Raw genomic sequence first — 278,028 nt, forward strand, 5'->3', positions numbered from 1 at the left:
GAGTTAAATTGAGCTTATTTTATCTACACACCGGAAAAGCACTCTTCCTTATAAAGACCTAGAGTTAATGCAATTGTCAGAAATAGTGCTTTATTAATGTTCTTGTTTGTCCACTCAATACCGATATGAAATTATTCAAACTACTCATCCAATCTTTCCATGAGTGATTTCCATCACTTTGATTGTAATGTTGAATTTTCTCTTATTATAAGTAATAGGATAACTATATTTGATATGTGCGTACCTTGAAAGGTCCTCATGTCTGTCAGACAGTTTTCACTTGACCTCGACCTCATTTCATGGATCAGTGAACAAGGTTAAGTTTTGGTGGTCAAGTCCATATCTCAGATACTACAAGCAACAGGGCTAGTATATTCGGTGTATGGAAGGACTGTAAGGTGTACATGTCCAACTGGCAGGTGTCATCTGACCTTGACCTCATTTTCATGGTTCAGTGGTTATAGTTAAATTTTTGTGTTTTGGTCTGTTTTTCTAATACTATATGCAATAGGTCTACTATATTTGTTGTATGTAATGATTGTAAGGTGTACATGTCTAGCGGGCAGATGTCATGTGACCTTGACCTCATTTACATGGTTCAGTGGTCAAAGTTAAGTTTTTGAGTTTTGGTCTTTTTATCTAATACTATATGCCATAGGTCATCTATATTTGGTGTATGGAAATATTTTATGATCTTTATGTCAGTCGTGCAGGTTTTATTTGACCGTGACCTCATTTTCACGGTTCATTGCACAGTGTTAAGTTTTTGTGTTTTGGTCTATTTTTCTTAAACTATAAGTAATAGGTCAACTATATATGTTGTATAGAAGCATTGTTAGCTGTACATGTCTGCCTGGCATGGTTCATCTGACCTTGACCTCATTTTCAAGGTTCATTGCACAGTGTTAAGTTTTTGTGTTTTGGTCTATTTTTCTTAAACTATAAGTAATAGGTCAACTATATATGTTGTATAGAAGCATTGTTAGCTGTACATGTCTGCCTGGCATGGTTTATCTGACCTTGACCTCATTTTCAAGGTTCATTGGTCTTTGTTTAGTTATCTTGGTTAATGTTAAGTTTATGTGACAGTTGTATTAAAGCTTAGCTTTATACTTAGGACTATCAACATAATATCAATGATTAGTATAGAAGGCGAGACATTTCAGCGTGTGCACTCTTGTGCTTCATTTAGTTTTTGCAATCACATTAATAAGATTTCACAAAGTTTTGCCAGTGAACAAAGAACTGCATTTATAAATGCATGCATCACAGTAGAAATTTTCAAAACATAAATTTTGTAAAACAAGAATTTTCTATCAATAAAGTCGTAAGAAACCTCAAATCAAAAAAATAATGCATATGTTTTTTTATAACTTAATGGATAGTTTTCATTATAAAACTTCTATAAATATACTTTTTTTCTGATGAAAATTCTTTAATTTATTCATATTTAGAGAAAGTTTACTTTATTTTAATTGCTTCCTTCCCCCGACATATTTTCCATATGCAAAGTGACCTCAGTGTGACCCATCTCGTAAAAATCCGGTGATCACAATACCCATGGATGTCCTTAAAATAAACTATTATCTGAATTTACATGTTAAACACGTGCTCAATTTCCATGCTTTTTTGTTGATTGATAAACAGGTGACAATCGTTAAACTTGGGCTTCAAAAGACGAACTTTAATTACCTGCCATAACACTGATGGATTGAAAAAAATTTGATGATTATACGAAATTTACACGAAAAAAATGATAAATTCGTGCACAGAAGACTTAAGTTAATGATGTTTGTATGCATTGGTTCAAGAATTGGAAGAACATTATTTTTCACCAGTCACTTGTTTCTTATGACTTTAAATTGTTTAGAATTTTAATATTATACAGAATTTCAATGTTAAATTTAATGTAAATGTCAAGAATGTTCTATTGAATTAATAAATAAAGACATGTCAAGAGTAGAATATTTCAGCAGTTTGAAAAATATATCACTCAAGAATTCTAATGTTAATATAGAGAATAAATCATAAGTAAAATGATCAAAAAAGAAATATCAAAAGAGAATATTCAATCTGTTGTAAACTAATAATCAAAGGAATTTTATGATGATATACAAAATTTTGCAGGAGTTGAATGATCGTAAATAAATGTTATGTTAATATACCAAATATTCCATCCAGGGAGTCTTTATACACATCTGCCCATTTTATACATTACTTTTGTATTTATTGTACAAGTATGTTGATCATTTTTCCAGGTTGTGTCAAATGTTATGTTTAGTTATGTTTAGTATGTGCTAACTGCTATTTATTGATATCTGTGATATTAAAAACAAATTTATAAAATGTCTGTCTTGCAGTATTCTTCTTTCAGTAAGTTTTATTAATCTCAAAATGATATTGTAGTCACATGATGTTTATAGTCACATGATGCTTATCAGCTGTCATGTTTTTAGTCATCTGTTGTCATTTGTTCAAACGTTGTTTCCAGAAATACTGTATAGCATGTTATTTTCGTGGGGTGTAAATTTTAATCAAAATTGCCAAAATAAATTACACTAATTTAAAAGTGCATATGCTAAGGTATTGATAAAAATTTTGAATCTGCCTAAATATTAATATCCAAAATATTTTCGTATACCTTATTCAATGAAAATACGAAATTTACACCCACAAAAATAACCCCCAATACGGTAATCAGGTCTGTATCAACCAGTAATAGGATTTTATACATGTTATATTTAATCCTTAGGAGGACTGTTCAAATGTAAAATCTGTTCTGGACCATATGAGTATTTTGACCATATCCGTATAGTCCTGACCATATTGCTATATTTTATTTTGTGTATTATCTGGCCATATAGGTATATTTAAAGAAATCTCAATTTCCGTCATAGTAATACATAGCTTGTTCTCTGGACCAAAATCGACATGAGCTACCAACTTAAATCCTTTATCTTTGCATGTCTTTTGTCATCTTAGTGTATCTGTCTTCTTCTTATCGTTCGCCTTAACACTTGAATACTAGTCTCCTCAACAAATCTGGTGGTCTTCTGTAGGGCATCCACTGGTCCGTATAGCTTCTCTGTGAGTGGTGTTTCTAAGTGCCATATCTTATCTCTCAATGCCTGATGGATCTTGCATGACTGTAAGAGGTGTGCCGTATCCTGCTCTGCTTCTCCACAAGCACACATTGGAGATGGAACAACTTTCATGACTTTGTGTAGATGTTTTTTGAGTCTGTTGAGTCCTGTCCTCAGACTAAATATGGTGGTTTGTTCAGATCTTGTTAGCTGATGGTAACTGTCTTGTTGCTGTTGAGTATTGAACAGAGATTTGATAATAGTCTTCATCTGTTTGAAGTAGACTGGATTTACCTCCTTTGCTAATTTACCAGCTTTTTCATTACCCCAAACTCCACAGTTTGAAGTGATCCACTGAATTACTGTTGTCAAACTTTTAATGTTGTATAAAGCTTGTTGGAGTTGAGATAGCTTGTCGTTCTTCAAAGCTTGTAGCACAGAGAGGGCATCAGTCAGGAATACTACTTGAGTTGTGTTATCAAATTGTTTTTGATGGAGTGTACAGCATGAGTAAGGACTTCTTCAGCTTTGTAGTTTGAACAATGAAGGCCTGTTGGTTTTGCCTCTGACTGTTGATCTCCATTGGGGTACTTAATGTATATACCAGCCCCTCCTTTTGTTGTGGCATTTGTGGCTGAACCATCTGTATATACTCTTACCCATGTTTCTGAAGGATACTCTTCTTCAAACATACTCATTGATGTGTTTTTTTTAACATTGCTTGTCTGTTCATCTTTGGTAGTAATGAGCGGAACTGAGGTCTGGATGGTGACATTTCCAAGTTAATCTTCACACAGGTTGTTATTCATTGTGAAAGCTATGGGTTCGATATACTTAGGTAAAGCTTCCTGGTGTTTTTTTTTTTTTTTTGCAATGCTCTTGTCTCTAACGTAAAGCTGGATCTTTTAAGTCTGCCTGATGATAGTTGTTTCAGTCTGGTATTCATTGGGTGGTCTTGTGAACACTGATATTTGGTGGCCTGTATCATGGCTTTGCACTCCCTTCTCTTGCCTAATGGTGGTATTTTTGTTATATCCTCCATACTTTTTATTGGTGATGATTTCATAGCACCTGTGATGATACGTAGTGTCTGATTCTGAACTTTGTCTAAAGTCTGATGATGAGACTTGGCTGCAGTCATCCATGGGCTAGATCCGTATTCAAGGTGTGGTCGTACATTTCCTTGGTAGACAGATTTCAAGATTTTTTCATTTGCACCCTATTTTGTTCCTCCAAGTTTCCTAATGATGTTCAATTTTCTCCTAGCATTAGCTTCAGCTGATGTTATATGTTGCTTCCACGTCATACTTTTGTCAAAAGTTACCCCAAGGTATGTTTGTTGGTCTTCCATTTTAAGTGGAGTGTCATCCAAAATCAGTTTGAAAGATTGGGTTTTTGGAGAGAGTGTGACGAGTTACTTTCTTGGATTGGAAGGCATCTTCTACTACCTGCGATAGATGTGTAGTCTGGTCTTCTGTGCTTTTGTATTGTCTAAAACCAGCTTGTTCATCTCCAATGATGTTCTCAAGTACATGTGCATGCGCTCTAACAATTTACAACAGCTGCTTGTTATGCTTATAGGACGATAACTTGAGGCTTTTGACTTGTTCTTTCCATCTTTAGTATCGGCATCATTATTGATTCCTTCCAGCATTGCGGGACTTGACCTTGTCTTCAACTAAGATTGAATATGTCCAGCAAAGTATTCAGTGATAATTTCCCTAGATGTTGTAGCATCTCATTTGTGATGTTATCTGGACCTGGAGACTTTTCTTCTTTAGCTTTCTTATAGATTGATTCATCTCGGACATTGTGATGTCAGTCTGCATGATCTCGTGTGCTGGTGTTTTCTGTATAATTTCTCTTCTTATCTCTTTTTACGTAATGGTGGCAAGTTGGTATTGCTAACCTCCTCATAACCTTTGCAAATGCATTTGCAGCAGCTTTTTCTGTAGCTGTTTTTCCTTCAACTTCTAGAGTTATCTTTTGGCCTTTACTTCCCTCATCATTAAAAGCTTATGTCAAGTTCCACAGATTTGTATCCTTCTCCATATTCGGAGATGATGTTTTTTCTCTCCATCCTCTTGTCTGGCATTCAAGTTTTGTTTTGAGGTGTTTTGCCTTGCTTTGTTGGAGTTTGATGTTATTCTCCTGGCTGGGGTTAATTCAGCCTCTACTTTTGCTATTGTGAGTGCATTATGTGTTTCCTGAATTTCATTGGACCAGTATGGCTTGCAATCTTTTCTCACACCCCTTGGTATTTTTTTCTTTTGCGTTGAATATCTTGAAACATTGTTGATGTTCTTTCCTTCAGTAACCATGTCCTTTGTAAGTTCATTTGCTCTTGTTTCAGATTTTCCCCAGTTTGACTTCTTGTAATTCCATCTTGGTAATTGAGCATTAAATGGTGTTTTATTCCTCTGATGGATAGTATAACTTGGCGAGGGTCAGTGCCCCTAGCTGGTCACATACCTTTCTACTGATATTCTGGTGTATATCGTCAGTACAGAAAGCCAGGCCTAGTGTAGTTGTTATGCGCCAGCGACGACAATAGAAGGTTGATGTACCAGTTGGATTATTGACAAGAATGAGATGGTGTTCATTTAGCCAATCTTCTATAGTTTCTCCTCTTTTTATCTATTGTGCTGTATCCCCAGCTATGAGATTGGCTGTTAAAATCTCCTACAATGAGAAAGTTACTGTCTGATATCTGTATGGTATCTAGGGATAGTTTCTTGTCATTTGGACAGTAGAAGTTGACAATTTTTCATGTAGACAATGCTGCAGATCTCTTTTGTTAGATGCCCCTTCTGCATTCCAGTGCATGATATTAATGGCTGGTTGTTCCTTCAGCTTTGTCTTGGTGTTTCTTCGGCCAGTACTTCTCTTTGGTCGTCCCCTGACTCCACAAGACGAAACAAAGGTACCTCAAGTAGCATTTGATGGGTTCCTTCAAGACAGGGAACCCGACACTGCACCTGCCTGGTGGGTCCTCACAGGGCGAGCACCATATCGATTGGTTGTGATTTCAAGTGTCATAATGGCTGTGTATCTGTTATCTGGTTTTTAATAGACCCAATTTAATGCTGGTTATTGAGTCATTTTTTTTGTGTCTGTATGTGAAACCAAAGGTGTTTTGGGCATTGATCCTTGCATCTTTTTCCTCAGTGTGTAGATTATTATTTTTTTATTATTATTTATTCTAAATGCCTATTTTCACTTAATTTATGTTTTCTTGCTCCAATTCATGCGATTATACAATAATCGATTCTTATGGCTGTGGCAGTGGCATCATCAACAATGTTTTAGGTTGTGATTGGGTCTATCAATGCCTATGCTACGTCAATCTTTAAAGACCCAAATGTTGCAAAACACTCTTTTTTTTTTTATCTTTTATTTGTTTTTAATAGTCAGGATTTAACATACAAGTACCCTTAACATACCACCTGACGGGTATTAAGGGGTTACATATTATAGAAAATAATTCAGTATACAATTTTTATCACTGACAAATTGATTTTTACAATTATAATATTTAAGGTTACATATAAGTTTTATTTGGTAATATTTTCTCGCTCTCTGACTTTCTCTCATACAATACAAATACTCTTCACTCATTTGTTATGCTACAATATGTATCTTAACTTACATTTACAAAAAATATATTTTAAAGACAAAAAAAATTCCAAAAATCAAAAGCTCAAAGATGAATTTTTGCTCATAATATATATAAAAAACAAAAATAAAATTTAGTTAAATATTACATGTAAAGGAGACCAAAATTTTTCACACACTTTGACTCTGTTATTTTTCTCTGCAATATAATGTTCAAGAAATTGGTATTTCTTTATTCTATTCTTTAACCCAACCATATTTGGTTTTGTTTCATTTAGTTTACATTTGTATATATAATTCTTTGTAATTATGACTAACAGATTCAGTAATAAACTTTCATGTTTGCAACCAAGAAACACATTTTCTTTGTTAAGAACAAAGTTTACAAAAAACAGATTTACTACATTTGAAAAAGACTTCCACAATTGAAAAGTTATTGGGCATTCAAAAAAAAAGGTGTTCAATGGTTTCTTCACCAAGTTTACAAAGTTACAAAAAGTACACATCTTGGTGTCTTTTAATTTAATTTTGTATAAAAAGGTATTAGTTGCTATGATTCTATGCAGAAATTTGTATTGAAAAGTTCTTAAATAAACATCTCTACATGATTTTTTGGTTATCCTGAAATATTATGACCATTCTGTTGAATCAATAATCAACACTTCTTCCCATTTCGAAAATTTGACTGTTGGTAGTTCAATAACTTTGTTTACTAAATTTTTATATACAAATGTTGCTTTCACATTACCTATAATTCTCTTTTAAAAATATCACCATTATCAGGCTTATCCAAATCTTGCTTTAAACAGTTTAAGGCATTTTTTGCAAAACACTTATCCTACCTCCATGACAAGTATGTTGTTGTCCCCGCAGATAAAGCCCCAAACAACATCTTTTTTTGTGTGTAAAACTCATTGCATTAACTGCTTGATAAACGAATTAGCTATTGACAATTCACTTGGAAACTCAACATATACCCTCACGGCACTTACCAAATGAGAAAATCCTGGATAATCATAGGTCTATTCTATGTTCCTTTGGAATTTCAACCAAAGATGGAAGAACTGGATCTTCCATCACTGTATTGGGTACCTAAACTACATAAATGTCCTTACAAACAACGGTATATTGCTGGCTCTTCCAAGTGCTCCACGAAACCTCTTTCTAAATTAACATCTATTTTATCATCAATCAAAGACGGGCTTCAAAGTTATAGTGAAACTACCTATTCTAGAGGAGGCGTGAATCAGATGTGGATACTTAAAAATTCCAAAGCTCTTTAGAGTACCTACAATCTAACTCTCTTTCATCTTGTAAAAATATTAAAACATTGGACTTTTCTACACTTTACTCAAGTTTTCGCATTCCAAACTAAAAGACAAATTGAAAGAGTTGGAATTGCTTTGTTTTATAGAAAAGAATGGCCAACGTAGATACAAGTATCTTGTCTTAGGGAGGGATAAATCCTACTTTGTAAAAGATCACTCTGATTCAAACAAAAAATTCTCTGAAACTGACATTATTCTTGATTTCTTGATTGACAACACATTTGTTACGTTCATAGGACGTGTTTTTCAACAGACTGTCAGCATTCCAATGGGAAACAAATTGTGCCCCTCTTCTTGCCGACTTGTTTTGTTATTATTATGAGGATGACTTCATACAGGAACTTCTTAGGAAGAAAGATAAGAAGTTAGCAATATCCGATAACAGATGCAGTTAAGTCGGCCTCATACCTTGACTTACATCTAGAAATTGACAATAAGGGTCGGTTGAAAATAAAACTTTACGACAAAAGAGATGATTTCAGCTTTCCAATTGTGAACTTTCCATTTCTAATTAGCAACATTCCAGCAGCACCTGCATACGGGGTATATATCTCCCAATTTATACGATATTCCCGTGCTTGCATTTCCTATCATGATTTTCTTGATAGAGGGTTGCTGCTCACAAGGAAGATATTACACCAAGAGTTCCAAATGGTGAAGTTGAAACCATCCCTTCGTAAGTTTTACGGACGCCATCACGAGATGGTTGACCGTTATGGAATAACCGTTTCACAAATGATATCGGATATGTTCCTTACGTCGTAACTACAACCCCCTTCCCTTTCATGAATGTAACCTCCCGATTAAGACTATTTACCGGATTTGTTATCACATAAGCAACACGACGGGTGCCACTTGTGAAGCAGGATTTGCTTACCCTTCCGGAGCACCTGAGATTACCCCTAGTTTTTGGTGGGGTTCGTGTTGCTTATTCTTTAGTTTTCTATGTTGTGTCATGTGAACTATGGTTTGTCTGTTTGTCTTTTTCATTTTTAGCCATGGCGTTGTCAGTTTATTTTCGATTTATGACTTTGACTGCCCCTCTGGTGTCTTTCGTCCTTCTTTTAAAGGGAACCACTGGTGGTAGGTCAATAATATTTGGTATGCACTTAAAAAAGCATTTGCACACCTCATTTCCATGAAGATTATTTGGTCTTACAGTCATGGTCTATTGACTCCGAACTTTTGCTAAGTTTACATGTATTAGTTTGTGATTAGATCAGTTTTAGGGGAACCATAAATGGTAGATCAATAATAGTTGGTATGCAGATGTATCAGCATTTGTAAGATTAATGTCAATGGCCCACCCCTCGTCATAATTAATTCTTTAGGTGTGTTATAAAAGGAACAACTTATGACAAGTCAATGATATTTGGTATGCAGTCTTTGTCTCGCTTGACGGAGTCAAAAAGTGATACATAGGTATGCTGTTTCCGGCGTCGGCGACGACGAAGGCGGCGTCAACAATGTATTTATTAGTTTATGATTAGGTCTAGTTTATGGTGAACCACTAGTGGTCAGTCAAAGATATTTGGTATGCAGTTGTATTAGTTTTGGAAAATCTCATTACCATGGAGATTATTTGGCCTAGCCCCCCTAGTTATGTTCTATTGACTTTGAAATTTTTGCTTAGTTATCATGTATTAGTTTGTGATTAGGTCAGTTTATGGGGAACCACTAGTGGTAAGTTAATGATAATTGGTATTCAGTTGTATAAGCGTTGATATTTTTTATTTCCATGGAGATTATTTTGCCCCGCCCCCTCAGTCATGGTCTATTGACTTTGAAACTTTTGCTAAGTTTTCATGTCTTAGTTTGTGATTAGGTAGGTGTATGGCATGGGGAACCACTAGTGATCGGTCAATGATATTTGGTATGCAGTTGTATTAGCATTGGCACACCTCATTACCATGGAGATTATTTGACCCCGCCCGCTCAGTGATGGTTTATTGAAATTTTGCTTAGTTTACATGTATTAGTTTGTGTTTAGGTTTGTTTAAAGGGGACTACTTATGATAATTCTATGGTATTTGGTATGCAGTTGAATTAGCATTGGCACATCTCATTTCCATGGAGATTTTTTAGCCATGTACCTTCAGTCATGGTTCATTGACCTTGAATATTTGCAAAACTAACATGTTAAAGTGTTGCTATTCTATTTTCAACATTTTCATTATCGAAATTACAAAAAGGCGAGACATATCTCTGTGATAACAGTTTATTTAAGAATTTGCAATTCTCATTTCCATGGAGGGTATTTGGCACTGCACGTCAGTCATGGTTCATTGCCTTATTAATGCTATGCAAAGTTTATTTGATTAAATATTGTTATTTTTATTCTCTGTATCAACAGTTTATTTATGCGGCCACTTTGTTTTTAATTTCAACATAAGAATAGAGGAACATATATTTAAGAATATGTTGTGAGAGTGCCAATCCAGCCAAGTCACAATTTTAAAAGCAAATCATTATATGCCAAAGTATGGCCTTCAACACGGAGCCTTGCCTCACACTGAACAACAAGCCATAAAGGACCCCAAAATGACAAGTGTAAAACCATTACAAAAGGAAAACCAACGGTATAATTTATATAAAAAACAGAAACACTTATGAACCACATCAACAAACGACAACCACCGTTAGTGGGAAATATTTATCACCAAAAACAAAGAATAAAATGGTTTCAATGCCCCACGGCCTGAGAAAACGGGTTATTTGGTTTGGTGTGAGCCAATGCTCCGTGTTAAAGGCCGTTCCTTGACCTATAATGGTTTACTTTTATAAATTGTAACTTGGATGGAGAGTTGTCTCATTGGCACTCATACCATATCTTCCATTTAGATATTTTTTCAACATGTTCAAGTTTAATTCTTGAGTCTAAGTTGACTTCTTGTGTTTAGTAAGAACAAAAAATATATTTCACAAAAATTTCCTCTTGCGAGTAAAATTTATTTAATTTTATTAATCATGTAACAATGATAATCATATGATAAAAGTGGGGAGAAAGATACCAGAGGGATAATAAAATTCTTAGATTGAAAATAAACTGACAATGCCATGGCTAAAAAAAGACAAACAGACAAAATAGTACACAAAACACAACATAAAAAAACTTGTGGCGATCTCAAGTGCTCCGGAAGGGTAAACAGATTTTGCTCTACATGTGGCACCCGTCGTGTTGTTCATGTTATCACAAACTCAGTAAATAGTCTAATTCGGTAGGTTATATTTGTGAAAAGGGAAGGGATTGTAGTTACGACATAAGCATGATAAGGAACATATCCGATATCATCTGTGAAACGGTTACTCCATAACGGTCTACCAACTCGTGATGGCGTCCGTACAATTTACGAAAGGATGATCCCAAATTCACCATTTGGAACTATTGGTTAAATAGCTTCCCTTGTGAGCAGCAACCCTCTATCAAGGAAATCATGATAGGAAATACATGCCAGGGAATATCATATCAATTGGGTGATATTTATCCGAATTTAGACGCTGCTGGAATGTTGCTACATAGAAATGAAAAGTTCTCAATTGGAAAGCTGAAATCATCTCTTTTGTCGTAAAGATTTTTTTCCACCAACCCTCATTGTCAATCTCTAGTCCAATGGGATAGATGTGTTTAACATATATAGCGGAAAGTAAAGTTAAAGGATATACAAGTAGTCATTTTTTTGTTCTTCGAAACTTTCAATTTATGACTTCTTTAAGCTTATGGCTTTCAAACTTTTTACATCTGAGCATAGTTTTGTGTGGACGTAGCGCGCGTCTGTCTTATAATAATATTTTTTAAACCTGTTACCTTTTGATGGCTATTATTCGTTTGTTTCTCTGTCCTATATTTTCTCCCATTTATCTGTTTATTTATTGTAACCCTGTCGTGTAATTATGTCATTTTAATGTTATAATTAACACTGCCATTAAAGCGGGAGGTTTGGCATGCCAAAAATCAGGTTCAACCTACTTTTTTTTTTATAAAATGCCCTTTACCAAGTCCGGCAAATGGCAATTGTTACATGATAGTTCATTTCTGTGTGTGTTACATTTCGGTGTTGTGTCTCTGTTGTGTCGTAGTTCTCTTATATTTGATACATTTCCCTGAGTTTTAGTTTGTAACCCGGATTTGTTTTTTCTCTATTGATTTATGAATTTTGAACATCGGTATACTACTTTTGCCTTTATTTAAGGGTAAGTCATTTTTAGACAACTTATAGCAAATTTCCAATGTTCATTGAATGATTATTCAGACCCTACGTTCATTGAATGATTACTCAGACCATACGTTCATTGAATGATTACTCAGACCATACGTTCATTGAATGATTACTCATACCCTACGTTCACTGAATGAGTACTCAGACCATACGTTCATTGAATGATTACTCAGACCCTACGACGTTCATTGAATAATTACTCAGACCATACATTTGATGACTACTCAGACCATACGTTGAATGATTACTCAGACCATACATTGAATGATTACTCAGACCATACGTTCATTGAATGATTACTCAGACCATACGTTCATTGAATGATTACTCAGATCCTACGACCTTCATTGAATGACTACTCAGACCATACAACGTTCATTGAATGATTACTCAGACCCTACAACGTTCATTGAATGATTACTCAGACCATACATTTGATGATTACTCAGACCATACGTTTATTGAATGATTACTCAGACCCTACGACCTTCATTGAATGACTACTCAGACCATACAACGTTCATTGAATGATTACTCAGATCATACAACGTTCACTGAATGATTACTCAGACCATACATTTGATGATTACTCAGACCATACGTTGAATGATTACTCAGACCATACATTGAATGATTACTCAGACCATACGTTCATTGTATGATTACTCAGACCATACGTTCATTGAATGATTACTCAGACCATACGTTCACTGAATGATTACTCAGACCATACGTTCATTGAATGATTACTCAGACCACACGTTTATTGAATGATTACTCAGACTATACGTTTTTGGTCCTTATACTCATTTTAATGTTATAATTAACACTGTCGTTAAAGCGGGAGGTTTGGCATGCCAAAAAACCAGGTTCAACCCACCATTTGTTCATAAAATGCCCTGTACCAAGTCCGGAAAATGGCCATTGTTACATTATAGTTCGTTTCTGTGTGTGTTACATTTCGGTGTTGTGTCTCTGTTGTGTCGTAGTTCTCTTATATTTGATACATTTCCCTCAGTTTTAGTTTGTAACCCGGATTTGTTTTTTCTCTATTGATTTATGAATTTTGAACATCGGTATACTACTTTTTCCTTTATTTAAGGCTAAGTCATTTTTAGACAACGTATAGTAAAAGCAAATTTCCAATGTTCATTGAATGATTACTCAGACCCTGCGTTCATTGAATGATTACTCAGACCATACGTTCATTGAATGATTACTCAGACCATTCGTTCATTGAATGATTACTCAGACCCAGTGGCGGATCCAGGGGGCTCCGGGGGTTGTAACCCCCCTTTTTTGGACGATCAATGCATTTGAATGGGAGCATATAGTTGGAACCCCCTCCCTTCACTCTGGGTTGGGAACCCCCCTTTTTAAAATGGCAGGATTCGCCACTGAGACCCTACGTTCATTGTATGATTACTCAGACCATACGTTCATTGAATGATTACTCAGAACATACGTTCATTGAATGATTACTCAAACCCTACGACCTTTATTGAATGACTACTCAGACCCTACGATGTTCATTGAATGATTACTCAGACCATACGTTCATTGAATGATTACTCAGACCCTACGACCTTCATTGAATGATTACTCAGACCATACAATGTTCATTGAATGATTAGTCAGACCATACGTTCATTGAATGATTACTCAGACCATACGTTCATTGAATGATTACTCAGACCATACAACGTTCATTGAATGATTACTCAGACCATACGTTCAATTACTCAGACCATACGTTCATTGAATGATTACACAGACCATACGTTCATTGAATGATTACTCAGACCATACGTTCATTGAATGATAACTCAGACCATACGTTCATTGAATGATTACTCAGACCATACGTCAATTAAATGATTACTCAGATTATACGTATTTGGTCCGTATACTCATATACTTTTGAAACATATAAATTGGCCTTGTCACAAGACCATAATAGATGTCATACTGAAAAAAAGAATTAAATTATGTAGTTACAAAAAAAACCCAGAAAAGTCAATACTGTTGAGAAGACAAATACTTTGCGGTTCATCATACCTTATAATTTAAATGTGTGCAGTGTATAAGGTACAAGACTCTTTATTGCTGCAGTAATTAAATAGTTTGATCCCCTTCTTAAAAAGGCTATTTATCATATGGAAGCTGATGTTTCACCACAGTTGAATTTAAAGCATTACGTTTTTGTTTTTTCTTTACTCGCTATAAAAAAGATGTGATTGTAAGGATTTTAACTGAAAAGGCATTTTTATGGAAAGGGATGAATCCAATAACATTGTTATAAATAGAGATATATTTGGATTTAATCCGACAGATAAATCCTGACATGACAAAAATATTCATCTACATCTAAGGATAGACAAATGTCTATGGAGGATGACATGCTGTCAAAAGATCAAAGTCTATAACAAGTTATGAATAAATAAAATAGAGACTATTACAGATCTGCCAAAATCAAAAAATATCAAGCGGAAAACATATTGATGTAACTAAAAATAACAGTCAATGAGATTGAACGAGGGTTGAAAACTGTGGAAAAACTGATTCAATCCCTCCACCTGTCTTACGTCGGGTTCCTACGCAGTGGTGGTCATATGTAATATCTTGATGTTATAGTCAATTGGACGATTTGGTGTTGAAACTGAGATGGCTTGACGTCTCGTTATAATTCTTTTGTATGTTTTGCTGGTGATGTGATCAAGATTTACGATCTGGAAGGGTTGATATGAATAGTTTTTCTAACCGTCCATGTTAGTTCCTGTTTAATATTTGGACAATATGTTACCTGTTGGTGTCTTAAGGGTACTGTATCATTGTCATATACCATACATCCCCTTTTGATTCGTGTTTTGGTAATGTTTGTAGGTTCCATAGCTTTTAATTCACTGTCCAAAATATTATTTTAAAATCACGTGTTGTATATAGATTTTTGTTGTTGGCACAAAAGTCCCCTAAATTTGATATAGCATCTAGCATAACTGAAGAGACATTAATTTCCGAAATTCGTCACAAATAAACTCATCATAGATACCAGGATTGAAATTTTATATTTACGTCAGACGCGCGTTTCGTCTACAAAAAAACTCACCAGTGACACTCAAATAAAACAATGTTAAAAAGGCCAAATAAAGTACGAAGTTGAAGAGCATTGAGGACCAATTTTATATGACTACCATTCGCTAATCATGTGTCATAACGTGTTGGTCTAGTACAAAGCAGGGTTCATATATCGCCTGGCTATTTTCTCTATATTGAATAACATCTGTCAAACTCAAATGTTACAAAATGTGTGCTTGTCAACCACGGTATAATTAAGAAATCACGAATGTTGTGTTAACCTTTTAAAACACGTCTTTAATTACTTTAATTAAATAAAAACTACCAGAATTATCAATTTCCTATTAGGATGTGAGTTGTTATTTTACTTTTAAGAATTTCCCGTCGAAATTGATAACATGGATATTTCAATTTTATTTCTAATCACTGCGAGACACTTTATTATCAATTCCAAACATTTTATTTCGGAAATTGTTTTTAAATTCGGCATGTGTCGGATGTTCTCTTGATTTATGTCTTAAGGCATATATGTACTGACACTTTCTAATATTTTTGTGTGCTAATTGACGTAAGCAACGACTTATAGAGCTACCTGTTACTAATCTACAAGGTTTATCAAAATTCAGCATCCCTTGAGTTACAAAGATAACCGTTGTCATAGCACGTGATTCTTGAATATAAATTAAAGGCAATTGTTATTTATAGATTTTCGGAAATCCTTTCTTTTATCAGAGGTAACGGTAGATTACCGGTATTATAATTTCTTCAATCATTACCTTAATCTAGAGACAACAGCAGCTTACTGATGTTCACATCTCGTTAATAGCGTATAAAAATCAATATAAAAGAATGATACGCGAGCGAAACAGATCTTAAACAGAGCAAACAACTTTTCTATGATCAACTTTGCCAAAGTTTTAGCACAATTGCATATTTCATGAACCAGAAAAGAATACATATCGTTTAGTGTATTGTGTGATATTTTTATTGAGATGAGATCCGGGTGATAGGTGTGATGCTTGTATGGAAGGAAAGGCTAACCATGTCAGTGCAACAGCATTTTCTCTATTTGGAGTACGCATTTGTGTTTTTCGTATTCTCTGTTGATTTACGAAAATTTAATATCGATAGATTACTAAATTGGACGGTTCCTTAACTGAGCAAACGACTATAATGGTCATGAATACATGTTGTAAGCTAAGATACAGACGCGTCGAATCAACAGTAACGGGTACCGTAAAACTTTTATAGTGTTGGTTTTTAGTACATCTTCATTTCCTTCCGTTTATACGTGCCAAATGTGATATTAACATTAAACGTTGTGAAATTGGGTTCTACTGCTTAGAAAATAGTGAGTTTACAAAAGTAACATTATCTTACGTCTTATTAGTCTGTGTCAATATCAAGACAATTGTTCAAATAATATCAAACCGACCTTCTCGTTTCTGTAGTATAACTAATTTCAGTTTTATTTGGATATATGAAATTCAAGCACGCACTCCGAATATGGGTTATAAAAGTGACACAACATGTTAAATATAACTTGCAATGAAATAGTTATATATAGTATATAGATAGTTTCTTTGAAAAAGTATTTTTAGAATGTTTTCTCATATGAATTCAGGATCGAGTAGGTCACAAAGCAGGATTTTTTATACGATCGATTGTTGTGTAGAAAATTCAAATGCTTGCTATCAATGCAAAACTGCAATGATTGTGATAGAGGATTTTGGAACACCTGAGCTAACGTCCAGTTTTTAATTGGTTTTTGTTGCTCGGGTTTTCGTTTTTTATGTACTGTTTTGTAATTTGTTTTGGTTTTACGTCATTTTTCGTGTTTTGCCATGTAGTTTTGTAAAGAATTCATATTTGATTGGCATTACTGGTTGAGTACACTACTTCACAACTTTTGTTAAGACCTTCTTTTACTGTATTATGAATGGTACTGCGAGCTGTGATATGTATACGAACATGTAAGCAAGACGATTATATATCCTTCTATATAAGGACTTATGTGTTCAGACAGGAAGAATAATTGTAAAAATAAGACGTTAGCTAAATCGTATTACCTTGACCTCAAATATATTGAAATTATAACTGTTTCTATGAATCTTTGACAAGGACAATACTTTAAATTTTCCTATTGTCATTAAATGGTAATTTAGAATTATGAGAGTAGACTAGAATGAATCAAACATTTCAAAATGGAAAACGGTTTACTCAAAAGAGTTCCAGCATTTTATTACGAATATTCACTACAGTTGTGTATCATTGCAGTGTGTCGATCACTTACTAATGACATCAAATGTGGTCGAAGATTTGACCTGTTAACTACCAACAATCTGACATTATGGATGGTTTTTTGATGCAACCGTTTTTCTTCGTTTGAAGGTCCATTCGTATTTTTTTTTTTTAAATCGTCAGAAATTTGTATCCAAATTTGTTTTGACGAAGTGTAAAATGACATCGTTATAACAGGTTTTTAAATCTTATTGTATTTTGATTATATTTCAGAGAAGATGATACTATTTCTGTATCCGATAAAGATGATTGATTTCATAATGTATTAGGCTATACAGGACATGCGTCTCCACTTATTACACTTATTCATTGACAAGCACACCTTTTCTACTTCAAAAGTGACACTTATTTTCTTGATGCATCTAATAAAACTCTTTAATCAGGGATGGGAAATATTCTCCATTTTTTATTTACTGCATCTTGTCTCTGTTGAATGATGTTGATATGAAATTGTTTTCTGAAAACAGGAAAAACATTTAAACAAGTTCCTGTCATATTCATGAATTGTACATTTGCAAGAGACTGAAATTGATTAATATGTATGCCTCATATTTCAGTACATTCTGGTAATATAAGATAAAAACGTCTTTAAAACTTGATTAAAATCTTGAACTTCATTATTTTAAGCCTTGTTGCATGATACAAAGACTAATCTATTGAGATATTGCTCAGATTCTTATACGGCAGAACGCTTTATATTCTATAAACACTGCTCTGAAATTAATGTTTGCAATCGCATCAGACGTTACTTTTTATTTTAAATTTTCGCATAGATAAACGGACACCAATATTATTTTAACGGAAATTGTTGTAAACGTTCTTTAACATGCTTCCAAGTATAACATTCAGTACTGATCGAAATTAATAAGTGGTCAAAATTTCTTTCGGAGCACATGTTTCCACCCCCGTTGTTTGTTGGGGATTGTTTTGAACAAGATTCGCTTTTCTATGTTGTGCTTTATGGACTGTTGTCTTTTTGCAATGACATCACTTCTTGTTTGAATTAATTGAGATAATTGAGATTTAATGTATAATATTTCATTGTTCTTGTTAAATTATATCACAACTTTTATCCATTTTTTTGTCATATAATTAACTGTTAGTGTTCGTATGTATCATTGGCTTTCAAATATTCGGCTTTGATCGCTCCTGATGAAGGTCAACATAGCATTTCAGACGTATATAATTTATAAAGTACTGAAGATTCATTATTATTCGTTGGATACCAATTTTCGTTGCTTTCGTGGGTACAGGTGACCCACGAAATTAAATGTTCAACGAATAACAAATTTCTTATAGGCTTATATGCAGACTTCGGCAAAACCACGAATTTGAATATCCACGAACATGCACGTTTTTTGTAATCCACGAAAATTGGTACCCTCGAAAATAAATGAATCCACAGTATTGTTTTCATTTTCTATACCATTGTGAACTTTTCATGATATCTCTATGTAGCAAAAAGTAAAATCACAAAAATACTGAACTCCGAGGAAAATTCAATCGGAAAGTCCCTAATCAAATGGCAAAATCAAATGATAACAAGAAGTAATTGTAACAGGATGCTGTTACGAAGTCTCCCAAACAAAGCTCCCATAACTCGCCATTCATATGTTCATTTGATTTGATTTTTTGTCCCATACAAGAATATATATGGCTTACGAGTAGGGATCTCCACCATTTACAAGTATTCAAACAGGAGGGGTTGGTGGTGACCCCCAGGGAAGTTACCTACATTTCATTTCATTTGTTTTATTGTCCCCTACAAGAATATATATGATTTAGGGGTGGGGATCTGGACCGCTTAAAAGATAATAGCACATTCTCAAATTGAACGGGGTGGGGTGACCCCCAGGAACTTCCCTTTAATTTCATTTCATTTGTTTTATTGTCCCCTACAAGAATATATATGGTTTAGGGGTGGGGATGTTGACCGTTCACAAGTTTTCAAACAAGAGGGGGTGGGGTGACCCCTCCAGACTTCCCTTTTATTTCATTTCATTTGTTTTATTGTCCCCTACAAGAATATATATGGTTTAGGGGTGGGGATCTGGACCGCTTAAAAGATAATAGTACATTCTCAAATTGAACGGGGTGGGGGTGACCCCCAGGAACTTCCATTTAATTTCATGTGATTTGTTTTATTGTCCCATACAAGAATATGTATGGTTTAGGGGTGGGGATGTCGACCATTTACAAGTTTTCAAACAAGAGGAGGTGGGGTGACCCACTAGGGACTTCCGTCTTATTTCATTTCATTTGTTTTATTGTCCCCTACAAGAATATATATGGTTTAGGGGTGGGGATGTTGACTGTTCACAAGTTTTCAAACAAGAGGGGGTGGGGTGACCCCCTCCAGACTTCCCTTTTATTTCATTTCATTTGTTTTATTGTCCCCTACAAGAATATATATGGTTTAGGGGTGGGGATCTGGACCGCTTAAAAGATAATAGTACATTCTCAAATTGAACGGGGTGGGAGTGACCCCCAGGAACTTCCATTTAATTTCATGTGATTTGTTTTATTGTACCATACAAGAATATATATAGTTTAGGGGTGGGGATGTTGACCATTTACAAGTTTTCAAACAAGAGGGGGTGGGGTGACCCCCTAGGGACTTCCCTTTAATTTCATTTCATTTGTTTTATTGTCCCCTACAAGAATATATATGGTTTAGGGGTGGGGATCTGGACCGTTTACAAGATAATAGCACATTATGAAATTGAACGGGGCGGGGATGACCCCCGGGGACCTCCCTTTCATTGCATTTGATTTGTTTTATTGTCCCAATCAGGAATATATATGGTTTCGGGGTGGGGATCTGGATCGGTTACAAGATATAAGCATATTCTCAAATTGAAGGGGGTGGGGATGACCTCCCAGGGACTCCCCCTATATTTCATGTGATTTGTTTTATTGTCCTATAATCATTTCTGAAGACTGCATGTATCTATCACTTACAGTTTTCAAGTTATATTCATTTGAAAATTTTAGAAAATAAAATCCCATAGGGTTCTATAGTAAACCCCTCCCTTCTTTCTACCCCCAAAATACCCCTTAATAGACCCCAATGCACAAACAAAAGATTGATGGCTCACCTAGACATATTAGTCTACCATTTTATGAAATCCTAAGTCAATCTGACAAGCGGTTTTGGAGAAACGCTGCGGACAAGTTCATTTTTTAAAGTGGCGGAAGAGGAAGAAGAAGAAGAAGAAGAAGAAGAACTAGAATTGCCATTGCGAGCAATAGCGGATGTCACCCTGGTCCGCCAATTGCCACTAAGTGGCAGCCAATTCGAAATTTAATAGCATTGGATTAGCATATATACTTAAAAAAACATCAATCTGCTAATTTTTAGAAAGTTTAAAGCATTTTGATAATTTTCATATTTGTACTGTTTCCATGGCAACAGCGGCCATTTTGAAAATTCCAAAGATGGATGGCAGATCCTTGCATGCCAAGGAACATTTTCACAAAGTTTCATTCATTTTGGAACACTTTCCAATTTTTCACAGTTTTTCTGTTTCCATGAAAACGATAGCCATCTTGAAAGTGCCAACCCCCGATTGCACATCTACACATGGGGGTTAACATTATGATAAAGTTCCATCATCATTGGTCCATGCATAGTCTGGACAAAAAAGTGTGGAATGATAAGAAAGATTATAAATAAAACTAGATTTGTAATTGCTAGCAATAACAGATGGCACCCTTCCCCCATTGCCAGGTGAGCAGCAGCCATTTTGAAAATTCCCAAGTTAAAGAGTGCATCTACAGATGTCTAGTAACATTTTTGCAAAGTTTCATTAAGTTTAAAGCATTTTGAAATTTTTGAAATTTTTGCTGTTTCCCTGATTACGGCGGCCATTTTGAAAATTCCAACTCTACCCATACCAGTTACCATTTCTGTAAAGTTTCATCTAGTTTGCAGCATTTTGATTTTTTTTGAAATTTTTGACCTTTTTGCATTGTTTCCATGGTAACGGCAGAGTTACTAGAAATTCCAACACCAAATTCCACATCTACCAATGTTGCTCATCGTTATTATGAAGTTTCGAAATATTTGGAGTATTTTGATATTTTTGAAATTTTTGGTGTGGTTTCCATGGCAACATAGTAGTTCCAATGATTGCCAAAATCATACCAAAACCAGTATATAGTGGGCACCTACATTGTATTAAAATATAATGATTCTGAGTTTAAGCATAACGTAATAATTCACCAAAACCAAAATCTAGATTTTTTCACAATTGTGCAGTTTCCGTGGAAACGGCGGCCATTTTTTACCATTCCATAGCAAGGTGCACAACTTCACATGGAGGTCTTCGTTATAGTAGAGTTCCATCAACATTGGTCCATTGGATTCCAAGATCTCTCGCGGACAAAATTTTGTGCAAGAAAAATAATAAGAAAAAAAAGAAACGTAGAATAACAATACGTCACCCCAACTCCGTTGAGGGTGCCATAAAAAAGAATGGAACAATAACAATATGTCACCCGACCTCCGTCAGGGTGACATAATAATAAAAATAATAAGAACTGACCAAAAACAATAAGTCTCCAAACTTTGTTTGGGAGACTTAATTAAACAACACAAACGAATAGACAACTGTCAAATTCCTGACTTGGAACAGGCATTTCAGACGCGCCTGCATGGAGAGTAAAATTTCCCAGTTGATACTTTATTCAAATATTCAAAACCTTCTTTTTCCAATCATGATTTCTTTGATAGAGGTTTAACGGCTCTCAAAGAAGCTATTAAACCCCGAGTTATAAATGATTAAGTTTAAATCATCCAATGGAAAATTCTGCAGACGCCATCACGAGATATGGAATTTATTCCAAAGAGGGCTAAAGACGTGTACCAATTATCGCCCTCTTGTATCTTTCACGTTTCCTTTTTTTAAATGAAATGTGAATACATATTCAATGAGGTAGAGGGTTTCTTAGTACAGAGAAATGGGAAATCAACAATTGAATATGCCCTGTTACACATTTAAACCATAGCATCAATATGAAACGAAATATGAATGTTAAGAACTAAGAAAAATGCTCAAGATGCTCAAGTCGATCACTAAATTGCACACACAATTTGTTTCCATTGTCATATCGAATGATATGGAATATAATAAAAAAAAAAACAGGAAAAAAGCAAAACCCAACATGCTAAAATATTTGATTGATTTAATTACAATAATTTAATGATAAGGTGAAGTGTAATTGTATACTTATGCATAATTTACAATAGTAGACGTTTTATTGTGTCGTCACCACTCACATCACAATAAATTAAACTGAGACATGGACAGTTTTTGAGCAAATAATAAATGAAATAGGAAAATATCACCTGAATAATTTAAATTGTATAAATATATTTATATATATATATAAATACAATACGTTCATAAGGGCATGCAGTATATACATAAGAGAATCTTCCATCTCTCTTTCCAACAAAAAAGACGATGAATGATTTGAACAATGCTGATTTATAAGCACTTATATTGCTAATAATCTTTAAAATAAATAAATAATAAAAAAAAAATATGATAAAAACTGAATATTTTGATATAACTTCCGTATGTTTCTTTATCGATGGAGTAAGAAGTCATGGTTTTTAATCTGTTGGCTATTTCAGTGAAGTGAATAAATACCGAGTAATGTATATCATTACCTAAAGCCTGAAAATTACATTCTTCCAATAGTTTAGAAATGAATAAAGACATGATATTTATACACACAACAGCAGTAAAAATAAGGATAAATATGATTAATGGTAGGGGAACAGGAAGTCGAAGTGGTGCACTACAATATTTACAAGATTTATCATGTGTTTGTAATAAATTCATGCTTTTTGAAATATGATAAAATAATAAAATACTGTTATGCTTAGATGTTTTTTAATGGAATGTATTGGAAATAAAATGTGAGCCAAAAGGTCACATGTTTTTGAAACATTTTCTACCCTAAGGATTACATTTTGATATGTATATCCACGATCAATTTAGATAAGTATTCTTTTAAACTGAAAAAAAGCAAACATAACCATAGTTTTTTAAAAGAAGAAGAAATATCAAGTCACAAAAAGTGTATATTAATTGTCGTATATCCTGGAAAAAACAGCTTCCCATTTTAGTAGATAATACATGAATGTTCATACTTGGACAGTTAACTGTTATGTTTAAGGTGATATTTGTCAACACCTAGTTTGTTATTACAAGATTCCGTTAAAAATGCAATGTTTACGAGAGCAAGATACACCTCAATGACATGATTAAATAAAACTCTCTTCGATATTTTCGAAGGATTCTGCTGATGGTAGTATGTATGTAGTTTTCTCGTTATCGATATATATATAACCGTCCGAACGGACCTGAATATTCATCTCATCTATTCCTTGATTTCCTTTTTTTATTGATATGGAATTATTTTTGTCACTTTTCAAGTTGTTTTTGTTTTTATTTCTTGTTTGACTGTCACTATCATAATTAATTTCGAAATCATTATCGACATTATTAAGAGGAACACGTTGTTTATTACTACCCACGTGAGTTTCTGTGATAGTGTCATCTAATGACGTCATAGAATGTTCATCACTGTCCCCTTTGTTATTTGTAAATTTGTGTGCTTTGTTGACACATTGTTCATCACTTCCAATTGGATATGCTTTTTCCCTGTTAACGTAGTTCAAAGAAACACCTTGTTCATCACTCCTAATTGGATATGCATTTTCCTTGTTCACGTGATTAATTGAAACATCTTGTTCATCACTTCCAATTGGATATGCATTTTCCCTGGTCACGTGATTAATTGAAACACATTGTTCATCACTCCTAATTGGACATGCACTATCCCTGATCACGTAATTTAACATAACACTTTGTTCGTCACTATTATAGTTTGCTACAATATCCTCTTCCGGTATCGATGTTTCTACTTTATGATAACGATTGTTGTTCACAAAAGGATTGATGATATCAGATGATGTTGGTGTACCATAAAGTTGTGATTGCTGCAAGGTGAGGGAAAACAAAATCATAATGTATTTAAATCAAAGTAACTACAGGTTATAAACGTTATGAAATTATTGAAAGTAAATAAACTAATCATAGATATCATGCAGGATTAAAATTTTATATATATGCCAAACGCGCGTTTCGTCTACAAAAGACTCATCAGTGACGCTCGAATAATAAATGTTAAAAAGGCCAAATGAAGTACGAAGTTGAAGAGCATTGAGGACCAAAAATTCCTAAGAGTTTTACCAAATACAGCTAAGATAATATATTCCTGAAACAGTCCAGTATAGAATAGTGCTGTAATAAATGTTAGATATTGCAATGAATCTGTTTACTACATGTGATGGGTTTTATTCTAGTACTATTATGCAAAAAAAAAAATGAAAGGGAAAATAAACGACATCCGGGATATCAGCTTCTAACTATAACTAAACAGTTAAGCCATTCTTTATAAACAACTATAAAATAAGAATAAGAATACTCTCTTAACATAATGTATCGACAGAAGAAATGAACGTATTCTTCTTTTTTAGTATTCGAAAATGCAAAGTTTAAGTTATTTTTTTACGCTTACAAAGACATTTTCGTTTCAAATTGTTGTTAACTCATACCCAGTACTTATCATGCTTTACATATTGTTTCAAGGAAGACATAAAATAAAGTGCTCAAGGTATCCAGTGCGTACAACATTCTTATACAAAATATATTCTATACACATCGTATAATAGTCCTATGATTGTCTGATCTGGGATATAGATCTAGAATACTGGATCAATTTTAAGATTTTTTTTTCTTAAAATGTCCTGTACCAAGTCAGGAAAATGACAATTGTTATATTATAGTTCGTTTCTGTGTGAGTTACATTTTAATGTTGTGTTTTTGTTGTGTCGTTGTTCGCCTCTTATATTTGATGCGTTTCCCGCAGTTTTAGTTTGAAATCCGGATTTGTTTTTTTCTCAATCGATTTATGAGTTTCGAACAGCGGTATACTACTGTTGCCTTTTTCTATATCTATCACCCATAACTATAACATTTTTTTTAGAATTTTCCTCGGAGTTCGGTTATTTTTTTATTACACGTTTTTCTATTCATTTTAGATAGTTTAATGACAATCTAACAACTACCATAGGAAACCTAAAAAATACTCATCGAATTCCACCCCTTAGTACATGTGTGGTGTTAAAAAAGTAAAACATACAAGTTAATGATATTCCCCTTAAAACTAATATATTGAACTGGAGTATCTCAAAAATACCATGGAGTTCTTCTTACATTTAACTTATAACAGGTTGGTTTAACTTTGGTCCCCTTTTTGTTTATTCGATTACCTCTTTTACTTAGTATGAGGTTTTTGAATTTCAAACATTTTGGCCTCAAGCATCACTGAAGTGACAATAAATAAAGGCAACAGTAAATGTGAAAATGCGAATAAATGCGAAAATGCGAATTGTGTGCAATACAATGGGTATTGTTGATACTATTATCAAAGTTATGCCATGTTCCTCTCTGGCACTTACGAATGATAAATTTAGAATCGAAGTGTGATGGATACTGCCACCATCGATCACATGCTTGCTGGGAATTATTTGATATTAAAAATTTGCCTTTTAAATGTGCATTTCTAATATATGTTAACTTCAACCATGTATATGTGTTAGGGTTGGTACATGAAACCCAAACTAAAACTAAAAATTCATTGGTCAATATAAGCTATATAACCATTTGAAAGTTTTGTCATCTTTAATAAGACTAAATATGAATTGCATTTGCAGATTAAAGAAAGCTACAGGAAAATTAAAAATAGCAGTCGACTTGCCTTCAAAAAATCAAATAAGATAAGAAATAATTGACCTTTGAAGTTGCAGTAAGTAAGTATGAATATAAATTGAATTCCTGAATACAAAAATGTTTATAAGTGTGAGTACCACCACAAAGTGCATAAGCCTTACCATCATGTTGTCTGTTAATTCAGAAACCTATTAAGTGTTAGTATATATGTTAGTTAATCACTGTGGTAGTTTCATTGTTTAAATTTTATTTCATCGATTGCAATTTTACTAAATATTTCGTTTAAAATCAAATCTTTCACATGCCAATACAGTCCAGGTTTTACAAAGCTAACATATTATTTGTAGTTAGGATGAAAACGAAAAGTCAATTCAGGCTATGAAGTTGCTTAGGTAAATAAACGGTTTAAGAAATACTAAACGGAAAACATTGTAATTTGACTTGTACACGAAATCCTTTTTTTTGATAATTTACAAATGTGAAGACCAAACATATTGCTGCCATGCACAAGACGTTTTGAAAACAAAAGTGATGATGATAAAAAAAAATAAAACAGTCCAGAATCTTACTTTTTTTCGCCTGTGAAACTAAAATATTCAAATACACTCCATGATCTACAAAATTATAACGACAACTTGCTAGATGTTACAGCATCACATATAAAACAAACCCTCTTTTTAAACTATTTAAACCTTGCAGTGTATTTATCTGTATAGTAGGAAACACAATACCTATTTACTTATACATTTCCCCCAATTTATTGCAATAGTAATAGATTTATTTAATCCAAATTTGAACAAATAAGTGCATCTAATGAAAAATAATTACAATTTATGTTAGTACTGCTTGTGCAATAGGGTTAGTCAAAATTACAGCATCTCAAGCAATCTTCGTCCTCGTCCCAAGCACAAGGACAATATATTTTTCTTTCTTTATTTGTACATTCATTCCCATGATCACATATAGAATCGTCATGACAACCATTTAGTGCTTGACAAACACTTTTACGTAACGCAGTCAAAGGATGTACCTCAGTTTGAGACAGCATAAAGTCAGAAGTCCGTGAGCTCCGAGATTTTCCACCTCTTTTTAAATGTCTTCGAATATTAAATCTTGTCCATTTCTGTTTAATTACTCTTTGAACCTACAAAACAAACTTTGTTATTTGTAAAACATTACAAGAAATCCTACTGAATCGTGTGTTTACTTGTTACAATCAAATGAAAACACGATATCCTGTTCACAATCAGAATGGTTGCGGAATTTCATTTCCATTTCAATTGCCTTTAGATAAAAAATGTTGATCCTCGGAATGTAAGAATATTAAAATGAAGAAACAAAATGAAATTGAAATAGAAGATAGTTAATGGCCTCATTAATTTCAATTCACGTACTAATTTAACTCTATTCGAGTTGGGGTTAACATATTGTTTGGGCACTAGTCTTGTTTATAATTAAACTCATCATAGATCTGTATGCTGACCTCTAGATTTCTTGTTTGTTTGTTTCATTAATATGGAATTGATTCAGCATAGTTTTTAAACCTCTTCTGAAATAAATGTTCAGATTTGCGATCAAACAATAATGAAAAATGTATGCATACAGAAATATATTTCCGATTCACACCCGAAACCAAATATGGTTAAAATAAACCAAGCTTACCTCTCCATTCATAAAACAATATAGCACTGACAGCAGAATTCCCTAAAATTAAAAATTAAATTTTGTCACATGCACGTTTTTATTCAATATTTATTAATCGTATCCGATGTTAAAATGCTTCAACAAACAAACGACAAATCTTTGGGAACACACTGTACTCTTCTTCTTGTCGACATTACTTTATTATTATGAGTCTGACTCCATAGACATTTATTGTTTATCATTTGTTTAATTACTAGAAACATTTAAGTTTTTTTTTACCCTAACACAGACTTTAGCATGATTTTGGTTACTGGATTCATCTCCATCAGTAACGGTCAAAGCCGAATATTTAATCGCCAAAGGTGTGTTAAAACTGAGACAGTTAAAGAATGATATAACCAAAAGGCACTTACAAATAATAGTCAACTTTGCCTGAAGGCATTGACTTAACTAAGCCCGGTACCTATAATTAATGTATTCCTATAGGAATTTCACATGAATAATGAATATAGAAGCAGGAATATTTCCTTAACTTCAAAGCCCACAATAAAGAGGATTTATGATGACTAATGAGACAAAAAAAATGACACCTTCATTAACAAATCTATCGTATCGAGTTACAATTTAAGGATAATAAAGTCTGGTTCATATCCTTACTTACTTACTTACATTTTGAATTGACAATGAGGTTCGGTTGGAAACTGAACAACATATTTGATTGAAGCTTTCCAATTGTACTTTTTATTTCCATTTAGCAGCACTCCCGGTATATACATCTCATTGTTCACACATACATATATCAAAAAGATGATTGCATAAATCAAATCTAATGGAAAAGAAGTGTCCGAGTAGATTGCATCAACTCATATTTAATGTTCAGAAGAATGACCGAAGAAAGTTGCAGCTACGAGTTACTAGTTATGTTTAATACCGGTTGATGGTGAAAGACTTACCCCCGTTGATTGCAATAAAGCATTAGTTATATGGTATGTCAGCTGAAGACTACCTCCGTCTTCTGGGTTGTACAGAAATATTATGTTCGTCAAACCCAACAAAGGAAACAAAATGATTGTCGCTCTTATTGTTTTTCTGAAAGGAAAAGATTTCTTATTTACAACATTCAAAATAGTTAGTAATTTTGTCTTCTAAAATTAGGTTATGACCTAAAGATAACCAAAAAAAAAAGAGGCAAACATAGTATTCCGCTGTTCAAAAGTCATAAATCGATTCAGAAAAATACAAATCGGGGTTACTAAACTAAAACCGAGGGAAACACATCAACTATAAGAGGAAAACAACAGAACAACAGAAACACTGAAGTGCAACAAAACCAAACACCAATGCAAAATACAAAGAAACGAACAACTGCCATATTCCTGCTTCGATATAATACATTTTTAGAAAATCTGGTGGGTTGAACCTGGTTTTACGGCTATCCAAACATCCCGTTTATTTGGCAATGTTTACAAATATCGCTAAATCACATTACTTTGTGACAGAAATACAGCACAAACAAACACAAGAACATTCAGCAAAGAGAAACGCACAAATAAATAATACAATAGTCGTTAGAACATGTAAACAACGGAATCACGAGTCTCTTTTTAGCTGATGTATTAACTTATTTATATAAGGTTAAGGTGTGACCCAACATATAATCTGAATTAGTTCAACATGTAATTATTAACCGATAAATGACATTTTGATATTTTTCAAGCAAGACTGCATGATTATATGATTATAATGCAATGTTCAACTTACTTGATTCTTGATGACTCGTCTGTATTGTTGGATCTTAGTTTGGTGACTAGAATCCTTATAATATTAATAAGGAAAACTAAATTTATCTAAAAAAAAAGAAGAAGAAAATGCACTATTTTACTGTACAAATAAAATTTAGAATGGAAACGGGAATGTGTCAAAGAGACAATAACCCCACCAAAGACCAGAAAACAGTTCAAGGTCACAATATGTGTTCAGTACAGAGCGGAATCCCACACTCAAAGCGGGCTTCAGCTGGTCATAAAAGAATAATGTATACGTGTAGGTAAAGAAAAGAAGGTCAAATTGATTTACATAAACAGTTAAGAGTTGTTATCCTCGACTTCATACCGTTTTGAATAACTGTATATGAAATATGTCCAATTGCATAACAGTGTTTTAAACCTAAATCTTTTAAACATCCTTGACTAACAATTAATTAGCATTCCGTATGATAATAAATTCAGAAAAGACCTTGGACGTAAAAAAACCTCTTAAAGTGTTATATTTCAATCTTATTCTTATTTTAGGGATGTACCACTGACCTTGTCTCTTATTCTGTAAAACATATTATTCGGAAAGTTATGAAGCCGAATTAAAGAACTGTTAATTGTATTCATATATGACCTTATACTATCGACAATTGCCCACAATGAACGTAAAGACGAAGGTAAACAAATACCAGTTTGTGTAGCATTTCTCCATAAATTACGGAAGGTAAATAACGCAACGTAATAGTTGAATTAGTTTTTTTTCAGTTTGTATAAAATGGAAAATACAACAACAAAAAAAAACCGAATATGAAGAATCAAATGCAATTATAAATGAGACGCCAGATATAAGTTTATATGATGTGATACATGTCCAGGATGTTTATTTGTATTTGCAGATGCTACTTATCAATGATAACGTTTGAGCCTATTTCTCATGTAAAACGTTTCAATTATTCAAGTTGTTTCGATTTTTCATTGTTCCTTATTGCTATATTTTAAGTATCACCAGCCCAGCAGTCAGCACTTCTGTGTTCACTTGAGTTATCATTGATATGTTCATAATCATAAATTGACTGTTAACAGAACTTTGAATTTTTAACACTAAGGCTTTTCTTCCTCAGGAACAGATTACCTGAGTTGTATCTGCATTTTTCATATTTATTGCAATATCTAACATTTATTACAGCACTATTCCATACTGGACTGCTTCAGGAATAGATTATCAGTTCATTGCAATATCTGACATTTATTACAGCACTATTCCATACTGGACTGCTTCAGGGATAGATCATCTTAGCTGTATTTGGCAAAACTTTTAGGAATTTTTGGTCCTCAATGCTCTTCAACTTCGTACTTTATTTAGCCTTTTTGGCCTTTTTTTATTCGAGTGTCACTGATGAGTCTTTTGTAGACGAAACGCGCGTCTGGCGTAAATATAAAATTTCATCCTGGTATCTACTATGAGTTTATTTAACATATGGTATGATAGTATGTTCGTCATCAACAGCCGTGGCCATCTTAAATACACATTCCCTTTTTATGTCAGGGAATTGATCCAAATTACATTACAGAGCTAACTGTAAGTGTAATGAAAATGTCGTCGTGGTTTTTCTCAAGGGGATTATAATTGATTTAAAAGTGATATGGAAGATTGTCAATTAACTGTAAATAAGATATCATAATCTCAGCATGGTGACAAAAAATAAGCGGATTTCAAGGTAATATATATTGTGGGTTTTTTTTTTGTTATATGTCAACGACACACATAATTAAGAAAATAAATCACTTCGAAAAAACTGAGCAACGTATCAGGTATTTTTTCTATTCCTGCAATTATCAACTACCACTTATCAAACTATTCAGCTTCAAACTAGAAAAAGACAAAACAACTATAATTCAACCAAAATGATTACCTCTTGCTTGGCCAACTTTGATAGCGACACAACCAAAATATATAAAGCTTCGAAAACGCCACCAAGAAGTCAAGCCGAACATTCATAAGAGAATCTAAAGATATCAAAATGACATTCAAACTTAAAAGTCGAGGATGTAAAGGATGTATTCTTCTGACGTTTCAGTCTCGTTGAAATCTCGTTCTGGAATTATTTCCAAAACATGTGATACAAGTGGAAAATATCAATGAGTTTTAAAAATATCATAATCAAACATAACTCTGTGAAAAAATTGTGTTTACAATGAAAAGTTTTCTAATTTTATGACCAATCAAGTCGGTCTTTTAGCCAAAATTTTGAGAAAATGGGTGAGGGGTACAAAAAATGATTTTACAAGAATCATATACATCCCATATCATTTTTCAAACTTCTAAGATAAGTATTTTTTCACCATTTATAACAAAAAAGTTGAAATAATATGCATTTTTTTCTTAAAACTAAGTAAAATCTCTAATTTACAAAATTGACAGCATAGTGAATTTGACACAAAAAAGCAAATATGATAAAACTTTCTTATATTAACATCTACCTATAGTTTTTTTCAGTTAGATTTATTCAGATTGGTCCATTTTATCTTTATTAAAAGTATGAAAACAAGTTTAATGTTGGATCTGTGATTTTTTTCACGATAATAGCTCAAAACTAGGTAAAACTTGGTGAAAATGGAAAATCATCAAAGTTGGGTATTTTCAAAGGGCCGTAGACAAAAAAGAAGTGCACCACCATATGATTTTTTCTTCTCCAACTATTTCTAAACCACAAAATCCGGATAAGAAAAAAAGTTTAATTCTAGAAAATTTTGGCTCCTCAGAGGTGTACATCCTTAAGGTAGTCAGAAACTTCAGAAATATTCTTCGTCATCGACTATATATTATATTATTGTCGTATTGAAAATCGATGCTTTGAAAATATGAACGAAATATAAGGCTAGAAATAGCATAGAGGTGCTGCTGCTTAAAAAATCCGTATACACCAGATAGCCGAGTACTGTAGTTATACTTACAAATATAACAACTAAAAATGGAACTAGCACTAAATAAATCCAATCTAATTGTGAATAATCCTTCCAACATGCCTTATCATGTGTAAATTGCATTATAATGGACCAAGCTAATACAATTATTCCTGGCAACCCTAAAATTAAATATTTGCATCATTATAAATACACTGCATCACCTAACATCCTCAAATACTGCTGTTAAAAAGATTAAATTTGTTTTTATTATAAAAACACAATTACATTTAATTTAATCATTTAATACACATACAATTCATGTTTTTCGAAAGAAGATAAAAGAAATAATTGAGAAATATTCTTGAAAAAAATAAGTGTTTTTTTTTTGTTTTTCTTCCATTTTTAATAAACAGAGTTGCCCTCTAACATGTATGGATCTTCTATATCTACATTAAATTTTCAATATAATTGCCAATAAGACAACTATCCTTTAAAATTAATATGTTAATGTGAGCTAACAACCAGCATTTACAAAACCGAGAGACACGGGGTTTTATATGTCTCTGCCCTACATTATTAAACAAAATATTTAAGGGTGTAACTCAAAAGAATTTCACGAGTTTATAAAACATAAAACATTTACTGCTTTCTGCATTGAGTTAACTCCGTAACTTACCCCATCCTATAAAACAGAATAGTTTAAATGGTGCCTCGGTACTAAATACAGCAGCAGCTATCTGGTTATGTAGATACATGCCCTCTACAAACATCCAGTACATGTTAGATGTATTACCGTACTCTCGTAAGGCTATTAACGTTTTACACAACCATTCCTAAAACAAAAACAATAATACATCAAAATGAACGAAGAGAAATACAATGCAGAACGCGAGATGTTAATTATAGAACCCTCATCATACGCATTCGCTAAAAAACAACTTAATATCGAACTGATAATTTTTATAAAAGCTATTTTTATATTTGTAGGTATACAATCAGATACAAAGCAACCAAAGAAATTCTTCAAATAATTTGATAATTATCTAGTATATCAGGATATACATCAAGAAAATTTGCCTAAATTCTGTTCTGAGATGTAATTAAAGAATATGTATAATTCAAAAATTATGACATTATCAGTAACATTGTGCTGAATTGATTTTACAAAGATCATACCGCATTTAGCATGAGTTGTTAAGAAAGAAAATTAAGGCAACTTAGATTGCCATGTGAAAACATTGTCATCCTGATCTGCAAAGGATCAAAATCATCAAAAGTTCGTTTTATTGTCGTTTCTTTTGTTCAAACCGTCTGGAACCATTACAATCATAATAGGCATACAAGGATTAAAACTTCCCATGCTAAAATGAGCATAGAGCATGACCTGACGAAATTATTTTCTAATTATATACCACTTTATTTCAAGAGGGGGGCAGGGCCTTTATCGGGACGTCGGGATCGGGTGTTTTAAAGCTCGGGATTTCGGGATTTTTTTTTCGAATTTCAGGATGTCGGGATTTATCATTTTTTAAATTCGGGACCTCGGGATGTCGGGATCAGGATCCCTCCGACCCCTCCCCCCCCTTTTTCAAGAAGTTATATATAATTTTATGTCAATTTCAGCATTGTAAAACTTTAACCCTCAAATTTATGCCAATTTAATATGATCAACAGGTCATATAATTGATTCTTTTCAAAAAATAAACTCCCCGATCTAAACGTTTCAGGTATTTTCATAAAAGATAATGCTTGATCTTCAAACGTTGAGTTTACATAATAAACGGTACGATATAATTACATGAGAGCATGTTATACGACGTTATCTTTGAAGCCTACAATCATCGGACTGACGAGCTTTGACACATTACAGTTACATCGACCCGCTTTCAACCAAAATAGAAACTTAATGTTGTTAAAAACAAAGAAAATGTATTATATAACGTGTTTTAATTAAATAAAAACGTTATTCACTTTATAGTGCATTTTTTTCAGCTAAGGGCAAAGTTTGGTGTAAATAACGAAGGTTTGATCACTTAAAGGATGAGAGAGATAACCAACGAAGTTAAATTATAAAAGGACACCTACATCAAAGTTAACTTATTTCTTTCATTAAAATTATGTACCAAACTGAATAGTGATCACTGCATCACTTTTAGGATCCGTTGATAATCTGAATTCGTCTGTCTTTTCGTTAGCAACTTATCCTTAACAATTGATAGCATTTAAAAGAAAACAAAACGTGATTAACCCTAAGAATATAAATAACGGCATTTAACGTTCGCAACACGCTTCTCGTCATAATCCGGATGTGATATCAGGTGCTCTGAAAGAATAAGCAGATAATCTAATCCAGATGCGTCACAATGATGAAATTTGATAGAAGTTCAGAGAAAAACTCAAAGTATCCAATGTTTCTTATTGATACTCACAACGTCTTTATATGTTCCACTAGATCTTTTAGTAACACCCGGCTCAACCATGACAATAACAATGACAAATTTGATAACAAATGATATAAACATATGGATGTGTATTGTTATTCTGTGACAATGTAACGACCTGTAAATAAAAAAATACAACAACATAGTACTCTATATAAACAGCATAGTATAAACTGTAACAGTATTGCATGACAATCCAAATAAATGCTAATAAAACACGCGGTAAGAGGAAAATGATATACAAACTGCCTTTTAAAATATCTTGCCACTATTATCAAAGATTATGTAAAGTAAAATCACAAAAATACTGAACTCTGAGTAAAACTCAAACGGAAAGTCCCTAATCAAATTACAAAATCAAAAGCTCAAACACATCAAACAAATGGATAACAACTGTCATAAACAAGATATAAGATTGAAGGCTTCAAATTTCACATTGATACACATATATATAAGATTTACTCACCTAAAATATATAAATATAAATATTGAAATGAGTAGAAACAACAGCGATATAATACTGAAGACAAAATAAATATCCGTCATTATACGGACAATATGACTTTCATATTCATCAGGAGGGGGCTGAAATAGAAGAAAGAGAATTGATTAGTATTTCGCGTTACATTGGCGTGGTTACTTTATATGGTTTTATATTCATCCGATTCGTCCTGCAAGAGGAATAAAGGGGAATATCCGTAACACTAAGACTGAATTACATGGAAAGTATGAAAAGCAGAACAGCTATCCGTCATAACTCGTGCAATGCAAAAGAATAACAGATATCTTTCATTATATATACATTTACACTGCAAATGTTAACAGGTATCCGTCATTTCACGTACACTGTCAATTATAACCGATATCCGTCATTAAACGTACAATGAAAAGAATAACAGATATCTATCATTATACGCACACTGTCCATTATAACAGATGTCCGTCATTATACGTGCAATGCAAACGATAACAGATATCTATCGTTACCGCTATTTTACGAAATTTTCCTTTGATCTTGCTGACTGATAATTTTATTTCAGCGGAGACGAATGATATGAAAATTATCGCTTGAAACTAAGGACGCACGTGCCCGTTGTCATGAAATTAACAACACCGTGATAGGTAAGATAGCAATAACAGACTATCATTGGTCATCTCAACTCGTTTGCTTTTTTCGCTTTCGCCGTACCGGCTCAAGCGAGAAAATCAATCTTGTTGAGATGATCAACGATAATCTATAATTATACGTACACTGTCAATAATAACAAATATCCGTCATCATACGTGCAATGCAAATGATAACATGTATCCATTACTATGCGTACAATTCCAAGAATAAAAGATGCGTAGTATAAGTGAAAAACCCCTCCTCAAAGACCTTAGGAGAGATCAACGCAGTGACATATGTGAGGAAGCTTTTTGCAAATTAAAATTGTAACACTTTATACATATGGAATCCAGATGAAAAAGATTCAAAATAGAGAAATAGCAAAACCAGCAGTTTAAATCAGTTGACTGAATTCAAGTCAATTCAATTTCTTCTTTCTCTAAGAATTTAAAGTTCATCAGTTAAGAAAATCGTGAGGAACAAAATAGCTGAGAAATTTTCAAATTGTTTTCTGAGGGATAACTTGGCCAAAACCAATGTTTCTCTTCCGTTTCAGATTAATCTTGGTAATAAGAAACATTGTAAAATTTTAACATAGAAATCGGATTAAGTTTCTTTGTATGAGAAATCTGTATTTACTAAATTGAAATGCATTGAAATAAAGAGAAATGATTGTTATACAGGAGAAATTGACGCACATTTAGCATGAAATGTTTAATCGAGAAGCAGAATGTTTCAAAGAAGAAATAGTAATATATTCTTATCCGATTTGAAGTTCGTGCTTCATTGGACCAATTTGAATAGCAATCGATCTTAATTATGAACAGACAAAGGAAAGAAGAAACTTGCTAATGCTGTCGGTTTCCGAGAAAACATGTCCAACAATATTACAGAAGACAACATGCTTTGATAGGGTTCAACTCCACCTTGTATGTGTTTAATAGCTGGTGCATTTATAAACCTTAAGTCCTTTTGTTTCTTGATTTTTGGTTGAAGGGTGTACTAACTTCCTTGGAATTTGCTTATTAATTTTATGTTGTGCTATGAAATCGTTTATGAAGTATTGCAACAGATTTCATAGGTTATTACTTATAAAACATTGGGTATGGATTAAAATGATGCGAGTTGTAAACCAACGAGACAGCAAACCGACGTCATAACGACATACCAATATAGACTTTAACCTTAATTTCGAAAATGTTAGCATTCCAAAGATTCTTCAAAGGTGTCATATTAAGATCTAAAGTTGATGTTTTCAGTTGTAATAATTTGAGAAAAACTTACATGTGTTGATATTGGGTTATCTGATGGTATGAAGGGAAAGCATGCATTGTAATCTGTCCTCGACCAGTTTCCGTCAACGTAGCATGTTTTGTAGGCAATAGCATAATCTGCAAAATTAGAATAAAAAAGATTAAAAATAGAATAAAATAAAAATTACACTTCACTTTCACTTATTGTGTTATGAAAATAAAAAAAAAAGTGTTTACTATATGTATATAGATATAGGAAGATGTGATGTGAGTGCCAATGAGACAACTCTCCATCCAAATAACAATTTATAAAAGTAAACCATCATAGGTCAATGTACGGCCTTCATCACGGAGCATTGGCTCACACCGAACAATAAGCTATGAACGGCCCCAAAATTACTAGTGTAAAACCATTCAAACGGGAAAACCAACGGTCTAATCTATATAAAAAACGAGAAACGAGAAACACGTTTATATACATTAGATTAACAAACGACAACTACTGTACATCAGATGCCTGACTTAGGACAGGTGCAAATATATCTGTCTAAATTGAAATCAACGTTCAAACCTATGGTTACATTGGATAAAAATCGTAATTTTTATACGTGTGCATGTAAACAAATTTCTTTGTAGATGGGTCTAAATACAGCACAAACTACATTTTCTAAAAGACCATTAAAGTAAAAAAAAGTATATTTTGACTAACAGGTCGAACAACGGATGTTCTTAAACCCTGATGACTGCCATTGACGATTGCCAGATAGATTTATCACCAGCTGTAACAAAATGGATCTAAATTATAAATTTGATATCAAACAGAAAACAATAAACTTGTAGAAAAGATGGTATACCGCATACGTGAGATGTAAAAAATTGTACATTATTCCGGTTTTCGACAATGTATGTCTTTTCAGTGATGTTAGGGATCGAAACAGTATTTGCAAGGCCAACTTATTTACCTCAATTTAGGATAGAATAATATATTGTTTGATACAGATAGCAGGGACTTGTCAGCGCAAATGAAAACAAAACTAAATCTCCATCAACTAATGCTTAAACGGAAATCCAGGAAATAAATTATAGGTCTGTTTAATAATTCCTTGGAATATTTACCAAATATGAAGAATTGGATCTTCCATCGCTCTACTCAAAACAGTTATATTTTGGGTCTGTCAAACCTTTAACCAAATGTTTAGATAGTGTCTGTTTATTCCAATAAAAACTTTTAAGAATTGGCGCGATTGACAGCTTTATATATTACTTTAGACACGTGTCTAATGTCGAAACTGGTATGTTAACCTCTAGATGCCAAATTATTTATTTGTGTTGTTGGGTAACTGTCTTTTTGAAGTATACCCGATACCTCTTTTTTAAAATATTTTTGATACATAAAGCAAGTAGGGAGACTCTTGATGACAATAGTAGTGTCATAATGACAATTCTGCCGCAAGACCATTTTCCATGCAGAAATCCTACATCAGACCCCAAATTTGGGCCCCCGGGATGCAAATGGGTCTTGAGTGAGTCGGGGATGCTGAAAAAGTGCTTGGAGGTAAGCTATTTGGGTGTGGAGGGTCTTTTTTCGACGGGGAAATACCTCGTCGGAAAAGATTATTTTCTTGCGTAATTATTAGTGAATTATCTCCCCTGATTTTCGGGAAAAAAATTGCGTTCTTTGCAGATATTTTCGCACCAGAGACCAAGGAAAGGAGAAAGAACCTACCAGAATCCCTAAAATATGCTTCTGATGAGATTTCAGTAATTTTTGTTGGGGTCCAAAGGTATGCAGGGGGAAATTTTGCAAATTATTTTGGCGATATGCAAATTTTCTCTACCTTCTGCAAGGAAATCCTTGGAACAACGTAGTATAAATACCAATCGAAATCATATAGTAATAATACTATGCACAAGCTTGGTGATTTAGAAAAGTCACCATCTCATCTTAAAAAATTAAAAAATTTTAATAGTATAAATAAAATCATGTCATCCAAGATTATAATGGATCGTCTTGGAGATTCCGTCTGCGAAGATAGCAGACCAACTTCATCTCCCGAAATGCAGAAATTCTGCAATACCCCATTGAAAAGGAAGAAGGAGCAACTTTGCAAAGGCAAACCGGGGAAAGATGGACTTTGCTGGAGGCACTCCCCGCGGCAAGACGATACATTTCAACCGATCGGAGGGAAATTTCGGGTGACCGAGACCATGGGGGAACTTAGGAAAATTGCTAAGGAGGAAGGGGTGAGGGGATATAGTAGGAAAAATAAGATGGATTTGGTGCGGCTCATTGAGTCGGCGACCGACCGAAAATTCAAGCGTCGGGAAGTACTCACTAGGAAGCAGCTCAAGGCGATAGCAAGGCGCAGGGGGATCACCAATTTCTCCCGGCTGAAGAAAGATCAGCTGGCTGAGAAGGTGAAGCAGAGCATTGAAGAAGCCGCCGACCAGATCGAGATTGCGGATAAGCGGGAGGCCGTGGGAGGGATATTTGGCACGGTGGACATCAAGCCAAAGACGCAGCTGGACGTGGAGACTTTCATAAGGCTAAGCTGGGGGAAAATCCGAAGCACGATTTCGGAGGGGCTGGTGGAAAAGAAAGGGTTGAAAGTGGAAATACTACTCCACGTGGAGATGGTAAGGATTATCCCAGCGACCAGTGAAAATAACTACGCCAATCCAATATTCCGATCGGCCTCGAGGGTAATCCTCGAGTCGTCAGATTTGGACGAAGAGATAGCGCAGATGGAGGATAAGATCAAGGAAAGCATGGAGGCTTTCAATGCTAAAGGGAGTGGATGGACCTTTGGACACATCGAGAAGCTGGAGATTCAGTTGAATGAGCACAAGCCCCTGAAGGGAAGCTCATATATACCACTTCCTAAGAAGCTTGCTGCCAAAAAGGCAATAGTCAACGTGAAAAATGAGGATCAGCAGTGCTTCAAATGGGCGATCCTCTCAGCCCTCCATCACGAGGAGGTGGATCAGAAGAGCAGCCACCGGGTCAAGCAGTACGAAAAGTGGACGGACGAGCTCAGGTTCGACGGCATCGACTTCCCGGTCTCATTCCGGGGAATCGATAGGTTCGAGAAGCTCAATGAGGGGATCAAGGTCAACGTATATGGATTCGATATGGGGAAGGAGGGAGGGGTCTACCCTATGAGGATATCTGAAAAAGAGGATGCCGGGGCAAAGCACGTGGATCTAATGCTAGTGGCTAATGATGAGACGCGACACTACTGCTGGGTGAAGAATCTCTCTCGGCTCTTGACGGCGCAGGTAAGCGATCACGACGGGGAAGCTTACTTCTGCCGCCGATGCCTGAACCACTTCACTCGGCAAGAAAAGCTTGACCAGCACATCGAATATTGCGGTCAGAAGAAGGCAGTGAAAATCGAGATGCCGAGCGAAGGGAGCTACATTAGCTTCCAAAATCACATCCGATCGATGAAGGTGCCATTCGTCGTATACGCAGATTTCGAGTGCTTCACGACCAAGGTCCAGCCTGAACCAGCGAAGTCGGGCGTAGACAGAATCATGCAGATGCTGGAGCACTTTCTGGAGCTTATCAAGCAGAAGGTAGAAGGGGGCGAACCGTCCGAACCTCATACCAAGATCCTCCAGAAGCACGTACCATCGGGATTCTGCTACCATATCAAGTGCTTCGATGAAACGGTATACGCCAAGGAGCCGGTGATCTATACCACGCAGCAAGAAGGGGAGGACGTGGGGCAGATCTTCGTGGATCGGCTCACAAAAGACATCCGGGAAATCTATCAGCAAAACGATTTCAAGAAGCCCATGACGATGACGGAGGAAGATAAGATTGCCTTTGCGGAAGCTACCAAGTGCTTCATCTGCGACCAGGAGCTTGGGGAAGATAGGGTGAGGGACCATTGCCACTTCACAGGAAAATTCAGGGGGGCCGCGCACAATGATTGCAATCTGAACTATCGGGCGCCGAAATTCATTCCGGTCATCTTCCATAATCTGGCCGGCTACGATGCCCATCTCTTCATCAAGGCGCTGGGGGCCACCGAGGGCAAGATCGATTGCATCCCCAACACGGAGGAGCGCTACATCTCATTCACCAAGAGCGTGGCGGTTGGCTCGTACAAGGATAAGAAGGGGAAAATGAAGACGCTCTATCAGCACCTGCGCTTCATCGATAGCTTCAAGTTCATGGGGGCAAGCCTGCAGAAGCTGGTAGAATCCACGCCGGCCGATGCCTTTACCAATATGAGGCGGGAATTTGGGGCCAAGCCGATGGATCCGGGACTCTTCAAGATTGGACACTTTGAGTCGGAGAATGGGCGAAGCATTACCTTGCGTGAAGTGATCGACCGGGAAAAGCTGAAGCATATCGTGACGCATCCGGAGGACTACGAGCTGGGGAGTAGATATATCAAGGGGGAGAAGGTGGATAAGGATGCTCAGCTGACGCTCTTGCAGGATTACTTGGTCCGCACCAACGCCCTGGGTGAGTGCCCGATGCGATATTACCAGCGCCATGGCTTCGGGAGGTATTGGACGGGCGAGAAGATCGGCCTTCAGAATATCAGCCGTCGCATCCGGCATACCCTATGCGCAGATCATATGATCGATATCGATATGAAGAATGCGCATCCGACTCTGCTCTCCTGGTATTGTCACGAAAATGGCATTGAGTGCATGGGGCTCGACGCATATATCAGCGACCGAGAAGGGTTAATTGCAGACCTGATGGCCTATGAGGGAATCAGCCGGGACGATGCGAAAACCTATCTGCTCGCCATCATCAATGGGAAGATCGCCAAACTCGAGCATGACGCACCAACCTGGCTCCGGGACTATTATGAGGGGATGAGGCAGATCATGGATGAAGTGATCAAGCTGAACCCTGACCTACATAAGCTTGCTCGCGAATCCAAGGAGAAGAAGGGGACGAACTACAATATCGAGGGCACAACCGTGAATTACGTCATGTGCTCCCTGGAAAATAAGGCTCTGATGGCGGCCTTTGACTACCTGACCGAGCAGGAGATCGAGGTGGGGTCGCTCGTATTCGATGGACTGATGATTCATAAGAAGGGGGTTCCGCGAACCAGGCTGCCCGAGATTCTCCAAGGCTGCTCTCAGAGGGTGAAGGAAGTCGTTGGGGCGGATATTACCTTCACGGTCAAGGAGATGGATGAAGGGTATGATATCCCCACCGCGGAGATCGGGCAGAAAAGCCATAACTTAGATCTGCTTCTGCGCAAAGGAGTCTACCCCTACGACTATATGGATAGCTTCGAAAGGCTCCAGGAGACCCAGCTCCCACCCAAGGAAGCCTTCTTCAGCACGCTCACCGGTGAGCATATCAGCGATGAAGATTACGCTCACGCTCAGAAGGTCTGGGAGGCATTCGGATGCAAGACCATGCGCGATTATCACGACCTCTATCTCGAAACCGACGTGGTCTTACTCACCGACGTCTTCGAGAATTTCCGCAAAATCTGCATGGAGCAATATGGTCTCGATCCGGTGCACTACTACACAGCGCCAGGGTTAGCTTACGACGCCGCACTCAAGTTTAGCAATATCAAGCTTGAGCTTCTCACCGACCCCGATATGATGCTCATGGTCGAGAAGGGGATTCGCGGGGGTCTGACCATGGCGTCTCAGAGATATGCTCGGGCGAATAATCCCTACGTGCAAGATTTCGATCCAAGCAAGCCGACCAACTATTTGATGTATCTGGACGCGAATAATCTTTACGGATGGGCGATGAGTCGGGCCCTACCCACCGGAGGTTTCAAGTGGATTAACCCCTCGGAAGTCCCAGACCTCAGCACGCTTGGCGAAGAGGATGAGCAGGGATATATCTTGGAAGTGGATCTCGAATACCCCAGGGAGCTCCACGATCGTCACAACGATTATCCCCTCGCACCGGAATCCATGGTGATCAATGGAGTCAGGAAGCTGGTGGCCAACCTCCACGACAAGGAGAAATATGTGGTTCACTACGTGAATCTCAAGAAGTATCTTGCCCGGGGGCTGAAGCTGAAGAAGATCCACCGAGTCCTCAAATTCACCCAGAGCCCATGGCTGAGGGCTTACGTGGAGAAGAATACGGCTTGCAGGGCTGCAGCATCCACAGACTTCGAGAAGGACTTCTTCAAGCTCATGGTCAACTCGGTATTCGGGAAGACCATGGAAAATATCCGGAATAGGGTGGACGTGCGACTGGTCAATAGCGAGAAGATCGCCCTGAAGCTAGTGGCCAAGCCCAACTTCAAGCGTAGGACGGTCTTCAGCAAGAATCTGGCCGCCGTCCATCTGCATCGCACCAAACTGGTCTTCGATAAGCCCATCTACTTAGGATTCTCCATCCTTGATATATCAAAGACCCTGATGGCCGACTTCGTCTACGATTACCTCAAGCCTCGGTATGGCGACCGACTCAGCATCTGCTATACGGATACGGATAGCCTGATCTGCGATATTCAGACGGAAGACGTATATAAGGATATGGCGGAGAGCGTGCAGCAGTGCTTCGATACGTCCAACTATGCCCCAGACCATGCGTCCGGGATCCAAGTCGGCGTAAATAAGAAAGTGCTCGGCAAATTCAAGGATGAGTGCGCCGGCCACCCGATGACCGAGTACGTAGGTCTCCGGCCGAAAGCATATGCCTTCAAGGTGGATCGCGAGGAGTGCAAGAGGGCTAAGGGCGTGAAGAAGAGCGTGGTCGAGACCAATCTGACCTTCGCTGACTATAAGGAGTGCCTGGATACGGGCAAGGAGAAGTATCGCTCGATGAAAATCATCCGCAGTCGGCTCCACCAGGTCCTCACCCTAGAATCCTGCAAGAAATCCCTCTCCTCCAACGACGATAAGCGGTATATCCTGCCGGATGGGATCCATACCCTAGCGCATGGTCACTACCGGATCTAATAATAAATGAGCAGCATACGAGTGCATGGAATCCTCCTCCCCCATAAGCCCCTTTCGAACGTAGAGCTCGAGGAAGCTGCATCTGCCCTAGGAATCCCCCGCTTCAGAGGCGTATTTATGCGCGACGCCCTGCCACCCACCCCCAATCCCATCGAATGCGGCATCCTCAATCACGACGATCGCGATGGCCCCGGCACGCACTGGACTTGCTGGTATAAGCGCCGAGGGCTCAAAGTCTACTTCGACTCTTACGGCCTACCTCCGCCCGATGAGATGGTCGATTATCTACGGCCGGAGATTCGATATAATACCGATGAGCTGCAGCGACGTGGGGACGTGGTCTGCGGGCATTTCTGCTTGCACGTGCTGAAGCTGCTGGCGGACGGCTGGGTCTTCGACGACGTAGTATTTTCACTGTAAATAAATGGACAAATTTGGATCAAGTAGACGAGCCCCAGCTCGCTCCATGCTCCAAGATCTCGATATGAGGAACTATCGCATCACCGGGTTGGGAGAGCCGAAAGACGACGCGGATGCCGTGACGAAGGAATGGGTGGACGATCAACTGAAAGGAATCTTGAAAGACCTCGAAGCCCTACAGTCAGAATGCAACCAATTGAAGATGGAGCTGAAGCGGATGACCATGGAAATCAACGATTCGATCAATGCAGCCACCAGAGACAAGGTAGACAGGACAGAGTGCGTATCGACCAATGGTGGTAAGATGAGCATCGACTTGGATATGCAAGGGCATGCGATCCGCAATCTGCCAGAGGGAAGCCAGTCAGATGAGCCGGTCACCAAGGGATGGTATGCTAAGAATTGGCAGGCGCTGGTGGCAAGCATGCAGTCCAGGATAAACGACCTAGAAAAGAAGATCAAGTCTAGTAGGTCCAGACGACGGGTGAGCGAAATTGATGATCATGATCGTTCCATTGACTCAATCAAGACAACGCTTGAAGGTTGGCACGCCTCCAACCGGGGCTGATCTCCCCATAGCCTTTCTGGTCTCTCTCAAGGGACCGGAAAGATTACTGATAGGAGGCTTATTCCAGGTCGGATTGCTTGATCCAAGAGTTGAATTCCTTGGGATATCCTTTCCACTTTACGAAGGCCTCTTTCACCCCACCTCGGGTTCGTCGTCGCAAAATCTTCTCGATCCGATAAACGTCCTGGTCGGTGCGCTGGAGCTCCGGCTCGTAGAAGGATCCCTGGATCTCCTCGTCGTTGAAATCCTTGAGGCGATAGGTGGGTGGCTGCGTCCCTAGAGCCTGGGAAATGGTGAAGACTTCCTCCGTCCAGCGAGGCGTATAGCCTTTCTCGAAAGTGCCCTTCTTCTTGGTGATCCGGACTTTATCGCCAACGTTGAATCGCTGAGGCTGCATGGGTGGGAGATCGCCGTAGAGATTCCAGAAGACCTTGGCCTCGTGCTGCTTCTGGCTGGCAGCGGTGGGAGTCATCTTGATAGATCGATGCTTGGTGGTATTATACTGGCGGACGAGATCGTCCAAGACGGGGAGGTAGGCGCGCGTCGAATTGGCTGAGAAATATTTGAACATTTTCTCCTTCATGGTGCGATTCCAGCGCTCGACGACGCTCGACTTTTCCTCATTCTCGGTGGAGTAGAGCTCGACGTCGTGCTTCTGGAGCAGATCCTTCACCTCACGATTATAAAATTCCGTGCCCTTATCGGTCCATAGCTTCTTCGGCGTGCGATCCTTGAAGACGGTCCGAAAGGCATCCCGAACCGTGGATCCTTTCTTATCCTTGAGCGGCACCAGCCATCCGTACTTGGAGAAGACGTCGATGATGCTCAAGAGATATTTGAAGCCTCGATTATCGCGGGAGAAGGCGCTCATATCTACGAGATCGGCGGCCCAGGTCTTGTCCACTCCGCCCACCACCACGCGACGCTTCTGGAATTTGCGTCGGACTGGCTTATGCAGCTCTTCGGCTAGCTCGTCCGACCAACGCACTTTTTTTTTTTCCTACTCCCAATCCAAATCGTGCCTTGGTGCCAATGATGGGTCTGACGATGCTTCGATCCGTACGTTCCCGTGCAGTGGGATTGGGCATGGCGTCGAGCGAGGTTAGCATCGTCTTATCGCAGATGGAATTGCGAGCGGCCGTATCCTTATGCTTGGCATAGCAGAGATCGTGGTGGTAGGCTGCTTGATCGACTCGATTGATGGGTCTCGACCAGGCCTTGGGAGTGCCATCAGCATTCAAGCGCTTGCTCAGGTTGGTCCCCGGGCCGGTGAAATTATGCCCTGGCAGATGCATTTCGACGGGCATTCGATTGATCAGCTTATTCATGAGTCCAGCCCCCTTAGCCGCCACGAACTGCGACTTCCTAGCCCCGCAGACGGTGCAGGTTCCCACCTTCCGCCGCCGCCCATTGCTGGTTATCACCTCTTCCAATCCTACCGTATCCGTCTTCCTACGGCATTTCACGCAGTAGATCATTATTTTATATAAATGGACATCGAAGATATCTCTTATAGCGATAGTGCTCCCACGAGGACCAATCACTTCCTCCTCCCCAATCGATCGATCCGGGGCCTCATCATCGGGAAGTCCGACTGCGGCAAGACGACGCTGCTGAATAACCTCCTCCTGCGCGACGGATGGCTCGACTACGATCGACTTTACGTCTTTGGGAAGTCTCTTCACCAGCCCATCTACCAACTGCTGCAACGGGCGCTGGCGAAAGGGTTCTCGAAGGAAGATATCCGCACGCTCATCTCCATCAAGGAGAAGTGCCCCCACTCACTGATCGATGCGCTTGAAACGTTGAAGCCATCGACTCGGTCGGTCAGCATCGAGCCGTTCTTCTTCGAGCAAGGGAATGATGTGCCCGACCCTCGCCAGCTCGATCCCAACCGTAAGAATCTCATGGTCTTCGACGACTTGATGCTGAGCAAGCAAAGCAAGTGCGAGGACTACTACGTGCGCGGCCGCCATAATAACGTCGACTGCTTCTACCTCTGCCAAAACTACTTCAAGCTACCCCGACAATCGATCCGGGAGAATGCCAACTTCATCTGCCTCTTCAAGCAGGACGATAAGAATCGAGATCATCTGCGTCGGGATCATTGCAACGATCTCACTAAGGAGCAGTTCGATGAGCTATGCAACCATTGCTGGTCAAAACCCTACGGCTTCTTGACCATCGATCTCTCGAGCCCCAAGGCGGCGGGAAAATATCGATGCAATTTAGATGAATTCTACGTAGTCTAATATATATAGAATGATGGAAGAATTTTTTCTGGAGAATCAAGAAGATTTGGATGCTTTAGATCCTCCACCACCACCCCCGGCCCCAACCCCTGAGTGCGAGCATGAGTGGTATGACGTATTTATTGGCTATACGGGTATCCCAGGTTTCCTCTGCTGCAGATGCGGTGCTGAAAAATTCGCGCAACGTATGGATCCTGAAGATTTTGCAGGAAGGAATTATAATCACTTCTCTCGCCGCCGGGGACGTCCACGAGAACCGCAACCGCAGTGCACCATCAAAACTGTTCGTGGCAGTCAGTGCATGCATCCATGCCACCCGGGTAAAGACCAATGCACGAGGCATCTCAATCATCCATCAAGGTCCCCACAACCACTCTGCCATACCAAGATGAAGAAAGGTATCGAGTGCAAGCATCCATGCAGACCGGGTGAAGACCGATGCGGGAGGCACCAAACGCTTAGGGGCGTTCGTTCAAACGCTTAGGGGCGTTCGTTCAAACGCTTAGGGGCGTTCGGAGGCGTTCGGCGCAAGAAAATTTCCAGAGATTTTTTTTCTCCGGAAATTTATTCCCCATCACCATTCTGGGTTCGTCACGACCAAACCTCCAAATGCTGCTATAAATAAATGACGTTCATCAAGATCACTGATCCAAAGCAGCGCGAGGCGCTCGCTAAAGAGCTGCAGGATACGAAGCGGACTATTCAAGCGAGCAACCTGCAGCATCGTCTCAGCAATATCGACCTGGACCGAGATCTCACCAAGGTCTTCAAGCCCGTGGTGGAGGCTCAAAAGGCAGCAGCTTCCCAGATCACTCAAACGATCGAGGGGCTACCTGCACCAGTGCCAGCCCTACCCCCGCCTCCCGAACCACTTCCCATCGAACCACCCATGGATACTATCCTCGGACCTCGGGCTCAGAAGTTTCTCCAGCTCAGCATGACTCCGAACGCCGACCACACGTTTGGGCTGAGAGTGGAAGGCAATACCATCATGATCGGGGGCTTACCCGTCGACTTCGAAGGTGATGGTATTTTCGTGGATGGGGTGCGCTACAAAGGGACCCCCGGCCTATGGGAGCTGATGGTGATGAAGCGTCCCGAATCGTACGATCCCGAAGATCTGATGACCTATGGCGAGATCTTGCGAGCATCGGGTGCCATGTATCAAGGAAATTCCATCCTATCGAGGACCCCAAAAAGCGAACAGAAGCTACAAATGGAAGGAGATCGTATCGCACATCTATAAGCAAGATAAATTTGGCAGCGGTATGCCGGCCGTATTTCTCCCAAACGACTTCGACCCTTTGCTAGATCGTCTGGATCTTTGCGCCGCCGCCTACCAGGCAGGGAATAATGGGGTACGCAACGAAATCGTGGCCATCCTCGACGCCATGAAGCGTCTGGGGCACGTCGACCATGGCGAGTACGTTCAGCTGCATCGTCAGCTCCTATAAATAAATTATGCCTCTCGTGATTAATCAAGGATATCGTCGAAAGTATGTGATGGGTGGTCGAGGACTATTCGACGTCGCCACGAAGCTTCTCGGGCGTGTATTTACCTCCTCCACCGCTAAGACCTTAGGAAGCAAAGCCATGAGCGCTGCCACCAATGCTGCTATCAAGGGAGTCGAGAAGGGAGCTTCCAAGGCCGTCGACCACGTCGTAGAGAAAGTATCGCGCCGCAGCAAGATCCCAAAGCAACACGCCCCCAGCAAGATCCCGAAGCAAAGGACCTCGCAGCAGCAAGCACGCCTGAATAATCTCATCTCAGGCGCTGGCATCGCCACCATCCACGACTTCGTCCAGCGCTATAAATAAATACGCAATGGCTGAAATTCTCTCCATCACTGAAGGATTGACCTTCGATGAAAGTCTCCAGGAGTATCAGGTCCACGAATATGAGCCCCAAGCCGGTGCCCAGCTCAATAATGCCGGTGCCGAAATCCGCATCAGTATCGAGACCCAGGACGAGTTTCTCCATCCCGCCGAGAGCTACCTCTTAGTCGAAGGCAAGCTTCAGAAAAACGACGGGACCGCCTACGTCAACGGTGATCTCGTATCGCTCGCTCATAATGGAGTGATGTTTCTCTTCCGCAGCATCAGCTACCGACTCTCCAGCCAGCAGATCGAGCATCTGAACGATCCAGGCGTCGCCACCACCATGCTGGGGATGCTCACCTACCCCGACGACTTCTCCAAATCCCAGGGACTCAACCAGCTATGGTTCAAGGATTCCACTGCCGATGCCGAAGCGGAAAATACCGGATTCGCAGCTCGGCATGGATATATCATCACCAAACCCCTTTCCAAGGGGTCATTCTCCTTCGCTATTCCCCTCAAGCATATCTTTGGATTTGCCGCCGACTACGAAAAGATCGTTTATGGATTCAAGCACGAGCTCTCTCTGGTGCGCGATTCGGATGCCAATGCGGTGCTGAGAGCCGTCGCCGTCAATGACGTAGCCAAAGTAGTCTTGAGCAAGGTCTCCTGGTTCGTCCCCCACGTCACCCCCTCCGATCAAGATAAGCTGCGGCTCTATAAGACCATCCAGAGTAAGTCCAAGATCGACTGCGGATTCCGCATGAGGCAGTGCGATTCCATAGCCGTGCCCCAGACCACTCAATTCAACTGGCGCCTGGCTGCCAAAAGCGGACGCGAGAAACCTCGATGGATCATCGTCGCCTTCCAGACGGATAGGAGCAATGATCAGACGCATAATGCTGCCGTCTTCGATCACTGCCGATTGCGAAATATCCACGTGACCCTCAATGCAGAGCGCTATCCCGCCGTGGATTACGATGCCGGCTTCACCCAGAATAAGATCGCCAGAGTCTTCAAGCAGGCTGCCGATTTCCGCAAGCATTTCCATAGCATGGAAAGTCTGCTCAGCAATGGTGGCGTCAATCCCTCCGACTTCATCGATCTCTACCCTCTCTTCGTGATCGACGTGAGTCATCAGTCCGAGCGCTTGAAGGAATCCACCGTGGATATCCAGATCCGAGCCGAATTTGAGCGCAACGTACCTGCCGCCACCGAAGCCTTCGCCCTGATCATCTCCGATCGAATCCTCCAGTTCGAATCCGATGGCCGGAAGATGAACGTCGTTTTTTGAGGATAATTATATAAATGGACGCTTCACTTTTGCGGAAAATCGCCACCAATACCGAGCCCAAGCAGGGGTTCTCCTTCATCGTATCCGGCACCGGTAGCCGAATCCTGACCAGATTTAACCCACCCGTGCAGCTACGTGAAAACAAGGACTACGAGATGGCTTTGGTGAATCTGGAGACGTACTACTCCATCCCCAACATTCATGAAGCCAATAATTCCCTACGCTACTCCCCCAATAACGGCCGTCGCTGGTTTCCCATCACCCTGAGCACCGGCTCCTATGGCATCAACGACATCAATGAGGAGATTCAGCGCCAGATGCTGCTCAACAAGCACAAGAAAAAGATCATCATCGATGCAAATCGCGCGACCCTGAGAGCAACGCTCACCCAGGCCACGACCTATCAAGTGGATTTCGACGTCGACAATAGCATCGCTGACGTGCTGGGGTTTGATCGTAAGATGTATGCTCACGACAGATCCACGAATGGCTACAGAGAGGGTGAGCGCATCGTCAATATCATCAGCATCAATAGCATCATGGTGAATAGTGATATCATCCATGGTAGCTTCGTCAATGGCTCCCAGCAGTCCACCATCTATAGCTTCTTCCCAGGCGTCGACCCCGGCATGAAGATCCTCCAAAATCCAAAAAACCTAGTCTACCTACCCGTGACTCTGAGGACGATCAATCGTATGCAGACTTATCTCACCGATCAAGACGGTCGCCCCATCGATCTACGCGGTGAGCATCTCACTATACGCTTTCATCTTCGCGAAGTATAGATAAATGACTTACCAAGAATATGGTTTGAACTTAACGAAAGGTCAAGCTGATAAGCTGCAAAGGGTAGCCAAGAAGGGTTGCCCCGTCACCATCCGCCTATCCCATGCAAATCTTCGAGGGGAGCACGCGATGCTTCTCACCACCCGTCAAATCCAAAAGATTACCAAGCTTCTCCAGAAAGGCTCCGGTGGTATGAATCTGGAGCTGAGTGCCACCCAACTGAAGGAGAATATGCAGAAAGTAGGTGGTTTCCTCCCCATGCTGGCCGGACTGGCTATGAGAGCCCTTCCCATGGTAGCCAAGACCATTTTACCTGCCCTCGGAGTGGGTGCTTTGAGTGGTTTGGGTAGCACTGCTATCTCCAAAGCCATCGGCTCTGGGTTGTATTTGAAGCGTGGTGGATGTGTGTGCACGGTGAAACCTAGCGGCAAAGGTCTCTACCTCAAACCGTCCAATGCCCGCATTATCCAAGGTGACGGCCTCTACCTAAAGCGGGGTCAGCAATTCCACGATGGTTCCGGCCTGATCTTAGGTCCTAATAGCCCCTTCAAGAACGTACCCCTGCTCGGCATGCTCCTATAAATAAATGGATGATGAAGTAGATGGCAGACTCGAGGATTTCCTAGAATCCGAGGTCCAGAAATATTCCCGCATGCTTCGGATCTATAAGCGACTTGATAAGGTAGTCTCCATCGTCCTGGCTGCGGCCTCGATCAGCAGTCTATTGCTCACCAGCGGCACCATGGGATCGGCCTTGACCGGGGTTGGTGTCGCGGCGTCCCTCCCCCTTGGATCCCTCGCATGCTTGAGTGCTACGACCACTCTAGTGCTCTCGCTGATCACCAAGCGAATCGCCAAGAAGAAGATGAAGCATCGCGATACTCTCCGCTTGGCCAGATCCTATCAGTCTCAGCTCCCGGGTGAAGATGGTACCTTTGCCGTCTGTCTGAAGAATTACTACGATGGAAAGGATCGACTACGCCAGCCATCGCCCCCATTCAGCGAAAGTCTAGCCAAGCATTCCCAAGACCCTCGCTGATCCCAGTCCTCAAGTATCTTTTTCCGATGGGTTTCCCCATCAGAAAAGGATTCTCCCACGCCCCCTCTCAAATTACCACTTCGAAGTCAAAGTAGTCATACCCGCTCTTCTTTGACTTCTTCATCCCATAATTATCGATCTTGAGCAGGTGCCACTTTTGCTGCGATATTCGCCGCAATTCCCAGATCATCCTGCTGCACGCCCAGACTTTGGTCTTTACCCCTTTCCTCTCCAACGTCAGAATCATACCCTCCCCGCACTGGCTTTTCGTCTCCTTGACCTCCACGACTTGGAATATTTCCCAAGGCAGGTCGCGCCACCTCAGAATCGGCTCGCGTCTGGCCTCCCTTTGAGCTTGTGCCCTCTTTCTCACTTCCTCGTCGCTCTCTTCCCGCACGGGACCTAGCAATCGGATATGTTGATCCATCTTTTGAAAAGATTCAGAATTCATGATTTATTGGATTTCCAAATTTTTTAATCTATTTTGGTGAATTATTACCTCCAAGCACTTTTTCAGCATCCCCGACTCACTCAAGACCCATTTGCATCCCGGGGGCCCAAATTTGGGGTCTGATGTAGGATTTCTGCATGGAAAATGGTCTTGCGGCAGAATTGTCATTATGACACTACTGACAATAGACAAAAACGAAGGATACGAAGACAAGTTAGACTTGTATTTAATGAATAATATAAATTAATAAATAAAGAGTGTCAGAACGAAATTAAAAATTATCAAAACATCTATAAAGATTAACTTTGAATAAAAAAATGGAAGATGTGTGCGAAAATAATCATTTTGTTTTGCAGTCAAATAAATTTTGAAGGATAAATTTACAAAAGGAAATGTTCTCATTCGCAGCTTAAAGGACGAATAATATTTGCCTTAAAGCCAACCATTATGTAAAATTATTATTTTTAAAATATAAAGAAGTTATTAAAGTTACAAATAGCATAACGAGTAAAAAAAAGGTACAAATTCCCGGAAATATAATGGAGGAAACAGTTCAGAACGTGTGAAAATTACCGGGTATTATAGAATCAAGGTTCATTCTCTCACCATACAATGAACGCATTGACTACAGAATTAACAATCAGATAACGACTGAACAACACTAGATAAGACTTTTGATTGACATAGACTATGCGCGGGAGAAAAAAAAGTTGAAAAAAGTACAGACAACTACAGATCTACAGATGAAACAATTAAAAGAGGAGGGAGAAAGAGAGTGAAATAGAGAAAGCAGAAAAACTTTATTTTCTTGTACAAGCTAATATTGCTTTCCGACGTTATGCATTCCATTATGGAAACGGTTATCGAAATTGTAGACATATTTAAACTTTGACTCTAACAAGATACTAGTTCAAGCAATAAATCGGTACTGTTTTATTGTTTTTGTAATGGAAATTTCAATGCCAATTTAAATAGTTGTCTTATATTTTTCGTTCAAAGCTGAAAGTACATTAACTAATTTTCTATCTTGGAAAAAACAACGGATCAAATGGAATCAATTCCTCAGCATTGCGTGAGTCTCTTGTTTGACTGTTTGACAGTTGACTTTAAATCCTTATAATTTGTAATCATTACCCTTACACAGCACATGTCAATGCTGTTTGGAACTTACTGGCAAAAACACATGAACCAATTAACGTTTTTCCATTTGTTCAATTATTTCAACGATTCCAAACTTTCAAGAATTAAAATGTTTGGTTACACAAAACAAATATTTTAAATTCGAAGGAACACTGTGAGAAGTTTAATATTAAGATGATTTTGAAACAGATGAGTTTGTCTTCGATAACAACGTATATCAAGACAAAAATAACATTATTAGACATAAAGCGAGAAGACAATTACAAAAATAATTGACAATTTTTATATAAAACATTAATATATTGATCTGAAAAATAGTTAATTTGTTCCATGATATCTGGAAATAATACGACAATTCAACACACAACCTCCCAAGTTTATCATATAATTGTTTCTGTTAAAAAATAAAATCTCGTTTGAAGTCTCGAATGGATTTGTCAAGTGATTGCTTGTAAATCTGTATAATATCCGTACTCTCAAAGGAACAATCATGAAACAATTCCGGCGATCTAGTTACAAAGAGAGAGTAATCACATCACAGTCCGCATTAGTTTTACACAATGGACGCTTAAAATAGAATGATATTTCTACAATCATTTCTTCGAGTAGGAACTAATACATTTAATGCACGAGTGGCGAAGGACCGTGAAGGAGATTTGATTTCAAGATTCAGCAAAGTCTAAATTGAGACTATTTCATTGTCAACTTCTTATCATATTTTCCTCTTTTTTATTTTGAAAATTACGAAGTTGCATTTTAATAAAAGAGAAGTGGGGCAAAAATCAAATGTGTTATTTCTCTAAAAACAACAAAACGCATAAAAGTATAAGACAGAAATAAAAAAAAATAATGTTTTACTCTTCAAGATAGATAACAAAATATCCAATAATACAGAAAAAGTTCGAGCAAGTTGGCAATTGGAACCATTGTTAATTGACTGTCATATTCCTGGCTTTTTTACAATAATTTTACAAATGAAAGTGGTGGGTGTAATTAGGTCTGTCAGAGCGTAGTAAACCTCCTACATGTATGACAGTTTTTATCTTAACGTATATCTTTGGCAAAACGAGATACGTTATTGCACGTTATGGTCAATCTTTAAACCAAACAGGGGTATAACATCTAGCGAACTGTGTTTTAATGGTTTTACTTCTAGGCAAAATTGTCAATATATGTAAATATTTATAAAGAAATAGTATTATCAAAGTATCTAAAATCAGATCTAAACATCAACAAAAGGAGAGACCATGAAATAAACCTGATATATCTACCCGGGCGATTTAGGCATGTCGGTTTTCTGAAGATCGTTGAAGAGCGTTTAGTGACCTCCGGCATTAAGTCAGGTGATTTGACTGATCAGGCAGTGTGCAAAAATGATTGATTGGTCGGTCACTGTGATTTGACGCATCAGTCAGTGTGATTTGATGTTCGGTGAATGTGATTTGACATCAGTCTATGTGATTTGATGCATCAGATGTTTTTTTAAATGGATACATACAATTGGTCAAATTGTCGTTTTGCTGGCCACTTTGATAAAAGGGACAAACAGAAAAATCGATCTGTCATTATCACAAGGGTGTCTTTGAGACAAACAAGTGAATTATCTAAGGGTTAAATGCTTTCATTTGATAAACATGGAACCTATGCTTCCGTACAAAACATTAGATTTATAGATTTTTTTATCATAAAGAAAATTTTGAACAACTTGGAAGCTAATCTTTTTTTTCCCTAACTATTCCAGATTTCAGATCCTGTTGATTTTGTTTTGTTTTGTCACTTCACACTAATAGCACAGGCATTACACGTATACCATTTTATTTTATGAATATTTATGTATGGAACACAGTACCATTCACGTAGACACGAATATATTGAAAAATATAAAATAATAAATTTTTGAAGCAATAACATAAAAATCCTATATAAGATGATGCGGGAGAATTACTGTGACAAAAAGGAAGTCAAATGCATGTCTCACATAAAGGTTTAATTATTTAAAACATCATTGATTTTCCCTAGCTCCTATGTCTTGATCTTTTTCTAATTTCGTTTTTGTCATTAATTACTTCATTTAATGAAACATATTGGAAAACATAGACTTTGAAAGCATTGACTTATTAGATTATACATTATACATATTAAATAATTAACATTACAGGATACTTCCTGTCTTCGATAATAGATTACATCAAAATTGTCATTTAAGCGGTTCAAGAAGTTCGATATCCTTATATATACTAAGACATTATATGATTTAACATTCTTTGGCGCTATTTGAAGCCACTTTTTTGTATCTCACCTGAATTGAAAGATGTCCAAATCTTATGGTATTAGAATAACTTAAAGCCCAAATATAAAGGGAGGGGTAGAAAAGGCCTCATTATAATGGTATTGGTGAAAGAAGCATAAATCTATGGGTATTGGTGAAAGAAGCCTAAATCTAATTGTATTGGAGAAAGAAGCCTTAATCTAATGGTATTGGTGAAAGAAGTCTAAATCTAATGGTATAAATGAAAGAAGCATAAATCTAATGGTATTGGTGAAAGAAGCCTTAATCTAACAGTATTGTAGAAAGAATGCTAAATCTAATGGTATTTGTGAAAGAAGCCTAAATCTAACGGTATTGGTGAAAGTATGCTAAATCTAATGGTATTGGGTGAAAGAAGTCTAAACCTAATACTAGTAGTATTGGTGAAAGAAACCTAAATCTAATGGTTTGTCAGAGAGAAGATTAATAGGAACAAGAAGATAAAATTACATCGGATCGGGTTATTCAAAGTGCTGATAGTGCAATATTTTCCATAGACGAGACATCGACTTTAACGTCCCTATTCCGACAAGGAACACGCTGTGTTGTTATAACTCATCTAAGAGGCGACAACATATCTGTCTTTTATCAAGCTGAGTAACAATATAAATACAATGATATAAGTATAAAAGGGTTAGGACTCAATTTTCTTAAAACACATCCAATTCAGGACTAGATGTCATGATGATATAATATCATACCATTGCTAGAAAGTTGTGTATTTTCTCTAGCTCAGGAAAATGTTTCACGTGGTACAGTTTTAGAATCGCATTATTGGCGTATTGGAGAATTGGATTTTTATTTGGTTAATAACATTGTATTTTTCTGCCAAGTCATTCTATAAAATGTCCGTAATCATGGAAAGTAGAACACATGACATTATTGTTATAAATCTGATCATTCGATAACAACTAACAGCAATTTACTTAATGTATTGATCACTTATTGGTTTGAATTAGGAGTTAATGTATATTAAAGAGCGGTTATTATAGTAATAATGTGAGGTTAATTACAACACCCAGTTATTAACAATCTATTATTGGATTCAAGACGACTATTGCCGCTCTCCAGTAATGGCTATTAAATTACTATTACGGCATGGTCAGAGGAATATTCGCCATGACTGCCTCAGTTCGGAATGGCTGGTAGAGTATGCTTTAAATTTTACATATTATTATTTTTACGGGTAAAACGTTATATGAAACGCATGTAAAGTTTAGATAGGAAACAATCATTTGCATTGACATTGACAGTGTCACTAGTAAAGCAAGATCTGGTTAGTCTGGCCATAGATCTGTCCCAGTTTTCTTAGGGGTATTGTTTGTCTGTTTTTGTTTTTGGTCGTTTGCCATGGCAATGTCAGTTTATTTTCGATTGATGAGTTTTGAATCTCTCTTTGATATCTTCCTCATCTTTTTTAATAATAATAAGTTGCTAAATGTTGTGCATTGTGTAAGGGTGTAAACAGTTCTGTAATTAGAGGACTGTTTGGCCAACCATGCAGTTATAAAATATGTGTCCTGTAGTATAAATAATCTTTTTTTTTGTGATATTCGTTGCCATTACACTGACCTCAGAGTTATGTTTGAAGAAGTGATCATCAATGGCCTTTGGTGCCATTTATTTCTCTAACCACCAAGTGTTAATTGCCAATTATCATCGATACTTAGAATTCATTGTAATGTGTATGTGTAGATGGTATTAAGATTTAATATGTTTGTTTTGTTTTGTATTTGTTTACAGTCTGTATGTCTGTATCGGAATCGCAGCTTCTGAGTGCCTCTTTGGTCGTAATTATTGTGCATACAGAAAGATAACTATAAAGGTTTTATATGTGCTTAAAAAAACAGCAGAAAATATTTGCCCGCGGAAATTCAATAAATTGCAAAAGATGATAAAGTGTTAAGAATCCATTATCTAATTTCTTTGCACTTTTGATTGCATTGAAACATTGGTAATCAATCCTGAAAGAAGTAAAGAGATTTTCGTGCAAATGCAGATTTTGAATCATTCAGTGCAGGGAACTGCCTCGTTGTAAATTAAACCAACAAGAAACTCATGTTTTATCATATGACGACATGTAAACATAATATTACATATTTCAACGAAAATTAAAAAAAAAATCGCAAAGAATACACATCACATAAAATAAATCTGCATGAAACCAGAACATCCATATACAGTAAAAGTTATGCTGTAATGTACACCATCATACGTAGCATTTAAATAAAGTGCACCAATCAAACTCAGTATACAGATATGGTGCACCAATTAAACTCAGTATACAGATATAGTGCACCAATCAAACTCAGTATACAGATATGGCGCACCAATCAAACTCAGGTATACAAGCCGCTTTAAAAAGAATTTCAATATCGTAGGTTTTAACATGCACAGGCCAAGTTCCGGTGCGGGTTTTTCTCGCTGCGTTGATAGACCAATTGGTAGCCTTCGACTGTTATCTGCTCTTTGGTAGGATTTTTGTCTCCTTGGCATATTCCCCGTTTTCATTGTCAGTTTTAATATCAATAAATTTTACATAATACTGGGCAAGCCATAAAGATCACAAATAAACTTGCGAACTTACCAGGCAGGTCAACTGGAATCGGACATCTCAGTGATATGGTTGAATTAGCTAGGGCTGAATGCCAACATACCAGGCCATCAAACTCAGCCTTACAGTATACCTCACCTGAAAGTACAGAGATATAATTGCAATTATAATACTTCAAGATAATCAATGAAAATTGTAATGTGAGATTTATTTGTAGTTTTTTTACAACACCAACCATTAGAAAAATACACTGTTATAAAAGTGACAGGGTTAGCTAGCTATAAAACAAGGTTTAATCCAAAAGTTTCTACACAAGGAAAAGCATGTACCAAGTCAGAAATATGTCAGTTGTTATCCATTCGTGTGATGTGTTTGAGCTTTTGACATTTTATAAACGTCTTTCCGCTTTGAATTTTCCTAGGTATTTTAGTTATTTAACTTTTAATGTACAGAAGTTATTATCTCCTCCCACCTGATGATTTCTAATTCAAAACGACGACACTACATAAAGGGTTTATTTTTCAAGCCTACTAGTTATGTTATATTACTAGAATTATATTTTTCTGTCAATTCTAAAAGCGTTTTGTTTGCTTAGGTTTTAAATATATGTTTTAACCCAGAAGCGTAAACGCATTACTCAAGCATATTATATGATAGCCCAAGTAAAGGCTATAGCATAGTATAATTATCAAAGAAATAATATCACACCAATAACGGACATGTTCGTGTAGTTTTCATAAAAACATTGCTAACGCCTGTAAAGGATATGTCCCCGCAGTTGTCAGAAATATAATGGCCGTCTCAATAACAGCCAAGCGACCACTTTTCTTAGAATAACATTGGAAGCATCAGTAAACGATACGAAGTTTGCAGTGTGTTTCTGGGACAAATTTTTATCAGTGATATTTGAACATTTCTTCCTGTACCAAAATCACTAGAAATCAGCAACATAATTAATCAAATTATGATTCATATCATACAACTGTATTGATTTGGTTCAATAAATAACAAAGTGGAGAAATATTTAGAGATAATATCATTATTTAGTAGCGGATCTGTCGAAGTATAATTACTGTAGATTGTGTACTTCAACATATATATTATATAGCAGTAAACATTGGGCATTGTGTCGCAGGGTCTTCAGTGTGGGATCCTTAACATCTGACGGATAAAACATTGACATTACAACAATGAATGAAAAGATCTCTCCTGCACTTGTAGTACTTACTTTTCACAATAAAGAATTGATACATGTCTACAAAACCAAAACTTTATTATTGCTAGTAAATACTTTACATTGCAGTTGCACTGTTTTTCAGCAAAAACTTTTGTTTCAATTTTCTCTATTTCTTTTAATATAATTTCATAACACACATGTACATTCATGACTTTTAATCTTCAAAAAATTTTGTGATTTTTGTCAAAATCATTTTTTAGTTTTCAGTCCTTTAAAAAAACAAGGACAAAAGTATGATTGTCAAAGAAATCTACCGAATAAAGTTGCACTTCTAACAGTTAAAAATGGGTAAAACTATATTTAAACAAAATTACAGAATATCATTTATTATGCCATTAATACGCAACTTCTGGGTTGGTTCCAAATCAATATGACGTTTTTAGTAGGGTGCCCAGTATCGAAAAAGACGTCTAGTTAACGAGTTTACGTTAACGGATAACACACGGCTATATTTATATGCAAACTATTGGAAAATCATTATATTTTTAATCATGAATGTCGTCGTAAGCTACCGTGGTCACCTTTTTCAAAATTTTGTGGTTTCTTAGGGTACCCAAAAATACCTCCTCATACAGGCCATCTTCAACACGAAAAATAAAATTATTGCTTTCTGTGTTATTTGTTTAAATGATACTTATCATGCATTTAGCTTAACAATTAAATTTATCATATAACAAAAGCTTAAAAGATTTATATAATTTAAGTATAAGTATTTCATGATTTTAGTAAGACTATTTTTTTAGCTGAAATTTACCAGATTTTGAACGAACGAAAATTTATAGTGTGTTCCTTTCACGGGATTTTTACTCTGATAACATCAATAAGACATGGTTCATAACATGTGCCAAATGTCTTTCGTGTAATGTTAATCGGTAAGAAGAAAATAACAATTTAAAACACATTTAGTGATAATTCTGCCTTGATTCAAATACGCCTTTTCTCGTGCCGTTATCGTTTTGTAGCTTACACTATCGGGTCATTAACTAGGACAAGTATCACTAACTTCATTTCTCTTTTTTTGCTTGTTGTATGATCGATTTGTATGTTTTGAATACTTTAGTTAGTTTGAAGATCGTTGTTTTGTTTTAGGAAATATTTTTTGTTGGTTTTTATAACTTTAATCGTTTTTTTGAATTGATAGTTTTGTTATAATTGTAATATACAAAACAAATCCTTCGGTCACGTTTCAGACCCGGAATATGGCGCACATTCACCGTCCTGTTAAACTATGCCAAGCAAGCCCTAGACGAAGTAGGAATGAAATACAATGGGATAAATATTGTGTATATAGTGTTATATGTCTGGGTTCTTCTACTGAATTGCTTATTAATATGCGAGGAATTAGCAAAAACAAAAGCTTTATCGAGGCTCTGGGAGCAATGAAAGATCATGTATATTTAAGTATATTGCATGATGCTTCAGACCTAGACCATCTTCGTACTGATGATTACAATTTATTGTACCACCATTCTTGCTATAAATCTTACACTAGCAGACACAACTGAAGTTATGTTAAAGCTGAATCAAGTTCTTGTTCGTCTGTAAAGGTGTTTCCGGTCATATATAGAAGGTCGTCAAATTCCTCACTTGAAAAAGTTTCTTAGAGTCGGTGAGAACCAGCAGGCCCTGATCAGATTTCTTGGCGAATCGATTGTTCAGCATCATGGTAGATCAACAGTAACTATGATAATGAGAAAGCTATTTATCTACCTAGCACTTCCAAGGACCCTTAATCTGCTCAAAAGGGGTATTTAGATTTTAAGAATTATTTTGTACGCACGATGAAGTAGATAACCGCATGATTTTACAAGCTATTCATGTAGACAAAGAGTTCGGTGTGAAAGGCATCAAGGGTAGGATAATAATAAAGTCACAAGATACAGATGTTCTGATCTTATACGTTCATTACTTCCCCTCCATGCAGCATACGCATGAGCTATACTTTCAAACGGACACTATAACTTGCACACAAGATTTGCGCCGCTATATACATTTCCACAAAATATGTAAAAGTCTCAGCTTTGCCATCTCTAACATTCTACCAGCCGCACATATTTTGCATGATGCGATACAACGTCGTCCCTGTTTAGGATCGGTAAGCGCACAGTTTTTAGTCTTGAAGTACAACCCATGCAGACGGTTTTTGCGATTTGTCAAACTTTTCTAATTGTAACATCGATGAATCTATAGAGACTATAGATGCAGCTCGAGATCTTGTTGTTACGTTGAATGATCTCAAATCAAAACTCAAAATAGATCATTGTGACATAAACAAATTAAACGTTAAATTGGCTAAAATTGTCTGTTCTATGGTCGGTTGTTGTCTCTTTGGTACATTCCCCATTTCCATTCTCAACAAATTTTTAAACAATATGTAATAAAGAGCTTCACTCCAAACATAAATTTGATGTCTTCCCATATAGCAAAACTATCCTTCATTCTACTCTTCAATTCGGATGGAAAAAAATGACTTGTTCCTTTCTATCTCGAAGGTCAGATGTCATATGGATTTCTGCAAGATTTAGTTTGCATTTGATTCGAACAAAATCTATCATGTACAGATTTATGCCCATGTCAGGCATATGACATTTGTAAATACTCGTCTGGTGGCAGTTAGAAACATTGATGACAACAAAGATGACGATGTATAAGATTTCATTTTCTGTTTGTACCTTATGAATCATTGTTAGCTATCGAATGAAAATTAAGCAGTCCATAATATTTTCTAAACAATAAATATAACATCTACTCAATTTTGAAATCGTAGAAAATATAGTAATAATCTATCTAGTGGGGAAATATATGTAAAAAAAAAAAAAAAAAAAAAAAAAAAAAACAAACCCTGCCATATGGTCTCTGACCTTTACGTGGTTGGTGGGCTTAAGCTACAGGAAACCAAAGAACCTAGTAGGTAATACTAGCTTCGATCATAATTTACTATTTGCATTAGTTCTTTTTTTTCGTATTTTTGCAATGCTGTTGTCAGTTTTAAATGTCCCTTTGGTTTCTCACGCCTTTTATGTTTGCAATTGCTTGTAAAATACATCGGTTTTGTAAATAACCCTCTCCCTTAACAATTTTTGAATACTTGTAAACATTATAGCCAATTGTTGCTCATTTAATTATCTGTTATGTAGAATGGGGTGTTTTATCTGTTTCTAATAGACGTTTTGTTTTCAGAACTTTACCCCCCCCCCCTTTTTCTCCGTTTGCATTAATTTTTACTTCTGAAAATCAAAGCTATAAACAGAATTTTACATTCAACCAAGTTTGACGTTAATGTTACACAAATTTTTAAACAAATCATATATATATATACTCTTGCACACCCAATAACAAAAATTTGATATTTACCTAGAAATTGACGAACACCTTACTATCAAAAGACGTGAAAAATACATTTTGTTTTCGACAAACTATTAAAGTTAAGATCTAAAAAATATCTTTTGATCTTACTTGTAATGAATTGAATACAAAAATTTCAAAGTTAGAAATCGAAATAAGTCAAGGTCACTGTTATTTAACAACTGTTTGAAAATTTCAAATTTGCACCCTATATGCAAAAATGTCTATCTAAAGTCATTTTGGCGTTAAAAATATAAAATAAGTTCTAAATGTGGATACAAAGGATATTTTTCTATAAATAAGATGTTTTTATTTTGCTCCAATCGCATATATGTAGGAGAAACAAGCTATCTAAATGTGACTGTGCATTTTTTCTGAAATTTTTGCTTTGACCCTGATTTAAAAAAAACGTGACCACGGCAGACAACGACGACAACGATATTTCGATGAGGTTTGTTCTCCTCTTTCCAATGATATAAAATATAGCCGTTAAGGCAAATCGATCAAATTTGTTGATTGGGCACAGTGACCTTAATATTGTATATTTTACAATTAAAAAAAAAAAAAAAAAAACCAAAACTATCAAAAACAAATGAAATAACTGAAATGTTGATATTGACAAATTGCTGGCGACCATGTTCCGGAAAACTCTGGCTACACGCACGAGACATATGGCTTCTGCTTTATCTAAAACGCGGGAAAATATCAGTACTTGTCACAAATCGTGTCAAATAATGTGATTGAATGTGTCCATTTCCGTCAAGAGAATGGAAATAATCAAATGAAACTGTAAAACGTTTGTCGAAATCTTCTCAAAGGAACTCATGCTGTTGATCACACAAACGATATTACATTTCTGCCTAACTTATCAAAACATTGCATTATTTTTTTGATAGTAGTTTAAGTGAAAATGTTAAATGAATGTAAATACTCTTTAAAGTGCTCACATACTTGCTTTTTTCTCTCCAAATGAATTGGTTCGGTTAGTAACAGTGAATGGGGTTTATTAAAATGGAAAAAAGGGAAACAAAAGAATTGTTATGGGGAAAAAACATATGTGTATTTTCTACTCCAAGCAAAGCGATTTACTTGAAGTAAATGTTTCAATAAACAGTCGCATCGTCGTGTTAAAAATATTTGTAAAATTGTACGTCCCTCAACAATAGTCAAAACTCATTCTGTAAGCTATGCCAGAATGTGAAATAATATTCAAAAGTGAAAACATAGTTTACATAGATTGTTTCCAATGGGAACAAACTGCGCCCCTCTACTTGCCGACTTGTTTCTTTATTATTATGAGGCTGACTTCATGCAGGAACTTCTTAGGAAGAAAGATAAGAAGTTAGCAATATCCTTTTTCCGCTATATAGATGATGTTCTTTCACTAAATAATTCAAAATTTGGTGACTATGTGGAACGCATCTATCCCATCGAGCTAGAGATAAAGGATACTACAGAGACAGTTAAGTCGGCCTCATATCTTGACTTACATCTAGAAATTGACAATGAGGGTCGGTTGAAAACAAAACTTTACGACAAAAGAGATGATTTCAGCTTTCCAATTGTGAACTTTCCATTTCTAAGTAGCAACATTCCAGCAGCACCTGCATACGGGGTAAATATCTCCCAATTGATACGATATTCCCGTGCTTGCATTTCCTATCATGATTTTCTTGATAGAGGGTTGCTGTTCACAAGGAAGCTATTAAACCAAGAGTTTAGAATGGTGAAGTTGAAATCATCCCTTCGTAAATTTTACGGACGCCATCACGAGTTGGTTGACCGTTATGGAATAACCGTTTCACATTTATGCTATAGGATATGTTCCTTACGTCGTAACTACAATCCCCTTCCCTTTCATGAATGTGACCTACCGAATTAGACTATTTACCGGATTTGTCATCACATAAGCAACACGACAGGTGCCACATGTGGAGCAGGATCTGCTTACCCTTCCGGAGCACCTGAGATCACCCCTAGTTTTTTGGTGGGGTTCGTGTTGTTTATTCTTTAGTTTTCTATGTGTGCTGTTGTTTGTTTTTGTTTTTCATTTTTAGCCATGGCGGTATCAGTTTGTTTTAGATTTATGAGTTTGACTGTCCCCTTTGTATCTTTCGTCCCTCTTTTGTTGCTACTATTTGTTGCCCATGGTTAGCACCGATCACTGTCTTTCTTTTCTTTTCTTTGAAACGTCGAACTAGAACTACATTAATTTTGTTGTTGCACCTTGTATTGATTTTCAGAAGAGTTGACGATAATTTGTTATGCACATTGAATGTTGTTAAAGGACTTGCGGCTGGAATTACAACTGCCAATTAACAGATCATCTTTGTAGGAGGTAAGATGACTGAGGCTAATGATCAATAGTTAGTTATACAAGACGAATTATTGCACCTGCATATGAGATTATAGTCTGATTACGGAGACTTAGTCAAACAATACACACTGTTTTTACCAAGGGAATAACCTCCCGCAAATAAGTAGAACATTTTGTCAATATTGCCAAAAGACAAATAACAAAATAACAGCAATCCTTAACTTTCACACCTTCTTATGAAGATTTAATCTATCACAATGAAAGGTGTTAAAAGATTTACTAATCTTAATAAATAATTCAAGGCTTTGTTAATTTCAATCGTAAGATGTTGCGGAATTGAACCTTAAGCTATCCCTGTGCTAATCCGTCGACGAGATTCAAATATTGGATATAACGTATTCTTGCATTATTTTAAGAATTATAAAAATAAGAAACTGAGGTATGATTGCCATAAGAGACAACTATACAACAGAGTATACAGAATTCAAGCACTACTTTAATATATTATTTTGTCAGGTTTTCCTAAAAGCCAATAGGTATCGTTTATTATTAATCTAAATCTTTAGTAAGAAGCAATACAAATGTATGGTACTGATTTCTGCGAAAACATCACACAAAAAATACGAACAGTAACCTTTTTCAGTGCACCCGAGACCAAAGGATTTTAAGGGAGTCTAGCTTTTGGAGTTGCAGCTTCCATAGTAATACCCAAAGTGAAAATTTTCAATTTCAACATTATTTCAATCCTGACTTTACCAAGTAACTGACTGACTACTTGAAACTTGAAACTTTTTATTTCTCAAGACCCCATCAGGGGTATGTGAATATAAACAAACAATAACATATATACAAAATAATGAGATAATAAAAAGACATGGTTACATATTCAATGTTATACATAAAGTACATGATTTAAGGAATTGGCAGTGGAAGGCAAATCTAATTTATAACAGACAGGACAATTTTACAAAATTTGGCAAGTTTGACAATTAAATTGTAGTCATCAGAACAAAAAAGTTCACAATACTTTATAGCATTTGGCTTTTTATACATATTACAGGGCAAAGCCTTTTTCTTTTATTTGAAAAAAAAGTACATTTAAATAGATAATGAAATTCATCACCAATTTCACATCAATTGCATAAATCGCAAATGCGATCATCACGTTCAACACCCCAAAAACGACCTTGTTCTATTGGCAATTTATGGTTCATACATCTAAAATTACAATATGCCTTTCGAAGATCATATGGTAGATCAACAATATATCTGGACTGATTGCATTGTGAATTACAACCCGCCAGTATTGATATCAACACAAACCCAGTGACCGTTTTATAAATGTAAGCCGTAGCTATCATTACACAAGACACGCGTTTCTGTCCATCATAAAGTACGCTCAACACGATTAGTTGGACATAAATACAGTTTTATTTGTAATATATAATACAAACAAGAGCAAGTGTACTTTAGTCTATATATTAAAACGTTTTATAATAGATATATAACAAGTTTGGTAGTCTTATGACTGTGTTGTTCTGATTCACAGTATGTTGCAGGAATTACAATGTCGTCAAGTGAAGCAATCATAATATTTGCACAACGTGGAAGTACACAAACAGATATCTTTTAAACCCTTTTGATTATAGTCCCACGCAAATTTCACTGATAATCACACCATTAACCTAATTTAATAGTAACATAATTATTTGATATTATTTATTTGATACATTTTCTCTGCAAGTAACCGTTTCTGACCTTTATAACAAATTCCACTTATTCATACACTCTCCGTCGTTAAAATTGCCAAACGTATATATGTCGTGTACATGTTATATTTTTGTACAGGTTATTACTTGTACAAACATTTTATACAAGTAATTACTTGTATAAAGCCATCATATACAAGTATATATTACTTGTATAAATGCAATTGAACAGGTAGTTACTAGTACAATTTTTACTGAGAAAAAGATAATAACTTGTACAAATTATTCGGGGACGACCATTTGATATTCTGGGGGGGGGGGGGGGGGGGGGGGGGCAGGAGGATTTGTTTTTGATCGGTTATTTATTTTTGCAAACTAAGAGGACAGATTATTCATTTTCTGCACTATTGAAGCAAGATTTTTTATTTTCATTAAAGCAAGGGACTGATTATTCATTTTCACAACTATATTTTTGATATTCGAAAAACATACAATTTTTTAAATGTTTTGATTATAAATAATACATATAGTATAGTCAAGTCATTATGTAACATTTAATTAGATTAACCATCCCCCTCTACAGACATGAATCTTTTAAATTCCCAACTGCATATACACATAGTATTAAGTTTAGTTATAACTAGGCACTTTTTAATGTTTTGGCAAACCTAATATGCCGAGCGGAGCTAGGCAAAAATTTTTTTGAAGGGTTTTGGAGCCACTGAAGGCCCAAGAAGCTATAGAACAAATGATGCAAAATCATGCTTTCTGGGTGTTCGGAAGACCCTTTCATAATCTGAAAATGAAGTTTTGTTTTAATAATTTTTTGACAATATTTTTGTCTCAAAGCAAAATGTATAGATTCAGTGTAAGACTGAAGTTTCTAGGGAAAACATCAAAAGACCAATGTGCATGATAAAGCAAAAATGGAATTCACATAGTTTAGCCTGTGGATGCTGTTTTTTTTTTTAAACTCATGATCAAGTTCATAACAAAATTACTAGATTACAAAAGGAATGCAACACTAACAGAATACAGAAGGGCAATCAATGAACAAAAGACAAATAAATAAGAAACATTGATCCCGAAAAATCAGGGCTATAAGTCTGAGGGAAAACAGAACTTTCTTCTTGCAAGGCCGTGAACACAATTTGATATGGAGACAAGCGTTTGGTTTTGAAATTTCCTACATGGAGTTACGGCCCTGTTAAAATAAAGGTGAGGTAAGGTTTCTTGAGACAATATACTTCAAGTTAAATGAAACCAATTTTCAGACATTTCAAGTATATTTAAATAATATTTATACTTTTGTTATTAAAAAATTTGGGAAGTGTTTCCCGATTTTTTTGGGGAAAAAAGATGAATTTATGAAGAATCTGGTGCCATCTCATATACTTTCGATTAGACCTGCTGAGTTATTTATTTTCTATACATTGCAAGTCAGGTAATTTATTTTCAAACTACCACAGAACAAACCATTTATTTTTGTGATTATCAAGGCTGAGTTATCTATCTGACGGCAGTATGGTGTTTTTAATGTAGCAGAAATTAAAAAATCATTCGCAAAGGATACGAAATTATTTATAATTGTACAGTTGATAAACTTTACCTTTTGATTAGAACAGCACATTCCAAAAGATGATTAAAAGATTTAGAAATTGGAGACAATGTTATAATACCAGTGCAAAGAGTATACCGAGGCCGATTGACTGTAGAAATATCAAATCTGAACATTGCCGAAAATGGATAAAAAGTAGGAACAAAATTTGGAATAATGATTGGTTAAATGAGTCAATCAAATTGAAAATATTCAGAGAAAGGATTTGACAATATTGGACACCAGAGAGCACCGAGGTAAACGTCATCAAAGCAGTACAATTGTTTTTTTTTTTAAGTGGTGATCAAGGCCATGTTCAATGCAGCTGTCGGGATAGCTTTAAGGCAGGCACATGTAAATGCAATAAATTGAGCGTATTGTGTAATTCCAGATGGCTTGCTTCCCTGTCTTATCTTGTGCAAACAAATAGGTTATTTGATCTATTAGGCTTTACTGTTGTTTCCAATATATGATATTACATATGCAATTTTTTTTATCATGATTTATGTTTGAAAATATATGGAACAGTTATTTGTTTTTATTCAATAATGATAAAGTTTTTGAAAGTGTCGCCAGAACCTGCTATAGCCTTTTAATCAGAAGAAATGTTTTTTTTTTTTTTTATATATATATATAATTGATTATGCTGTATTTTAATGATATTCATAAGCAAATATATATTATATATAATATGTACAATATCTTAATGTTTTTTAATAGTATTGATTGTACAGTCTCTCATAAATCTTTTAATACAATGTGAATTTAATGTTTGTTGTTATACATGTATGTTTTATGTACCTGTATGAATATTTTATTGTGTAAATATATGTAATTGTATGTGGTGAGACTTTAATAAAATATTGAATCTGAATCTGAATCTACAAGGGTTTTATTTTATTTTTGCTTTTAACGACTTTTTCACTTTGCACAGTAGTCCGTATCTAAGTGGCAACAAGCTGTTGAGCTTAATTCTCTCAAGGTGTCATGTTAGCTTATGTTGTTAATTTGTATCCGTCGTTTGTCTGGAATTTTCAACATTTCAAAATTAATGCTTATACACACTTGAAAAAAGAAAAGAAAAACAAGCACAGTATAGATTAAATCTAATTTCAAAAAAGCATTCGCTAAATGATACGAAAAAATAAATATATAAGAGAAAATATTTAAAGAAAATAATTACCGGACAATTGACAAAAAAAAACCCAACTTACAAACCCAAAGAATGGGGTTTTTGAATAAAACATTTAAAGCAAAAGCAGAAACACATATAACTCAAAGATATTGTGTTGTACAAGTTATTATCTTTTTCTCAACAAAAATTGTACGTGTAATTACTGGTACAATTTTATTTGTACAAACGTGTATGATGTCATCATACAAGTTATTACTCTTACAAAGTTTTTGTACAAGTAATAACCTGTACAAAATAATAAAATGTACACGACATATATATACATAAATTCAATAATGAGCAAACTCAATACCGTCAAGTTAGGTATTATATTTGTTCCGGCATAACTAATTGTAAAATATTCAAAAGAGAAAAACAACGGTTGTATTTATGCCGAAACAAAAAACAGCAGACAACATTCAACGAAAATCACCAAAGTACAGGCTCATAAAGAATATGGATTTGTTGAACCTGCTTGCTAGCACTGTAATATCTCCTAAATTATTTTTTTTTGTGGGTTTTATGACTCGATGTTAGATTTATTTGCCCAATGAACAAATAAGATTATTGCACCTCAAATTATTCTCACGATCTGATAAGAGTCTCATATAGAGAAATACAGAAATGTCTCCTGAAGGTATAAACAAATACATCTTTAAAGTAGATGGTGTGTCTAAATTATAATCCATAGAATTTTGTAATAATTTGCCAAATGTAGTTCATATCGTGCTTGTTTAAAAACATTGATAAAAAGAATGGGTCACCGGACTTATTTTCGCACTACAGGTTGCGCAAAATTGTTAGATTTTGTATAGATTATGCATTGAAAACCCAATTGTCTGCCATTAACAAAACCTACACCATAGAATGTTGAGATAAAATATGAGAAAATAGCTCCAATAGTATGTTTTCAGATAAGAAAAAGAAAAAAAACAGGGTCACCGAACTCGTTTTCTTGGTACATGATAATATGGGTAAATTTCTTACACATTCTATTGTAAAAGTAACACTATCTGAATTATCTACCCTTGCATTTGAGTTGCATCCCCTTATTTTGCAAGTTGGAAAAAGTTGAATCCAACAAAAGAATTTGTTTTTTTGTAAAATACAATCATAAATATGATTGAACATAACATTTTCTATATTATGATGAAAATTATTACACATGAATTACCTACTAATCTCAAAATTTGCACATTTTATTAAAGATCTAGACCTTGTTTCGGTTTCTGGTATTTCAAAACCTAAGATGGAGGAAGACACCTTATCTACTTTAATAAGATAATTCCAACGTTTATAAGAATATTTTTAGTTCCAATGGACAAAAATAACTGTAATTTTTTCACCTATTTATGCAATAAGTCTTTGTTATGTGCAAAGAGATTCAATTAACTGATGAAATTCACTTCATAGATTTTTACCTAAAGAGATTAAACACTTTTAATAGTTCTTTACACAGAACTTTTAAAGACAAATTGAAGAACATTAACACGTTTTGTTGTATATTGGTTGACTTAGAAATCGCACACTCTTCTTATCATCTTCATTCAATACAGTTTTATGTAGAATTAAACTTAGGAATATGCATACAGAAAAAATAAAAACATACTAAAATATTGGACAATTTAAATCTGATATGAATACAAAGAAACACCATTTCAATGACAGCAAACCAACAACACATTCTACCGGCGTCACACATCAGCGTATAGCTCCGACGTACGCCGGGCGTGGTAAAATAACATGTACGCTGCCAATACGCTAGAAATTTTTGATGCATTCAACCAGTCAATCATATCTGTATCGTGTGCACAACGATCTGTTTTGGGCGTACGAGAAGCGTACCTTAGCGTTTATCGGGCGTTCAATAAACGTATGTTGGCACATGCCTGGCGTTAGTCTTACGTAGATGGAATGCACGCTACGAAGGAAAAGTCTCATGAACGTATTTGAGACGCGTTGTTTCTAGGACGATAATCCGTACGTTCGGCGTGTCTGGGACGTTTTATTATAAGCATTATTAGCATAAGTTTAAGTTGAGGTCGAACGATCTTGAAGCGTATACAACGTGCCCTAAACGTGTCTCAAACTTATCTGTAGCGTTTTCAACGCGCTTGTAGCGTATGTATAGGTATACGCTAGACACACGCTTGAGCTGGATGAAAATTTTAGAGTTGCTTAAAAATTCCCTGTAGTTAAAGCGTTAACCAAACGTATACATTTGCATTTCGACGTACTTCAAACTTATGCAACGCGCGTTTAACGTTTTCTTAAGCGTTCCTATGGCGTGCAACTAACGTATACCGACTTTGTAAATTTTCTCTGTACGCCTGGTGCACGCCGGTCTATACGCCAATGTGTGACGCCGGCAGAAGAATTAAGAGGTCGCCATAAATAGATAAATATCGAAATAGGGGAGGTTGAGATCTGAAGAAGAAAAAGAAATTAGTTGAACTCGGCCTCATTTAATAGTCCTGCGAATAAGTCCAGAGACTGGTTACAAGAGAGACTCAAGAGAGGAACATTCAACTCTATTCAGGGTTAGTTTATCATCCGTTTATTTATGGTATGGATTCAAGCTGACAGTGTTTTCAAATTGAGGACAGATATCTACTAACACTTAATATATTTTCCCAAACATTGTAAGATTCGGATAAAATATTCTTACTACTTTTGATACTGCAAGTTTTGGTAAAGTCTATAAACTTAATTTGATAAATTGTGGTTCATTGATTTATATGATATTAATATTTGTGATTTGACTTCTGTTGGTTAAGATTTAAAAGGGTTAATTCTAGTTTTTCAATGCATAGAAAGTTCTACGGAAAAGATTGACTATCTATTGACAGCAACAGTTTACACTTTCGATTCTTTATAGGATTGATATACGTTTGTCCATCATTTCTGGATTGATTTATCACATCACTGAGGCATAACAGAAGGAACACGAGAGTGGTCTAAATAAAAACAGTGAATTTAGTTAACCTCACATTGTTAAATACAGATCATTTGGATTTATTGTTGTTGTTGGGTTAGTATCTGGTTGACTTATAACAACATCTCCTTTTATACACTATTTAAATTCTCTGAAAGTTTAAATATAAACCTGAATCTTTAAATGATTCCTGTGTCTCTGAGTATAAATCCATCTGGACTTGTCTGACAAAGTAACGATATGTAATTAATGTCAGCTAAAGTTGGCATCAAATTACTTTGAAAATCCTATAATCTTTAACACGTAAGAAAATAAGACAAAGTAAGTCGTATAATTCAGTATTATAGCAAAATATTCACAACAAACAGATTTAACAAACGAAACAAAAGTAAATTGTCGCTTTAAATCGTACAATACCAAACACTATGTTGATTAACAATAAGGATTTAGTGGAACCTTGCATAATTTCATAATACTGAATGGAAAGGTTTCGAAGATTAAAATAGCATTAGTTTTTGGATGTTAAATGGTCGGAATTAATAAACTGGGTATAATTAAATTTTTGTCCTTGGCCGGACGCTCGACAATTTTGTAGTACAGGAATCTAATGTACAGTAGTTGTCGTTTGTTTATGGGGTTCCTAAGTGTTTCTCGCTTCTCGTTTTTTTATATAGATTAGACCGTTGGTTTACCCGTTTGAATGGTTTTAAACTAGTATTTTATTTGGGACTCTATTAGCTTGCTGTTGGTTGAGCCAAGGCTCCGTTTTGAAGACCGTTCTTTGATCTTTTAATGGTTTACTTTTATAAATTGTGACTTAGATGGAGAGTTGTCTCATTGACACTCATACCACATCTTCTATATCTATATACGATTGAAAAATTCAAACTGTGTAGTTTGCATAGAACCTTGTATATCTAAAAAAAGTATACATAAATGTACAAAAGGAAAAATTTACAGAATATTGTAATTTAATCAAATGTGTTTTTTTTTTCTTTTAAGACATGCCGCATGAGACCATGTAAATCAAGCTTGCTTACATTTTGGGTGTACTGTATCTTCTTGAGAAAAAAGGTCGGCAATACAATTAACGGTACCAATTTTCTTGCACCAGATGCGCATTTCGACAATACATGTCTCTTCAGTGATGCTCGTGGCCAAAATATTTGAAATCCAAAGCTTATATAAAAGATGAAGAGCTATAATTCAAAAGGTCCAAAAAGTATAGCCAAATCCGTGAAAGGAATCAGAGCTTTGCATGAGGGAGATACATTCCTTAATTTATAATAATTTCTATCATTTTGCAACAGTAAATTTTAATAACACAAAAACTCCGTATTTTCATGCCAGTACCGAAGTACTGGCTACTGGGGTGGTGATACCCTCGGGGACTAATAGTCCACCAGCAGAGGCATCGACCCAGTGGTAGTAATACAATTAACGGTACCAATTTTCTTGCACCAGATGCGCATTTCGACAATACATGTCTCTTCAGTGATGCTCGTGGCCAAAATATTTGAAATCCAAAGCTTATATAAAAGATGAAGAGCTATAATTCAAAAGGTCCAAAAAGTATAGCCAAATCCGTGAAAGGAATCAGAGCTTTGCATGAGGGAGATACATTCCTTAATTTATAATAATTTCTATCATTTTGCAACAGTAAATTTTAATAACACAAAAACTCCGTATTTTCATGCCAGTACCGAAGTACTGGCTACTGGGGTGGTGATACCCTCGGGGACTAATAGTCCACCAGCAGAGGCATCGACCCAGTGGTAGTAATACAATTAACGGTACCAATTTTCTTGCACCAGATGCGCATTTCGACAATACATGTCTCTTCAGTGATGCTCGTGGCCAAAATATTTGAAATCCAAAGCTTATATAAAAGATGAAGAGCTATAATTCAAAAGGTCCAAAAAGTATAGCCAAATCCGTGAAAGGAATCAGAGCTTTGCATGAGGGAGATACATTCCTTAATTTATAATAATTTCTATCATTTTGCAACAGTAAATTTTAATAACACAAAAACTCCGTATTTTCATGCCAGTACCGAAGTACTGGCTACTGGGGTGTAACACTCTACAGAGCTTATGTGTGTAATGTTTATGTATACAAAATTTATCTTAGATAAATGTATTGAGTAATTTTATACATAAGGTGAGACGTAAATAAAATATTGAATTGATTGTTACCCGACTTAAATAAAAATATTTTTTCTATCATATTCTAGTCTTTTGAAAAACAGTACCATGACTGTGAAAGTGTCTAGTATTCTTTAACAAATCAATTACATAGAGTTTGAAGTTGATCTCTAGATTTTATTCTTCAGAGTTAATTAAAGAGGAGCAAAATAAACAACACAGGCTTTATTACACAAACTTAACAGAAGTCTTGGAAAATAAAATAAAGGTCGACAATGCTAATAAAGAGGTGTATCTACTGCCTACTGAGTTCACCGGAATACAGTATATTCAATAGGAATTCATTAGTTTACAAATAAATTTGATTTAAATTTGCTCGGTTTACAAGAAATCAACAAAATTAAGACCTGAATAAATTGAGAATTGATTAAGGATAAACAAGAGAATAACATAGATTTAATTCACATCAGCATTTCTAATCCACAACAAGTACTTCGTACGTAAATAAAATTCAAATATCTGGCAAAGAAAAGATAAATCAAACCGACTTTAAAAACTCGAAACCAATTAAAATAACTGTATTTGATAATTTAGAGTTGTTTGTCACTACAAAGAAATCCCACATATAGAGTACTTGAAACAAATATATATAAAATACATTACTGTACAAAATGACATAGATAGTATATAGACATGGAAATGCTATAGTAATGGTACATCAACCTTATCAACAGATTTATTTTCTAAAACCTCAGTTAGCAAATTTGAAGGTAAAAAAGGACGTTGGAAATACTGAAACAAGCAAGTCGACTCAAAATTCGAATAGAGAACGACAAAAGCATGACAAAAAAGGAAAAGATGGAAGACGAATCAGTAAGACACTAAATATCGAGGGTTGATTGAACAACTTATATTGTTATCAAGCTAAACACATCTTTACCATGTCACATACTTACCATATTTAATTGTCCGTTGATTTCATTATTTCTGTCTATGTGCATAAAACCGGGAGCAACAGACTGACGAAGGTTAAATCAAATTAACAAAATTCATCCTCCTAATAACGGAGAACACAACAATCAAAAATATTTGAATAATGTTTAAGGGAGCAAACAATTAATCGACAAAATAATTATACCAATATGTTCTAGACGTAAGAACGATAGATTGACGGCTGTTAAAGCTAAAAGACAAAAAATCATCCTAGAAACGGGAAATGCTGCAACTACAAGTTTAAAACGAGTACGTATACAGACAAATAGGTTATAACCATGTCTCTCAGTCTATTTACAAATGATGCAAGCAGATTATTGTCTGGATCTTGGAAATGATTGAAACAACAATAATTCACGTGATGGCATCATAGGAAACGAACAAGCCGGAAGGAAAATTCCATTGTCTTTAGTGCTGAGTTTATTTGACTCAACATACATTTAAATATAGCCGGCATAACAAATGAATCCATCAATGTTTTTCAAAATAAGTTTTGGTCTACTCACACAAATGATTGAGATTGTGACACGGTGATGACTGCTGTACCCCTATATTGACCGTTTAACCTATTATGTCTGTTTTGTTCATGCATCGTTGTAAATATAATGGAATTTGATGCGAATGTCATACAAGTGAGAGGTTTAGTGATATAAAATCAGGTTCAATTCACCATTTTCTACATTTGAAAATGCCTGTACCAAGTCAGGAATATGACAGTTGTTGTCCATTCGTTTGATGTGGTTTATCATTTGATTTTGCCATTAGATTAGGGACTTTCCGTTTTGAAATTTCCTCGGAGTTCTGTGATTTTACTTTTTTCATCAAATTAAAAGAAAGAAAAACAATGTTCATGAAAATATATGTAGATACATTACTATGAAAATAATTATTCTATATGTTTTTTTTTATACAACCAAACGAGTAAATACAATCAGCAGTTCGATAACAAACAAACAAATGATCAAGAGAGTAAAGACAACCGTCAGTTTAGGTAAGAAACTATTGTAGAACAGCCTGTAAATAATTGTAAACGATAAAAATGAGATATCAAACTGCATCCACACTAACGTCCTTGAGTATCATTATCAATCTTCGAAACAGCTTATTCTTCTTTTACATTTATTTGAAAAATAGCCTCGGACTGGTGAAAAAAACTAATCTTTCCTCAAATGATTATAAATAGTGTCAAAGAATGAAAGCACGTATTCAAATTAAGCCTTACGAATAATTGCTTATTATCAGCAATTAAAGTGTTTTTTTTTTTATTTAAATCCATAACATAGAGAGGTTGAACGACATTTTTCTTTTTCATTATCAAATTGCATTTCTAAAACTGAGTTCATTTAAATCCATGTCTGATTGTAAAAGAAAGATAACATTAAGAAGCAATAATGGAATAATAACGTTGTAGGAATGTTATCAGTTACATGCCAATTGGACCATCTACTGAAGATTTTGTCACGTGGAATCATGTCTCAATTCTTTAAACTTCAGTTTTAAAATAATGGGTATTTGCAATCTAACCAGTGTCCTTTCTGGTCGTCTGCTGACTCGTCAGAACACGCACGTGAGGTATGATAATGTAAGTTTTAAGGTTATTACTAAATTACTTTAGTACATTCATGTCATCAAAGGATAGACTATTCTTTTTTCAGCTGCTCATCATGTTAACGGTATCTCTGACAAAGTGTTGAAAAAATTGCCGCAAGATTTAAGAAATCAATAAACGGTAAAAATAACATTGTTGCTTCATCAAATCGTATCCAAGGACACTTAAAGACATGACCTTTACCAAAAATCTCTTTCATCTTTAGATTTACATGCAATCCAGTATGTGTTGTAAATACACTCTAATAAGTTGTCAATACATGCGCAGTAAATTATACAAATACGATGTGGTTTGATTGCCAGTATGGCGGAAAAAAATCCACATACAGTATACTAGTAGTCGGATATAAATGACCCCGATATGAAAAATGTGAAACAATTCAAACGAGCAAACAAATCATGATATACTAGTAATTTTATTACAAAATATACGATACGATACGAAAAAACAAATGTGACATACAAGAACCAACGACAACCACTGGATCAGAAACTGATTTGAGATAGGCACATAAAGAATGTATAGAGATTAAACCTGTTTGGGAGCATTTAACCTTCACTTTAACTGTGATATTGGTGCATCTCACCATGCGAACAGCCTGTAAAAATCAGTAGCATTTGGTTTAACTCATTAAAGTACGCACAGTAACTAAAAGCTTGTTCAAAATTTTCTAGGAATTTAAAATTAGTTTACATGGATTATATTTAAATTTACGGAGTTTTTAAACAACATCACCGTAAAAATTCTGCGATATTCCGTTTTGGGTTAGAACTCTATATGCGTAGCCTTCTTACCAAGTTTTTGTATTTATGGAAGAATTTAGTAAAGGTTTTGATTAATCACTTAGTTACGTTTAGACTGCATGTAAATACATACAGTCCACGGACAAAATGGTTTACTTTTATAAATTGTTATTTGGATGGAGAGTTGTTTCATTGGCACTCATACAACATCTTCTTATATCTATATACATAATGTCATTTTATATGCAGTGCAATACGTGTCAGTAATTAGATCTGAGTTTATTGTTTCAGTGCCTTTTATTTACATCGTGTCTATAAAGAAGAACTAAACCCTGATTGCATAACGTGATAAAGCATATAAAGAATAATGAAAGAAAATATGGTGCATTTACAGACATAAATATCACTATCGTTAGATGTTATCTTTTCAAGTCCTTTCGTTTTGTATTAATCAATATAATTGAAAAAGATCAAAGCCTTTGTTTTCTAGTTAACAATAATTGTAAAGAAATATTTGATTAACATCTGGTTCTTTGCATTTGTGATTGACGGAATAAAACAACGTATTCAGGAAGAAGGGGACAACACAAAAATAAACATATGATTAAGTAGCTTGTAATCAAGAGTAAAACATATAAGAAGATGTGGTATGATTGCCAATGAGACTCCACGAGTGATCATATGACCTAAGTAGTTAACAACTACATGTCACCGTATAACCTTCCACTATGTGCAAAAACCATACCACACAGTAAGCCACAAAAAGCCCCGAAATGACACATTTAAATCAATTCAAGTGACAAAACTAACGTCTGATTTATGTACCAAACATGAAAATAAATAAAAAAAATAAAATATACAGCAACAAACGGTGACCGGTGAATTACAGGCTCCTGATTTTGGGACAGCCATGTGCAGAATTTGGCGAGATTAATTGTTTGCTGGCGTAAAAGCGTCCTAGCTCATCCCTAAAATAGTGGTGTATAACCGTACAACATATGAACACATATAAAAACCAGTCGTAAAAGGCTTATGTCATTTTATTAGTAACTTGTAACATGAATGACCATAATGATGAATGAGATAAACTGAAAAATGAACTTAAATCCAATATTCATAAAAGCACTCATTCTGTAGGAATGTTGTCTGAAGTTAATGTAGCATTTGAGTAAAAAATTATCGCAGAATATTATTCTAAAATATGATTAAATTTAGGTATCCATTGTGTTTAGGGGTTAGACTGAGTTTCACACAGTTGATGTCAATGTTCAGTGGTACGCGTACGTTTTGTGACTTTATCATTGTCTGTCGTGGATACTGGGTTGATACTACTGTTGCTGGACTACTAGTCCCCGAGGGTATCACCAGCACAGGTCAGTGCTTCGGTAAATGGTAAGAAACCAAGGTTTCTACTTCCATGCATACCCAATGTTAACGATAGGTGTATTTGACAGTTCTTTTAGAGCCTTTTCGTTTTATTGTTTCTTAAGTATTTAAAAATCATTGGCTTTCATATTTTTTAGGTTGAGGTTTCCCAATGAGGGGAAAAAGCTTCGCTTATTACAAATTGATAAAATGTCATTTCTTATTTCGCTTGCACATTAAACTGGAAAATGTTATTTTTTATCATATATAATTATCTACAAAATTGATTTTTTAAATTCAGCAAATACAGTCTCACAAACAACAAAATAAGAATGTGTGTAGCATAAAACCAAACTGAAACCAAATTTAAATTTCCTCTGAATTGATGAGTAAGTTTACAGGATATGTAATGTCTAATGATGTATAGTCTGATGGTGTATAATTCACGTCTGTATATCGTGCGATAACAGAAGTACTAATAAACACAAAATACATACTGAATAATAAATACTCGTGTTGGTGATAAATGCTATATTATTGTCTCATTAAAAAACACTTTATTGATTTAAAACAGAAAATTGTGTTACAGAAGTCACAAAAGAATAATTAAATCCCATTACCAACTTTTGTATATCAATATTTACCAAAATAAATATTCCATTGTCTAACAGACTTATATTATATTGTTTTATAGTCGTATAATTAGAAACAAGTAATGCTAGTAATAAATATAGGCGTGAAATATTTCATAGAAGAGACGGCATAATAGTAAACACATGTAGTATGGATGGTAAGATAGGACATATGGTAGGTGAGCATTATATCGAATGAAAGTGAAATTCAAAGTTCTGCGCAACGTTCCCGAGTTACAAAATATCTACAATTATAAAACTACAAGTTTTCAGACTTTTCACAAACGCTGGTTGCATAGAAAAATTACTCCAATAACTTCAATATGACAGAATCTTTAACATCTTCAAAATCGATGCCAACATCGCAAAGACACAAGGACCTTTAAAAGACAGAAAGCTGCAACATTTTATTGAATCTTAAAGGATGCCAAAGGCACAAAGATGACATCAAGAAGAACAAAGCAATTTTTGTAACATTGAACATGAAGTCAGCGTATGTAAGTTATGCTGTTTAGGAACCTTAAGATAGGACAATTTAGTATAACATTTTAATCTAAATATAACTATTATAGAGTTCTATAGTGAATATATATACACGTATGGTATATGAACAACATCTCCAAAATCAATCTGGACTGTAATAAGAACTGTCAGTCCCAGGTGTTTAACTACTTTTTGGTCGGTACCGTTTATGGTCCGTCAGTCCCATGTGTTTAACTACTTTTTGAGAGTACCGTTTATGGTCCGTCAGTCCGAGGTGCTTAACTTCTTTTTGTTCGATATCGTTTATGATCCGTCAGCTAGATGCTTACTTTTTGATCGGTACCGTTTATGGTTCGTCAGTCACATAGTGTACTATCTGCCTAGTGGCCAGTATTATTTGGATTAAAATAACACATTGTGAATCTCCTTCAGACTAAACTGACATTAGCCGTATCGTTATGTTAAATTAAGGCGCCTTTTTTATTTTGATGCACCGAATAGCTTTATATATTTCGTGTTTTTAGCTTATATTTTCGAATGCACTTGTCGAAGGTTATTCTACAAGTCGTGGTATCATAAGTTTATTATACTAGATAATTGCTGCCATCAGTTTGTACTCTACCAACATTTTACATTCCCAGAATACATAGCCTTGTGGTAATTATGATATACTTTATATATTTCATCTCTAGACATGTTTTTATATATGTTTTATTTTTTCTTACTTTATTACATGCACCGATGCAAGAAGTCTAGAGACCTCATTTCAAGTTAACTTTAGTTGGAAAAATAGATATCGAATCAATGTTTAACTTAATAACATTGTACTTGGAAAATTTTAGCTGTTAAGCTATGTATTGTCTTTCTGGTATATTTACATAATGATGTTCTATATGTCCTTAGGTATATATATTTTTTTCATATATTTTGAAAAATACGAAAAGAGAGAGAGGTGTGAAATCCATGTCAATGAAATAGCCATCCAATAGCGTACACTAGCGCCAACATAAAAAGGTTCCAAACCTGCAACCAGTGAGTTGGACTATCTCTTAGCACACAACAATAAAGATTCCAAACTTGAAACAAATACATGAAAAGGTGACGAAGTGAGGTATTTTTAGAAACGACAATGCATACTGGAATTACAAAACGAACTCACAAAAACGTACAATCAAAACAAATCCAGAACATGCAGTTCACTCTATAACACCGGTACAGTAGAACAGAACTTTCTATTCAACAGCATCATGTATGGATAATTATTATTAAGATATCCAAACGACTACATTGGTTCCATCAACTTTCCAAGGGGGTATATCTGACCATATAAGTGAAACAAGTAAGCATGGATTTTGTATAAGGACAAACAACACCAGTACAATATGTTTGTTTTGAGATGATGCAGATAAACTCAAGACTGTGTAAACAGTTTATTAAGTCAGTCTTAATTTAAAACGTGAAGAATTGAATTGTTTGAATTGATATATTTCAACTCTACAAAACATGTCCTTCTGACCGACAATTATAAGATCACAGACCCTGATGTTATAACTCAATTATTTGATTGATCCCTGATAGAACAAGTTTTACATATCTGAACGGTACTTAACGTTGATTTCGTCTCAAACGACATAACCCAGACATCAGTAAGGAGAGCAATTTATTTTTTTAATCATATGGACATGGACTGAAAACTTTTAAGTCCTCTCTTAATTTGATGTCTTCACGTTCAACTAAATCTGTCGACCTGTGATTTCATAAATATTCAAGATAAGACATTAATCACAGATCTTTTAAGAATCGATTAATGTTGCATAAGATTGACAATTTTACATAGCAGTATGATCTTATCTTGATCACGTGATGTCCGTCAAAGACATGTACCAAAAACAGAAGAAAAAAAAAATAAAAGAAAATTTTCCACCGTGCCCTAAAAGTTTACGTAAAGAAAACAACTAGATTTAAAAAAAGCTGTATCTCATATTACCACACAATAGCAGCAACAAATATCTTTAAGTAGAAACCAATGTTTTTTTTTATCTTTATATGTATTTTTGTAACACGTTTAAGGAAATACAATTTTATAAATTACCATAGAACAAACGGTTATGTCCTCCATAACAGGAAGAAATATTTAATAATAATATAGTTCCTCGTGGAAATGTTACAAAGTTCATTGTAAGCACACATTATTCAAATCATTTATTACTATTAAGCCTTTGATAAATATAACTTTTCAGAAGACGACCGATTTATTTGACCGATATGTTTGTTTTAAATGACTCGCATTTCATTTATCATAATTTTTTTCTATACAATTTATTTGAGACACTGACCAAGTTCAAAAAATGATTAATTTAAAAAGGCGATTACTTCCGTATAGGATATGTTTGATAAATGATCATGCAATGTATGACACAATGTTACAAGGACAAATGAACAAAACAAATAGATTTAAAGTATATTTCAGAATAATAAAGCAGCCTATATGTATATAGCTACGGAAGCCGATAAGGGCCATTCAAAAAAAAAATATTATGTCGTAATTACGACATAGCATGTCGTAATTTCGACATAACATGTCGTTATTACGACATCGCTATGTCGTAATTTCGACATAACATGTCGTTATAACGACATCGCTATGTCGTAATTTCGACATAACATGTCGTTATAACGACATCGCTATGTCGTAATTTCGACATATCATGTCGTAATAACGGCATCACTATGTCGTAATAACGACATCGCTATATATATAAAAGAATATGTATTATGATTGCCAATAGACTAAATGACACAGAAATTAACAACTATAGGTCATCATAATGCCCCCAATAATTAGAAAAGCCCCACAGAGTCAGCTATAAAAGAGGGAGGAAAGATACCAGAGGGAGAGCCCCGAAATGCTGTGTGGCAGACAGTGTTATTAATTAATTATTTGCTCCCTTGGTAAAACTCCAAATTTCATATTTAATGTATTTCATTGTTAAATAATTTGCATGAAGCTTAATAAGTACATATTTGTTAATTGCATAGACTTTGCTATTTGAATTCATTGGTTAAAGATATTTATTTATATTGTAAAGTTTAATATTTGCATCGTCGCAAAATCTTTGGTTACCTTCTTTGAATAGATTCAGTGAGAAATTTATATATTTTATAGATCCCATGTAATTAGACCGACCTTGTATGTTAAGTCTAACATTCATTCCTAGCAAGGCAAGCTATCCATCTCCCTACAAATAAGTGCTAACTTCAAGGCTTTTTGTAATAAGGCTGTATTGAAGTATTGATTGCTCTATTTCTACTTTCAAACGTTGGGCACGATGTTCCTACAACGCCTAGGATTTAAAACAGAATCTTCGAAATTTCATCCGCAAAACAAAATAAAAATAAAAATGTTAGAAAACACGAAACAATATTGTAACAAATTCAGTATATGTTTTAAATTATGTTTTTACAGCTCTTGATCATATACTAAGTAATATCTAGTTTATTTGAGGATTAAAATAAGAAAGCTTTGTGAAAAAAAACGGATGTCCAACGTTACATTTATAAAAAACTGTTTTAACCCTTATGTATAGTGATCCTATTTCTTATTCTCTGATCTTCTTGATTCTTGGCAGGAACAACGACATGTGTTGGTTCTCTGTGCCGTTAAAGCCGTTATTTTGCCAAATTTCATTTGACTCGGTGACTGCATATTAAGCTGGAATAAGAAAAATGTCCAACGACGTTTTTCATTAACTCAAGGACTGAAAGTGAATGTTATCAGAAAATGAATAAAAAGAGTAAGACAATAATAATATCTAACAAAAGTACAAATATTTGCCTCATGTGAGTTCAAATATTGCTGATTCAATAAAAATCTTCTCTACACAGTCGTTTTTCAAACGGTAGCCATTTTGTCCAAGTTGATATTTCATTTTTCAAAGCAGTTAACGCGTATTTTTTTATAATTAATAAAAACAAAAGTTAGATACACGAAGAGTAAAAAATGCCAATATTCTTTTCTTATTACCTACATATTTGGGTCTTAAAGGAATAAAATGCTTCCACACATTACAAAACGGTAGCCAATTTGTCCAAACGTCTGAAAACGTCTAAAATCCTAAAGACGCTAATTTCCGACGTTACATGTGGTAAAGTTTCAATTAAATGTTCATGATAATTAAAACAAATCGTGTTATAAAATTTGGAAAAAGAGGTTGATGATTGCTGCCGAAAAAAAAAGAATAGTGCATGTTGCTATAGACTCCGCCCGAGGACATAGGTTCGACACAGGTTAAATTTTGCAATTTTTATTAATCGTTTATAGCTTTTAACGATTTATTTAAAAGAATTGGGAAATGGGGAAAACATCCCATTACATGAACTTCGTCCAACTTTTGCAAAGACACCAAGACAGTCCTCTAAATGTAAAATGCGAATTGAAAGTTATGTTACGGAAGTACTCCGAAATAGATCATTTAAAGCCGTCACTTCAGTAAGGTGCAATCACCAATATTTAAAGACTTAATACCAGTTCACGGAATGTTTTACTTCGCGATTTGTCCTGCTATTCATGTTAACTTATAACGGTCGTGATGAAAATAATTCCTGTACTAGCGAAGCCGGAACTTTTCGTCAATATAAACTTGTGCATGAAATGGAGGTAATTGAAAGACGAATCCCAAACAGCAACGAAAACCGTTTCATCGAATTAATAAAAACCCGGGATTATATTTGCCGTTTTCGCGGACGATCCAGGAGTAGATTACTATTATACTTTAGAATGTATATCAGTAGTTAAACGCTATAGATAACTTGGGAAATAATTTTCAAGCCAAGGTTCAAGTAATTGAAGGGGTGTATTTCGACAACTTATGTGCCAGGGAAAATACAATTCTATTCAAATTTTACCAAGGGTAAAAATGTTCGATTTACTTGCAGAGTGTCAGATATATTTGTATTGGTTGAATTAAGATATAGAAATTTTACAATGACAGCTGATATGCACCTTGAAAGTTAAACATCCTATGATAAAACAAAAATATGGAAAACCGTATGCATGTACTTCCGTCCCATCTTTCCTTCCTACATTACTTGCGACAGTACTGCATTTTTAGTTGAAATAACTTAAAGAGTAAACATTATTAAATCGATTTCCACAACTCGAGGTAATTTTTGACATCACAAAACGAACAGAACCAGAATCAACCAACAATATGAAAAACCGAATAAAACTTGCAAAAATTAAACGAAGTCAAAAACCCTCTTCGACGCCGCATGTTAAAGTGTAACGTCGTGTTGTAGGAATGTCGTGCCCAACGTTTGAAAGTAGAAATAGAGCTATCAATACTTCAATTCACCCTTAATACAAGAAGTCATGTAGTTTGCGCTTATATAAAGGGAGATGGAATGCTTGCCATGCAATGTCAGTCCTCATATATTTCCACGTCTTATTTGTTTATTTCAAACTTGTCTGGCTGTACAGCCCTTCCATGGCAGGTAACTTATAACACTTCGACGGGATTTAAAAAATATATAAGTTTCTCACTGAAGGTATCCAAAGAAGGTAACCAAAGATTTTGCGACGATGCAAATATTAAACTTTACAATGTAAATAAAAAATCTTCAACCAATGAATTCAAATAGCAAAACCTATGCAATTAACAAATATATACTTATTAAGCTTCATGTAAATTATTTAACAATGAAATACATTAAATATGAAATTTGGATTTTTACCAAGGGAGCTAATAATTAATTAATAACACTGTCTGCCACACAGCATTTCGGGGACTCTCCCTTTTGGTATCTTTTCTCCCTCTTTTATAGCTGACTAATCGGGGGCTTTTCTCATTATTGGGGGCATGATGATGACCCATAGTTGTTAATTTCTGTGTCATTTAGTCTCTTGGCAATCATAATACATATTCTTTTATATATAGTGATGTCGTTATAACGACATGTTATGTCGAAATTACGACATAGCGATGTCGTAATAACGACATGTTATGTCAAAATTACGACATGCTATGTCGTAATTACGACATAAAATATTTTTTTTGAATGGCCCTTATCGGCTTCCGTACATTTCTCTATTTTCAGCTCCTCTGGGCTAACAGGTTTTAACTCGCTGGTTTTTAATTTTATCAATGGAGTAATTTCAAAATCATTATCCTATTTAACCTTAGTTATATATATGCATATCAACAGATTGCCATTCATTTATACCTGGTATACATTTGAATACAAAAGATAAAAAAAAACCATTAAATATCCTTCCGCTAGATAACTGTGTTTAAATATATCGTTTAATACATCTGTGACCAGTCGGAACGGTATGACCGAAACAAAACGGATCTATTTGATAGACATCGCAAATAAAGTTTGAAAAAGTACATTCAATGAACTCTGGAACATTATAAAAATAAAAAAATATCAATCGTTTAGAAAAATCTCCTACAACCCACAAAGCCATAATATCGATATCTTTGATCTTTAACATGGACTCGGTTCTTATAACTTATATTAAATCTTTTGTCGACTCGTGTCTTATGAATATTCTGAATTCTGAATAAAACAATTTGTTTATAGATAAAGGAAGATGTGGTGTGAGTGCCAATGAGACAACTCTCCTTCCAAATAACAATTTATAAAAGTAAACCATTATATTCATTTATTAAAGGATATAAAGACATTCAATCAATCAATCACTGAATGCTGCCCTCGAGAAGTATTTTGAATATGTGTGTCGGTTTTTTTTGGCTGTATTTATCAAACTCATTGCTATTTATATAAGGCTCATTCTGAGACGTACGATCCCCCACTCCCCACTCCCCAAACAAATGCCCCCAAAAATTGTAAATTGTCTTAAAAGAATCATGAGTTCAAAATCAGTTATATTTAAACATTTTCTGGAGAAACCTGTCCTGTGGAATTAATACAAATGTCTTTAACATAATTTTTTTTCTCTTTTTAAGGGGACGACCATTTGATATTCTGGAGGGGGGGGGGGGGGGGGGGGGCAGAAGGATTTTTTTTTGATCGGTTATTTATTTTTGTAAAGTAAGAGGACAGGTTATCTATTTTTTGCACTATTGATGCAAGATTTTTCATTTTCATTAAAGCAAGGGATTGATTATTTATTTTCACAGCTATAACTATAATATTCGAAAACATACAATTTTTTAAATTATTCGTTTATTATCATGATTACAAATAATACATGTATAGTCAAGTCATTATGTACCATTTTATCAAAATTAATCATCATCCTCTGCAGAAATGAATCTTCTATATTCCCAACTGCATATATACATACACAGTATTACAGTTTGGTTGTATCTAGCCTTTTTTTAAAAGTATTTGCAATAAAATTGAGAATGGAAATGGGGAATGTGCCAAAGAGACAACAACCCGACCATAGAGCAGTCAACAGCAGAAAGTCACCAACAGGTCTTCAATGCAACGAGAAATTCCCGAACCCGGAGGCGTCCTTCAGCTGGCCCCTAAACAAATATATACTATAAAAAAAAGAAGATGTGGTATGATTGCCAATGAGACAACTATCCACAAAAGACCAAAATAACACAGACATTAACAACTATAGGTCACCGTACGGCCTTCAACAATGAGCAAAGCCCATACCGCATAGTGAGCTATAAAAGGCCCCGATAAGACAATGTAAAACAATTCAAACGAGAAAACTAACGGCTTTATTTATGTAAAAAAATGAACGAAAAACAAATATGTAACACATAAACAAACGACAACCACTGAATTACAGGCTCCTGACTTGGGACAGGCACATACATAAATAATGTGGCGGGGTTAAACATGTTAGCGGGATCCCAACCCTCCCCTAACCCGGGACAGTGGTATAACAGTACAACATAAGAACAAACTATAAAAATCATCAGAGGGACAACAATACAGTGGACGTGGCCCGGTACTTACACTTATTAAAGTGTTCCTGAGAAAATATACCTCAAGTTAAGTGAAACCAACCCTCCCCCTAACCCGGGACAGTGGTATAACAGTACAACATAAGAACAAAGATTGATCCCAAAAAATCAGGGGCTACGAAAACAGAACTTGCTTCTTGCAAGGCATTTGCTCTGCACACATTTGATATGGAGACAAGCGTTTGGTTTTGAAATTTCCCTCAATGTAGTTACGGTCCTGTAATAAAAGTGAGGTATTAAAGTGTTCCTGAGAAAATATACCTCAAGTTAAGTGAAACCAACCCTCCCCTAACCCGGGACAGTGGTATAACAGTACAACATAAGAACAAACTATAAAAATCAGTTGAAAAAGGCTTAACTCATCAGAGGGACAACAATACAGTGGACGTGGCCCGGTACTTATACATCCCGACACAAAAAGACACAATGAACAGATCTGAGAGTACTCGCAGTTATCTGACAGCTAGTTCAAAGCCACTAACAACTAATAAAAAAATCATGCAACTAAGACTAAACTAGTTCAGTGATAATGAACGACATACTAAACTCCAAATTGTACACAAGAAACTAAAAGTTAAAATAATACAAGACTAACAAAGGCCAGAGGCTCCTAACTTGGGACTGGCGCAAAAATGCGGCGGGGTTAAACATGCTTGTGAGATCTCAACCCTCCCCTATACATCTAGCCAATGAAGAAAAGTAAACGCATAACAATACGCACATTCAAATTCAGTTCAAGAGAAGTCCGAGTCTGATGTCAGAAGAAGTGACCAAAAAAAAAAAAAAAACACCATAAAATGACAATAATACATAAATAACATCAGACTACTAGCAGTTAACTGACATGCCAGCTCCAGACTTCAATTAAACTGATTGAAAAATATGTCTTCATCATATGAATATCAGGCACAATCCTCCCCGTGAGGAGTTTAGTATCATACCATCATAACATATATGAGAAGAACATAACCCGTGTCATGCCAACAACTGGTTTATTAATAATAAGTGTGTTTAGTTCCGATTCAAAGACCCTATAAGTGAATCAATATTAATGCCAAAATATGCAATCTTTAATGACCTCACAACAGTATCGTAACTATATCCCTTCTTAATAAGTCTATTTAAAGGTTTTGTTAGCTTCTGAGGTGAATACTGACATTTTTGTGCTTTATAAAGAATGTTTCCATAAAATATTGGATGTGAAATACCTGAACGTATAAGAAGTCTGCATGTTGAGCTATATTTACGAATGATGTCCTTATACCGATGATAAAATTTAGCAAATGTTGACAAGTTCGTGATATCGAAAACCCTGGTGTAATAATTTTTCAGTAATACATAAATTTCTCTCGTTAAAATCTAAAACACTGTTACATACACGTACAAGTTGAGATATATAAACACCAAACATGTTTAGCCGAGCGGAGCGAGGCAAAATATTTTTAAGGGTTTTGGAGCCACTGAAGGCCCAAGAAGCTATAGAACAAATGATGTAAAATCATTCTTTGTGGGTGTTCCCCAGTCCCTTTCTTAATCTGAAAATGCAAGTTCTGTTTTAATATTTTTTTGACAATGTTTTGGTCTCAAAGCAAAATGTATAGATTCAGTTTAAGACTTAAGTTTCTAGGGACAACATCAAAAGACCAATATGCATGATAAAGCAAAAAAGTAATTCACATAGTTAAGTCTATGACTTCTGTTTTTTTTTTAAAGTTAATAACAAAATGACTAAATTACAAAAGGAATGCAACACTAACAGAATACATATGGGTAACCAATGAACAAAAGACAAATAAATAAGACAGATTGATCCCAAAAAATCAGGGGCTACGAAAACAGAACTTGCTTCTTGCAAGGCATTTGCTCTGCACACATTTGATATGGAGACAAGCGTTTGGTTTTGAAATTTCCCTCAATGTAGTTACGGTCCTGTAATAAAAGTGAGGTATTAAAGTGTTCCTGAGAAAATATACCTCAAGTTAAGTGAAACCAATTTTCAAACATTTCAAGTATATTTAAAAAATATTTATACTTTTAACATTAAAAGATTTGGGAAGTGTTTCCCGATTTTTTTTGGTAATTGGATGAATTTATGAAGAATCTGGTGCCATCTCATACTTTCGATTAGATCTGCTGAGATATTTATTTTCAATACATTGCAAGTCAGGTAATTTAATTTCTAACTACCACAGAACAAACCATTTATTTTCGTGATAATCAAGGCCGACGAGTTATTTATTTTCAAAATCCTCCTGTCCCCCCCCCCCCCCCAGAATATCAAATGGTCGTCCCCTAAGGTTAAATCGGGTTAAAGCAAAGCGGTCTGTATATAAGATAAAGTTTCTTCACTACAGAATTTTTAACATTTTAATCCCCCACAAGAAGGTATTACTTTCATGAACATCGTCAATTATCAGTCAATTCTGAAGGTAGCAAAACATATAATTCTCAATGAGAAATGAAAAAAAGATGAAATGTAATTAATTTAATGGCCATGACCGGTCATTAGACTGATAAAAGTTTATATTTTTGGAGAGGTGATGAAATGTTTGCAGTGTTTTTTTCTCTCTTGCTCATTTGTTATAAAAGTACATTAAAACACAGAATCATTTCAGGTAAATGACGGAATGTCTAGAATAACTGGAAGATATTAATAATTACACCACAGTGCATTTAAGGATGTACACCTCTGAGGAGCCAAAATTTTCCAGAATTAAACTTTTTTTCTTAACCTGATTTTTGGCTTTATAAGACTGTAACGAAACAATTGGTGAAGAAATAATCATATAGTGGTGCAGTTCTTTTTTTGCTACGGCCCTTTGAAAATGCCAAATTCTGATGATTTTCCCATTTTTTCATCGATTTTTACCTATTTTTGGGCTATTATCGTGAAAACAGTTCCACAATTAAACTTTTTTTCATACTTTCTTTAAAGATGAAGTGGGCCAATGCAGTGGCGGATCCAGAAATTTTCATAAGTAGGGGCCCACTGACTGACCTAAGGGGGGGGGGGCGGGCCCCCTGGGCCCCCCTCTAAATCCGCCTCTGCAATCTGAATAAATTTTACTGAAAAACACTATAGGTAGGTGTTAATATAAGAATGTTTTATCATATTTTGACGCTTTTTTGTGTAAAATTTACCATGCTGTCAAATTGGTATTTTTGTGATTTTTCTCAGTTTTAAGAACAAAATGCATATTATTTCACAATTTTTGTTAAAAATGATTGAAAAAAATACATATCTAAGAAATTTGAAAAACCAAAATGATATGGGATGTACATGATTCTTGTAAAATCATTTTTTTTTTCCCTCACCCATTTTCTCAAAATTTTGGCTCAAAATACAGACTTGATTGGTCGTAAAATTTAAAAACGGGATTACTCAAAAACCATTCATCGTAAATACACAATTTTTTCACAGAGTTATGTTTGATTATAATATTTATAAAATTCATTGACATTTCCCACTTGTATTGCATGTTTTGGAAATAATTAAAGAACGAGATTTCAACGAGACTGAACGAGACTGAAAAGTCAGAAGAATACATCCTTAACGCACAGTATTTGAAAAACAAAATCAATGAAAACAAATTTTAATAGTTTTTCTATTGAATGCTGAACTGAAGCATTACAAGATCTCCTAAGATCGAATATATTCACAGTACAAAGGGTCTATCTATCCTCTTGAAAATTGATGGCAATTGAATATATGTCCAGGGAGACCAATTATATTGAAATGAAAGCCGTTTTAGTATCTTTGTTACATGCTTGTTAATGCATAAAAGTTGATGAGCTTGATAATTTCACAGAACAATTGAATACATTTGACATATCACAGATAAGTTTACCAAGGGAAATTTTTTAATGGCAACATGCATCTTAATATTACATAAAATATCAAAGTTAATAACTTTGTTTATTCTACAATTGTGGCAGTATCAGACATAATTCAAAATAACTTTATATGGGCTATAAACAAAATCCCTATCTTATTCAAGATTTTAATCTGAATTGGAAATATGATTATTTTTGTCTTGCATGCAAATATAAATATCCAACAGCCGTGGCAATGATAATCGAACAATGTTTAGTATTGTCATATCCTAATCAAAGACTTCACTTTATAAATCATAAAATTTACAACCGAAATAATATTTCAACTTGACACTATAGCGGAGGAGTTTTCGTTTCCGAATAGATGTTTTTAACCCGAACGTAATTATACAAGAGGTTCTGCCGGAAATTAACTGTGAGCAGGATTTTTCTGGTTCGGTCGTCAGTTAGGTTCATCCTTATACAAGTAAAATATTTATTTTAGGCTACTGTCAAACAACCTATTCCAACAAAGCTTTTGTTTATATGTAACATATTTGTTTTTCGTTCATTTTTTGTCACATGAATTAGGCCGTTAGTTTTCTCGTTTGAATTGTTTTACATTGGCATTTCGGTGCCCTTTATAGCTGACTATGCGGGGAGGGTTTGCTCATTGTTGAAGACCGTACAGTGACCTATAGTTGTTAATTTCTGTGTCATTTGATCTCTTTTGGAGAGTTGTCTCATTTGCAATCATACCACATTTTCTTTTTTATATTTGACATGATGCTCCACGCAGTATGAAGGCGTTTTCAAATGCGACTTTACATCACGTGGTTGTTTCAATCGTTTGTGAGAAATAAACGCAAATAAATATTCCCAATTTTTATTTCAATGAAGAAAACGTTGCATGTCAGAAAGCTATAGATTAAAAAAAAAGAAGTATTTTAAATACATGTTGCGTAATACATGTAATAATAACTAGGCCATCAGTAGAAAAGTAATTATTTATCTGTCGAGGCCATGGTAGCATCGCTATTTATATACCACTATACCAAATAGCAGCTTTATAAATATAAAATGGAATCTTCGACACTTAAAGGATAATATATTTCCCCCAGCTTCTGAAATTCAAGATTAACAAATATTTACCAAACACTCATAAATCACTGCTCGTTGATATAACTTTCATTCATAAAAGTAGGAAAAGCGATAAGAAATAATGAGATATTGAATTATAGAATACATTAATGTTACATAAACGTAATATTTCTGATTAATATTTGTAGTAGCTATTATATAAAGGTAAATGCTCAGATTTATAGCTACTATTTGACAGCAGAAGTTATAAATATTAATAAAATAATTAGCAGAATTACCGATATAAATAGTATAATTTTATGTAGGATGTTTCGAGAATATATATCCCCCTCTTTCTTAATGTGGCTTTTTAAGTAATTAAATGATGAAAACTGACGGCATCGAGTGAAGTCTCTAATTAATCAAATAGGAAGTCTTCATTATTAAAGGTTTCCAAATTGTTAGAACGGCATAACAAATATAATGTACAAGTACAAAGTAATAACTTGCTCGTTATATCTACATATGAAAATGTCTGTACCAAGTCAGGAACACGACAGTTGTTTTCCACTCGTTTGATGTGTTACGCTTTTGATTTTGCCATGTTATTGGGGACTTCCCGCTTTAAATTTTCCACTGAGTTCGGTACTTTTGTTATTTTACTTTTTTTTTCAATGGAGGAAGAATAGATGGCAAAACAGGAAGTCACAGTGCGTGTTCTGATCATCTTATCAAAGTATTTGGTTAACACTATTAGGCTTATACTTATTGTTCCCTACTTATACACGTATATCTTTCATTATCTCCGTCCTAGTATATATCTAGGATTTTGATTGGTTAACGCACGTCGTTACAAAACCCATAGCCCCTGGGTGTTGCTAACCCATATTCCCGGACGTTGCTAACCATTATCCCGGGGAACTTCGCGCAAGTTCATCCTTAGTTTCATGATTGCTCCTTGTGAAATATTGAAATCTGTAGATTATCCATGATGTTTGTAATTAAATATTTAATTCATTAACGATTTTGTCCTATTATCCCGATCATTTACACTCATTTCATTAAATGCATCACTTGACTGCCACATTTTCAAGGAATGGGACTACTGACCTAGCTATGGAAATGACCCACGTTGACGTCACACCATCTATGACGTAACTCTCACAACATTGAGCGCCAAATTAGACTTAATCCAGTTTCTCTCTCTCCGTATTAAAAACGTCTTATATTTGACTACCTGTAGGGTTCTTTCTACCAAAGTTAGTACCCTACACTCCGTAAAAAATATGTAAAATTTCCAAAATTCAATAAAACTTTGTTAGATAATGAAAAAAAACGTTGTTTTCACGTTACACTTTGTACCCCGAATTTCTATAAAACTCGCCCGATTTGGACTAAGATCGGGGATAAATTCGTTATCTACGTTCATATCCGTAGATATGGATAGTTTAACACCCTTCAGTACCCTGTACATCCTTCGGCTACGCCTCATGGTGTACTGGGGTACTTCAGGGTGTTAAACTATCCATATCTACGGATATGAACGTAGATAACTTATAATATAAAGATGCTATTATATCTAAATTGATTGATCAAATACTGAAATGGAAAAACACGACATGTGGAAAAACGCAGCAATTCACACATACGAACACACATGTAATGATACTTTATCATATTAACAGTGGCGTAGCTTGCCTTCTGTTTATACTGAGGCAGGGGGTCAGGGGGCGCATCCCCCCTGAAGCTATCGAGGTTTTTACAATTTGAACAAAAAAGAATCGTTAAAAATAGTTGCTGTTCAATTTTCTTTCATCATAATAATGTTAATTATATGCCTTACTATCTATACTCAAAGCTATAAAAATAACAAAATACGTGAAGGTATCACATTAGACAATCAATGAAAAGTCAGTTTCCTGACTTGCTAGCAGTTACAGAAAGCAGGAACATATATATTGACATACTGTTCCCAGCAGAAAGCCAGCTCAAATGCCTAATGGTTCTCAATATATTTCCAAGCCGTAGAACACTCTAATATAGTTGGCTGTACCTCACTGTGACATGAGTTAACGTCATATCACAAGAAATCATGACCTTGCTCGGTGGATAGAAGAAACCTGTATAAAATGTTCAATACAGAAGAAAAAAACCGAAAATATTAAGGTTTATTTGTAATAAGTGTTGTGATGATCATTTATTTGGTCGTAGGTCACGAATCAACGAATTATAGATAATCACCACAAAATGACAGCTGGATTGAACAAACGAATTTCAGGATAAACTAGGAGAAAAACATATGCTACATGTAAAGTGTAGCACGGCACTTGTTTTAGTGGTGTATTCCTTCGAAGGTCTTGTAATTATATATTGAATGATTTTTTACTTTTTTTTCATTCATGATGAACATGACAACCGGCGAATAACTAACATTTACTTTATTCTAGAGTCTTCATTATAAATGAACAGTATTTGGTTGATTTTTTTTATATATAAACTGATAAAATAGCGAGAATAAAACTTGAGAACCACAACATATAAATTGTTTTCTGTGCACTATGATATATAGATGCATATTTTGTTTTGTTTGGTACCAGAGTCAATGAACATAGTCGTAGGGGAACATGTCAGCGGTTATTAATGGGGGTTTGAATGCTAAGAATGGGATTATCAAATATTTATTTTTTAATCATTGTCGCCCATAATTTGATTTTCCTTTATTTTATTATTAAGCACTATTTTAAATCCATATTCTTTTAAATTTAAATTAATTTCAGGGCCGATTTTTCTGTTTTCTTAAAATCCTCACCCAGGCCCTTATATACTAGAAATTATTCTGATACAAAATTAAATAATTTACCTAATTCAATGGTAAAGTGATTTGATCGGGTGACTCGTGAGTTGAATCCTCATCTATTCTACTCACTGTTTTCGCTTGCAATGGGGTAGGACAAAATAACTCTGTTGTCGATTTCCTTTTACTCTGACAAACTTGAATTACAGAAAACTACCGTACAGGGTTTGTCCAAGTAGAGGAGGGAAAATTAATTCAAATGTTTCCATAAGTCTTGAATAATTCGTAAAGGGTATGAATCAATAACCGCGCCAACAATACATAACAAGTTGCTATCTTATTGTTTAGTAGCCAGTTTGCTGCGACAATCATTTAAAAGAAAATACAGTGAAGGAAAATATTTTTTTGTGTTTTTTTTTTTTGCCGACCGAGGCAACTGCCTCGGTTGCCTCAACGTAAGCTACGCCCCTGATTAAACAAATTAATAATAAGATAAAAAGCAAACAAAAGGCATTAAAAAATCCCAGTAAAATAAAGAATTGCACAATTCAAACAAATCCCTTCAAAATGTCAGAGTGAACTCATGCGGTCCAGAAATGTAATATGTCGGCTTCAGTCGTTTTACTTACAATAAACTCCATAACTTTTGATCGTAAACTATATACATCCTTATATGTTTAATTATAGTTCTAATTTTGTTATTTAAAAGTCTGCACTGATGCTATATGTTCAGAATAGATTATGATGCATCTTAGGTAATATGATCTATGATTTATATTTATCATAGCCGACTATTAACTATCATATCATGGGAAAGTGCATTCTGAAAGGTTTCATTATTCTGATGTTTTTTTGTGACTAGATTATGCAAACATTATTCACAGGAGCTTTACGATATTTTAAAAATTCTACGAAGAGGTAATATATTCAAATATCCAGACAGACTGGATAGAAAAGTTTCATCGAAAAGCAGAAATCTAAAAATTAACAATTTAAATTGCTTTGATTTAAATGCAGAATTCTACAGAATAGAATATTGCATAAACAATAATTGTCAACAACAGTTTGACAGATTGAATGGCAAATAATCAGCTCTAAGTGAAACCGATGTGAATTTATTGTCCGGTATAAGGATTCAAAATTAAATATTTTATTTAGATTTGTCATATATTTGTAACAGTAAAAATTGAGATCAGTTACTGTGGCAATCACTTGTCGTTTAACAACATCACATAACTAGCTCAAACTACATCGTTGTATTAGATAGGTTTGTGCAGTGAAAAATTCGGTCGGTTATTTGTAAACAAATAAGAATAAGAATATTTTATTATTCCAATCAAGGGCCCTAGATTGGCAGCATAACATGAACACATAATACATCATGATTTGTAACAGAAAAACATTGTTATAAATACCTTTAAAGTTATATAAAATGGACTTATAATGATAAAATTATCAGTAAATGATATGATCAGAAGTCAATAGTATCAAATAATATAGTAAGAAATCAAAAAGGACAATTAAAATTCATAAGTCGAAGAGAACCAACAAAACCATTGCAAAAATGGAATATTCAAAAAAGGTAATAAAGTCATCAACACACAATGAAAAAGTTTGGGAAACAAGAACCCCAAAATGGGGTTAACATCTGGCTCCAGAAGGGTAATCAGATCCTACCTAAATCCACATTCAGCACATGTCGTGTCTGAGCAACATGAAACCTAAACAGGGGTTAACATTTGGCTCTAGAAGTGCAAAAATATCCTTCATCCACATCCGCATGTACCGTCCACCGTGTCTGAGCAACAAGAACCCCACACTGGGGTTAACATCTGGCTCCTGAAGGGTAGGGAGATTCTACATCTAACTCTACATGCAGCGTCCGCGTGTTACTCGTGGTAAGTACAAATTCTGTGATAAATCTAAATTCAATGATGCAAACTAGAGGAAAAGAGGACGGGATGGCGGTAAAGACATTGGAAAAGGTTCGTGGTCAGGTGCGACACATATAATTTAAAATGGTCAACCAAAAATCTGTCGAAGGGAGGGCTCAACTTTACCACTAGGTAGACTTGGTTACCAGCAAACCTCGGCCAAGAATATCAGGATAGAGGACGCCAGCCCTAGACTTCTGTATAGTATAAATATTAGTATAAATACAGACAGGCTCATTTGTTCAAAGGTGTTCATCACGTTTTGTAAAGTTCAATTCATTTGTTATTTTCTTATTCTAAAATGCGATAAAAGTTTGACCAAACGCTTTTATACTTGTCCTTAAGGTAGTGCAGAAATTGTTTTATTGACACGTTTACTTGGTGTTTTTTTTGGTCATTGTTATTTATGTTTCGTTCGGTATCCCGGGCTTTCGTAAACCTTATTGATTTTTTGCTTCGTAACTGACCATTATCCATGTTATTCAGAGACAAAAGATTTTTAGCGTCACAGTATAAAATTGCTATCCTGTGTATTTTTACCTAAATGCTGTGTCATGGTTATGTATGCAGGTCTTTAGGTCAAATGTTTCCCTGTAGCTATTTATATATTTAAAAGCTAGAAAATAACACATTTTCTCCTTATCACAAATATGAATCTATAAATGTATACATAACAACATCTCAAATGAGAGTAACTGTAACATGTATTCAATTATGTAACCGAAGATTTTGTAAATTTAGTTTAGTTTACATTTTATTATTTGCTAAAACAGACAAATAAGATCAGACTCTTTTCCTGATATAATAATTACAATCATTAAACAAATGTAACAGACAGTGAGAACAGATCAGATATTCTGAAATATAAACAATAAAGAACAATACATTAATGATGACTGATTAAAGCTTTGTTGTATAAATATACACATGGAAAAAAGTATTGCAACACCTTGATTTTTTAAAATTTGAAAAATCAGCCTCTTTTTTTGGATGAAATATAATAAAATATTTGTATAATATTATTGAAACATAGTTTATGATAACATTGGCATTGAAACGAACAAAAAATGTTTGAAAAAAATGATTTATATAACCACAATTTTAATAACAAAATGAAGTGTTTTTTGTACAAAAACATGCATTTTACCACTTTTACTGTAGTCGAACTTTACAATGTCAGACATTTCAAAATTAATCTTCAGATGACTGTTCACATCATGGTTGATCGTTATACGCCAAAGAATTAGTACTTTGTGCGAAGCCTCCATTCAAATCTAAACATCTTCTGATTCCTGCCAAAAATCGACTAATTTGTTGCTAAGGTAGCAGCAACCATTTCTGATGAAGGGCATTGTTTATTTCATGATGTGTTTGAACTGGGGTGTCCTTTCGCGCACGTTCCGCCCCAATAGTGTCCCATATATGCTCGATATGGTTCAAATCCGGGCTACGATCCGTCCAAGGAAGATGAACCGAATTCCATTGAAACAATGGATCTTCCTCCACGATGCTAATTTTCAACTTTAGCGAGCTCTGCACTACATTGGATACGGAAAACTGTGTGTCTGTTCGTAAGCAAAGGTCTCCGAAATGGTCTTATCGCACGATAACCAGTAGCGATGAGTGGATCTCGAACAGTTCTTGTTAAAAGGCTCCTGTATGCCCACCACTCTCTTTTTAGGATTGTGTTGTATGCAATGGGTTTCCTTCTGACCAACCTTCATTATGCTTGATTTTCCCTAGCAAATGGTATAGGGGGTCTTCTTTATCTCGGAAGGTCTTTAACATCGTTTAGTGCCTTATTTTTATTCTCAAAACGACTTATAGTGGAATGGTGATGACCGAAAATACGTGCAGTTGTTTCAGCGACATCCCTGCTTCTCTCATGCTGATAATCTGCCATCTTGCTGCAGATTAGAGTTGTCGAGGACCCATTACAAGGTGTCAATCACATAACTTTAAAAACTTGGTTATTTAAAGTGTTGAAAACAATGAGGATGAAAACATCTGTTTTGCTGTTTACGGGTACAGTAGCTGCATGTGCAGATAAAAACTTATCGAGTCGATATTTATTGATTAAACTCAGGTGATACTTAAAGTTTAATTAGTTCTATTTTACCAAATTATATCACAAAAAAATAAAAAGTGTTATTTTAATTTCAATTTCAATTTGGTGTTGCAATACTTTTTTCCATGTGTATATATAATTCTGTACTTCAATATATTTTGAGCATAGCGTTTAGGAGGATTATGATTTTTATATCGATGTATATGTCTCTGTCGGCATATCTGCTTGTTTAAAAGACCATCAGGATGTTGAGTCTGTCTATTTGAGTGTTTAAATGAGCACTATGAATTTTATCTGTCGGCATATCTGCTTGTTTAAACGAGCATAATGATTGTGTCTCTGTTGGCGTATCTGCTAGTTATAGTGAAGAAGGGGTGAAGGATCTTTCCAAATGTTTAATTGGTTATGATGGGTAGCTGCAGTATTTCATATTTCGTGCAAAGACTTCGAAATAATGATAAAAAGTAAAATCACAAAAATACTGAACTCAGAGGAAAATAAAATGAAGGACAAGGCTAACATTTACTTGCTTACACAAAATGTATCAAACTAAACAGCTGTTGTTAGCTGTTGATAAACACATCATAATTTATCTAAATATCTAATATGATTATATTGTAAACACACATTGATTCTTAAAATATATAATACAAATGTATGGGATATCAACTATTTTGGTCACTACCCTCTTCTCTACCATGAATCATCAAAATCGATTGCATTAGATAAAATTAGTGGATTGATAAGGTTACAAATATAAAAGTTGTACCATCTTACGCAGATACATATGCTACCAATTTTCTCAATTAACATTATATAAACAACTTTAATGCTGCAGTGATGTATTTCAATACCGTCAATCTTCATGTGAGTTGCATCGCTGTACGATTTGTTATAACGAAATTTAGAACCACATACGATTTTACAAGATCCTTTCACATTACACATTTTATAGTTTCATGTATAATAAAATTTGTTCGAGGAGCTCATTTCTTTGGTAACTTAATGAAAAAGTACTAATTCATTCACTACAATATTGTATGTTGTTGTTACAGTATTATATATTTTAAATAGGACGAATGATATTTTCCAAACCATTTGGAGACGCTATATTTTTTTTCTAACGTATCTTGTTTTAATTAGATTTGGCATTTTTTTCCCCTTTTACTATAATTTAATTAACTATCATATTTTTTTCTGATGTTACATTAATTCAAGATTATGTATCAATTTGATGTTTGACGAGTCATACTTTCTTTCATACTGGTCATGCTGGTACTATTATAACTCGTTATTCATGTCCCTGGGGTTAACATTGTTTGACCAATGTGTGTATTCACTATATCATCAGAAAATAAATATATACGTGTTTTAACCAACTTAATAAGGTGTATATAATTGAGGATCTAGATTTGTTAAACAATCTAACGACTTAAATCTTTTTGAAAATGAAGTATATGCGATTTAAGACTTATGGTTTGGACGATAATTTAACGTCTGAACAATACAGTTTCGCCTTGAGATCATTTGTGTGTCACAGTGTTTTATTTCGATACTGATTCGGTGACCTGACCCTGAGATCACCTTTTGTGCTCATAATAAAATGAATTAAAAAAGCTTAAAAGGGAAGTTGATTAGAAGAAACATGCCGATCTGAGGTTTATTTCTGGACTCAACGGAATTTCATTATTATAAATTATTCAAAACATTAGCACCTAATGTATTATTATTTATTTGTATTTACTCCCGTTTTACGACCATCGTTGCATTATGGCACTAAACCTTATACATGTCTAATTAGACAACATTATACTAACTAAACGTGAGAACTGTTAAAAAGAAACATTTTCTGTGATAGAATGCTTCCAGTGATGTCTTAAGCAAACACCTCGTTGTCTTTTTTATAAAACAAAACTGCACTGGAAGTTATATTGTACATGTAGAATTATTTGATCTGGTACGAAACAAAAAAAAAAAATAAAATTGCTCGTGATATTTTATAAGTATTATTACTTAAACGTTTTTCAGAGAAGTTTTTTCTTAAAGAAAATCAGAATAAGCAGTAAAGATAATAATAGTAACTTACCTTGTATTTGTTGTACTTTAGCCTCTGAATCATTCATACACTGCAACGGATCCATTATCAATATCACTTTTAATTCTTAATTTGAGGAATTATTATTATCATCCAGATTTCAAAAGTATAACTTATTATTATTATTTCGTTTCATAAAGAAATCCTTTATTTCTACTGGTCAGTGGCTTTAATTCATAATAAACATGAATGTCGTGCGGTGTATTGCAGTAAGTCCTGTCCAGATAAGTCTCAAACGTCACACAAACACGTGGGAAAAATAAAATTTCTTCAATTTTGGTTTTCAAACTTGAAGCAGTTGTAAGGCTGTCTTTGTCCACCTAGCAGTTAAAACAAAAAAACAAAATCAATTATTACAGCAGTTGATTTGAACTATATAATTGCAATTGAAAATGTCTGAAGCAGTTCGACTTGATCGTATTTACAACTGAGATTATCGAAGATTGTATTATAAGAAGATTTTAGCACTGAATCGATAATCTTCAAGAGTTTTGTAGTGTAATTAAACACAGGCCAATTTATTTTAAATCTTTAACACTATTTAAATCAATCATTAAATGAAATAAGTATCACAATACTATCGGTTTCATCACTGATATATACCATATGTACTCCGACGGTAAGGTGCTTCTATCCACGTGCTCAATACCTTGTAGCTCTGAAGATGGTCGGACAACTTCTTCACAGATAAGATCCTTCTGTTTTGTAGGTTAGTTATTGGCAAATAGATGTCGCAGTGATTATCTGATGAACTCAAAATATTATTGTTGACATTAATTGATCAAATTGGAAAGTAAGCTGCAATCCTTTCTGTATATTAAATAAACCACTAAACAATATATAAAGTTTGAAGTATCCAATTGTTCTATCAAAGATCACAACAGTTCCGTATTTACTTCTGTATTGAGTTATCTCTACCTCTGTGAGTTACTCCTTCATATTGACATTCAGTCACTCCAACTCTTTTGGCATTTTATTTTTATCGGAATCTCTCTCTGCAAAATAAAGGATATGATTCTTTGATAATTAAATTTAATTATTCAACCTAAGGTCATAACGCCTTGGTATAGATCGGTTTTATTCTATTAATAGTGATTTTTTCAATACGGACGCAATTAACCATTTAGAGATAAATAGTACTGTATATGAAATTCAATGGCCACATGTAATAGATACCAGGTTTACACTAAATTAGAGACAGATAATTGTACAGTGGTATGTAAGCATTGTCTACCCTGTAATATCGCCGATCTATTTTTGACTATCCTTTAAAATGTTTAAAACTGTCAAGTAATGTTTAAGTATTTCACGTATGAAAGGATTACTATAATGTCCTGTGTCAAATATATATATATTTTCATTATTATATAACGGCGAACGATTTTTTTTTCGTTCTTTACTCTCACTAAGAAACCAATACTATTCACAGTCATGACGGCAGCATTTTTATGTTTACATGAATGAAAGAAAACAAATATAGAAAAAAATATTTTCTTGAATAAACGTTACAAAAACAATGTACAAGTCATAGATTATTAAAAATATATTTTATATTGTCGTCAGGCGTTTTAAAGATAAATCTAGAGCGAATCTGAAACGCAAATAATTTCATTATAGTTTCCAATTATTTTTCCATGTCCGTTTATTGTACCAAACGTTAACTCGATTGATATATATTTTTTACTATCCTTTTACTTTCATAAAATAAATAAAGGGGTCATCGTAAAATGTCCAACAATAAATAAGTTTATAGACAATTTGTCAGTCTTTAAATAATCCAGATTCTTGACAATTTATGAATGTAAGAGTAACTACAAAAGAACTGTCAAAACAACACGAAATACTTTAAAGGACAAAAATCTTAAGATATAATTAAATACAGCCATCGACGAGGTTCCCGAAATAGGTCGTGTCCATTTACATGTGAAGGGTTACAAACTAGATTCACAACTTAAATCTTCAGCTGATTTTATTTCAATCAGTAGAAAAACAGTAGAGCCATTGAAGGAAGTTGAATTAAAAAAAAATCCTATAGTTTAGAAAAACCACTTAACTTTGTGTAAATAGTATTACATACACCGATGACACATGTTAAAAAGCTTTATCCATAGCAAATAATGGTCGAGTTATCGGGGCCTTTTATAGCTGACTATGCGGTATGGGCTTTGCTCATTGTTGAAGGCCGTACGGTGACCTATAGTTGTTAATGTCTGTGTCATTTTGGTCTTTTGTGAATAGTTGTCTCATTGGCAATCATACCACATCTTCTTTTTTAGAGTTTACTGTCAAAGTAATTCATCTGCCGTCTTATTATCTAACATCAGTCATTGTACTAAATCTCACACAGTAATTTCTTGAACAGAACAGAAATAGGGTTCAATTCCCAAAGCGAATTTCTGTACAGAGTTTCAATTCATTAAATCAAAATCTGGGGCCTGTTTATCGAAGCTCGTCCTAATCATAAGAAAGCTTCGATCCTTAGTTCTAAGGGGGTTTATCAAACATGTCGCAAACATGTCGTAATGGTCCTATCTTTAGGATACCAATTTAAGTGTCTTAAGATGGTCTTAGGATGGTCCTAACTTTAGGATATATTCGAATTCGTCTTTTTTTGCATTTGCAAGCGTATTATTTTTTTTGTAGTTATTGTAGTAAAAATAGTTGAAATTCTCCGTATTTATATGAAAAATGAGATTTGCCTTTGAACTGTTAGATGATAAGACCGTGTCACTTCGAATTCAACTCACTCAAAAACAGGTTATGATTTTCACGAATTATATATCTATAAAAAAGAAGATGTGGTATGATTGCCAATGAGACAACTATTCACAAAAGATCAAAATGACACGGACATTAACAACTATAGGTCACCGCACGACCTTCAACAATGAGCAAAGCCCATACCGCAAAGTCAGCTATAAAAGGCCCCTATAAGACAATGTGAAACAATTCAAACGAGAAAACTAACGGCCTTATTTATATAAAAAAAAAAAAAAATGAACGAAAAACAAACAGGTAACACATAAACAAACGACAACCACTGAATTACAGGCTCCTGGTTTACAATTAGTTTGTTAATTTTTTATATAATACATAGTTATTATTTTTGTCTCATGTTTTGTTTCATACAGTTTAAATGTACAATTATTATACAAAAATATTTATTGCCTTTAATTTAAAACTGATTATTAGTTTCTAATTACCCATATTCAAAAATAAAATTATTGATAAAATATAATATCATATTTTATTTTTTTCATATTCAATTTGTATTTTCTTTTCCGCCAATACTTAGGACATCGGTTAGGACGTCGTAGCTAAGATATTCCTAAGATAGCTTCGATGTCCATGCTGAGACGTGTCGTAAGTCGGTCCTAACGTTATCCTAAATTCTGTCCCAAGAAATTCTTAGGACCGATCTTAGGACAGTTTCGATAAACAGGCCCCTGATTCAGAGTGTTTTTTTTTACAAGGAACTAAGATAACAAGACGCAAGTATTAAACATGTGACAGTTTGATTATAATATTATTTAATCGTTATCAAAAGTTTTAAAATAATATTATCCCAAAAGCTTGATATCTTATTTGCTAAATGTTGCAAATAGAATGATACAGTTTTTGTTTATCATTTCTTGAGATATGCAGACGATACCAAAGTGACAGTTAAACATAAAGTAGAAATTAACTGACAATGCCAGGTCAAGAAACAGAAAGAAACTAAATGACAAAGAACAGTCGATAACAAAGTAGATCAATCGCATAGCAACACAAACCCCACCAAAACCAAGGTTGATCTCAGGAGCTCCAGAAAGGTGAGTAGATCCTGCTCAACGTTTGTATTAGGTTTTGTAGTTTAAACATGTTCGCCTTCAGCATCAATGAAGAGATATAAGAGATTGGCTGAAGAGACATTATAATGTTTGTCGAAAAACACATTTTTTGCAGTAAAAGTGGTAAAGTTTAAATGTTAAAACGGTTTCTAAATACGCTTTTATTTATATTTTTTGTTGAGAATAAAACATATGGCACTTCACACATGGTTACGAGAATAAAGATATAATCCTAAATTAGTCAGACAACTTAGATTTAGAAAATATTTATGAGAATATTCCAATAAAATTCAAATTTTCCTATGTGTACAACAATTTTGAAGATACATGTATTTCTTGGTTGTATCTCGAATTTTTACCTTCCCTAAACCTTCTGAGAAAATTATGATATATTTCGAAAGCAGGAAATATATATAAAAAAAGACGAAAATAAATGAATATTTCAAGTATCTAGTAACACAAAAAAAACCGCTTTTTTTATAACTAGAGACAATTGCCAATATCACGTGATTATTTTAAAGGTAAAATATACTCTATTTATCTGACATCCATGTTCATTGATTTATGTACAGACCTATACATTAGAACAATATAAACAGATATAACAAAAACTTTAAGAAACAATAAAATAAAAAAAAAACTTTAAGAAACAATAAATACAAAAAGATATAGAAATAAATAAAAAAAAGGTTAACAAATGTAAAAAGAACTACTTAAACCCCTCAAAACAAAGACGCAGTAACAATGCAGGCTTTGTTCTGGTAAAGGTTTTAATAACCTATTTAAAAAAGAGTATTGTGAGTTTATACAATCAATTATTCTACTTAATGAACATCCTAGCTGTCATTGTTTCTGTATAACTATCATTCGATTGTCAGTAGAAATATAGACATATTCTCAATTCATACATATAAACTTGATGATGACATATGCCTGTGCTTCCTGCTTCCCTATTCTACGCAGACATCAATAATTCATGAAGATATTTACTTAATATTGTAGCCAAAACTTCGATATAGTCTCCTGATACATATAAACTGCAGATTTATTTATATTTTTGAAAAAAAAAACATGTACAACTTCTCAGTAAAAGGTTTGTATTTATCTTATTCATCGAATGCGTATATTGTGCAGTAACATTGGTATCGTGAATAGTATACATGCATTTACTTGTTCTCTAAGATCCTTTTGTTTTAATGCTCAAAAAGTAAAAGCATTTGTTTTCCTAAACTTTAGACTTCGTTTGCATATATATAATTAGGCTTTTTGTAACTCTTTGACATTTATTATTTCTGGGAAGGGAAAAGAAACTACACAACAACAAAACATTTATCATAGTGAAAGAAAATATAAGTTGAAAACATCTCGACACGGAAGTTTCAAAACAAATATGATGCATTCTGATTCCAAAAAAATACCGGTAACGTATTACCAAAATTACCACATTAAAACTAAAGTGCACAAATCATCTGAAGTTCTAAAGTTGAACCAAGTTGACTTAAGAAAGTATGACAAAATAGAAGCAAAAGCAGTTTACTTATGTTCAAAACTAAGAAATCCAGTCATTTAAATAAATAAATTCTGATTCCAAAAAAATACCGGTAACGCATTACCAAAATTACCACATTAAAACTAAAGTGCACAAATCATCTGTACTACATTTTCTCTTATTCAACGTTAATCCAGGTGGTTAGAAATAATTCGTATCATATGTAGGTTTAATTGTATCACTCATTAAACCCTTAATTACATTTGCTCTGTTTGGTAGCTAATTCATAGTGACAGCATGTAATCTCTTACACAGTTTGCATCATCATAATTGTTGTTCTACCTGATCAAATTTGACACAATAACTTGGAGAAACAAATTCAATCATTATCTAATATTGGTAGTTTAATTTTAGAATTAAAGTGCTTGCTAAAGCTTGCGTGCTGAAATTCTAAAGTTGAACCAAGTTGACTTGGAAAGTATGACAAAATAGAAGCAAAAGCAGTTTACTTATGTTTAAAACTAAGAAATCCATTTTTATAATTGTACGTCAACAGGCTCATCATCCCATGCTATGGTAATGTCAACATGTAACGAAAATGAGTAAATAAAATTGAGAATGGAAATGAGGAATATATCAAAGAAATAACAACTCGACCAAAGAGCAAATAACAGCCAAAAGCCACCAATGGGCCTTTAATGCAGCGTGAAATTTCCGCACCTGGTGGCGTGCAGCAGCTGTCACCTAAATAAAATTGTGTACTAGGTCGGTAAAATTGAAGAAATACTAAACTCCAAAACATATAAATGAACTAAAATAAAAAAAAAATATTGGAACAACAGAGGCTCCTGACTCCTTGGGAAAGGCGTTAAAAATGCGGCGGGGTCAACATATTCCGTAACTACAGATCTCACAAGATCTACGAATGCGAAAACATGTCTCCCCACTGCTAAAACACAAATCCATCGTATCGTATGTAACCAGTTCGTGATGGTGACCGTGAATCTCCTGTAGTGTCAATTTTAATTCCCCCCATATCTTAGCTGTAGAAGTTATTGAGTATAGAGCGATCTCCTATTAGTGAATACCATATACTTTTTAAATGTATGCTCGTCACATATAAAAATAGAGACAGAAAACAACAATGGACAATACAACTGTTTAGTCGAATTAAAAGCCGACCAATCATGGAAAACAAAAACGACAAAAGCAATAGGACAAGAACAGATTACAAAACAGCAAAAGTACTAGAACAGATTACAAAACAACAATAGGACAAGGACAGATTACAAAACTGCAAAAGGTCAAGAACAGATTACAGAACAACAATAGGACAAGGACAGATTACAAAACTGCAAAAGGTCAAGAACAGATTACAGAACAACAATAGGACAAGGACAGATTACAAAACTGCAAAAGGTCAAGAACAGATTACAAAACAACAATAGGACAAGGACAGATTACAAAACTGCAAAAGGTCAAGAACAGATTTCAAAACAACAATAGGTCAAGGACAGATTACAAAACTGCAAAAGGTCAAGAACAGATTACAAAACAACAATAGAACAAGGACAGATTACAAAACTGCAAAAGTACTAGAACAATTAGAAGAACTGGATCTGCCATCACTGTATTGGATACCTAAACTACATAAGTGTCCTTACAAACAACGCTATATTGCTGGGTCTTCCAAGTGCTCCACGAAACCTCTTTCTAAATTATTAACATCTATTTTATCAGCAATCAAAGACGGGCTTCAGAGTTATTGTGAAACTGCCTATTCTAGAGGGGCGTGAATCAGATGTGGATTCTTAAAAATTCCAAAGATCTTTTAGAGTACATACAATCTAACTCTCTTTCATCTTGTAACAGTATTAAAACATTTGACTTTTCTACTCTGTACACTAGTATTCCACATTCCAAACTAAAAGACAAATTGAAAGAGTTGGTATTGCTTTGCTTCGTAAAAAAGAATGGCCAACGTAGATACAAGTATCTTGTTTTGGGGGAGGGATAAATCCTACTTTGTAAAGGATCACTCTGATTCGAACAAAAAATTCTCTGAAACTGATATTATCAAGATGCTTGATTTCTTGATTGACAACATATTTGTTACGTTCGGGGGACGTGTTTTAACAGACTGTCGGCATTCCAATGGGAACAAACTGTGCCCCTCTACTTGCCGACTTGTTTCTTTATTATTATGAGGCTGACTTCATGCAGGAACTTCTTAGGAAGAAATATAAGAAGTTAACAATATCCTTTAACTCTACTTTCCGCTATATAGATGATGTTCTTTCACTAAATAATTCAAAATTTGGTGACTATGTGGAACGCATCTATCCAATCGAGCTAGAGATAAAGGATACTACAGATACAGTTAAGTCGGCCTCATATCTTGACTTACATCTAGAAATTGACAATGAGGGTCGGTTGAAAACATAACTTTACGGCAAAAGAGATGATTTCAGCTTTCCAATTGTGAACTTTCCATTTCTAAGTAGCAACATTCCAGCAGCACCTCCATACGGGGTATATATCTCCCAATTGATACGATATTCCCGTGCTTGCATTTCCTATCATGATTTTCTTGATAGAGGGTTGCTGCTCACAAGGACGCTATTAAACCAAGAGTTCCAAATGGTGAAGTTGAAATCATCCCTCCGTAAATTTTACGGACGCCATCACGAGTTGGTTGACCGTTATGGAATAACCGTTTCACAAATGATATCGGATATGTTCCTTTCGTAACTACAATCCCCTTCCCTTTCATGAATGTGACCTACCGAATTAGACCATTTACCGGATTTGTTATCATATAAGCAACACGACGGGTGCCGCATGTGGAGCAGGATCTGCTAACCCTTCCGGAGCACCTGAGATCACCCCTAGTTTTTTGGTGGGGTTCGTGTTGTTTATTCATTAGTTTTCTATGTTGTGTCGTGTGTGCTGTTGTTTGTTTGTCTTTTTCATTTTTAGCCATGGCGTTGTCAGTTTGTTTTAGATTTATGAGTTTGACTGTCCCTTTGGTATCTTTCGTCCCTCTTTTAGTATCCATTTGGAAACCAACTGATTCATTTTAATATGAAATCCCCAAATATTTCAGACTAATACAAAGCTGTTTATGGAGTACGAATAGTTTGACTTATAATGAAACCCATGTATGATTATTTCGAGACAAAATACTGTTTCAGTGTTAATGACACCTGACCGAGTAAGTCGCTGATTGTAAGCTTAAGGGGGCCCCTGGGTATAAATCAAATTTTTTTTCTAATATAGGATTTCGCTATATTTTTTTTTATAAATGAACTTTATCATATACTTAAAAGAAAAATGAAATAAAAAAATGGGGTCACCGTTCATTTAAGCTCACAATCTGCCTCCGGAAGAAGCATTCATTTTTGTTTATGTCCGTTTTTTCTGTTGAACTAATAGAAGAAAAAGAGGTAATATCGAAATAAAAAAATAACCTAATTACAGAAATCGCTTAAATTTCACAATTATTTAGTTTATGTACAGCTTATATGAAAACAATAATAAAAAATATAGGTCACCGATGAGTTAAAAAAGATATTTCAAATTTAATGCCAAAAAATGGCATTTTTACACCAAAGGGAGATAATTTGGAGCTTTTTCAATGATATAAACATTTTTAAAGTCATCTGGGGCCAAACCGCAACAATTTTTTGGGTTGATTTTTTTACCATATCATTAAGTTATTACTAATAATGTAACAAATCAAATTCGTAATGAAAAAATAAAGGTTCAATTTTTTGCTGAAATTTTTGTACCCAAGAGGTACCTTAAATTCATGAACCGGTTTTAGACTTGTTTAATTAATCAATTAAATGCTGTAAGTGGTGATAAAGTTTACGTATCTTAATCAATGAGTTTTGTGCGTACATCTTCACATGGTACGTATGTCATTACCAGGATTGACCTAACACATATATTTCTGTTGTAGGAATATGATGACGAACATACGTCATCGCAACGACCTGCATAGAAACAAAATAGCCAATACACAAGCTTTACAGCAAGTGAGCGTCATGGATTGACCGACACAAAGCGATTAATCAACTCACGAGAGACAAGGTTTACGATACCTTATACTTTTAAGTATCAATACAATTGTCTGATCTGAAAGATAAGGTGGCATCATTGTAAGCCTGGTATATATGATTGTTTTTTTTTCTCACCTAATTCTAAATAGAATCTGAGACATCGATAATCAACTATCGTTTTCATTCATGCTTTTTAACATGGTAATATATAAAACGATACGTTCGAAACACTTTTCTAAATATACCAGGAATGTTAAAGAAAAGTAAATCACAAAAGGAAAATTCAAAACGGAAAGTCCCTAATCAAATGGCAAACTCAAAAGCTCAAACAACAAACGAATGGATAGCAACTGTCATATTCCTGACTAGTTACAGGCGTTTTCGTATGTAGAAAATTGTGGATTAAACCCAGTTTTAAACCCTAGCTAGATAAACCTCTCACTTGTATGATAGTCGCATCAAATTCAATTATATTGACAACGATGTGTGAACAAAACAAACAGACATAAAAATGTCAAAAATAGGGGTACAAAGGTCAACATTTTCTTTGTGTGTTATAATCTTAATCACTATAAAAATAACAAATATGTAGCAAAGAAGCACAGAATGGCATATAAACCAAGCATATTAGCAAACATTAAAGACAAGAATATACAAATTGACCATAGTACAATAACACAATGACGGAATTATAAATTCACTGCCAAGTCATATATGTATCAAAGAAACATAAAATAGTATAAGGACAAAGCACATTAGCAAAAATGAAAGACAAGAATACAAACATGTTTTACAATAGTACAGTAACGGGATGTATAAGAACAGAGCCACATCATATGTACCAAATAAACACCAAAATACATCTAGACAAAGCACATCAGTAAAAATAAAAGACAAGATTACCCAAATAATGTAAATCAAAGATTTAAAAGATTTTGAATACGAGACTAGATAAAGACAACAGCTGTATTCCTACAAAAACAAACGCCATATAGAAACATATAGAACCGGACTATTTGATAACAACTGTCATAACTTTAAAAATTTTGAAGTTATTAATTTGAGAATCGAAATTATTGGCAGAAATATATTTTTAAGAAAGCTACCGAACCCCAAGATAAATTCAAAAGTAGAAGAACACCATGAACAAAGTACGAACAATAAACCACATTGTTCTAAACCAAACATTAATCTGCTGAAATTGTCCAAGTAATAAACTAATGCAGCTGGCTATGTTTTAACTAATTTTATTCCGTTTGATACAGACCAATGTATCGGACATTATATGAGCATAAACATTCGAGATTCTAATTGCCGTTTTAGGAAATGTTGCATAAAAAATACTTTAACATTTTTATGAGTTTTTATTATTTGCCTTACATATCCCGTCCCAATTTAGCTATAATTAAAATATCGCAAAAATTCTGACTTTACATTATTCTTAAGGTCATATGATAGTGGTAAAACGTATTTTAATTGGTATAATCATAAAGTAGTGTATTGATCGAGTTCTAATCGATAGTCTTATAGTCATGTATTAATCTGATGTACATGGCAATTTTAGCTTAAGTCTTTGTAATGTTACACCATATGCTATCGATAATTTCTTGGTCAGTTCTGACTGATTAAATTGGACATTTAGCACTTAATTTTATTAGTCAGCAATAAAGTGATGTCTTTTTATTACCTGAGTTAATTATTCAGTTATCAGCTGATGTAATTGTCTTTTTATTACCTGTAGTAATTTGTAAGTCATCAGCGGATTGAAGTGGTCATGACCTTATTAGAAACTTAAAAGGCAACAGTTGATTAAAGCAATAACATGAAGTTGTGGAGAGTTTTATAATTGGCAATCCTACCACATCTTTTTTCTTATATTGAAATGGATATACCAGGCGTGCTGTGGACAGGGTAAAAGGTTATTATTTCAAATGCATCACACAGCAACCGAATCCACCTTCGATAAAAAATGGCAAGAAATGATGAGTTATTGTCTCCTACAAATCAGACGACTTTTCTTGTTTTTTTTTTTTTTTTAAGATATAAGACCTCGAGAACATGTCTCTTATATATCCATATATATTTTGTATAATAAATCGATATACAAAAATATTTTGACGCTATTATGAAACATATCTAATGCCTCGTTCACACGGGTAATCGCGTTCACACACTCTTCTTTTTAATTCGAATTGATTCAAATTGGTTAATTCGAATTATCTAATTCGCATTAGAAATACGCTTTTGTGACTACGAAGTAAAAGTTAACGTCGTTTGGACAGTAAAGCGAATTCGAAGCGCATTGTAATTCGAATTAGAATTGACGTTAGGACGTAAAACGTTTCGAATGCGAATTAAACTAATTCGAATTAGTTAATGCGAATCGAATTCGAATTACGTGTGAACTCAGCATAAGATACAGACTCATCTTCAATCTTAAATGTTTGAGGTGCTGAACCAGAAAGAGGTGCGAAATAAAGCACATACCAACTACTTTTGATCTGTTGTACGCGTGTACCTGAAGATTAACATACTCCTGAAAACTAAATTAAGTACCAAAATTTCAACAAGATCAAAACAAGATTATTTTGATTTGTTTTTCTTGTCGACTCGGTATAACTGGTTAAAAGACAAAAGGTAAACATTGAGATACTGTCAATTATGAAAAGTGTTCACACTCTATAACTAACAACTATAGCGTTTTTGAAAAACAATATGAAGTAATTCTGGTTCAACTGCAGAAATCTGACGGGGAATATTTTCTTCATGTCGGTTTTAGTTTCTCTCGACTAATATGGATTTGCATGTCCCCTTGATATCGTTCTCGTTTATTTAAGTTTTTTCAACATATTGAATTTTTTTTAAAGTATTGCCAAACAGAAAGAATGTATCTGACAGATCCTTCAAATACAAATATATTAAATACCATCAAGCTTCTGACCAACGTGAGGTGATTCTGTATTAGAGTTGCAGCCAATAATAGAACGAAAATATTTGATAGACAAACGGAGTGGTGAAATGATGGACAAGATAATTATAAGATAGCTGTATTACAGGGAAATAATTCGCATCAATGAATAAAAAAAAATATACGAATACTGACTTTGAATCTTTTGATCATATGAAGGATATCATTTGATATGCTATCAAGTGCATGATAGATAAAGTAAATAATATATTGTTGTCCATGAAAAACATTTTAAGGAAATTAATTATAAAATCAACAAGAATCAGCTACAAATTTGTAATGGTAAAATTCAAAAGTACGCCAACGCCACCTAAGACATTGCTTCACAAATGGGGCATAAACATATTTAGCTATTCGAAGATTTATATTGGTTATATTGTAAGTCAGTCATTTCGGTATTTTAGGTTCTGAATAGATCAATGTTGATTCTCATGTTATGAAATAATGTATAATATTATCAATGAATCCTTTATATTATCATATATATTTATCAATCATAAAACATCTCCTCGGGTAAATGGAAGATTGACAAGTGAATTGATAAAAAGAAAGTTACACTTGAAATAAAACTAAACAGTATTTAAGTGTTAACTTTGGGTGTTACAATAAACATGTTACTGTAAAAAATTATATCAAATGCAGATGTTTACAGAGATTTTTCGCGAAGAAAGTGCATTTGATTTTGATAATCAACACTGTTTTTATTAAAAACTTTCAAAGTATATAATATTTCATGATATCAAAATTGAAAAAATGATAAAATATTAAGATTATGAGTCTATAGAGGTTTATGAGAGTTCATTAGATGCTTAACGTTCAATGTCATGTCATCATTACAAGATTTATTTATGATGATATTTAATAAAAAAAAACAACAGACCAATCAGTTTCAAAGTATTAGAGAAATAATTCAGTGAGATACTTTATAATGGTTGTTCGTTGGTGTTTTTCTCTGTTTTTTCCTCTTGTTATTTGTTGTTGTTTTGCTCTGATTGAATTTTTTTTTTAGTGTTTTTTTTTAAAGAATCGGTTGTTTGTAGTTTGAACATTATATTTTGCTGTTAAATAATATTTGTTATACACCTTTTTATGTATATAAAAGGAAGTTCTACTATTTTTTTTTTCATGTTATATGCTAACAATATGGTCACAGTGAAGTAATATTTGTATATCTTTTTCAATTACGGTCTCATTTATAACTTAAAAACAACATGTATTTATTGAGGATAAACAATGTGAACCAAATCAGTCGACACGAGTTGCTGAAAGGAATCTTATATATTGCAATCTTCATATTATATAATAGTGTACTTAATATGTGTGGTATGAACTGATTTGACCAAACATACTATACTCATGGACCAAACAAACGTTACATAGAAAAAACGTATCGCTATTATGTTGCGTAAAATATTATGGAGATAACTTTTAAGCATTTAAACATTTCAATGAATTAAGATGTCTTTAAACTTAAGACTGAAAACTTTACAGTATCATAAATTTCTCCATACACCCTTTTCAATTTAATCCAACACATTAGACGTGTCACCGATGTTGTACTTACATAAGCAACACGAATAATACCATATATGGAGCATGATCTACTTTCTAAGAGCTCCAGGTTTCCAAGCTCCACACACCTCCCTGATTTTGGGGCAGCTGTTTTGCTCAGTCTTCAGTTTGTCATGCTATGGTATGCGTATTATTATTATTTATTATTTGTCTTTTTTCGTTTTTTGAATTAGAATTATTAGTTTGTTTCGACCAATGAGTCTGAATATCTCTTTGGTAGCTTTCGCCTCTCTTTAAATTGACTTGTAATTAAGTAAAACATTTGTAAATAAAAAGAGTGTTTTGTAATTGCATTGTGCTTGAAATTTAAGGTTTTTAATTGAATTAGTTTTGTTTTTCTACCTTCTTGCAGGTCATCAAGCGTACCGGTCAAGGTCATAACTGTGCCTAGGCTGAGGTAAAATGTTCTGCTGTGCTTTATACAGTGGCAACTCATATTCTTGTTAAGTGTATGTATCACTTAGTTTTATTTGAATAAAACTTGTCTATAGGCAGATTGTGAATATATGCAGTTTAGGGATAACAAATTTCTTGAACATTTCAAATATATTTCTTCTTCTTTTAAAATATTCGATGTAAAGGGAATTAGTTGATAAAGCAAAGCAGCGTGTATTGTCTTAATTCAGCAAGTAATTCTAAGTCTTCATGTAATTCTTTGATCAGAATTTTAATATACAAGTGTTATTTCGTAAACATGATTACTATTTCCTTATAATTTAGAAAACACAACACTCCTACTAAGGGACCGTTCAATATTTATCAGATGGATGGGCCGGTGCATTCTTAATATTGTTTTATTAAAAAGTTATTGCCCATCCTTTTAAATTGTGAAAAAAGGCCTTGCCCATCTAAAAAAATCTATAAAAAAAGTCCTTGCCCCTCTAAAACTCTAAGACAATCAAAAATGATTTAGGTTCTTTTTCTATTTTAAAGTTTTTAAATTTTTATGTCTTGAAATCAAAGAATAGACTTTATACAAAATTTAAAATGTGCTAGTTAATTATATATGTATATATCTATGTGTGTATCAGAACCATACATTTTATTGATTTTTAAAACCAGTATGAATATACATGTACAGATTTGATTTTATATATGCAGCCTCAAATACAATATTGATTTAAAATAAAGGAAATAATTCAAATTAAGGGACAATATCTCTTGGACTAGTAAACATATTATCATATACTGAATTACTAATTATTGTCCTAAAAACAGAACATGTTTATAGTTCAAATATCAATGTCCCTTTATCTATTCTACATTTCAAAAAAGAAATTTATTATGGTCTTTTTAAGCAAATATAGGCAGACATGTTTTTGACTTTGATGCAGCCTTTTTCGCCTATTAATTAATTCCCTAAATTTGACAGCTTAACACCAAACTATAAAACAACCTGGCATTCTTTAAGATGAATATATAAATGAGATAGCTGTACAGTTATATGAAAATCTAAGTTGATTTGAAAAAGTTATAAAAAAATGAAAGGTGACCATCTGAACTTAGTCGAAACTTAAAATTGTAGCTTTTTTTTCAACCTATTAACTAAATCCTTTAAATGACAGCAAAAAAACAAAGTACTAAAAAGCCTGGCATTCAGTAAGATCAATATACAAATGATATAGCAGTAGAGTTTTATGAAAATGCAAGTTGATTTGAAAAAGTTATGAAAAAAATTAAAGATGACTATCTTGAAATAACAAAAAACTGAAAATTTAAGCTTTTTCTTAAACCTTTTTATTAAATCCATAAGAATGACAGTATCACACCAAACTACCAAACAACTTGGCATTCTGTAAGATCAATATATAAATGAAATAGCTGTTAAGTTTTATGAAAATCCATGTTGATTTAAAAAAGTTATAAAAAAAATTAAAGATGATTATTTGGATTTAGCCTAAACTGAAAATTTGAACTTTGTTTAACCTTTTTATTAAATCCATAAGAATGACAACAATACACCAAACTACCAATCAATCTGGCATTCTATAAGATCAATATATAAATAAAATAGCTGAAGAGTTTTATGAAAATCCATGTTGATTTAAAAAAGTTATAAAAAAAATTAAAGATGACTATCTAGATTCAGCCTAAACTTAAAATTTGAGTTTTTTTTTTCTTACCTATTAATTAAATCTATAAATTTAACAGCAATACATCTAACTACCAAACAACCTGGCTTTCTATAAGATCAATATATAAATGAGATAGCTTTAGAGTTTTTGGAAAATCCAAGTTGATTTGAAAAAGTTAGAAAAAAATTTAAAGTTTACTATCTGAATTTAGCCTGATCTAAAAATTTGAGCTTTTTTTTTCTTACCTATTAATTAAATCCATAAATTTTACAGCAATACACCAAACTATTAAACAATTTGGTATTCTATAAGGTCAAAATAATCTAAAAGATAGTCTGAACAGAAAATTCTAGCTTTTTATTCCTTAATTAAATCCTTAAAATTGACAGAAATGAGCCAAGCTACCAGTTTGTTGAGACATGTTTTGAGTGCCCGCAAAAGAAATATCCTACAAACCAATAAAATTGATAACAAAATTTTTCCTATAAAATATGTTCTGGCCCATCCACTAAATATTTTAAAAAAAGTTCTTGCCCATCCAAATATTTCCACAAAAAAAGTGCTTGCCCCGCCCCATTTTGCACCGGCCCATCCATCTGATAAATATTGAACGGTCCCTAATCATTAATTATCATTAGATCAGTTCTTATATTTTAATTCCTAATTGATACTGATATTCTTGCTGTCTATCGTATAGATATATTTGGATTTGAAACTAATGAAAGATTTTATTTCATTTGATAAATTGTTTTCTCCTTGTTTATAGTACTACCATTTTCAGCCCAGTAGTCATCACTTCAATGTTGACATGCATATCAATTATATGGCAATTTTTATGAATTTCTTGTTTACAAAAGTATAATTTTTTTTCGAAATAAATAAGGATTTTTTTTATTCCAGGCATAGATAACCTAAGCACAACCTTTTGGAATTTTGGGTCCCCAATGCTCTTTAATTTTGTACTTGTTTGGCTTTATAACTATTTTGATCTGCGCGTCATTGAGGTGTCTTATGTAGACGAAACGCGCGTTTAGTGTATTAATTTATAAACCTGGTACCTTTGACTATATTCAGGAAATTAAGTTCAATAGAATAGACGTGTATATTCGTCATCAGGAATATTAGTCGTCTATAAATGAGGGGCAAAAGATTCCAGAGAAACATTCAAACTAAAAAAATCGCAAAAAAACACTCTCAACGCCATGGCTAAAAAATAAAAACAAACAAACAATAGTACAGAAAACACACCATAGAAAACTATAATGTTATAATGCCATCTATCATAGATAGAAAACCTACTTTATTTGAATAAGAGGACAATTTGGGTAAAAGTAAATGAGAAATAAAGCTAACGACCAAAAATACCAACAAATGATAAGTGAAATTTGATGTGAATGTCATACACATGAGATGTTCAGGTTTATCCATCCTTTTCTACAGAGGAAAATACCGGTACCAAGTCAGGAATATGACAGTTGTTATAAATTCGTTTGATGTGTTTTAACTTTTGATTTTGCCATTTGATAAAAGACTTTCCTTTTAGAATTTTCCGCGGAGTTCAATATTTTTGTAATTTTACTTTTGAGTACACTCTTTACATTTATATTCGTTATAAATACAGGAATGTTTGTTTGCATGCTTGCGAGGGTACAGATACGTTATATAATGAATTAGAACTAAATATGTCAAAAATGTTAACTTCCAACAATTGTTTTGGTGAATGTTCTTGGTCTTATTCAGATGTCAATGTAGATTCATGGTAAAGGAAAAAAAGATAAATTTCTGAATAAAAGCTAATTAACTTGATCCATGTAATATAAATATTCATGATATAAGTTTTCTATTAAAGTTTCCATTCAAAATACAAGAACTTGGAATTCTTTCCGAATAATTAGATCCCAAAATAGCTTGACAATACAGCACAGCAAGTATCAAATATAAACAACCGCCAGTACTTCTTTTTTTACAATTTCCCTATAAGCCACAATCGATCTGACTATTTCCATACAAAACAACATAAAATAGAAATCAATGCTATGACAAATAGGAAAGGAGGAAAAAAACAAAGTCAATTCATAAGTCGAAATAAATTTTAAAAAATTAAATAAAACGAAGGATGCAAAATCTTATCGACATGTGGGGGTACTTAAATTAGTATTTATGTTTTCAGGTTAAACTTGTCATACTTTGTACAAAAACAATAATATGTGACGTTTTACTGCAAAGTGTCAACATTTAAAAATAAATACGTGGATCTATTAAAACATAAATCAATTAAATAACTTCTTAGAAATATTGCGATTTAAACTATCACGATCGAAATTATCCTTCATGAATAATCATTTTTTTATTATTTCAATCAACTTACGCAAACGTATAATAAAACGATAGACGTATACCAGTGTTAGATACAATATAAGACCATTTGTTAAAACACAACAAAATTCTCCATATAGATTTAAAAACAAAAGTTATAAAAGTAAAACAGGAATGTTATTTGACAGATTAACGATGATGAGAATAAACAGTTTTAATGATAATTCGCTTCTTCAATATACTATATCCGTAAATGTACTACCAAACAATTTCTTTCAACTATATAGTTATGAAGTACAGTTATATATTTGTTTCTTATAAGTAATAAGTACCATTTGTTATTAAAAAGTACCTAACTACAGACCAATTATTACACAATATGCACTTATCAAAATTGAGGCATGTCGTAATACTAAAATGTTATCTTTCCAATGAGCATAAATTCTTGTTAGTTTGACACAATGTTCTTCTTAAATATTATTTCTTTTGTTCAGAATGATATTATGCTAAATGCCAAAATAAAATCCGTCTAAGAGTGAGTGGTTCTAGTAATTATGAATAAGTGGCAACACTAATTTACTGATGTTCAAACCTCGTGAATGCATTAAGAATTACAAATCAAGCTTAAAAACATAATCTATGAGGGGATCGCATGAAATCACGATGAAGAGATCGAGTGCAACGACAAAATAAACGTTTTTCTGAAATTTATACATAACTTTCTCAATATGTCATAATGGGATATAGAACTCAGATATCAACGTATCAGAAAAACTTCACGGTATTTAAAGATCTAAGACGGCATAAAATGTCGTTTGTGAAAAGAAAAAAGATATAAAAAAAGAGTTTATTATGACGTCCATTATCACTGAACTAGTATACATTTTTGTTTAGGGGCCAACTGAAGTCATCCGCCGGATGCGGGAGTTTCTCACTGCATCGAGGGCCCATTGGTGGACCTTGGCTGTTGTCTGTTCTTTGATCTGGTTATTGTCTCTTTGACACATTGTTCATTTTCATTTTCAATTTTATAACGTATGGGTCAAATTTTTTGAAATACCGTAAAACGAACAAATGTCAATTTCTTTAGTTTTTTAAACCATGGCAACAGGAACATTTATTGGCTTTGTTATAGGATCACACTTGACTTTAAAATAAAAACATTACAAGTGTGTGTTCGATAAGTAAGACATTATTAAACTTTCAAGATATTTCAAACATCAACAATAAGATGAACTTTTATCATTCAAAGTGTAGTCAAGGTCATATTGTCCCAAACGTCGAAACTTATGTATGACTGACATTCTACGATATGGTCCGTTTTTGGCTTTTTTTGTTTTTGTTTTTTATTCTAATATGAAAAAGTAAAGCACCAATTCAAAGATTTCAAAATTAGAGATTAACGATAAAGTTACTGAATAATAATGACCGCATCTGTGACAAAGATACTGACAATCAGAGGTTAGATAAATGACAAATTGAAAGACTAAAATTAATTAAAAACTGTATCAAATACGTTACAGTGGAACCGTAGCTGACACGTTAGTAACATATTGTGTGATAAAAATCTTTCAAAATTAAATTTAGACGGATTGTATTATTAATTATGCCATTAATTTCTAAATATTGCAAATTTAATGCTAAAATAGATAAACTGAAAACGAATCCAACATTTTGAGCCCAATAACTTTATAATTATTTTTCTAATAGTAGACAAGATAGACGTTGTATGATTAATACTATATTGTCTAGTGGAATACTAAGACTGAAACACAAACTGACATAGAGATTGTTCACTGATGTGACGATGTCGTTTTTGTATGTGGGCTTTCAGAATATTTACATTAGATAATAATGACTGTTAAGGTGTTGGCCTTACAAATGAATAAACTCATCATAGAAACCAGGATTAATATTTTGTATGCCATACACGAGTTTCGTTTACAAAAGACTAGTCATTTGACGCTTAACTCAAAATCGTAAAAATAGCAAAATAAAGTACGAAGTTGAGAGAGATTTTGGAGTATTTGTTTTATTTATGTCAATTTTAGGTGGTCCTTTTTATTTAACAATTTATTATTACGGGAAAAAAATCTCAACAATCTAGTACAAATGAACTGGATGGCATCTTTGCTACACAGAAGAACTAGTGGAGATTCCAACTGACAAATATTTGTTGAATTAGAAGTAGGACTGTCCAGCAGGTAGTTTGCATTCCTATGGAAATCAACTGTGCGCCTCTTTTGCCTACTGTTGTTATTTGCATTTGAGTCGGATTTCCTGATTACACTTTTAAAGCAAAAAACAAAAAAGAAGCTAGAATTTAGGTGCTGACATTGTGTATCATTTTATTTTCTTTACAATTTCCCACTTATTTCACAAGAGTTCAAAGTGGTGAAGTTTAATCATTCTCCTCGGAATTATTTTCGGGGGCCATCATGAGCTAGTTGGTCGTTATGGAATTTCCCTTTCACAGATGATAGCTGATCGGTTCCAAATGTCGCCACTACAATCCCGTCCCCTTTATCCCAAATGTGACATACCAAATTAGACTTATTACCGGATTTGTACAAATATAAGCAACACGACGGGTGCAAAATGTTGACCAGAATCTATTAACCTTTGTCTAAACACCAGATATCACCCCTGTTTTAGTTCGGGTCAGTGTTTAGTTTCTATCTTGTGTTTTGTGTACTGTTGTTTATCTATCTGTCTTTTTCTTTTTAGCTATGGCATTGTCAGTTTTATTTTGGTATATTTCGCCAGGTCAAACTCGACGTTTTGTTTTTCGAAAGTGGCTGTACCAAATTTAAAAGATGACAGTTGTTTTCTATTCGTTCCGTTGACCGATAAAGTCGCGCGTTTGAAATTGGTAGGTTTTATGGACCCCAATCATGCATTTAAATTGAAGTTTGATATTTTTGTTAATACTTTTAAATATCCTGGTATCTATGATAAGTTTATTTAGAACCGAAAGATTTAGATGATTTCTAACAATAACGTATATACTATGATATCACGTCCCTTTGTTTTCGAATGACAGTAATAACGTAATTACTCAGATATAATGTAAGTAGTGTACAAATGAAATCTCACAATTAACTTAACATTTTATATAAATTTTGTGCAGTCATAGCGCTTTTCTGTATGTGTATTCATATTCAATATTTAAAACGAAGTCACTTGTGAACGTTGATACCATGTCGACTACAGGTTTAGTATATATCTTTCATAATATTGATATAGAATGATGACTTTATATTAAAACGATTGAAACAACACATTTATTTTGATCACTTCATTTTTTTCTATCCTTCAGATTGTTGTGATTATATTACACCGGCATTCTCATATAATGTACACAATTGCATTCGCTTCTATCTATTAAACATTTTAATATATCAAGTAAGTGTGATAAAAAAAACAAAGTGATGTTATATGCACCTTTAAAGATGTTTAAAGCCATTGTAGACCAAAGACGTTTAAACACAACACTTTATGATAAAAATGTGAAGATTTGTTTTTGTGGAAAACTTAAAATACAGGTAGTGTGCACTATGGTTGGCACTGTGCATTTATATTTTTCCACTTCAAAATTCGGAGGCTAATCGGGTTTAAAAACAGGCTTCATGTGTCCCATGCGAAAAACGATGGTTCATGTACTCCGCTGAAAAGATGCCATTTGTATTTTGCAAAGAAGTTATTAGGATATTTCAGAATGATAAAAAATAATATTGACACATACGCCGGCTTCACACTCATCCTCTCAAAAAAAAAATCACAATGTAAATTAATCATGCATAATAGATAGAAAAATAAAGAAAAATAGTACAAGAGCAAATCTGTAGCGTTACATCTATATACGTTTTATTTATAAATTAAAATTCTAGTATGTTACAAAAAGAGTAGCAACTACGAAATATAAATGAACTATAAAAAGTAAAATACCAAACTCCAAGGAACATTCTAAACCAAACGTCCATTACCAAATAGCAAAATCAAAACTATGATTCCTCAAAATGAAAATTAATAATGAATAAAACAATCACAAACAACAACAGTCATGGGTTCCTAATATCCCGGATACAATACTAGCTCTTCTTTTATCGTTAAGGGTTGAATTAAAAGTAATGCTGAATTTATGTTATCATTGCAGACATCTAGCCATGATTGACATAATGAATGAAGTTTTTGTTGAGGATAATGGCAATGACGTCCTCCATTATGGTATCCTCCATTATAATGCTATCCATTACGACATCAACAACAGAAAAGGTATGTGCGCTCACGTTATCTGCTATAAAAGAGGGACGAAAGATACCAGAGGGACAATCAAACTCTTAAATCGAAAATAAACTGACAACGCCATGGCTAAAAAAGACAAACAGACAAATAATAGTACACATGACACAACATATAAAACTAAAGAATAAGCAACACGAACCCAAACTATAAAGTATGACTTTTGGATGAAAGGAAACGACCGGCAATCTTATTCCGGATCAAACACAATATTGTTTCCCTCTTTTCTAAAACATAGTGCTATATTTCTTCCCAAAGGTACACATGCCTTGATTGATAACTGTGCTTTTAACAAAACTTAATTCAAACAACAAATTGAGCCTGGATATCCATATTCATTAGCGTCTCATTTCTCACTAATGCCCGCGTCACACTGTCCCGATTTTTACGCCGATGGCAATACGATTATGGAAATTTTCAAAATCGGGACTGATCGTATCCAGATCGGGCTATTCGTAGTGCCATCTTTAACCATCGTAGAACCATCGGCCACTTTTTCTAGCCTTCGGGGACAACTTCGGGAAGGGTTCTAAATTTTTTAACATGTTAAAAAATTCCCGAAGGTGCTTCCGATGTTGAGGGTTCGTATTCAGTTCGTATCACCATCCTCACCATCGTAATGTCACCGGGAATGCATCTTTGAACATCGTATTGCATTCGTGTTTCCATCGTTTCCATCGGGCAGTTTTGACATTACGATGTCTACACGAATGAATCACGAAGCTACCCGAAGGTCTTACAATGGCAACACGACTTCGTAAAGACCTCGTAATCCCGTCGTGTTGCCATCGAATAAAAGTACGAAGGCGACAAGATGGAACTACGACGGCAATGAATTCAGCTAAATGTAAGTTAATTTTCGCACTAAAATACATTTAAAGTGTCATGCGCGATATGCACTGGTCAGTCTAATACGACAGTTAAGAAAGACGTTCACAAAACATGAAGCTCATATCATATGATTCTATGAGAACAAGAAAGGCGACAGCGTTGTTTCTATTTATTCAAATGGAACAAAAAGAGCAGCTATTACAGGCTCAGGATGTACTTTTACAAGTAAAATATTATTTTTTGTCAATTTTTCATATCAAGTAACATAATGAAAATCATAAACGCGCCTCACCAACACTACAGGTACACGTATATAGGGAAACCAACTTTTACTTCATTATTCTGATTTTTTATGTATCGTCTGAGTTGTCGTCACACGAATGTTTACTCCATAACCGTTTTGTTTTCTATATGTCATATTTTGCCGCATTTGTTGCTTTCCCCAACATCCTTCCTTTTGTCTATATTATTATGATATTCTCCTGGAAAGAGCTCATTTTGAATAAAAGGGATCAACGAACCCATTACCTTACCTTTAAGATAGATCAGTAAATATGGGCATAATTATGGGTGATTATTCAGACTAGTGCACACATTTTACAGTTCAAACAAGGCAATGCCGAGCGTGGCATCCCCTCGTATGTAACATATTGGGGACAAATATGGACACTATATTTGTATATGACACATGCAGAAAATGGTAAATTGAATATGCATATTTGATACATAAACTATTTTTTTAGAAATCAACAAAAACATTCAGTAACTGGAAATAACCTTAATATTGTCTTTAGAACAAGCAGGTAAAAAAATGAGCAACCAATTTCCTGTGTATTATGCTATTTCAAGGAGAAAAAAACAAGTCCATCTGCATGACCTTGATCTTTGGCCTTGAACGTAAAAAAGGTCAGATCATTACAAGGAGGAACAATATACCAAATGTGGTTAAAATCTTTTGAAGCGTATTGGTTTTAGAGTGTCCACAAGAGTGATATTGCCTTGTATTACAACTTCCACTGTGACCTTGACCTTTGAACTTTAAAGTCAATAGCGCTTAAAACATTATTAACGAGTAGCACCATACCAAGTTTTGAGCATTTTGGTTCTAGAGTGTCCATAACAATTTTATCTACACGCAACTTACATGTAGTAGGCGAGGGGATAATAAACTAAGTTTTATAAGAATTAGACAAAAAGATCGATTTCCCACCATGCATGGCAGACTTGTACAGAAACGATATGTTGTCGAAATTCTGTTTTACCCTTCAAGCCCACGATCTTCCGTCTTATGATTAAACCAGAAATTAAATGTACAATATAATATATATTCAATATTGATCAAACAATTTAAAACGCCTGATGCCTTCGGCATATAATTTAAATGCATCGTAAGCTGTACACGACGTCTTTTAGACATCGTAATCCATCGTGTAGCCTTCGTAACCCATCGTGTAGCCTTCGTGATCCATCGTGTAGGCTTCGGCTGAGATATGAAGCTTAAATACCCGTCTTCTGTTAACCTTCGTATGTCCATCTTTTGCTATCGTATATAATTTCGGCACCATCGTATAGACTTCGTTATTCATCGTACTTGCTTCGGTCACTTTTTTGTATTTTAACGAGATCGGGACCAACTTCGTACGAACTTACAATTTTCGCATTCGGGTGTCCATCGTATATAAAAATCGGGACAGTGTGACGCGGGCATAATGAGTTGCTTAAAAGCAATCAATGAATCCTATGATAAAGAAAAAAACAAACAAAATTTACATAGGACCTAACTGACATTACATGAGTATATAAATACCTTGAACTACAATTGTAGGAATAAGAAACAATTGGTTAAAATATCGTCGTAAGAAATAAGTCAACTTATTCAAACCCGATTTATAAATTTCATACCAAAAAACTTTATAAGTTATGTAAGAAGGGAATCTCTGATCATTGGTTTAAAGATACTGTCGTTGCACTATAACATCGATAGTGTTGAATAAAGGCACCAGTATTATACCGGTGTTCAAATGTCATATATCGATAGAGATAACACAAATATCGGTTACAAACCAAAACTGAGGTACACCAATCAAATATAAAAGGAAAAAGTAGGATCAACAGGAACAATGAAGTGCAATAAAAACAAAAGTTAAAATACATGAAACAATCTATAGTATAACAACTGCCATATTCATGACTTGGTATAAGACATTTTAAAGAAAAAATGGTTGGTTGAACCTTGTACAATGGCTATCCACACCTCCCGCTTTATGACAATTTAAAAAATATCGCCGAATTGACTACGTGACAGAACAGCGCAAACACACGCAAGACATTCATCACAGAGAAACGCACCAACAAATAATTTACAATAATTTTATAATTATTTGGACAACAAACACAGTTTTTGTAACCCTGTATACGTAAATAATGCACATCACCTAATGTATCATTATAAATCATTCCGTACGTTATATTCACAATTTGAAGGAACAGGACATTTTTACACTGTCCAAATATTAATGACATAATACATCAAAAAGGATTACAGAAACACAGATGCTGAACTTTGACAACAGACAAATTCCAAAAAGTGACTCCTCAGAGAAAAAAACCCCAATAAATTCGAACGATAGCGAACAACTCAGATCCGAATAGCTTGACTAGAGTTAAACGTTCTAACATCCAATCTCTACCTCCCTATTAATAACACAAGGAGACACAAACACACAAAAAAATCACAATGCAGCTACCAACAGGATGACAACTAAATGTATAAAATTAAAACAAGTAAGACGACACGTGATTCAAACAAGATACAAATATGCTATAAACTACAGGAAACTAGCTAGGTGACCACAGGAAACTAGCTAAGTGACCACAGGAAACTAGCTAAGTGACCACAGGAAACAACAAAATTATCAAAAAACAAAACATTACATAGAATTTCATGAAATCTGATCAGGGCAAGTTCATATAGCCGGAAGTATAATAAAGAGATCGTGACAATTTCTTTACTCAAAGTTGACCTGCCGCCAATAAAAACGTAACAGACAGCGTGATCTCTAGCATAATTTGAGGTTAACAAAGTGATAATTATTTACATTTAATGTTTTACAGTATTTACATCGTCTTTAAACATTTCTCCTGGTGATACAGGAACTTTTCACTTCTTAACAGGTTCAAACTGGCTAATTTGTTTTCATATATATAAGAAGATGTGCCAATAAGACAACTCTCTCATCCAATTCACAGTTTGTAAAAGTAAACCATTATAGGTGAAGTGAAATTAAATCTTGTCAAAGAAGTAAAGAAATGAAAAATACATTTTTATATTGTGAATTGAAACAACTTAACTTGTTTGTGTTATCATAATATTGGTCTTGTAATATGTTATGTAACTCTATCGTCAATCTATGCAATTTTTTTAAAAACGCTTTTCAAAACTTCTAGAAAAGTACAAAAACCGCTACAATTAGATCACTAACAAGCTTAAACCGTTGCGTATCAATGATCAACAAAGATCACTTCTGTTCGATCATCAATCACTCAAATATCGTTTTATTTGTTCGTATTTATTTCTAAACTAATTGGTATTGTTTGCTTACAAAACAGAGATTGAATGTTATCTAACAGCAAACATTTCATTGACTGAACATAACTTCCATGTGCCAGATGTTTCCGTTTATAAATTGAATATTAATAAGATATAAAATTTGCAGTAACTATACCAATTCAATTATAATACCATATGTTTTTATCTGGTTAATAAAACATAATATGCTGGTATTTTTGTTAACCTGACTAATATATAATGTATTTAATCATTTTACATAATTTGGTACACAGTCGTTTTAAAATAATACACCGTCCATTGTTAATGTATCTTGATATATCATAATAGAAAAGTTTAACACAGAATTGAGCATGATATTGTAAAATATAGTGAAATTGCAAGAGACATCACACAGTTTTCTAGTGACATTTCTCCGTAAAATGCAATGGATAAAAATTGTTTTAACTTATGGCCGTTTAAGAAAAGCATTCGTTGTCACATAATGTTATAATGAATATTGAAAACTAAAACGTAACAAATTTAATGAGCAAACCGCAGTAAGCTAAAAAAGTATTACATAGGGTTATAAGTCGAGCAAACCGCAGTATGGGTAAGCTAAAAAAGTATTACATAGGGTTATAATGAGCAGACCGCAGTATGGGTAAGCTAAAAAAGTATTACATAGGGTTATAAGTCGAGCAAACCGCAGTATGGGTAAGCTAAAAAAAAGTATTACATAGGGTTATAAGTCGATTTATGAATTCCGTTTTCTTTCATACTCTATTTATGTATCTGTAGGCTAAGTGTACCAAATGGGTTTTTCGGACATATTTTTAATTTAAAGCAATAAATTCATTCCAGAGGAATACAAGTATAAGGGATTGTATATCATAATCCAAGAGATTTGTTAAAAACAAAAGTCAAACATTTATCTATAAATTATTTCGAATAAGTTTATAACTTAAACAGACATAATTATTATTATTACACAATGACAATGTATCAACCCTAGGAGAAGATACCTGTACCCGAAAACTTTGTACACGTTGTTCAATTTGTATCTAAAAAAACATACATTGTCGCTTATTGGTTGATACATCAATATTCATATCTTTAAATAACTAGTTTACAGTTAAACAAATATATAGATGAGGTTGTAATAGCTTAAAAATAAACTTTTAATTGGTTTGGTTATTATTATAATCATAATTGACTTTTTTCAGCTTTTATCTCTAGAAATCTTAATTTCAATTGTCCTCCACGCACCGGTTTTCCTGCTGTTACATTTGCTTCATCGTACAGAAAAAAAAAATCAAATACTTTTATTTAAAATATAAGATGACATATGTCATATCAAAAACACAGAATACCATCAGAGAATGTTTATATATAATTATAGAATATCAATGAATCAGACAGAATGTCAATTTGTTAACTTTCCTAGAAGAATTAGATTTTAAACAAGAAAATATCTTTAGGCAAAAGATAATTTTGTATGTGTTATCAAAAGCTGTGAGTGCGACAATGCGTTTTACAAACAAAAGACCTGGTCACATAAACGTCCACAGTTGTGTGTATACCGATGTTAAAACTCGAGTATTCTTTTTGTAAAGAAACAAACCCCGAAAAAACAACAATTATAATAGTATCACATTGTATTCTCAAAAAGGGATAAGCGGGATTGTCATCCACGAAAGCGACTCTCCTGTTTTGCATGTATTCCTTTTAATAGCAATGTGCATTCAATAAACATTTATTTTGTGCGTTTTTATATTGTGTTAATAATTTTTTTTGTCCGGTACACAACATACAGTTGTGATATTTGCTAATAGAATTAAGTTTATCTATTGTATCTTTATAAGCAAAATAAACGTGTGTAAAATGTTATCGCTTTAAGATTGAAATATACTGTATACGGAAAACGTTTAACTCTGTGAGTGGTTAAATGTACCGCTAAAAATTTTGCATTTGTCTTACGGGAAAACATTTTTAATCTAGTGTTGGCTTACATGTTTGGACGCCTTTTAGTCATTCATCGCAGTTTTTTTTTGCAGTAGACTTGGCACGAAATTCATACTTAAAAATTGGTCACGTAAAAATGTATATTTATGTGTAATGCAAAAGAAACAAAAGATTATACGAATTATTTGCATAATTTGCGCCATATTAAAACTCTGATCGATTGTACGATATCTAACTACGAAAATATCCAAATTGTCGTTATAGATTACATCAAAGAATCAAATTAGCAGATTTAATTAATGATAACGCTTAATGAAACTATACTGGGAAATAAATTGGTGAGACGTTGATGACAATGGGTTGGAATAAATCAGATCGGTAAGATGAATTGACCTTTCAGTCATTCTTGATTTCTTCATTCAGATACAGACGTCGGTCAATAAGAAATAGTATTTCACTATTTCACTGTATTGACAAAATAGAAATTGAGTTACTCCTTCGCTTGATGTTTGTGTTTGAATTACTTCAATAAACTGACAAAATATATCAACAAGAATATATATATGAAAGTTTCCAAGTTCGAGCATTGCGAAGAAATCCTCGACCAGTTCAATAAATGTAGCTGCATAACTTCAATATATGCAAAAACAACCAGTAAAGATTCAGTGGTTTTGGTGAAGAACTCGATTTGACAGAACAAAATAAACTATCACTTTACCCCATCGATTTATTATGTTTAAAACTTATACAGTTAATCTAAAAAGGCTAGCCAACCTAACGAAACTAACAGCTATAATACAGGGAAATCTATCTAAACTTATAATCGATTAAAACTTATGATATCTGGTGCAGTTTATCGCAGAATGACTTTCCTAGCAATTTACTACGAGACTTGCTTCAGGTTTAATCCCGACTGACTTTTCAACGTCTCAGAATCGAAATACCCGATGCAATTGCAAAGTTTTTCAATCAATTCTCTATTAATGCCCATTGCTAGTATATGGCTTGTGCTTAATAGCTGAAAAGGTAAATTTGACAAATGGCTTCTCAAATTGTTTTAGCAGATAAATAAACTCATCATATATACCAGGATTGAAATTTTGTATTTGCGTCAGATGCGCGTTTCATCTACAACAGACTCCTCAGATCCTATTGGCCCATCATAAGTACTGTTTTTTGTGGGCTTTTCTTTTTCACTTCTTTGCTTGCAAGGTTTTATTCATTCAGACGAAAAATAGTCTAACTTCTTTAGTTATAAGTCTTGTATATTAAATGGGTATCATGTGATATAGGAAGCTACTGATGACCCTCATTGAATAAATAAAGGTAACAGTAGTATACCGCATGTATAATGCACAAATCGATTGAGAAAAAACCAATCTAAGTTACAAACTATGAAAACAATGAAAACAGCTTATACATGTTCCTCAAGTTTGAACAATAATAAGCGTATACGGCGAAACATATACAAAAGTCCATTCCATTAGATTGAAAACTACTGTTAAAATATTATCAACCAAAATAACCACATTCTAGGTTGATTTAAGAAAAGGGGGATATCCATTAAAGATAAAAAAAAATGTTCATCTTTATCAAAACGTATTGGGTTAAAAACTTCAATAGAAATATAATGATTTTTGTTTTTAAATCATTTTTGACTTAGACACGTATATCAGTCGTACGTTTTACGTGATTTTGACAATTACGTCTTGCAAACGTTCGGGTATGTGTTTCGATTTAGTTCAGAAAGGTAAAACTGTTTTATATTTATCTGCGATTTATCTTAGGTAAAATTAGTTTACCGAAGAAGGTCGTAATAAAAGTATTGTGACACATTCAAACAAGTTCATTGCTTTTATTTCATTATTGCATTACATATATATTTAACTAATATATTTTGACAAAGTATATTCAAGTTATTCTGTGTAACCAGTCGGTAACATTTTATCCACTTAACAAAAAACCTATTTGTAATTTGCCAAAGGAAAATAGAAAGGTCAATCAGATTGAATTGGATATAGATGTTTCAATGATTTCAATAGTTATACTCAAGATTTAATAGTAAACGTTTTTTTTCAAGTTCAGTTGCTTTACTTTTTCTGTGCTACCAAGGTCTTATCATATTTCCTATCCAATTGTTAAATTGATAATAAACCTGTAAAAGTCAGGTGAACCTTAAATAAGTATGCGCGACACCATTGATAGGGTTTAGCATGTTTGCTTTATATAACACGGTTTAAAAGTAACAAAATATTATAACTTGGTAACAAATACATATAATATGTCTCTGTAGAGGTTTCTTTACCCCTCGTTATCAATAAATCAGTTTCCTCGTCAAGTATTCGTTTTATGTTTGTTTTCACAGCAGGTGAGGGTAATTAGTCGGCAAGGCATTGGGAAGGATTTGATGTCAAAATTATTACGATCAAGACAAAACAATGTTGTCTAATTTATTTGAATAGTTCTAACAATTACATGGGAATAACCCACTAGTAATAAGGATACAATTGGTTTCAGCTGTGTACTAAGTACTAATAATGACAAAGATGACAAACTGGATATTTATATTCTTGTATGATTGGTTATGATTCGTGTATTTCAATTTCTGAATACAAATACAATAAGGGCTTGATTATGCGACTGTCACACAAGTGAGAGGCTTAGCGCTATAAAACCAGGTTCAATCTACATTTGAAAATACCTGTACCAAGTCAGGAATGTGACAGTTGTCCATTCGTTTGCAGCGTTTTATCATTTGATTTTGTCATCTAATTAGGGACCTTCCGTTTTGAATTTTCCTCTGAGTTCAGTATTTTTATGATTTTACGTTTTTATTAATCTAGCTAAGCTTAACAAGAATGTAAGAATCATAGGTTTGACTTAAATTTGTTTCTTACATTATGATTAGAACTAGTTTTATCTACTAATTTCACTTGATCCAATGAAAAACTATTGCCAAAGCATAAACACGAAGTATTATTCCACTTCAAAATAACAAACTATCAGAAGTTCCCAAGTGCCAGTTCATAATCATTTACTATTATAATTATACTTTTTAGCATAGAGGTAGACAAATATGAAATAAACACATAAATCTATAACCGACTCGGGTTCATTAAGAAAAATAGGTATATCTCTGACTGTTCTTTTGACTGAAGTGATATTTTACAGGCAGTAATTTGTCAAATTACGAAAAATTAATGAACAAATAATTAAATGTTAGTAACGCAAAACCTATGTGTAGAAATAATTATGTAACTTAAACAAATGTTTTTGAAGACAAAACTACATCTGGTATAGAAAGGCATTACAGAAAACACGTAGGAATATATATATAAAGGCACAGTAGTTTACCGATGTTCAAGTCCAAACCGTATGCATACAAAATTGAATCAGAGGAAAACTGAGGTGACAAACAAAAATTTTGGAATCCCATTAACTTCAAAAGGAGTTATTTGACCATTGAAAATGATGCTGAATTGGCAACGCTTAAACGCGACATTAAAGCGCAAAAACATGACATCAAAAACTTTGATTTTTTTAAATACTAAGGCTTTCCTACCTGGAGCCAGTTGTTCATCACTTGGTTGAATTTAACCACAGGATGAACAACAGAAAATAACCAAGGGTTAAAATTTAATCAAGGATTATGATATTTAACCCTTGGTTAAAATTTAACCGAGAGTTGAACAACTGGGTCTAGAGGAATAAATTACCTAAGTTGTACTTTGCAAAACTTTTAGGACTTTTTGGTCCTCAATGCTCTTCAACTTCGTACTTTATTTGACCTTTTTAACATTTTTTTATTCGAGGGCCACTGATGGGTCTTTTGTAGACAAAACGCACGTCTGGCGCAAATACAAAATTTCAATACTGGTATCTATAATGAGTTAAATTTTATACAATAAAAACGACGGTTATTTCGTTACTTGTACGGTTCAGATTTGGATAAATCTCATAGAAACGGCGAGTTTTAGGTTTGTAGTGGTCTATGTTCAATTACATTGCATTAATCGAACATTTTTTGATTCCAGCAATTCAAGATGCCTTATACATATCAAATGTGGATTTGACGGGAAAATTGTACATAAAGATGGCATAAGAATTACAATCGAGACTACTTTGTTAAACCGAAAAACTCTCCTACTGACGTGAAACCGTTGTCTTAATTTAACCATGAAACATCACAAATTTCGACACAGCTTTTTTTTAAATTTTAGGATAAGAAAAAAAATGGTTGGACCAACGTAAAAAAGGATATTAAAGTGTAGTTTTTCATGACCAAAACCTAACACTCACGACAAATACTTAACAGAAATCAAAGCAGAAAATGCGAAAGTTTTGCCTGTCTTTACATCAAGGGCATAAAGTGACTTTCAACATGGATAAAAGCTGTCAGAGATTTCTTAGATAACACTTGATCTGTGTAATGTAGGGTATCATAAAAAAAAGCCAGAATTAAGCCAACATTAACTGTCATACAGCAAATCCAAACATTACAAACTTACAAAGTAAATAATGCACATCTGATTGTATTAATTTTAACTATTAATTTGCGGACACTTGGAACTTTCGAACGAACAAAACATTCAAATTTTCAAACATGTTCAAAATTTCATAAAAAGGTCAAACAGATTTCTTATGCCTTGACAGAGCGTTATTATTACTGACACGGAATGTCATCGTTGTCATCAATTCACAAGTCAGCGTCACAGAATTATAAGACTTTTCAAACTTTCTTTTTCTCTTTTTACTTTCTCTCCTCTTTGTTCACATATGAAAGGTAGTACAAATGTATTTTTTAAATAAACTGTTTGTTTTATATGCATGTCCATTATATTACACTATTATTGTAACTTTATATTGTATTATGGAGAAGACTTCATAAGTATGATTTACTTGTGTCTAATCCATTTTGCTTTAATTCAGCAAATAAAATATGTTTAAACTAAATCTGATTGCATTTCCAATTGATGAATTTTATACGGTTGTGGATTTTATTCCGTGATAAATTTCCTGTATTCTTATATGGTAGTGGCATCTATTGTCAGTTAAAAAAATGCAATATTTTGTGGTCGAATAATTCAAAACAGGCATTAGGAATGACCAGCACATGCTTTCACATACGGTATACAATGATGAATTATAAACAATTGTGAACAAAAATAAGTGTAGGTCTGATATTTCTATATATACAGTTTTACAAGTTCCGGTTAATTTCAAACAAAAACAAAAATGATAATTTATTACTTCTAAGTAAATTGAAAACAGAAGATCTCTCAAATGTCAAATTGGTGATAAACAATAGTGTATTACCCAAACTAATACAATTATATAGTACATCACTAACGTCGAAAAAATAGCAAAATAAAAGTTAAGCATATAGTGAATTGGACTGTCAGTACCGACCGTGAGAGGAAAGGTCGTTACACCCCCATCCATTGTATTAATACTTTCAGTAAGTTTAAATGGTTATAGTATTCGTATACTATTTCTGTCAGTTGTTCAATAAATTGTTTAGGTTCTGAAAATAGCCTACCAAATTATGTGATATAATCTGATGGATATTGAACACCACAGCTTAGGGATCACCACTTGTTGACGTGCAAAGTTATTATACACCATCACAGCTTAGGGATTACCACTTGTTGACGTGCAAAGGTATTATACACCATCACAGCTTAGGGATCACCAGTTGTTGACGTGCAAAGGTATTATACAACATCACAGCTTAGGGATCACCACTTGTTGACGTGCAAAGGTATTATACAACATCACAGCTTAGGGATCACCACTTGTTGACGTGCAAAGGTATTATACAACATCACAGCTTAGGGATTACCACTTGTTGACGTGCAAAGGTATTATACAACATCACAACTTAGGGATCACCAGTTGTTGACGTGCAAAGGTATTATACAACATCACAGCTTAGGGATCACCACTTGTTGACGTGCAAAGGTATTATACAACATCACAGCTTAGGGATCACCACTTGTTGACGTGCAAAGGTATTATACACCATCACAGCTTAGGGATTACCACTTGTTGACGTGCAAAGGTATTATACACCATCACAGCTTAGGGATCACCACTTGTTGACGTGCAAAGGTATTATACACCATCACAGCTTAGGGATCACCACTTGTTGACGTGCAAAGGTATTATACAACATCACAGCTTAGGGATCACCAGTTGTTGACGTGCAAAGATATTATACAACATCACAGCTCACAGCTTAGGGATCACCACTTGTTGACGTGCAAAGGTATTATACAACATCACAGCTTAGGGAACACCACCTGTTGATGTGCAAAGGTTTTATACAACATCACAGTTTAGGGATCACCACTTTTTGACGTGCAAAGGTATTATACACCATCACAGCTAAGGGATCACCAGTTGTTGACGTGCAAAGGTATTATACACCATCACAGCTTAGGGATCACCACTTGTTGACGTGCAAAGGTATTATACAACATCACAGCTTAGGGATCACCACTTGTTGACGTGCAAAGGTATTATACAACATCACAGCTTAGGGATCACCACTTGTTGACGTGCAAAGGTATTATACAACATCACAGCTTAGGGATCACCACTTGTTGACGTGCAAAGGTATTATACAACATCACCGCTTAGGGATCACCAGTTGTTGACGTGCAAAGTTATTATACAACATCACAGCTTAGGGATATTATACAACATCACAGCTTAGGGATCACCACTTGTTGACGTGCAAAGGTATTATACAACATCACAGCTTAGGGATCACCAGTTGTTAACGTGCAAAGGTATTATACAACATCACAGCTTAGGGATCACCACTTGTTGACGTGCAAAGGTATTATACAACATCACAGCTTAGGGATCACCACTTGTTGACGTGCAAAGGTATTATACAACATCACAGCTTAGGGATCACCACTTGTTGACGTGCAAAGGTATTATACAACATCACAGCTTAGGGATTACCACTTGTTGACGTGCAAAGGTATTATACACCATCACAGCTTAGGGATTACCACTTGTTGACGTGCAAAGGTATTATATAACATCACAGCTTAGGGATTACCACTTGTTGACGTGCAAAGGTATTATATAACATCACAGCTTAGGGATTACCACTTGTTGACGTGCAAAGGTATTATATAACATCACAGCTTAGGGATTACCACTTGTTGACGTGCAAAGGTATTATATAACATCACAGCTTAGGGATTACCACTTGTTGACGTGCAAAGGTATTATATAACATCACAGCTTAGGGATTACCACTTGTTGACGTGCAAAGGTATTATACAACATCACAACTTAGGGATCACCAGTTGTTGACGTGCAAAGGTATTATACAACATCACAGCTTAGGGATCACCAGTTGTTGACGTGCAAAGGTATTATATAACATCACAGCTTAGGGATTACCACTTGTTGACGTGCAAAGGTATTATATAACATCACAGCTTAGGGATTACCACTTGTTGACGTGCAAAGGTATTATACAACATCACAACTTAGGGATTACCACTTGTTGACGTGCAAAGGTATTATACAATGTAGGAGGTGATAAACACAAACACACTACAAACAACTCAGAATAGGAAACCAAGGAATGAGGAAACTTACCCCGCCAAAAAACCGGGGGGGGGGGGGGAGGGGCGGGGGAGCGATCTCAGATGCTTCGGAAAAGTCACAATGGGCATTACAGGGCATGATTTATATTCAAAACGAGAAAGGGAAACGACAACCGCTGAAATACAGGATCCTGATATGGGAACAGGAATATAAATACTGTAAGGAGTTGAACATGTTTCCAGGGCCTCAGCTCTTTTCTTAACCGGGTACAATAGTAAAAGTACAACGTTAGAACTAACTTGTAAATGTCCTGCATTAGAAGATGCGCTAAAACGGATCACCGTAACAGAACAAACTGATTTTTCTATTTAAATATTTCGGCATTTAAGTGAAAAATAACTTATGCAGTGTAGAACAAAAATATCAGAATGTTTGCATAAATATTGTTTCAATGGATATATATATATATAAACATGAATATTATATTAAACAAGAGTTAGGCCGTGGAGGAATCATTATTAAAGCCGAAATGAAATAAAACAAAAAGGAAGAAAGATAAATTAAAATCTACACTTACCTTGGAAGGGATTTAGAACTAACTAAAGTTTCCTACATTGGTAATAGCTGAAATACTTTTTCCCTCTATTGCGAACAGCTGAATAACTTGTTTCTTATATCATTAACTCTGCAATAAAGTAACGTTTAGCTTTAATATTCATCAAAGACACGATTATCCTTCTACTGTTACAGTTATTAATCAAACCTACCCAAGGAATGCAAAAAATACACCTCATCCAGTTGTAACACATTCATTAGTATAAATGTTTATACAATTTACAAGAACAACATTATAATAGATTCCTGCTTATAAAATTCTGGCAGAACTTTTCACTCAGACTTTGTCAGTAGACATTGATAGCATCTATAATATCTTAATCAATTTCGGGCATTCCAAGGGGGAATCATATTCAACATTTGTCAACTGTCCTGAAGCACATACATATATAATAAAAACATGACAGCACAAATATGAAACATCTTAAATTGTTCGTCCAAAAGAAAATTGAGGTTTATCTTTTCTTCCTGATTGGCAAATAAAATAAAAAATATCAAAAAAATATATAAATATTTAAAACCTTATGATTCCCTTATGACTTAAGAATTAAAACAAACATTTAAATTAGTTAAAAGTATCATATCTGATTTCATACAGTTCTTAACAATAACCAATTAATAAAGACACAAAGTATCTACAGACCGAAACAACATAACCTATGTGTCGCCGTAGTCTATTTATAAGTCAGATTATGTAACGATGTGTTTTATGTACAATCGATTGACAATAAGAACAAATATATTTATCTGGAACAATTAAACTCGTGTAAAAAAAAATTCACAATATTTATTCTATTTATTCGTTTTACGTGAATGCAATTAGATTTTTTTATTTATAAGAATAAAACGACCCAACACAACTCAAACCTACACATATGTTAATGAAATGAATTTTACATTTTTTTTCTTTACCAATTATCAGTGTTCCGGCGTTTCACAAAACGATATTTTAAAGCTTTGAAAAGAAGATACATTTGTAACACTCTTGGGATGTATTACCTACTGTTGTCTCACCGTAATATTGTGTTTGATACTTTGATGTATGTTCTGATCGTACGTTTGATCACAAAGCTGTTTGCTGGATAATAATAATAAAGTTTGCTGCCCTTGTATGAATAACTGCGATTGCAATCTGGTATGGGAATAATAAAATAAGGGAACTAATTAAAATTGAAGACATAAAAAGAAGCAAATACACCGACAATTGACATGCATAACAAACAATCACCTGTTATACCTTCTTGCATATATTCAAAGGATTACAAACTAAAGGTGGGTCGTAGTATTTTGGCACTTATATTTTTAAAAGAATGTGAAACAATTGAGATAGATTTATATATACAGACAAATATAATAAGCTATATAAGTTACAAGGATGGATTTTATCCTGCTATTGTTGAAGGTGTTAAAATTGCAATCAAGCTGACCAAGTCTGGGGTTAAGTGGGATCATTATTAAATTTGGTCGGATTTCAATAGATTAAACACCTGCGTTTTAAATCTTTTTATTTTTCTTCTTTTAATCTGCATGTTTCAGATTTACATGCTTTGCTCATTAATATAGTTTATTTGGTTTTATTTAAATGCATTTTTGTTGACATGAAATGGGTCATTCCAATTCTTTTGTAGTATACATATATATATTGTACCTGATATTCATATGATGAAGACATAATCTTTCAATCAGTTTAATTGAGGTCTGGAGCTGGCATGTCAGTTAACTGCTAGTAGTCTGTTGTTATTTATGTATTATTGTCATTTTATTTATTTTCTTTTGTTACATCTTTTGACATCAGACTCGGTCTTCTCTTGAACTGAATTTTAATGTGCGTATTGTTATTCTTTTACTTTTCTACATTGGCTAGAGGTATAGGGGGAGGGTTGAGATCTCATAAACATGTTTAACCCCGCCGCAATTTTGCGCCTGTCCCAAGTCAGGAGCCTCTGGCCTTTGTTAGTCTTGTATGATTTTAAATTTTAGTTTCTTGTGTATAATTCGGAGTTTAGTATGACGTCCATTATCACTGTACTATTATGCATATTTTAGGGGCCAGCTGAAGGACACCTACGGGTGCGGGAATTCTCGCTACATTGAAGACCCATTGGTTGCCTTCGGCTGTTGTTTGCTCTATGGTCGGGTGGTTGTCGCTTTGACATATTCACCATTTCCTTTCTCAATTTTATATATATATATATATATATATCTGTCTATTCACAGAAAACATAAAGTAGTTCAAGTACGCAATCATTTAAATTTACATTTCAGCAGACTCATTTTTTATAAAGTCTAATATTTTGCCATCTAAAACAACATGTGTACAGTTTAACTTCATGCAACCAGTATAGGCGGTCGAAGAGGAAAACTTTTATAGACAAACAAATTATAATTGAACATATTAACATAAGTAGCTCGCTAATGCAAATTAAGAAAGAATCGGGATCCTAAATGGTTATGATGATCAGGTAGTATACATAAGTCCTGGTGATCAGGTAGTATACATAAGTCCTGATGATCAGGTAGTATACATAAGTCCTGATGATCAGGTAGTATACATAAGCCCTGATGATCAGGTAGTATACATAAGTCCTGATGATCAGGTAGTATACATAAGTCCTGATGTGCATAGAAAATTAGGAAAAAATTGGAAGATTAATATTGAGTTTAACAGACAGAACTTTACAGTGCAGTGTTCTTGTGACATGTTCTTAATTGTAAAGTTAAGAGATATCTACAAAATTTGGCTGACAGTCCCTTAGAATACAAATAATGTCAACATTGTATAGACACATGTGTCTAGTGTTTAAAACTATTATTATATCATGTCTTTTAGCTTTAATCTTTCGGATATTATTATCGGTTGCTTGCTTGGAATTCTTCGGTTCATTAGTAAAACCATTACTTGAGTGGGACGTCCGTTTATTGTGCGATGTGTATAAATATTCATTCACGTCCGGTTGAAATTGGGAAGTTATATACATTACATCTGGATATAGAGGATGTTAAGAACTCTGTATACGTGTAAGAGCTACTATCTAAGGGGTCTAGGGGTAGCATGTTGAAAAAATGTTATTCTTCTAGCAAACATATCGCCATTTCCAGTTTCAAAGTACTCGCTTTTCATGGCCGGTAAATTAATTCGTAATGAAATATTTTTAACTGAACGTTAGGCTAAAAACAATTAATGAATTTATATTGTTACGCGTGTCAAAAATTTCGTAACTATATGCCGTCCTCGTTTATGTCTTCTCGCCAAATATTAAAAAGCACCCATGTTTTACTGCTTATTTTTCGTCGGGTTCATTGTTATGAAATACTTTAAATCAAAATTAAGGTAACCAGCATTATTTAAAACCAAAACGTCAGGTTACACATATTAAAGCTTTAGTTGATAAGTTGCATTATTTAAAAGCAGACAGTCGTTGCAAACAAATATAGTGATGGTGATTTGGCATTACATTTGAAAGCTATAAAAGCTACAATCATATACAAGAAAACGGTTTATTTATAAAATAAAACAATTCCTTTGTAATAATAATTGTCCAATTCCTGAATATGATTGCTGTTCTGAGCTATTGTGTCGTAAAGCAGGCTGAAATTGCTTGATTTTGTAATTTCTAATTATTTTGTTCAATGGACTTCTTACATGAGAGGTTCTTATTCTCATTTCAAACAGACCAGAGCAATGAGTTATTGAAAACAAAGAGTAGTCAGATATTTAATTCAGCGAATTCTCAATCATTCATTCGCATTCAGAATGTATCAATGTAAACAGATGGTTCGGAATTGAGATGAAATAAACACTTTATATTTTTTTTTAGCCCAGGATGTATAAATACCCGAATACAACCAAAAGGGGTAAATGACAGTATGTGACAATAAGATGGGCTTCAATATATATACAAGTCTAAATTAAAAACTACGTTCAAACCTATGATTGCGTTGGATAAAAACTGCAATTTTTATACGCGTGTATGTAAAACAAATTTCACTGTAGAAGGGTCTAAATACAGCACAAACAACATTTTCCAAAAGACCAAAAAAGTGAAAAAGTATATTTAAACAAAACGCATTTGACTAACAGGTCGAACAACTGATGTTCTTTAACCCTGCTGACTGCCATTGGCGATTGCCAAATAAAACTAATCACAAGATGTAACAAAATGGATCTTAATATAAAGTTAATACTAAACAGAAAACAATAAACTTGTGGCCAAGATGTATGCCACAAACATGAGGTGTCAATATTTATTTGTACACCAGATCCGGATTTCGACAAAAAATGTCTCTTCAGTGATGTTATATATATATATATATATATATATATATATATATATATATATATATATATATATATATATATATATATAGATAGATTAACCTTTCGTTGTGTTACAAGTATCACAGCTCTGACCACTAAGATCATGATACCCTAGGGAACTTACAGTTCATCAGATGGAGCTATCACTGACCACTAAGATCATGATACCCTATGATATTTATAGTCCATCAGGTGAAGCTATCACTGACCACTAAGATCATGATACCCTAGGGAACTTACAATCCATCAGGTGGAGCTATCACTGACGCCTAAGATCATGATACCCTAGGGAACTTACAATCCATCAGGTGGAGCTATCACTGACGACTAAGATCATGATACCCTAGAATATTTATAGTCCATCAGGTGGAGCTATCACTGACCACTAAGATCATGATACCCTAGGAAACTTACAGTCCAACAGGTGGAGCTAGCACTGACCACTAAGATCATAATACCCTAGGGAACTTACAGTCCATCAGGTGGAGCTATTACATTTTTTTGTAACCTTGTGATGTGTTACAAGTATCGAGGCACTGACTACTTAGATCATGATACCCTAGGGAACTTACAGTCCATCAGTTGTAGCAATCTTCGTCCGGACACTCAAAACCAAATTTTTGACAGTCAAAGCTAAAATAACTGAGGATTTCGATTATCTTAAATCTATTCATTTTGACAAGCGCTCTAATTTTCTTCTGTGTAATGTATTAGAATGGTTCTAATAGTACCTTAGTTTAGAAGTTTTTTGATTTGACGATCGAAAATATCCACTTACTGTCTGCGCTAAACGTTGTCAGTAAAACTTTATTTGGCACCGTCAAATCGCCAAATGTTTAACCACAGAACAGTTTATGTTTCAATGAAGAGTTTGTTTTAGTAGTGCGAAAAACAATCAGCTCACATTTAGTTCAATTTTGATAACTCTGTAATTCAATGTTCGTCTTGTATTGCTCTCTGGCATTTTGGATTATTAGTTCTTTGTTTTATCATATTCAGACCGTTGATTTTATCTTTTTCGTTTGCTTTCGTTTTGTTATGAGTTTTGTTATGACGGGGATCTTTTGGGCTTACTTTACGGTATGCGTTTTGATTATTGGTAAAAACCATACGGTGCCATCCAGTACATTACAGGGTTTAGGTTATTGGTAAAGGCCATACGGTGCCATCCAGTACATTACAGGGTTTAGGTTATTGGTAAAAGCCATACTGTGCCATCCAGTACATTACAGGGTTTAGGTTATTGGTAAAAGCCATACGGTGCCATCCAGTACATTACAGGGTTTAGGTTATTGGTAAAAGCCGTACGGTGCCATCCAGTACATTACCGGGTTTAAGTTATTGGTAAAAGCCGTACGGTGCTATCCAGTACATTACAGGGTTTAGGTTATTGGTAAAAGCCGTACGGTGCCATCCAGTACATTACAGGGTTTAGGTTCTTGGTAAAAGCCGTACGGTGCTATCCAGTACATTACAGGGTTTAGGTTATTGGTAAAAGCCGTACGGTGCCATCCAGTACATTACAGGGTTTAGGTTATTGGTAAAGCCGTACCGTACCATCCAGTACATTACAGGGTTTAGGTTATTGGTAAAGGCCATACGGTGCCATCCAGTACATTACAGGGTTTAGATTATTGGTAAAAGCCATACGGTGCCATCCAGTACATTACAGGGTTTAGGTTATTGGTAAAGGCCATACGGTGCCATCCAGTACATTACAGTGTTTAGGTTATTGGTAAAAGCCGTACGGTGCCATCCAGTACATTACAGGGTTTAGGTTATTGGTAAAGGCCATACGGTGCCATCCAGTACATTACAGGGTTTAGGTTATTGGTAAAAGCCGTACGGTGCCATCCATTACATTACAGGGTTTAGGTTATTGGTAAAGGCCATACGGTGCCATCCAGTACATTACAGGGTTTAGGTTATTGGTAAAGCCGTACGTTGCCATCCAGTACATTACAGGGTTTAGGTTATTGGTAAAGGCCATACGGTGCCATCCAGTACATTACAGGGTTTAGGTTATTGGTAAAGCGTACGGTGCCATCCAGTACATTACAGGGTTTAGGTTATTGGTAAAGGCGTACGGTGCCATCCAGTACATTACAGGGTTTAGGTTATTTGTAAAGGCCATACGGTGGGATCCAGTACATTACAGGGTTTAGGTTATTGGTAAAGGCCATACGGTGCCATCCAGTACATTACAGGGTTTAGGTTATTGGTAAAAGCCGTACGGTGCCATCCAGTACATTACCGGGTTTAAGTTATTGGTAAAAGCCGTACGGTGCCATCCAGTACATTACAGGGTTTAGGTTATTGGTAAAAGCCGTACGGTGCCATCTAGTACATTACAGGGTTTAGGTTCTTGGTAAAAGCCGTACGGTGCTATCCAGTACATTACAGGGTTTAGGTTATTGGTAAAGGCCATACGGTGCCATCCAGTACATTACAGGGTTTAGGTTATTGGTAAAAGCCATACTGTGCCATCCAGTACATTACAGGGTTTAGGTTATTGGTAAAAGCCATACGGTGCCATCCAGTACATTACAGGGTTTAGGTTATTGGTAAAGCGTACGGTGCCATCCAGTACATTACAGGGTTTAGGTTATTGGTAAAGCGTACGGTGCCATCCAGTACATTACAGGGTTTAGGTTATTGGTAAAAGCCGTACGGTGCTATCCAGTACATTACAGGGTCTAGGTTATTGGTAAAGGCCATACGGTGCCATCCAGTACATTACAGGGTTTAGGTTATTGGTAAAGCGTACGGTGCCATCCAGTACATTACAGGGTTTAGGTTATTGGTAAAAGCCATACTGTGCCATCCAGTACATTACAGGGTTTAGGTTATTGGTAAAAGCCATACGGTGCCATCCAGTACATTACAGGGTTTAGGTTATTGGTAAAAGCCGTACGGTGCCATCCAGTACATTACCGGGTTTAGGTTATTGGTAAAAGCCGTACGGTGCTATCCAGTACATTACAGGGTTTAGGTTATTGGTAAAAGCCGTACGGTGCCATCCAGTACATTACAGGGTTTAGGTTCTTGGTAAAAGCCGTACGGTGCTATCCAGTACATTACAGGGTTTAGGTTATTGGTAAAGGCCATACAGTGCCATCCAGTACATTACAGGGTTTAGGTTATTGGTAAAGCGTACGGTGCCATCCAGTACATTACAGGGTTTAGGTTATTGGTAAAGCGTACGGTGCCATCCAGTACATTACAGGGTTTAGGTTATTGGTAAAGGCCATACGGTGCCATCCAGTACATTACAGGGTTTAGATTATTGGTAAAAGCCATACGGTGCCATCCAGTACATTACAGGGTCTAGGTTATTGGTAAAGGCCATACGGTGCCATCCAGTACATTACAGGGTTTAGGTTATTGGTAAAGCGTATGGTGCCATCCAGTACATTACAGGGTTTAGGTTATTGGTAAAAGCCATACTGTGCCATCCAGTACATTACAGGGTTTAGGTTATTGGTAAAAGCCATACGGTGCCATCCAGTACATTACAGGGTTTAGGTTATTGGTAAAAGCCGTACGGTGCCATCCAGTACATTACCGGGTTTAGGTTATTGGTAAAAGCCGTACGGTGCTATCCAGTACATTACAGGGTTTAGGTTATTGGTAAAAGCCGTACGGTGCCATCCAGTACATTACAGGGTTTAGGTTCTTGGTAAAAGCCGTACGGTGCTATCCAGTACATTACAGGGTTTAGGTTATTGGTAAAGGCCATACAGTGCCATCCAGTACATTACAGGGTTTAGGTTATTGGTAAAGCGTACGGTGCCATCCAGTACATTACAGGGTTTAGGTTATCGGTAAAGGCCATACGGTGCCATCCAGTACATTACAGGGTTTAGGTTATTGGTAAAGGCCATACGGTGCCATCCAGTACATTACAGGGTTTAGGTTATTGGTAAAGGCCATACGGTGCCATCCAGTACATTACAGGGTTTAGGTTATTGGTAAAGGCCATACGGTGCCAACCAGTACATTACAGGGTTTAGGTTATTGGTAAAGGCCATACGGTGCCATACAGTACATTACAGGGTTTAGGTTATTGGTAAAGGCCATACGGTGCCATCCAGTACATTACAGGGTTTAGGTTATTGGTAAAGTGTACGGTGCCATCCAGTACATTACAGGGTTTAGGTTATTGGTAAAAGCCATACGGTGCCATCCAGTACATTACAGGGTTTAGGTTATTGGTAAAGCCATACGGTGCCATCCAGTACATTACAGGGTTTAGGATATTGGTAAAGGCCATACGGTGCCATCCAGTACATTACAGTGTTTAGGTTATTGGTAAAGCCATACGGTGCCATCCAGTACATTACAGGGTTTAGGTTATTGGTAAAGTGTACGGTGCCATCCAGTACATTACAGGGTTTAGGTTATTGGTAAAAGCCATACGGTGCCATCCAGTACATTACAGGGTTTAGGTTATTGGTAAAGCCATACGGTGCCATCCAGTACATTACAGGGTTTAGGATATTGGTAAAGGCCATACGGTGCCATCCAGTACATTACAGTGTTTAGGTTATTGGTAAAGCCATACGGTGCCATCCAGTACATTACAGGGTTTAGGATATTGGTAAAGTCGTACGGTGCCATCTAGTACATTACAGGGTTTAGGTTCTTGGTAAAAGCCGTACGGTGCCATCCAGTACATTACAGGGTTTAGGTTATTGGTAAAGCCATACGGTGCCATCCAGTACATTACAGGGTTTAGGTTATTGGTAAAAGCGTACGGTGCCATCCAGTACATTACAGGGTTTAGGTTATTGGTAAAGCCATACGGTGCCATCCAGTACATTACAGGGTTTAGGTTATTGGTAAAGCCGTACGCTATCCTTTAGGTGTTTACTTCCTTGTTCTCTCGTCTCTAGTGGATAGTTCGGTAATTGGTTATCATAGTTTTACTTCCTTGTTCTCTCGTCTCTAGTGGATAGTTTGGTAATTGGTTATCATAGTTTTATTTCCTTATTTTGATACTTTCATGCACAACGTTACTGGTTTATTAGTAATATGACCTATGTAAAATGAGAACCCTTCTGATTCGAGTGTTACCAGATAGAAATGACCAAATCATAGTGGTCAGCTTATTCAACTCTACTCATTAGGACTATTAGGTAACATTAATCTAATAGAATCTGATAATACAGATAGTCATGTCTGTGTATTCAAATGTTGTCCTCTGTAGAGCACATAGTAATTATAGGTCGGCAAAAATAAGCTAATCAAGACGTAAAGATGCACTTTGTCTCAAAAAAGCAATGGAGTTGTTTTATCGTGGGAACTAAAGAGTTATTAGGGTAAATAATTGATGGAGTTGGCTAGTTAAGCAGACAAATCAATGAATTCACTGGTATTGATGTTTTATCGATCTTATATGATAACCATATCATTTTATTCACGACAATTTAGAAAACGGCACACCCCTTTTCTATCGGTTTCACTAGAACACTAATCTTTATTGTTTTTATAATTCTGCCTTCACTTAAACAAAACAGATCGTGTTTAAATTATATCACCAAAATCTACAAAAAAAATTAATTATGTTTAAAATCAGAATAGCTGTTAATGATATTTTACTTCGGCCTTGTATCTTATTTCTAAAGAGGTTTCTAGGAAATACAACATATTTTGAGTAAACAGGCAGTCTATAGCCTACATCACAGTAAATATTATGATTTGATCCGTAAATGCTCTGTCACAGAAACAACTTGTTCATTATTGTCAATTATACAGACTATGCGGTATGGGCTTTGCTTATTGTTGATGGCCGTACGGTGACCTATAGTTGGTAATTTCTGTGTCATTTTGGTCTTTTGTGGTGAGTTGTCTCATTGGCAATCGTACCACATCTTCTTTTTTGATATTGGAAAATCCACCCAAAGAATCAGTTTTTCCACATTTTTTCGTCATGCTCCAAGATATTTATTTGATATTTGGTATAAAGTTTTATTATGACATGTTACAGATCAAGTTCATATTTTGTTTTGCCAATTTGGGGCTGATGATCTTGTGCAGAGTTGTCACGGTTCCTTGGATTTGGAAAATTTACAAAAATAATCAGTTGTCCACACTTTGTCATGTTTGAAGTTATTGACTTGATATTTATTATATAGCTTTATCATGACAAGTTGTAATATATCAAGTTAGCATTTTGTCCCAGTACAATTAAATCTGAACCTGTAGGGGACAATGAATTTCCATGCAATACTCTCACAATGCTTGTTATCTCTAGTTATTTCTCCCTTTTAAGCGATTGATGATTCTACATTATGTCATATGACTCTGTGAGCTTGATACACTTACGTTTTCAAGCAAAAAAAATTAAACGCAGATATATGAATAAAGTCCCTAATTAAATGGCAAAATCAAATGATAAAACACATTAACCGAATGAACTCCTGACTTAGTACAGGCATTTTCAAATATAGAAAATGGTGACCTGAACCTGGTTTCATAGCGCTAAACTTGTATGACAGACGCATCAAATTCCATTATATTTACAACAATGCGTGAACAAAACAAACAGACATAATAGGTAAAAATGTTAAAATAGGGATACAGCAGTCGTCCCTGCGTGATTATCTCAAAAATTAGAACAAAAACAGACAAATTATTAACAAAGAAACACAAAAAAAAACATCTATCAAATTTAACAACCATATAAGATGGAGGCCAAATGAGAGCATATAAACCAACAAGGCTTAAACTGAAAAGCTAAATTCATCTAAAGTTAAATACTTGAAATATAATCAGTTGTGTTTTCATTGAAACCCTAAAAACCAAAAAAAAAACTCTTTTCCTGCTTTCTTATAACAATTGGTTATTATTTTATATTAAATCGTAAAATGAGTCGTCTGTAATCACCAAGGAGACCGTAAAATTTCTCAACACATCCTGTAATTAAAAGATAACGGAAAATGATTTTGTCATCATAAATTGCAAATGACCGAATTTTGATCTTTTATTTTCTTATCTTTCCATTACGATAAACTTGTTCACATCCTATGCAGCTTACATCATTGACAATCAATTGTTCAAAACACTTGTTGACATTTATAGCAAAAAGTAATGTATCAACGGAACAATAAAAAATTGTCATAGACAACGAAGAATATGTACGGAGGCGAGATAAAATAGGTCAATTGTACAAGAAGTTGCAATAAAGTACTAAAGGCTAGCATCGTTTCAGAGCGCTTCATCCCGAAAAGTTTTGTCATTGGACTATCATCCCGACAAGGTTTGTCATTGGACTATCATCCCGACAAGTTTTGTCATTGGACTGTCATCCCGACAAGTTTTGTCCGTTGGCTGTCATCCAGACAAGTTTCGTCATTGGACTGTCATCCCGACAAGTTTTGTCCGTTGGCTGTCATCCAGACAAGTTTTGTTTTTTTGGACTGTCATCCCGACAAATTTTTCATTGGACTGCCATCCCGACAAGTTTTTTCCTTGGACTGTCACCCCGACAAGTTTTGTCATTGGACTATCATCCCGACAAGTTTTGTCCGTTGGCTGTCATCCAGACAAGTTTTGTTTTTTGGACTGTCATCCCGACAAATTTTTCATTGGACTGTCATCTCGACAAGTTTTGTCTTTGGACTGTCATCCCGACAAGTTTTGTCATTGGATTGATTCCATTTTTTTCCTTGCTCTTCTTTGCGACTCTTTTAGTCAAAAGAGAGGCGAAAGACACCACAGGGACATTCAAAATATGCAAAATGTTGTATATTACTATCAGCAAATGTTTCTGACTATGCAATAAAAGAAAAAGACTCATTCTATTTCAATATGAATAGTCAAAAAGGATTATAAAATCTTAATCTTAAACTATGTACTCTGCATAATCATTACTTTGAGGAAAACATACTTTCATGTCCAAGAGTCAATGGTAAGACAATAATTACTTTACATGGACGAACTGCACACTATTTACGTTGTACATTGTACTATTAAAAAGCTTATATAAATCACAGTCCCAATCAACTTCACCTTGTCTAACCGACAAAACATAATAATATCATTACAGAGACTATCAATGGCTGCTCATCTCAAAAAAAGGAAGAATATACAAGATGTATAAAACAAAATATCGTGGGGGCCCGCTCCAGTCACGCTTCAGTGATTCCCTATATAAGCAACCAAATTTTTTCCTAAAAAGGGGGGCCCGGGCACCCTGCCCCCCCTAAATCCGCCTCTGGAGTCCATGAATTAAGCTTTCAATTTACTGATTAAGTGTAAGTAAAACGATTCTGAGTAAGTGTTATACACTGTAAACAAACCGAGTCTGAGTAAGTGTTATGCACTGTAAACCAAACGAGTCTGAGTAAGTTTTATGCACTGTAAACAAAACGAGTCTGAGTAAGTGTTATGCACTCTAAACCAAACGAGTCTGAGTAAGTGTTATGCACTGTAAACAAAACGAGTCTTAATAAGTGTTATGCACTGTAAACAAAACGAGTCTGAGTAAGTGTTGTGCACTGTAAACAAAACGAGTCTGAGTAAGTGTTATGCACTGTAAACAAAACGAGTCCGAGTAAGTGTTATGCACTGTAAACCAAACGAGTCTGAGTAAGTGTTATGCACTGTAAACAAAACGAGTCTGAGTAAGTTTTATGCACTGTAAACTAGTCTGAGTAAGTGTTATGTACTGTAAACAAGTCTGAGTAAGTGGTATGCACTGTAATTAAAACGAGTCTGAGTAAGTGTTGTGCCCGGTAAATAAAACGAGTCTGAGTAAGTGTTATGTATTGTAAACAAAATGAGTCTGAGTAAGTGTTATGCACTGTAAATAAAACGAGTCTTCGTGGGTGTTATGCACTGTTAACGAGTCTGAGTAAGTGTTATGCACTGTAATAAAAACAAGTCTGAGTAAGTGTTATGCACTGTAAATAAAACGAGTCTTCGTAAGTGTTATGCACTGTTAACGAGTCTGAGTAAGTGTTATGCACTGTAATTAAAACAAGTCTGAGTAAGTGTTATGCAATGTAAACAAAACGAATCTGAGTAAGTGTTGTGCATCAATTACATTACTGTAAGGACAAACAAGCGAGTATATTTATTTTATGAGAGAAAAATGTCTTTTTTTTATATCTTTAAAGCGAACAAGTAATCGATAACAGCGTGCATGCTATTAAGAGAAAATAAAATGTTTTATATTTCATTCCTCACTGATTCTTAACATTTATTATCAAATGAAAATTTTTATTTACTTTTAAAGAATAATTTCCCTTGGTTTTGATTTGAAATAAATGTATTCTGATCAACAAATGTGAGATATTATGTTATTTGTAGCGTAGAAGGTTAATGTTTATCATAACTATAGACAACTTTAATAATAAAATTATAAGTATAGATAGACCAAGTTGCAAGCATGGCCATGACTGTTTATAAAAATACCCATAAATTATGCGCATCGACAATGAAGAAGCACACTTTTTTTTTCCAAATCTAACATTCCGATCAGAACAAATATCACGCCCAGTCATATATTCTAATATAATATGAAAGACTGATATAGTTCCAGTCTTTCAAATCTTCTTCTATTTTTAAATCGTTGATATCTGTAAATATTTATGTTATTTCAAAATAAATCGGTGATACAAAAATATAAAGGAAACAGTAGTATGCCGCAGTTCGAAAGTCGTAAATCGATAGACAGAAAACAAATCCGGGTTACAAACTAAAACCGAAGGAATCAAATCAACTATAAGACGAAAACAACGAAACAACAGAAATTGAAGTGTAACAAAAAAACCAAACGTCAATGTAACACACACAAAAACGATCTATAAGATAACTGCCATTTTTTTGACTCGGTACAGAACGTTTTACTAAAAAATGGTTAACCTGGTTTTGTGGTCAGCCAAACCTCGCGCTTGTATGGCAATGTTTAATATAACACTAAAAGGACAACATTACATGACAGTACAAATAAATACAAGAACATTCAATACAGAAAAATACACAAATTAACAATACAAAAATAAATTTCGACATACTTATAGTTTTCAAAGATACCAGGCTTATAATTTAATACTCCATATGCGCGTTTCATTGACATCAGACTTATCAGAGACGACACAGAAAACAACTTCTTAATTTGCAATTTACCAACAAAAATAACTCAATATAGATACCATGTTTATGATTGAGTAAACCAGACGCGCATGTCATCTCTTAAAGACTCACTGGTGAGACTCAAATCAGGTATGAAGTTGAAAACGATTGACTTCATACAATTATAAAAGGTTTTGTCAAGTACAGATTAACGACATCAAGCTCATACCTTTCATTTAAAAATACAAAATGTTAAAACCTCAAACTGATAATGTCATGATCAACTTTAACGCATAAAATAAGTTTTACTAAAACTCAGTATAGCCTTAAGGGCATACGTTACAGTTACAGGGGAGGTAATGACGTAGTCGGAGTAAGTTTTATGCACTGTAAACAAAACAAGTCGGAGTAAGTGTTATATGCACTATAAACAAAACGAGTCGGAGTAAGTGTTATGCATCAATTGCATTATTGTACGGACAAACAAGCGAGGGAATTTATTTTATGGGAGAAAAATGTCTTTTTTATCTTCAAAGCGAACAAGTAATCGATAACACCATGCATGTTTTTAAGAGAAAATAAAATGTTTTATATTTCATTCCTCACTGATTCTGAACATTTATTATCAAATGAAAATTTTTATTTACTTTTGATGAATAATTTGCCTTGGTTTTGATTTGAAATAAATGTATTCTGATCAACAAATGTGAGATATTATGTTATTTGTAGCGTAGAAGGTTAATGTTTATCATAACTAAGGACAACTCTAATAAGAAAATTATAAGTATAGATAGAACAACTTGCAAGCATGGCCATGAATAATTATAAAACTAACCAAAATTATGCACATCGACCATGAAGAACCACTTTTCGTATAAACTAACATTCCGATCAGAACAGATATCATGTCCCATCAAATATATATATCAAATAAAAAGCCTCAACAAAGGCTTCTGATTGTGTACACCAGGCGTGCATTTTATTTTTTAAAAGACTTATCAGTAATGCTCAAATCAAGTTCCCTAGTTGAAGAACATTGGTGACATAACATTCGAATAGGTTTTGCTTAATACAGCTAAATACATCAATATCATAACTCTTTTTAGCATATGTAAAATTTTAAAAACCATCAACATCCAATGTGGTGATCAACTTTAACGCATAAGAAAGAGATTCAGTAAAACGCAGTATAGCCTGTATTGATTATGTTAGTGATTGTTATATTAAATAGTTTCATTATCAACGGTAAGGGTAGACAACTGGAAGATTGATCTAATGGCGAAGAAAATTATTTTGTAGTAAAGTCTACAATGCAATTACTCCACTAGACAATTTCAAAGGTGGTCGGCTTCGAGTTTTGATTGAGGATAATTGTGTCACTATGCCTCAGAAATAATGCAGGTAAACCTAACCCAAATAATGCATAATCTACGATGATGGCTACCTTACGAGTGTGAGAGTCGATCATGGGGAAGGCATGAATTATTCGGATAAGCTGAAACAAAGGCGATCTAAAAGAACAAAGAGTTCATGAAATAATTTTGTTTTATCACAATCAGTGTATAAATACGCTGATGCAATAATGAGATTATATTGATACCTGTAGGTTGCAGCTTTTTAAGTTAAAAGGAGAAAAAAAAACACCTTTGTCCAACCCCGCCCAAACTTGTATGATAAAATTCGATTGATCTTAGGAATCAAATTTAGTCAGATTTCATTTTCTGTATCTGGGATGTTATGCACTTTAAAAAATACCGAGTTCGTAAAGAAATACATTTTGGAAATAATTGTATATATATATATAAACACACAAAATTTGTGAACGAAGACAACCAATATGATGTATTGTCGTGAACATGTAATAGTGTTTCTTTCATACTATTTTCCAAATATTTGTAAATCTATTTGATAAATTTTTCTGTATTGTAAGTTGCCTTGAATCAAAGAGGGCGAAATATACAAGAGGAACAATCTCATAGATTGAAAATAAACTGACAACGCCATGGTTAAAAATGAAAAAGACAAACAGAAAAACAATAGTACACAAGACACAACATAGAAAGCTAAAGACTAAGCAAATATATTCTGGATTAGTGATGATTAAAATGATATACAACTGAAGATCCGAAACGGTCATTAGTATTGTAATTGTCAGGTGAAAAACGGAACTACAAACTTTATTATGTAAAGAAACAACGAAAATACCAAAGGAGCAATGTTAATCATAACTCAAAGACTGATGGACAACATAATGAGCAAACGACTACAAGGAAAACTAAAATTATAGGTTTTATTGTCTTTACTTCCTAGAACTGTAACAGCGACTATATGTATTTAGGCTAACGAGTGTTGCTGGATTGCAGTTTAATTTATCTGTCTGAAGTTTATCCCTTACCTCTATTATTAACTTTGACATATTTTACATCTATAACATTTTATTCTGAATAACACCTTTCTAGAGCCAAAGGTTTGAACGCTTATCATTTGTTATTTCAGAGACGTAACTTTCAAATTTGAATTTGGTATATTATGTTGCTTAAACATGGTTTACTTTTAAATATCCAGAATAAAAAAAGGACATTAGACTAAGTGCGATTGCAAAACTATAGATGCATTAAAAAAAGACTATTTACAACTATTGGTCACCGTACGGCCTTCTATAATGAGTAATATTTAAACCACATAGTCAGCCATTGAAGGTCTTAAAAAGACAGATGTAACACATTGATTATTTGACTATATATGTGTTTTTGTTTGATGTTTTAGACAAGCACGTGTACGGCATGCCTTATTTATTTATGGGATGTCCATTTGATTTTCATGATACTGAGGAAAACGTTTTTAGGAACGGAATATTCATTTACACAACTATAGACATTCTATGTTGTCGCCAGTCTTTAATGTTTGTTTAACTGGTTTGATGCAAAGAAAGATACAAAGTGTATTCAAGCGTATCGAAACAACTTAATTATTTTTAGACTTCATCATGATGGTGATGTGCAAGTTGGTGATGTATAGAAGTGTGTTATAAGGAAAGCAAACTAACATAACAACTTACGTTATTTATATAGACATGAATAATTGATAATACATGGGATTTAAAGGGTTAAAAAAAAACACGCGTTGATCTTAAAGAAACATGTATTACTCTTGTTGAGTTTTTCTTGTGTTTGTTTGTACATTTATATATTCCTGTCAAGTAACGATTCAGACTATAGGTATCTCTTTACATTGACATATAAGTGGGAGATTTGGCTAGTCAGAAGACAAGGTTCAACACAAAGTACTTCTTAATATGTCCTGTACCTAGTCAGGAATTATGACAGTTCGTTTGAACAGCGGTATTCTACTGTTGCCTTTATTTTAGGCATTTTTCTGCATTAAGTTAGGTACAGGTTTCAGATGGACAGTACATATGATCTTTTAACGCTCTTTTAATGATAATTGTGATTGTCAAGTCCATGGTAGTATCTATACAACTAAAGGAAGAGACGTGTTCATTGAGCCGAAACTTCTTTGAAACCATACGAATTTGGAAATATTTGTGATATGACGTATAAATTAAGTGTTTTGTACTTCCCAAATTTGTGTTTGAAACAATTTGGCTATTCATTTTTTGGGGATATCAGACCGCTCACTTCAGATTAAATTTGTTTTTTACAGGTTTTCTTCAAACGTACAAGAGTTATGGCTCTTGATTTGATTTTTGAAATTTTAAAGAAAATTTAGTTTAACAGGTGATGATTTAAAAACCATGTGACTAAAAGCCTTCCCTTGATCGGTGGGAAAGTAGAACTTTTTGAGGACGCTGAAGGTATCTGTAATCATTATATAAGCTGATATGTTAAAAAAAGTGCTTTGCTTTATTAATCATTTGTGCAAATATTTCCTACTAATCGATATTAAAGTTATTATTAAAACACTTGTAAAATTCTGTGACGTACACATTTTCTCCTGGTATCTATGATGAGATTATTTTCATGTTGTTAATCGGAAATATATATTGAGTGTTTTTTTTTCTTATTTTCATTTAGGTTACTTGGTTTTACTTGTATATGATCGACAGTCTCTACAAAATATATTTTCAGATTTCTAGAGCTTAACACATCGCATAAACATACATTTTGAGGCATCAGTGTATAATTCTAGGGATTCCTAAGATACAAGTCAAGTTTAATAATAAAAAGAAAAGACATTCAAAGAACTTCAAAAACACAACAGGGTTCGTCCCCAGGATCAGCGTCTTCTACAATGTATGCATCATAATAACAAATAAACACTCAGTCAAATTGTCACTTTCGGGAAAAGCACACAATCGGAAAAATTGAAGATCGGATAATAATTCTGGTGCTTAAAATTATGAATATCGGAACATTTGTTTTAGTTAAAACACATACTGGTGACCATATAACTTATGTCTGTTTGGCCATTTATTGGACCAACCAACCACTGTAAACGAAGTCCGTTAAGATTGAGAAGAACGAGTGGAGATGTGAAGAACGCTGGAGGGTATGTTACTGACATGCTTAATCAAATGATCTTTAATGCTTTACACATATCTGTATTGTTACCCAGAAGAAAAGTCAAAAGGTTTGCATTCTATTATTGAGGACTTATCAGGGTGGATATGACATCTTTATTATTATATAGATTTGTAATGATTGGCAAATGTATATTGGTGAAATAGTAGATTTCATATTAATCTGTAATGCATTAAAAAAGATACCAGTTGGAAAGTCGTCGATTTTTTCACTATAGATTCAATGATTGTGTTATAATGATACAACTGAATTATAAGAATTTAGAGCATAATCATACACTTAAACAAATATTAAGACTCTAGTTGGAAAAATTGAAATGTATGTCAATTCAGAAAAATATTAATAAAAGGGCAATAAACTATATAGGACATATAAATGATTGCTATACTGCATCTACAAACGCTTTAACAAAAATGGAAGATATTAAAAATTCAACAAAGATATTAGGCTTGTAAGTACGCCACACATCTGCTCTACAAAAACTCGCCAGTTGCACTAAAATCCAAACAAATGGTACTCAAGTTAATAATGAGATTTAGAGATATAGAAAAGCCAACATCAAGAAGAAGTTGTATCAAATCGGACCAATGTCAATTATGCATTTATGACAAATATCTAAGGGTTTAAATTCATGATCACAAAGTTTACAGATAACGACAAAAAACAGTTTTAATAAAAAGAGATATGTTATGATAGATTATTATGTGGTATTTGTATTAGCGAATACTAGGTCTGACAACGTAACTGTTTTTTCTACAAACTTAACATAATTACAAATCAATAACTGCTGAAGTATTTGCTCATTTACTAATCCTATAACTACACCCAATAGGGATGCATACCAATTTATATATAATGAAAACAAATTATGTCTTTTCTCATTTTCTTACTGATCAGAAGAAATATAGGAATTCATACACCTACACCGCGATATAAATTATTACATATAACCACATAAAATCAAACAGAAGAAAAACTATTTATCAGAATACAAAACAAACTGGGTAATAGTAGTTAACAAAAGTATGGTTACAGATTTAATATTCGAAAATTCACTGAGAAGATATAGAAATAAACTCATAAAAACCTGCGGCTTGAATTGTTTGGACACGAGCTACATATTTTTCATTTTCAAATGAAGAGAAGCTGTCTTTCCTAACACAAAAAGGTATTTTGAGGAAGAATGACTGAATTAGGCAGTACACACATTTTACAGTTTCCATCACAAATGATTGTCCGGTAAAAGGACCAGAATCTTTTTTCGCAGTTTTTTTTTATCCTTCCGCCTCCCATTGTCTATTGACTTGCATGACATTATTGATAAAAATACTAAACTCTTAAAGGTAAATTAAAAATGGGAGAAATAAACGCTGACTTAAAAAAAACGGAACGAAGAACAATTGTGAACGACTACAGTCATCTTTTCACCCTTTAATATCGTTTGAACGGTCTTGAAGATTGTTATGGGTTGGCAAGTAGAGGTTCTAATATATTTCGCTTTACTTGGTATCAAACTTCTAAAACTTTGAAAACAAATATCACCAGCATACAAACACAGCTGTCTTGACAAATTCGAACACACATACAGTGGTACACATAAATATACACATAAACGATGCAAAACAAAAAATGTTTTGTTTTTAGTTAACTCACCCACATCAGGAACCAGTGGCCTGATTTAAAACCTTTCGTATTCCCTATCAGAATATTTCAAACCGGAATCTGATTTTAGTAATGCAGTGATGGTGGGTATATAAGTCTGGACATTTACTAAAATAAAATTGAGAATGGAAATTGCGAATGTGTCAAAGAGACAGCAACCCGACCATAGAAAAGACAACAGCAGAAGGGCACCAATGGGTCTTCAATGCAGCGAGAAACTCCCGCACCCGGAGGCGTCCTTCAGCTGACCCCTAAACAAATATGTTTACTAGTTCAGTGATAATGGACGTTATACTAAACTCCGAATTATACACAAGAAACTTAAATTAAAAATAAAACCAGACTAACAAAGGCAAAGGTTTGTGACTTGAGACAGGCGCAAAATTGCGGCGTGGTTAAATATGTTTTTGATATCTCAACCCTCCCCCTATACCTCTAGCCAAAAAATCAATAAATCATGTGTTTATGTTTATCGATGCACGTGAATGTCTATTTAAGTCTCCTCATATTCAGCTTCCCTTAACTATAGCATTTGGGTTTTAAGCTTTATAATAGACAAAGGAGATGGAAAATAAATGTAACAGGCATATATCATCAATAAAACGAATGCAACTATAACGTGAATTACTCCACTTTCATTTTATTTAACATCAACCGGTCAGAATAGCGTATTTTTCCGGCAATGCGGGCTGATTATGATATTGCACTGTGACGTTCTAGTTTTAACAAAGACTGTTGATATTTTATGACATTAAATAACATAAAAAATTATAAGAATATTATGCTTCTCACCTGATAATCAAGAATCGGTTATTATCAAGAATCAATTATCTTATCAACATTTTTTCAAATAATTATTTAAAAGATCTTACAGAACATAGTTTCATGAATCTAATAGTTGATGTGTAAGTTACATGGATTTGTTTTCGCTAAATTGATTTATGACTATGGGACAGCGTTAACTGTTGCCTTTAAATTAAGAGATAACTGTATTGTATTTGAAACTTTAAGGACGTCCATCGGTAGTTTTACTGTCGCAAATTTAGTTTACCTGGCGACGCGGAGCGGAGACAGGTAAACGGGTATTTGCGACAGTAAAACTACCGATGGACGTCCGCAAAGCTTCAAATACAATACAGTTATCTCTATTCTAATGCAAAACAAGTTTATAATTAAATTTCAATCATTAGTTCAGTGTAAAATGTTCATTAAAGAAAATTCCACGAAAAGATGTTATGTTATTTGGTCCCTTCACTAGGTGACGTCATAGGTATGCTTCCGGCGTCAAACATAAACACCGGGCGTTTTCTGGCTTCTTTGCCGCTTCAGAATGTAATAAAATTTGATAAAAAGAAGATTTTTAGGCGCAACAAGTGAGTTTTTTTGTTTATTATTGTAAAAATAACATGTCAACACATTCCGAAATTCAAAATATCGGTTTCCTTAGTTACAGACAAGGAGATAGAGAATTTTACGCTTGCTGTTATCCAATCAGAACAATTGTTACAAAATAATTGCATTAGAATATTAAATTTAGCCCAGCAATGCTAGATCCACAAATTTATATTCTTCCCTCAGCGAATATGATATATAATCTTCAATAAGTCAACAGCATTGGTATCAGATGTTACAATAATTCAATTGCCAATAACAAGGTTTGGGAAGGCAACCCGAAACTTCTTTGCTTTATAAGAAGTATAATCTGAACATTTTTAAGTGAAAATAAATTTCTACAAATGGAATTATATTTGTGAAATAAATCAGTATATTTGTGTTTATCTTTAGTAAAGAATATGATTAATTTATTATGATATTATCTCCCTGTTATAAAAGTTGATTAACATTGACTAAATTGTATCAATTCTCATTAAAGTTTTCTTATTGCTAATGACTAATGGTTTAATATTTGACATATATAGCTCTTGATAATTCAACCGTTTTCAGGTTTTAAAAAATTGCAAAATGTAAATTAATAACTCACATACCTTGCCATGAAGAAGCGATAAACATTAAATATCAAATCTTTAAAAAACTATCTATTGATCTGAAACAAACGGAATAGATAACTGTTATCATAAATGGTTATTTAAACTTTTCTATAAATAAATTTGGTACTGGCCATTTACATTTTGTTTTCACAATAAATCGTTAAGTATTATATTCCCACTTACCTTTATTATTAAACAATTAAGGTTCGATCCGCACCGACTACAAATGGAAAATAGATAGAGCCAAAAATAATTCAATATTCAGTCTGGCGATGTCTTAATTATATAAAAATTCATATCCCATTCACGTTCTGAAGCAGTTTTGATTAAAACGGACAAAGCTTGTTAACCTAATTTGAGACTCTGATTACTGCTGATTGATACAATGCTGTTCCGGTTTCATTTTTTTTTTTGGCAAAGTATGTATACATTTTGATATGGCTAATTGGGTATTAATGAAGCTGCTGTTAAAACAGGGGTAATTAAGAATTTGTTACCTGGATAAGTTTGTATATTAGTATAAATATACGTTTCATTTATACATTTAAGAAAATTAGCTTTTCTGCATCACAGAGAAAAAAAATGTTATTACAAAAGCATCATTGCTTCTGAATAAACTTTGCTGCAGAAGTTCTACACGCTAAAGGTCATTAAACTGCTCTTTAATTACATGTTAAAACTTTAAGGTTATTAGAAATATTCATCAAGACTGAAATTACAAATTTTTCCTTACAATTATTACAATGTTTGGTGTATCCGAATACGATTGTAGTTTTATTCTCAACTTTATTAAAACATAATATTTCATATATTGTCCTCGATCGCATCTTCGCTATCCATACGGATCTTTTTTTTTTAATGGTTTTTAAATCATTTACAGTATACATACCATTTAAAAAAGACAAGCAAAAACTACCAAATTACATTTAAACTCAGTCAAAAATAAACCATGGCTAAAAGCGAAAAAGACAAACAGTCAAACTCTATACACAAAACGCAGCATAGAAAATAAAAGACTGGGCAGTTTTAATGCATTAAAAAAATTGTATGAAGTTCTTAAATTTTGAAAATCGTATACAGGGAACATTTTGTAATATGCCGTGCTTCATTTATATTCAAATAAAAAGTATTTGAGCAAACAACGATTTGTGTACCATAAAGTAAAAGTTGTCAATTTAATATACTAGTATATGAAACAATTATATTTTAATGTACAATATCAGTATGACACAAGATAAACACATCATATATTAGAACTATACACAATCCATGAGGAGTACCTTTTTGTCGTATGACTCTTCATATGGTTCGCTTTTCGTGCCTCCAATTTTTTGGTTATTTGACTTTCGGTGTTCCTGATGCAGTTGGTTCCTAAAGTACCTTTCGGACGCACGTGGATTTCAAAGAGTTTTTTAATTGTAAAAATGTCTTGTTCCAAGTCCGGAATATGGCACTCGTTTTCAAATAGTTCGTGTCTATGTATGTTGCATTGGTGTTTGTTTTGATGCACTTCAATGTTGCTGTTGTTCCGTTGTTTTTCACTGATATTTGATGAGTTTCCCTCAGTTTTGGTTTGAAACCCGGATTTGTTTTCTCTCAATGGGATTACTAGTATGACTTTAGAGCAGCAGTATACTGCTATTGGCGTTATTTACTTAATTTGTACTTTATTGGGAAACTGAATATGTCTTCATGTATGTATACTAAAACCTTTTTGTTGGCGTCTTTGTCAGATACATTTGTATGTTTGTTTGTGTTTTTTAGTCATATATGATGTATGAGTGTAATATGTTTACACAGTTTCGTCTGATGGATTGCAAACGTTGTGACGTTAAACAACTATTATAAAAAAAAGAATATGTTCGGTATTTCTGTGAATATTTTTTCTTACATACACAAATTAAAAATATCTAACTTTTGTCGAATTCTAAAGATTGTTTCCGCCTATTTTTTCCAAAAGTATCAAGAAGTTCCCGTATAATAAGAAAAAGTAAGGTTTTTGGTACATTTATTGGTCACTTTTTGTTCTACGTAAATAAATGCCTGTACCAAGTCAGGACTGTTACTGTTGGTTTCCATTCATTTGATGTGTTTCAGCTTTTGATTTTACCATTGATTAGAGACTTTCCTTTTTAACTTTCCTTAGAGTTCGGTTTTTTTTTCTTATTTTACTTTTCATCACATTAAGAAAGTGCCATGCATTAACTCGGATCATGTGATTGAAAATATAGGGTAAAGATCCAACCATGGTTAAAATACTGTCTAGCTATATGTACAATATATGGTCTATAGTGCAGTCAATATCTTACCCACAAAATTGTATGCCTGTTTATATTACAAACAACCAGGAAATATCCATATGCACAAAACCAAACAAGGACCCTCACATACAAATGCACACAAACGAATTTGAACAGAAATAAAAAGAAAACAAATATTCATTAAAAGCATTTGTACTAGTTTTGTTACATTTAATTTGATAACGAAATTAACAGTCATGCCATACTTTGTTATAGGTAAGATAAAAAAAAAAAATCTTGTTTATAAATTGAAATTTCAATTATTAGTTTAGGATGAGAGAGTTGTCTCTTTGGCCCTGATACCACATCTTCTTATATCTGTACATTATATATCTTGTCTTGCTTAGACACTATTAAAATTTATCACGATTAGATATTGAAACTTTATTATTTCATATGAAATGAAAACGCAGATGTTTTATTTTGTGAGTACATTCATCATGAACTTTAGAATATAAAAAAATAACAACTGTAGGATATACATCTGTGAGCAGTCAGTTAATATCTACAAAGTCAAATATTGTGAATGAAATCTTGTATAAATATTATTAAAGGGTAAGACAACCGCATTAACTTGGCATTTTTATATCTTGTATAAATATTAATAAAGGGTAAGACAACCGCATTAACTTGGCATTTTTAAATTCATTATTCCTCCGTTGTTATTTATTTTCTAAAATATATAATTAATATAGTCTTTGTGTTTTATAATATCAGGTCACGAGATAAATGCAACATCGATCGCCGTATTGTTACTTCTGTTTTTTTTTTTTTTTAAAAGGTAATTTTTAACACAAGTCGGACATTCTGTACCGAAGAACAACTTTTAAAGTAGTAGCTATTCAATCAAATTTCTAAAAATAAAAGTCATAGATGCATTAAGATATTTGACATTTATTTCCATTTAAGCATGCTGAAGTTGACCTTAACCAGACTTAATCTTTATTTCAATCATACATATCCAACATAGATGAAGGCAAACTGTTGGTTGAACAGTTTTTATTATACTAGATTGATTATGACCGACTTTGTAGAATTTGTAGTATTTAATTATTAGCCTGGTAAATTTGATAACTATTAGCATGTCGTAATGATCTATTGTATTGTTAATTTGTGTATTTCTCTGTCTTGACTGTTCTTCCATTTATTTGTATTGTAGTCCTGTCATGTAATGTTGTCATTTAAGTGTTAAATTTAACATTGTCATAAAATCGGTAGGTTTAGCTAACCACAAAACCAGGTTCAACCAACCATTTTTCTTAAAATGTCCTGTACCAAGTCAGGAAAACGACAATTGCTATCTTTTAGTTGGTTTTTGTGTGTGTTGCTTTGTCTTTGCGGTTTTTTTTTTGTTTTTTTGTTTTTTTTTTGTTGTTTTTGTTGCACTTTAGTGTTTCTGTTGTCTCGCTGTATCGTAGCCCGGATATGTTTTCTCTTAATCAATGTGTGACTTTCGAACAACGGTATACTACTGTTGCCTTTATTTGATAGATCGATGACGTAAACAATTGCATACTAGAAAAAACTCTTGAAAACACTACTGATTTTTAAATTGTAAATACCTGTTCTATAAGTTATCCATTGTCTATCCTGGAGAGAGAATACCCAAATAACTGCACATCGACTGTTTGGTTTTATTGGTTGATTGATTGTGGGTGTTCGTTTACTTTCAGCAATATTGGGTATATTGTGGCTGTAGGTTGTTATTGGTGGACAATCCGAATGAAACCACCAAACTGGCAATCTCAGCAAAGTAAAATTGGATTCGAACGTACTTGGCAGGAGTATTGTTCGGAATTATAACCTCAGAATTGACAAGATAGTGATACAAAAGATGAAATACTTACGTTTGGAGGACGTGCTTTTCAACAAGCAATTGACATTCCAATGGGACCAAACTGTGCCCCTTTTCTTGTCGACTTGTTTCTCTATTCATATGAGGCTGACTTCATTCAAGAAATTCTTATGACTTTAACTTTACTTTCTGCTATATAGATTATGTTCTCTCACTAAATTATTTAAAATTTGGTGCCTATGCTAAACGAATCTATCCCATCGAACTTGAGTTAAAGGATACAACAGATACAGTCAAGTCTTCTTCATATCTTAACTTAGAAATTGACAATGAGGGGCAGTAGAAAACAAAACTTTCCGACAAAAGAAACAATTTCAACTGATTATTATTTCAAATATTAATCGTATTCGTTTTAGGATAAATGTGATAGAATTGCGAAAGCCACTAAAACCGCACTAATATCCTGCCCTTTATTATATAAGGATGAACATTTTTGAAAAATTTTCAATGTCTTTCCATCCACCCTCCTTGTCGATCGTTTACTTATCGATGTGATGTATAGACAAATTCGTTTCCATCTGGAATATTCGGGAAATATTTGCCACTGGACATTATACAAATAACGCAAATGTTTGCGTTATAACGCAGAGGTTTGCGTTATAACGCAAACATAAGAAGAAGAAAAAAAATGTGTGGCGCAAACATCTTTATTTCAATTATTCATTAAGTTTTGTATATATGTCCGTCTGTCATTCATTTCGGATGTGATTTACTAGTAGATAAAAAAAAGAAACATACATACAAGGCCAAATCATTATAATAAATATGCATAGGAATAATGGAATAATTGAAGTGCAATTATACATAAATTAAGACTGATTTGTGCATCAGAAAAGTATATAATTTAACAAGAAAATAGATATAGTATATAGTCAAATTAAAATTGAAAGACCAAAAATAATGTCATACAATTGTGAAACCTCCTAGTCAAATAGACAAAATGACCTTTCTGCTTTAAAATGAATTATTAATAAGGAAACATTTTTTTTAAATCTCAGAATATGATCAAGATTCTTTGATAGAAAGTCATTGAATTTTCATTTCAATATAATGAAGTATTTTTAAGATGCTTGGGTAGCAATTTGAATAGAGAGAACACACAATTTTATTAATAAAACATCTTCATTCTATACATTTATTTCCAAAGGGTAGCTTGTTTGAATGTAACCTACTTTACACAGTTCTCAAACGAGAGCTTACTTTGGAAGTATATTTATATTCGGTTATAGCTATATTAGCAGGGTTGATTTTTTTCTTAGGTATAACCTCAATTTACTCAATTTTCTTTGTAATATATATACTAGTAGTAACTTGGATATCGTTTTTGGGGACCTTTATAGTTTGTTGTTTAGTGTGAGCCAATGCTCCGTGTTGAAGACCGTAATTCGGCCTATGATGGTTCACTTTTACGAATAGTGACTTAGATGGAGAGTTTTCTTATTGGCACTCGTACCACATCTTCTTATATTATTCTGCTCATTATTAGTCATTGATATGATCTAATTATTCAAGCAGTTTACTTTGCAATTACTACAAAGGTGATAAATTTTATTATATCCAGCCTCCTCCATTAATAACTACTGTTTCCTTTGAATCTTAAATAAGAAATAAGATAAAACAAATGTTTGCGTTATATCGCAAATGTTTGCGTTATAACGCAAATGTTTGCGTTATAACGCAAAGGTTTGCGTTATATCGCAAAGGTTTGCGTTGTAACGCAAAGGTTTGCGTTATAACGCAAAGGTTTGCGTTTTAACGCAAAGGTTTGCGTTATAACGCAAAAGTTTGCGTTATAACGCAAAGGTTTGCGTTATATCGCAAAGGTTTGCGTTATAACGCAAAGGTTTGCGTTGTAACGCAAACATAAGAAGAAAAATAAAAAAAAAAAAAAATGTGTGGCGCTAATACGCTTCCGTACTATTGTTTGTCTGTTTGTTTTTGTTCATTTTTAGCCTGGCGTTGTCAGTTGATTTTCGATTCATGAGTTTGACTGTCCCTCTGGTATCTTTCGTCCCTCTATCGTTTCTTTATTAAGAAAGCTGGGACGGAAGTGTTGCTATCAAAATTAATCCAAGGACCTTGTCGTATAGCGAGGACAATACATTTAAATTGTAATAAGTAAGTGCTAAATCTATAAAAGCATTTACAATAACATAGTACTTGACTTCTAATAATAGTTTTCCTGACAAAAGTTGTTTAACTGACATATTCACTTGTACGTTAAAATTGAAACCGAAATCATTAAAACTTATTTAAGCAGCAACGGAAAGGCAGTTTGATTTAGCGTTTAATCAAATTATAATGTGTGGGTTCAACGGTGTTAACTGTTTTTAAAGCTTTGAAAAGTAAACCTTTTATTTCCAACAATAAAAGTAAAGTAATCTAACTTTGAAATTTTGATACTACATTGATTAAAACTTTAAACAGGAACATTAATTACACATATTTTGAGATAAAAATCATTGAAATAAGATAACCCCTAGAACATTTGTATTTGACTAAATGAAGTGTATATATATAGGGATTTAAAGGGGCACTAGCTACGAGATATTTAAAAAGTCTGAAGTAAGACTTTTTTTGCTCATTCATTAATGCAAGTGAAATAGTGAAATAATAATTCGCTTTTAGCAGCCAATATGGTTCAATTTTGTCAAATTAAGCGAAGCAACATTGATAATTACTGATTGATTTGCAAGGGAATAATTCGACCTCATTAGATACGTATTCATGTGAACTTCAATTCCGCTCTAGCTAGAGATTGACAACGCATGCATTCTAAGTGTACTGGTTATCTAAAGAAAAAACAATGTCAACAATGAAAGTGAAACTCCGGTTAATCATTTGATTACTAATTCGATCCATATAAAATCATTCTTATACGGTTAAAAACAATGAGAAGCATATATTTTTAATCTATAAAATAAAATCAAACAGACCTAAAAAAAAAATCCAATTGCACGTGTTGGTTTAATCTATTCATATCTTTATGTATGCTTAAATCGCTTATATGGTCATCTGAGGTCAAATCGATAGTTCATTAGATGGCGTCTGGACTAAAATACACACGAAACAAACCTAAATATTATCTACCCCATGCTCTGTAAACTGTTTATTTTAGACTTTTGGTAGTTTGGATAAATGTTATACATTGTTATTAATCAAATATGAGAATTTGAGTCAAATCGGTGACCATGGATTTGACAGCTTGTGCCCCTTTGGACAAATAAAATAGATAAACTCATCATAGATACCAGGACTAAATTTTGTATATACGCCAGACGCGCGTTTAATCTTCAAAGATTCATCAGTGACGCTCGAATCCAAAAAAAGTTAAAAAGGCCAAATGTAGTACGAAGTTGAGGAGCATTGAGGGCCAAAATTCTTAAAAATTTTGCTGAATCCAGCTAAGGTAATCTATGCGTGAGGTAGAAAAGCCTTAGTATGTCAAAAATTCTAAATTTTGTAAACAGTTAATTTATAAATATAACCATATCAATGATAATTCATGTCAGCACAAAAAGTGCTGACTACGGGGCTGGTGATACCCTCGGGGAAATAAATCTCCACCAGCAGTGGCATCGACCCAGTGGTTGTAAATAAACTCATCATAGATACCAAGACTAAATTTTGTATAAACGCCAGACGCGCGTTTCGTCTACAAAAGACTCATCAGTTACACTCGAATCTAAAAAAGTTAGAAAGGCCAAATAAAGTACGAAGTTGAAGAGCATTGAGCACCAAAATTCCTAAAAGTTTTCCAAATCCAGCTAAGGTAATCTATGCCTGAGGTAGAAAAGCCTTAGTATTTCAAAAATTCTAAATTTTGTAAACAGTTAATTTATAAATATAACCATATTAATGATAATTGATGTCAGCACAAAAAGTGCTGACTACAGGGCTGGTGATACCCTCGGGGTAAATAAATCTCCGCCAGCAGTGGCATTGACCCAGTGGTTGTAGATAAACTCATCATAGATACCAGGACGAAATTTTGTATATACGCCAGACGGGCGTTCCGTCTTCAAAAGACTCATCAGTGACGCTCGAATCCAAAAACGTTCAAAAGGCCAAATGAAGTACGATATTGAAGAGCATTGAGTACCAAAATTCCTAAAAGTTTTGCCGAATCCAGCTAAGGTAATCTATGCCTGAGGTAGAAAAGCCTTAGTATTTCAAAAATTCTAAATTTTGTAAACAGTTAATTTATAAATATAACCATATCAATGATAATTCATTGAGATTTAGTTTTAACAATGATAATTTATTGAGATTTAGTTTTAATTGTTCAGTCATATTAAAAACGTGTAACGGACTAAAGTCATCATTTGAATGAAGTTTCTCAATGTTGATATGTTTACCATTTTACCGAAAATTGTGTCATCTGTTTGTTTTTTTCATAACGTATTTAACAAAGAACGCAGTGGAATTTATTTTGTCAAACGTTTACAGATTTCATGTCGTAAATAGCCGAATGATATGGGTAAAACATGCTACACAGTGGAGCAAGTGATCCGTATGTTGGATAATCCATTTGTTTTATTAACAACATATTTGTTGAAATTTGAGGTAAAATTTTTCAATGAATTATCGGCTTTCCTATGGAAGCGAACTGCGTGCCTCTCCTTGCCGACCTTGTCTTATTTTCTAAAGTTGGAGATTTTTCAGAATTCAGACACTTATCAAAAAACAAGAAGTCGCCTTCAAACACAAGAAAACCAAAGTAGTCAAATCATTCATTTCCTCATTCAGATATATTGATGATGTTCTTTCCATTAACAATCCTCACTTTTATTATTGGGTTCCATTTTATAGCCTACAGTTTACGATTTTAAAGAAACAACAGACACGGCTTCCTCTGTCTTATTTTTAGCTCTATACCCCTCCAATAAGTGGTCAACATAGTACCAGAATCTATGACAAATGAGACGATTTTAATTTTGAAAATATATATTTCCCCACCTTAGCAGCAATATACCGACTACAACTGCACATTCTGTATCAACTTCACAAAATAATACATGATGGTTTTGAAGATTCTAGATACTGATGGTGTTTATCATTTTTGTTACGTGTTATAGTAATAACCTTTACCGTCTAGTCAATGTTCGGTAATTTACTTTTGACATAATTCGGTATTTATACATCCTCCCATTGTGTAGCAACTTTATCTGACCATATCGAAAAATAGGTATTTAGTCGGATCTTGTGATTTGGTAACCGGTTTTGATCAAAATATACGAAGAAATGTCGAAATGTTCAGGACTTAATTAAATCCGTATTTCGGTAGGATGGTGCAAGCATAAGTTTTTTATTGCGTCTTAAACTTTCAGAAGCGAATAATCTTCAACTACTTTATTCAAATATTGTGTAAAAACTTTAATTTTGAGCTATGAAAGTCAAGTGGCTCGAACATTTTTCTGAGGAAGTTTTAAAAAATTACAAAGAAATATTTTTACAGTGGGTTAGCTTTCATTAGTCTTAACTATCTATAGATTAACAACTTTTGGTTATATTTATAATTAAGAATCATCATTGAAGGTGGAGGACGATTGCACTGATAATTAATAATATTGATGCGTCATTTGTATGCAAGAATGACATTCCGTTGTATTACGTGCCAATTCGAAAAAGTTATGCGAGTATTCTCTGAGTCTCCCCTTAACAGGTTCATTATTTTATAATTAAGTTTAGGTTTCTGATATAATTTTGAATAATTACAAAATTTATCAATTCAATATATTTCAGTTTTTGTTATTGGTGTATCAAAAACATTGATGTACGAATATAATTTCACAAATTTGAAACGTTTAAAATGATTACATACCAATATAAAGAACCGTTCATCATTTTTGAAAAAGACTATGAACGAAAATCGACTTATTTATCTTCCCTTGATAATAGATTGATTGGGAAATGAACCAGCGTAATCAAATGGTAATCACGGAGAGGGACCAGCAAGCAAATTTTAATTGTAGCATATTCAACGTTAAAACAATTTTCCACTATAAACGAATGTGACTTTATACAAATATAAGGACTTTGTTAGCTAAATCTACAAATTTTATTAGATATTATGATTTTTTATTGCAATAGATTAATATGCTACATTGTGTTATATAGCTATGGTAACTTTTCGTATACTTGTCTCTCATTTTTGGTTATGTACCTTGTCTGTATAGTGTTTGTATGCCATTTTGTTTTTATTGTTGAAATTTTATTGTTGAAATAGTTATAATTTGTTTCTATAGTGATGAAGATTATAACACAAGGTTTGCTGCTGTATCCCAATTTTTTGACAATTTTACTTATTATGTCTGTTTGTTTCGATAATACGTTTTAACTATCGATGGAATTGTATGCGACTGACATACAAGTGAGAGGTTAAGCAAGCTATATAACCAGATTTTATCTACCATTTGAAGAAATGCCTGTATCATGGCAGTTGTTTATCATTCGTTTGATGTGTTTGAGCTTTTAATCGTGTCATTTGACAAAAAACTGTTTGTTTTTAAATTTTCTTTTGAGTTCGATACTTTTCAGACATGTTACAATTGATTTTTTTTTGCACAGAATACAATTGAGAATGAAAATGGAGAATGTGTCACAGAGAAAAAAACGACCAAAAAGCAGAAAACAGCCAAAGGCCACCTAAAGGTTTCCAATACAGCGAGAAAATCCTGCATCTGGAGGCGTGCTTAAGCTGGTTCCTAAACAAAATTATGTACTAGTTCAAAGATAATGGACGTCATACTAAGCTCCAAAACATATAAAAGAAACAAAAATTAAAAATCATACAAGACTAACGAAGGCTCCTGACTTGGGACAGGCGCAAACATACGACGGGTTTAACATGTTTGTGAGATGTCAACATTCCCCCTATACCGCTAGCCAATGTAGAAAAACAAGACGTCATGGAAGTATACTGTTTCAAAAGTGTTCTTAGTTCATACCTTACGTCTGTTGCAATCATTTCTTATACTTATTATAAATCTGTTGCAGCTGATATTCGTTTCTTTATTCCCAAAGATGACTTGCGGCTACTTGAATTTCTTATTTTATTGTTAGTCATATCTGAACACAAGAGTGGCCAACTCTATGTTAAAATATAATGTTACAACAATAAAACATTACAATCACTGCATATTGTTTCAGTTAACTTTTTAATATTTACATTACAAAATTATTTGATGTGTCACAACCCTAACGATTTAATATAGAAGAACAATGAATACAAAATGTATTAATATTCCATACATGGAAAGTGTTTTTACTGATTGCCATTTTTTTTTTTTTTTTGAATAATACCTTTGAAACGATATTCAAATCTAATGTTTTAGAAATGCATTGAAGTGACTTTGTCATTCCAAAGACATATATTTGAACTAAATTTGTAAATTAATTAAATCAAATCAAGTAGATGATTCTAACCGTTTCAATTAAAAGCAACAGTTAACCGAGATGATTACACAACTTTAGTTCTAATTTTGTTTCAAAAATGAGTTTTTAATCTGAGGTTTTAAACGAAACTTTCTACTGCAAATATAAAAGACATAATAAAAGCAAGCATCGAGCCTCCTGATTATGGAGATATATGCAAATGACATTCAGAATATAAAATCTATTTCTGCCATGCTGTTCACGTCTTAAATCAAATAAATCACGCATAGATTATAAAATACTTACTAGAAAGTTGCAACATAATCAATTTGTAACGGATCAGTTACCGCGAGACTCTGACATTAATTACATATTTATATTAAACGCATCTGCAAGTAATCTGACTGTTGTATACATGTTTAACCCAATTTACATGAAAAAGATTTCACGCTTTTTGAAAAACAAACCGTTAAACTAATGGAAAATATAAAATCTGTAAGAAATTCAGAAGAAATAAAAACACATTATAATATGTACATATGCATCATGATGAGTATCATTAATGTGTTGCATAATGAGTCTGTTTTAGATAGGAATCATACGAGGCGTGGGATAAATATCAATGAGACAGCAACCCAACTACAAAATAACTTAGAGACATTTATAGATTGCATCATACTATCTTAAACAATAGTCAAATGTCTATACAATACGAACAAAAACCTAACTCTCTGATTATTAGAACAAAATAAATACAGATGGAACTTTCCTATATGGTTTCTGTTTTATTTCTGAAACGGTTGGTTCTTGTAAACTTTAATGAAATACAATAAGTAAAACTCAAACTTCCTATGTGATATCAATGACTAGTTGTTATATTTTGTTGAGGGGCTAACTGAAGCACGCCTCCGCATGCAGGTTTGCCGAACATTTTATAAATAAGTAATGTCTCCACTGAAGGGCAACATATATACTTGCCTTTTAATGAGTCGATATTCCCTTTTGTATAGTTGAAGCAATTTCTCTTTATCTATGATCATGAAATCTCTAAGATATATAAGGTATTTAAGGGAAGTAATATTGTCTGTCATGAGTTTTTTTACGTTTAACTTGTACTTTCAGTAATATCGTTACGAGTATTTTAAGAATGTCCTACGGTGAATTTTAAATATATCATTCCCTTTTAAGCAGTTTGTTTTATGGGATTTCAACGCAAAACAATATTGATTAGAGATTTGTCTGCAGGGACAACAGCATATTTGTCTAGGAGGTCGTATAGTAGTTAAGTCACATCTCTGAAGATAGATGGAACATACGTGTTAATAGACGCATTTAGTTTTGAAATTGATTTGTTTTAACGACCTCACAAACAGTCTAACTCATTCTAAAATAGAATCTATCTTTTTTTGCACTTTGTTTGGTACAGTTCTAGACGGAATCGATAGGTTTTTTTTTGTTTTTTATATAATGTGTATTTTGTTTAGCTCACAACAGTTCTTTGGCTAACACACTTGTAGCTTAAGAGTTCTTTAAAATGTAAACAAAGAAGATGTGGTATGATTGTCAATGATACAACTCACTACAAGTGACCAAATGACACAGAAATTAACAATGATTGGTCACCGCCTGGTCTTCAACAATGAGCAAAGCCCAGTCTGTTTGTTTTGTTCAAGCATCGGTGACAATATAATGGAATGTGATACGACTGTCATACAAGTGAGAGGTTTAGCTAGCTATAAAACCAGGTTCAATCCACCATTTTCTACATTTGAAAATGCCTGTACCAAGTCAAGAATATGACAGTTCTTGTCCATTCGTTTTTGATGCATTTTGTTAATTGATTTTGCCATGTGATTATGGACTTTCCGAATTGATTTTCCTTTGAGTTCAGTATTTTTGTGATTTTACTTTTTCCCAGTACCGCATAGTCAGCTATAAAAGGGCGATTTATAATGTTTAGTTTACTATGCAATTATAACGTGGCCAGCCGGATTATACATGAATTTGGAACTTGCACTGGTTCAGTAAAAAGATTGATATGCAGTTACCAGTGTATATTATTATGTTCAACATTTATCAAGTTATGATTGAGTTGAATAAGTATATAAAAAAATATTATCACACGAGGACGTATGCGCGAGATGCTATTTCTTTTTTTTTTATAGTTCATTCCCTTTTTTCAAATATTCCTAACCAGTATATTATATAAGATAAACACATAGTTTATTGTATTGACCATGAACAAGCTGTCAATAACTGTGAGTACTTTCAGATCTGCACTTGTGTTTTCTCTTGTTGTTGTCAGGGATGTACAAATACCCCGCCATGTCAGGTCTTCTGTGTTGTCATTATATGTTTTTCGGCTTTGTATCGTTCAGATGAGTTAAGCTCTTTTCAACTGAATTTTATTGTTTGTTCTTATGTTGTTATGTTACAGCATCAGCATGTCCTATGTTATAAGAGGGTGGCACCTTCAAATATATTTAACCCTGCTACATTCTATATGTGTGTCTCCTAGTGAATAGCCTGTAGTTGAGTCGTTTTCGTTTATTGCTGTTTCTCATATTTCTTTTTGATTTTTTTGTGTTGCTTAATTTTTCCTGTGATGTACCGTTAAGACATTATCCCAGGTAAGGGGAGGGTTGATGATATTGATGATATCATGATATTGTGTTGCTTAATTTTTCCTGTGATGTACCGTTAAAACATTGTCCCAGGTAAGGGGAGGGTTGATGATATACAAACATGTTTAACCCCTCGATGTTTTACATGTGCCTGTAACAAGTTAGGAACATGTAATTCAGAGGTTATCACGGATCATGTCCGTTTTCTTAAAAATTGTTTTATTATAAATTAAGCCTTGTTTTTTTTCATTTTTAAAAGGTAGATAGGGTGTCTTCCTCCACTTTGGATTTAGAAATACAAGAAAAAAGGTCTAGATCTTTAATAGTATGTGCAAATTTTTAGAGAAGCAGGAAAATCATGTGTATGAACTTTCATTTCAGTATAGAAAATGACATGTTTTATCATATTCATGGTTAACAAAACCTTTAAGTAGACTTATTAAGAAGGGATATAGTAATGATACTGTTGTCAGGTCATTAAAAATTGCATATTTTGGAGTTAATATTGATTCCCTTATAGGGTCTTTGCATCGGAACTAAACACATTTATTCAAAAACCGTTGTTGGCATGACACGGGTTATGTTTTTCTCAAATATGTTATGATGAAATGATACTAAACCTCTAACGGGAAGGATTGTGCCTGATATTCATATGATGAAATCATAATCTTTCAATCAGTTTAATTGAAGTATGGAGCTGGCATGTCAGTTAACTGCTAGTAGTCTGTTGTTATTTATGTATTATTGTCATTTTGTTTATTTTTTTTGGTTACATCTTCTGACATCACTTGAATTTGACAGTTGTAAAAAATTAACCCTGCATTTCAATGCACTTAAATTTTTCTGAGTCATAAACATGTATGTTGAGTGTTTGAAAGCATCATTCTTTTTTTATTTGATGGTCTTATAAAATATTTTGGAAAGTTAAGGTTACATAGTTTCCAAAGCAGGTAACCAGTAAGTAAGAGTGTAAAAATTGGGTTGTTTACTTCCGGTGATGGTTACTTTCTTATATGTAATGAAATGTAGTGTGAAATTTTTACTGTAGCACTGGAAAGGATTAAACTTTATACATGCAAAACATTTCTTTGGTTGGAATAAAGGTAAATACTGTACATTTTTTTTAAAAGTGCCAATTTAACCAAGACTAATAGGGGAAAATCAATGGTGGTATTACACCTTGTTGTCTCTTTGACACATTCCCCATTTCCATTTTCAATTTTATTGCATTTTACAAAAAACAGAAAACTTTTGATAGATTAATTTTTTTCCAACTTTGCCACATAAGGGGAAGCAACTTAAATACAAGGGAAGATAATTCAGATAAAGGTACTTTTACAAAAGAATGTGTTAGGAATTTATCTATTTCATTATATAGCAAAAAACCGGGTACGGTGACCCTATTTTTTCTTTTTTTTTTTAACTGAAATCATACTATTGAAGCTATCTTCTCATATGTTATCTCAAAATTCTATGGTGTAGTTTATGCTTTATTGCAGAAAAGTGGGTTTTCCATGCATAATCTATACAAATTCTTTAAACATTGAATTAAGTGGATTTTAACTTGTGTACTTTAGTAATGGTCTTTTCGTCTTAAATAGTACTGTTTGCGCCCGTTGTTTCCCTTAATGATTTTTCATATTAATAAGATTAAAGCTTAACGATATATTCAATTCATGAAGATTCTTCTTTCTTATTCTAATACTATATTAATGCAAGACTCTATCTCAAAGGGGATTAACCCAAATGCACGGTAATAAATTAACATTATTGTTTCTTTACTAACTTGTGACCTTTAAAACGTAATACCAAAGACAAATAAAATATAAAGTTCGAAAGCATTGAATGTCAAAATAAGGTTTCAGACTCCATGGGGATTAATTCAATTTAAGGTCTGCTCACACTTTCACATTCTTACAATTAAACCAAGCAATTAGTCTTCTCTGTATTTTAGCACTTTTATGCTTTTGTAACGCAAATTTTGAATTATCAACAGCATCGATTTAAAAGTTGTGCATTTTCAGTTTTCACATATAAATGAGATATTTTTCAATGAGACAAACCCAACGAAACAGCAAACACAAATGTTTACCCTAGTTTTAAACCTCTTTGGAAACTGTCCTGAAACTGTTCATAAAAAAGCGAGAAAAAAATCACAATTTATTAATATTTTGTTCAAGTATTTCTTTGATTTAGGAATATAGGTTAAAAAGCAGACTGGTAATTCTTATTTCTGATATAACATGTCTGATCTCAATAGTGACTTCTATCTCTATCAGACTTTTGGAGTCATATATTTTTGAACATATCTTATATTTATGTTGATTTAATGAGATAACTTTATGTTTTAAAATTATCACTGAAAAAAATGAATGTTCGCAGGAGTTCTCGTTCAAACATATTGTATGACTATTATGATTGATCGGTTTATATTTTTTTGTTAATTTAAATATGTGTAATTTACATATTAAAAAAAATGAGCGTGATTTCAGTTTTATATAAAAATACATGCATAAATAAATATAATCACGTCTACTGAAGATTGAATGTCTATTTATAAGTATAACTCATCAGTTATGTACTTTAATTCGTAGTATATCCAATGCAAAATTACGAAGATATTTAAAAGGGATAAAATTGTGAAAATGGAATAGAAATTCAGATGGATTAAGACTATGGGATCGGTTAAGAAATTTTGAGACAGCAAGTCTATGTCATACAAAAAGCACGTTACAAAACTAAAATTATAGTGTAGGGTAAAAAGTAAAATAACAAAAATACCGAACTCCGAGGAAAATTCAAAACGGAAAGTCACTAATCAAAAGGTAAAATCAAAGTACAAACACATCAAACGAATACAACTGTCATATACCTGACTTGGTACAGATATTTCCTGATGTAGAAAATTGGGGATTTAACCTGATTTTATAGCTAGCTAAACCTCTCACTTGTATGACCGTCGTATAGAATTCCATGACACTGACATAGACGTATGAACAAAACTAACAGACAAAATAGGCATACGTCAAAAACAGGAGTACATCAGCCGGCATACTTTCTAAATTAATCAGCCGTTTAAATACGTTAAACTTGGTTTGAAAATTATTCAGTGCATTAAATTTGAATCTAAGTGTATGTCATAATAACAAAGTTCTTCGAAATATATACATGATATGAAACAAAAGTGCATAAAAGTGAAAGCTGTATTTTATATATAATTGCATATGATTCAGCGCCTAAGATCATTTATAGTAAATTTGTTTCAACTCTGTTATTTCAGACCGTTAATCATTGCTCATTCTCTGTATATAAATGACAGATATTACCATGCACGATTTACTAATTTTAGAGTAACATCTGTGTGTAAATCAACAAAACAGTAAATTACAATCAATGTCTACCGAGTATCTGCTTTTGTTATACACCTGTAGATTATAAATATCATGTATTGCTAATAAACTATCCAGGTACAGAGACACTGCTTCATTTATACAGGTTAGAGGCATAAGATTTACGAAAATCGGAAAAAACAGAGCATCATTTCTATTTGCCGGGTGTGTAATAATATGAGCAACACGACGGTTGCCACATGTGGATCAGGATCCGCTTACGTTTCCGATATACATGAGATAACCCCAAGTTTTTGGTGGGTTTCGTGTTGCTTAGTTTTTTGTTTACTATGTTGTGTCTTGTATAGTATTATTTGTCTGTTCGTCTTTTTCTTTGTTAGACATGGTGTTTTCAGTTTTTTTTTCGATCTATCAGTTTAACTGTTCCTCTGGTATCTTTCGCCCGACTCTTTTCCAAGAAACTATTCCAAGTTAGTGACTTGTTTGACAGAAATTTGTCGCACTAAGTATTTAGAAGTTGATAATAGTATTTTTGAGATGTGTTGTTTATTCATGATAAGAGGAAAGGATAGGAAAAATATTTTTGACATGTTAAAAAAAAGCTTTAAGTTAATATATGTTCGATGTACAATGTAAAATATTGTGAGATTTGTTAGTTTCTAAAACTGTATAATATAAGTTTTAGTTACAAATTATATTCGTTCATTCTCCTATTTCGTGTAAGCTGGTCAGTGAAATCAATTTCTATTTATAGAAAGTAAATAAATTCAGAACAGAAATGGGGAACATGTCAAAGTGACAACAACTTTTCCATATACCAGAGGGACAGTCAAACTCATAAATCGAAAATAAACTGACAACGCTATGGCTAAAAATGAAAAGGACAAACAGACAAACAATATTACACATGTCACAACATAGAAAACTGAATAATAAACAACACGAACCCCACCAAAAACTTCGGGTGATCTCAGGTGTTCCGGAAGGGTAAGCAGATCCTGCTCAACAGGTGGCACCTGTCGTGTTGCTTATGTGATAACAAATCCGATGAAATCGGTAGGTCACATTTATGAAAGGGAAGGGGATTGTAGCTACGAAGAACATATCCGATATCATTTGTGAAACGGTTAGTCCATAACGGTCAACCAACTCGTGACGGCGTCCGTAAACTTTACGAAGAGATGATTTCAACTTCACCATTTGGAACTCTTGATTTAATAACTTCCTTGTGAGCAACAACCCTCTAACAAGAAAATCATGTTAGGAAATGCAAGCACGGTAATATCGTATCAATTGGGAGATATATACACCGTATGTGTATCAAAATTCATAGGTACTTGGGGACAGGACAATTAAAAGCCCTCTCCTTTTTTCCAAAGTCCGTTATGTTTTTGTTTTCTGTTAAATTCCATAATTTAAGCGTTTCTGTATACTATGAACATACGTATATTATAAATAAAAATAATTGAAAATGATGTGCAAGTTTAAAACCGGAAGTCTTGTATGACTTTAAAGTTTTCTGATGACGGAAACAATATCCGGACGCCTTTATTTCCGTTTTTCTCCCATCATAACCCAAACTGATTAATCATAAGAAAAGATGACAAATGCGACTATGCATGGTATCTATAAAACACAGAGGCATGATGACTTATTTATTGTGGAAGGAGAGAAGCGACACACAAAATGGGGTCTTCTCGTTTAATAGTATAGATGAATGAAATGAGATGAGATGTAGGTCCCTAATCTATTAACACAAATCACGTAGCACTATAAGAAAATCTGTTTTTGTTTGTTGCTTGCTTGACGTCCAGTGGCAAATATTTTCTGCATCTTAAAGACGAGAACAAATAAACAATAAATACAATAGGTAAGTCCTGTAAAAGAGGTCAACTGGGTTGCAGGTCGGGAAATTTATATAAAAAAAAATGAATGTGTAACGTAACTGAAATTGAATACTGCAAATTGTGAAAATTATGCGTTTTAGTTGCTTGTTAAATGATTAATGATTATAGATATCTGAGTTAAACTATAAATAAGACACATTATGTAGAGAAACATCTGCAATTGATGGGTTAATCATCTTCTGTGTTATTTTATGAAAGTTCCTTATCAATAAATTGACAAAAATTTTCAATGTTTATATGTGTTTTTTACAATATTAATTTGATTGACAGGGCAAATGTAACCTTCATTGATGCGCAATCTGTATTTAGTGTTGAATGTTGTTCTAATAACAGGTTAAGATAAGAGAGAGTAAGGCACAACTTTTTTGTAAGTTATATATAATTCACATGTTTCCCCAAAAAATAATAAAAGTACATATTTGTTCGAAAATATAAAAATAAAGAGTTGTGGTTTGACAGCCACATGGTCTTAGAAAGTTTATGTTCACCACATATTAATCAAAATCTAAGACCTTCGTCAATTGTTGCATTTATTTCTCATCTTAATATTTTTTCAGTTCTGAATTTGAATTTGATGGTAGAAATTTATTACTTCCTTACTTAGTCCTTGCTATGCATTATGGCACATAGGGCAAGGACAATTTTCTTCCTCTCTTCTCGGTTGTTTGTTTTTCTTTCCACTGTGTCCCAGGTATATCCTCTTTCTTTAGTTCATTTTTTATGGTGCGCCTCCATGTTGTTTTATGTCTTCCTGTTTTTCTTTTCCCCTCTGGTGTCCATCAAAGGGCTACCTTGGTCATGTCATCGGATAGTTTGCGTATAACATGACCAAGCCATCTCCATTTTTTTGTATCAGCAAAGTCTCCATGTCCTTGGTGCTGGTCATCTCATGCAGGTCTTTATTTGAGATTTTGTTTAATTTTGATTTTTTTGCAGATATTTATATTTATTCTTAATTTATTCGCAACTTAGTTTTGGATTCGGGTGTTAAACACCTATTTACTGTTTGAAATTGAAAATACACCTCTTAATATCTTTTTGGTTATATATAGTTATCAAAATTACCAGGATTATAATTTTATACGCCAGACGCGCGTTTCGTCTACATAAGACTCATCAGTGACGCTCAGATCAAAATAGTTAAAAAGCCAAATAAATACAAAGTTGAAGAGCATTGAGGATCCAAAATTCCAAAAAGTTGTGCCAAATACGGCTAAGGTAATCTACTCCTGGGGTAAGAAAATCCTTAGTTTTCGAAAAATTCAAAGTTTAATAAACAGAAAATTTACAAAAAATGACCATATAATTGATATTCATGTCAACACCGAAGTGCTGACTACTGGGCTGGTGATACCCTCGGGGACGAAACGTCCACCAGCAGTGGCATCGACCCAGTGGTGTAAATAGTTATCAAAATTACCAGGATTATAATTTTATACGCCAGACGCGCGTTTCGTCTACATAAGACTCATCAGTGACGCTCAGATCAAAATAGTTAAAAAGCCAAATAAATACAAAGTTGAAGAGCATTGAGGATCCAAAATTCCAAAAAGTTGTGCCAAATACGGCTAAGGTAATCTACTCCTGGGGTAAGAAAATCCTTAGTTTTCGAAAAATTCAAAGTTTAATAAACAGAAAATTTACAAAAAATGACCATATAATTGATATTCATGTCAACACCGAAGTGCTGACTACTGGGCTGGTGATACCCTCGGGGACGAAACGTCCACCAGCAGTGGCATCGACCCAGTGGTGTAAATAGTTATCAAAATTACCAGGATTATAATTTTATACGCCAGACGCGCGTTTCGTCTACATAAGACTCATCAGTGACGCTCAGATCAAAATAGTTAAAAAGCCAAATAAATACAAAGTTGAAGAGCATTGAGGATCCAAAATTCCAAAAAGTTAAACTTGCATTGACTCTAGATGGTAACTTCGTAGTTCTCCTTTATTGAGTACACACCTTTCAACCGTAGAACTTACTTCTACATCGACTTCTTTTGTTTTCCCGAATGGTTTCTAGGAAGTAAAGTGCATTGATCCTCTGTCATTAACGTGTACTATAAATATATTAACCTTTGCATTAAAGATGAAATTTCATGCCCGCTGACTAAAACTAATAGTAATCAGACTGCGATCTTATGACTGAATAATAATATCCAGACAGAAGGATGTCATCTATGATTGTTCACATTATGATTGTCATCAAGAATATATAAAATCTCCGTCTTCTATGATTATAAGTATATTAAAGTTTGATTGTTCTGACTTTCTTAAAACTTCAAAAGATTGAATGTTTGTACAGCGAAACGGGTTTGGACATTAAATATCAAACAACAAAGTTTTTCATCTTGTCCGAGACGGCTTCATAAATTGGAAGCCCATGACAGAAGTGATTGTAAAAATATAAGATAAATTGTTGGTAAAATATCAAACCCTGTAGTTACAATTGCACCAAGAAATTTGTTTTTCATGTACACGTATACAAATTGCGGTTTTTATCCAACGCAATCATAGGTTTGAATGATCTTTTAAATTTAGACTTGTTTTAAAAATTTCTGTTATATACTCAACTTTAATGTATCAATGTCACAAATAATAACGACTAGCAAAAATTAGGATATTCTTTCTTTTTGTTTTTTTGTTATACTTTTTTTTTTAATTCACATGCAGTTTAATCCAACGTCTTTTGCTGTATTTAAAGATAGGCGAAAGATAGCATAGTCACTGTGACATTCGATATCGAAATATACTGACAAAGCCATGACAAGAACAGAAAAAGACAAAAATTGACAGCATTCAAAATACAATATAGAAAAATAAAGACTAAGCAACACAAAGCCAACCTAAAACCTTGGGTGATCTCAGGTACTGCGGAAGGATGATCTGATACCCTGCTCTACATGTGACACTCATGCAAATACAAACCCGTTGATAAGTCTAATTCGGTTGGTCATGTTCGGGAAAAGGTGAACAGCATTATGGTTACGACGATCTGAAAATATTCGTCAGCATCTGTGAAACACATATTCCATACCTATCAACCTACTCGTGATGGCGTCTGTAAAATTGCCGAACTGTCAATATGCTCATTTATCTTGATTGTGAGATAAATGCAAGTTTCGTAAAATGAAAGTACATGTTCTTGTTTCTATTTTTGGGGTTTTTTTCCCTTCATGTAGCAGCTTCCTCTTTTTAAGACTTGCTTGGTTTTCTGCTTTAAGAACAATTTACTATTGGTGCAGTTTTTATTCGATATAGTGGCTAACATCCATCTTTCATAATCACATTTGTTAAAGGTTTTTACTCAACAGTCATAGTATTTGGTCAATCCTATAAAAGACTTATAGTTATGGAAATTTATTCTTGCTGTCAGCAATGTTCAATGAGACATTTTATAAATAATCACATCATTAAAGACAATGACAAAAAATGTTTACGTCACGTCTTTGTCAAGATAAGCACAATAATTGATTTGATTGTTGATTTATATGCTAACACATGTTTGTTATGACGCGACATAATCTCATCAACAACAATAAAGACGTGATCCTCAATTCACAAATAAAGTGATTATATAAGAAACATAAGAAAGCCCTTAACCCTGATAGTTCTCCAGATAAAACGGTTCATACAAATATTACCAAACTAGGCAATGAAAGTGTTCATTCTGTCTTTTATCCAGTCATATGTAGAGATTCCTCCGTTTATTCATTTCCGACAAAACTACTTAACAACGGTAATTAGTATTGTTTTTGCATACTATCCATTTGATGCAATGACAGAGGCACTTAAATGGTTTTATAAAGTCAAAACATTAGGCTAATAACTGTCTATCAAAAATGTCATGACAAATTAAGGAACTGACGCTTTCTCCGCGTAATAAAAATGTAATCATGTGGGTCAAATAACCGATATCTTTAACGAAACAACTTCCCTCGCGCTTATACTCAACTGAAATAGAAACGCGTGTTCTTTATGAACAACAAGAAAGACATGTAATACGTGAACGTGACTGACTGTTTGGTTTAAAGAAAAGAGATTAAAGTATATATTCCTGTTTCATCCGTATTATTAATACACAATTAAAGCATATATGTGCTTGAAATGCAAATGTTCTTAAATGGTCTCGAAAACGAAGTTTTATTTGAAAACAAGGTAAAAAAAATCTTATCCAAGATAAAATTCCAAATTTCACTGAAGCTCGATTTTGCGCTGAATTTGGTAATGGATGTTGCCGCTCTTGCTAACACGAATACGTAAGTCTTAAACTAGTTCCAGCTCTTGCTAACGACGAATACGTAAGTCTTAAACTAGTTCTAGGTTGGTTCATTAAACCGGTTGTTTGTATCAGTAAACAGTTTTATCTAGTGCAAATAAAGGCAACAGTATTATACCGCTGTTCGAAATTCATAAATCGATTGAGAAAAAAACAAATCCAGGTTACAAACTAAAACTGAGGGAAATACATCAAATATAAGAGGAGAACAACGACACAACAGAAACAAAGCACTACAATGCAACACACAGAGAAACGAACTTTAATATAAAAATTGCCAATTTCTTGACTTGGTACAGGATATTTTAAGAAAAAAAGATGGTTTGAACCTAGTTTTGTGGCTAGCCAAACCTCCCGCTTATATGGCAATGTTAAATATAACATTAAAATTACAACATGACATGACAGGACTACAATACAAATAAATGGGAGAACAAACAGGACAAAGAAACGCACAAATAATAGCTATCAAAAGGTACAAGGTTTATAATTCAATACGCCAGACGCGCGTTGCGTCTACATAAGACTCATCAGTGACGCTCAGTTAAAAAAAAGTTCGAAAGTCAAAACAAGTTCAAAGTCAAAGAGCATTCAGGACCAAAAGTTCCAAAAAGTTGTGCCCAATACGGCAAAGGTTATCCGCCTTGAATGAGAAAATCCTTAAGAATAATTCATACTATGGCAAACAGTAAATTAATAAAAACTAGTATCTCAATTGTTTGTAAAACAATTGAAAGGTCTTTCCTGTAAAAGTGATGTTTTCGTTATGTACTTTGTACGACCTTTCGTTTGATATACGACAAGCATACCTTCTGAAACTTTCCGCTTTTAACACTTAATGACCTCATCCGCCTACATTTTTGAGATCGGAATTATGATATATGTAACATAGAGTAGATGAGCTTTCATTTGATATGTGACAACGCAATGTTTTAGAAAGTTTGATGTTTGCACTTAATAACCCTATTCAACTAATTTTTGGAGTATGAGAATTTGATATTTCAAATGTACACATCATGACCTTTCATTTGATATACAACAATACTATCTTAAAAGAAAATTTATTTTTTTGCACTCAATGACCCCATCCAACCCATTTTGGGGAGACATCAATTTGAAATTTGAAATGTACGCTTGATGTTCTTTCATTTGATATGCGACAACCTTACCATCTGAGACATTTGAATTTTTGCACTAAATGACCCAACCCGTCCCCCTGGGATGAAAAAGGGGTTTAAAATTTTCATTTTTAAGTAGAGTTTATTAAGACCTTCAATTTGATATAGCAGATGACTCCATTTGACAAAGTGCAAATAATGATGCAATATCAACTATATAAATAGAAGTTATGAAACTTACAAAGTCAATGCAAAACTTGAAAATTTCAAATTGATTTTTTGGTGTTTTTTTCCATGGAATGTTTTTGGTATTTATTCAAACATATAACTATGTTAACCTCTTCAATTTGTAAAACATTTTAAGTGGTAACCTCTTGTTGATTCAGAAATACATGCATCCGCTCGCAAAACTTCAAACTGCATTATCTCTAAAACGACAATAGATATCTCAAATCTGTTAAATGATAACTGATCTACAGTTGAAGGACAACATTATAGAAAAAGAATTGGGACAATTTCAAGTTCACCAAGGTCACAATTCATCATCAAATATATGATGCAATACCAAACTTAAGAACCGGAAGTCGTAGAGACATGAGACTATCACCATTCAACTGAGGACCACTTGACCTTTCAAATATCACAAGGTCAAGGTCATTGTATACTGTTAAGGTCAATGTGAAATTTCATCATGACCTGACATTGACCTCAAATTGACGGTCTTGAATTACTGATCATCTTTGCAGTTTATAGTAGGTTGATATCTGTTACCTTAAAAAGATATACACAAAATACTATACTTTTAAGAATCATCCCGTTGTAACTTTTGAACAGACAGTCGGACATTTTTGGATTTGCATATAAAATGTAGAACTCGTCGAGAGGAACATTTTATACGCTGTATGTATGCAGCAAAGTCTTATCGTTTTCCTAATATGTAAGCTTGAAATTGAAGCGTATTTTTTTTTTGCACTCAGTGACCTTTGACCTTGACTGCATATTAAAGGTCACATGAATTAAAGATTATTGGTGAAGGTCCCAAGTCTCTACGACTTCTGGTTCTCGAAATACAATTTTTCTAAAATTATGTACAATTTTTTAAGGGGAATAACTCCTTATAAGGGTTAATACCAAAATGATTGTACATGTTTATAAACATTGTTCTCTGTTCCTGTACATGTTGCCGTTTTGAAATCGATTCTATCTCTTATACTTTTTGAGAAAGATGCAAAGGAAAGAAATTGTTTCAAGGGGATATAACTCTCATAGGGGACGATGAAATCCTATTCAGCCTCACATGGTAATACATCATGATAAGATCTACATTTTGTCCAATTAAGGTCATGATATCTTTAAAACCAACGAGGGGGGGGCCATGTTGAAAAAAATCAATAAAAGGGAGATAACTCCTAAAAGGGATGATGAAGTCCTTAACAGAGTCATTTGGTAATACATCTTGGTGAGGTCTAGCGATGGTCCATATTTGGTCTTAATAACTTCAACAGAAACAAGAGACGGGCATGTCAAAAAAATGTTGGAAGAAAAAAAAGAAAAAGAAAAAAAAACATTAGAAAAACAATAAGGTCTTTCCCATGTAGGGGAAAGACCTTAAAAATTATTAATATAGATATAATAATAGATATAATAACAGATATACATGCTAACATCGAAGTGGTGACTAACTACAGAATAAAACTGAAAACTTAAAACAACATAAATCAGCACATAAAAAGGCACAGCCGAACAACGTATTATATGTTTTATATATATATTATATGATCAACACACACAAGTGACGTCACATTTAGATTTATAATTTTTCCAAAAAAATAGAATATAGTTCAAGATTACATTTGTAATACTGATATAACATGTATTAATAACAATGAAAATTACAATATTTATTATTATAATATTGTGGTAGTGATTACATAATCAATTGTATTATCTAGCTATGTCGGTATTTCTACTAAATCAACCTGTAAAACCCGTATTCATATTTGGTTATCACAAACCGAAAGCGATTTGAAAAATCAATCAAACAACAGATGAACAGTTTGATATCAATATGCTTGTAACAACTGCGACAAAACCAAACAAAATTGGTTGATATTAATATGCTTGTTACTACAGCGACATAATTAAAAGGTAAAATCACAAAAATACTGAACTCAGAGGAAAATCAAATCTAATCACATGGCAAATTCAAATTACAAAACACATCAAAAACAAATGGACAAGAACTGTCATATTCCTGACTTGGTACAGGCATTTTAAAATGTAGAAAATGACGGATTAAACCTGGTTTTATAGCGCTAAACCACACATCAAGCACATCAAGCATATTGATATCAAACCGTTCAAACAACACTGAACGGTTTGATATCAGTACGCTTGTAACGACGGCGACATAATATAACAACGCTGAACGGTTTGATATTAGTATGCTTGTTACAACGGCGATATAATCAAACAACACAGGACGGTTTGATATCAGTATGCTTGTTACAACAGCGACATAATAAAACAACGCTGATCGGTTTGATATCAGTATGCTTGTTACAACGGCGACATAATGAAACAACGCTGAACGGTTTGATATCAGTATGCTTGTTACAACGGCGACATAATATAACAACGCTGATCGGTTTGATATCAGTATGCTTGTTACAAGGGCGACATAATGAAACAACGCTGAACGGTTTGATATCAGTATGCTTGTTACAACGGCGACATAATCAAACAACGCTGATCGGTTTGATATCAGTATGCTTGTTACAACGGCGATATAATGAAACAAGGCTGAACGGTTTGATATCAGTATGCTTGTTACAAGGGCGACATAATGAAACAAAACTGGAGGGTTTGATATCAGTATGCTTGTTACAAGGGCGATATAGTGAAACAACGCTGAACGGTTTGATACCAGTATGCTTGTTACAACGGCGACATAATCAAACAACGCTGAACAGTTTGATCTCAGTATGCTTGTTACAACGGCGACATAATCAAACAACGCTGATCGGTTTGATATCAGTATGCTTGTTACAAGGGCGACATAATGAAACAACGCTGAACGGTTTGATATCAGAGTGCTTGTTACAAGGGCGACATAATCAAACAACACTGGACGGTTTGATATCAGTATGCTTATTACAACGGCGATATTATCAAACAACGCTGATCGGTTTGATATCAGTGTGCGTGTTACAACGGCGACATAATGAAACAACGCTGAACGGTGTGATATCAGTATGCTTGTTACAACGACGGTATAATTAAACAACGCTGATCAGTTTGATATCAGTGTGCTTGTTACAACGGCGACATAATCAAACAACACTAAACGGAAAGAAAGAAAATGTTAGTTAGTAAGTAGGAACATTTAGAATTAAAACTCTTAGTATGGTACACGGGGGTTAAGCATGCATTGCAGGCGATTTTTTTTGTCTTTGTATATTGTTAACCTTTACTGATTTGTCCGTTTTTTTTTATAATATCCGTTAAGCGTGGCTCGGTATTTATACATCCTGCCATTGTGTTATTGTGGTACGGTCATTTGTTGTATTCTTGTCTTTCATGTTTACCTACGTGATTTGTCTATAGAGTATCTAGCATAACCGATTAGTGAGATTCTAACGACAATAAACTGCTATTGCTTATATTTGTGAAGTTATCAACAAATAAAACTGTTATTGCGTAACAAATATTCCATTCTTTTTATCAGTAAATGATCTATACATGGTCTTAACCGTAAAACTGGTAACAATTAAAAAAATAAACAAGACACATATACTAAACTTGCATATTTTTGGAACTTCTAAACTTACATTCCCCAAAAAATCTGTTGTTTTATCTTGTTTTCTAAAAGGTCACATGACATATATCAAAGAAATATCAAATGTAGAAATCAACAAGTTCTATAGTTGTAGTTTTATGCTTGAAAAGTAATGGAAGAAAGAAACTCTATTTCAGATGAATTGAAACTGGAACTTATTCGAGACATATACACAACTTAGAAAGCTAAACAGTTGGGGGAGAAATCCGATGTTCCAGAATGGTATGCAGATCCCGCTCCACATATGGCGCCTGTCGTGTCGCTCATATAATTAGAAATCCGGTGATAAATCTCATTTGATAGGACACATACCGGGAAAAAAAGAAATATATTGTGGTTTCAACAATCTAAACATATCCGGCGTCATATGTGTAGGACATATTCCGTAACAGTCAACCAACTTAACAAAATTATGAACAAATTTATGAAGGGACGATTCCAACTTCACCTCTTGGTTGCGTAGCTTCCTTGTGAGCAGCAACCATGCATCAGGGAAATCATGACAGAATAAACAAGCCTGGGCATATCGTATCATTTGCATATTATAGTCAAAATGAAGGGCAAGAAAATTTTGGTCACGGCTTTGATTGGAAATTAATGTTGTGCAATCTGAGAAAAAAAGTTAAAATAAAATGAACGAACTCCACTGGTAATGCATTCATAATATTATATATAAAAGAGGTACAAATGTAGTCTTCAAAAAATAGCTTGTTTAACGGAAAATGTCATCGTTGCATAACGGCAAATAAAGGCAACAGTAGGATACCGCTGTTCGAAATTCATAAATCGATTGAGAAAAAAACAAATCCGGGTTACAAACTAAAGCTGAGGGGTCAAATATAAGAGGGGAACTACGACACAACAGAAACACAACATGTAAATGTAACACACACAGAAACGAAGTATAATATAACAATGGGCATTTTCCTGACTGGGTAAAAGATACTAAAAATTTGCAACATTTTTTTTCAATTGCATTAAAACAGTTAAAACAAAGATATAAAATCATATTATGAATGCTTGATTGATGAATATTGAAACCCATGAAAACTTTATGCTTTTGGGAGAAAATAATGATCAATCGAACCAAAACTTAATCGTATATCTCTTTTCTAGATTTGAAAAATTGTATGTTGTGAAAAATAAGAAACAAAATCAAATATATGGAATAATAAAATTGAAAATGGAAATGAGGAATGTGTCAAAGAGACAACAACCCGACCATAGAGCAGATAAAAGTCGAATGCCACCAATAGTTCTCCAATGCAGCGAGAAACCCCCGCACCCGGTGGAGCCCTTCAGCTGGCCCTTATACAATTATGTTTACTAGTTCAGTGATAATAGACGTTATACCAAACTCCGAATTATACACAAGAAATTAAAATTAAAAGTCATACAAGACTAACAAAGGCCAGAGGCTCCTGATTTGGGACAACCGCAAAAATGTGGCGGGGTTAAACATGTTTTTGAGATCTCAACCCTTCCCCTATACCTCTATCCAATGTAGAAAAATCTAACACACACCAATACGCACAGTAAAACTCAGGCAACTGAGGAAATTGTGAATATTTTTTGAATAAACGAGAATCTATTCAAAATAAGTTGTCCGTTATATAATAAGAATGATTTTTATCCATTAAAACAAGAAATCATATGTGACAACTTAATGATAGAACTAAGGACATGAAAACAAGAAATCATATGTGACAACTTAATGATAGAACTAAGGACATGAAAACAAGAAATCATATGTGACAACTTAATGATAGAACTAAGGACATGAAAACAAGAAATCATATGTGACAACTTAATGATAGAACTAAGGACATGAAAACAAGAAATCATATGTGACAACTTTTAAATGATAGAACTAAGGACATGAAAATACAAACAAATCTGTCTCATGCAAAGCTCTGACTACCTATTCGGGTGTCGCTATACTGCTTGACCTATTTTTGTTTACATAAGCTGTGTGTGACCAAGAGCATTATGCAGGTTGGTGAATTGTCTGAATGTTGATCTTAAATGAATTTTTGATGTACTCCATTTTTTCAATTTGATGGATATGGGCGTTCCATGGGAAATTTAATAAAAAAAATCTTAAGGTGTTAAAAATCGAAGAAGGAATTTTTTTAACTATAAGTTAAAATTGGATATGTTATGCAAGCACTTACAAGGTGGATTAAAAGTTTATTGAAAAATAATCAGCGCAGTTTAAACGTAAATGGGAAATAAACTGTCTATTAACTACAGCTGATTTTCCTTTTTGACATGTACTCAATATATACTATATATAATATATACTATAAAGTTATATTCATTAACATATGGTAATGAACTTAGCATCTGAGGCAGTAAGTACAGAACACATTAAATGATAGTTTTCTGTTATAAATAAGCGACAATGAGAGTCATACCTCTTCGTTGTAAATAAATCAACACATCTTCTTAAGACTCCCCGAAAATAACACCCCTTTCTTTACTTTATAACTAATAAACAGTAACTTCAATGAGCGACATATTGTAAAAACAGTTTGAAAAGTGTGTTATCAATTACACAACATGAGTAAGTATAAGCGCAGACTGAATTTTATAACCGGACATAATATATTTTAACTGCAAATTTAATGTCTAATCGCAAATTAAACCTATAGATTTTAATTTTACTGATCTAATTGTTTATAAGCATCCAATAAAAACCATTTACCTACAGAATAACATTAACGGTACCAATTTTCCTGCCCCAGATGCGCATTTCGACAATACATGTCATTTCAGTGATGCTCGTGGCCAAAATATTTGAAATCCAAAGCTTATATAATAGATGAAGAGCTATAATCCAAAAGGTCCAAAAAGTATAGCCAAATCCGTGAAAGGAATCAGAGCTTTGCATGAGGGAGATACATTCCTTAATTTATAATAATTTCTAACATTATGTAACAGCAAATTTTAATAACATAAAAAATCCGTATTTTCATGCCAGTACCGAAGTACTGGCTACTGGGCTGGTGATACCCTCGGGGACTAACAGTCCACCAGCAGAGGCATCGACCCAGTGGTAGTAATAACATTAACGGTACCAATTTTCCTGCACCAGATGCGCATTTCGACAATACATGTCTCTTCAGTGATGCTCGTGGCCAAAATATTTGAAATCCAAAGCTTATATAATAGATGAAGAGCTATAATCCAAAAGGTCCAAAAAAGTATAGCCAAATCCGTGAAAGGAGCTTTGCATGAGGCAGATACATTCCTTAATTTATGATGATTTCTAACATTTTGTAACAGCAAATTTTAATAACATAAAAAATCCGTATTTTCATGCCAGTACCGAAGTAATGTCATTATATAGGTTTACAGAAATTAGAAGATTTTGTATGAGTGCCAATGAGACAACTCTCCATTCAAGTCCCATTCAAATACAAAAACATGCAGGACAGAGAAATGCATAAGTAATAACAACTAAGTACATTTCTACATAAAATACACAGAATATTAACGGACACCTAAAATTAGTTTACGACAGTACACACGTACAGTAATTTATAAATAACACATAGCTGAGAGGGTGATAGAGCAGAAAACATTTGAAACAAGATGTATCAAAACGACACGAATGGCCCCATCTCAAAAACTTAAACAAGCTACTATTTCAACAATACATGTGAACACAAACATGATGGTAGTCTCACATATCTAAAATCAGCTCAAAATCTAAAGGCATATAGGAAAAAAGTCAGTATTACTGTGATTTTTAACAATTTTTACAGTTGTAAACCCATAATTGCATCAAAAATTAGCGGAGCATAACAAAACTTAAACTTGATCTGTAACTCATCCTGGTTAACAAACATAACAAAAATCAGCCCAATATCTGAAGGCGTTTATAAAAAAAAAGTCCGTATAACTGTGATTGTCAACAATTTATCAAAGTCAAAAGCCCGTAATTTCGGCAAAAATTAGTGGAGCGAAACAAAACTCAAACTTGATCTGTAGATTATCCTAATTAACTTACATACCAAAAATCAGCTCAATATCTGAAGGCGTTTAGAAAAAAGACTCCGTATAATGGTTTGTTGTGGAATGACGGAATGACGAACAAGGGTAATGACGAACAAGGGTAAAACTATATGGCACCGACAACTTTGTTGCGGGGTCATAAAAAAGAAGATGTGGTATGATTCCCAAAAGAAAAAGACCACATGACACAGAAATTAACAACTATAGGTCACCGTACGGCCTTCAACAATGGGCAAAGCCTATACCATATTGTCAGCTATAAAAGGCCCCGAAATGACAATGTTAAGCAATTCAAACGAGCAAATTAACGGCCTTATTGAACATGAAAATAAAAATACTTTACAAGTTGACGTGGCCAGTTACTTGTACATCCCAACAACACAAAGCTACTGATCTGAGAGTACTCACAGTTACTAGCAGCCAGTTGAAAGTCACTTACAACTAATAAGAAAAAATTTTAAAAATCTGTCAAGGTTTGCAATGCTTTTTCGAAGGATACCACCCTCGGTCGATACCCGTGGTAGCCCGCTACAGGTCGACCACGTACCTGTACCCGCGGTCGAGACCCGTGGAAGCCCGCTAGCAATCTGCTCTATCACCCTGTCAGCTATGTATAATTATTTAATTTATTATACTGAATGTCCTTTCATTTTTGTCTTTTACAGTTGAATTTTAAATTTTAAATTCAAAGCATTTTACCTTGACGTCACGTACATAACAACATTACGGGTATTCAAAATATCAACTAAAAAAATGTGTGCCAAAATGTAAAACTTAGATGTAAATTAAATTCATTGTCCCTTAAATTGTCGATTATTGATTGGTCCCCTTTAGAGGGTGACATTCAAAAAATGGTCTCCCGCTAAGTCATGGGATAGAGTAAATTGTCTCCCTCGTGATAGCCAGTAAAAATCTGGCATTTTAACTTGAAGTATATTTAAATAGAATTATGAACTATGCGTCACACGCATGTATCAGCACAACTAAAAGTGACGTCACAGGAAAATTTCTTAAAATGTCATTTGAAATTTGGATTAAGTTTTTAAGAAAATTGATATAGAATTGTGTTAGTTATAGTGTTATATTAAATAAGAAATAATAGGACATGTACGTTTTGTAAAAATGATATAGAGGATGAGTTTCATTTCATCCTCAAATGTACGGTTTTTCAAGGTTTTAGAACAATTTATATTAAGCCATAGTATCGGAAAAAAACATCGATGTACACATTCATTAAACTAATGACTAAAAACAATGTAAAAGAGCTGTGCAATTTAGATAAAATATTTAGATCTTTTAAGCTTAGAACTGAAATGTTAAAATAAGGTTTGTGTATTACTACAACACTTTCTGGTATTCTGTCAAATAGTTTGTGTTCATGTATGTATTGTATATATTATTGATGTTGATGTAATTCAAATGTATACCTATAGTTCATAAAGACTTTGGTAATAAAAGTATATATTATTTGTATTTTCTAACAATATCAGTTTTTCCTCAAAATCAAACTGTGTAAAAATAAATAAATCATGTGCATATAAATGAACTAGCTGTTTAATTATGTCATCCTAAACGGAGTTGGGGTGACGTATTGTTATTCTACGTTTCTTTTTTCTTATTTTTATTTTTCCACTTTTTTCCAGCTTATATCTTGGAACTGTATGAACCAATGGTCATGGGAGTGTACCATTATGTTGCCCAGCATGTGCAGATGTGCAAACAGGGTATGGCATATCCAAGATGGCGGCCGTTGTCATGGAAACTGACAAAATGCGAAATTCTAAATCTTTCATTATTAGACCAAAGTGGATGAAACTTTATAGAAATGTTACCTGATATAACCAGATGTGCATGCGATATTAAGAAGTTCCAAAATGGCTGCCATTGTCATGGAAACAAGGCAAAAGTTTAACATTGACCCTATGTGAAAATATATTAAAGCTGCATTTCTTCAAAGAATACAGCATCAATGTCAATGAAACTATAAAGATATGTTACATGGCATGTAACAATGTGCCATCTGTCTTTGGAATTTTTGAAATGGTCACCGTAACCATGGAAACATAAAAAAATTCAAAACTTCAAAATGCTCCAAACTTCATGAAAATTTACAACAATGTTGATTTACATGCGCGGATACGCTCTTTGACCTTAGAAATTTCAAAATGGCTGCCGTTATCCTAGCAATAGGGGAAGGGTGCCATCCGTTATTGCTAGCAATTACAAATCTAGTTATCTTTACTTTTATATAATAAGAATAGAATTAAAACCACAAATGATTAACACACTATTAAACCAGAATAACAAATGAAACGTCAATTTTTGATAAGAAGTGGACATGAAAAAAAACATTTCTTCGAATTCTGTCTACTACACATAAATATTCAACGAACATTTTCCTTAACTTTAGAAGCAGGACTGAATTCGGTCAGTGACTTACGATCACAAATATGTATACCAAAATAATCGACTGTTTGATTATGGCTATATCATATATATTTATTTCATTTCCGTAGGGGTGTAAATTTCTTCTTTTCTTGAATTGATTATACGATGTGGTTATAAGATTACATAACGTGTATGAAGTTAGGGAATTGATTGCGTGGTTTTTGAAAGAAATCGATACTTTCATTTTCTAATTAAGAATAGCAAAATGTTCTTTGTTTACTAGTTAAAATAGTTTTCCTCTTATGTCCATAATATCTTACCTAGTTAAAGTAATTTGGGGTTGTTAGAATTGTTCATAAACAGTGTGGGAAATATGTAAACACAAACCTACAAGGTTGCAATGTAATTTACAGAGCTTTTACAAGATAATTTGATAAACCAACATATACACAATGGTTTATGCAGTTTTGTTAACAGATAAAAGATAATATTTCGATACAAAAATACTCCAATCAAATGAAGAAATCAGAAAAAAGGGGGAAAAAGATGAGCGCTCATCAGACGGAAAACAAGGTGTGATTATGTATGACAAAGGAGACATAAAACCGTAAGTAAAATGAAACAGACAACTAAAATGCTGTTAAAATATCACGAAAAGACAAACAAGAGACAGACAATACTTCACAGAAAACCAACTTTTGAAAAATATGAGCTCCATCAAAACATGGATAACATATGGTTACTCCGGTGCTATACTGGTGACACAAGTCGTGGTAATCAATTGTAGTTCTTAAAAATATAGAAAGACGTTTTTCTTTGCTGAAAACGAAAATACAGGTAATGACTGTGGTATTGACAAGAAGAATACATCAGCAGATATTCAATGACAGTCAAAACCGAAACGTGATAGCATCCGAAACAAATGCGCAATGGAATAAGGTAAGAAACAACTATAAATATCGTACAACCGGGACGTATATAATACTTCACATGCTGGTCTGCTGGAATATTCATCAAAAGAAATTGAAAGCTTATCTCATCTCTGTTGTGGTATAAAATTGGGTTTTTAATGGATCCATATTAATGATTTCTGGATGCAAGTAAATAAAGGCAACAGTAGTATACAATAGTAGAGAACAATGACACAACATTAAAATGTAACACACACAGAAACAAACTAAGCATTAGACAAAATTCGATGAGAATAACAAATATAACATCAAAACTAAATACATAAATTTGGGATAGAAAAGTACCGTGACACGTCATATAGTAATTTGAATTCATACTCAAATATAAGAGAAAACAATAGACACAACAGAAACACAACGTTCAAATGTAACATACACAGAAATGAACTATAATATAACAATGGCCATATTCCTGACTTGGTACAGGACATTTTTTAAAGAATAAAATAGTGGGTTGAACCTGGTTTTGTGGTATGCCAAACATCCCGTTTTAAGGAAGCTGGCTTGTCATGTTTTGGAATTTTGGTCAGATTTTCGGAATCCTCTGGTTTTATCGATTTGAATGCCTTAAAAAAAATTGTCCGGTGATCCCCATTTTTCTTTTTATAATTCTTTTACATGTATAATGATAAGCTGTCTGTTAAAGTCTTATACAATTTTAATTACTTTTTAATAGTTTTTGAAGACTTAAACTTGTCAATGATAAAGCTATGAGAAGTCAAGAGAGAACATTTTCCCGCCAAAATTTCAATGGCTAATATCTCGAAAACAAGCACGGTGACCTATATATTTTTTTTGCTCTTTTGATTCCTTTATCAATCCCCTATCAATATATGCTAGTGTTTTGAAAAGTTAATTATTTTGAAACTGAGGAGCGAACTCCCTTAATGACAATGTTAAATATAACATTAAAATGACAACATAACAATACAGGACTACAATAAAAGTAAATAGGAGAACATATTGGACAGAGAAACACGAATAATAGCTAACAAAAGGCACCAGTTTTAAAATTTTATACGCCAGAAGTGCATTTCGTCCACACAAGACTTACTAGTGACGCCTAGATACAAAAGTTCGAAAGCCAAAACAAGTACAAATTGAACAACACTGAGAACCAAAAGTTCAAATAAAGTTGTGCCAAATTTTTGCTTGGGATAAGAACATTCTTATTATTTAGAACAATTTATACTTTTGCAAACAGTAAATTTTATAAAATGACTATAAAAGATATGAAGCAGACTTAAATACGTCTGCGATATCCTTCTTTCAAGATGAATTAGATAGATGCGATCAGTATTGTCTACTCTGAATTATTCAAGGTAATATTTAGTTCATATTAATAGGTAAACGCCTACATTTCTTGCAATATATTGTTATATAGGTGAATATTAATTTAAGTTTAAATTAAAAAAAAATACGTAAACATTACGGATGAGGACGATTTATCATAGAACTTTATGACATATTTTATCTTGTCCTGTTTGTCTGTTAATCACCCGGTCCCAAGGAATTAACATGTTCATATGACAGCTAGATGGTTTGATTCCCCATAAATCCTAAATAACGAGATCATTATGATCCAGCAATATGTCTAAATTATTGCTTATTTCTATTTCTAACGAGACGTTGCTTGTCATACGATAAGCAAGACTAATAGGTGAACTATCACATTCTCCGTTTATTGATAATGTTCAGGTCACGTGAGGATTGGAGAGGACATAACGATGTAAACCCATTCTGTTAACCACACCTTTCTTGATTCATTCTTTCAATGCGATTATATAGGAAAAAATACTGAATATTGTTTTACAACTGCCACAGTGATGTACAAAACCATGTTTTTTGTCATTGATGTCACATTTTCGTTTTGTAGTTACAGTAATAAGTAAAGTGCTAAGCTCTGTTTTTCCTTTTCCTTTTGTTTTCTTTTTTTTATGGACGACTCATTCTTTTAAACAACTGGAATATTATTATAGTTATGTGCTTGGATTTTTCCTTTTAAGAAAGTATTAGTAATCATTATTGGTTTGTCTTTGATTAAATTTCTGTGGTAAAGAACTACGGTTTCCATTTTTCAGGGATGATACATTACTGTGTTGTCGTTTGTTTCTGTGGTAAAGAACTAAGGTTTCCATTTTTCAGGGATGATACATTCCTGTTTTGTCGTTTGTTTCTGTGGTAAAGAACTAAGGTTTCCATTTTTCAGGGATGATACCTTCCTGTTTTGTCGTTTGTTTCTGTGGTAAAGAACTAAGGTTTCCATATTTCAGGGATGATACATTTCTGTGTTGTCGTTTGTTTCTGTGGTAAAGAACTAAGGTTTCCATTTTTCAGGGATGATACATTCCTGTGCTGTCGTTTGTTTCTGTGGTAAAGAACTAAGGTTTCCATTTTTCAGGAATGATACATTCCTTTGTTGTCGTTTGTTTCTGTGGTAAAGAACTAAGGTTTCCATTTTTCAGGGATGATACATTCCTGTTTTGTCGTTTGTTTTTGTGGTAAAGAACTAAGGTTTCCATATTTCAGGGATGATACATTCCTGTGTTGTCGTTTGTTTCTGTGGTAAAGATTTAAGGTTTCCATTTTTCAGGGATGATACATTCCTGTGCTGTCGTTTGTTTCTGTGGTAAAGAACTAAGGTTTCCATATTTCAGGGATGATACATTCCTGTGTTGTCGTTTGTTTTTGTGGTAAAGAACTACGGTTTCCATTTTTCAGGAATGATACATTCCTGTGTTGTCGTTTGTTTCTGTGGTAAAGAACTAAGGTTTCCATTTTTCAGGGATGATACATTCCTGTGTTGTCGTTTGTTCCTGTGGTAAAGAACTAAGGTTTCCATTTTTCAGGGATGATACATTCCTGTTTTGTCGTTTGTTTTTGTGGTAAAGAACTAAGGTTTCCATATTTCAGGGATGATACATTCCTGTGTTGTCGTTTGTTTCTGTGGTAAAGAACTAAGGTTTCCATTTTTCAGGGATGATACATTCCTGTGCTGTCGTTTGTTTCTGTGGTAAAGAACTAAGGTTTCCATATTCCAGGGATGATACATTCCTGTGTTGTCGTTTGTTTCTGTGGTAAAGAACTAAGGTTTCCATCAGGAATGATACATTCCTGTGTTGTCGTTTGTTTCTGTGGTAAAGAACTACGGTTTCCATTTTTCAGGGATGATACATTCCTGTGTTGTCGTTTGTTTCTGTGGTAAAGAACTAAGGTTTCCATTTTTCAGGGATGATACATTCCTGTTTTGTCATTTGTTTTTGTGGTAAAGAACTAAGGTTTCCATTTTTCAGGGATGATACATTCCTGTTTTGTTGTGTGTTTCTGTGGTAAAGAACTAAGGTTTCCATTTTTCAGGGATGATACCTTCCTGTTTTGTCGTTTGTTTCTGTGGTAAAGAACTAAGGTTTCCATTTTTCAGGAATGATACATTCCTGTGTTGTCGTTTGTTTCTGTGGTAAAGAACTAATGTTTCCATTTTTCAGGGATGATACCTTCCTGTTTTGTCGTTTGTTTCTGTGGTAAAGAACTAAGGTTTCCATGTTTCAGGTATGATACATTCCTGTTTTGTCGTTTGTTTCTGTGGTAAAGAACTAAGGTTTCCATTTTTCAGGGATGATACATTCCTGTTTTGTCGTTTGTTTCTGTGGTAAAGAACTAAGGTTTCCATTTTTCAGGGATGATTCATTCCTGTGTTGTCGTTTGTTTCTGTGGTAAAGAACTAATGTTTCCATTTTTCAGGGATGATACCTTCCTGTTTTGTCGTTTGTTTCTGTGGTAAAGAACTAAGGTTTCCATGTTTCAGGTATGATACATTCCTGTTTTGTCGTTTGTTTCTGTAGCAAAGAACTACGGTTTCCATTTGTCAGGGATGATACTATCCTGTTTTGTCGTTTGTCTCTGTGGTAAAGAACTAAGGTTTCCATATTTCAGGGATGATACATTCCTGTTTTGTCGTTTGTTTCTGTGGTAAAGAACTACGGTTTCCATTTTCAGGGATGATACATTCCTGTTTTGTCGTTTGTTTCTGTGGTAAAGAACTAAGGTATCCATTTTTCAGGGATGATACCTTCCTGTTTTGTCGTTTGTTTCTGTGGTAAAGAACTAATGTTTCCATTTTCAGGGATGATACATTCCTGTTTTGTCGTTTGTTTACATGTTTGTTGTTTTTATTAATTTTCAGCAATCAATAAGATTGATAACTCGTTCGTGTATAGTTACCTAATAAATCATGTCATAGGATTTGTTATCTTTTTAGGGACGTCTCATTCTTGTGCTGTAGATCGTTGACAACTACAATAAGTAGAGTGCCAGAATTTCTTTTTTGTATTATCTTTAGTTTTCACGTAAGTAATAATCTATTTACAAGGCGTTTTACTTAATTATGTGCGACTCGTTCTTGTATTGTCTGTTGTATTAAATTGGTCTATATTGCCAATGGTTTCATATTTTTAGGAGCGACCGGACTGACTGCAAAAATAAACGTGACAAAAATGCTGCAAAATAAACAATTAAGCATACTGATCTTCAGTTTCAAAAGCACTTTCTTTTAATAGCAAACAATTTCTTTTATATAAATCTGTGGATAAATCTTGTTCCAATTAAAGGAGACGATTTCAATTTTGAATTATAAATTTCACCCACATTAGTAGCAATATACCTACTTCACCTGCATATAGGATATATTATTTCCCAAACTCGTTCGGTATTCAAAAAGGTGCAGCTTCTTGAATTTAATGCGACTGTCATACAAATGAGAGGTTTAGCTGGCTACAAAACCAGGTTTCATTCACTATTTTCTATATTATGAAATTCTCGTATCAGGTCAGGATTATGACAATTGTTTTCCATTCGTTATATATGTTTGAGCTGTTGAGTTCGGCATATTATAAAGGAATATCAGTTTTGAATATTTTTTTGATATTAAAAATACGTTAATCATCTTTTCAACCTGTATGAAATTGAGATTGTGTGGATCGAATCAATCAGTCAAATGATTTACAATTGTTTCACTATCAATGTTGACATTCTTTTTCTCTTCCTTTTAATAGCTGAACACACATAATTTATGCGTGATCCATCTCTAGTGAAGGGGTTTAATTGAAAGTCATATGAATAAGTATTCAATAAGGTCGAAGTATTCACTTGCAAATAAATTATTCATTATCGATGTTTCTAAGCTTATTTTAACCAAAAAAAAAAAATACTAGCTGCTAGAACCGAAGTAGTATTTCACTGTTTCCCGTTCATAAATGATTAAACAAAAAAAGCAACTTATATTTCGTTTTTTATATATTTATCTTGTAGCTAGTAACTTTTGAGATAATAACTCAATATTGACTGTTCTTCCAAATTTTTTGTTTGATTTTGCTCACACATTGTTTTCAATATTAAGGAATTTTACGCGACAGTTATATTAGTGAGAGGTTTAGCTAGCCATGAAAAAGGTTTAACCCAATATTTTCTACTTAAGGAAATATCTGTGCAAAGTCCGGAATACGCCAGTTGTTTGTCATTAGATTAAGATATACTTATTATAAGATTTTGATATTAACATTTGTAAAGGAACTCTCCGTTTTGACATTACCTTTGATTACGGTATGCTTTTTTGCTTTTATGCCAACAAGATAGATGCTTGAAATTCTATCAAATAAAACAAAATTAAACCGGCGTTTTTATCGTCTGTATGATATACGTTTATAAAGAGGAATAATTGTGTTAAAATTAGTTAAATATGTTTGCACTATGGCACAATGGGAGTTACTTTGAACCTTATTGTTTTGTGTATCATGGACTTGTTTTTTAATTCATGTACACGTTCATTTTTCATGTATGCTAAACGTTTCTTTCTGTTTGTGTTCGAATATACAGATGTTAAGGCATCTCAAAACATATAAAAATTAATATAAAAACAGATAATTTTAAAACCATATGTTTTTCCATAAATCGTTTTGTGGCATTAAGATGATAATATGTGTAACATTTATTACAGATGATTGGAAAAAAGTAACCACAAAAATAACCGAACGCCGATGAAATATAAAAACGAAAAAACCCTAATCAAATGGCTGAATCGAAAGCTCTACCACAACAACTGCCTTATTCCTGACTTGGTATAGGCATTTTCTTATGTAGAAATGATGGATTAAATCTGGTTATATAACTAGTTAAATCTCTCACTTGTATGACAGTTGCATACAATTCAATAAGTTTCACACACCCTAGGGTATGTAGTTTCGGATTAATTCTGAAGCTAGGTTTTGTTGCTGATGAAATAATTAGGAAATCGAAATTGTGCAATGGTTAACAGACCAAGCAAAATAACAATATAAGAATAAGATGCGATTAAATTCACCCTTGGTACAAGAATAAAGTTGTCAATAAGACAAATATCCACACAAACAAATGCATTAAATGCAAGGAACTTGCGTTACCGTACAACCTTCGACAAATAAGTAAAAACACATACCGAAAACAATAAATAACATTAAGATGACAAGTCAAAATAACACTTATTTATTATTGCTCATTATTGAAAGACGTACGGTGACCTATAGTTGTTAATTTTATGTGTCATTTGAAAAGTTGTCCAATTTATGAAAAACTTCCAAATGAAAATGAAAACAAGTTTTTACGCTGCTTTGAACTAGTAACTGCTTGTAATCCTTGATTGGTACAATGTGTATGTGGTATGATTGCATGTGTAACTACCATCCACCAAAGTGAAAAAGAAGGGAATGTATGCAGTTATTATTATATAAAATTTTAAAAACTTGTTTTAATTTTTATTGGGAAGTTTTTTTCAATTATCGTGTGATTAACAGAGTTTTACGAATATTTCAAATATCGCTCAATTTGTGCTGGGTATGGCCAAATAATAGGCAACAGTAGTATGCCGCTGTTCGAAATTCATAAATCGATTGGAGAAAACAAATCCGGGTTACAAACTAAAATCCCCCAAAACGAACCCAAAATAAGGATAGAAAAAAAAACCTTCATAATGTACAAATTATTTGTGTAATTATCTAGGTAAAAAAACGATATACAGATAAAACATATGGTTTGAAGATGATCTATTCTTGTATTTATTTATATGTATTTCCAGATGCCCAGGTAACTGTATATTCAAACAAACAACATAAAGTATATATTTACATTCATATCATGATCAGAAATAAACAGAAATAAAAAGACATATCCACAGATTTACTTACTGAGAAAACGTACCTTTTCAACTAAATTTGATAGACAAAGAACAACACGTCAAACACATGGCGACTTGATTTTATCAATTAGAAAAAGTGTACCATGAAATCAAAAACAAGAGATGTAGACTACAATGCAAACATGAGTTGTTGTGTACATGCCTGTTTATATGTCTTTTCTGTTCTAAGGCCAAGAAAGTTACTTATAAAAACATAACAGGAATCAAATTTGTCAAGGGATGGAAACCATGTAATTATTTTTTACACAATAACAATAAAACACAACGAAAAAACAAATACAGTTTTCAACTATAGACAGGTGTATAATATACCAAGCTATACCTCATACCGATTATCTTAATGTTTGACATGCTTTTAACTAGAAACAATTACATATTTATCATTATCACCTTGTTCTCAAAATAACAAACAAAAACATATGATGAGAGGTAAGTAATGACGAGATTCCTGACGCGAGACAAGCTCATTTGACTTTGACACTTATTCCACTGTCAAGGTTACAGAAATTGAGCATCTAAAAACATAAACAAGCCATCAAAATACTTCCTGTGCATCGCCCAAGCCACAGAACTGTACTCCAGTGGATGGCTTTATGTGCTTTCTCCCATACTAGATTTTTGTTCAAAGCAACAAACCTGTAATGCGGTAAATGTTTTGGTTTGTTTTTTCCTATATTATTTCTTCATGCACAGCCACAAACCTGTATTGCAGTGGATGTTTTAGATTGCTTTCTCTAATAAGAGTTTTTCTCTTATAGCCACAAACCTGTAATCCAGTGGATGTAAAAATTAGGCTATTTTTTTACTCTTCTGATTTGTTTACTGAAGGAGATTTCATATGTTTTATACATTTAAGAAATTTTACCATTAAATGCAGGATGAAAAATAAAACTTTTTATTTGATTCTTTCATGTTTAATCATAATGCGCTATTTCGAAAAAAATTAAGCAAAAGTTTGTTCTTCAAATAATTTTTGTATGTGTTAAAGCAACACGAGTATAACATTTATTGAAATCCGAAAGTTCACTGCAAACACATCCAAATCATACTAACCGAAACAATAAATCATTTGGAAAGAATAGTCTGCACTGTCGTCTATTACGAAAGGAAAATTAACAATGGGAAAGGTAAAGACGACTTATTTTTCCCATTAATTCTTTAATGGATATTATCATGTGAAATTTTACCAAAGTATTGTCGTTGATCATCGCAAAGTCTCTGAGCGGCCTTTAATACGAAGTAATTATATAAATACAGGATGACTCCAAAGAAACTATGTTTTAAAGTGTCTTAGTTCTTTCGTGAATTCTATCACGAATGACGAAATGCTATATGAGTTTATATCAAGTGATTCCCTTGTTGACATTTGTCTATCCTTTATACATAAAGTAGGAGTTACGTTATGATGTACACATATTCCATGACATTTAAACTTTATACTTACGTGTATATGATGTGCCAGACAAAAAAACTTTAAATGCAATGTTGCTATAGTGAAAAAAGTAAAATCCAAAAAATACTAAACTCCGAGGAAAATTAAACATGAAGGAAAGTCCGTAATCAAATAGCAAACAAACAGGTCAAAATACATCACACAAATGGATAACAACTGTCATATTCATGACTTGGTACATGCATTTTCTTTTGTAGAAATGTGGTTCATGTGATTAATTTCTACATTATCTAAGTGTCTAGGTGAGTTGAGATCTCACAAAACATGTTTAACCAACCCGACGCCGAATGTAAGCGCTTGTAAGGCATGAGCATCTGGCCTTTGTTAGTCGTGTATATTTTTTTAAATTTTAGTTCATTTATATGTTTGCAGTTTACTGTGACGTTCATTTTCACTGAATAAATACAAATGTTTAAAGGGGCCAGCTGAAACTAGCCTCCGGGTGAGGGACTTTTCCGGTGTGTTGAAGACCAATTGGTTGACTGCTGCTCTTTGGTCGAATTGTCTCTATGACACATTCCCATTTTCCCTTCTCAATTTTATCAAAACATAGCGAACAATTTAATAGTACACCGAAAAAGATAATATTGTTTAAATACAATAAGAGAATTATGTGTAACAGTATATATACGTCTCATTACATAACATCAAACATTTCCTGACAAAATGATGAATGTCTTACATCGTACTGTGTGTATTCTCTAGGCATCAATCAACAACTCCTGTTAACTTTCCATGAATTGTTTACAACTGTCTTGGGAATCAGTTTTTAAATATTATCAAATTTACAGGGCATATAATTGCAATTTAAAACAAACCATCTACTTCTGGGATATACATTGAATGCTTATTCGAAGTTCAACACGACTAAAATGTTCTATTAATTTTCTCATCTGCATTGTAATCTTGTCGTATTTGCACCGTGTACTCTACAATGTCATGATCCTATACTGTTTCTCTGTAGCAGAATGATCAATACAAGTGTGTAGGAAAGGATGAATCCTAGATCAACATGTTTAGTCCTTTAAGCTTCCTTTTAGTCCGCTTGTTACTTCGGTGTTTTATCTTTCCCTATAGGTTGCACTTTGTAAATATAGATGTTTCTCAAACCACGCCTCTTTTGAAAAGATATATAATATTCATAGATTGATTTGTTGGCATACTGGTTCCCAGATATGATCTCTATTTTTCATCTCCTTAAATAACTTGGGACTGTAACCAGTATAAAACTAGGGATGTCAACGAGTACTCGAGTACTCGGGTACTAGCTCGAAAGGCCGATTACTCGAGTACAGTTTTAGTACTCGGAGACTCGTTTGCCCGTTTTACATCTTGATATATTTCTTTTCACATTTCCATTAACTTAAGTTCCGTTGAAAAATTTCTTTCGAAATATTAAATAAAATAATTAACAACATAAAAATGTTTATCCTGGGGCTACTATTTGCTAAAGTGGTACCAGCAACGTACTTTCCTTCCGATGGAATGTTTCCAAGTGCGCTACTTGTAGCAAAAAATAGAAAGTCAAATAGTCTTTCGTCTCAGTGAAATTGTTGACCAAATCATACATTTAAACAAGAACAAAATCAAAGTGAGCTGTGGTGAACCCTACGCAACTGATATGAAACATTTTAACGGTGTTTGTACACGGATCAACTCTTGTATGATTAACTCATCACAAGCCGTAAAACCTTACCCTTGTTTGTTAATCAAGACTTCTGTGTAAACGTGATTGGTATGAGATGTGATATTTAAATTAAAATTTAATTTACGTTTTGCCTACTTCATAATTCATTTTTTTACCACAATAATATGTTTTTATTAGGGTGTCAAAAGATCTGAAATTTAATACTCGGATACTCGGTCATGATACTCGAGTACTCGCGAGTACTCGGATGAATCTAAAACGTCTATTGAGAGTGAATTACATATGAGCCGGTCCATGCGAAAAGGTACAAAAAGTCCTTTTGGTAAATTTTACAGGACACGTTATCAAAGTTTGTTATAGTATTTTTGAAAAACGATTTTATCCGAAAAAAAATTACATTAATGTAAACATTCATAAGATTGTCAATTCTATCCCGAATTTGTCAACTAAAACCGAAAAAGACGTAGAAATATCTGAATTTTTGTTATTTGAGCAAGTGTAAAATCATTTGTTCCCCGGACTAATGCTATACCGACCAGAAACTACAAAAAATTATGACCCTACAGAGACAAAAGTCAATAATTTCCGTCAGTTCTACAGGTTTAAAGAAAGAAAGACAACATTAAAACATGAGGGGAAATGCAAAAACTATGACATCTTGTGGTTTAGAAATTGAAATTTAAATTAAGTTCCGTTATTTAATAATATATAAATCAACCTTAGTTGCACGGGATTCGAACCGTTGCCCGGTTTGATTGCATTGATATCCGCATCATAAGCGAGAGCCTTATCCCCACTGCTACCAGGTTTAACGTTATCAATTGGCAAATCAAGCCACTTAAACTGTACTTTGAAAATGATTGAAATATATGAAATAATTCACTAAAAATCTTGATAAAACTAGGGGGGTCTCAACACTCGCAGGTGCGTGTAGCTCACAGCTTGATGATATGAGGGAAAGTAAATGTGTTTTATAAATCACAAGTCTACTACCAATAATTATGCACACTTTTTAGAATTTCGTAAATTTTTCGTTTTTGTACCTTTTTGCATGGACTGGCTCATATATAAACCTTATATTTGTAAATACCGTATTTGTGCACATATTTTGAATATAGAGACCGGAAGATATTATAATATTGACAGGAAAGATAGATTATGTATTTATTGTAATACAAGTTCCATTGAAGACGAATTTCATTTTTTATTGGAATGTAATAAATATGCTGACATTAGAGAAAAATATATCAAACAATATTATTGTGGTAAAAAAAATGAATTCTGAAGTAGGCAAAACGTAAAGGTGTGGGTAGTACACACTTTTTAAGTATAAGTTTAAACTCTAACAAGTTCAGGGCATATACATGCTGAAAATATGCCGCACAGCCGTATGTTTTGACCTAAATAAAATAGAAGGGCATATTAAGTTTCTATTTTAGGGTATAATTTTTCACGAAACTCCATAGTAAAAGTGTCACAGTTTTAGCCCCAAAGGGAGTTTCTATGGGAAATCTCATTGTATTACAGAAATGCAATATGTACGTTGTCGTCTGAGGTATCGATAATAATGCTTCAGTTTTTATTCTTATCTGATTTTTCGTGTCCTTTCTTTTCTGTCTTTTTGTCATGATAACGGGAAGGTTTCAAAAATAAAAAAAAAAATAAAATAAATATGTCCTTTCAAATTTACGATTAAGGGAGCATTTGTTTACCAAGGTTATTACTTCGTGAATGTTCGAGGCAGATCTTTATAAAAAGGATACGGAGATGGGATTTGAAACCCCACGAAAAAAAGGTCGACATAATGTTGTTTCAATTTGCGTTTCTTTCTAAAATGGTGCATACGATGAACTATTTTAGTATACAACAATCTATATCTATATTATGCCCTTCCAGTGAATGTGTAGTTAAAATCCTCCTCTTTACTCTATACTTTATAACCATTCAATCTCTTTAAACTATCGTGAAATCATTAGTTATCTTCAAAGACATCGTTTAATATAAATGATATTAACAAGAAAAAAATTGTAATTACGTCGACAATCGACATTTTTGTAATTTGTATTAAAAAAACACTTGACTTCACGCCAGTCCGTGTTATCTTTAGGAAATGTTTATCAAAGTGTTTTATTATTTAAAATGTTAAAACGTAATTGAACAGAATAAGATAGTGTAAAAGATAAAAGCAATTAGCTGTTGAAAGTCTTTGAACATAGTAATACTATTATAACATACTTTAACAAAACAGTTGCATGTTCATTATAACCTCATTCTAAAATATTTATACAATAAAATGTACAAATGTATCAATTATACTACATCAGTTTATAAGATTGTCTACATATGTTACTCCCGATTTGTTTTTTTATCTACACAAGGATTTATTTCTTACTTGTTTTCATGGCTACGTTAACGCTATGTGTCACGTGGGACTGTCACTTTAACGCTACGTGTCACGTGGGACTGTCACATTAACGCTACGTGTAGTGGGACTGTCACTTTAACGTTACGTGTAGTGGAACTGTCACATGAACGCTACGTGTAGTGGGACTGTTACTTTAACGCTACGTGTAGTGGAACTGTCACTTTAACGCTACGTGTAGTGGGACTCTCACTTAAACGCTACGTGTAGTGGAACTGTCACATGAACGCTACGTGTAGTGGGACTGTCACTTAAACGCTACGTGTAGTGGGACTGTCAATCTCTATTTCCATTCTTTAATGCTACGTGTAGTGGGACTTGTAATCTGTATTTCTCTACTTGAACGCTACGTGTAGCGGGACTGTCACTCGAACGCTATTTGTAGTGGGACTTTCACTCGAATGCTACGTGTAGTGGGACTGTCACCCGAACGCTACGTATCACGTGGGACTGTCACTTGAACGCTTCGTGTAGTGGGACTGTCACTTTAACGCTACGTGTAGTGGAACTGTCACATGAACGCTACGTGTAGTGGTATTGTCACTTTAACGCTACGTGTAGTGGAACTGTCACTTTAACGCTACGTGTAGTGGGACTGTCACTTTAACGCTACGTGTAGTGGGACTGTCACTTAAACGCTACGTGTAGTGGGACTGTCACTCGAACGCTACGTGTAGTGAAACTGTCACTTTAACGCTACGTGTAGTCGGACGGTCACTTTAACGCTACGTATAGTGGGACTGTCAATCTCTATTTCTCTACTTTAACGCTACGTGTAGTGGGACTGGCAATCTTTATTTCTCTACTTTAACGCTACGTGTAGTGGGACTGTCAATCTGTATTTCTCTACCATCACGCTACGTGTAGTGGGCTCTCAATCTTCTATTTCGGTTACAGAACTCTAGCAACAAACCTTGGGAGAATTCGTTGATGGCCTGTTACAAGGTAGATTTCTTTTCCCTTTCTATTTTTTAACGACAGTCAAAATTGTTTGATGCTTTCATTCCGATTGATCAACTCTATTTGCATGATCCACTTGTTTTTCGTCCCTTCGGTAGTTTGTAAAAAGGAATTCCAGGCTATGGTAATACTGATAGAACATATTTTTAAACGAATGTAAGCTAGTGAACATACGGTGACAATCTTTACTTTTAACCGTAAGCTATGACTTATCCCTGTAGTTTACGGTTGTACTGTTCTGTGTGCTGACCTAGATTGTTTTACGTGTTCGTTTTTATTCTGTGTTGACATGTATATCAATTATATGGTCATTTTTATAAATTCATTGTTTGCAAAGGTATAAATTATTCTAAATACTAATGAATTGTTTATCCCAGGCAGATAATCTTATTTGTATTTGGCACAACTTTTTGGAATTTTGGGACATCAATGCTCTCTACTTTGTTTGGCTTTCTTTACTATTTTGACATGAGTGCACTGGTGAGTCTTATGTAGACGAAACTCGCGTCTGGCGTATTGAATTATAAGCCTGGTACATTTAAAAACTATTAGCATGTAGTTACGTTCTATTGTATTGTTTATTTGTGATTTCTCTATCCTGAGTGTTTTTTTTTTTTTTTTTATTTATTTATTTGCATTGTAATCCTGTCATTTGATGTTGTCATTTTAGTGTTATATTTAACATTGGCATGGCTGCGGAGGTTTGACTAGCCACAAAATCAGGTTCAATCCACTAGTTTTTCTTAATATGTCGTGTAGCAAGTCAGGAAAATGGCAATTGTTATCTTCTATTTTATGGCATGTGTACTATTGTTTGTCTTTTTGTCTTTTTCATTTTTAGCCATTGCGTTGTCAATTCATTATCGATTTATGAGTTTGACTGTCCCTCTGGTATCTTTCGTCCCTCTTTTATAGTTCGGTTTTGTTTTGTGTGTTGCATTGTCATTTTTTTTTTTTTTTTTTTTTTTTTTTTGTTGCACTTTAGTATTTCTGTTGTTTTGTTGATTTGCCCTTATATTTGATATGTTTCCCTCAGATTTAGTGTGTAACCCGGATTTGATTGAGAGACTTTGGAACAGCAGTATACTACTGGTGCCTTTATTTACATTATAGAATATAGAATTCTCATTGTTTTATGAATAAGCATTTTATATTGAAAAGGTGGTTTTGGTCCCAATCGATGTCTTACAAACTGAGGATTCTTTAAAAGAGGGACGAAAAATACCAGAGGGATAGTCAAACTCATAAATCAAAAATAAACTGACAACGCCATGGCTAAAAATGAAAAAGACAAATAGACAAACAAAAGTACACATAACACAACATAGAAAAGCAAAGAATGAACAACACGAACCCAACCAAAAACTAGGGGTGATCTCAGGTGCTCTGGAAGGGTAAGCAGATCCTGCTCCACATGTGGCACCCGTCGTGTTGTTTATGTGATAACAAATCTGGTAAATAGTCATATTCATGAAAGGGAAGGAGATTTTAGTTACGACATAAGGAACATATCCGATATCATTTGTGAAACGGTTATTCCATTATGGTCAACCAACTTGTGATGGCGTCCGTAAAATTTACGAAGTGAGGATTTCAACTTCACCATTTGGAACTCTTGGTTTAGTAGCTTTCTTGTAAGCAGCAACCCTCTATCAAGAAAATCATGATAGAAAATGCAAGCACGGGAATATCGTATCAATTTGGAGATATATACACCTGTAACATGTCAAAAATTACATTAGAAATTCTTTAGTTATCTCTCTTTGTATAGAGTTAAGCACATGAAGTGAAATTTGGAAATTAAATAAAATTGGAAAAAAGAGAAAAGATAATTGTTATATAGCATTTATATATTTTATCAAATCATATTTATGATACAGTTTGATTAAATTGTCCAAATATTATTTGAAGGTATTTCAAAATGTTGTTTACTTTATTCTAGTAATTAGTGTACAGGTAAAAACTGTTCACTACATTGTATGTTTTTACGATTGATAAATATCTGATCGACAGGTGTAGTTGTGTCTCAGTTTTGTGAACAAGAATATTTGAAGATTTAAGGTTAGTGTATTTTGTAAATATTTATAATGATTTTGAATATGACTTTTTGATATAAAAAAGTTTTATAAAATACAAAAAGAACAAAAAAATGTACATGTAAATAACATTTTATATTTTTATCTGAAGTTTGCAAATGCAAATATGATTTTGAAATTTCGTATAATCATTTGAATTTAAAGTATAATTTTATTGAACTAATTGATAGGCATTGTTGAGAAATATCTATACTATGAAAGATGTGTTTTATATTTTAAATATAAAGGTTCTGATAAAATAAATATTGTTCACAGGAATATCTATGTGATTTTCATACTAGAGGATGATATTATTGCAGTGAAATTGTCTGCCATTTCCTTATATAGGGTATGTATATTGAATTATAATTATGTGCCCTTGATTGATATTATGATTATGTTTAGTTAATTTTTGAAATTTCTAATTGAAACATTATTGATTATTCATAAACAAATGTTGTTTACTTTGAAGACTTTCACTTGTGTTCATATTTTGATTTGAGAAATGTTAAGAATTGTAATATTCAGAAAGGGAGATAATCGTGTTCTTATAGCTTCTATATAGCTTTGTATAAATTAGTGTTTCTATTGCATTTAATTGATATTTGAAAAAAGCTATCTTTATTTCAAGTTAAATTTAATTGAATTTATATCTGCATTTCATTAGACTTATGATGTTTTGTGTTGCTTTTCTATTTTTCCACAAATATTGAAATATTCAGCATTGCCAATGATTAATATGATAATTTTCGATATATGTATAATGTGAATTCAAATATATGAATACAGTATAATAAATTCATGAACCTAACATTTGTGCTTTCGTAACCCAGTTTTATCGTTTTCGGAGGTTACACACCGTATGCAGGTGCTGCTGGAATGTTGCTACTTAGAAATGTTCACAATTGGAAAGCTAAAATCATCTCTTTTGTCGTAAAGTTTTGTTTTCAACCGACCCTCATTGTCAATTTCTAGATGTCAGTCAAGATATGAGACCGACTTAACTATATCTGTTGTATCTTTTATCTCTAGTTTGATGGGATAGATGCATTCAACATACTCACCAAATTTTGAATTATTTACTGAAAGAACATCATCTATATAGCGGAAAGTAGAGTTAAAGGATATTGCTTACTTCTTATCTTTCTTTCTTAAAAGTACCTGTATGAAGTCAGCCTCATAATAATAAAAAAAAACAAGTCCGCTAGAAGAGGGACACAATTTGTTTCCATTGGAATGCCGACAGTCTGTTGAAAAACACGTCCTCCGAACGTAACAAATATGTTGTCAATCAAGAAATCATACATCTTAATAATGTCAGTTTCCGAGAATTTTTAGTTTGAATCAGAGTGATCCTTTACAAAGTAGGATTTATCCCTCCCTAAGACAAGATACTTGTATCTACGTTGGCCATTTTTTTTTATGAAACAAAAAAATACCAACTCTTTCAATTTGTCTTTTAGTTTGGAATTTAAAAGTCGTTAAAAGTTTGGAATTTAAAAGTCGTTAAAAGTTTGGATTATGACATATTTGGCCTCGAGAATCACTGAAGAGAAGTTAACTGTCCAATACTGAGAATAGTATTGTAGTTATTTTCAAATCAGATTTCTATAGACCACTAGCTTACCTGTTGGTAGAGACATGCGACAGTGTGGTGAGTGATGAGAAATGTTCGTTGCTTTCTTTAAGTGTCAATGTAGCTTTGTAGCAATGTCAGGCAATGCCTTATCCCCTTGTTCATTTAAATTCGGTTTTGGCAGTTTTTCTTTTAATTTTGGGTTTATCGCTATGCAGTGGTTGTTTGTTGCTTTTTAATGCGATTCTAAATATCGGTGTTTTAAGTCGTTTAAGATACAAATGAAATTTTGAATCATTTGAGAGGCCATAGTTGTCTATAAGTAATTGCTTTCCTTGTAAAAAGTAGTGTGTGTTTTTTAAGTGATTAAGGTAATGACACAATGTTGACTGCAATACCCCAATTTTGAATTATGTTAACTACTATGTCTGTTTGTTTTGCTCACATAATGTTGTCAATATAAAGAATTTTACATGACTGTAATACAAGTGAGAGGTTTTTCTTACTATAAACCCAGATTTAATCCACCATTTTCTATATATAAAGGAAAAGTTAGATACTAGTAACACAAATACCGAACGCAATAGAATATTCAAAACAGAAAGTCTCTAATCAAATGGAAAAATCAAAACCTCAAACGCATTGAACAAATGGATAAAAACTGTAATATTCCTGACTTGGTACAGGCATTTTCATATGTAGAAATGATGGTTAAAACCTGCTTTTATAGTAAACGAAATCTTTCACTTCACAATAGCATGAAAATTCATTATATTAACAAAGATGTGTGAACAAAACAAACACACAGAGTAGGTAAAATGTAAAAAATACCGGAACAACAGTCAACATTGTGTTGTAATTTAAATCATTATAAAACCAAATAAATCGTGTACAAAGGCATTAATATGTCAGTTGTTTTGAGTTTTATATTTTGTCACTTATTAAGGGAGTTTTCGTTTTGGAGTTTCTGAGGAGTTCGGTATGATGTTACTTTTTTTCCAAAAAGATATTCGTAGGTTTAAAATTTTATGGTATGGTTTCCATTATTTAACTACGAGAACGGAACCAACGCAGAACCACTTAGCTGTATTTTGGCAAAGCGTTTTCGAATTGTTGGTCCTCAATTCTCATCAACTTTGTTCTTTATTTGGTATTTTTAACTTCTTTTTTCGAACGTAATTGATGAGTCTTTTGTAGACGAAACGCGCGCGTCTGGCGATGATAAGTTTATTTCAAACCAAATCTATTCAAATCAAGATCTTTTAAAATTTGGCATGTCTTAAAAAATATCATTAGCTATTTTAACCCGTGCTTGTATTTCCTATCATGATTTTCTTGACAGAAGGTTGCTGCATACAAGGAAGTTATTAAACCAAGAGTTTCAAATGATAAAGTTGAAATTATCCCTTCGCGAATTTTACGGACGCCATCACGAGTTGGTTGACCGTAATGGAATAACCGTTTCACAAATGATATCGGATATGTTCCTTACGTCGTAACTACAATCCCCTTTCCTTTCATGAATGGGACCTACCGCATTATACTATTTACCGAATGTGTTATAACATGAGCAACACGACGGGTGTAAGATGTGGAGCAGGATCTGCTTACCCTTCCGGAGCACCTGAGATCACCCCTAGTTTTTGGTGGGGTTTCTGTTACTTATTCTTTAGTTTTCTATGTTGTGTCATGTGTACTATTGTTTGTCTTTTTCATTGGAATGTTGCTGCTTAGAAATGGAAAGTTAACAATTGGAAAGCTGCAATCATCTCTTTTGTCGTAAAGTTTTGTTTTCAACCGACCCTTATTGTCAATTTCTAGATGTAAGTTAAGATATGAGGCCGACTTACCTGCATCTGTTTTATCCGTTGTCTCTAATTCGATTGGATAGATGCGTTCAACATAGCTTTAAGCTTTTAGTTTTAAGCTTTATGAACGACATATATATATATATATATATACATTTGTTACTTATTTTACTAATTATTTTATAAATATATATATATCTGCACATGTGAAAACTATTTTTTACGCCTATATATATATATACATATACACAATATACGCGCAATGCTGAAACATGTTTGTATCACAGCATAATATGGCAATCTGAACTATTTTAGATATTTAAACATACCCCTACAGATATTGAAAAACAAGTTTATCTATATGCTGCATACCCTCTTACCCCGATTATTTACTTTCCCGTCATTTGATTTTTTCTGCCGAACCTACATTTTGTTTTCGTAATTTGCCCTCGTTCTAAATAGCAACGCTGGACGTTAAAACAGCCATTAATAAATCAATGTATTTCCTTCTTGATGGGACAAGGTCTTTGTTCGAATACATTTCTACGTGTGGCTTTTTTCCCCAATGAAAAAAGCATGGTGTAAGACCAGCTCATTGTATTGTTGTTCTACAACCAACTTGCATGTATTTAGTTAGGATGTTTTTTTTTGGGGGGGGAGGGGGTAAGTTTGGTTGGATACTGTGTCTTGCCTTATCGTTTTTGATTTGAGTTTTGTATTTTCGGTTCATTTTAAAACTGTTGATCAGTTTAGAAGAGGAAATTCAATTTCAAAATCCAATGATAAAATGTGGTGTCAGTCCAAATAATTATGACGACGTCACAGCAATAATTTAAAATAGCCTTTCAAGAACGTCATAATCATTTTAATTATTTAGACTATGAATTTGTGGATCTCGTTCCATATATTTATATGGTATTCGTGCGTTTGTTTGTACTGTATTCCTGTCACCTAGTGTTGTAATTGTAGTGGTATTATTTATAATTGACATATAAGCGGGAGGTGTGGCTCACCATTCAAACCAGGTTCAACCCAACATTTTTTTAATGTCCTATACAAAATCAGGAATATGGTAGTTGTTTTCAAATAGTAATTCGGATTTCTTTTATCTTTATTGAATAACTTTTGAAAAGCAGTATACTACTGTTGCCTTTGTCTAGCATAAAGTGTGGTTAATGATAATGTACAAACAGAACCTGAGATCACCCCCGTTTTTGGTGGGTTCTTGTTGCTGTTATACTCCTATTTGTGACATGTTTGCCTTTTGTGTTTGTTTTGTTCACAAATCGTTGTTGATATAATAGAATTAGATGCGACTGTCATACAAGTCAGTAAGTGGTTTGGCTAGCTTTAAAACCAGATTTAATCCACCATTTTCTACGTATGAAAATGCCAGTACCAATCAGGAATATGACAGCTTTTATCCATTCGTTTGATGTGTTTGAACTTTTGATTTTGCCATTTGATCAGGGACTTTCCCTTTTGAATATTCCTCGGAGTTCATTATGATTTTGATTTTACTTTTTAACAATACCGTTTTATGTAGGTAATTTTTCTACTTGACATTAAACGGAAATCTGTTAAATTGCTTAATGTCACATGGTATTTCTGTGGGAGAAGAAAGGTAACTCTTGTTTTGTCATACAGTAATGTCTTCTATTTAAGGTTACAATAGCGAAAACATTTGTTTACATGTTACCAAGAATAGAATCTTGTATGGCTTCTGATTAGAATTACCCCAAGGGTGACTGGGGAATAGAAATATGGTCACTTGGTCTTCTCCCGACCGGCTGTAAAACGCTTGCCGAAGTGGGGCGTCCGTTTGGCTGTGCGGGATGTATCAAGTTCGCAGTCACGTCCGGTCAGAAGGGGGACGTTAATTCTGATGCCTCGTTTAAAGAGAGTGCCACGCTCTTTGCACGTTAAGAACCCTTGCAACAACTCTTTGAGGGGTCCGTAGGTGGCCTGTTGCAAGGCAAAATTTCTGTCCCTATCCAATATACCCTCATTTTCCAGTGGCAGTCCAAATTTCACCGAACATCAGCCAAGATGGCCTCTTATTATATCAACCTACCTATTGTATTTATTGTAAACTTGTTGTCGTCCTGAATATGCATGAAATATTTGCCACTGGACGTTAAGCAACCAACAATCAATCAATCAGCTGATAAGAATTACTTATAATCAAAAGCTCATCTAATTAGATTTGATTATTCCACAAGATCAAACTTGTATTTTACAAAATATGGGAAATATATTCAATTTCTACACTTCGGAGTCATTAAAAATATACCCTTTTCATTAGGCGTAAAAAACATCGTTTTTCAACTCTATTACAAATCAACTTTTCCAAAATGATTTTGCTATCATAAACAAATATCATCTTTCACGAAAGGCATTCCAGTAACATATAGAAGATAAAAAATGATCAATTAAAGTTTACATAAATCTGATTACACACGCAAATCACGGGTCAGCCTAATTTTCTTAGATCGAAAACATGTAAGTGTACATTTCACCAAATACCGTTTTACAAAAACGTTCCACCTGTTTATAAATATTTGGATATCATGACAAAAATAAACACTTCTCAATATGTTTATATTTTCGAAAGACGGTAAGCAAAGGTTGGTGTAGTTTATACTACGGTATTCATCTGAAAAATACTCATTTCATTTTGAGGTATATCCAGAACGTTCTAGTACGCAGTATTCAACGGAATATTAGTATTTGTTTCTTCTCCATAAAACAAGGAAACAAGAGGCTCGGGGTCAAAATAATGTATCCAGTTAAATGTCTTTCTGCGGACCTGTACCTTGTGAACTAGCACGTAAAAAAAATCACATTTTCTGCGTATATGGCGATGAAAATAAAGGTATTTGTTAATTAAAATAAAAATAAAGAGATGTGGTATGATTGCCATTATGGCAACTATCTACTAGTTAAATGGAATGGAAATAACCAATTATAGGTCACTGTACGGTCCTCATCAATTAGAAATACCTATAACGTAGTTGATTACAAAGGCCTTATTTATAACAAAACAATTTACAAACAAAATGGCAGAAACAAATCAAAGACAAACACTTCGACAGGATATCGGATCATGAGATCCCACAACTGTGGATGTATAGATATCGGATCATGAGATACCACAACTGTGGATGTATAGATATCGGATCATGAGATACCACAACTGTGGATGTATAGATATCGGATCATGAGATACCACAACTGTGGATGTATAGATATCGGATCATGAGATACCACAACTGTAGATGTATAGATATCGGATCATGAGATACCACAACTGTGGATGTATAGATATCGGATCATGTGATACCACAACTGTGGATGTATAGATATCGGATCATGAGATACCACAACTGTGAATGTATAGATATCGGATCATGTGATACCACAACTGTGGATGTATAGATATCGGATCATGGTATACCACAACTCTGGATGTAGTATAGATATCGGATCATGGTATACCACAACTGTGGATGTATAGATATCGGATCATGAGATACCACAACTGTGGATGTATAGATATCGGATCATGAGATACCACACCTGTGGATGTATAGATATCGGATCATGAGATACCACAACTGTGGATGTATAGATATCGGATCATGAGATACCACACCTGTGGATGTATAGATATCGGATCATGAGATACCACAACTGTAGATGTATAGATATCGGATCATGAGATACCACAACTGTGAATGTATAGATATCGGATCATGTGATACCACAACTGTGAATGTATAGATATCGGATCATGGTATACCACAACTGTGGATGTAGTATAGATATCGGATCATGAGATACCACAACTGTGGATGTATAGATATCGGATCATGAGATACCACAACTGTGGATGTATAGATATCGGATCATGAGATACCACAACTGTGGATGTATAGATATCGGATCATGAGATACCACAACTGTGAATGTATAGATATCGGATCATGTGATACCACAACTGTGAATGTATAGATATCGGATCATGGTATACCACAACTGTGGATGTATAGATATCGGATCATGAGATATCACAACTGTGAATGTATAGATATCGGATCATGAGATACCACACCTGTAGATGTATAGATATCGGATCATGAGATATCACAACTGTGAATGTATAGATATCGGATCATGAGATATCACAACTGTGGATGTATAGATATCGGATCATGAGATACCACAACTGTGGATGAATAGATATCGGAACATGAGATACCACAACTGTGGATGTATAGATATCGGATCATGAGATACCACACCTGTGGATGTATAGATATCGGATCATGAGATACCACGACTGTGGATGTATAGATATCGGATCATGAGATACCACAACTGTGGATGTATAGATATCGGATCATGAGATACCACAACTGTGGATGTAGTATAGATATCGGAACATGAGATACCACAACTGTGGATGTATAGATATCGGATCATGAGATACCACAACTGTGGATGTATAGATATCGGATCATGAGATACCACAACTGTGGATGTATAGATATCGGATCATGAGATACCACACCTGTGGATGTATAGATATCGGATCATGAGATACCACAACTGTGAATGTATAGATATCGGATCATGAGATATCACAACTGTGGATGTATAGATATCGGATCATGAGATACCACACCTGTGGATGTATAGATATCGGATCATGTGATACCACAACTGTGGATGTATAGATATCGGATCATGAGATACCACAACTGTGGATGTATAGATATCGGATCATGAGATACCACAACTGTGAATGTATAGATATCGGATCATGTGATACCACAACTGTGAATGTATAGATATCGGATCATGTGATACCACAACTGTGGATGTATAGATATCGGATCATGAGATACCACAACTGTGGATGTATAGATATCGGATCATGGTATACCACAACTGTAGATGTATAGATATCGGATAATGAGATACCACAACTGTGGATGTAGTATAGATATCGGATCATGAGATACCACAACTGTGGATGTAGTATAGATATCGGATCATGAGATACCACACCTGTGGATGTATAGATATCGGATCATGAGATACCACAACTGTGGATGTATAGATATCGGATCATGAGATACCACGACTGTGGATGTATAGATATCGGATCATGAGATACCACAACTGTGGATGTATAGATATCGGATAATGAGATACCACACCTGTGGATGTATAGATATCGGATCATGAGATACCACAACTGTGGATGTATAGATATCGGATCATGAGATACCACAACTGTGGATGTATAGATATCGGATCATGAGATACCACACCTGTGGATGTATAGATATCGGATCATGAGATACCACAACTGTGGATGTATAGAAATATATATGTATTTATGTTTTAATTTTTCAAAACAATTGAAAATAAATTCCCTTTTAACACCATCACCGTAAAATAATTATATGAAATCTCATTTTTAATAAGAATTCAGCAAAAACTACCTTGCCAAATTGTTGTTCATTCACTACACAACCTTTTGTTTACATTGCCGTATGGACAACCCTTTATCTACTATTAGTTGTCAGAGATTACAAAGGTGATAAATAAAATACATAATCCATTATGATTTGTTTTGAAGAGTCAAAAGATTCAAAATAATATAAATAATGGCAGCAGTAGTATACCGCTGTTCAAAAATCGATTAAGCATATACAAACTTTAAAACACTCAAATGCAATAAAAATATTATTGCTTTAAAGATCGTTGCGGGGATAATTAAAGGATCTCGATTAATATACACGTAAGCGACATCGTATTGTAATACGATTGCATAGTGTAGTTAAGTAGTGGTAACTAACTTAAGTATGGCCGAACGTTAGTATCATTTGTATACATACGACCCAATGGTGATTGAGTAACCTCGTCCAGCAGTAAAACTCTTGCTGAATGAGGAAGGGAGTCTTTTGGCTGCGGAGTATATACATACGCAAAAACGTCAAACCTGAGAGGGAAATTAAATTAGAAGAGCATACATTAGTTCAGTAAAAACTTTTCAAAAAAAAACTTCCCCTCCTGTTTTCATCCTGGATATGAATATTATTTTGTTACAGAGATGTCAATTTACGAAGACATATCGATAGTGGAAGCCGTGACATTTTTGCTCGTGCCTAACTTTTATGATCATCAACTATTGAGTTATATCGTTTTTCTTTTTCAGAGAACTTCTCTTATGTGTGTTATTGACATCATCAAAGTATAAAGTGTTGCCACTAAAACCAATTTGAGAGATCGTCTAAACTTGCATTTGGATGAGTGTTCTTGGTCGCTCCTGAGAGCTTCACTTAAGTCAAGTTTCAATTTGATGAGTAATAATGTATCTCTGTATTGACATATTTGCATCAGTGTTAAAGCGTGTATGTCACTTTACTTGTCTTTTGTTTTTTCTTTCCTTTTTGTTGAATTACTTTGGTTTTACATATGCGTGTAGTAATTGTATGTCTGCAATCAGGTTTACTAGAACCATTACAAACAAGAAAAAAGGCTCATTTTTACATCGTTTCGTTTCTTGCATGGATACACTGTTTTAGTTCGATAAATATTCTTTTCAACATAAGCTAAAATATCATAAAATACGATAAATGTTGGTTAGGTGCATTGCTTGCAAAACTGCAGTAAAATACATAGGACAACTAGATTTCAGAAGAGAAAGTGTCGCTCACCTTGGTTTATGTGCATATCAAACTAAGGACATTCTCCAACATTGTAGACGAAAATAGACCAGGGAAAAGTCAATTTTGTTGATCTTGTATTACTGATAATTTTGTCTGATTAGTTTCCGTCTTTAGTGTTTGCTTAAACATAAAAGAGGCTTAAACAATTCCTTATTCAAGGGCAATCACTCCTACGAAGAGGTACATTCTACTAACTATATAGGCAGAATTTGACTTTTTAATAAATCTTGCCTAGCTGATCATTTTTTTTTTTTGTGATTTAAAGTGTGATTTATCTATTATAATTTTATTAAATTATATAAGGCATAACGGACAAAATTGTTTCTCTCTAAATCTCAGATTTCATGCTGAATTTCAAATTTTAAAAAAATGATGAAAAAATACATTCATAGGCAATAACTCCTATAAGAATTTGTCGAACAGTTTTGACGTATAAGACTATTGGTTGAGCTCATTATTCTGAACATCTTTGCTCCTTTCAGGTTTCTCTATTTTTTATTTAAAACGCTTCCCAAAATAATAGACATAACTTGCATTTTACCGCTATGTTCTAGTTTTAGCTATGTCGGTTTTGTTGTTTGGTAGGCGGGGTCATCGGACACATTTTAAAATTAGATACCCTAATGATGATATTGTCCAAGTAAAGGGCAATTTGCTAGAAATTATTCCTGTTTACAATTTATCTTACCTAAACATGTAAAAATATTCAAGATAATAACCAAAAACTGCAAAATGTTCTTAAAATTACCAATTTAGTGGCAGCAACCCAACAACAGGTTGTCTGATTTGTCTGAAAATTTCAGGGCAGAGAGCTTTTAACATTATGAGATGTTAAATTTGCTAAATGTTTTAGTTTTAGAGGTTTAAGCCAAAATCTGTATTTCACATCTCGATACCCTAATGATGATTCTGGCCAAAATTGATTAAATTTTTCTCAATGGTTTCAGAAGAGAAGATTTTTGTAAAAGGTTACAAAATTACCAAACATTTTTTAAAATTGACAATAAAGAGAAATAACTCCTTAATATTGACTATTTTGGTCAGTTGGCTTATTGGTAGATCTCACTTTGCTGTACATTATTGCTGTTTATAATTTATTTTTATCTATAAAAATAATATTGAACTTTTCTTTGAATTATCATTTCAGGAGCAGCAACCAATTAACAGGTTGTCTGATTTGTCTGAAAATTTCAGGGCATTTTGATCTTGACATAACAATCAATTTTACCTCTTGTCAGATTTGATCTTCAATCTTTGGTTTCAGAGATATGAGCCAAAATCTAAAATTTATCGATATGTAAATTTTTAGCCATAGAGACCATCTTGGTTGGCGGGCCGGGTCATCGGAATTGTGAAAGTGAACGACGATGAAGGACGACGATCGGCGGACGACGGGCACAATGTGATATAAAAAGTTCACTTGGCCTTTCAGGCCAGGTTGGCTAAAAAGTCATTTCCGAGGATCAAATAATCTACCAATTAATCAATAAACAAAAACTTATATATAACGTTCAAACTATTAAGCGCTGTATAAAGATATAACCAAACAGAAAGCAAGGTGCCATGATAAGACTGAAAGAATAACTTTCAATCGATATTATAGTAAAAAAACTAAACAATATAATTTGAACACATAGTATTCGATATCGTTGCCACCAGAAGCACATTCCGATGACATTACCCTGTTACGTACGCTATTTCGTTTATCATATTTAAGGAGGACAAAACAGTTACACTGTTATTGTTTAAATTCAAAACTAAGTTTTGATCAAAGCTGTGTCTTTCGGAATAACACAAGTATGTTGCGATGAAGCCGGTGGATATCTATGGCACTGTAGTTTAGCAGGCCATCGGAGACCCCCATACAACTTTCTATACGTTGTCTCACATTGACCTCGGACTTCCTCGCACAATTCCCGACAAGGCAAGGTAAACGGGTTGCTGGCGATGCAATATGGCCGAAATACTCCACAAATCAAAAACCACAGATCATTATGACACTGTGAATCAGCTAATCTCTGATATTGTTCAAGTTCCGTCAAGATTTCTGTTTCACGGCTTTGATGAAACATATTTGGTAAGGTTCCGATATCAAAGGTTAAATTTTGGCACATTGGAAATGTATTTTTCTGACAATAAGCGTATATTGGTTGCCTTTTTTTCTTCAGTCTAGGGTATGGCTTCAAACAGTTCTTTTGCTTCTTACGTTTAAGCCCTTTGCATTTTAGTTTTCTTGGCCATTTCATTCCGAGACTTTTCATATCCTTACTACAGCCTTTCTTGGAATAAAAGCAAGTTTCTTTACATGGTAATTCTATTTTTGTTGTGTTTCCTTTAGTTGTACATTTTGGTACTGTTAGTCCACAAGCAAACAGTCTCAAATTATTAGAGCAGCCTCTGTCCATAAAAGGCCAAATCGGTTCCAGAAACCTAAAATAAAGCGAAAAATGAATATTTTAAGTTTTTTTCAATTCTTGTTTTCTGCAAGTTAATATATATAAGAAATTAGTAACATTATACTTTATTTGAAATGATTATTTTCACTTTATATATGAACTGGTTTTTTTCAACTATTTGATTATAGAAATCCAATGGTAAGCGCACCGACCAAGCATTCAGAAAGATATATGTTACAGTCTTGAAAAATTGTCAAGAAAATCAGAAAAAATAATTTCTTATACATGTAATTTATATTAATTGGTTACCTGTAAACTTGTCTCTGGTGTTTATGCCCAAAACGATTTGGCAGCTTTGTATGAGTATATCCAATGAGACCACGACACATTGGAACCATAATTTCTTCACAGGAATCATCAGCGACACCTGATTTAAAAACAAAAAATAACAATGTCAATACGATTGCCGTCAACGCCATTTTGATGAACCTTTGTGAATGAAGAATGTTTTATATGGTAAATATCTGTGTAAACCTAAAGTGGCTCTTAAAAGATTAAATCGGAAACGTAGAAAATTATGATGGCCTCTTAAAGATCCCAATTACGTGACCTAAATGTTTTGTACTAGAACACCTCTTGACTACATACATTTTTCTTGCCGCAGTGATGCTGTCTAGACACCAACGAGACATAAGAAGACCGCTTCAGGATCATTAGGTTATAACATACATACGTATTCATGATAACAAAGATATAAGGAAGAATTTACTGTGGCAGAAACCCCTCTCCCCTTTGAAAAAATCAATAACAACAATAACTAAACAATTGGGAACAAATATAAGACTTCATGTTGGTGAGGACTATGGTTGTCGATTTTCATGCTATTATACTGAATCTTTGTTTTTAATAGCATTTGTCAACAGATACGTATGTATATTATGATTTTGTTACCTGAAAACATATATTGCTGTTTGTGAAGACATTCAACTGTCTTCTTCTTCTTCCCGTTACGAGTCGAACACTGTATTAAAGTGTAATTGACTCGGGCGCATCTCAAACAGACAGAAGGCCAAAGGTAAATGATCTTAATTACATCTATGTACACTGGTTATCCTGCTGTCTATTTCAGATGTGGCTGGGTCCAGGGGAATGTTATTCATTCTGGCCCTAAAGTCCTCTAGTGATCCGGACTCCACTACAGATTCGAGGAGTTTATTCCATTCTCTAGTTGTTCTTGGAAAGAATGAGTGGTAGTACATATCCCTTTTCACTCTAGTTTGTCTAAGTTTGTGGTTGCCCCTGGTCTTACTGTCTCCTATTGTGTAGTATTTTGCTGGATCAATGGCAATCAACTGGTGTTGAGTCTTGTAACACAGCACCAGACTCTGTTTCCATCGTCTGTGCTGCAGTGATTCCCACAGCAGTTGGTCCAGTAGCTTAGTTACACATCTAGGAGAGTTGTCTTGGTAGCAACTATAAACAAAGCGAGCTGCTCGTCTGTGTTCCTGCTCTATGTCGCGTATGTTGAGGATCCCATACTGGGGAGGCATATTTCAGGGTTGGTCTTAGTAGCGTAGAGTAGGCTGTGGCTTTTGTTGCTGGAGTACACCTACCAAGATTTCTCCGTAAGAAGACAAGTGTCTTTGAGGCTTTCACTATGGTCTGATTTGTCCTGGTGAGGTCTTTGTTGATGGTGAGCCCCAGGTATTTCCCGCTGTCTATTGTCTCTAATGTGTGTCCATGGAGTGTGTAGGACGTCTTGTGTTGCTGACGTTGTCCTGAGACTGTCTGTTTTTGTTGGTACGTATTTTTCCATGGAATCCTTTATAACTTGTTTTATTGATGTCCACATGTTGTTAATATCATAGAGTTTGTCTTTTTGAAAGTATCAAATTGGCTGTCAAGGTGTTTTCCTATACTCTCTGGGTATGCTTTCTTCCATAGGTATATTTTTCTCTTTGGTGGTTTCGGTTTGTTGACATTTGCTGATATGTCCATTAATACTATGTCGTGATCGCTATTTCCTATAGGTGGCAGTGTTTTACATCTCTCTATGTGTCCTGGGTGGCTAGTAAACATCAGGTCGAGTATGTTGTTTCCTCTTGTGATGTTGTTGTTTATTTGCTGGATTGACAAGTCAGCTGACATCTGTAAAAATGCTCGATTGATTGTTTGTAGCAGTTGGTTACCTTTAATCTCATTTCTTTCCCAGCTGATATCAGGTAGGTTAAAGTCACCTCCAAGAAGGACTGTGCTCCTTTTATTGTTGTTTCTCAGATTTTGTATCTCTGTGATTGTTTTCTCCACATATTAACTACTAGTATCTGTTTTATTTGGTGGTCTATAAAAGCTAGTAATTATATACTGTTCCTATCTTTGTTTTACCTGTTATCATTTCTGCTTCTTTGCTAATAGATACTTGGCTCAGTTTCAATTCATTCTTTGCGGCTATTAGTACGCCACCAGGAGGGTCTTTTTCACGGTCACGTCTAATGATGTCATATCCACGTTCAGGTGGAAAAATTTCTCGATTACCAATTTTTGTTTGATAGCCATGTCTCTGTTCCAATAATTATATCATGATTGGCGGTTTCTATAAGAATTGGTAGTTCAGTTTGTTTGTTCTTTATACTTTGAAAGTTTAAACTCAAAGTTAGCTGTCTATAAAAGAAGTCATGTGAATTACATGTCAGTTATAAGAAAACAAAAAACAAAAAAACAATTAGCATTAGCTGAGTTCTCAAATTTTCAAAAGTTAGAATGGGTACGTATCAAGACAGAAACATTCACGAAGGGCTCCCTAAAGTAAAAGTTAGAATGGGTACGTATCAAGACAGAAACATTTACGAAGAGCTCCCTAAAGTAAAAGTTAGAATAGGTACGTATCAAGACAGAAACATTCACGAAGGGTCCCTAAAGTAAAAGTTAGAATGGGTACGCATCAAGACAGAAACATTCACGAAGGGCTCCCTAAAGTAAAAGTTAGAATTGGTACGTATCAAGACAGAAACATTCACGAAGGGCTCCCTAAAGTAAAAGTTAGAATGGGTACGTATCAAGACAGAAACATTCACGAAGGGCTCCCTAAAGTAAAAGTTAGAATTGGTACGTATCAAGACAGAAACATTCACGAAGGGCTCCCTAAAGTAAAAGTGAGAATGGGTACGTATCAAGACCGAAACATTCACGAAGGGCTCCTTAAAGTAAAAGAAATAAACAGTAATTAGTATTTGTTTCTGCATAACAGGTTCCAATCAATCACTACCACTATCATCAATTACCAACACATTTTAAAATGGGTTCTTGCTTTTTGTGCTTTGTTCGTAAGATATGTTAAATACATTACTGTGATCAAAAATTGGGAAAAAATTTACCCACACTTTGTAAAGATCTGCTCAAATCTTTTATTAGTATAGTAAACTGGATTAATATTTATACCGTACAAACGTTTGAGTATGCACGTAAATACCTCTCGAGTTTGATATTTCCGTCACTACTTGACCTGCTTTTTATTATAAACATAATTATCTAAAGTAGTTCAAACAGCGGTCAACAAGTGAGACATTAAAACATTCTACTGTCCCAATTCAAATGTAAAGATTCAACCATCAAAAACAGCAGAAGATTTTGAATGCAGCGCAGAGTAAAAATGTCTTCGCTATTAAATATTTCTAAAATTGCTGATACTGTTTTGTATTTAAAAATAAGGTACTAAAATCAGCGGCTTATAAAAAACAAATGTTAAATCAAATTATACAGAAACACATCAATTCAGACTAAAATGTACAAACTATTACTATAATAAATCAACATCAGTCAATACAATCAATCACGATTCCAAATTATTAACTATATGTCAACAAATGTAACTTTGAATAGTCCTATTTTAAATAGTTCTAGCGATTGGTCATTTCGAAGATTTGTTGGAAGGCTATTCCAGAGCCTGTCCCGGCCACCACATCGAACCTCTGTTCACCATACATTTTGGTCCGTGCATTTTTTTGGCTTCTCGATAAAATTTTCAGATCGCAACAATCGTGCTGCTTCGTAAAAATAATAAGTGGACTGAAGATTTGGATATTGAAGATCATGAATTTTGTATAATGTTGAAGGATAACAATTTTTAGTCGAAACTATCGTGATTTCAAAAAAGCACATCGTTGTATTTTTTCAATTCTTATTTTATGACTAAGAAACTTATTGATTAAAAGTATATGATGTTTTCAAAAAGGAAATACAAGAAAGTAAAATACAAACAACTCCAAGGAAAATTCAAAACAGAAAGTCCTTCCTTATTTTGTCAAATGGCAAAATTAAAAGCCCAAAAATATCAAACAAATGGAAAACAACTGTAATGCTCCTGGTAATTGTAGTTTTTAAATATGTGTATCATTCGATTAACCAATCGGTTAAGGGCCTGAAAGTGACGTCATGCAGCAGACAAAATGGATTAAAATCAAAAGGATAACGATTGTGATTGTTTATATCCTAATTTTCATTTATTTTTCTGAAGGTAATTTGATCATTTATTTGTTTACACGCTATCATTAAATCAATATTTACCTAAAAGTGTGGTTTTCTATTAATAATTTATTAAGTTATCACAGATTATGTAAGCTAAAAGACTGTTCGATGTCGGAAAAATCTCTATTAAAAAATGGGTAAACCCCATGCAATCAATATTTATAACGTCAAAAAAGATATATGAAAGTAAGTTATTTTCTACTTCTTTTTATTCTTAATTTAAATTTGCGGGGTTAAACATGTTAGACGGATACTAATCCCCCTAACCTTGGACAGTGGTGTAACAGTTCAACATAAAATCGAACTATAAAAAAATCAGTTGAAAAAGGCTTAACTCATCAGATGGACAAATAGGAACACATTCAACACAGAGTGGACGTAGACGAGTACATCCCAACAGGACACTGAGTACTGATCTGAGAGTACTCGCAATTACTGACAGCTAGTTCAAAGCCACTAGGTATAACAGTTAATATTAAAAAAATGAAACAAAAGATTGTCTTAATATCAAATTGTTTTCACGGAAAGTGTCTAACAAGAAGCAAGTTCTCTTCACTCTCTGGTGTCGCCCCTGCGTGTTTTTCGTGATCCATGTTTCTTTTTTACTTTTAGTTTTCAGAGTTGATGGTCTATTGTTTGAACTTCAGTCTGTGTCCCGGGTTTGTCTTTTGCTCATTTATTGTCCTACTTTATGACAATAGTCTGAGTGTTGATTTTCATTTGTATACGTGTGGTTTTGCAATGTTGCATGCCCACCGATGTCCAGATATTGTGCGAGAAAATGTTTTAAGAATATACAAGACACAGAAAAAAATGGTCGTTTCTGCATGGAGAATTGAATTTGATATCAAAGAATTCACAACTGGCTTCTTTTGGTTGATAAAACTAGATAGCTGACATGGTTGAAATTAAAGTAAGGTCACCAATTTTCCGGTATCAAATAATTTGAAAAAAAAGCAATAATGTATTGCCATATGACCATTTCCATTGATGTGTTAAACTTGCATTAAGTCATGTTTAGACCCTTTTACAGAAAATAAAGGAATATGGAGTAAATGTGCACGAAACCTAATCGCACACAAAGTCAATGCATAAAAAATACTAATGATCAATCATTTGGTCAAAGTTGCTGGAGGGTCTTCAACAATAAAAGAATCATTAATACCGTAAAACAGGGTCAAGATGTGTCGATTTAAGCAGTACTAGTATTTAAAGCATAACACTGCACTGTCACTATATTTCAATCTAGTCATAAAAATATCACCAAAGTCTAAGCACAATACAAGACTAAATCAGACAGACAGATCCGGTATTAATGATTATGAGAATTACGAATTTTGCTTTGTCCTACATATCGGTCTTTTAATGTTGTCCATAAAACCTTAAAGTCTTAAATTACAATGAATCTATGTTTTAGCTTTCAGACCAGAATATTGTCGAAAAAATCTAAAAATTAAGTGCGTTTCAATATCAGAAAGAGTCTGGGAAACGCTCAGAATGCACGATTTTGCGTTATTTTTCTCAGAGCTTCTGGGGACCTTGAGCGGTCCCCAGTCCCCTCGCAAAATTTTTTCTCCTCGCTCCGCTCGGCGATCAATTTTTGCCTCACTATTTGAAGAGGCTAGTTACGGACCTGACTAAATAGTAACTGTTGTGTATGTGAAGATTTGAAAAATAAAATGTGTAAAAATTCGTGTTTTATGCCCTGCACACGTAGGAAGGTGCATCAATTGTTACCCGTGTCCGTCCGTCCAAAAAATATTTTCTGTTCTCCTACTAAAGTTTGCCTCAACCAAATTATATGAAACTGATACACAACGCTTGTTACCACAAAACACAGATCAAATTCGAATATGAGTTGCTTCACTTTTAACGTTCTTGAGTTATGTCCCTTTATATATAGAAAACTTGCTGAATTTTTCGTTTCTAGTCTCTTTCTTTAGTTTGCCTCGAACAAATATTATCAAATTTATACACAATATCCACAATGCTTATTACCACAAAACTCAGTATAAGTTCGAATCTGGGTGAATTTTTCGTTTCCAGTCTACATTTAGATTTATGATGTTAATTAATTTCAAAATTTATCATGTAAATAACGCGCACGACAGGAATTTTGACGATTTAAATCAAACAATCATTCATTCCGATTAATAACATTTTAAAACGTGTTTGAGAAATGCAAAATAAAATTAAAATGTCAATTGTTCTTGAACAATTGAGAGGTCTTTCCTTTTCGTAATGTAAAATAATGTTCCAATAGTCGTAGAATGCATTGAAAAGCTCTCAAACACACATAAAACCGTTAAAATATGACAAAAACAACAAATTCTCTTTTTAGGACATGACCTTGACTTTTGACCTTGTGACCTTTGTAAAGGTCATTGCTCCACAATGTCATTATAAAAGACCCCATAGGTCTAGTACCTTTGGTTCAAGAGTTAAAGCTAATTTTGTCTTTTCAGAAACCGTTAACGGGGGTTATGCCCCTTAAGGGTATGTCAAAGCTCTTCGGTCAAACTGTAAAAAAGTTGCGCCTTAGTCAACTCAACATTTTTCACTATTTACTATTTCTGTAAGTATAATCGTTTTTGAGATATCCAATAAAAAGTTGAAAGGTCAAAGGTCAAGGTCAACCTTAAAAAGCTTGAAAACACACTAAAAATCCTTTATATAGGTTAAAAACACTAAATTCTCTATCTGGGACATGACCTTGACCTTTGACCTTTTGACCTTTGTCAAGGTCATTAGTCCCCAATGTGATTGCTGAAGACCCCATGGGTCTAGGACCTTTGGTTATATAGTAAAAGCTGATTTTGTCTTTTCAGAAACCTAAAACAGGGGTTATGCCCCTTACAAAAAGGTCAAATCTCTTCGGTCAAAATGTAACAAAGTTGCGCCGTAATGACCCAAACATTTTCCACTATTTAAAACTTCTGTAAGTTTAATGGTTGCTGAGATTATCCGGTAACAAGGTGTTAGGTCAAAGGTCAAGGTCAACATACACATTTGACCTTGAGGTATTTTTCAAAGTCACATGAATTGATGATGAATGGTGAAGATCCTAGGTGTCTACGACTTACGGTTTCTGAGTTTGGGTGGCCAACCGACACCGGTTAATTTTAATAGGGGCATAACCCTACCAATGAGTTGTTGAATCCTTTCGATCCAAATGTGACGAAGAACCGGGGTCTGGTCCTGAACAAATTTCACCCTTTGTTTTTTTTCTACCTATTACGGTTACGGTGTTGGAACGGTAACAAGGTTTTTGGGTTTCGGAGGGATTACTCCGAACCGACAAAATATTTCGACTCACAGGGTGAGTTCCAGATAGGTATTCATGACACCGATACAAAGTGTGAACATGAAAGCGACACGTCTTACGGTTAAGGCTGCTAACTTCGTCAAGGTTTGGCGGAAGAATAATAATAGACAGAAGAAATACAGTAAGGTCTTTCCCTTCAGAAAAAGGAAAGACCTTAATTAAGAATGAAAATGAATGTGTCAAAGCGACAACAACCCGACCATACAGCAGACAACAGCTGAAGGCCACCAATGGGTCTTTAATGTCTTCAAAAAGTCACACAGAATACAATAAGCAATGCCCGAAATCGTAAAATATCAACATTTAAGGACGGACGGCATCTAATTAACCTTAAAAGAATGTTGTTTTGTCTGTGACCTTTGTAAACATATCATTAACTCGTGCAAAGCTATAATGACAACTGTATGTAAAAAAAAATATTATCTCATTACCTGTATTAAACTGTATAATAATGATTTTGTTTTTGCTTGTGGAGAATTAAAGGAAATCGACCTCATTCTTCATTGTTTCACCTTAATTTAACCTTTTTCATTTGACAATTATAACTAAACTTGCAGACTAGATGTGCAGTGGAAGATCAGGAAATTTTCATAAGAGGGGGTCACTGACTGACATAAGAGGTTACCGTTATCTGCACCAATGATTCCCGAAATGATCAAGCACATTTTCCCCACTTAAGACCCTGTATTCACCTTTATTTTTAAATCAGCCTCTGATGCGCTTTCATCTCCAAGTAAGTGCAAATCAAAGGCCGCATACATTTGAACCTTTCTGAGGTCAATTAAAAAGAGGGGCGAAAGATACCAGAGGGACAGTCAAACTCATTGATCGAAAATAAACTGACAACACCATGGCTAAAAAATAAAATAAGAACAAATAGACAAATAAAAGTACACAAGACACAACATAGAAATCTAACGACTAAGCAACACGAACCCCACCAAAAACTGGGGTGATCTGATGTGCTCCGGATGGTTAAGCACATACTGATCCACATGTGGCACTCGTTGAGTTGCTCACGCAAATGTCATGCAAGTCTGTAATATATGTGCAATGTTTTGGGTCTTTTTACGTCAATTTATATCACATAAGGTGAAGTTTTTGTGTGTGTATGAACGTGCCATTTCCCGTGACAAAATATCGAATCCGGGTCCTTTTGTTCTAGTTTCTGTTCATCATGGGTAATCTAGCCAATCAATGCTCGAACACATGCAATTAATCTAGAAATATATTTTCATAGTATTTTTATGGCCCCGCAACGAAGTTGTCGGTGCCATATAGTTTTACCCTTGTCCGTAATTCCGTAATTCCGAAATTCCGAAATTCCGTAATTCCGTCATTCCATCATTCCGCAACAAACCATTACACTGATTTTTTTTCTAAATGCCTTCAGATATTGGGCTGATTTTTGGTATGTGAGTTAACCATGATGAGTTACAGATCAAGTTTAAGTTTTGTTTCGCTCGTCTAATTTTTGCTAAAATTACGGGCTATGGACTTTGATAAATTATTGAAAATCACAGATATACGTACTTTTTTTCTAAACGCTTTCAGATATTGAGCTGATTTTTGGTATGCGAGTTCCTCATGATGAGTTACAGATCAAGTTTAAGTTTTGTTCCGATCCGCTTATTTAAATTTGCTGTAATTTAGAGCTTTAGACTTTGTGAAATGTTTGAAAATCACAGTTATACGGACCTTTTTTCTAAATGCTTTCAGATATTTGGCTGATTTTTGGTATGTGAGCTAACGATGATGAGTTACAGATCAAGTTTAAGTTTTGTACCGATCGGCTAATTTTTGCCAAAATTACGGGCTATGGACTTTGATAAATTGTTGAAAATCACAGTTATACGGACTTTTTTCTAAACACTTTCAGATATTGTGCTGATTTTTGGTATGCGAGTTACTTATGATGAGTTAGTTACAGATCAAGTTTAAGTTTTGTTCCGCTCCGCTTATTTAATTTTGCTGTAATTTATGGCTTTGGACTGTGAATTTTTTGAAAATCACAGTTATATGGACCTTTTTTCTAAATGCTTTCAGATATTGGGCTGATTTTTGGTATGTAAGCTAACGATGATGAGTTACAGATCAAGTTTAAGTTTCGTTCCGCTCAGCTAATTTTTGCCAGAATTAAGGGTTTACAACTTTTAAAATTATTGAAAATCACAGTTATATGGACATTTTTCTATACGCCTCCAGATTTAGAGCAGATTTTTTATATGTGAGACAACCATCATGTTTGTTTTCACATGTGTTATTGAAATTGTAGATTTTTTACTTTTTTGAGAAGGGGCCATTCGTGTCGCTTTGACATATCTAGTTTAGAACGGCCTCTTAGGGTGAACGAACCTGGACGAACAAGACCTAGGGCGAACATGTACTGAATTATTGCGAACAGACCCGGTTCCCTTACAAATGAGAAACCATCATCGTCACCAACAGTTGTCTATATAAGTTGCATCATATTTCTCGGTGAAAAACATTACCGTGGCGTATTTGTCCAATCTTTAATGAATAAGTCGTTCTTGATTGATAGGTACTATGGAGTTTATAATTCAGTTAAAGAAATGTTTGATGAAGAATTAAACTACCGACAAATACTTAATCTAAATACGCGTATATATTACATATATCATTATAGTCAGGACAACATTCGAATGTAAAGTTTTCAATAAAGTTTGACATACAAAGTTGACACAAAATCTCTAGATTATAATTTAATGAAAATGCGTTAGACAGGGTGATGAGGACATATATGTAGATTTTATGACGAAATTGTTGCAAAAATAATAGAAAGTTTAAAGTCAAATTTAAAACGTTGGAAATCTTTAAAACCGAACGGATTTGAAAGTGTGTACGTGTAGAGTCAGACGAGACTTTAGTAGGATATTGAATATATCATATAAGTGTACTAATAACTGGGGTGGAAATCCAAATCAGATATTCTACCAAATTGAAAGATTCGACAAAGAGGATTTTGATACAGCATCGGCAACGCTTTATGTATCATCAAAATGACACTAATAAACACCAATCCAAATACGTTGAAAGGGTAGCAGAAATTACACAAAATATGATAGTACACCAGGCCACTCCAAACACCAAACCAATATATAACTGCTCTGGAAAACTGTATTACAAACAACGAACAGCACATTTCCTCAGAGACTGACTTGACCTGGAAATGTTTGTTTTGCCACAACGCATACTTCATACTATATGTACATATATTATAATGTAAGTATTTAAGAAACTATAATAAAAGCTATCTTAAGCCATTATATATATTGTATGATAATATATTTATGTGTCTATTAGAAACAGGTTGTGAACATTAACCTTTGTCACAGGTCAAATGTTTATCAATCAATTCAAATAACCCTGGACACATTAACGGTAAGAATACTTGTTGTATTGTAAAAATCTACAATCAACAATTATAGTCAAATTTATACTTTAATTATTTATTTATACATTTTAATTAATTTTGTTTATCTATATATTGCCTATTTTTAATTATTTACTTAATTAATTATTTATTCATTTTTTTTCTTCTATTTTACAAACTATTTTATTTACGACGTCTTTTTGCAAATGCTCTGTCATCAACTATCATGTTAGAGGGATACGTCGTTATGTAGAAGTCCCTATGGGTTTATTATTAAAAGTAATTGTTTGCCATAATATTATGTAAAATAATATATCTTCTTGTCTAATATAGACAGATTGTGAACCTAAGTCACTTGTCAAATATGCATCACCTGGATAGAACAGCGGTAAGAATGTCTGTAGTAGTGAAAAAGAGCTGATTCAACAATTATGTCTTTACACGTACGTACGTCATTTATTTATTTATTCATTAGTCAATTAATTAAATTCATTTTTTTTTTATTTTTTTTAAATACTGTAACTGTACAAATAAAAATACAGAGTTAATGTCTTGTGTCTGTCTTTATGTGGAATTTCAATGGTTCATTATAAATGTTCTACAAAAATTTGATGTAGCTTGTCATGTAATTGTCGATATCTAAGATGATACTTACACGTATCAATTATTCAGTTATTTTAAACAGAAATTCCAAACATTATTTTGAGAAAGAATCAACTTATAAAGAGTAAATATGAGGATGTATATTTTTTATATTACTTCCATGGTACGATAAATATCCAACAGTCTATCTATAAGTGTGAGACATGCACAGATAATAATTAAGAAAGTCGGTAATATTTTGAAGATTGTCAACGTATGAAGTATTTACATTTTTTTGATAATACCGACAATGAATTTTTGGTCTCGGTGTGATATTATCATCACAACAATGAGATATTCTGTTGTACATAGCCCCTTTGACCATACATAGGTTATTAAGATGTTCTAAATGTAGCAACACATCAATCAATATGTCTAATACTCCCACTCATCTATTATTTTGTAATAATAATGACAAATTTGGACAATTAAAAAGTGTTCAATTGTTCAATATGTAGGAATAAAACAAGTTTTTTTTGTATGTGTGTATGTGTTGGGGAAAAAAGGGGGTGGGGATAATTGTGCTATGGTTCTATAAGTATAAACGACAGAGGGTGGGGTAATTGTGCTATGGTTCTATAAGTATAAACGACAGACAGATAGATAACACTCAATCAACAGAAAACTCAAGTTTTTACCACAAAACTCATCAAGATAATATTCTTTATTTCAAAGGTAAACAGTTTAGAGGTATATGTACTATAACTTTAAGGGACGATATCAAAAGATCGATGTAGGATAAAAAACTTAAATCAAATAGTTTGGGTGGGTGGGGGGTGGGGGGGGGGTAAAATTCTGCAAGTTTTGTATATCTAAAATCGATTTTTACATATATTAAAGAGGTGGGTGGTGGGGTCAGTGAAAAAACTATGTGAATTAAGTTTTTTATCCTACATTGAACTTTTGATGTCGTCCCTAAATAAACTCATCATAGATACCAGGACCAAATTTTGTATATACGCCAGACGCGCGTTTCGTCTACAAAAGACTCATCAGTTAAATGTAGTCTTTATACGATTTTAAACAATTTTGAAGCATGGTACATATAAAATAATTTAATATTATCTTGATGCATGATATTAATTAGTACAACGAAATCAATTCTTGTAGTATGCTATAAACTTCCAACATTGACGAATGCTTCCGGCAATATGTAAATACTTTCCAATATAATTAATGTATAAACCAAACATATCGTATAAGTTAACATACTGATTGATTTCTACAGACGATATAAGGTTTGTACACGTTTAGTAATTTCTTTCATATTTTATAATCCGAAGCTAAAATTAGGCCCTTTGAACAGAATACTTTTACTCATGACTAGCAAACACCTCTCTCAGTATTGTCATATACTAAGCAATGAATGATCCCGGAATAGAGGCATAGGTAAATGATTATAACCTTAAAGTTGAGAATGGAAATGGGGAATGTGCCAAAGAGACAACAACCCGACCATAGAAAAAAACAACAGCAGAAGGTCACCAACAGGTCTTCAATGTAGCGAGAAATTCCCGCACCCGGAGGCGTCCTTCAGCTGGCCCCTAAACAAATATATACTAGTTCAGTGATAATGAACGCCATACTAATTTCCAAATTGTACACAAGAAACTAAAATTAAAATAATACAAGACTAACAAAGGCCAGAGGCTCCTGACTTGGGACAGGCGCAAAAATGCGGCGGAGTTAAACATGTTTGTGAGATCTCAACCCTCCCCCTATACCTCTAGCCAATGTAGAAAAGTAAACGCATAACAATACGCACATTAAAATTCAGTTCAAGAGAAGTCCGAGTCTGATGTCAGAAGATGTAACCAAAGAAGATAAACAAAATGACAATAATACATAAATAACAACAGACTACTAGCAGTTAACTGACATGCCAGCTCCAGACTTCAATTAAATTGACTAAAAGATTATGATTTCATCATATGAACATCAGGCACAATCATACCCGTTAGGGGTTTAGTATCATACCATCATAACATATATGCGAAGAACATAACCCGTGTCATGCCAACAACTGGTTTTTTAATAAATGTGTTTAGTTCCGATACAAAGACCCTATAAGTGAATCAATATTAACGCCAAAATATGCAATCTTTAATGACCTGATGTAACAGTATCGTAACTATATCCCTTCTTAATAAGTCTATTCAAAGGTTTTGTAAGTTTTTGAGGTGAATACTGACACCTTTGTGCCCATCTATAACGATAAAACCTTTCACTACTTCCGGATTACTCAGTCTCTTCTTCTTTGGAGTGTTTGTAAACAATTTTTCTTTTAAGTTTGATGACTTATGGTTCTCTTTTGTTTTCCCTTAGCTACGTTTTCCCCTTTTGTTTTGTCTTTTTATTGCGCTTCGTATTTTGACCATATTTATATAATTATTTGCGTCTAGAAATGGGTAAAAAGTGCTGGTTCAAAACTAATGTTTACGACTGAGATGAATATTTCATATTTCTATTGCAATTTTCCATTCACTCAGTGTAATAATTCCAGGAGTGCGTACATTTTGAAGCACATATATCCTATTTGTTACGATGTTCCGATTGAAGCGTTTCTGGCTATAATGCCTTCATAGCATCCCGTATTGACCCGGTTTCAAAATAAAGTGTCTTTTTGATTATTAATATTTCCTTGGACTAGTGATTGGTTAGTAGATATTCTTTAATTGTGCGTTTTAGTTTTATGACAGTGTCATATGGTTTAAATGTGCACTCTGATAGGGGATTGGTGTTGAGGGACACGAAAACATGACGCTTATAGGTGGAAAAGACTTTTTGTATATTGGAAACGTGATACTTCGACATACATCCATAACCTTATTTGACACTTTAAAATTGGTGTCAAAGTACCAAAGTCTCGATATACTGATTAAAGACACAAATACTATATAACTTACTACTGATCAATAGACTAATAGACATTTGCGGAAACCACGGTGGGTATGGTTGTCCTGCGAGAGAACGTAGGGTGCTGGTGGGTCCTGATTCTGTGCTGGTGGGTTTGTTTACATTGTATCAGAACGGCAATAAAACGACTGTTTTGTTGCTTAATTTTTCTCTGATGCGTCATAAGTACCATGCAAAGTATATTACAACAATATAAAATTGCAAAAGTCGTGCAAGTTCGTTAAACGGAATTGTCCTGACGATGTGCTGGTGATAAGAAAAACGGTCCTGGTTCTGTGCTCCTATGTCCTGGTTCTGTGCCTTTATATTTTAGTTAAAAGTGGCAAATATTCAGTCAAGATCATTGATGCTGTACTGTTATTGACTACTAGTAATTAACTGTTGTCTGCTTTCTTGAAATTGACATTGTTATGAATCTGTTTACTGTTATTATGAGAGAAAAAAAAAACCTATTTTTTATTCTTTTTATAATTAACTGTGATTTTATTTATTGGCCTGTTAATGGAACCCTTCTTGCCCCCTTTTAAGATAAGAAAATATGTTTACGATTTTCGGGATTACGATCATTTTGCAAGATCGCCAAAATACGTTGTAATTTATACAATACTTATATAAAGTAGATGATGTTGTATGTTTGTTGTCAATGGACAAATTTCCATAAGAAACCAAAGAAAGTATGTGTTAACAACCATACGTCATTGTACGACCTTCAACAATAACCCATAAAATAAAAATGTAAAAGATTTTGTATAAAAATGGAGAGCAAAAATATAGAAGAAAGGACTTTCTGAGCGTTTGAATCATATGTCTTTAGCAGCTTAAAACACATTTGTTTGTGAAAAATTGAGTGATGACTATAAGAATGACAATAGTATTGCGGGTTTGTTTGTTTGGTTTTTTTTGGGTGGATGGGGGATAAGTTAGAGCGAGGTTACAGTGAAAGTGTTAAGCTTGGAATAGTTTCCCGTAAGATTTAAAAGTTGTATTTTAAAAGAAAAATGTATCTTACAGCTATTAAGAATTACTTGCTGTATCTGTAAGATTTTTTCAACATATTTTTTTTGTCTGAACGGTTATCAGGTATTTTTTTTTCAAAGTTCGATAGAACACTAAAAAAATCACTATTTTATGAAAGGGCAGACTAGAATATGTCAGAGAATATGTCAGAGAATGAAGACGAGATAACCTAGAGAACATTAACAAAACTAAGATTTCTTAGCTTTTTCATTTCAAAATTCCAAAATAAATAAATATTTTTGATAAAGAATTACAGGGGAGGAAGTGAACAATGTGTCCTCCTTTTCTATATTTAAATATTTTTATGAATAAAAAATCAAATGTGCCTTAACTATGATTGAAAATGAGTAAATGGAAAAACTACCAAACTAAAATACATTTTTATTTTAATATTGGTAATATCACTAAGCTTTTAAGTTTTGTGTGTCAAACACACCATCTCTGTAGTAATGACTCCTTATTAAGATATTTCACATCTCCATTTTTTTCTGCATTTTTTTATATTGTGAATTCTTAGTATTATTATATTAAAATGTAGACTTAATTTATATTTAAAAAAACTGAATCTAAAGCCAGATAAATCAAACATTTTTGTTTCTATCTATCCGTTTTCAGGACTTTAACAATCAACGTAACACGCCTGGAAAGTAAAATACGTACTCGGCTGTCTGTAATCGACCATTTTTAGACACCCTCCTAAAAAACAAGCCGGGGTGGGGGTTCAGAGATGCAAATTAAGTACTTAGATCAATATTTTATATTTTCGTGTATGGTTTATCACCCCCTCCTGTGGCCTGTCAATTACGAAAATGTGCAAACTGCAATAGTATCAAAACAGCACAGACAATGAATAATAGAGATATAATTTTGTACATATACATGTATCAAGGGGAAACTTCTTGCAAAGCATTATTATTTATAGTTCATTATTGTATTTAGTAGAAAAAGAGAATTTGGTGAAAATAAAATCACTATTTTTGTAGAAAATTCACAGACCTTTGTACAGAAATTTTTGTTATGTTTAGCATGGGATCAACACAAGGGTACATTATCCTTAAAAATCTATTTAAAAGTATTTGAAACTAACGTTTGCTTTGTTAATTGTGCCTTCAATTTCAAAAATTAAAATATCTCGTAACTTCATACTACCAATTGAGTATAAAACAAGTAAATAAGTTTAAAAAAGAAATTCTTAGATTAAACACCTAGATTTAACTTTAAAAAGTCATAACAGTTTAAAACAATACAAATCTACACACACAAATAACTGGCTTAATTTCAACTGATTTTCAACCCGAATCACTATAAGAGCATATATAAGCTCAACTGTGTCGAGGGATCGCGTGAGGTTCATTTATTGTCTTGGCGTCCGTATTACAATGACCAAATGTTACCAAATGATTTTTTCAAGAGTGAATCTAGGAAAAACAATATTCATCAACAAACCAGACCACTGTCTGTTAAAATGTATTCGAGTTTTTAGTTACAGCCGATTCCATTGAGTATGTAGGCAAATGTTATATCTTTGGTTAGCTTGCTTGTTAGCTAAACCGTGAAGTCATTGTTAGGTAAGGTCTATACCCTCCTTTCGAATTAGCCTGGTCCTACAGACAGAAAGATGTGTCATTTGTCGGACTAGTCTACTCTTAAAGTAGGGTAGTTTACATAACCTAACAATGACTTTTCTGTTCAGCAAGCAAGATAACCAAAGATATTCCCTTTGTCTACACACTCATTGAAATCGGCTTTAATATTGCAAATGTTCAAGCAATTAGGGCAAAACTTACCGAGTAAAAAAAATCAAAATGTCTATCACCTTGCACATTTCAGAAAATTCAGATCAGATAACGAAACTGGGTCCAGCAACATTTATAAGCAATTTAAGATTTTGACCCTCACAGTTTCCATTCACCACAAATATTCTCGTTACAACGAATCAAATACCAGTTGCAGCCTTTTGTTTATCTATTAATATATGTATACGGATAAAGTTATGAAAGGCAGCAGGGTCACCAGGGTGAGGAGTCCATGTCATCTGAAATAAATGCTAAGCATAGATCTAGAAAGCGGCAGATAATCATGGCATTAAAAAAACTCTCTTCTTTTCGACTTTTTTCGAACAAATTGACACATAAAATGAATTATATAGTATTATGGAATTTTTAACTTGTGTTCAATTCATTGGTTACACCTTTTACTAGGATAACAGTCCTGTCAAGTATGAGCTGGGTAAAATATTTCAGAAAAGAAGATGGAAATGTGAAAGTTTCTGTGCGTCAGGTGCAACAGCATACGAACAGCTAACATGTCTCGTCAGGGTGGAAGCTAAAAGGTCCACGAAAATTTGATTTAAAACCTTTATTCGTTCCAACAAAGATATTGTGATTTTGTTGAGGATTTAACCATCTACGACAACAAAATTTCTTTTTTTTTAGAATTTACAGCTCTTCTATAAATATATGCAAAGCAAACCATTGATTAAATTGCTTGCTATGATTGTTTGGATGTTTGTAAACGACAGGTAAGTAGTCTGTTTACTATATACTACAATTTATTTGGAAAATAAACATTAACTTCAATTCCTGTCAGTTTGTATTTGTCCAATCAAATCCCAGTATGTATTGAAACTCCACCTACCTATTGTTTGAAAACATCCAAGCAACCATAGCAAGCAAGTCAATCAAAGTTTTTTTTTGCATGCTTTTATAGAAGAGCTGTACTATATAATGCAAGGAAGCGTTTAAGTCTTTCGCCAAAAAATACTATCAATTTCTTTTTGTCCTATGTAAACTTACGTACCATTTCCTTCCATTCATGATCATTAAATTGAACTGTAAAATATTGCTTGGTACCTTCTTAATTCCTTTATGAGTCTTATGTAAACATAATTATGACAATAACTGTTGTGAGAACAAGATTCACTGCACACTTTTAAAGTTCTGCTTCATCAAACATTAAAATGTGAACTTAAGTTTTGAGACTTTTTTAATCTACACGATTGGGATTTTTGTATATGAGAACATGGTTTATCTATTAGTTGAAAATGCGGCTTTGAACTAGCTTTCAGTACCTGTAAGCATTCGTTATTCAATAATGTGTGTCTTTGTGTTATTATTTTGTGTAATAAATTGTTGTGTTGGTACACCACTGTAACAATGAAGGAGGAAATGATGAGGGTTGGTTGGGTGGAAGTGGGGAGGGGTATGCGGAGCGCTAACAAACATGTCTATGCGGCATTGGCTTTGATCATTGTTGAAGCATCAATGTAAGGGGCATTTAAAATATCTTAATAAAACTATTCTTATTTTAGATACTATATATTGTTATCTGATATTGGACGAAAGATGTTGCCCTTTTATGTAATTATTTAATACAAGTTACGATCATTTCAAAACACATATTAAACAGCCAAATGGATGCACAAGAGCTAAAATAGGAGTCATAGATCCTATTGACAACAATTATCTGCCCAATTTTATTGATTTTTTAACATTTGTTTCAAATATGACCAACTTCTTATCCAAAATCACCAGCACCGTATCAGGACCCACCAGCACAATGACAGGACCCACCAGCACAGTATCAGGACATGAATAAATTTAGAAAATGCTAAATGTCAATAAATTGCAATGTTTTTTCACAAAATAGTTTTGTCGCGTGGATTGCAGTATAGAAAGCGGACTCTATGAGCATTTTTGTTTTATTTTTTCAGTTCGAGATTTTCTGAAAATGAGCATTTCTGTGTTACGCTTACTGAAATAGTTTAGAGGGTCAACTTTTTAATGGTTTACATATGAACCCATAAGAAACAAAATTGAAAAATCTCAACCGTTTTCTTCCATTTTTTATGAGTGAAAACGTCAAAAATCATTATTTTCGTCTTTGTTTACATTTTTTCATTGATCACCAGCACCCGTCAGGACCAAATCACCAGCACAGTACGTTCTCTCGCAGGACAACCATACCCACCGTGGAAACTGTCATACACCTACAATTAGGATTACAGGTAGCATTTAAATCTTGGGCTTTCTCAAAGTATAAATATAAACAGTCGATTCAAAACACTATGACGATAGTGATGTTTTTCTGTAGTTGAACAACGATTTTTTTTCTAATATATTTGCATCAATGTGTGAACATTAATAATTGTATACGGTGTTATCCAGGTTGAAAATGCACTAACTGTACGAAGTATGATAGAATAAACTATTGAGTTTTGTAAATTGCATTTCTAAATGTGGCCTTCTGATGAGTTGAGACTTTTTGAACTAATTTTTATAGCTCGTTCTTATGTTGTACTGCTACACCACTCTCCTGGGCTAGGGGAGGGTTGGGATCCCGCTTACATGTTTTACCCGCTACATTCTGCATGCATGTGCCTGTCCTAAATCAGGAGCCTGTAATTCAATGGTTGTCGTTTGTTGTTATGTTACATACTAGTATTTGTTTTTCGTTCATTTTTTGTACATGGATAAGGCCGGTAGTTTTCTCGTTTGAATTGTTTTACATTTGTCATTTCGGGGCCTGTTACAGCTGACTATGCGGTATAGGCTTTGGTCATTATTGAAGGCCGTATGGTGACCTATAGTTGTTAATTTCTGTGTCATTTGGTCTCTATTGGAGAGTTGTCTCATTGACAATCATTCCACTTTTTTTATATAACTATTTTCAAAATAAACTTAACATGAGACATACAAACAAATCGCAATTGTCGTTGCAGTAGCCAGATTGGGACAATTGCTGAAAAAAGTCAATCATATTGGCATGTTTATTCTAAGACATACATACATTTTTTCTTTTATTCTGTTTTAAAGAGAATGAGGAAATACAGCAGACGGGTGGTTTTGAGCTATTTATTCTTCATGAAATTTCACTTGCCGTTCGATATATTTTCAAAATCTTTCATTTTTCATGAAGAAGACAAAACCTTTTTCTACGTTATTGGTTTCAATAGAAAAAAAAATCACAACTTTTCGGAAATACAATTTAGAATATTCGCCTTTCTCAGTTGAAATGTACGAATTATTGGTGTACTAAAATAGTTAAAACCTTATCTATATATTTCAACATGAGCATTAACACCTGTTCCGGGACTGACGCTATTTTCATGGAATTGTAATATAGAGTGCACAGACGACGCAGCGTTAGATCCAGCCATTTTCAAAAGTAGATTCCAACTCAGGATAAAAAGGGGGAGGGTCCAACCATTTGTCCCCATTCAAAAGCATTGATCGTCAACAAGGGGTGTTCCAACCGGAACAGCCCGGGATCTCTTGTATTTTGTATCAGTATTTTTTTTATTTTGTATTTTGAGATGACCCTTTGTTTTTTATCACCTGTAATCGTAAGTCTAAAGTGTAATCCTAGGTATAGACCTAGTTTCCGCAAATGTCTTATAATCGCAAATGGGTCAGTACTGTTATCTTATAGACCATAGTTTTGGTAATTCATGTCATTGAAGTATCATAGATAACTCATCCACCGTAATATAATTTAACTGGATATAGGATAACTGAAAAGTGTCGTTTTTTTTTTCTTTACACGGAGCTTTGAATCATATCCATTCAATTCTATTGGACAGCATTAATAAATCTATTCGGAACGTTAATGAAATCTGTTCGTAAAGGTATAGTTCCAGTATAAAATATATTTTAATGAAATTTCTAAGGAAAGCATAAACAACGCCCAGACTAATGTTATTTTGAAGCATCATTGCCACTAAAGAAGTCAGCCCTTGGCTAGTTAACACATTTTGATTTTTATATTACCATGTGTATTTTGATAACATTATTTTTATAAAATATAAAGATGGCATTGCAATAGGAAGTGTTGGTCACTCTCAACTGAAAATGTTTAAAGCAAGATATATGTTATATTTGATCATGTTTTCTTACCTTGTGTCTCCCTACCAAATTACGAAGTTCTCTGAACTTATAGAGAACATTTTATTCAATTGTCTTTCCTTTTGAGAGCTATTGTTATATATTGGTCTTGAAAATATAAACTTTATAGAACTTTATTTGATTTGGAATACTAAATCTTACCATAGCTTTGACATTGAATAGTTTTGATTTGTTCTAACATCCTGAGTCCGGTGAAACCGTCAAACCACGTTACGAGAATATCTCTTTAAGGGATCGAAATTGATCATTTTATGAAAATTTAACAAAGAATTGAACCACCAAAGAAATAATACTTGAACAAACACCTCCTTCAGATATTCACATTACATATTCTTGCGTATGAAGTTAAGTTCTCGGCCAGTAAGGTTTGCTTTGTGTTTGTGTTTCTCTGGCTCTCATTGTTGGTGTTGTTGTATCTTTCTCTGGCTCTCATTGTTGGTGTTGTTGTATCTTTCTCTGGCTCTCATTGTTGGTGTTGTTGTATCTTTCTCTGGCTCTCATTGTTGGTGTTGTTGTATCTTTCTCTGGCTCTCATTGTTGGTGTTGTTGTATCTTTCTCTGGCTCTCATTGTTGGTGTTGTTGTATCTTTCTCTGCTCTCATTGTTGGTGTTGTTGTATCTTTCTCTGGCTCTCATTGTTGGTGTTGTTGTATCTTTCTCTGGCTCTCATTGTTGGTGTTGTTGTATCTTTCTCTGGCTCTCATTATTGGTGTTGTTGTATCTTTCTCTGGCCTCTCATTGTTGGTGTTGTTGTATCTTTCTCTGCTCTCATTGTTGGTGTTGTTGTATCTTTCTCTGGCTCTCATTGTTGGTGTTGTTGTATCTTTCTCCGGCTCTCATTGTTGGTGTTGTTGTATCTTTCTCTGGCTCTCATTGTTGGTGTTGTTGTATCTTTCTCTGGCCTCTCATTGTTGGTGTTGTTGTATCTTTCTCTGGCTCTCATTGTTGGTGTTGTTGTATCTTTCTCTGGCTCTCATTATTGGTGTTGTTGTATCTTTCTCTGCTCTCATTGTTGGTGTTGTTGTATCTTTCTCTGGCTCTCATTGTTGGTGTTGTTGTATCTTTCTCTGGCTCTCATTGTTGGTGTTGTATCTTTCTCTGGCTCTCATTGTTGGTGTTGTTGTATCTTTCTCTGGCTCTCATTGTTGGTGTTGTTGTATCTTTCTCTGGCTCTCATTGTTGGTGTTGTTGTATCTTTCTCTGGCTCTCATTGTTGGTGTTGTTGTATCTTTCTCTGGCTCTCATTGTTGGTGTTGTTGTATCTTTCTCTGGCTCTCATTGTTGGTGTTGTTGTATCTTTCTCTGGCTCTCATTATTGGTGTTGTTGTATCTTTCTCTGGCCTCTCATTGTTGGTGTTGTTGTATCTTTCTCTGCTCTCATTGTTGGTGTTGTTGTATCTTTCTCTGGCTCTCATTGTTGGTGTTGTATCTTTCTCTGCTCTCATTGTTGGTGTTGTTGTATCTTTCTCTGGCTCTCATTGTTGGTGTTGTTGTATCTTTCTCTGGCTCTCATTATTGGTGGTGTTGTATCTTTCTCTGGCTCTCATTGTTGGTGTTGTTGTATCTTTCTCTGGCTCTCATTGTTGGTGTTGTTGTATCTTTCTCTGGCTCTCATTGTTGGTGTTGTTGTATCTTTCTTTGGCTCTCATTGTTGGTGTTGTATCTTTCTCTGCTCTCATTGTTGGTGTTGTTGTATCTTTCTCTGGCTCTCATTGTTGGTGTTGTTGTATCTTTCTCTGGCTCTCATTGTTGGTGTTGTTGTATCTTTCTCTGGCTCTCATTGTTGGTGTTGTATCTTTCTCTGCTCTCATTGTTGGTGTTGTTGTATCTTTCTCTGGCTCTCATTGTTGGTGTTGTTGTATCTTTCTCTGGCTCTCATTGTTGGTGTTGTTGTATCTTTCTCTGGCTCTCATTGTTGGTGTTGTTGTATCTTTCTCTGGCTCTCATTATTGGTGTTGTTGTATCTTTCTCTGGCCTCTCATTGTTGGTGTTGTTGTATCTTTCTCTGCTCTCATTGTTGGTGTTGTTGTATCTTTCTCTGGCTCTCATTGTTGGTGTTGTTGTATCTTTCTCCGGCTCTCATTGTTGGTGTTGTTGTATCTTTCTCTGGCTCTCATTGTTGGTGTTGTTGTATCTTTCTCTGGCCTCTCATTGTTGGTGTTGTTGTATCTTTCTCTGGCTCTCATTGTTGGTGTTGTTGTATCTTTCTCTGGCTCTCATTATTGGTGTTGTTGTATCTTTCTCTGCTCTCATTGTTGGTGTTGTTGTATCTTTCTCTGGCTCTCATTGTTGGTGTTGTTGTATCTTTCTCTGGCTCTCATTGTTGGTGTTGTATCTTTCTCTGGCTCTCATTGTTGGTGTTGTTGTATCTTTCTCTGGCTCTCATTGTTGGTGTTGTTGTATCTTTCTCTGGCTCTCATTGTTGGTGTTGTTGTATCTTTCTCTGGCTCTCATTGTTGGTGTTGTTGTATCTTTCTCTGGCTCTCATTATTGGTGTTGTTGTATCTTTCTCTGGCTCTCATTGTTGGTGTTGTTGTATCTTTCTCTGGCTCTCATTGTTGGTGTTGTTGTATCTTTCTCTGGCTCTCATTGTTGGTGTTGTATCTTTCTCTGCTCTCATTGTTGGTGTTGTTGTATCTTTCTCTGGCTCTCATTGTTGGTGTTGTTGTATCTTTCTCTGGCTCTCATTGTTGGTGTTGTTGTATCTTTCTCTGGCTCTCATTGTTGGTGTTGTTGTATCTTTCTCTGGCTCTCATTATTGGTGTTGTTGTATCTTTCTCTGGCCTCTCATTGTTGGTGTTGTTGTATCTTTCTCTGCTCTCATTGTTGGTGTTGTTGTATCTTTCTCTGGCTCTCATTGTTGGTGTTGTTGTATCTTTCTCCGGCTCTCATTGTTGGTGTTGTTGTATCTTTCTCTGGCTCTCATTGTTGGTGTTGTTGTATCTTTCTCTGGCCTCTCATTGTTGGTGTTGTTGTATCTTTCTCTGGCTCTCATTGTTGGTGTTGTTGTATCTTTCTCTGGCTCTCATTATTGGTGTTGTTGTATCTTTCTCTGCTCTCATTGTTGGTGTTGTTGTATCTTTCTCTGGCTCTCATTGTTGGTGTTGTTGTATCTTTCTCTGGCTCTCATTGTTGGTGTTGTATCTTTCTCTGGCTCTCATTGTTGGTGTTGTTGTATCTTTCTCTGGCTCTCATTGTTGGTGTTGTTGTATCTTTCTCTGCTCTCATTGTTGGTGTTGTTGTATCTTTCTCTGGCTCTCATTGTTGGTGTTGTTGTATCTTTCTCCGGCTCTCATTGTTGGTGTTGTTGTATCTTTCTCTGGCTCTCATTGTTGGTGTTGTTGTATCTTTCTCTGGCCTCTCATTGTTGGTGTTGTTGTATCTTTCTCTGGCTCTCATTGTTGGTGTTGTTGTATCTTTCTCTGGCTCTCATTATTGGTGTTGTTGTATCTTTCTCTGCTCTCATTGTTGGTGTTGTTGTATCTTTCTCTGGCTCTCATTGTTGGTGTTGTTGTATCTTTCTCTGGCTCTCATTGTTGGTGTTGTTGTATCTCTGGCTCTCATTATTGGTGTTGTTGTATCTTTCTCTGGCTCTCATTGTTGGTGTTGTTGTATCTTTCTCTGGCTCTCATTGTTGGTGTTGTATCTTTCTCTGGCTCTCATTGTTGGTGTTGTTGTATCTTTCTCTGGCTCTCATTGTTGGTGTTGTTGTATCTTTCTCTGGCTCTCATTGTTGGTGTTGTTGTATCTTTCTTTGGCTCTCATTGTTGGTGTTGTTGTATCTTTCTCTGCTCTCATTGTTGGTGTTGTTGTATCTTTCTCTGGCTCTCATTGTTGGTGTTGTTGTATCTTTCTCTGGCTCTCATTGTTGGTGTTGTTGTATCTTTCTCTGGCTCTCATTGTTGGTGTTGTTGTATCTTTCTCTGGCTCTCATTGTTGGTGTTGTTGTATCTTTCTCTGGCTCTCATTGTTGGTGTTGTTGTATCTTTCTCTGGCTCTCATTGTTGGTGTTGTTGTATCTTTCTCTGGCTCTCATTGTTGATGTTGTTGTATCTTTCTCTGGCTCTCATTGTTGGTGTTGTTGTATCTTTCTCTGGCCCTCATTGTTGGTGTTGTTGTATCTTTCTCTGGCTCTCATTGTTGGTGTTGTTGTATCTTTCTCTGGCTCTCATTGTTGGTGTTGTTGTATCTTTCTCTGGCTCTCATTGTTGGTGTTGTTGTATCTTTCTCTGGCTCTTATTGTTGGTGTTGTATCTTTCTCTGCTCTCATTGTTGGTGTTGTTGTATCTTTCTCTGGCTCTCATTGTTGGTGTTGTTGTATCTTTCTCTGGCCTCTCATTGTTGGTGTTGTTGTATCTTTCTCTGGCTCTCATTGTTGGTGTTGTTGTATCTTTCTCTGGCTCTCATTATTGGTGTTGTTGTATCTTTCTCTGCTCTCATTGTTGGTGTTGTTGTATCTTTCTCTGGCTCTCATTGTTGGTGTTGTTGTATCTTTCTCTGGCTCTCATTGTTGGTGTTGTATCTTTCTCTGGCTCTCATTGTTGGTGTTGTTGTATCTTTCTCTGGCTCTCATTGTTGGTGTTGTTGTATCTTTCTTTGGCTCTCATTGTTGGTGTTGTTGTATCTTTCTCTGCTCTCATTGTTGGTGTTGTTGTATCTTTCTCTGGCTCTCATTGTTGGTGTTGTTGTATCTTTCTCTGGCTCTCATTGTTGGTGTTGTTGTATCTTTCTCTGGCTCTCATTGTTGGTGTTGTTGTATCTTTCTCTGGCTCTCATTGTTGGTGTTGTTGTATCTTTCTCTGGCTCTCATTGTTGGTGTTGTTGTATCTTTCTCTGGCTCTCATTGTTGGTGTTGTTGTATCTTTCTCTGGCTCTCATTATTGGTGTTGTTGTATCTTTCTCTGGCCTCTCATTGTTGGTGTTGTTGTATCTTTCTCTGCTCTCATTGTTGGTGTTGTTGTATCTTTCTCTGGCTCTCATTGTTGGTGTTGTTGTATCTTTCTCCGGCTCTCATTGTTGGTGTTGTTGTATCTTTCTCTGGCTCTCATTGTTGGTGTTGTTGTATCTTTCTCTGGCCTCTCATTGTTGGTGTTGTTGTATCTTTCTCTGGCTCTCATTGTTGGTGTTGTTGTATCTTTCTCTGGTTCTCATTATTGGTGTTGTTGTATCTTTCTCTGCTCTCATTGTTGGTGTTGTTGTATCTTTCTCTGGCTCTCATTGTTGGTGTTGTTGTATCTTTCTCTGGCTCTCATTGTTGGTGTTGTATCTTTCTCTGGCTCTCATTGTTGGTGTTGTTGTATCTTTCTCTGGCTCTCATTGTTGGTGTTGTTGTATCTTTCTCTGGCTCTCATTGTTGGTGTTGTTGTATCTTTCTCTGGCTCTCATTGTTGGTGTTGTTGTATCTTTCTCTGGCTCTCATTATTGGTGTTGTTGTATCTTTCTCTGCTCTCATTGTTGGTGTTGTTGTATCTTTCTCTGGCTCTCATTGTTGGTGTTGTTGTATCTTTCTCTGGCTCTCATTGTTGGTGTTGTATCTTTCTCTGGCTCTCATTGTTGGTGTTGTTGTATCTTTCTCTGGCTCTCATTGTTGGTGTTGTTGTATCTTTCTCTGGCTCTCATTGTTGGTGTTGTTGTATCTTTCTTTGGCTCTCATTGTTGGTGTTGTTGTATCTTTCTCTGCTCTCATTGTTGGTGTTGTTGTATCTTTCTCTGGCTCTCATTGTTGGTGTTGTTGTATCTTTCTCTGGCTCTCATTGTTGGTGTTGTTGTATCTTTCTCTGGCTCTCATTGTTGGTGTTGTTGTATCTTTCTCTGGCTCTCATTGTTGGTGTTGTTGTATCTTTCTCTGGCTCTCATTGTTGGTGTTGTTGTATCTTTCTCTGGCTCTCATTGTTGGTGTTGTTGTATCTTTCTCTGGCTCTCATTGTTGGTGTTGTTGTATCTTTCTCTGGCTCTCATTGTTGATGTTGTTGTATCTTTCTCTGGCTCTCATTGTTGGTGTTGTTGTATCTTTCTCTGGCCCTCATTGTTGGTGTTGTTGTATCTTTCTCTGGCTCTCATTGTTGGTATTGTTGTATCTTTCTCTGGCTCTCATTGTTGGTGTTGTTGTATCTTTCTCTGGCTCTCATTGTTGGTGTTGTTGTATCTTTCTCTGGCTCTTATTGTTGGTGTTGTTGTATCTTTCTCTGCTCTCATTGTTGGTGTTGTTGTATCTTTCTCTGGCTCTCATTGTTGGTGTTGTTGTATCTTTCTCTGGCCTCTCATTGTTGGTGTTGTTGTATCTTTCTCTGGCTCTCATTGTTGGTGTTGTTGTATCTTTCTCTGGCTCTCATTATTGGTGTTGTTGTATCTTTCTCTGCTCTCATTGTTGGTGTTGTTGTATCTTTCTCTGGCTCTCATTGTTGGTGTTGTTGTATCTTTCTCTGGCTCTCATTGTTGGTGTTGTATCTTTCTCTGGCTCTCATTGTTGGTGTTGTTGTATCTTTCTCTGGCTCTCATTGTTGGTGTTGTTGTATCTTTCTTTGGCTCTCATTGTTGGTGTTGTTGTATCTTTCTCTGCTCTCATTGTTGGTGTTGTTGTATCTTTCTCTGGCTCTCATTGTTGGTGTTGTTGTATCTTTCTCTGGCTCTCATTGTTGGTGTTGTTGTAAGTAGTAGGGTGTGTGGAGTTTTAGGCACCCCAAAAACGCAGGGCGCGAGGGCGCAGCCAAATATGGCCAAGCCCCGCCCCTTTATCGAAACGTCCCCTCCGGTTGACCAAATATGGTCAGCTGACTAGGACGACTGACCATATAAGGAAAACATGTCCAAATAAGGTCAACACTTGATTTTCACTCAGAAACCGAGATAAACGCACATGACCATATAAGGAAATAACTCAGAGTATCAAATGACCATATTAGGAAAATATGTCCAAATAAGGTCAACACTTTATTTTCACTCGAAAATCGAAATAAACACACATGTCCATATATGGAAGTATGATATGACCATATACGGAAAATATGTTCAGACAATGTATGTCATTCAAAAATCAACCTCTTAAAAGCGATGGAGCGGGGAGGCAACTCGGGAAATGGGAGATAACTCTAGACGAACCGACATTGGTCTAGCATATCATTCTGTTTAATCATATATAGGAAGGAGTGATGTATGGCGTCCACAATAACGACGTGTCTAGTTTTAAACGTTTATTTATTCACAAACAAATTCATTGGTAAATGTTTTTCAATTCGGATTCGATCGGCTTTGGGTCTCGGGCGGTGGCCGCAGTGGCGGTGGCGGCGGCTATGGTTATAAGAGGAAGAGGATCGAATGCTTAATCAAAACCATGGACGAGTTTTACTTATTCGTCAATAGTGGAGACTCGCTCCAACTTTTTCCCCAGAATAGGGGAGGACAGTTCAGAATACGTTTACCTAGATCACACTTAATGAAAGGAACGTGGGAGTGTGCTCTGTTGGAGATGACCTTTGTACCGGCTTTTGAAACGTCTACGCAGAGGATGTACGTGTGTTGCGATCTGGTAAGGGATGAATCTTACGTCAGAGACACTTACCTGCCACTGCTTCAATCCGTAGCCATCAGAAAAGAAGAGACCACGGAGATAATTTTCGAGAGACCGCTCTACCTCGCGTCGAGGGGAGGCGAGACGGAAATATTGGAAATCACCTTGAGAGACGATCGACTTCGCGTGTGCCGTTGCAAAGATGATCACGTGTTCTGCTTGCTTCATTTCCGACAAAAGTTATAAGAGGGAAAGTTCCACCCTTGAAGTGAGGATGGAGTGTCCTAGCTGTCAAAGAATGTTTTCGAGAAGAGACGTCATGTTGAGACATCATCGAAATAAGCATGGTACTGGCGTACCACCACCGCCGCCGCCAACGCCGCCACCACCGCCGCCACCACCGCCACCGCCGCCACCGCCGCCACCGCAAAATGCGACGCAAGAAAGTTTTCGTTTTCAACACCCATTCACCATGATCGTCTCCGGTCCGACCTCCTGCGGCAAGACGTTTTTCGTGAAGGAAGCATTGCGAAGATCCACGTGCAACCCGGTGCCGGAGAGGATCGTCTGGTTGTACCGACGATGGCAACCCCTCTACGACGAGATTCGAAAGACGGTGGTGCCCACCGTGGAATTCGTTCGCGGTATCCCGATCGAGTTGGAAGCCGATCACTTCTTCGATGCACGGACCAGAAACTTACTCGTGCTGGACGACCTGATGTCGACCTCGGCCAAAGACCGTCGCATCAACGACTTGTTCACGGAAGGATCGCATCACCGGAACCTGTCGGTGGTGGCTGTGAATCAGAACCTGTATTTCGGGAAGGATCCGACTCAGAGGAGAAACTGTCACTACCTGGTCCTCTTCGACAATCCAGTCGATCGCCAGCCCGTCGCCACGCTAGGTAGACAGATGTATCCGAGTCAGAGACACCTCTTGATGCAAACGTTCCGAGAGGCCACGAGGAGACCCTTCGGATATCTTCTGGTGGATCTGAAGGCCGCTACACCCGAACACTTGAGATTACGTAGCGACGTCTTGGGCGGAGGCGAAAAAGACGCCGAAGCCGAGGACGAAGACGTCGATTCCACCGGATGCGAATCGAACACCATGGAATTCGGGGAAGAAGACGTCGGAAGCGAATCGGACCTGATGGCTTGCCGCGCATGCGGACTGGTATTTGCGCACGCCCGGGGACTCGAGATCCATCAAGAGAGGGACTGTGGCGACGAACCATCCGCCAAACGATGCAGAACGGAAGACGACGGCGTGGAGGGAACCTACGGATACGAACTGGAGTGTTATCTCGAAGACCTGCCGGCGACCGTGTGTTGTGTCGATGCACTGCCGGATGAAGTCTCGAACAGGCCCCGTAGTTTCGTCGTCAACACGGACGACTGCGACGGCAAGGGCATTCACTGGGTGGCATTCCACTTCCCGCGAGAGGGACCCGTCGAATTTTTCGATTCGTTCGGACGTTCTCCGGAGTATTACCTTCGTCGCTTTAGGAACGTGCTCATCGCCAATGGACCTCAATACAGATTCAGTACGACTCAAGTGCAACCGGGATCATCCGATACGTGCGGACTCTACTGTGTACATTACGTGAAGATGAGATATAGAAACATTAGCATGGAAGACATTGTGAAAGATTTTTCGTCTAGAGACTTGATGAGTAACGACGACAAACTGCTTGCATTGTACGAATGAATGTAATAAATATATATGAAACTGACATCTGCGTTAGTATTTTTTCTATTTGCCCCGAACACGATACGATTAATCGGTGATTGATGTTCACATCATGAAGAGTTGCTTCCCTTTTTTGTATCAGAGTTCCTCGATACGATCACGTGACCTTGCCTCGTTGAATTGTCACTCCACGAGAGATATATATACAGAGTTGCTTCCCTTGTTTTGTACCAGAGTTAACGTTCCTCGATACGATCACGTGACCTGTTGTCCATATATGGTCATGTATTTTATTTTGATTTTTCAACGGAAATAAGGTTTTTACCAAATTTGGTCATGATTTCCATATATGGTCATAGGTTGTTTTGTCGATTTCCATATATGGTCATGTATGTTTATTTTGAGTGAAATTAAGGTTCTTACCAAATTTGGTCATAATTTCCATATATGGTCATAGGGTATTGTGGTCGCTTTCCATATATGGAATTCATCATATGGTGGTCCAAGAGTCATACTCCGACATCTGGTGCTTCCGTTTTGATATATAGCCCTTCATACTAGAATTGGCAAAGATCTACGTGAGTCATACTGTTCATATAACGTCAGCGCCTTAGCGCCTTGCGTTTTTGTGGTTGCATAAAACATCATAGACCAATGTCAGTTCGTCTAGAGTTATCTCCCATTTCCCGAGTTGCCTCCCCTCTCCATCGCTTTCAAGAGGTTGATTTTTGAATGACATACATTGTCTGAACATATTTTCCTTATATGGTCATATCATACTTCCATATATGAACATGTGTGTTTATTTCGATTTTCGAGTGAAAATAAAGTGTTGACCTTATTTGGACATATTTTCCTAATATGGTCATTTGATACTCTGAGTTATTTCCTTATATGGTCATGTGCGTTTATCTCGGTTTCTGAGTGAAAATCAAGTGTTGACCTTATTTGGACATGTTTTCCTTATATGGTCAGTCGTCCTAGTCAGCTGACCATATTTGGTCAACCGGAGGGGACGTTTCGATAAAGGGGCGGGGCTTGGCCATATTTGGCTGCGCCCTCGCGCCCTGCGTTTTTGGGGTGCCTAAAACTCCACACACCCTACTACTGTTGTATCTTTCTCTGGCTCTCATTGTTGGTGTTGTTGTATCTTTCTCTGGCTCTCATTGTTGGTGTTGTTGTATCTTTCTCTGGCTCTCATTGTTGGTGTTGTTGTATCTTTCTCTGGCTCTCATTGTTGGTGTTGTTGTATCTTTCTCTGGCTCTCATTGTTGATGTTGTTGTATCTTTCTCTGGCTCTCATTGTTGGTGTTGTTGTATCTTTCTCTGGCCCTCATTGTTGGTGTTGTTGTATCTTTCTCTGGCTCTCATTGTTGGTGTTGTTGTATCTTTCTCTGGCTCTCATTGTTGGTGTTGTTGTATCTTTCTCTGGCTCTCATTGTTGGTGTTGTTGTATCTTTCTCTGGCTCTTATTGTTGGTGTTGTTGTATCTTTCTCTGCTCTCATTGTTGGTGTTGTTGTATCTTTCTCTGGCTCTCATTGTTGGTGTTGTTGTATCTTTCTCTGGCTCTCATTGTTGGTGTTGTTGTATCTTTCTCCGGCTCTCATTGTTGGTGTTGTTGTATCTTTCTCCGGCTCTCATTGTTGGTGTTGTTGTATCTTTCTCTGGCTCTCATTGTTGGTGTTGTTGTATCTTTCTTATATAATATTATAAAGTATATGATAAACCAGAAAGTAGAAGTACGTATCAAGTGAAATACATGTAGCAAATAATATACAATAGTGTGCAATTTATGGAAAGTAAACATTGGCGTGAGATAACAAATTTGTAAAAAATATTGCAAAATTCCAATGATTTAGCTCGATATCTTATCAGGGAATAGACATATAAATTCACATTATGATATTGATTCATACTTAAAGGAATGTTTTCGTTCTTTTCAGAGAATGCCCCACAATCTAGGATGGACGAAACTTTTAGTAAAAATGTCTGTTGGGATTATGGTAGCATGTAGCTTACTATACATGACACGATCTCAAATATTACACTATGAAGGTAGAAATAATAGACAGAAACTAGATGTTTCAGTGAAATCGAGGTTAAAACAACCATACAAAGAACGAACGCCAAGTAATATTCCACTTGATTTTACGTTTATTGACAATAACTGGAAATTATCTAAACTATGTAAACCATACAAAATGTTCATGAATACGAGTGACTTCCCTTTAATTAGATATACATCAGATGCTGGTAGCGTGAAAATATTTACACACTCTTTAGACGATGGAATATCATCTATAATTAACAGAACAGGAGCTTTTGAAGGGAAGACAATAAACCGAATATTATATGAGTTGAGACTAGATCCACATTTAAATTTAATTGATATAGGAACAAATATTGGACAGCATTCTATAGCTGCAGCATTAATCGGGCGTGATTCGATTGCAATTGACGCTGCAAAATCAAATATCGAACACGTATGTGCGTCTGCCGATTATTTAAATATTGGATCGCGAATAACATTGATTCATAATATTTTGTCTGATACGCATGGGCAAAGGGAGTTCCGGTACAGTGCCAGCAACAGTGATTTCGGATCTATACATGTTGATTCTGATGGAATATGGGACAAAATGAAGAAACAATACGATGGATATTTTAAGAATAACACAGTCAAACAAAATTCCGTCACATTAGATGATCTTTTAAACCTTCCACAAATACATAAGTTTAAAAAGGTATTTGTTAAACTTGATGTTGAGGGTCACGAACACAGGGTGCTTTTAGGTGGAAACGAATTTTTCAAAAGACTAGATGTGCATGGTATAATAATGGAATGGGCGTGGCATGTTAAGCGACAGTCAGCAGACATAATAAAATCTTTTATGACTGAATGGAAATTCAAACCATTTAAGATATCCGAAACTAAAGAGTTTGATCTAAGTGCAATACATTCTGACCAGTGGCCACAAGATGTTCTGTGGCTTCCATTAAAGTATTTAAAATTTTGAACAAATAGTTATAATCATATAACACTCGTTTTAACACAACTCGTGAAAACGTATACAACGTAATGATAGGTAATGTAAGAAAGACAAATAAACAGTTCACAAAAAAACTGCACAAAAATACTAACACGGAAAACACTAATCCCGACAAACACACAAACACTTTTTGTATGGGTTGACAGTTAAACCGCAATAGTGAAATCCTTCATTTGAAATCAGTTTATGCTTTATTAAATTCTAGACATTTCAAATTTATCAACTGTTTTTAAATATACATTTTTTGGACAAGATATAAACAAAGACCAATTATATACAGAAACGACAAAGACATTTACAAATAATATTACAAAATACCTAAGAAAGAACTAAACTAAAGACCATAGTATACTGTCTTGATTTTTCTTAAGTACACTGCTATTGGAGAGATTAATACTTTACTGCACTGTTCGAACATTAATTTCCTTACAAAAACACAACTTGGAAATATTAAAACCAAGAACTAAGTGTAAGAAAAAAGCAAACAAAACTCTCCCATAGCAACAGCAGTGTTCTGATACTTCAACAATCGTAGCACATAATGGTTTAGCCGCAATTATTTTGTTTTGGAAGGTGTCAATATATTGGTTAAAACTGTACTTGAGTCTGAAGAGGTGTTTAATACATTTATCTGACAAAGATGTTCGATTTTACACTGTGGTAGATGATTCTAAATTTACTCTAAATGAGGAAAAGGGAAGAACATAAAACAAATACCGAACTCTAAAGTCAAGCTTCAGAATTTTACAGGTTCCATACAATGTGATTATCCTACATTTTATAAAGACCAGTTTACCTTTTAATGAACTTGTAACTTTTGTAGGGGTTTCTCTTTATTTTTTGTCTAATGTTAAAGTTAATTTAGCGAAACGAAAGATAACTCAAATATTTTGAAAAATAACATTCATAACCTATGTATTATTAGTTTGAGTATCATGACTGGGCGTCGTGTGGTGCTGTTTCTGAGGATATAATGGAGTAAATATTCACAATTGAATATAAACCTGCAAACAAGGGGCACACTGAGCCCCACCAAAATACCAATCCACTAACTTTAAACTTTACAGCGCCCAATTATTTGGTGTCTGATATGTTTCATTGACAATCATGTCACACAATTTAATTATTTATGATTTTAAATTCGTAAGTGATATATGAATTCAAATCTCATTATCCCATGCATTTATTATTCACCTTTTTCATTTACTAATTATTCCCACAATGTTAAATGGACTTAGCGAATGGTCATTTGAAGGACACCATACAAACGCTTTCAGCATACGTATAGACTTATAGAGTAGAAGATATCAAAGTATACATAACACAAAGTTAAGATCGAAGTTAAGGTGCCAAAAAGGAACATCATAGCATGAATCAACACTAATTATGGTGGTGAAACAAGGAATGTTAGTACAAAACAAAACATTTGTATGTCAATTATTCAAAGTAACTACAATTTTGCGACAAAATAGATATTTTAAAAGTTTGAATATAATCATAAGAAGATATGATATGATTTCCAATGAGACAGCTCCCGTAAGAGACCACATGACACAGAAAAAACCAACTATAGGTGATCGTACCCGGAGGCGTCCTTCAGCTGGCCCCTAAACAAATATATACTAGTTTAGTGATAATGAACACCATACTAAACTCCAAATTGTACACAAGAAACTAAAAGTTAAAATAATACAAGACTAACAAAGGCCAGAGGCTCCTGACTTGGGACAGGCGCAAAAATGCGGCGGGGTTAAACATGTTTGTGAGATCTCAACCCTCCCCCTATACATCTAGCCAATGCAGAAAAGTAGCATGCTTTTCAAAGTAAAAATATTAGCATACGCTATAAATTTATTATTTTGGGATACCAAACTACATATTTTGTTAATACTAAATAAACAGGTAAAACATGCTACAAAGAGGAACAAGTATGCGGAAGATTCTTATTGTCAACCTATATGTTGAATTTGGATGTAGACTTGTTCAACAATTTGTCCGCATTCCTATGGGGACGAAATGTGTATCTCTCCTTTTCGACCTCTTCCTATTTTCATATCAAAAGGATTTTATTCAGACACTTGTCAAAAACAAAAAGACCAAATAGAAGCAAGACCACTTAATTTTCAATTCAAATATATTGATGCTGTTCTGTCCATTTCATTCTCAGTACCTCAAACTATGGCAAACGAGACAATTTTAAAATTTAAAAACTATCGATTTCCCGTCCTCATCTTAGTAGCAATATACCAACTTCGCCTGCTTATGGAAAATATCTTTTGCAACGAATTCGGCATTCAGGAGCTTCATTATTTTTGTGATTTTACTTTATGCTTCTCAGACATTATATAATATCCCCAGTATCTAAGCCGACAATTGACGAACAAGGGTTATGTCAAAGAACGTCTCATCCTTTTTCTAAAAAAAAAAGTTCATTGCAAGATACCAAGACCTTGATGATGAATATTTCATATCAACTTCACAAATAATACACGATGGTCTTGAAATATATGAAATTCTTGAACACGTGTTATAGTGTTCTTTTATTTGTTAACTATAGCCTGTTTAGTGCTCTTTTGGCTTGGTTATGTTGTCAATCATCCAGCCATTGTGCTATGCTCATTTTTGATTTTTTTTTTTTTTTGTGTTTCATTTTTTTCCGTTGTGCTCTGTCTAAACGCCTTTTATTATTTGGTTTTTTTTTACATATTTGTTTATTTGCAACACACTGCTGACTGACGTACCCATATTTTGACATTTTTACTTAATATGTCTGTTTTTTGTTTTGTTCATACATTGTTGTCAATATAATAAAATTTTATGCGAATGTCATTCCAGCGGGAGGTTTAGCTATCTTTAAAACCAGGTTTTACACACTTTTTTTCTATATAAGGAATTGCCTGTATCAAGTCGGGAATATGACAGTTGATTAGTATTCGTTTGATGTGTTTGAGCTTTTGATTTTCCCATTTAATAAGGGAATTTTCGTTGGGAATTTATTTAGAGTTCTGTTTTTTTTGTATTGTTAATTTACCTTATTCTATATTTATGTTCTCCGATTGAATATATATATACTGTATTTCTGATTTTCATATAAATAACCTTGTAATTGATTTGAGCAGTATGTTTTATTAAAAAAAAACAGTAACAACATGCTTAAAGCGACGCGAAAGATGAAAAAAAAACATTTAAAGTCATAAGTCGAAAATTTACTGACAACACCATGGCTAAGAAGAAAAACAAACAAACAACAGTACAAAAAACACAACATAGAAAACTAAAGACATTGGCAATACAAATCCCATAAAAATTGGGGGCGATGTCAGGTGCTCCGGAAGGGTAAGTAGATCCTGCTTCACATGGGGCACCCGTCGTGTTGCTCATGGTAGTACAAACTCATCAAGAAGTCAATTAACCCTTGATTATCGTATCAACAGAGAGAAGATAATTTTTTATATACTCCGTATGCAAACGCTTCTGAAATGTTGCTTCATGGGAAATTCACAATTTGGAAGCTGAAAAGTCATTTATAATACAATTTTACACAAAATTCAAATTTGAATATCATACTGATAAAATTTGAACATTAGGTATTTTAATTTAGTTCAAGCTGAATTGTCACTTTTGTTTGTGAAATAGCGCTTTTATTCGAAACATTCCGATAATATATTTGAAACAGTTTTTGCGCATATCTATCCTGTTACATTGGTTTCTTGCGAAGAAGAATTACATCTGCTTTGATAATTTGTTGTTTTTTTGCAGAGAGACAGTATTTCTTTTCTCATTTTTCTGCTCATGCTAATGTAAATTATAAAATTTGATAGACATCCCAATAAAATGAAAATTCTGATACCTTCCACCAAAAAAGCAAATGTCATAAATCTGTTCCAATACGAACCATTAACTAGATCTGTATACTTTACAATTAAGCTAGCAAGAACACGTTGGCAGTTAACAACTAACGATATAGAGACGTCTGTATTGGTAATGATACTGATTATAAAATCACCTGCTGTGTACTTCACACAAAACCATAAATACAAAATCAGGATTGGTACCTCCGATAAAAGAAACACCAAGAGGACGATAACTATCATTATGACAGATCGTCTTTCCTGTTTTCTTTGTTCTGTCATCCGACCTCGGAATTGGTTGGTGATCAGTTTATAGCTGATGAATATTGTTGACAATATCATAATAAGACAACAACATGCGAGTATTAATGTTTGTATCAATAGGTAATATATTGACGTGTATTCCAACACACCGGAGGACGCCATTATCATTGCACACTTGCCCTCAAATTGTTCTCCATTTTGGAAATTGATTGCAAAATGGCGAGGAAAACTAATTATAATTGGCAATAAAAAAGTTAACATGCTCCAAATGATAGTTTTGTTTTTAGTCAGATGATATTTTGTCCAAAATGGATATTGTATTGCTAATACTTTTTGCATCCCCAGGCTTGTAGTCATCATGTAGGCTATGGTATGGAATGTCATAGATAATATCGACAAATGTACAGCTACAGAACAGAATGGGTATGACAAATCACACATTTGACAATCACAACTTATGTCATACTGGCATTTATACTGTGAGTGAAACAAAGGTTCAAGTCCGTAAGACGCAAATGTTGTAATACCATCAGCTACAGCTAAACCCTGCATAAGTATTGTTGCAGGAGAAAACAAGTTTTTACGATTCAATATTAAAAATGTTGCAATGTTAAAAATGATAGATACATATGAAATAATATATCCTACGGTAATTACGTCCAATAGATATAAATCCTTATCTATAGGAAATTGGTAGATAAAATATCGCATCACAAAATTTTTCGTCAAAGGTAATTTAATATTTTTCCTATTTGTATTATCGTATTGCATGGTCTCTATTATTCTCTTAGAGCCAAAGTAATATTACTTCAATCACATTCAACTTTAGTAGGATAAATGCTTTAACTAAACTAGTATATGCATGATTATTGATAATGAAATGGTCGTTTGAATTTAAATCCCATTTTCCCATGATTATATCATATTAATGAATATTATTATCTGCAAAATCTTTTCAACAGGTCACTTTAGGTGAATAACATTAACCATCAAAGTAAATTACTAATGTACTGAAGGAAAAGAAGGATCGGGTATCTTAACATATAGTAAATTATTAATGTACTGAAGGAAAAGAAGGATCGGGTATCTTAACATATCTTTCTGCTTGGTGACCTTTTGTTGTGAATTGTATCGGAATTGCTTCCCTTCAATAGTAGAAACATAGTCAGACGTAAATGGTTGAGCTACGAAAGCACTTCATTTTTTCAGTCAGTTTGAGCGCTGTTTTGTAACAGAAAGGACCTGGGTTGGAATCGCAGCGGGAACATGTTGATTTTTTTATTAGAATCAGGTTTTTTTTATGGTTTCACAATATTAACTTATAAATTACCCTTTATTGACTTACAAAAAATAAAGGGAAAAGTACAGAAAAGCACTTGCATAAGCGTTCTTCCCCTTGAGTGGAGGAGTTTAAATCTGATACAAAAAGAGGGACGAAACATACCAGAGGGATATTCATACTTGAAAATAAACTGATACTAGTAATGCTATGGCTAAAAAAAGGCCAGCACTGGGTTGAACTCAGGTGCTCCAGATGGGTAAACAGATCATTCTCCACATGTGGCATCCGTTGGATTGTCAAATTCGGTTGATCACACACAAGAAAAGGGGAAGGGATTAGATATACGCCATTAGGAACATATCTGCTATCATCTGTAAAACGAACATTTCACAACGGTCAACCAACTCGTGATGGCGTCCGTAAAATTTACGGACTGCTGATTTCAACTTCGCCACTTGGAACTCTTGGTTTTATAGCCTACATGTGAGCAGCAACCAACTATCAAAAAATCATGCTAGGAAGTAAAAGCCATGGAATATCGAATCAACTGGGAAATATATTTTCCGTATGCAGGCGCTGCTAGAATAATGCTACATAGAAATGGAAAGTTCACAATTAGGAAGTTGAAATCATCTCTTTGTCGTAATTTTTGATCAACTGACCCTAATTGTAATTTTCTAGGTATGAGGCAGACTTGACTGTATCCTTTATCTCAAGTTTGATGGGAAAGATGCTTCAACATAGTCACCAAACTTTTGATTGTTTTCTGAGAGAAGATCATCTATATAGAGAAAAGTAAAAAAGTTAAGTTAAAAGATACTGCTTATTTCTTTTTTTTTTCTTCCTGAGAAGTTCCTGTACAAAGTCAGACTCATATAAATAAAGGAAAAGGTCGACAAGACCAGGGCACAGTTTGTTTCCATGGGAAAGCCGATTGTTTAAAAAGCACATCCTCCAAACGTAACAAATATGTTTTCATTCAAGAAATTAACCATCTTCATAATGTCGGTTTCAGTGAATAATTTGTTTGAATCGAAATGATTTTTAAAAAAATAAGATTTGTCCCTCAAGACAAGATACTTTTTTCTACGTTGGCCTTTCTTTTTTTTTTATGAAAGAAAGCAGGACCAGCATCTTCAATTTGTATTTTATTTTGGAATGAGGAATACTTGCATGTGTAACATGCAGAAAAATAAAATGTTTTAAATTTTAATACTATTGTGAGATAAAGAGTCTTAGATTACGGAAGCCGATAAGGGCCATTCAAAAAAAATAAATTATGTCGTAATTACGACATAGCATGTCGTAATTTCGACATAACATGTCGTTATTACGACATCGCTATGTCGTAATTTCGACATAACATGTCGTTTTAACGACATCGCTATGTCGTAATTTCGACATAACATGTCGTAATAACGACATACACTATGTCGTTTTAACGACATAGCTATGTCGTAATAACGACATCGCTATATATATTTAAAAGAATATGTATTATGATTGCCAAGAGACTAAATGACACAGAAATTAACAACTATAGGTCATCATAATGCCCCCAATAATTAGAAAAGCCCCTGCATAGTCAGCTATAAAAGAGGGACGGTCGAAAGATACCAGAGGGAGAGTCCCCGAAATGCTGTGTGGCAGACAGTGTTATTAATTAATTATTAGCTCCCTTGGTAAAACTCCAAATTTCATATTTAATGTATTTCATTGTTAAATAATTACATGAAGCGTAATAAGTATATATTTGTTAATTGCATAGCTTTTGATATTTGAATTCATTGGTTAAAGATATTTATTTATATTGTAAAGTTTAATTTTTGCATCGTCGCAAAATCTGTGGTACCTTCTTTGGTTACCTTCTGTATGCCCGCGTCACACTGTCCCGATTTTTACGCCGATGGCAACACGATAATGGAAATTTTCAAAATCGGAACTGATCGTATCCAGATCGGGCTATTCGTAGTGCCATCTTTAACCATCGTAGAACCATCGGCCACTTTTTCTAGACTTCGGGGACAACTTCGGGAAGAGTTCTAAATTTTTTAACATGTTAAAAAATCCCCGAAGGTGCGTCCGATGTTGAGGGTTCGTATTGAGTTCGTATCACCATCCTCACCATCGTAATGTCACCGGGAATGCATCTTTGCACATCGTATTGCATTCGTGTTTCCATCGTTTCCATCGGGCAGTTTTGACATTAAGATGTCTACACGAATGAATCACGAAGATACCCGAAGGTCTTACGATGGCAACACGACTTCGTGAAGACCTCGTAATCCTGTCGTGTTGCCATCGAATAAAAGTACGAAGGCGACAAGATGGAACTACGACGGCAATAAATCCAGCTAAATGTAAGTTAATTTTCGCGCTAAAATACATTTAAAGTGTCATGCGCGATATGCACTGGTCAGTCTAATACGACAGTTAAGAAATACGTTCACAAAACATGGAGCTCATATCATATGATTCTATGAGAACAAGAAAGGCGACAGCGTTGTTTCTATTAATTCAAATGGAACAAGAAGAGCAGCTATTACAGGCTCAGGATTTACTTTTACAAGTAAAATATTATTTTTTGTCAATTTTTCATATCAAGTAACATAATGAAAATCATAAACGCGCCTCGTACACCAACACTGCAGGTACACGTATATAGGGAAACCAACTTTTTCTTCATTATTCTGATTTTTTATGTATCGTCTGAGTTGTTGTCACACGAATGTTTACTCCATAACCATTTTGTTTTCTATATGTAATATTTTGCCGCATTTGTTGCTTTCCCCACATCCTTCCTTTTGTCTATATTATTATGATAAAAAAATTATTCTCCTGGAAAGAGCTCTTTTTGAATAAAAGGGATCAACGAACCCACCTTTTAAGATAGATCAGTAAACATGGGCATAATTATGGGTGATTATTCAGACTAGTGCACACATTTTACAGTTCAAATAAAGCAATGCCGAGCGTGGCATCCCCTCGTATGTAACATATTGGGGACAAATATGGACACTATAGTTGTATATGACACATGCAGAAAATGGTAAATTGAATATGCATATTTGATACATAAACTATTTTTTTTTAAAATCAACCAAAACATTCAGTAACTGGAAATACATTTAATATTGTCTTTAGAACCAGCAGGTAAAAAAATGAGCAACCAATTTCCTGTGTATTATGCTATTTCAAGGAGAAAAAACAAGTCCATCTGCATGACCTTGACCTTTGGCCTTGAACGTAAAAAATGTCAGATCATTACAAGGAGGAACAATATACCAAATGTGGTTAAAATCTTTTGAAGCATATTAGTTTTAGAGTGTCCACAAGGGTGATATTGCCTTGTATTACAACTGCCACAGTGACTTTGACCTTTGAACTTTAAAGTCAATAGCGCTTAAGATATTCTTAACGAGTAACACCATACCAAGTTTTGAGCATTTTGGTTCTAGAGTGTCCATAACAATTTTATCTACACGCAACTTACATGTAGTAGGCGAGGGGATAATAAACTAAGTTTTATAAGAATTAGACAAAAAGATCGATTTCCCGCCATGCATGGCAGACTTGTACAGAAACGATATGTTGTCGAAATTCTGTTCGTATCTTTTACACATCGTATGGCCATCGCGCCATCATCGTAATCCATCGTGTAGCCATCGTAATCCATCGTATAGCCTTCGTGATCAATCGTGAAGGCTTCGGCTGAGATATGAAGCTTAAATACCCGTCTTCGGTTAACCTTCGTATGTCCATATTTTGCTATCGTATATAATTTCGGCACCATCGTATAGACTTCGTTATTCATCGTACTTACTTCGGTCACTTTTTGGTATTTTAACGAGATCGGGACCAACTTCGTACGAACTTACAATTTTCGCATTCGGGTGTCCATCGTATATAAAAATCGGGACAGTGTGACGCGGGCAGTAAGAAACTTATATATTTTATAGATCCCATTGAAGTTAAACAAAGTTCCGGTCGTGGAAGGACTATATAGCCTGTCAAGGTCAATAAAAACTTCTATTTGTTTCAGTCCTACCAAGGCAAGCCAAGCTGTCCACCTCCCTGTAAATAAGCGCGAACTACATGGCTTCTTGTAATAAGGGTGAACTGAAGTATTGATTGCTCTATATCTACTTTCAAACGGTGGGCACGATGTTCCTACAACCCCTAGGATTTAAAACAGAATCTTCAAAATTTCATCCGCAAAACAAAATAAAAATGTTAGAAAACACGAACCAATATTAAAACAAAATCAATATATGTTTTAAATTATGTTTTTACAGCTCTTCATCATTTAGTAAGTAATACCTAGTTTATTTGAGGATTAAAATAACAAAGCCATGTGAAAAAACGGATGTCCAACGTTACATTTATGAAAAACTGTTTTAACTCTTATGTAAAGTGATCCTATTTCTTATTCTCTGATCTTTTTGATTCTTGGCAGGAACAGCGACATGTGTCGGTTCTTTGTGGCGTTAAAGCCGTTATTTTGCCAAATTTCATTTGACTCGGTGGCTGCATATTAAGCTGGAATAAGAAAAATGTCCAACGACGTATTTCGTTAACTCAACGACTGAAAGTGAATTTTATAAGTAGATATAACAGAAAATGAATAAAAAGAGTAAGACACTAATAATATCTAACAAAAGTACAAATATTTGCCTCATTGTTCGTGAGTTCAAATATTACTGATTCAATAAAATCATCTCTTCACAGTCGTTTTTCTAACGGTAGCCATTTTGTCCAAGTTGATATTTCATTTTCAAAGCAGTTAACGCGTATTTTTTGTAATTGATCAAAACAAAAGTTAGATACACGAAGAGTAAAAAATGCCAAGATTCTTTTCTTATTAACTACATATTTGGGTCTTCAAGGAATAAAATGATTCCACGCATTACAAAACGGTAGCCAATTTGTCCAAACGTCTGAAAACGTCTAAAATCCGAAAGACGCTAATTTCCGACGTTACATGTGCTAAAGTTTCAATTAAATGTTCATGATAATTAACAACAAATCGTGTTATGAAATTTGGAAAAAGAGGTTGATGATTGCTGCCGAAAAAAAGAATAGTGCATGTTGCTATAGACTCCGCCCGGGGACATAGGTTCGACACAGGTTAAATTTTGCAATTTTTATTAATCGTTTATAGCTTTAAACGATTTATTCAATAGAATGGGGAAATGGAGAAAAAATCACATGATCTTCGTCCAACTTTTGCAAAGACAAATTGGAGACACCAAGACAGTCCTCTAAATGTAAAATGCAAATTGAAATTTATGTTGCGGAAGTACTCTGAAATAGACAATTTAAAGTCGTCACTTCAGTAAGGTGCAATCACCAAACTGAATAATAAAAGACTTAACACCAGTTCACGGAATGTTTTAATTCGCGATTTGTCCTGCTATTCATGTTATAACTGTCGTGATGAAAGTAATTCCTGTACTATCGAAGCCGGAACTTTTCGTCAATATAAACTTGTGCATGAAATGGGGGTAATTGAAAGACGAATCCCAAACAGCGACGAAAACTGTTTCATCGAATTAATAAAAACCCGGGATTATATTAGCCATTTTCGCGGACGATCCAGGAGTAGATTACTATATTTTAAATGTATATCAGAAGTTGAACACTATAGATGACTTGGGAAATAATTATGCACCTTGAAAGTTAAACATCCTATGATAAAAGTTTTGTACATCTAAAAAAAAAATTTTTTATTGAAAACCGTATACATGTACTTCCTCCCATCTTTCCTTCCTACATTACTTGCGACAGTTCTGCATTTTTTGTTGAAATAACTTAAAGGATAAACATTATTAAATCGAATCATTTCCACAACTTGAGGTAACTTATGATAAAATGACATCACAAAACGAACAGAACCAGAATCAACCAACATATAAAAAACCGAATAAAACTTGCAAAAATTAATCGAAGTCAAAAACCCTCTTCGACGCCGCATTTTAAGTGTAACGTGGTGTTGTAGGAACATCGTGCCCAACGTTTGAAAGTAGAAATAGAGCAATCAATACTTCAATTCACCCTTATCAAGAAGCCATGTAGTTTGCGCTTATTGATTGGGATGTGGAAAGCTGATTTTGCCTTGGTAGGACTGAATGTCAGTCCACGTATAGTTCCACATATTATTCTTCCAAAATATTGAAGTTTTTAACGTCCTTGACTGACAAAGAAGCCTTTTTTTTTTTTTTTTTTTTTATCTTTATTCAATTCTTCAACATATATATACAACAGATATATTACATATTACACAAAAATATCACAAAGCAATGTTTTAAGTATAATCACATATATATAATCAGCACAATAATTAGAAATTAAATGTTATGACACCTTCGGTTTCTTGTACCAGAATATTATTTTTTAAAAAGTGTTTCTCAAAAACATTTCTCATACATTTTGCATCACACAAATATTCATACAGGTAAGTTATATAATGTTTTACAGTGTATTTAAATAGTCTAATAAGATCAACATTACTGTTTAAATTTTTAAGTAAATTCCTTCTTCTGAAGATACAATATCTCGCTACAGATAACATGAAATTGACAAAACTTACATTTACGCCTTTGATAGATCCAAATAAACCAAACATAAATACCTCTTCATACACTAAATTATCAATTTTGTCAGAATCAACATTATCAAATAAAACTGACAACTTCTGTTGCATAAACAGATGAAATTCTACTAATTCAGAACATAATAGAAATAAATGAGTGATATTTTCTACTTCCTTTTCACATACATCACATACATTGTAATGTATAAGTTTCATAGTCATAAGTTTAGAATTTGTGAAATACAATAATGTGCTATTTTGAAATCTAGATCCATTAAAATAGATGGTTTCCAATAGAGAGTAAGCCTTTCACAATACGTCGGTAGCTGAATGAACTTTATTAGGTTCTATAAAATATATAAGTTTCTCACAGAAGGAAACCAAAGAAGGTAACCAAAGATTTTGCGACGATGCAAATATTAAATTTTACAATATAAATAAATATCTTTAACCAATGGATTCAAATAGCAAAAGCTATACAATTAACAAATATATACTTATTAAGCTTCATGTAAATTATTTAACAATGAAATACATTAAATATAATCAAATTTGGAGTTTTACCAAGGGAGCTAATAATTTATAAATAACACTGTCTGCCACACAGCATTTCGGGGACTCTCCCTCTGGTATCTTTCGTTCCTCTTTTATAGCTGACTATGCGGGGGCTTTTTCTAATTATTGAGGGCATTATGATGACCTATAGTTGTTAATTTCTGTGTCATTTAGTCTCTTGGCAATCATAATACATATTCTTTTATATATATGGCGATGTCGTTATTACGACATAGTGATGTCGTTATTACGACATGTTATGTCGAAATTACGACATAGCGATGTCGTTATAACGACATGTCATGTCGAAATAACGACATCGCGATGTCGTAATAACGACATGTTATGTCGAAATTACGACATGCTATGTCGTAATTACGACATAAAATATTTTTTTTTGAATGGCCCTTATCGGCTTCCGTATTAGATTGTATGGATTTTAAAATATATAATTCCTGCCACCTCTTGAATTGACAGTGCCACAATAACGTTGAAGCCCGGCTTTGATTGCGGACAAAAAAATGATGTTAATTATTTAAAAAGAGATTCCGTGGAACTATTCGAAGACCCAGCATAAACCGTTGTTTGTAAGGACACTTATGTAGTAAAAGTATCCAATACAATGATGGAAGATCCAGTTTTTTTTTTTTATCTTTGGTTGAAATTCCATAAGTACATAGAACAGGCCAATGATTAGCCAGTATTTCTTCTTTGATAAGCGGTGTGGGGTAATGTAGAGTTTCCAAGTGAATTGTCGATACCTTATTCATTTGTCATGCAGTTTATGTAATGTGGTCCGAGAACACAATTAATTCGTAGTGCAGTTCTTTGAGAACATAAATGAAAATTAAAAATATCCCACGGGCGCTTTCTCAATGAAATTTTCGAAGTGTGTTGTACTACTTTTTGGAAAAATTATATCAAAATTATAGAAAACTTCATCGGCTCTAACTCAAAATATGGACAATTTTATGTTTAGGGCGTCTTGAAATCTTTTGACAGCTTCCGAAGTGCTAATTTTTAACCTTTTTCAGCTGGACCAAATTACTACTTTCCTTTAAAATTCTGGACCCAAATTTTTTTACAGTGTAATTTCACACCGTTCTTGCAATTTGAGGCATCAAACATGGAGAAATAAATTTGGAAGGGGTATAAAAATTAATGGCAAGTAACCCACTGTAAACACTAGGGACTATATTCGTGAAAATCAAGGGACGACAATTGTGGTCTCGGACCATGTGATAGTTATTGAGGCAGGACATGGGTTTTGAAACATTTTGGTCTTTAAAGCATGTATAAAGATAGGTATAGGAAGATGTGGTATGAGTGCCAACGAGACAACTCTTCATACAAATAACAATTTATGAAACCATTCACTTTCTTAAATCTGATTTGAAACAACAACCTCACAGAGTTACCCAATTCAAAAAGATAATTTTTCGTCTTCTTTCTCGACTTTTACCCATTACCTGGCTTAATCCTCGACTAATTCCATCAATATTTTATGACTTCTGATAACACATTTTGCAGAGAAGTTTTGACAATGTGAAGGTCACCGGTAATAACATGACCAGCCAGAATACATGTGAATGGGGAACTAGCACAGGTGCAATCTCGAGGTTTAAACTTCAAGCCGTCGTCAATTTTGAGAACCTGCAACTCTGTATTTGTAATTAAAAAAATAAGTAGCAATTGACTTTGTATATGTTTTAGAAATAATAGGTACTGACGGATCTTTGAAAAAGAAGGTATTTTCGAATGAGCTGATTTATGATGAAGATTGTTGCCCAAGTTGATAGCATCGAGTACTTTGTTGGCATACTTTGTTGGCAGAGAAAGTTTAAGAAATAAAATGTTTCATCTTTTCCAGTGTGTACTGTTTTGAAACGTTCGTGGTTTGCAATATCTGAAATGATAGTTGTGAGTTTTTATTGGTTCAAGTGGGGATTAGTAACAGTGGTTGGTTGCAAATATAAGTTGTACAGAAGATAAGTTTTGAAACGGTAATGAACAACACTGTGTGCGAATGGGATGAATGCATAACGAATTCTGGCAGGTCAATAATAGAGACATCATGGAGAGTAGGTGATTTATAATGATGATGACCATGGCTTTATCTACGTCGAGAGTAGAGTTGAAAACGGTCATCACATTCACCGAGATACAGGAAGAACAATAAAGAATATATATACAATCAATGCTGTCAATTCAACCATATGGTGTTGCAGTTTCGTATTGTCAAACACGATAGTCTTTTCTTTTTTCGACGAAGAGTTGTTGCAAGACGAAAATTGTCAGTCATGTGGTATATTTTGTCGATGATGCAAACTTGCATAGAAAAGATGAAATTATCTGTATCTTACTTTTATACTCCTAATTATAGATATACGAAGATGTGGTATGAGTGCCAATGAAACAGTTCTCCATCTATCTCTTATTAGGCATGTACATATGCATTATGAAATATGTATAATTGTGTGTGTCCTATACGAATGCAATTTGGTTTGTTTCGAAATAAAGAAACATATCAACAAATTGAGAAAAAAACACTTACATTTTCCCGATCTGTACAAATTGATCCTTTGTGATAAATAATCATCAATGTTCTATAATTGGCAGATATAAAACTATTCAAAAAATAGTAACGAGATATCATGTGTGTACAATATTCTAATTAACAGTCCTCAGTTTGTGTTAAATCCTATACGATCAGATACTGGGTTTCAAGTTTTGTGCAATTTATGTTTAAACAATTATTCTTTTGACCATGATTTAGTCCAGACAATTAAAATGAAATTTTAGCATTGAAGAGTTAAATTTGATCCAAAATAAAACCTTAAATTTGAGTTTTTGAACTGTAAGCATAACTTTATTCATTTTTTATTTTATTCAAAATCAAGTTTGTTGTTAGAATGTTAAATATTGTTGTGACAAATACAGCAAAATATGCAAAATAACAAGATAATCTTTTGATTTTGTTGGATATACTGCTTATATCATGCTTTATTCTTAAGAAAGTTGAATTCCTGAAAGACGTTTTATATTATTTTAACGCTATGATTTTCTTAAACCACATCGGGTTAAAGGCCTCAAGGGTATATGTAATGAATACAGGCAACAACGAAATCACCGAACAGGAATATTTAAATGGAAAGTGTCTTATCAATGGCAAAATTAAAACCTCGAAAACATCAAACGAATGGATAACAACTGTCATATTCCTTGCTTGGTACAGTCATTTCATTATGTAGACAATGGTTGATTCAAACCGCTCACTTTTAAGACAATCCATGAAAGTCGCATATAATACCATTATATTGATAACGATGTGTGAACAAAATAATCAGATATAAGCGGTAATAATGTTAAAGTATTTTATTCAACATCTTTTATTGATGCGGTAGAGCATATTTCAATTGATATTAAAAAGTACATTTACTTCCTCTCTAAAACGAGAAATTTAATGTCTGCAGTTCTGGACTAAATAAGAGGGAAAGAGTAAGAAACAAATTCCATAGATAGAAAAAAGAATAATTTTATAAGCATCTTAACTATGACATTTATGTAATAAAAACATCATACTAAATAGTCTGTAATAGTAATAGGAAAGTAAATCTGTCACATGAAATAAACAACTCCTTGTGTGAAATATAATAAAAACATCCATTATTACTAAGTATTGATCTGCCAATGACTTTCTCTATTGTTTTATTTAGTGGAATATTCACCTTTAGATATTGTATATATATAACCAAAACTAATGAAAAACAAATTCATAATCTCAGTCGGAAAAGAGTAGATGAAAAATCGAATTTATTTGGACTTTTATTTCTTGTAAGGAATACAAAACATCTGGTTGTGTAAGTTTCTAATAACTGCTATTTCTAAAATAATGTCATTTATACGGTTTAGATATTCAGTTTTCAATAGAATGTTTCGTAGTCAATATTGCCTAGTTATGCGTAATACCTTTTTAGAAATAGATACAATGCGTTATAGAAATAAAACTTATTTCTTTACTTTATTTTTCTTTCAATTACAGAGAGGAAATCAGAAAATTGTTTTCAATTTATCTCTGAAATCTTTTTTTACAGTGCTAATAGTTGCTTTTGAAAATATACAATTATTATTTTGTAAAACCTTGCATATTTGTTTTTTGGTTTATTCAACAATATATGTTTTTAACAATTTTCTTCACTAGTCCAGCATTCTAGTGAAGGGTCGCTTTATTTTAAAAAGAAATCCAGGGTTACTCTCTGGTTATCAATAGTGCATTACAATTTATCTTAATTAAATCATTTCATTTTTGATCGTGAATAAAAAGTATTACAG

At 34.2% G+C, this 278,028-nt stretch overlaps 3 protein-coding genes across 7 annotated transcripts; 1 reads left to right on the forward strand and 2 right to left on the reverse strand.

Annotated features, from left to right (window-relative positions):
- Window positions 1-22,792: 22,792 nt before the first annotated feature.
- LOC143065441 (corticotropin-releasing factor receptor 2-like) lies at window positions 22,793-163,046 on the reverse strand. Of its 5 annotated transcripts, none has more exons than XM_076239009.1 (16): window positions 163,028-163,046; window positions 140,218-140,325; window positions 103,710-104,101; window positions 103,098-103,426; window positions 59,118-59,222; window positions 37,568-37,674; window positions 35,642-35,760; window positions 35,164-35,293; window positions 33,411-33,567; window positions 32,783-32,913; window positions 29,835-29,920; window positions 29,027-29,162; window positions 28,092-28,133; window positions 27,460-27,573; window positions 26,591-26,617; window positions 22,793-24,634 (listed from the first exon to the last, which is right to left on the reverse strand). In XM_076239009.1, exons 4-16 carry the CDS (start codon window positions 103,150-103,152, stop codon window positions 23,897-23,899), a joined length of 1,947 nt encoding a protein of 648 aa, XP_076095124.1. In that variant the 5' UTR covers window positions 103,153-103,426; window positions 103,710-104,101; window positions 140,218-140,325; window positions 163,028-163,046; the 3' UTR covers window positions 22,793-23,896. The 5 variants fall into 5 exon arrangements, with proteins under 5 accessions (XP_076095124.1, XP_076095123.1, XP_076095125.1 ...); XM_076239008.1 differs by lacking the exon at window positions 163,028-163,046 and adding an exon at window positions 140,408-140,549; XM_076239012.1 differs by lacking the exons at window positions 26,591-26,617; window positions 163,028-163,046 and adding an exon at window positions 26,999-27,043 and having other exon boundaries at window positions 24,499-24,634; window positions 140,218-140,544.
- Window positions 163,047-226,365: 63,319 nt separating this feature from the next.
- On the reverse strand, window positions 226,366-227,733 carry LOC143065438 (uncharacterized). Its single transcript, XM_076239004.1, has 2 exons — window positions 227,490-227,733; window positions 226,366-227,214 (listed from the first exon to the last, which is right to left on the reverse strand). The coding sequence occupies exons 1-2, from the start codon at window positions 227,657-227,659 to the stop codon at window positions 226,542-226,544; spliced, it is 843 nt and encodes a 280-aa protein (XP_076095119.1). The 5' UTR covers window positions 227,660-227,733; the 3' UTR covers window positions 226,366-226,541.
- An 11,055-nt stretch (window positions 227,734-238,788) lies between these two features.
- LOC143065440 (uncharacterized) lies at window positions 238,789-261,124 on the forward strand. The gene is made up of 2 exons (XM_076239006.1): window positions 238,789-238,811; window positions 260,046-261,124. Exon 2 carries the CDS (start codon window positions 260,049-260,051, stop codon window positions 261,117-261,119), a length of 1,071 nt encoding a protein of 356 aa, XP_076095121.1. The 5' UTR covers window positions 238,789-238,811; window positions 260,046-260,048; the 3' UTR covers window positions 261,120-261,124.
- Window positions 261,125-278,028: the final 16,904 nt, after the last annotated feature.

The sequence above is a fragment of the Mytilus galloprovincialis genome, chromosome 2, assembly GCF_965363235.1.
Source record: "Mytilus galloprovincialis chromosome 2, xbMytGall1.hap1.1, whole genome shotgun sequence".
Classification (NCBI taxonomy): Eukaryota; Metazoa; Mollusca; class Bivalvia; order Mytilida; family Mytilidae; genus Mytilus; species Mytilus galloprovincialis.

What these genes read in the sequence shown, in the direction of transcription:
- LOC143065441 (XM_076239009.1), bottom strand. Translation starts at nt 103,152, where the DNA reads ATGGATCCGTTGCAGTGTATGAATGATTCAGAGGCTAAAGTACAACAA. An exon ending in TTATGCTGTCTCAAACTGAG is followed by an intron (nt 26,618 to 27,459) that starts GTACATCCTTTG and finishes AACACTTAATAG; the next exon opens with GTTTCTGAATTAACAGACAA. An exon ending in AATTAACAGACAACATGATG is followed by an intron (nt 24,635 to 26,590) that starts GTAAGGCTTATG and finishes CTCACCTTGCAG; the next exon opens with CAATCACAACTTTATGGTAC.
- LOC143065440 (XM_076239006.1), top strand. Translation starts at nt 260,049, where the DNA reads ATGCCCCACAATCTAGGATGGACGAAACTTTTAGTAAAAATGTCTGTT.
- LOC143065438 (XM_076239004.1), bottom strand. Translation starts at nt 227,659, where the DNA reads ATGGCGTTGACGGCAATCGTATTGACATTGTTATTTTTTGTTTTTAAA. An exon ending in CACCAGAGACAAGTTTACAG is followed by an intron (nt 227,215 to 227,489) that starts GTAACCAATTAA and finishes GCTTTATTTTAG; the next exon opens with GTTTCTGGAACCGATTTGGC.